Here is a 288,358-nt window from a genome sequence, read left to right as displayed (position 1 = left end):
AGAGTTTTCGATAATCATTATTCTAAAAAACCCAGAATAATACAGATATTGAATTGGAGATATTGAATTGCTATACGGAGTATTGAATTGCTATATGGAGATATGTAATGGTGGTAGTTGGGACAGCAAGGGACTGGGTTTCATAGAGTCATTGAGGTTGGAAAAGACCTTTAAGATCATCGACTTCAACCATTAACCTAGCACTGCCAAGTCCACCACTAAAGCATGTCCCTAAGCACCACACCTACACCTCTTTTAAATACTTCCAGGGATGGTGACTCCACCACTTCCCTGGGCAGCCTGGTCCAGTGCTTGACAACCCTTTTGGTGAAGAAATTTTTCCTAATATCATGGCCCATTCCTACTCTGAGTTATACCTAGGGAAGAGAGAGGGAGCAGGGGAAGAGAAAGAAAAGTGCCTTCTGACAAATTTAATTGGAAACCCAAAAATCTATTACTTTTACTTTTACATGAAATGGATTTGGTATACTATGAAACAGATTTCAGCTTATAACCTAAAAATCTTTTTCTAATAAACTTTTGTACAAATAAAATTTTACTCACACGAATACAAATATTTGTGAATAGATGAACATAAAAAGCAAGAAAACATGGCCAGCTGTTTCACTTTCCAAATAATTCGAAATATTTGTGATTTATTTTTTCTATTATTTGCCCAGCTTTAAGTTGAACTTAAAGCCTAACTATTCACAGCCTTTAGGGGAAAACACAAAGATTTCTGTTCCAGGTAGGGTACAGCAATACTCTGTCTACTTCACAACAAAGAATTTTTACCATTTAGTTTGTTGAGTTCTATAATCCCTCACTAGACTCTAAATACTGCAGCTTCATTAAAAGACAACCTTTTAAAGACACCTTAATTTTTCCTTCTCAATATTAAGCTGGCACAGTGCATAGACAACTGTGGCTTATGTTTTTCATAGGACACAGTTTAAAATCTCCCATGTCAGGCTCAGGCAGTTCTCACAGTACTCCATAATGTGAAAATTTGCCACTGTGCACTGCCCTTATAACCATAACTCTTAACAGTGATGATTAAATGAGAGAGAAAAGCCACTTCTACTTTGTCTTTCATTTTGATAGGGTAATGGATACAGTGTAATCTTAGTGAAAACCAGAGATGCAAAGCACGGTTTGATCTTGAAAGTCATTTCAGTGCTGGAAATGGATGCTTTTTGGAATAATGCCCAGTGAACTGCAACTTTCACAAAGTCAAGAGACTGTCCTATTAAATCTAAAAGGTTGGTTTGGCTGGTATACAATAGATATTAAACTCAAAGTACAAAAGTCAGATTGACTTATTGAGACATTTATCTGCTGGAATGATCGTCCACCTTTCACTCTGTTCTGCTGAATTACCATGCTCCTAATCAGATCTTTATACCTGTGGAGGTATATGAGTGACACAAGGCAAGTGTCAACCCAGAGACCCTAAGGCACATGGCAGAATTATTTTCACCACTTATTTTTCCCCATTTAGGAACTAAAAGTGCATATAGTGTTTAAACATGTGACAGGAATATTCTTTTCTTTCCAGGACTGATTTTTATGCTGCATGACCCATTCCTCTCTCTGGTATGAAGTTTCCTGCTCTGTTATCCATGGTCAATTATGGGGAAGAAGGTAGAACATGATCTAAAATCTACCAAAACCCAAGATACACTTCCATCAACAGAGGAAAGGAGTTGCTATGAAGCAAGTCACCCATTTTTTGAGCATTTGCGCAGGACTTCACCCATTAGTAGGAATCCCATCAAGGATGCTGTTTCATTGTGTCCTGATGCCTAACTCTAAAGGGACTTCTGTGGCCCCAGATAGAAGTTTGCACTCCACAACATCCTAACCCTCCTCTGAGGAAAGAAGCCAGATGTACACCAACCCCTTTCTCCCTCTAGCCCTCCTGTTTCTACAGAAAAGAAATCTTGCAAACTGGACAAGAGCTACATAAGAGCTGAGCTGGTGACAGAGATCCCAGGTTGCACTGTGGAGTGCACTGAAAGGTCATATCTGACAAAAATTATTGGACTCGGTCTTCTCCTCTCCACCAGGCACAAAGACATGCAATTACTCCCCCTAGGCTAGCATCTCAGAGAAACAATTGTTGCAGAGCCAGGCATTGCCCTTACCTGGTAGTCAGCAGAGAATACGAAGCCATCTGATTTCACAGATACTGGAGGTGTCACTTGGTCATCTCCATCCTCATTTTCCTTCAGTCTCAGATTGAAAATGAGAAGGAAACTGAAAGAGGAAATTAGCCCTTAGGTCACAAGTATGAACATGTGAATGGGATCTGTGTCACCAGTGCAAACAGCTTATTTCTGCTCTTCCTTAAAGGCAGTCAAGAAAAGTAGTGTCAGATTCCTAAACCTTGTTCTTAGTTTTAATGAGCAAGAGAGAATAACACTGAAAGGACTTGTACGTTACAAGTTGCAATACATCAGGCTGTCAAAAACATTGGAATGCTACATACCCTAATCTTTTTTCACTCACCATCGCACAGTCAGTACAATTATCTTGTTGAAGTAAATTGGGAAAAAAGTATCAAGTGTAAATTAGTGTATAAGAGCTATAAAATCTGCATTGCAGGTTGTCCCATCTCCTATTAAAATTAAATAAAGGAATAATATGAAAGAATTAAATAAGAAAGTGATTTTTTAACAAGCCTATTTCTCCTTTCCACAGCATTGCAACTACTTTTGGTGCACATTCATGACATAATCTGTACTACTATCAGTGACAACGAAAAAAAAATATTAAAACTGGATGAGACCTGTAATTTTAGAACCAATACATAACAGCAAACAAATCTGAAGGAAAATGCCATGAATAGTGATTGTTTGCTTGCAAAAGATGTGAAGGTCAGGAGAAACACTGGATGAAATTTAAAAGATGAGAATACATACTGGGAGAAAATAAAAAATTGCTATTCATGCAGATACCTTTCTCAGTTAGCATAAGATTTTCTTTGCATTTCTGAAGTGCTAAGTGTACTCGTCACTAAAAAGAATTACTGGTAAATAATTTGAAAAACCTTACCTCTTTTCAGGTCCCTGGAGTTTATGACACTTTTCAAAACTGCCAGGCTGAATTCATCTACCTCCACCTGCTTACAGAAGCTCAAGACCCACATGCAGTGCTTGGATACTCCATCACCAAGATCACTCTATCATATTAGAAGTACAAACCTAAAGGGACATGGACAAATACAGAAATAAATGGGTAAGACCCTAATTGGTCTTGTCATTATTATTAAGAGGAGGAAAGTGAGAAGAAAATATTAGAAAAGCAGGTTGAGATGACATATTTGAAACTTTTTCTAAAATTAGTTGATTGTGAAAAAATAGGCTGTCTTTTGTCAACAATGAAACATTATTTTGGAAGCTGTAAGGTGTGTGTGTCCATGTCCTAAATATAATTAAGTTCACGGTTCCACAGTTGGGCTCTTAGGCACTGTTGTAATACATTACACAGTTTTTTGGTTAGTTGGTTGTTTTGGTTTTTTTCCCAAATCAGTAATTCAGTCCTAACACTTACTTCCACCAAGGTGATCACAAGAATTATCCCTAAATTCAGATGTCCAGAGCAGACTTTATATCTCAGATAAGTTTTGGATTTTGTTTTAATTTTGCTCCTGAAGGACTTTGCAGTGAGCAATGAATGCTGGTCTGCTAATGATTTTCCATGGCTGCAGTCTGTTGCAGCTCTGGAACAGATGAAACCTCTGCTGTGACTCAGTTAATTATCTCTAAACATATTACTCTTAACTGTTGGTTTGCTTTGGAGTCTGGTTCTACTTTTAGTCAATCCAGTAGATTGCCAGTGAATCCACATTAACTAATTCTATTGTAAAAACTTGTCTTCTGACAGTGCTTTTGCAGCTATAGTGATTTAAAGATGCAAGCCAGATGAAGTTTTTAGAATTGAAGTTACCTTTTATTGGGCCAATATTAATCTACATACCATTATTTCCACCAGCACCATTTATCCATAAAGAAGCTGGTGCTAGATTTGGATTAACAACTTGGTGCTTCTCTTCCTCAGTGTAAAATCAGAGGACTTTCCCTTGGGTAAATCACATATATTTTTTTCTCCTAGAAGTTGAACAAAACTATCAGACAGTATCATCTACAAACACAAGCATTAGCTGAATGCAACGTAGACGTGCTCACACCTACCCTAAACTGTGAGGCAGTTTCATGCTGTGGTGCAGTCCACCGTCCCAGTGCCCTCCACTCTCCAGCCACCAACCCGGCAGGAGATCCCCCAGCTGCCCGCCAGTGCCATGACCTCGCCTGGCTTCATGACCACAAAAATGCATGGAGCATAGGAAGACTCATGCCAAAGTCTCATCCTTAGGTGGGCTTGGTGTGTAGCTGAGGCACATAACTCAGGAGCACAGGGCTTCTTGATGCCACATTGTAGATAATCTTCACTTTCCTTGTGTATCTGTTTCCAGACTGAGTTGAAGGAGTATTGTTTCCCAACTAGGTGGGCAAGTGTTTATGTGGATGAATTATGCACAGAGAGGCACTTATGTACTATGGTAATGGAAGCCATACAAGACCTAAACCCAGTTGCTTTTGTAATTAAATCATCCATCTCAGGAGAATCAATAAAAAACCTGCAAACGGACACTTTTCAAAATGCAGAAAAATTAAGTGGTAGATAAATGTTTAAAAAATGCACAGGTTAAATGAGTTTTCCTTTAATAGGCTGAATACCTTGGTCTTAAAAAAAAAAAAAACCACGAAAGCTGAAGTTATTCACTTAGTATGCACTTGGTCTATTCTAGTTGACTTAGAATATGAAGTTCAGGGATTTAAAAACAGATTTGAATGGGTCTTTTAAATTATTATTTGTCAGTTGTCTTCCACCCTATGAAAGCCCACAAACAGATGAATGATAATTAGCCATTTCATATTTGGACTGGTTGGTGCATTATTCACATGTGTATAAAATTTAACAAGCCTTTGTTGCTGTTCTTATCCTTTTAAGAAGTCTAAAATGGCTTTAGTTAGTTCACTCTGGCACCCTCCTACTTGAAAATATCTTTTTCAATTAGATAAGGCTTCTTTGTTTCTATGCAATCACACCACTGTGCAGATTAGGAAAGGCATTTGATTATATTGGAGAACCCTGCACAAGGGGCTGCCTTCAACATCAACATTTAATCGATTTTATAAACACAAACAATGAAGCCCTTGAAAAGCAAATTCATACTGAAGTGAAGCTAAGCCTTTTCTGTACATCCCTCAACTCCAGCATTCAATTCCAACTAAGAAAGATCATATTCTTCATGAAGTATTTTTCTCCTCTCTTTTTTGGTGATTAGCTATAGAATGCAGTAAAGTGTCTGATGTACCACATTAAGAAGGATGCTAAGCGGTTTACAAGTCTCAGTAATTAATGACTATTTTTATCACAAAGAATATAGACTACTTTCTTATATCTATCTGAAACTCAATATAAGCCTCTATAAGCCTCCAGGCTGCATAATTGGTGCAATAGAGCTGAAAATGAGATGGAGGATATAATACAGCTCAAGTAATCCTGCCTTTAGCTGAAATGGAACAGTGGAGGCTCTGAGCATCCAGAAATGTTGTTTCCACTAAGATTTAAAGTCAGCCAGCTGTTGGCTGCTGCAGTGAAAATTGTAGTGTTATTTACTTTCTTTAGTATATTTCAAATATTTAAAGTAACACAACCATATTTATGGCCATTTTTTCATCCCTGGCAACTTCAGCAATGTATACTTTCACATTTTTCTTGTTAGGGGACAAATGAGTGTATATTCTTTGTAAAAGTTTCAATTCAAGCACTCTGAAAATTACCTCAGGTTACAACATCCTGGAAATGAAGAAATTGGTTTTGCCTTCTCTATGCAGTAGCTGTAAGAAATAAAATCGTTTTTTAAATCATAATGGGTTTATAAAGGGTTTAGAGAACAGGAGGGAACATTGAAAAGGTTTACGCAGTGGTGACATTTTAAGATTGAAAGAGAGTGCTTGTTATACAGAGACCTGATGAAATCTGTCAGGTTGGGATTTACTGTTCAGCACATTTACCTCACATGTAAAAAAAGGAAAAAAGTTTAAAAAACCAACATACCACTCCCCACACCTCCCCCCTCAATCTCACCTTCTTTTTTCTTTACAGTTTGCATTGCAGACAAGATTGGAACAGACTGATGACAATAATGACAAAATCATTAGTCTACTTTCTTGTATTTCTTTACATCACTTATTCGTAAACGGTACATATAGTCTATTGTATCTCCTTTCTCTGTGAAAGCATTGGAAACAATTCCTAAATGCAGTGTTCTGGCTGAAATACAGACATTCAGTTTAGTTTTCCTTGATCTTTTTTTTTTTTCTCCCCCAGGGAAATCTGGGGCGGAGGTAAGTTATAACGGATGAAGTGCAGTCTATAGCCTATGCTTTTGGATAAGGATTGTCTTTTTTTTAATTGTGTGCAAGGAGCCTAGCGGAGTAGAGCCCTGGGGCACCACTGTAAAACAATCATTAAATAACATTAAGCCTATGGCAAGGGAGAAGGAATCAGCATAATCATTGTACATCTTTCCTCCGAGATCCATCCTGAGCCTAGAGTCTAGTTCTTGGTCTGCTGGAAATGCCATCTTTTGATTACAACAGAAAAATCCTGTTAACATTTCTGCCATTGCCACAGTCCTACTGCGTTTATCCTTGCAACAGATACATTACCAGGTTCTGCTTCATCATCTGCATCACTAAAATAAGAACACCAATATTCTATCTCAGGGATACGTCGTGTGCTCTCATTAGCGATAGTCATGCATTTTGACACTGCTGGACTGAAAATGATATGGAACCACAGAACATTGTTATTACTGTTTAATAATGTTGCGCAATACTTAGGAGCTTCTTTAGCATCCTGACTCCCACTCAGAAAGTGCAACCACCTTTCAGAACAGAGGACTGGTAGGCAATCACTAGGCAGTGTGCTTCATCCAAAAGGGCTGTGTAAATAACCTCTCCTAACACTTTGGTCACAGTGGGCCACCTTTGCTTCTAAGGGAACTACTCTCATGCTACAAACCTTCCTCCATGATCACTTACACATTGAACTTTTGTCCCTGGACAAGACAGTGGGACTGTGACCAGAGACTGCTGGAAGGAGAAGCTGAGAGCTGGTGGTACCTGGTTAGTCACAGTCACTTCCATGACATAGACTCAATTCATAAAGAAATGGGTTTCAGGTAACTGAGACCTTGAGAAGAGGACAATTCACCCTACAAGAGAACATACATCTCTGTCAGTGTTTTTAACCCAAGCATGGATGGGTTAATAAAAACATGTTGATCCCAAAGACTGAAATTCTGTATTTTGCTGATTTTGGCCTAGGCAAAGCATCACTCAGACTGACAAGAATTTAGTTTCAAAACTGCAAAGATGGTGAGACATCCTGACCTTTGTGGATGGACAGAAGGGTCTTCCCTTGGTATCTGAACATGCTTCCTCTCATGGCACAGCACGGACCTCAAAAGGAAACATACACCCTCTATTCATCTCTTCTGTGTACTGCAACTTTTATGTATTATTTTACCTTTATGGGTTACACTGCCAAAGAATTGCTAGGTATTATGCAAAGGGATAATACAGAATGTTATGCTAAAAACTGTTTTGTCACACTTATATTAAGTCAGTGTTACCAAATATATTTTGGTATTCACTGTGGCATAGAGAAATGCTTCTCCTTTCCATGTTAATTTTTTACATTTTTCCCAGCATCAGATTTGAACTGCTTTGCCTGACTGGTTTCTTCAATCCCCAGGTGAACTAGGAGTGGGGGAAACTTTGTTAAGCTGGAGATTTTGTGAACCTCACAGTATTTTCTTTGGTTCACAAATCCCATTTGACCATATGAAGCATTTCCTCCAGGAATTTAAGACCACTCTTTCTGAGAAGTGACTCTAATTGTAAGACAGGCTTGTGGAGCTACAGAAAGTTTTGATGATGTTTCTGGAGCTATAGGTGTTCAAGGGAACAGCAGTTCAGTTGAAAAGAACGTAGTTTTGCCACAGAAAACCTTCAGTTAAAAAAAAAAGTGAGGAAACAGGACTGAACATTCCTGTCTAATGAAAAAAGTGATAGAGCCGATCTTATGAGGACCATGTTTTCTATTCATGTCTTGAAATAACTTGTCAAAATTTTGATTTTATTATTAAAGTCTCCTCTAATATGCTCTATGTCTTTCTATGTTTCAAATTTGCATATTTGAATACTCTCCTTATCTTTCTACTACAATCTCTTTCTCTGGACCTCTTATCAACATTATCTTCTCAGTATCACACAATTTATTTTTCTATTATTTCCTTCTCAATATTTTCCCTTTGTTTCCTTACCATATTGATCTATTTTTAAGAACAGATTCTCTTATTCTCAGAAGGTGAATCCAGCAGTGCACACATTAGAATTAAGTTTTCAAAATCAATCCACAGGGGAAAGAAACACAAAAACCTTTAGCACTGCCATACTATTCTCCCTTCCCCGCAAGAAAAGCTCAAGGTGACAATATTGTTGTCTGGTTATATATACACAGAGTTACTGGCTTTTAACATGTCCTACACCTTTATGTGGAATGCTGGATGGCATACAGAGAGATTGCTCATTACACCCAAAGTTTAACAGACTCCTGTTGCAGGAAAAATGTTCTGTTAAAAACATTTTTTAAAGTTTACTTTACAGAATGAAGTCTTGCAGGTAAATGCAGAGTTTCTAAACTTCAATAATATGGAATCATGCACTAGGTTATCAATTTCTTAATGTTATGGAAACATTAATGTTGGAAATTGTGCCACCTGCCCACAAGACGATATGTACCTGCAGTTTTTGAAGCAAACTGCTTGCAGACCTGCATCGCCAAAGATGTATTTGACATGTCAGGGTGGAGCTAGGGAGAAGGAAAAAAAAAAAAACCAAACAAAAAAAGTTATCTGCAATCAGGAAATAATCATGGAAGGATATTTATTATATATTATATAATATATTATTAAAGCCGTAGAATTGGTATCTGCTGAGCCTATGGGTAGATTAGATGCTATATAAACTGTACAATTGTGGTAGTCCAGGCAGTGTGTGAAAAATCTACGTCAGTGTGGGAAGCTGATCCAAGAGGCTCAAAAGGTGGAAGGCTCATGGGAAAACAATGAAGTTGTTTTCCCATAAGATTATCAGGCCCAGCTTGGTGCATTCAGTCTCCTGCAATCCCACAAACTTGCTCTGTCATACTGAAGGACAACAAGGTCTCACACTGCATGCAGAAGCTTAGGAGAAGCACTTACATCTCAACTAGTTTGACCTCGATATGTCCACAGTATAAAACCTGACCTGCGGGAATGGCAGCCTAGGTCTGCCTTCATAAACCAGCCGTCTCCCGTTGACAGGTGCGCTGTTTGGCAGTGGCAAAGGCAGGAGACTGACAGCTCTGCTACCCCTCCCCAGGGAATCAGCGGTGCCACACATAGCAGGGGTGATACAGAAACCAGTGGGGAGCCAATGCACACTGCCAAGAAAGAGGGCAACTTCTTCTACTTCAGTGAGGCTGCAGCCTCACTGGCCAAGGGAAGGAAAAATGCCGAGACGTTTCTGCTGTTTCCCACGTGAAAGTTATTTACGTATTTTTGCCAGCCGAGCGCTACATATATGTAAGCGTGTATATGCATATGTGTATACACACACACATATAAAAAGAGGCATGGTGCACCTGTGTGGGTGCACCCGCACAGGAGAACGGATGTGAGCGTTGCCAGGTGCAGCACGGCTGGGGGCCGGCTCTGCCACCACAGCACCACACAGTACAGGAAAGGCCATTTAAACTCAGGCGCTGTTGTCACATTGGCATGGCAATACAGCACCTGGGGCATCTCTATGGACCACCATGTTGCTCTGGAAGGATATCCTGTGACAGCCAGGCTCGGCTCTGCTCCCCCTCAGTGCACTGCACTGCAGCAGAGCCCTGTACTTACCTTCAGCAACTCGGGCATTGAGATGCTCTCTTTATTTTTGTGGTAGTGCTCAAGAAGGGCACTTCTGTATAGCCTGAACTGGACGCAGTAACTTCTGCTTTGGTGTCTGGGATTTCAAACAGAAGGCAACAGAGCTTTGATCAGGGAGAGGGAGGAATCGGGGAGCGGGTAACAGAGTAATCCTCTCGCGAAAGAAAAAGGGCACTGACCTCTCCTCTCCTCTCCCAGCCAGTGCTGTAAGGAGGCTGGTCACACTTAACGTGGCTGCTGAACAACAGGCCTACTTACCATCTGCATGCTGACAGGAAAAAAAGTAAACCCAAAAAAGTAAACAACCAGTATTTATTTGTGTAATTAAAGGAGACTAAAATGCGATAGAAATATCCCATCTCCACAAGAAATCCCGTAACCAATTTCCAACATGATTAAACTCGCATTGTTGCAGAATGAAACAATCTAATCAACAGTCTGTGTTCTAATTATGTCTACCTGATCTTGAAATATTTCTGAGCTTGTTTATATCCCCAGGCTTTTTTATCTTGACGTATTGTAAAATCATTTCTAAAATGAATCAAGTAATGTGTTTTTCTTTCCGTGGCAGGTACAGCATTGTGAGCGTAGGGAGGTTCAGAGACCACTGCTATGAAACGATGATTGAAAATCTCAGGCAAGTGGGGGGAGCAATGGAGAGGGAAATGAAAGTGCTCAAGGGGAAGAAACATACCTAGTGCTGGAAACGGAAGAAAAATACACTGTATACAAATGAGGGTATAGCAGACTAACAGGGTGAGAAGAAACTATATAGTGCAGGAAAAGAAGGGAGAGCAGAAAGATGAAGGCAGGGCCATCAGAGGCACCTAGAAGTAGGATGGAGGTAGTGGAGAGAATTCAAGGCTCTCTTTAAATTACCATCAATTAAGTTTCAAAAATTCACATTTCTATCTCTTTCTTACATTTTATTCATTTAAGCGTTTCCTCAAACCTGATCTTTGCTCTCATAACCATAGGAGTTCAAACTGTTAATGATGGTTGGTCGAGGGTGAGATGGATGAGAGGTGATATATGAACATAGCTGAATAGTTAATGTTGTAAAACACAGATTAAGTTACCTCCAAATGGTAGACAAGGACACAGACTTTGGAGAGTGGAAAAACTGTGTCTTCCTACTGGCTTCTAGATGCTACTGCAACATATAGAATTAACAAGCATGGCATGGCAGTGGGAAAAGACAACATGCTTTAAATTTGAAAGACTAGAGTTTGGAGCCTTAATACTTCAGCAGACTAACCACACAAACAATGAAGAGGAAAAAAGAAATGCAAACTTTCAAGGTTTTATTTTCCATTATAAATTCTTATAAAACCCAAACTACTTAAAAAACATTTCCCCACACACATACACATTTTAATTCCAAGGTTATGATTTAAATCAAGCCTGCTTCCTGGAGTGCTGAAAATCAAAAGGACCTCTAGCACACAGGCAGAGTCCCAATTAGAAAAGCTCCAGACAAAGCACTGCACACTGCTGCCCCTCATTTCTCTAATAATAGGGACTTACCTCAGGTAAGAAAATGGATAGTTACTTTTAATCAATATGACAACAGCAAGACCATTTGGACAGGGGAAGAGGCAGAGGAGATACCTTTCAACTGACAAATAAGCAATTTTCTGCGCTTCTAGTCAAGATAAAGATTACTACATTTTTTTAACATTCATAAACACTTCAGAGCTTCATTGTGAAACACAAGCTCCCCGGTTTTCTTGTTTCTGTGGGTACCCAGAAGTAGATACTGCAGGACAAGATACAAGAATTCCTTGTTTAATATATGTGGAATAAAATTCACTGCATGAAAGCTTTTTACTCCTCATCTTTTTAGTTTTAGATCCTCGAGATTTAACGCCTTTCCCATTGTTAGTCACTATTAATGATAGCAACTCTTTATTATTGACATCAATACCTGAGAGGGTCGTCTGCCCTCACTGAGAAGCAGCAGGGTTCTGAAATTTCAGCAGGCTTCCTCTGAAGCACATCTAGGGCAAAAATGCATTCAAAGAGGAAGCAGCTGGAAAACTGAAGAGAGAAAAAAATATTATTTTGATAATGACCTCTATATTGGGATTAAAAAAAAACACACAAAAAAGAAAAGAAAAAAGAAAAAGAAAAAAACCAACAACAGCTCTATGAGCTGTCACCAGGAAATATCATGGATGCTGCTCCAGAACTACAAGAGAGGAAAAGCCTGGCTCAGACTTTCACGTTTACTTTGCAGAAGCCAGAAGCATGCAGTAACATTAAAACAACTTTTTGTGTGGACTAACTGGCTTTGTTGAGAACCCACTGTGTGACACACGTCCCACAGGAGATTTTCCCAAGGTCTAAAGGGCCTTGGGTGCATGATCCAAGGGCAAAGGCAGGAAGGGGCTTGGAGAACAATTTGTTACAGGGGAATGCCAGCAGGGATCAGACTAGGATGCTCTCCTCAACAGGTAAGAGACAGAAGGAAAATGAGAGTAAAACAAAAACAATGGAATAAAAAATTTGTCTGGGTTAAAAAATAAACAAAACACAGTTTTAGAACAAGGCTAGCAATTTCCAGAAGTACTTACACAACCTAAATGGCGTTCGTTCAAGTATACCGGTGGCTATAATACAACACAGAGCTACTCAGGCTACCTTTATACTAGGGCAGGCCTGGTTATAGGTAAAAACCTAACTGTGGCTGCACAGACCTCAGCATCTAATCACTTATCTTTTTTTCCTCACCTTTTCTCCTCTGACTGCAATGTATATATTACCTGAAGTGCTCAAATCTCATTTATTTGTGTACTCCATCTTTAAGAAGCTTTCTGAGCTTATGAGGCTTTGCTGTTTCTCCAAACACAGAGACAGATAAACAGGCTGATTATAAACTTCCAAATATGCAAAAAGTTGGTGTAGTTGCTGATGATTTATATGTTGTTTGATCTTTTATAGGTCATCTTAGAAGTTAACATTTAAATTATTTCAGAAATTCCGACTCTTAAATTGGCTGTTTCAATAACATTATTGCTGCTGACTCCCTCGAGTGCTTGTGCTCACACTTTCCTGATTTTAATTATTAATCCACCACCACATGTTGCGTTTCTCTGTAGCAACAGAAAGGTTAATATTCATAACCAATTTTTTTAGGTTATTTTTAAAGGTAGGTGAGGAGCAGTGCAGGGGAAGATGGAGGAGGGAATCAAGTTTTAATTACTTGTTAGTATCACTATCTAGGTTGTGGAGCCGATTGCAGCTCTGCTCCTTCCGAGGCTCTTTAAGTGCACATCCAGAAGTGCAATTCCACCGGAGGCTGAGCACCGCTCCCTGCCTCTCCGAAATTACCTCTGTGCCAGCTGCTTTCGGGAACCTGTGACCAGCAGCTTTTGTAATACTGCTCTGCTGAAGTAACAAATGAAGCAAGATATTAGAGAATCGTCCGTAAAAAAGAAAGGCTGTACACACATGTATTCTAATTTAATCTTGTGCTTCATTACAATACAAATAAGGCAGACTGGCTTCTTTCTTCAGTTAGGAAGGACCAAACCCAACTTCCACTCTCAGAAAGCCACGGAGCTTGCTGGAGACCTGAGCGTCTCTCTGCTTTATTCCTCAGGGTCTCTCAGACTGATTTTTCTTCTGAGGGAAATCTAGACTTAAACAACCACCACAATTTCTTCCCTGCTGCCTATTTCTGATTCTCCAGAAAGTGTGAAAGACTTTTTTTTTTTTTTTTTACAAAGCCACACTGAGAAATCTTCCTTTATCTCAGCTAGGATTTCCATCATAGACTCTACATTTATTATCAGAATGTAATATTTAGTCCTTTCTCAATAACGGATGTACTCAACTACATCATTTATAGTAAAGTCAAAGTGAGAAAGGAAAGAGGAAATGGAGAAAATCCTTTCACTAGTAATCTTTCCACCAGTTTTTCCTTCAGGAAAAGGTAAAAGCAGTTCACATAATTAGTCACATCTAGAACTTGAATCAAAGCTCAGAGTTGCCTGAGACAGATCTCTGCGTGTCCCTGTACAACTTCTCTGTGTTCAAATGGAGAGGTTCCTGCTGGGACTTCACTTCCGTTCTACTCTGAAAATAAAGATGTAAATGGACCAAACTTGTACCTTCCTGTCTTTTAAATGAGCAAAGGGAATTCAAAGACACACAGTTTTGTGCCGTTTTAAATCCTCATCCCACCCAAGACCAGACCAGAGGCCACCTGCCTCCACTTCCCATTCTCTCTCCTCCTCTTGCTCTCAGAAATGCACCAACAGAAGCTATGGGGTATAAAGTCAAGTTTTGCCTAGGCAAGTGAGATGAGAAAACTGTAATCTAAAAGGTATCCCAGCAGATATTTATGGAAGACAGAGCAGGATATGTACTATAATATTATTTTTCCTCATCACACCCAAAGGTTCAGAATCCATCTTTCTATTAAAAAAGCACTGGTTCACAAGCATTATTCAATTCAAATTCAAAATTTAATGTTTACGTGGCGCTCCTGCTGTATTCAATCACACAAAATACATTCTAAAGCCCATTCTCCCAGGTTTTAAAGTGATATGACTACAGCCCTGACACATAAATAAAACGCCATTTGCATTGTCACCTTGACAGGAACGCCACATGAAGAAAAAGCAAGCTAAGGATTACAGATCTTTCTGGTGGAGGAAAAGAAGAAGTTTTTATTATCTTGTAAGATTGTTACAGAATTTCTTTCTACAGAATGAACCTCATGAACACTCTTACTGCTACTCCCTTTTTTAAAATTTATTTTATTTTTCAAGCAGAAGTTTCTTTGCTTTCAAAATTATAAAGCTTTGTTTCACTACTTGTTAAGATACAGGCAGGCCCTCGGAACAAAAATCATTACTATGCAGTCACTTCTCATGTTTTAGATATAGTTTCAATCGTCTATATTCACAAGAGGACATTTACCTATGGCTTTGATTCATTTATTTTGCTTCACTGTAAAGGTGATGCAAATATCTATTATGCAGTACCATTTGAAAATCCTTTTTTATGTTCTACATCAAAAAGATGAAGTGAATGAAAACTGAAAGTCTTGCTATATACATGCAAGATAAAATTTCTAACCTGTAAAGTGCAAGCCCATTTTAAATTGTTTTTTTCAAATCAGAAAAAATTATGAAACTAACCTCAGCTTATTCCCTTTCACCAGTCAAAACATGCACACATGCCCATAGTTTCATGCAGAAAGTTGAGTTTTAACTAAGATTACGTACAGTTAAGACAAAATACTTAGAGAGATACTATTGTGATGTTTTTATGAAGACCCTGAAGTGTTCTTTCTGCTCTGTCAAAGACCTCTAGATGGCATACTTTGGTAAACTTTTATGATTACACACATTTTGGCCTCTGTACAGTTTACGGTGTTTTCACCAATGTTTTTGAATTAATCTACTGTAATGACTGTCAGTTTAATGAGTTATTAAAAGATATTCATGCTTTTGTAGTGCAAAGTGTAGCAAAAATAGAATAAATAACATTTCATTTATTACAAAACTTCCTAGAATAAAATATATTTCTCTGTCTGAACCGCACTGCAGGCTCTAGGGGAAATAAAAGCAACAGTATTTTCAAGCAATAAAATATTTTCTGGAGCAGGACATGTGCCTGCAAAAATTATAGTAACCTATCTTCCTCCTGAAGACAGTAAAGTCTTTATAAATAAGAACTTCACTAAGTTTGACTGGTTTATCCAGTAGGGATCTCTGAAAGGTTTTACAAGCAGAATAGCTAGTAAACAAAATGGAAACTTGCTGCTAGGATCCCTGCTTCGTGTTATACCAGAATGCTGCATTAATTTGTAGCAGACCCCCAAATGTCAGTATCATTAGATCAGGAAATACAAATTCCTTTATAACACAGGCTCTCTGTTACTGCTACATGGAGCCCAACCACTGGCATTTGACTATAACCTGTCTTTCAATACTATACACTTTGCAGAATTAGATCCTAGCAGTAGGGCAATCTGTCTGGAGAAGGGCAAGTCAAAGAGATGCCGAATGTCACTACCATAAAACAGGTGACAATCATAGAATCATAGAATATCTCCAATTATATATATATATATTTATACACACACACATATATGAACTGAGACTTTTCTGTGCAAATTCAGCACATGAGAACTGGACCCAAACAATGCGATTACTGCATGGTTCATCTCCCTTTTATCCAAGATTATGGCTATCTGGGGCTTCCTGAGTCACAGAAAATCAATGCTAGTACAGGCTCTCTAGGACATGGAGTCATCTTATGCCCACTCAGATTTCCTGCTGAACAGTGCAAGGTCTGGGCTGGTTTCCTCATGCCTGCACTGCTTCCAAGCCCTCATCGGTGCAGGCGGACTGAGGATTGCATGCAACCATGTGCTGTCTGTTCCCGCATCATCACTACACAACTTGCCTTCTCTGCATACACACACTGCTTTCTCACCTCCACTTGACTTAAGGTGCCTTCCTCAGTCACCTCTTGTACTCCCTGCTCTCAGCCGCCACTCTCCTCCTTCCTCCTCTTCCTGCAAGGTCCTAAACGCTTGGACAAAGACAACAGAGAAAGCCTTTCCACCTCCCTCCCAGGCAGCTCCCAAACATTTAACTGGATTATAGATCCTGACCCACACAAAGCTACGCAATAAAAATTGCTCTGGGGCACGTCTGCAACCCTACCTGCTTTGTTTAGGAACATAGACGTGAAATGAGCAGCTTTGAAAACCTAACCCAAAAGACTGAATCATTAGTTAGTTATGTTTGATTCAATAAGTACATGTTTTGTTTAGTTTTTACCCCCCCCCCCCCCCCCCCCCAATTAAGCCATATATGCCCTCTTGTCTGTATTCTAGCAGGTGGATGCTACTGCATGCCTTATTCAGAATACCATAGGAAAAAGGAAATGAACAAATGCTATATAAAAGGAGAACAAGCCAAAAATACCCTGGGGTTATTGCAAACTCCAGCAGATTTTTGCAGGTGTTCTGGGCTTCAACAGCACAGTGAGACTTTTTCATTCATGTTCTGCCTGCTTCCTGGAAAACAGCACTGATGTGAATATCCAAGCTAAAGAAAACAAAATGCAATGTATATTTCAAAAAGAGAACTGGCTTTATATCCCATGGATTATTATATAGCTGTGTTCCCAAACTGTGCCTAGGCATCTCAGGCATGTTGAACTATTCAAGCATAAAGAGAGCCAAGATTATTTATAGCTCTTTTGTGTCATATTGGATGAGGCTATGTTGCAATCAGACAAATAACAGGGCCCAAGGTGACACATACTATAATATTAATAGAGGGGCAGAGGGGGAAATTACCAAATTGAAGTGCTTGGAAATCTACAACCTATAGCAAGAACAACCAATGTCATAAGAAAGTCATTCCTCTCTAACAACACTGGATTCAGGTTCCTTTTAATCATTTTGTCTAGTTGTATACTCTGTTTTATGATGGTTTAATTGTAGCTGTACTTCAAATGTGGTGCACTGATGGGGGACAGCAGGGGAGCATTAGGCATAAAATTTAACTGCAAAGCTCAATGCAATCCTAATTATGGTGCTGCTATGACACCTCCATAATTACTCATTCTTATCCACTGGCTCTACTAAAATAATTCACAAGACAAAAAGCAAGCTGAGAATGCCAGCATTGTCACTGCAGTCCAAATCTAGACAGGACTAAAACATGGTGATGGTTGCCTTTTCGACACCCACATCCCTCCACAAAATTTACATAGCCCTATTTTAAGCACTTGGTTTCTGTATAATTCAAAGATCATCTAAACTAGCTAGAAGGAAATGTGGAAGAGAGAAGTGCCTAAAAATCTCATCTTTCTCCAGTGTCTCTGTGCAATCTGTGTTAGTTGTTTTTATGAAGTCAGGATCCACAGTCCTGCAGGACTTGGGAACCTTTTTAGCACATGCAGGCAACTTAACGCTTTTCCTCTTAAAAACAGCTAGAAATAGAAGTGGAACTTGTGCCATTATTTTTCTTTTTATAACAACCTAGGAGCAGTGCATTTCATTCATGGACAAAATAAATAAGCATCACCATGCCTTTGTCCCTAGACCAGGATTGCAGTGACAGGGCTGGCATTCTCACCTTGCTTCTTGTCTTGTGAAACAGTAAGCGGAGACAGTGGATGGGGAACAGTAACAATAAATGTGTCATAGCAGTGCAGTAATTAGGATTGCACTGGGCTTTGCACTTGAGTCGGGAAGCACGGATCAGTCTTCAGTCCTCCCTTTGCCCGGGGAATGCCCTTATCACGGGACTGCGAAGACAACCCTTCGCTCTTCTTAAAGACTGGCTGATCCAGCCTCCAGCTTTACAATTAGGATACTTTAATGGGAAAGGACAGGCACGTGTCTGCATTCCTTGGGCAGAGGATCAATTAAAACGTCGACCTTCACACGGTAATGCAAAAGGTATGTACCAAGTCTGGGAAACCCTCTCAATACTTCCTCCTCCTCTTCCTCCAGCCACATGTATCAAACAACAGAAGCTAAATCAAGCCTAGACAGCTAAATACTTTTTCATAAAGATAGCAATCTTGGCTACACTTATTAAAAAAAAAAAACAACCAACCAAACAACCCCAAAACAAAACCACTTGCTACCTTGAATAGTCCACTAAAATAACCCAGGGGTATGTATTCACAATGGATTCACAGGCCTTTCAGTACCAAGACACTTATTCCGTGCACTGCGCTCTTGTACTTGTTCCCCATTTTACATGCTTTTGTGTTTCATAGTTTCTGTCTCAAAGTATCATCAGAGCTGGAGGAGCTACATAACTCCTGATAACCTGTAACACATACTCTGGGGTATGCAAAATGGCAGCAACGTCTTCTGTCACAAAAAGGTTAAAAAGCACTTGTTTTGGCTGTGCAGAAATGGTCGAGGACAATTGCCAAAACTCTGATTGCTGCATTTCAGTCTTTCTGTTCTACAATTTTAGAGCATTTTAGGTAGAATACAAAACCATTTATTGGACCATAAAGCAAGGGATCTTTAAATTTTGGGGAGGATAACAACAAAGATACAGATTTCCTCTAGTACTGATAACTCCAAGTCATCTAAAAATTCAAGAGTTTGGTTTGAAATAAGAAGCTTAAAAAATGTTTTGGAAACAGTGAAAAAAAATTCATATTTTTAAGTTTTTCCCCTTTAAAAGCAAAGACTACAGAATTAAATTAACCTACAAACAGATTCTCCAATACTAACATACAACTGTGAAACTGGAATAAGACACCACACACTACAAGAATTTCAAATAAATAGTACGTTTGCAACACTGTCCCTGTTCAGCTCATTCATTTCCAGAGTGCAAGGTTGGCTGATAGGTACTGACAGCAAAGGTTAGATCAACTTCACAATCTGCTGGAGGGTGCTTAAAGGATTAGTACCGAGGGACTTAATACTATTGAAAGTACTTGATTCTCTCTGCTACTTCTAGGTTATTATGAGGAGCTTCTTCCCTCTGCCTACAAAACAGCAAAATAGCCAATCAAAGGTAAAATCGGGTATACTTATTTAATTTCCTGATTCTTTCATGACTCATTTCTGAAAATTGAGACCCATTTCACTCAGTCAAACTTGTGAACCAATCTGGACTCAAAAGGCACAACTGCTGATCAAGATATTGGAGGCTGAGGTCAACTAAAACATTAGAATGTGCATTGCTGACTTTAAATATGGTTACTGTGAAACAAATGCACAGTCGTTTTTAAAGTAACTAAAAAATTTATTCCTAGATCAAATTTTTGCTTAAAAACAATCTGGACCCACAATTCTATTATATATGTATATAGACATATAAATATACATATATATACACATATATGTGCATGTATATATACACCATCAGTATTCCCTGAAGTGTTTTCTAAATGTGAATTAAAATTCAAAGATTTCTTTTTATGCACACTGACAAAGTGAGGCAAAGGAAGTTTCCGTGCTTCACTTCCCTGAAGTCAGATGAAGTCATCTGACCGCTTACAGACATCTGTAATGTAGATGGATATGTGAGAGCTAGTAAGCTAGACTTTTACTATAGTCAGCACAGAAATGTATACTTATTCAGAGCATGACTGATCTCAGTTGAAGGTAGAGGTCTAGATGAGACTAGAGATCTAAAAATCTGGTAAGAGAAATATGTTTCTAGCCCGTTTGCAGATTCATTTCACAATATGAAAAATGGCAGCAGATTTGCATTAATTAACAAAGAAAACAAGTAAAAATCAAACATGTTCAGAACTTAAACCTACAAAGTGTGCTGGATTCACATCTGTCTTGCCTTTTCTTAAGATCTAAAAATCAAATACTACCTCATCCATTAAATGGCATATTGACAGCTCTCCTGATTCCAAACATATGGAGAAATCCAAGGTTGACTAAATTTTCTTTACTCTCAGAAATATCATTTCTCATCTGAAGCCAACCATGGAACACAGCAAACCAAAAGGGATCTGGCTGAGGAAGCTGTGGGCACCTGAGGTGAGAATGGTTAATGAAACACAGCCCTAAATACAGTCATACTGCATCAGTGCAGTATGAATATTTCAAATGTAAAGATGCACTAAGAAAGCTTTTTAAAATATATATACTTAAAATGGAAAAATTCCTGAAGAAACACATTACCCATCATTTCCTTATATTTTTTTTTTTCCCCCTAGGAGTCTGGAGAATATCCAGTCATTGCCTGTTAGTTCTTGTAAGCATAGCAGGGAAGGACTGGATAACTGATCACACTTGTAGCAAACAGGATCGCAAGGGAGAGGTTACAGATTTGTGCAGACACCTTCAGGAAAATACAGCACAAACAAAAGAAGAATTAAAAATGTGGGAAATTTTTTCTGTAAAATGAATGACATCCATGGTTCGTGTAAAGTGTTCTATTTTGTTATTAGTTGTTCACAGATAAAAGGTAAAGTGCACATAAGAAAACCCTTAAACCTCAGTTGTTTTGGTAATACAAAACAGAAATACATGTCTAAATCTCCATATGTCATTTCTTAAGTAGACAAAAGCTTCCTGTCTACTGTAAAAATGTTCATATATACTTAGGGCGAAACTGGATAATTATGGTGGTGACCTCTGCTATTTATCTAAGAAGGAAAATTAGATGCACAGTAAACAGGTAAATTTTGTCTCTTCTGTAGGAACAAATCATCCTACTTACCCTTTAACAATCCATCACGACTTTTTTTTGCCATCAACTCAAACAACCAGCTGAGGGGATTTTGCTGATTAACTACAAGTTGCAAGGTGCAAAATTCAGCTATCAGTTTGTTTCTTCTTCTTCTAAAAAAAAAAAAAAAAAAAAAAAAAGAGAAAAAAATTCAGAACATTCAAATGCTTCTGTCGGCTTTATTTTGTATTTCCTAAGTAAAACTGAGATAATCCAGAATAAACACTGATATTATTAACTAGTAAAAGCTAATGGATGATACAGGCCCCATGATGCTAAAAGTGAATGCCAAAATGCTCCAGCGAACTAGGCCATTAGATTTTCTACCCTCTACGCTACCAATAAGGCAAATACAATCATTTCATTTATATAAATAACTGCTGCTATTCACAGATAATGGAAGCTTAAGTTACTCAGTGTGCAGTAGGCCACTTGAAGAAACAAAACAAAAATAAAGCACATTGCAGAAGAATAAAACACTTGTGCAGTTGTGTGTCTAGGTTTATACAGAGAGTGACCATGATTTCTGGTTACTAGAGCGAGCACACAGGGGAACAGATAACCACATGGATAAACAAAAGTTCATGACGTAATTTGAACACTGAAAAACTGGCCCACCAACCTAACTTGTACAACCTGAAGCATAAGTAGGTTTTTTTTTTTTTCCTTTTCTTTTTAATGCCTGCATGTACCAAGTAAAGTCATACTACTTACAGCCAATGACTAGAATAAATGAACTGGTTCAAAGGGCTGTTGTGAGGCGCTCTCTTACTATACAACAAAGTACTATTTTCCCTTTGCTTGCTAAGTGCCATCTCTAATCTGAAGCAATTACTCTAATGTGTCAGACGTATACAGCATGACAGCCAGCAAGTAACATTAATGCCCGCTTCCTCCAGATACTAAATGTTGTTGGACAGAAAAGTCATGCTATATTCTGCCCGTGTCCCACCATTCCAGAAGAAGTCATAATAATCTCAGATGTTGCTCCTTAAATAACCACAGTAATTCTGTAATGAATGTGACACTAAGGAGAGAAAAGCAACGTAGATTCATTCAGTAAAGAATATAACAGTAATACAAAGGGATTTAATTACAAGCAGGATGCTTTAGTTTTGGACAGTTCACAAAGTTAGATTTTTGCCCTGCCACCGCAGCAAAGATGTTTTAGCTGATCACCAAGCAGACCTTGAACCACCATAGTTTGCAGTGCAGAACTGCAGCGTAAATGGAAGTAGCTGCTGATTTACACTGAAGTTATTTACACTGCAGCTGAGGGCAGTAACTTTCTCAGCCATCTTACACAAGCTACCTATGCTTATGTAGAAACCCAGGGGATAGAGTGAAAAGAAATATGTAGAGGGATTACCAATAAACGTTTCTAGAATCAGTTGTTTGCCAGAAGATGGTGGACTCCATACGTCATGCTATATAGAGGGCAAAATAGAAAAACCAGTGAATGGACTGGATCTTGGGTTCTCAGACTGCATGCCAAAGGTCTCTGTAGCTTCACTAGTACTTCCCGGAGGTTAGAGAAATTAAATACTGAAAATCATTTAAACGTGTTAAGGCACAAAATACTGGGGGAGAAAAACGGCTCTGTGGGTATCTCAAACCACCTTTGATGAGCAGGTACTCTAGCCTCCAAAAGACCAGTGTAAGGTGAACCTTGAAAACTCTCTCAAAGAGCTTTGCTGTTGGCTCTTTTCTTGTCTCTGCCTGGGCGACTGATAGCTTATGTCGTACAGCAACCAAAACTACCATTAGGAAGCTTGTGAAGAAAAATTAGCATGTAGTATTATCAGTACTCACATAACATAAGGCTTACAAGAGCAAAAGTGAAACATGAACTTATCAGATGAACTGTCCAGTATTACTGAGGAAATGCCATCTCACTGGAAAAAAACTACCACCCAGGCACAGTGAAGTGGTTTCCACCTTCTGAAATGCGATGGTTTTCTCCCAACAGTAACAGCATAAAGACACCTTAGATTAATCTAAGTGGAGAGAATTTTATCGTATAAAAACAATTAAGAAAGGACTGTCCTTCTCCAGGCTGAGGTGCAGCTGAACAGAGGGAGGCTTGGCAGCTGCTGTTTACTGGAGGGCATGGAGGAAGGCTATCAGCAGAGCCCACAGCCTGGGCTTCTACGTAACAGCAGGAAAAATCTCTCTAAGCCAATGCACAACTTTGGAGCCTAAGTCTCAGCTTGGGGAGGGGGGGATAAAAAAAATCAGTGCAGCTTCACTGATTATACTGAAGTTATCTCAGTAAAGGTGTTCTTCCCAAATCTTGTACTTTTCTGAACTAGCAGAGGTTGTGACCAGCTGTGCTACCAGACCAGTTGAAGTGATGAGAAACAGTTGGGCTCACATGTGCTTAACATGGGAGGGACAGAGAGGTACTAGAAGTCAGCATTAGTGGATGAGAGAGATCAAAGCACAGCTGCCTTTTTGTTCAAAAAGGGCCTGATTTCGGTCATCTATTTGCAGCACTGCCATCAGCCGTGACCTTGGAAAAGTCACTTTTTTGCTTCGCTCCTTTGCCTTCCCACCTGTAAAGCATCTTGAGAGCTGCTGTTTATGTACTAGTGCTATCTAAAATCTACAAATTATTCTTGTAACCTGCAAGCTTTCATAATTAAATTTGATGGATGCAATTTTGATTTAAACCTCTGTATTTTGTTTCACATATGTCAATAGAAGCATAGCTTTTATTTTTAAAGAAACACTTGACTGCTTTGTTGTTAATTGTACAAGACATATCTGTTCCCCACTAATATCTCTGTGATGTAGAATTTAATTTACTTTCCACCATTTTACTTCTAATTATTGCAAGACTCCCAAGCAATAAACTGAAGCAACATATTGATGGGACAGGCCTTTTAAATGATGAGACATAATAATTATTAATTACAACTTAAAAGTCCCCAGCAGCACTTTTTTGCTATAAATACTGGCTGACTTCAAAAACTGGAAAAGACTAGTATTGTGCAACAGTCAATTAATTAGATATATACTGCAGATACATTTGTTAATGAATTTGATTATTAATAGAGCAACTCTCAGATTGAAATACTGACTCAAGTGTCAGCATCTACATATTTTTTTTCAAGGATGAATATATTAGCATGTACGGGCCACCTAATTAAATTGCAAATTATTACTTACTATTAAGTAGTGTATAGTGTATGTGGAGTTCACATTTTTACACTTTTACAAACAGCTCAGCTAGGTGGCAAAACTTTAAATCATCCATAAAGGCAAACAATCTTTTGTATCCTTTTCTCTGTTCTCTGTTTTTTCCTGCCGAACATGACAGAATTTTATTGTTAGCTTGCATAGGAGAACAGGATTGTAAAATAGCATGCCTGTCACAAGTAAATCAACAGAGTACCATTCTTAAAACATATTATGAAAATGCTTAGCAAGTCTCTGTTTTAATCCCAAGCACGTTTGGGTACTGGTAATTCCTTTTCAGAAGGAATGTCTCCACAGGTAGAGAAGGTTTTTTTTCAGTTTTGTGAAAGAGCTTTTAATTACCTGCATTTAATCGAGTCTTGCACATGCACACTGGGAAACAATTTATGAGGTCTACTAAGTCTACAGCATAGCTCACACAATAAATTGTTCCTTTCTCTATGTACTTACCCCACCTACTGTCTTTGAGCCGTGGTTTGTCGGTGGTTTTGTTTTCTTTTCAAGAAAAATGGAAAGCACAGAGATAGGGTCTTCTGGTACCAGTGAAAGCAGCATGGGCCAGGGTTTAGGGCATGAGGTCAGCACAGGATAACTGGATTTTCTTCTCAGCTGTACAAGTTAAACAGTAGGAGACTGGACAAGCCACATCACCCTCTGTCTGGCATTTGCATCAATGTGGAGACAAGTTTTTTCCATTTCTGTTACAGTTTTCTGAGAAGTGGAGAAACAAAAACTGCCATATAGGAATAAAATAGCAGGTGACGGCTTTGTAGAAGACCAAACACCAACTCATGCTAAGGTAAAATTAAGCGTGCGTTTTCTAGTTTGCCTCTATTTGCAAATTGGATTAACTTTAGTAAAATCCAGTAATTTCCAATTGTGGGCACAACTTTCTGCAAAGAGAACAGGGAGGGAAGACAGATGACTAGATGCTTGAGAAAAAATGCAAATATTTGAATTGCAGTAGCACCCAGAGGCCCCAGGAAAGACCAGTAGAAAACTGCCTCTGTTCTGTTGTGCTGCTCTCAGTGGATAGGATGGAGGAAAAAGGAGAAGCTCTAATATTATTTAGCTAATTAGTATCTTAATTGACTCTTTGTTTTATACAAGACATGAAAGTTTCTTGGGGACAAGTCAGAGCACAGAATACACTAAGAATAAAGTGTTAAACATACTAAGGACCTGACTGCACTGGCTGCTACTGCAGGCTCCAATATTTTCACATCTGAGAAGGGTGACAGTGCAGTGAGGAAGATGTTTGCCGCATTGTTACCTCAGTGTTTACCAGGATAAATATCACTCAGAAATATATGCGATGTTAACTGCAAAATGAACTGGTGATGTCTGTTCCTGCAAGCAAAGCCACAGAACACATTGACCACACACCCTTGACAGATCCTTCCTCCTGATCCTTAGCTCTTGACCCCATGAAATTCTGATAAAAAGGAAGATTAAAACAAACATATATATAACAAATGAGAGGAAAAACATCCACAAAGCTGGCACAAAAGCATGGTAATAACTGTACAGGTATACCAGTCTCCTGAAGACTTGTATTTTAAAAGTGGCTTTGATTCTTTATGAAAACTTTAAGGCATTCTCCTTGGGAACAAAATAAATACCCTATTGTGAGAGAGATAGAATCCTAATCATATCTCTCCTCAGTTCTTCTCCCTAGCCCTAATTAGTAGGGGATATTTGCATTGAAACAATCTCTTTTTCTCCTTCATTCATTTGATCAACTGCTTATCCCTCACCTGGAGCCGTAATCTCTTGTCTGTAGCTTCATAATCTTCTGCACTGCTAAAAGGATTAGGTATCCAGGTGAAGCATAAACAGCAGGAACAGATGATCACATAGGAAACAAATACCATTCTGACTTTTCAGATGCCACTTTCCCCACTGGTAATTAAGTAGAAAGAAACCCTAACCACCACCACCTCTTAGAAAGTAAAGAAGCAACCCTGCAAACACATAGAAGAAAAAAAGCCCCAAACCTGAAGACATAGCTTTTTAAATAACTCTCCCTTAAATTAAAACTGCATGAAACTACAAAATGGGTAGTATGAATAGAGAATAAGAAGATTAAGGAAAGAGAAAAAAAGACAAAGCATTAGAATAATCTCTAACAAAATTGCTGCAATCTTTACAACGCAAGCATTTTCCATTCTGAACATAGATGTCTCTTTGGGCTTTCTAAAAGAATGGCAAAGCTGAACTGGGGGTGGGAAGGTTACATTTTTCAGCCTATAGTTTTCACTGGGCAAGATCAAGTCTCCCTCTTTACAGCCCATGCTCATTTCTTTTATAAACTTACAGGGCATTTCTTGCATCCAACTTATTTTTTTTTAAAGCCAGTACACGTATTGAAGTAAAGCACAGTGTTGCCATAACCTTCCATTGTGATTGAAAATCATTCTGATTACTAGTGCTCATTAAAAATGTATGAGAGAAACATTTGTAAAATTCAATATGCTTTTCAAAACTGAGATCTAAATCTAGCCAATTCATACCCTTTTCATCTGATATTTGAGTCTTTTCTTTTGTTATTTACCATTTCACTGTTTTCCTTCAGCTAGACTTCTGACATTAAGCTCAAATACAGTCCTTGCTAACACACTGTAAAACTGGAAAATTTTCAGAAATTGCTTTGATTGCCTAAATTTGTGAGAAAAGAAAAAATTATTTTGAAATGCATTAGGCTCTTATTAAGTCTGGATATAGAATAACTTTTACAAAAGTCAAATAATGGCAGATGAATATGACTTTTTGATTATTCAGTTGTGCTTATACGTGGGAATCGGGTAGTCTCTCTCCAAAGCAGACAGCATCATCTGGAAAATGAAGCCACTAGAGAAGCAAAAGAGAAAGTCAAGCTATTCAAAAACACATACATCTTCATACCTCCCCTCTTCCCTTAAAGTTACAACATGCTCCTGCTTACTTATCTACCAATATTGTCTGAGGCTTAACAAAGTGTTGATTCCTTCCCTATCAGTTGAATGAGCGATAGATCTGCTTCCCTCCATCACTAGCCTATGGAGATTTACAGTAAGTAAAGCAAGCAAGCCAAAACCTATTCCCGAGAAGTTTACTGTCCCTTTCATCAATTAGAACAGATTTCAGTAAGTGAGCGGACATAACAGATGGCATAACGTTGTAAAGGTTTTAAAGGTCTGCAAAAATTCCAGTCAAATATAGATTGAGTTAACATAGTTTTACTGATCTAACCGGTCCCTTCAGTATGCCTGCCGACAATATACAGGCAGCGTCTAGAGAGCTGTCAAAAGACTCCAGTTGAGCAGACAAAAATGAACACCTGAGCCAGGGGAGCTGATACTTGCCTACGCCTACATTTCTTCCGAACAGTTCTTCAAAATCTTACCATTTAGCAAAACCCACTGAAAAATAACACCCAAATGGATTCAAACTTCACCTGGCAGTCCTCTCTACTACACTCCTACAGACAACTTAAAGCACTCATTGTCAGGCATAGATATACCAGGGCATGAAACTGGTAGCAAAAATTCAGTGACATAGCAATGGTTTAGGCAAGACGGAAGATGTGTGCTGATGAAGCGGCGAGGATTGCTTCTGTTGGCGTTATACATAATCTGTACTTCAATCTAAGGTTAAGCCGATTTCAACACAAAATAAAACCGCAACACAATAAATTGAATTGAATGATGAAAATAATGCAAAAGGACACGCAACTAGGGGATTTTTTTTTTTTTTTTTAAATTCTTTTCTTCCTGTGAAAACACCTCCAGTCTTCCAGGAGATGCATTCACTGCCTGGAGGTTTACAGGGAAAGTTACCCTACCTAAGCTACTTGTTGTGATCTGAAAAACCCCCTCAACTCCAGCTGTGGCCAAAGGCACAGGAACCTTCTGAACACGGGAAAAGCTGTGAGTAGGGTTTGTCACACAGACAGCCACAGTGCTGGGCTCATTCCCCTCGTTCCTCGGAGCAGCCTCAGGCTGCTGACCTTCCAGAGTAAGCTGCAAAGCTCATATCTTCCCTTCGGTTGCGGAAATGGAAAAATGACTTAAAAGGCAAGAGCTGAGACTATGATATGGAACAGGCTACTTTTTTCCTCCTTCGCATTTATATTCATTACTTTAATCACAGGGTATACCAGAAAAGCCTAGAATCTAGGACAGGTGCTTTAAATGCCACACATAACTCCAACCAACTATATATCTGAGAAAATTGGAACATCATCCGTGATTGCTCAGGCACCTGTTAACAAGGAAGGACAAAAATCACTGAAAATGTGCTATTTGGCCAAGAATTGACTAAAAAGCAAAGTGTGGAGAGTAGGGGTGTGTGTGTGTGTTAACAGAATAGTCAACATTTGAAGGCTACAAGCACCTAGGAAGCAGACAAAGTTATACTTTCTCAGACTGCCTTAAATAAAAATCCACACAAATTTAGAGATTATTAAATAAATAAAAAAATCTGGTCTGTTTTTGAGTAGCAAAGCTTTAAAAGTATTTGTATATAAACACCAAAGAGTTAAAGTATCAGTTTATAGAAAAGAAGAACTTAAATTAAGCTGGGCTTTATATTAGTTGTTCAAAACCCAATTCACCATCTATGCTATTCAACCAGGAAAATTTTAAAGATGGACATGTCAAATATATGACTTTAAAAGTGCTGTTGCCCAAGCACTTGTAAGTTGCTGAAAATAAGGATCTTTTAAAGGTTACAGCTTGTACAGACATTTGCATTTTTCTGACTACACATACAATTCTTCTAATGCTAGCTTACAACATTTAACAGCCTTATAAGGTTCAAGAACAAAGACCAGGTAATACATTATTTCACAGCAAACAGAATAAACAGAACAGGCAGTCATTAACAAAAATTTGATAACTTATTAATTAAAATACACTAGAGAAAAAATAAAATTATAGCACAACAATTTGACTTGATATTCAACACTTGCACAAGATAAGTTTAATAAAAGCTATCAGATTTATGTTGCTAGAGAGTGAATATTCAGTATTCTTGAACATCAAGTGATCTTTTTTAGTAAAGAAGAAAGAAACAGTGTTCTTATTGAATCTCAATTGATTTGTGCTATGTTGCTGCCAACACAGACAAACACAACAGATTAGTAAAGGGGAAAAATGTTTATTTTATACATATCGGGATAAAATGTGATCCATCATACATGAAAGCACACACTGTGTGTCTCAGCTAAAACTGCTTCTTGCAACCTGGTCAGTCTTGGCAGGTTTGGTGCCTCAGCGGATATTCCGACACCTATTAATGCTGTTTGGGCATCACCTCCTTTTGTTCTGGTGCACAATCAAGGAAATCTGGCTCAGACACCGGTGTAAACAGAGAAACATGCATGCAACAAGAGTGCACAAGAAGGGGATAGGGTGGATGAAAACAACAGAAGAAAGAATGGGACAGGCAGTGGTGAAAGTAGCAGGAAGTTCTCCAGGGTATGGAGTTACAATCTTCCCTGTTTCAGTAATAACTCCAACTGATCTGCCAAAGCCTATTTAACTTTCCTCCCTGTCCTCAAGTTTTGGGTTGTTTTTTTTCCTTTTTTCAAATGTTGACAATAATATGATAGAAGATTTTTACCATTTAATTCAGGTAGGTTCAATTTCTGACTTGTCACCTGTGGTCAACTAATTCAGAAAGTATCTCCATCTCTTGCTTCACTCACAGGCCTAAGTGAAGTTCACAGTTCCATCAAAATTCTTCCTGTCTGGGTTAAACCAGTTTGTCTTCAACTTCTACCATTTTCATCAACATTCATCATGCTGGAGTACTTTGAATGTCCACCTGTGTTCCAGGCATCAGGTCATGGTGAAGGTATCATGGTCTGCATTGAAGCACTTGCCTATCAAAACACACACCTACGTGCAGTTCAGGGGCTCAGTACCAGCGAAATTTTAAAGTTTTCAATTACTCTATTTTTTTTCCTCCTTTCCTTTGCTCTTTAAATTACTCTAATCTCTTTGCATTTGCAGTAAGTAGCATGTTAGGTTCTTAAAATCATTGTAGTAGTGAAAGTAGTATCTTGACTCTATACTAAATAACATAACTGTATGTCTGCCCTACCAGGATTGATAGTTCTTAGTTTATTCTGAGAGCACACCAACAGGCTGCAAATGAGGTAAAAATAGGTGCACTGAGAATGCCTTGTTAGCATGTAATAACACTGATCAGTTTACACAGACTAATTGTTTAACGAGGATTTAGGGAGATGTACTGGTAACATTTGAGGAAAGAACTAAACAGCTCTGAAAAAAAAAAGGAAGAGAGGAAGGAAGAGAAGAAGGAAGAGAAGAAGGAAGAGAAGAAGGAAGAGAAGAAGGAGGAGAAGAAGGAGGAGAAGAAGGAGGAGAAGAAGGAGGAGAAGAAGGAGGAGAAAGAGGAGGAGAAAGAGGAGGAGAAAGAGGAGGAGAAAAAGGAGGAGAAAAAGGAGGAGAAAAAGGAGGAGAAATAGAGGCTGATATAGTCCCAAACCTTACTGTCAACAATACATATCAGTCTATAAATGGTAACTCAAGGGAAACAATGGAAGTACCAATACTTGACCCAGTCTAAAGACTCTGCAAATCACTAAAAGAGAAGTTTTGCATTATGGAACTATCCTGGCCTAGCAGGGACATGGAGTAGATGAACTAAATAATCAATTTCCAGCATCTTATATCAAGGCACTGGAAAGTTGAATTTCTAGTTTATTATGTGAAGGTTATATCGCTTGTTAGCTCAAGTGTTTAAGCTCTTTTTTCGTTCAGTTAAAAAATGTTAAATTTTGTAGTCCATCAATCCAACCATCTCAGAGTTGTTACTGAAGCTAGAAAACCTCAGAAGGCAAGGGAAAAAAAAATTAAAAACAAATTAATGTGGGAAGATGAGATAAATCAAGTAGTGAAGTCAAGAGTAAATTATCAAAAGATCTTTTATCGAAAATGAATAATTTTTTCTACTTCAGGAGGAACCCATTAATTATATTCCCCCCACCCGATCCCTTAGCATGACTGTAGTTCAAACAGCATAATATAAAAATAGGCTTATTAAGATTTGAAATGTGTTTAACTTCCATCATAAGCACTACAGTCCTCCAAAATTTAATTTAAAAATATATATAAATCAGGAGAGCATAAAAGGGTTTGCACTTGACAATAATTAAGGGGAAAAACATATTTATAATTGACAAACTGTAAGCAAAAGGGAGCCAGAAAATAAATGGCATGGGTTGGATTTGGCAATCACTGACAGTATTGTGACTGCTTTCATTGACCTTAAATGAGATTTTGCAGGATTCCCTACAGAGTAATTCCAGTTTGGTTTTTTTTTTTTTTCAAAAGACAAGATGTAGAATGTCCAGTGTGAGTTAATGTAAGTCAAGTAGAGTGATTTCTTGAATATCTGTATGTCAATTCTATATGATACTGAGCTCTCCAGTCCTGAAGAAAAAGGAAAACAAACTTAAAGGCGTGCAACATATGCTCAAATTCAAAGCTTTTAACTCACTGGCATTCCTCAGTTAAGCAAATGCTTAAATTGCCTTCTAGACTGGCCAAAGAAAGGTCGTGGGGCACGGCAGCACCTCATTGACATGCAGCGTGTAACACGTGAGTCACTTTGGAGCGTTTTATACCACATGCTAGACTTCTCCATTTTGCTTATTCACTTCAGCACCATCCTGTGCACCCCTCTCCCCTTTCCTCTCCTGAAGTAATTACCAGATGAGAAAGCAAGAAAAAGTTCCTTAGGCCAAGGCTGCATTGTGCTGAAAGGTATGTCCATGGCACTGCCATTCCTGGAAGCAAGTACCTGAGCGTGTAAAGATACAACCACCAAAACACACCCCAACAAACACAGACTCGGGAAGGTTAGCAGTAGTGGTTATCAAACATTACGAGATAACAAGCACAATGCTTTCAGTGACTTCTGTCGACAGAGCTTATTGAGAGAGCTTGTGATAAAATAACCAGGTAAATCACAACACAGCAGACTGGTGATACAGCAGAAGTACTAAGAATGGTGAAGGCAAAGTAATCAAAAAGATGTAATAGTTTGCCAGTCATTACCAGCTCTTATTAGAACATCATTATTTGACCGATACAAATATCAGGGTCTGTAGGAACCCAAATTCTGTTTCATAATCCATATGCAGTTTCATGAGGTAGGCAGAATTTTAGTGCTAATTTACAATATTGAAACACTTCCGCAAATGTAGTATACTGAGTCTTGAATCCTGCCTTCTACTTCATGTAATTCTGACCCTGAGGTATCAGAGTTATGGTAATTACATCTCTGTATTACAAAGACAAAACCACAGCCTTAAGGAGGAAATATAATAATTCCCACTGACCTAGAATTTGTGATCCCAGAACTTTCCTGATGGACTACATTCACTTGCATAAGGGAAGCCAGTTCAATGAAATTTCAATTCAAAAGAAAATACTGAACAAAAAAATGACTTTGAAACCACTCAAGCTAGAGCATTCAAAATTACACAGATGCAATGGCTGCTTTAGCAAGATGTCAGGACAACAGTTTCACTTAATATTTAACTGAGTATACTTAATGTGAAAGAAATATACAGACATGTGATGTTTGCTTGTCTGTCTATTTTCCTTAATGAGTGCAGAGCCTATAAAAAAGGCTCATTAGTAGAATTCCCCAACAGAAAGATCAGCCTTTTCATCCTGTTCCTGAAAAAAGTCCTCGTAAATAGCCTGATTGATCTTATGTTAAGAAAGTGTTTATTATTGATTTATTTTGCAGAAGTGTCTAGGAATTTCATAAGTAAACCAGAACTTCTTTGCGTTAGGTCTGTTCAGGCACAGAAAAATAAGCTGTTCCTGACCGTAAAAAGGATGGAATCTAATAAATATCCATGCAATCTTCTTGCACTCAAATAGAAGAATGAGAGATCTATATTTGTGTGCACAAACATATGCCACACATACACTTAGAGACATACACACACACACTTTTTTGTGGAGTGCAACCTGCTGGGGTGGGGGAAGTTGGCCAGGTTTATGATACAATTTGACTGTTCAGCCAAACTAATACGACAGACAGGACTGTATGCACCACTACCACGTGCCCCTTTGAGACAGCGTGGGTGTGCAGGTGGGCTACAGGGCACCTTGAAAAGGGGAGGACAGGAGATGCAGCCATAGTAGGGCCAGGTACTGCAGATCACAGAACAAAATCGATGCCTTAGTATCACTTGCGCTTGGGGTCATGGCATTGCTAAGTTACAGATGTAAACTAGCTACACAGGCGAGTCAAGCTGTGTCACCTGGAAGCCAAACGGGTGGCTGAGGCCATTGGAGGGCGCGGAGCCCAGCTTCCCTCTCGCTCAGCTCCTGAGGCACAACCTTGGCTGCTCACCTCTCCAGCAGGTACCCCGACCCACAGAGAGAGAGATACCTCAGGCGCACGGGCTACTCTAGTGCATTAAGTGCTGCTTTGTTGGCACATGTGACCAACAATTTTGGGGGGACTAGAAATTGTACCCCAGATACTCACCTCCCATATGGGTGTACTTAATCACTAGGGCAGAGACTCCTGTTTTTCTGAACCAACAAGCATTTTGGTACTTCCCACCAACCTCACCGCTGCTCTGTAAGAGGACAGTCATTTTACACCTAGGTCCATATCAGATTAACACTGAGACCTCTAAAAACCATGACTGGACCCTTGGCAAAACTGGTCCATCAGTTCTGTTCTGTTCTTCAGCTGTTTCAAAATTGATCTTGTTATTTTAGGTCAAATGAAGTGTTTCAAGGATCACAAAAGATTGTGTTTTACTATGGTAACAAAAGATAAAAACTGTTAATGTGATCCTAAAAAATTTGTACATTATCAGTGTGTTGAATAACCCAATAAATTCAATTATTCACCCAGAGAGGAGATACTAGCTCTACCTAGACAGAGAAATCCATTTTAGTTGTTGCTGGATTTTTATGAAAACTGAAGGATGACTTTTCCTGGGAGGACTGGAATGAGAATGACAGCTTTAATACTTTCGCTTAGCTCTCTTAAAAATTTTTCAAGATAAATTTTTTTAAGCTTTAATGGAAGTTAAACTGTATTTATAAATAATTTTTGCTTTCTGTGGTATCAACTGAATACATAAACAGAGATTACTCTATAAGCAGAAAATGTATTTGAAGTCAGTATTTCCTAACTACTATGCTGTAATCTATACTCAGCAAGGCCAGAACCCAACACTGCTGGAGAAGTTTGTGTCCGAGACTCCTTACAATAATAATAAGCATGAATTACTGAACTGCTGTTATTCAACTGATATGCCTCTATAAGCATCAGATTCATGGGACCACTGTAACCATCACAGTACTGACTTCCGTGTGAGGTTTTCAAATAAAAAAAATACTAAGTTTTCATCCCACAGGTCCTTCCATTGTCTTGATTTTAGTGCCTGGCACAGGGCTCCAACCATTTACATAGGCTTTGGATTAACAAAGATGTTTCGATAACCTTGATGATTTAATTTATATTTAAATGAAATTAATTTTTGCTTACGTTGACTAATATTTGGACATAAAGGTATATTTGGTTTCAATACAGTGCAAGGATATCTACAGTAGGCACATTTCATGTATTTACATAGAAAATAGTGTTAATCTTAGGGAAATCAAGCAAGGTCTCATATGCAGTGCCAGAGAACACACTAGCTATATATCCCAGTATGTACAGCAAACACATCCTTTAATAAGAATAGCTTTATATTTACCGGTATACATCACAACTTCCCTGGAGCTACTGAAGATCACCTGTAGCAGACCAGCCTGTTGCCCCTGCACCAGTTCAAGCTGTGCCAAGGCAAGGCCAGGGAAGAGAAGGCAGAAAGCTTGCAGTGCCTTGGAAATGCCCTGGGCTCCCTTCTGCCACGACCCACCTGTGCTGCCTTCAGCTGGAACAGGATGGGACAGCAGCATGACAGCACCTAGCACAGCCTTGGTGACTTCCTTGTGCCGGGACAGTATTTTCCTCCCAAGCACTTAAAACTGGCAGAATATTGCAACACAAGAAAACATACCAACATTTCTTCTCACCTGTCAGTTGCCGGCAAGGGTGAGGAACAACGTTCATTTTTCCCGTGACTCCACACCAGTCCTCCCGTGTGACTTCTGGGATAATCCTCACCCTGTAGCCACCTCATGCCTGGGCAATGTATGCTTCCAGTGACCGGGTATGGGGAGCAACTGGAGGTTTTATCCACCTACTCCAGAAATACACATTTGCCCATCTCTGGATCTGAGTGGCTGTGCGGGGCTAGCCAGGCAAGAACCAACTAGCTCTGAAGCTCCAACCGAGGAGCTGCTGCAAAGAGGGCTGACATCGCGAAAAGCACAGTATGACCTTTTATGGTCAGCATTTTATACCTTTGATGTACCTTTAACGTATGACATGACACCCTCCCCAATTACTCCATTTGCTAGAGCGTGCAACATTACAGCGCAGTGATAAAATGCAGCAGAAAATAAGCAAAATAAAATATGCAAAGGGCATCAAGAGCAGTATTCATCCCATCTAACTCAAAGGTGGGCTCTTCCTGACTGCAATTAAATACGGGAAGAATTTAGTAAGAAAAACTCATTGCAGGATCTGGTAGCAGTGAATCCTTGTATCAGCAAAGTACTGTAACATATATCCTGAAATATATCCTCTATGTGACAGATCCCTATCTGTAAAGTGGGCCAATATCACTTTTACTTCTCCTGCACTTTTGTCGGGGACACAAATCATCCCCCACGAACCCTTATGGGAACATGTTTGTGGCACAAGGAAGCACCAAACTCAACGAGTACTGAGAACCAATTCCTGATTTTGAGCTTATGGCTGTACCAATGGGAATGGCAACCCTCAGGTGCAGCAGACTGGAAATGAAACGGAGAGTCTTTAGGGGGTGGGGGAAGTTAAATGTTTCACTATGTGCTGCTAAATAAATAAACAAACTTGTAAAAAAACCCAAAACCCACAACATAAAACTTGTTAACTTTAAAAAATCTTCTGGCACATAAAGACAAATTAGTCTCAGCTAAAAAAACCTCCCAAACCAAACTACAACTGCCATCCAAATATCCTGTTGGTAATGATTTTGTGCACTGAAATGTTACATATACTACTTCAATTTCTAAATCTGCATTTCAGATGAAAAAGTGCAAAATAAGGTTTAGCAAATTAGATATTAAAGATTTTGCTACTGACTGCAGTTCCTGTTACATTAGACAAGCCCATTATTTGCCTTAGCAGGCAGAAGAACAATGACTAAAGGCTGTTATTATGCCATACGGCTACATTAAGATAACTGTAAAAATAATTGTGGATTCACAAGATCAGTTCTGTGTAAACATTTTCAGAAACATTTCTGTATCTTTAATTTGGTTTGCAGTGTTACATAAAGAACAAGGCTTAAGCCAAGTAATACGGATGGACAATACTAAAGTCTCGCAAATTTAGAAATAATAGTACTGGCCTACTACGCTGCATCTACATTAGCAAATATTTTAGGAACTGATCAAAGTGGCTGATGCTGAGCTCCTCCACTGCTATTACATGTGGTTTGGGCAGTATACTGTAGATTAGATGCAGTCTCACCTTCTGTGATGAAAAGTCTTACCTCCACATGTAATCTGAAGCTTCCTGATAGGAAGATTTATTAGATGCACGTGGGAAGTCCTTGCAGTGGGTGGAGGCCATGCATGGAAATATTGGGGTCTGAACAAATTACACACCAAGGGACATTCAGAGTGCTTTTGGAGAAGAGACTGTTTAGTTCCACCTCTAAAGAATCTACTCTTTTGTGCCAAAACTGCTCTGGGAACTGAGTTAGCACATGGCAAGTGGAGACCATCAGGGGACTCGCTTCAAACCTGCATATTACTTCTCTGACATGAATCGTTGTAGACACAGACTTGCAGAGATACCAAACCATTTGCAGCACAGTTATCTTTCTGAACTCTACTACCACTTTTTTGTTATCACTTCCAAGAGGTTCAGGTCTTTTAGGTAACACTTCTAGAAAAATGTCATGTAGTATTATTACACATCACTTGGTTAATTAAGCAGTGTAATTTGCGGAAATATTGCGCAGCAGTAGGTTGCTGTTGCTAATGATGCAACTTAGAGATGCAGAAAACCAATAGAAGTGGGTACAAAATACTGCAGAATGTATGCTTAAAAAATAAAGCCTGATTACTCAAGTTTCTGTGACCAAGAGATATATCAACAGAAGATTTAAAGGCAAGAGAAACAGCTTCACTGCAGATACCTAACATATATCTGGATACTTATTCCCTCCCTGCTTCACACAGATTCCTCCACACAGATGTGCAGTCCATCCCCAAGCAAACCTGGCTTCCCCATAAGCAGGATTATCACATAGATACCTGCTGCTGGCTGCTTGCATTTTCTGCCAGCAGCGGTCACTGTGAAAGAGGATGAGCACCTGATCGATTCCAGTAAGAACTGGAAGAGAGTTAAGAAACAGTAAATTTTGTGTGTTTGTGTGTGTTTCATATCCTTGTTTACCTTGGTCATTCTGTCATCTGAGTTCTTGATATTGTACTTGTAATCCCTGGAGCATATGCAGTACCTGCGTACTGGTATGGATATGACTGACTCCCCTGGAAGAGATGGGAAGAGCGTGGGTTTGATTGTACCAATCCAGCAGGTTGCAGCAGGGTTCATATCAAGACTCTTCCACTGGGCATCAAAGCAACCTCAGCACGTGATGCGTCTTCACAAGCCCTTCACATCTTCATACTTTGTTTTGCTTCCCCCAGTGCAAAAAGCTGCACCTGGTGAGCTGTGGAGTGATTCTCTCAAATCCTGGTCAAGTCATCTGCCACGTATCAGCTTTTCAGAGTAGAGATGTATAGGGCACAAAAGAAACAGACTTGAAATATACACAAGGACATGTTTAGACTTACAATTTTCCTCATGGGAAAAATTCCCCACAAGCAAAATGCAAGCATCGCTCAGCAGATGACATGGAGGAACAAATTTAAGAAGCTGAAGATGGTTCATTTGCACATCTCTGATTGCAGCTTACATCTGCGCTGTTATAGTAATTGCTGTGAAAGCAACAGCTGAAACATTACTACCAATCCTTTCAGGTCACAGACAGCCCTGAAAAGGACCCACCAAATCAGGGTGATCGAATCTGTAAAATCTGGAGAAGTTAGGAGTAAGAAGCTGCGCCTCTTGTGACCTTTAAGGATGAAGTAAAACACGGGCCAACACATTTATTTGTGCTGCAGTCCCCTCTGTCTCCAAGCACCTGAGAGATTTGGCCTTAACAGGTCTTTGATGGGCCAAACCCCTTGCAAATACCTGCATCGACATACCCACCTTGCTCAGTGGGGGGATCCAGAGAAACAGGAATGGATAAGGACACAAGCGCTGCTCAGAAGGTCCATAGGGTTTGACGCAATAGAGAGAAAATAGCTAGAGGCATGCAGGACTAAGCATGGCACAGTCCTGCGAGGTGGCAGGACTCTGTAGGGAGTGCTACCACACCAGACATCTGCCTACATTGTCCAAAATAAACAGGAAGATTCACAAGCTCTGTTCAGAAAAAAGCAAAAGCACACAAGACAGCTTGAAAGCTATGCCTAGCATCAAAGCATATCATGGCTTGAAACCCATCAAGGCTGTTAATACTAAAGGTCAGTGTATCTAATTAGTCATAGGAATGTCTACCTATGAGTTAATGCCAATGAAACATCAGCAATTCTCTTTCATGTTTAAACAACCTTTCGCAGTGTTTTACATAACAAGGTGTGTATCACCACTCAAGTTTAAATGGGACTATTACAATCAACCACTATAAGTACGCACTGCAAGGCAAGAGTTTCCTGACGAGAGCTTCCATAGCAGCAGCAGATGCATAACTCCAGGATATTTGCTCCTTTCATGTTTTGTACCAGAACTAATGCGAAGATTTCTGAAAAAGAGCAACTCTCTTTGTGCAGTCATGGAAGATTAGGACTCACCTCCCTCCACTCCATCAGTACTTAAATCCAACAGAGAACTGGATAATTAGATTTTTTTTTTTTTTTTGGTGTCGATAGAATAGCTGTCCCTAGTTAATTTCTAGCTATATGTCAATATGGTTTTATGTTCCCTTTAATGTCTCTGTGTGTGCTTGGTGATAGCATTTCTAGGGATGCATTAACCACCAGTGATACCTTGTGCTTACTACATCCACAGGAAAAGATTAAAAGAAAAAAAAAGAAAAAAAAAAAGGAGGAAAAAGCTAAAATTCATTAAATGTATCTGATTTTTTCACTATCACTTCCTACCAGCTATCCCCAGTTAGGCAAACCATGTTCAATTTATTTTAAAATACTTAATCACATTACTGAATGATTCCTTGGGGATTTAAAAAAAACCCAAACAGGTCATTGCCATGAAGGACATGTGGCCACTGTGTTAATCCATGAATATGATGTATTGTATTACACTGGTCTGATAAGTTTGAGAAACAGGGGCTGGTAGATCCAGGAGGTTATTGAAAACTAGAAGGAAGAGTTAGTTCTGTGTAATAGCAAGCTGTTACACAGCACGAGGAGAAAAAACACACACATATTGGATGCAGCATAGTCACCAGCATTGACAAGTTGAAGGAAGACTGAGATGTCTATCAAATGTAAAGAGCCTGTTTTCCAGCCAGGGTTACAGATTTTGGCAGCCTTGTGCCATTAAAGAGTTATATTCCCACCAAATCAGTTCTCCAGTCCAGTTCATGACATGGCATCACCAGCATTTGTGCAAGGACCACCATCCAGCTTGACCCATCTGGGAAAGAAGATGCTGAGGCTAGCAGCCTGGCCAAATCACTGCCTGGCAACCCTCCCCAACAGGAACGAGGCAGAAGTTACACAACTGATTTAAATTTTAGAAGCCAAAGGAAGCCTATGGAAAGCTAACCCTATAGCCCTATCACTTTACACGCACTTTAAAAAAAGTTTCGTATTTTCAGAAGAACAGTACAGGGATTCACTTATGCAATGAATTTAATGAAAGCCCTCTCCACACAGCTGCTTACACTAACAATGTTAGAGCTGTTAGTGTCCATGCTTTGCACGTAATGCAAGCATTGATTTTGCTTAGTAATCTTATTGTTATAAAACTGTTCTGGGATGGTTTTTGACAAGTATCTTCCTATGAAAATGCTCACTTGTCATAATCCAGTATTTTTCATGAAAAAATCCCATATTTGAAATCCTGGGATATTTTTTGCCTTGGGAAAACAGTTTTCCGCACAAAATCCCGTTCTCTATGCCATACAGCCCTTCTGCTCCATTTCATGAAGTGATCAACACTAGTTCCTTCAGATAAACAGTCCTGGATAGAAAAATACATTTCAGTTTTTGGACATGATGTGTTTACATAATTGGCTTTCTCATGCTAGTCTAAAGACGTGCTTTTTTTGCTGCTAGACAGAGTTTACTGTTGTCTGACGAAAACATGCCAAGAGTCAAAGATTTAGAATGATTAGTGGAATTGCAAAGGCAGGAATTTAGGTGGCATTTAAAAAAACCCCACCAAATATCTTAAGCCTCCCCTCTTATCCCTACCCTAGACACCCCCAAACCAAAGCTAACCCCAACTTATTACTGAAGACTGAAAACCGTGATTGCCTCAAACATTCCTAAATAGTATTTACACAGGTTACAGAATACAGAAAGACTCAAAGAAAGTGTTGCATTTGGTCTAATACCACTGTGATGAACAAAGGAAAAAAAAAATCCCAACAGAAGCAGCAGTCAGTATGTTAAAGGAGCGTTGTACAAAAATAATGTTTAAAATTTCATACATTCTAAAGATCAGGTTTTCATTTCACTTAGTTTTCCATATCTTTACTGTACCAGAGGGTAGTCTTTTTATAGAAGGTGTTTTTTTTTTTTTTCTCTTAATAGTGAATAAACTTTTATGGAGGAATTCTCATTAAAAATTAGTTACATTTTGAAGTAGAAAAGTATTTTTACACTTTTCTACAAGGATAATCAAGTGCTACTACTACAAAAGAACTGGTCCAAGAATTTTTAGCATGAAATAGACTGAATACATAGACTTTGTCTGATCATTCACACAGGTGATACTTTAATAGCAGGATAATTCATCTACTCCAGTTATCTTGCTCTACAACTTCAGTAAACGCAAGTACACTCAGTATTTTGTGAAAGGCATCTATGCAAGTTTGGGATTTACCCCCTACCTTTTTTTTCAAATTACTTCAAGTGACTTAACCTACTTACATCTTGCCAGCCAATTTCCTTCTGAGATGGACAGCTTGCTCCAGTTTTTGGTGGAGGGTTGATTCCAGCAAACAGCCAAACACCCTCACAAGCTGTGCGCTCGCTCCCCTCTCCACCAAGATGGGGAGGAAATAGAAGGAAGTTGAGAAGACTTGTGGATCGAGATAATACTTTAACGGGGAAAGCAAAAGCTGCATGCGCAAGCAAAGCGGAAACAGGAACTCATTCATGACTTCCCATCAGCACGCAGTTTTCCAGCCACTTCCTGGCAAGGGGTGAGTGGGGGCAGAGTAGGAAACAGAAAGCCTTCATGCTGTGCAAGTATTGTTCAGCTACAGCCAAAACATTGATACGTCATCAACACCGTTTTAGGCACAAACTCAAAATGCAGCACCATAAGGCTGCTGTGAAGAAAGTTAATTCCATCCCAGCCAGACCCAGTACAGCAGGACAGCTACCTGCTTGCCCCCAGTCCTTCTCTCCAGTAAAGCAAATAGAAAATAGACCAGAGTTGGCTCCTTTGCTACAAAAGACTCAAGCAGACTACTGGAAAGTAGCAGAACAAAAAATTACTATGGGGAAAACACCACAACATGACAGCATTTGCAGCTTAGTTTCTTCAGTGTTTGCAGACATACCTTTCTTCCTAAATGCACTGTATATATTTTGCCATAAACTTCATCACCTGAGCAAACACTGAATATTCAATGCATTAAATTTACATCATCCTATCATAGACTGTGCTTGTTCTATAAATTTAAATTGTGATTTGTGAGGCACAGTCAGAAGAAACAAGCAAGTTTAGAGAGAGTTCCCTCCTAGTTTTGAACAATGCTGAAGATTATCTTGGAGTCAAACGGCATGGGTGATTAGTACTGCATCGATTTTAATCCTCTCCTAATATTCTGAGAAATTATTGTCTTTGACTTAACTTTAGAAGACAGTTTTCAGAACTAGTTCAATTAAACACTTAGATCTTCTTTCAGGGTTCAGAATAGCTTTGTAAATATGCAAAAACATCAGCTAAGCAGAGACCTATTACTTCAATGCCTACAAATTCTTACATTTTCTCCTAATTCATTTTAGGCTTTAATTTACCATGAACAATCCAAGAGTTATTTATATTTACAGGATACATTTTGTACTCACAGGCATGAAAAATATAATTTGTCTCATCTAATGAGTCAATATTAGCTTTTGTTTTTACCTTTCCATAAGCAGAATATTTTTAACGTATTTAACTGGAGTTATTTTTACCCAACATTTTATGTAATCCTCTTAAATAAGAGCAGTCATATGTCAGCCTATCACTATTACTGCAACTTATTTTCAGAGAAAACAAAAATGAAAAAGCCTACATAAAGGAAACATTGCATGAAGAAAAAAATATTTCTCTCCATAAGTGAAGGCAAACATGACCAAAACTTTTGGATTTTCTTTTTTTTAAATGCTCATGAAACTTTCAGAAAGATGCTGTTTCTCTCCTCAAGAATTTGATACAACTCTAAATAATCTGGAAATCTAAAAGAGAGTTAAAACATATGTTTGGCATAAGAGGTAGCTCTCCATTATAGCAAATAACCCACACCTTCAACCCCTTCAAAACACTTGCACCATATACTATGAGGTGTGAAAACACACACGTGCAGAGTCTTCCTTGGCAAAAAAGTTCCATTCATTGTTAGGAAGATGCCACTTACAGGCTGACTTTTATGAAACTCAGATCCCAGCTAAGGTATGATGTATGAAAACATGTAAAATACTGCTTCATCTCTGTAGCAGTCCTCCGACAATTACGACATGCTCAGTTTGGAAATATTAGTCAATGAGGAAACTCTTAAATGCTGAATACTTAAACTCTTCAGAAAGTTAAATTATGGAGCAGAAGAAAGACGGCTCATAGACCTCAACATATCCAGAACGGAATATCCACATTTATTTAAGTTAAAGAAAACAACTTCTGCTGTTAATTCAGTTAATCTTCACCCTTCACTACTTAATTAGTAAAGTTATTTTTGAGCTCTGAGAAGGGAGACTTAAATAAACAGGAAGTTCTTCCTTTAACCATTAATGGGCAGTTAAGAACCTGGAGTCATGAAAAATGCGGAAAGTAAAACTTCTTCAAGCTGCTTAAAACATCATTTGAAAGCAGAACTATGACTGACAGATTAATACAGAAAAATATCACCTTGCATTACATCCAAGTACCATACAATTGTTTACCTAGTCTGGTATCTTACTGTTCATACAGCTGGTCTCCCTTCGTCAGAGGATTAGCTACACCACATTACTGTCTTTCAGAGCACATGGTTAACAAACTCTTTACTAAACTGAATATAGTGAGCAAGACAAATTTCATAGGTGAAAAAAACAAACAGAAACGTCAAACAGTTTTTCCATTAAAATCTGTTTTCCAAAAGTACTCAACCAAGCTGAAATAACCACTCCATTCTTCAAAATAAACCTCAGGACAGTAAGGCTTGAATTGTGGGAGGAGAAGAAAACAGCAAGGAAATAAAAACTTACTGCCCATAGAATATGCCAGTCCAGTGGATGACTGTTACTGTAAGAATAGCCTGATCTGGAGAAGAATTATTCAGTAGAAAGAACCATTCAGCACACACGATGCAAGATGGAGGGAAGGTCAGCCTGAATCTTTAGATAAACTGGCAGGTGAGGATGAACTTGAGTTCTCATTGACTGTTAGAGAGACCATAGAATAACAATTTCTGGGGCTAGAGCTTCCAAGAATTACCAGTACTCTTTCAGGTGACAGGGAGGTATATATTTCTAAGTGTAGAAATATAAATCTGTATCAGTCACTTACGCTAACAGAGAGTATCTTTAAAGAGAGTTCTTCCATGATGTCTAAATCTCTGTGGAGAGCTTTGTGCCCAGGGATACATCACCATGGACCACCTAATTTACTTCTGTGACAGAGCTAAACTATCATATTTGACTGAAGAGTGCTGATTTGAGGTGCATCCAAGCAAAAAAGCTCTGGAGCTCATGTGCTTCTCAGAATGTGTCTGAGGCTTCAACCAGTTGTGGTGACAGGCAGCTACAAGCCTCAGTGTGTAATGCTAAGGAGGGACCTTGGTTCAGTCTTGCAATCTGAGGGTGACGCCAGACAGAAAGGGAAACAGCAGTAGCTGAATTCCTCTTCAAAATCCATCAGAATACAAAGAGCAGGAGGAAGAAATTGTCTTTCCATGGGTATTGCAAGGGAAAATTTTCCAGCCTTGCAAGACAGGCAGGAGCACACCCACCGTTAGAATGTGGAGGTGGACTCCAAAAAAGCCCTTATTATTATGCTTCCTATAGTTACATGTTCATCTTGCAAATCTTGTAGTCTGCTTCTATTAATCTTTTACTACATAAAAGAAAAAATGTGCACAGGACAAATATTCTACCAATCTCATTAGACTGTTTCTGACTGAGACAAGTTCCTGATTTCAAGACAGAGCAAAATCTAATACTTTCCTCCAGTGACAAGACTACCGTACCAAGCAATGAAACCATATATGCATTTGTTTTATCCTCCTCAGAGTTTATTTTGCATGTAATTTTACACAGTTTATACTTCACATCATACATTTATTCCTTCTCTTGAAAAAAGGTTTGACACAGACAATTGCCTTGCATTACATTTTGAAACCTGGAACTGGTGCCAGTAAAAAAAACAAACCACCCTATAAAACATATTAGATCAATACAATGTAAATATAACATGTATTAGAAGTTGCTCGTTATTTCACTACAAGGAAAACAATCTGGAAAAAAAAAAAAAGATAATCAGTTCCAGTTGCTAAAACAGTTCAGTGTATTTTCTTTAAAGTCTTAGTGTAACGGGAATGCTTTTATTAGCCCACTAGCAAACAATGATCAAACTGGTGTAGAGGAAAATGAAGCATGATCCTAAACAGTATTATAGTACTCAACTGCAATATAAAATTCTCCGTCACACAGAACATAGCAGACTGGGGAAGTTCATAAAGTCCGTTCAGTGTGAACTCTGCAAAAGACCATTTTCTATCATGCTGCATTATTCCATCCGTTATTTTGCTTAAGAAGTAAGCCACAAGTAAGCATTCCAAGAACTGTGAATAGATTTTCAGTGTTGGCACATCTATTTAGTAATTTACACAATGGCTCACGTAGGAAACTGGGTAAAATTATGACTTGGAAATGGTCACGGACATCTTCCTCTTTGGCTACTTTAAAAGTTAGAAAACTCAGATTTGTACAAAAGACATTCATTTCAGAACCAATTTAAATATGTTTTTAAATAAATGGAACAAAATAAAGCATGTCTCGTTAATTTGGTATTAATTTTCCAGAATGCTCTGCAATACATTTTCAAATATACAAAATCTTACTCTTTACAAAAAAAGTTGTAGGTCATGAAAGAACTCATTTGAATAATCTTAGCAGCACTCCAATAATTAACTACCTTGATTTTATCGAAAAAACACCTTAGTTTGATCACTGTATTTTGAGACTGCTTCTTCATGAGAAGCAATGTTTCAAAAGTTATAAAAGTGCAAGAACATCATCATGTTCCAAGCTGAAAGGCAGCTTCTGAAATAGTGAAATCAGTATTGCAAGGTCCTGACATTAGTGGAATAAATGCAATGGGAAGAATTACATTTTAAGTACATCTTCCAGTGTGGTAGCATTGCAGTAAGAACAAAACACTCTTCTCACTGAACGTTTTAGTCATCTAAATAAAATAGTTGCGTCATTTTTTTCAGCTGTAGCAAGTGAGATGCACAGACTAAATGATTTGATTGGGAGAAAATAAGCAAAACGCACAAAAGCATCAGCAGGTCACCAGTCAATCAGCCTGCTCATTTTGCTGTTCAGCATTTTTGTGCAATTTTAATTTAATAAAAAATGGCAAAGTACGATACTCTCAGAGGACCTTCTCATCCATTTGGATAAACATTTCTAATTCCATGTTGGACTTCACTGAAGAAGAGGAGCCTCAAATCAGGTCCCACAAACCACTAAGGCTGCCTTTTAGCCAAAAACTTCTGTTTTATTTAAGCAAACTACTTACTTTTAGTAAGAAGCATTAATATATAATGAACATCTGAATTCACTAGCAAAATGAGGATTACAAGAAATTACAAACTTCAGAGCAGGATCACTCTTGTTATTCCTGATAAAATTCTGTAAACAACAATTTAATTGAGAATACCTGCTGCTTTGCAATATCTTAAGTGTGATTTTGTACTACTAGAACTACAAACCCAATGATTTCCTTTCTGCCTCTTTGTAAAGTTTCCTCAAAAGAGGTTCTAGCAAGTCAAGAGCTCTGCAATTATATGTGAATATTAATCTTACATTTTAAACACCTAATATTACTATACTTAGTTTCAGAAAGCTTCCTTAGAGCAAGTTTTGTTATACTTAGTACTAGTACAGTGTATCAGCACTTCTTCTGTGACTTGCTTCTTCAGTGATAGTTACAGAGAACTTCATTTTGGGATATCCATATTCTGAAGCACAATAGCCACTCTGCTTGGAATGTACACCTAGTAAAAATATGACAGAACAAGAATAGCTGAAAAAACCATCAACCTCACAGGACACAATTTCTAAATAACAGTATGTGAAAAAACACACATGAAATATTTTAACTGTTAAAAATTTGTCATTTGTGCAATGTTGTGGGTCGTATTAACCACATTTAAAGAGTGATTATCGACTGCTTAGTCCCCAGCACTTGAATTACACGATAACCTAGAAGTTTGACAGCTTCATTGCAATCTCTCCTCTTTTCTCTTTTTTAAAAAATCTTACCTTGATATATTTTAAAGTGGCTACCAGTAGAGGGCCTCATATGACTTACAATGACCAGTTTCAAAAGCCTGAACAGGTAGGTCAATAGACCGACCGTACAATGATAAATGACAGTTTCACAACACTCTTCTGCTGTGAATTAAAGTTGCCCCAAGGTCTATGATGTCATTTCATACAGGTAAATACCAGCAACATGACACAGCAATGTATTCTTCTCACTCTTGTTATCTATAGAGTTTCAGTGTCTAAGCAATAAAACTCACTCTCAAAACTAGACAGATTCAAAATTAACCATTAAATTATTGCATTTTCTTACCTTTTTTCCCCCCAATTACCATAAAAAAAGCTCCCAAACATATATAATCAAAAGACTCCTTATAGATCACAAAAGAACCCGTGGCAATATATTTTACATGACATTCCTTCCAAGCAGAGCAGAGTCACTATCTGAAAACAAGACCAATATGTACTACCTACCAATTACCTTGATATATGGTACTCCATCAATTGTCAAGTGTATGAATGCGTTTGCTGAATAAGTCAATAAAAATGCAATTATAAAAGGTAACACAAGATTGAAGATTATTGGCTTCATTCTGACAACATCCTCTTTTAGACTATCCTTCCTCACTGTGGAATGTCTAATATTCTGCAATTTCAACTATGTTATCTGCTAACTAGAGCCCAATGGCATAAAAGGCTTTCATAGTTTTCAAAACGGAATAAAGCAAAAAGCTTTAGGAAGAGGAGAAAAAGGAAAAGAACAGCTGATCTTCATTGAACCAGACAGAGCTATGTCCAATGCTTCTTGAAAGGCATCAAATATAATGATTCCTCCTAAGGTTTCAGTGATAAATAACTTCTACAAATCTGTGCAGGAGAGGAAATACTTAATGAAGTCAGCTAGCTCAGAACATATAGATAAAGGAGAGATTTTAAAAGCGTGTATTGAGAAATTCAGTGCTCTGGGTTTGTATGATGAAGCGAGAAGGCAGAATGAACAAATAGAAATAATTTTTCTAAGAAAGAATATGTAAAAAGTTACTTCAGTTAAGTGAACAAAAATTAACATTAATACACGACACAGCAATTCTCAATTATATTCTGGTCAATAATATGTCAGATTCTAGGAGGAGTAAATTAGCCCAGTTCCTTTAAATTCAATTTACATCAGCCGAGAAGCTGAGAGCAGCATGGAAGCATCCCACTCCTACCACTCAGTTGCCAACCAGAATTTTAAAACTGGTTTTAAGCACAATTTCAGAACTTGTGCAAATGATTGTATTTATACTGATAAGAGATATGTTTTCTGTTTGCCATGAAGAGATGCAACTGCCAGCTTATTACTTTAGACACATGTTTTTTCCTTACCTGGGCAAATTAAACATGCGTTTCAGTGTTTTTTGTCTTGGTGGGCTTCTTGCTAAATCATAGAAGAGCCACATATGGCATTATCTCCTAATCTTATCAACTTATTTCATTGGTCAGTGTAACCACCTCTAAGGCTTAAATAAAACTGCAAGAAGCAACAAAACAATTAGGGCATGAACAATGAATAAATATTAATTATTGATTATATAATTATTAAATATGATTATTAATTATTCATTCCACTTTTATACAATTTTTTTAGAGGAAAAACACTGCACAAGTACTAGATAATTCTTATTACCAATGTATCAGGATTATTCCTCCCCCTCAGCCCAACAGTATTTCCAGAAATACTACAGTGTATATGCTCTGGCTTTATTATTTGTTTAAATAGACAGAACACAGAACATTTGGGGGGGTGGGGAAGGTGACCAATTGCTTGTCTTTCCTGAGATAAAGTGAAATCTGAAAGATTATCTGCCAAGGATCCCAGCAGGGTTTTTAGCCTTCTCAGCCCAGATTTCTCACCTCTGCTCCTTCCTCTTCTGATGCCTTGAATCCCAGAACTTCCTCAGCCTCTCCACTCAGGTATTATTCCTTTTCCTTCAGCACCTCTCACCTGAACTACTGCTCTTGTAGTAACATCTCCCCGTGTGTACTGAGGTGCACTGAGTAGACTGTGCAGCAACCATATGCTACAATTTGCCACCAAGTGGCATGATTAAAAAAAGTCAGGAATCCATTACTGACAGGAAAAGTTGAAATGCAAGCATCTTACTTTATGTTTGAGTCCAGACATTTTCAAATATATAAAAATATAGATAAACCTTAGCTAAAAGCTAATTAGTAACATTAGGCATATTGTAATTGATGTCTATATCTGATTTAGATTAAGAACTCTGCTTGCATACAGTATTTTAATCCATTGTTCTGATTCGTATCAGAACACATACATACAGTACTTAATATTATACAACTAAATGTGCAATAGCATACAATAAAAGGCTCACATTCCCAGACACTGAAACAACTATGCTTCTATTGTATTACTCAGTTCTGTCTTCCGTAAATACTGAAAAAAATGGCAACCGCAGTTCTTTTTGCATTTCCTAGGTAAACTACCATGGATTTTTTTTTCCTCTCCTTTTTCTCTCTTTAAGTTATTTAGGTCCAAATTATAATAAAGAATTTTAAAGAGAATTCCAACACACTAAAGTGCATTAATGAAGATATCTGTTTTGACACATTATGATATGTGTCTGTGACAAACTCCATTCCATTCAACTTGGTATCTAGCATAACCCTGGTCCTTTTCAGTTGGGCTGCTACTCAGCAAGTTGGTTTCTAATCTTTACTGATGCATGGGATTCCTCTGCAGAATTTTTCTTCATTAATTTTGATGAAGTTTCTGTTGGCTAAATCCTCAAATTTATCAAGATGCATCTGGATTGGACCTCTAACATTCAATTTATCAACAATTCACTCTAATTCAGTGTCATCTACAAATCTGCTGAGGGTACGCTCTGTCTCATCATTCCAGTCCCTGCTGAAGACTCCGAACAGTATCAGCCCTGGCAGCAATTCCTAGGACACTCTCCTTGATACCAGTTGACAGCTGGACACTGAGCCTCAGATTACTAAAACTGCAGCAGCCCAGCCAGTTTTTAACCTACCTACTAATCTGCTTATCCAGCCTGTATTTCCTCAGCTTCTAGGCAAGAATGCTGTAGGAGACAAAGCTGAAAGTTTTACTGCATTGATTGTAGCAACCTCACACACACAGCTAGAGTAATTTCATCACAGAAAGCAATCAAATTGATCATGCATGTTTTGCCTTTGCTAAATTTGGGTTGGCTTTCTGTCTGACCCATCTCATATACCCCACTTGTTTGGATATGGATTCCAAGAGGAGGTGGTCCTTAACTTCTCAAGGGACTGAGAGGAGAGACTGACTGGCCTACAGATCCCTCAAGCCTTCCTTTTCGCTTTTACTACAGTCTTTGTTCAGTTGTCAGAAATTTCCCTTGACTACTATGATTTTTCACAGATAATAGTCAGCAGCCTTGAAATCACATCACTGAAATCTTTCCAAACCTCTGGGTGTATCCCATTTATATATATAGTGTTGTCCTAGTTTCAGCTGGGATAGAGTTAACTGTCTTCCTAGTAGCTGGTACGGTGCTATGTTTTGAGTTCAGTATGTGAAGAATGTTGATAACACTGATGTTTTCAGTTGTTGCTAAGTAGTGTTTAGACTAATGTCAAGGATTTTTCAGCTTCTGATGCCCAGCCAGCGAGAAAGCTGGAGGGGCACAAGAAGTTGGCACAGGACACAGCCAGGGCACCTGACCCAAAGTGGCCAACAGGGTATTCCATACCATGGGACGTCACATCTAGTATAGGAACTGGGAAGTGGGGGCGGGGAATTGCCGCTGGGGGGGACTAGCTGGGTGCCGGTCGGTGGGTGGTGAGCAATTGCACTGCGCATCATTTGTACATTCCAATCCTTTCATTATTGCTGTTGTCATTTTATTAGTGTTATCATTATCATTATTAGTTTCTTCTTTTCTGTTCTATTAAACTGTTCTTATCTCAACCCGTGGGTTTTGTTTCTTTTTCCCGATTTTTCTCCCCCATCCCACTGGGTTGGGGGGGAGTGAGTGAGTGGCTGCGTGGTGCTTAGTTGCTGGCTGGGGTTAAACCACGACAAGTGTCTTTAAGATGTCCCCAACCTATTGCTCTGCTACTTTCTTTTCAATACCGTACTAGCACACAAAAGGGTCTGAGAGCAGGCTTTGCCTTTGGAGTCCAAGGTAAAAAAAGGCATTGAATACTCCTGTACTGTCCATAATGCCCATCACAGGTTTGACTCCTCCCTTTGTCAAGGGACTTGCATTTTTTATTAAGCTGCTCTTCCTATTAGTACACTTGTAGAATCACCTTCTCGCCGCTCTTCATTATCTCTAGCTGGTTTTTATGTATATAGTACATGGCCCGATAGAGGTGTGTCCATTGAAACCATCATAGGAAACCTAGGTATTCATCAGTAAAAGACATTATCAGACCTATGTAATTTTTTATGTTTTTCTGTACCCTAGAAGGAGGGTCTGGGAAGTTTATTCTTGTCTTCCCTTTTCCCTTCCATATACTGTTGCTGAATTATATATTTCCAATTACCAGCTTCACTTCTACTGATCTCTGCTTTTCTAACCTGCATCTTTCTGATCACAAGTTTTATCCCATTCATGTCTCCTTCACCATTTCACAAGGCTCACTTGATGAACATTCACAGAAGTGAAAACCCAAAGTAGAGAATACTAAAGAGAATACATTCATAGCTAACCAATTTCTTGACTATCATTCAATCAAATCATCCTCTGAACCTCTCGTTCTGTTTCAAGCTTTCTATGTTCTTCTTAAACACCCTTCCCAGCTCTTTCCTCCCCACCAGGCTCATCCACGTTGTAAAGGGCCTCAGAAGGCCCAAACGCCCTGCTAGTCAGCTATGAGGTCAGACCAGGTTACTCAGGGCTTTAGATATCTCAATGTATTGGCCCTCTGCTTTCTACACCAATTGCTTACTTATTACCTCAGGTCCTCTAAGGTGTCATACAAAATCCACTATTTTAGGAAAACAGGAAGACATCTAAAAGCACACGCAGTAAGGCTCATGAGGCCTGTTCTGATGGGGGACTGGAATATGGGGAAGGGAGAACATTGGATCTGTTTGGGACAGAATTAGGATGACTCAGCTGTAAATATAAGTTTTTGACAAAGTTAATGTTCAAAGTTTTAGTCATCAAACTATCATTGAGAGTCTTTCTATTCTCAATGGAGTATTTAGCAGGAATGAAACGGAATAATTCCAGTTGACTTCACAGGCAGATGTGCTAATAGAGAGGATGATGGAGGATAGGAACGTTGTTTATAAGTCAAATACATACAAAATTGTTTTTTGTTATCACCTCTGACCTTTTTATACTGCACGTCCATTTAAACTATGAGGCAGTTACACTGTCTGAAACTAGGCAAAACCCACACAGATCAAGGCTTCTGGCACTAAAATAGGATAGCCACCCTAATACTGCGACAAAAACCCATTTATTACAATCAACCTGTTTTCCACCAACATACACGGTGTTCTATTGAGATCATAGTCTATTCACGTAGGCTCTCACACAAATAGGCAAAACCCAATTGGTACTACTACTACTTGCCAGAAACATAAGATGCTTTTCAGCCATACAAATGCTTACTCCTTATATTTTTTTTTTCTGCAAATATCCAGATAATTTCAAGAAATGAGAGATTAGAAAAGCTAAGAAGAATACAGGAATACCAAACACAGGAAGCACTTGTGAACAACAGCAGCCTTAAGCAGAAGTCTCACCTTACATATTTTGGGAGAGGATTACAATACACAGCAATCTCCAAATGTATCTAAAAACCCACAAGCAAGAAGTTCTGCAAATGACAATTGGTACTTTCAGAACTGTCAGACTAGATTCAGTACCAGGTGCAAGCACAACTGAAATTGGCTGGAACTGCAATGAACTACTCTTCATCCCACTTTCAGGGTTGGAAAACACCAAGCCCCCAAAATAATTTCAAGGTCATTTTGCAACAGATGGGAGAATTACTAGAACTCAGAGCTAGATCAGACACTGCAGAAAAATATTTGATAGTGCATATTGCAGCTGGCAGATGCAGAAGGCAATGTCACAGGAGTCTGTGCCAACATTATCCCAAACTTTTAATTAAAATGAGGGCTTCAGACAATCTCATGTCTCTGTATCACTACTAATTGTCAGACACGGACACTATTCTGAGAATATAATTAACCATCAATGAATAAAATACACGATACCTTTTGCTTTCCGACTATAATTTGTTATACAAAACCTCAGACATTTTCGTTTTCATTTTGCTAGGTATTGCATATGACAAAGAAGATATGCTTAAAATAATGTGAAGTTCTGCCTGCGAGTTTGTTTTTCAATTTACATGTGTACAGCATGAATATGCAGAAAATAATTTCTCAGACCATCTTGCTTCATTTATGCAAAAGAAGTCCATATACTGCACAGGCTGTATGTCAAAATTTCTCCTCTATTATCTTCTGCACTCTTTCTTCAAAGAGGTTAAGAGTACTTTAAAAAGACAACGAACCCCCCTGACAAACAAATAGACTGAAAAATAAGACAGGATGAAAGAAAATGACTAACAGAATAACTTTGGAATCATTACACGTGCTTGTGGTTTTAAGTAGTCAAACAATCAATGAATATGATTCAAATGAATCAATCAAATGAATTTCTAAGTCTTAATCACCAAGAGGTAAAAATCAAAAAAGACCTTGCTGGTATTAAAGTCTTACTGATTCCCCTAGTTAAAACAGTTAATTTTCTAACTACAAACATTCTTTCATATAATCTGTATATCTGTGCATGTCAGGAGAGAAAACAGTTAAAGACTACATCAGTCCCTTAAAATTCAATACATAAATCCTTATTATGAAAGTTATTCAAATGAGTATTTTCAAAGCTAAGGTCACTAAAAGCTTTTAGATCACTTCAGTCTATGTGAGTATTTTAATTTGTCAATAGACTCAAGGAAGCAGGAAGTTGCACTTTGACATTGAATAGTATACATTAAGGTCAAGGTTAAAAACCCAACTCAGCAATAAGGACATTCTTAAAACAAACGATATAATTTCAGTTTCATTTAATGTGAAAAGATTGTATCAGTGGATGCCAAAAATAGAGAATCAGAAAAAAAGCAGTATTGGGGACAGGGGGAAAGGGATACTTTGACATCTATTTATTTTTTAACTAACTGGAAAGAACTACAGAAAAAGTAAATCTATAAAAGCTGAAATACGTTAAACAATTATATTTCTCAATAAACTGCACACTACTTTGCCAATGACACAACATACTCTGCAATTTCCATTTAGCCTGCTTATTACTCAGTTCTGTTGGTGCATGAAGTATCAAAGTATAAACCCCACCGTTTTCATATAAATCCTAACTTTTGGTGTGGTTCAAAAATATTAGTTACTAGAACACAAATTGATATCTAGTTCCATTTTACAGTAAAATTCAGTCTAGTCGGATGCCTTAGAAAAGATTGACAAGACATTTTGAATGATGAGTATTATTAAAAATGGTTCTTTTTCTCCCTGCCCCCTCCCCCGACCCTGCTCCAAATCTAAGTTTCACATCCAACTACAACAACCAAGTAAAGTATCAACAAATTACTCTGTACATAAAAGGGCCACTAGGATCTGACAGGAGTTGAAATGTGTGTGCAGCACTTAATTTACAACTTGCAAAGAGATGATAAGACATAAGCAAAACTAAAAAATTATAGAAGCAGTGACAAACCACACAACTTTTAGAAAACATACCTCAAAAAAGACTATTAGGAGAATACCACAGTGGAGATGTAAAGAGAAATAAAACTGTGGTAAAAAGAATCTATTTTTACAATGACAAAGTGGTTAACAGCTTGTTATTAGAAAGTTTGATTACATGGAAGTTATGTACCTTTCATATATTTGTTAACAATCCAGAACAGAGCAAGCAGTGAAATGGGGGAAAAATTAGATTATAATAATTATTTAAATCAGTCATATTACAAAGGACATTTTTTGTGCATTTTTCTATGGAGTTTTCAAGGTGTGTCTGATGATTTTGAAATCTGGCCCTCTACAGCATTACTAAACAAACCTGAATCATCACCTGTTAATCAACAAAATTTTACAGTGAAATGCCTAGCAGTGCTTACAAAGCTTCCTCTTCATCCAGGGTTCTTTGCTCCAGGAATTTCATATCTCCCTTCTCATTTTGCAATGTCACTTTGAGTATTTCTTTTATTAGGTGATGTTTCTAGAACGCATCATGTCACATCTGATCTTCTATTTTTGTAACACATTGTGCACTATTTAAGCTTGACTTGAGCAGCAGAATTATTGCTTGTGACTTCTTTTTGTCATAGCCCTCTGGGCATGTTTTGCTGACAATGTTTACTTACACACCTTAAGGGAGGTGCATCTGTCATTAAAAAAATATTTCTTTGAAGTTTGTGGTGGAGGAGGAACTAAAATTTTTGAAACAAGAAACTAAGTCTCATGCATTATTTAAGGAGAATAAGATAATTGTTAAACAGCAGGAAAAGAAACATTTATGAATTTATTGGGGTGGCATCGTATGTTTTTTGAAAAGAAATTTGAGGGGAAGACTTCTACTTGGATTTTAGAAGCTGCAACTAAGACTAAAGCAACTCCCAAGGATGACTGATTACCCAAGAACTGGGACATAAATTGCTATTGCTATTTAAAATAAAACATCACTTTTTTATTATAAAATAGCAGCTAAAGGTATTTACTGTAACTTTTGTTCTTTCTTTCTTAAGAGTTCTATCTTGCTGAATTTAGTCAGGTTTTCCAGATTTTTTTCCCCCAATTACTTTTAGGTGGTGTCCTTTTACTAGCATGTTACCTCTATGTGGTGCTTGTGGCATCTTCTGGGGTGTTGGCTGAAGGTGGTCTGTAAATTGGATTGCTGAAGGACATAAAAGAAAGTTAATGTGACCCATGCTGCTGGGTTTCTTTCTGACCCAGAAGTGCCATTGTCATGCCGCAGCTTATGCTGCAAAAGTGCATTTGCTGCTTTGCTTGTCACATGCCTTATCTTCCACATGCTCCTAGCAAATTGCATCTTCCCATTTAGTCGCATTTTTTTGTGTTGAATGACTTGCACTCACCATCTAAGAGTCTAAATGTGAAATATACATTCCAAATTACGGTTAATTGGCTTGCAAAAGTTAAGTTAGTGGTAGATAATTAAGATGCTCTCCAATCACCAAAGCAAGGTATCTGAATTGGACACACGAAGCAAGAATTCTGGAAGCATTAATTTGCTACCTAACCTTCAGGAATGAAACTTAGAGCCTTAGTTTCTTTGTGTGCAAATGAGCATAGATACTTACCCACACTACGAGGGCACTGTCACATATAGATACTTAACCCCCCCTCCAAAACGTTCCCAATATCCTTTACACCAAGCACGATGAAAACACAAGAATTCTTTCATGTAATGAAACTATTTTAAAACAAGCAAACGAGAGAAATGCCAGTACCCTGGATACAATGAAATAGGATGAGTATGAGTGAGAGAGAGAGAGATTAAAAGTGACAATAATTCTCAGGAGTTTAGATCTCATGAGAGATGTTAAGATGTGACACTGGAAATTCATGTCTCCATTCTGTCATGGAAGAGGAGTGGCCCACAGAAATCAGTGCAGATACTCCATTTTTGTAGCCTGTTAAGATTACAAGTGTAACTTATTTACAGGTGTTCATGTGTATAAATACACCTACGCACAGACACACACTCCTTCACCCATGTATATGTTTTAGATATGAAAACTTAGTCTGTAATATAAGCATTCTCAGAACTTTTTCAGTGAACTCTGCCTTAATTCATGGCCTTTTTGAATCTTATTCTGTTGTGCTTGTGAACATATATGAATATTTGAATACATATATAAAGAATGGGAAATATGTGTATATATGTATACATGTACATATATAAAGAATGGGAAAAATGACATTTAAATTGTTAATTATGGTAAGTAATTATGATTTCAAGAGTAATTAAGAAATGTAGAGTTTTTATTAGTCACCATCTCAGCTAACAGAAATTGTATGTGAGGATATGCCTCCCACTTCATCTGAAGTGATTTGTGGGAAAGTCTTTATCCATTACTCATACCACTTTAGGACTGGAAATTCTTGAAATTCTTTATGTGAACAGAGAACGTCTGTTCCATTTTGCAAAGTTTTTCTGTAAACTGAGGAGGAGAAAGCCAGTTGGCAAATGCATGATTTGCTCAAATTTGTGTTTGTGGAGTTAAGCAAATGATTTTAAGAAAGCCACCCAAGATTCAGTTTCTACAGAGCTTTAAATCAAAAAGCAAGCATGAAGATGGAGTTTCTCAGACTTGAAGCTAAAGCAAATGATGACATTAAAAATGACAATTCAAAAGCACATTAGAAGGTTTTCATGCATGTTGGCAAGGAACGTTGTGTGCCAGACACTGCAAGAGCGCATGCAAATTTAAATGTAGCATCAAAAGAGAGAAGTCAGGTAACATTATAGGTCATAATCAAATCATAAGATTGTCATCTCTACTGTATTCATACAAAGACTAACCGCCCCCCCCCCCCCCCCAATACTCCTAGAATAGACATATTTGTCCAAAGAATTTTAAAAGTTATTCGGATGAAAGAAAAAAAAAAAAAATCTTACTTACCATAAGTGAATTAGGTCGATAATTGTGAGGATATTCTTCAGAGAAGTACTCTGTACTGTGGTCCAGCCTTTGATGCCCTCCATATTCTGCAGCATCAGAATCCAGAAGGATTTGATACTTAAAAACAACTATTAAGGAACCATGCCAAATTACTGTTAAATGGGAAATAAATCAAAGCAAAAAACCTAGAACTGCTGCAACATAATTCATGCTAATATACTCAATATAAAGCAATAATAATAATTAAAAAAATATAAGAAAAGAGTGGAAAAATATACAGAACATATAGTAGCTGTATGACATTGTGTCTTGAAAATCTCATCTTAGTATAGTGACTCCTAGTAAAGAAAGTACCTTCCAGTCTCTTCTGGAATCTTCCATGAATAGTTTATAGTATTACAGTAGATATGCATATCACTTTATGTGATGAATTAGACAAAAAATGTACCACTAAACAAAAAGTGGATTTGAATTACATTTAAGAAGTTACATAATTGTGACCATCAAAATCAATCGGTGTTTAGCGATATTTTACAGTCTGTCAGAATCTGCTCAAGTGTTAATGAGAAAAGCATATAATTTTACAGTAGAAAACCCCACAAGTCCTTCGAGAGTTTTTCAGAAAAGAGTTTGAATTATTATAGCACAGAGGAACAAAAGAAAGCTTATATGTAATAGAAGAACTTTTAAGAGACAAACATTCTGACTGCAGTTGTAAAAATGGGGAGTTATTTAACAAAGTGTAAGAGGTTGAATACCTGTACAGATATTTAAAAGGATTTAAACAGATTTAGCAAAAAATAAAAGATAAAATAACATTGAAAGAAGAAAATCAGAAAACATAAGGAAATAAATGGGGAAATAAAGAGCTAACATATTTAAAAGTAAATTTCTTCTTATTTGGGACAACAACAATTAGAAAGTTTTAATTTTATGATTTTTTCACTACCTATGAATTTCTTGTTTGGACATAATTAAAAAATCCTTTTCCCTCCTGAAGTTACAACAGAAAGCCTCAATCTCCACTCCCCACTGCGCAAAACATACAGAGAGGGAAATAACAGTGCTCTATAATCCACAATCTGCTTCCTTAATTTTAAGCCATGGAAAAATCTTATTTTGCTAGAGCTTGTATTTAATAGGATTAGGGAAGAATGAAGCATCACTCTTTCAAGTCAGTGGTTCTTAAACTGCTCTTGGGCTTCTGTGTTTGCTCAACCTTTCAAAAATAGGCCTGCTCAAAAATCTAAGGATTTTGATATTAACAGAATTGTTTTTATTTAAGTCTTTTTACACTACTCTCTATCAGAAGAGTTTAGGAAATTTCCCAACTTCCAGTCTTGCTGATTTAAATCTCTAGCAATAAGAAAGACGGAAGCATGACATCACACAAAAAGTAGCCTAAACTAAAAGTAACTGCAAATTTACTTGGAGATATTTCAGTTTAGAAGATTGCACAAGTTTTGCTGACAGAAGGCGAAGAAGAGGAAAAATAGATGCACATAAGGAAAAAATGCAAAACTGTCAATTAGCTACCAAATCACTAATGTTAAGTAATCCTTTCCCCACAAGTATTTGCAGCAAAATGAGAGAAAGGTCCAGAACTACCAAATTAGTTTTTGATTTCTAGAGGGCAGGTGCCCAAAGGGAGAAACAGCAGATCACCACATTCTCTGGCAAAATCTTCCTGTTTGTTACCTCTTTAAAAAAAAAAAAAAATCAGGAAAATTATACTTTGCCAACTTTAGTCCTCAATGCCTTATATGTGCCCTACATACACACCTCCCCTCCCCTTTATTTTATGAACACATTCAAATTACCATTCATTTGTTGTAATGTACAACATACAAAAATACAAACTACAACTTCTAGTTACTCTCTCCCGTGTCCTTTCAAACCCAGCATCAGCAATGGCTGCTACTACTCCACTGTATATTTTATTAACATGGTAGGGGAATGTCTCCGTGAAGCACTTCACTCTTTGCTTCTGTGACCTACACTATACATGAGATTTAATCATTTATCAATATTGCTGAAAGCCCTGACATCTATAATGATTCCTTTAAAACTGTTTACAGCAAATGCAATTGTTATGGCTATGCTAATTTTAAAACTATTTATCCCATTTCCTTAATCCAGGCTATAAAAGTAAAAAAAAATCGAGGCTATAAAAGCACGCTCTAGCAATACAAAGTTAACATCACTGCCTCTCCACACCTTGCTACATAGCATATTTGGTGTAAATACTGTTAATCAGATCCTGAAAAATGGTGTCAAAAAGAATTTTAAGATCTTCACAAATTAGATATTTCTCAGGGAAAAATAACTAGTTTGGTAAACATGCCCATTTGCCCTCCAACTTAAACCTCACAGAAAAGCTGCTTTTCACATTTCAGAATTTCATGAGTATCTAGGTTTTTGAAGATTACTTTCAAAAAACATTAAACAACAGTCGTGCATTTTAATTAAGCACATAATAGAAATATTTTCTTTTGCAGTGAGGTCTCTCTTGTTTCAGCAACAGAGTGCTGGAAATACTACCTGTACTCCGACTGAAAAAAAGCCTGATTTCTGTTCAGTTTGATGCTCTGACTAAATTTCCTAACCACTACAGTGGAGAAGAGTAGCAAAAGCAATGAACTCTTGTATAGATAGAGCTGGAAATGGAAAGGCTGTCATTATCTACCACATTAATTACTGAATTACTATGCTTTTATGATGTTTTGAAATACGTATTTTAACACATTTTTTAAATTTAATCTTATGCATGTTTAATGACACATAAAACACCACTAAGTAAATGTAAATCATAAAATAGGATAATTTGTATTTTGTTCCTCAACCCTTACTATTGATAAAAGAATCCAAGTGCTATTTGTCAGGGTGATGGTCCAGCATAATTAAAGGCTTTGCAGAAGAGCAGATAAGAATTTCTACTGACCAGTTGTAAAATGATGTAAGTCTTACTGACTCACACAAACATCTATCACAAAACAAATACGTTCAAATAATATTAAGTACATCGGGTCCTCTGTATTATATATGACAGCCCTATTACAGAGATTACCTACGTGACAGGTTACTCATCAGTTTAGAAAGTCTGGACACAACTGAGCAAGACTGGACACATAGGAAGGGTTACCAGACATATACAAAGAGACTGTAAGTGAGCCTGATGATTTCATCTTCATCCTTTCATAATCTGTTTTAAAATCAGGATTAGGAACTGTTACAGTTTTGATTTTATTATACAATGAAATGTTTAATCACCCATACTTCTGGTACTCTGGTGCTTTCCAGGCATGCAACTAGAGCATGGGTATGTATGTAAATATTTATTTTCTTTTAAACTCATATGTAAATCAGCTTTCATGTCTTGCTGCACTTCTCAATATACAAAAGAATACCTAATAAAGATTTCATTTTTATCCCTTGCTACCACTTCTTGGCTAAAAGCAAAAGGATATGGTTCTGGCAATACAGATGGGACAAAGATAAATGTACAGACCAGAAAAGATCAAAAATTGTACTGAAACACTTAATTTCTGTCTGAAACTTTCAGAAAGTAAATTTAAGCTAGAACTGAAGAAGTGTATGGACAACAGAAGACATGAGAATGCTTTTGATCCTTTAAGCAGCCTTGGGATCAGCCAGCTGTCCTGAACCAGTTATAGTGGCAATGACAGTAACACTGGCATGATCCCATGCCTAATCCAGCTGGAAATTATAGCTATATGACAAGATTAAAATTACTCATTCCTATTACATCTACATGGATCAAAAAAATTTACTGACAAAAGTAATGGTTAAAAGTAACCCTGGACACTTTATTTAGGGTGTGCAGAGAAAGCTTTGGGTGTTTTTTTGTTTCTTTGTATAAACCAAACAACTTTCCCATAAAGCTTATTTCAGTATTTCCTAAGGGAAATCCTTTACAGAAGTAGCTACAGTATATATGCTGTCATAGTTACACACAGCATACAAAAAGATATTACAGAAAGGCTTTCTTCTTTCAAATACAAGTTATAAAATAGTAGACTAAAAGAAAATAATTTTTTTTTCCTCAATCATTAACAGTGCTGTGTAATACCAAACCGCTGAAAGTTTCTATCATTATTGAAACAAGACACTGAATTAAAACAGTTGAAGCACTGTTCAAGGAAGAATTAAAAAATAAACCCTGAAATGCAGAAAAAAATTCCAAATTTAAAATGAACTAAAAAGTTTCTAAATCAACATGTCTGCCTATATGCTCTATATACCTTCTTCTAGAGTTAAAAATATATATACACTGGTGAAGGCAGCATGTTTTCAGATTTTACCTCTTGCAAAAACATTAAGAAGCAGTAGTGACAGTAGAACATGCAAATAAAATGTGGAGCGACAAGTCACTGTAATTTTAAAGTATTGGCCACTGTAGCAGCCAAACCAAGGCTGACTCCATCTGATGCTGAGTGTTAAATGGCTTCTTAGCATGGTTAGTTTATTAGCTACATGTACAGTGTGATGGCATAAGATAAAAACTTCTGAATAAAGTCTTTAATGTGTTGGTTGTATTTTGACAAATCCAACCCTCAAACTCTTGGAAAATATTTTTGCCCATCTTGGATGAAAATCAAAAGCCAGCTTTCAGGTATTGTACCAGCATTTCTCCTTAGTCTTGTTTTAGCAAATAGGATACAAGCAACCTACATCTGAATGATCTTCAATATTGTAATAAATGGATTCTCAGAGGTCAGGTTGAATAAACTGGCAAAGCAATGTAGAATAACTCACATCAGCATTTAACAGCTGAATATACAAGTCTTTCCAACTTTGCTCATTAAAAAAAAGTCACTCTAAGTCAACAATGTAGAAGACTACAAATTACTAAGGAGCAACCCTTATGAAGTGTGGATTAGGAACCTATCATTAACGCATCAAGATTTCCTTGTACTACTTTGATTTAGAAAATTAAACACAAAAATAGCTTCTGTTTTTTTTTCAGCAATTCAGCAATTCAGAATTGGAAATGACACAAGGCAAAACATGAAGTTCACAAATGTAGGTTTCATATTTTAATTGAAGCTTTCATAGTTATCAATCACCATCAGAAGTGCAAGTGTCCTTAAATACACCCGTAGAATACATATTATCTGAAATTACATTTTGTCTTTACTTAGGCACATTTTTCTCTTTATTTAGGTACAACCAGAGATTCAGATATATAAGGTATCATGCTAATTTTCTCTAGGTGAATCTGTCTCAGGAGACAGAAGAGAAACCTTCCCTGGTTTCACTTTGAGAACTTACTATATTTCCTAGGTAGGGCTCTGTGTGTATCTGTTTGTTCACCTTGAAGATGCAACCCAGGGTTATTCTAAGAAAAAATTAAAATTGAATTAATTCAATTCAGGGTAGTTCATAGAGTGAGTTAATTCACCACCTCCTTCTTCAAAACTGAAACTGACTGCACACAGAATTAAAAGATACAACATATGAAAAAGTCAAGTGCCATTTTGTTGACCATAAGTGACTTACCTCTTGTATACTAAGATGTACATATTGAACTGGGAGTGGAAAGTCAAGAGTCATGGAACTGATGCTTACCTTTAGTGGTACAGCTGCCAGACAGAAAGCAAGCACATATTGAACTTCCCTCTACTCCACACGTTCACTGGATTCTCATGTTCAATGTGAGAGACTAGGGGAATCAGAGGGTGAGTCTACCTTAATATTTAAGATGGGCTTGGGAGTACAGTTTTGGAGCAATTCTCCTCCTCATCAACCCTTACCATGCTTTGGTTCATGGTTCCGAGCCAGTTTTTTGTGAGTACGGAGGTTTTTTTGGAGGGCAGGGGGTAGGTTGGGGAGTGTTGTGGTAGGGGTTTTTTTTGTGTGGTTTTTAACATTTGCTCATCTTCAGGAACTTTTCTGATAAAAATAACACAAAAAAAGCTGTGAAAAGCTGCTATTTAGGAAAGCCACTGCTAAAAAGTTGCAAGTTAATGAGAGAAGAGAGCTCGCTTCGGCAAGAAAGGTGACCTTCACTTACCACAGGAGTTTACCCACAGAAGGGCAGGGCACAGCATCATAAACTTTTCTGAAGGAGAAAAGACAAGGATCACAAGTCACAGGATGGGATCATACAGATGGGAGCAACAATGACTCAGGCTGGAAGTCAGTTACAGGGTCAGACCAGATTGCTCAGGGCTTTATCCAGCAAGCTCTTGAAAACATCCAAAGATGAAGCCTGCACAACCTCTCCAAGCAACCTGTTCTAACAGTTGGTTGATGTCAGCACTGTGAACAAGCTTCTGTTAGGAAAGGCAAGATCTCTGCTGTTAGACCTGTAGCTAGGAAAGTAGTACCAAGATTGCAATAATGCCCATCCCCATTGGATACTCCAATTCAGATTTTAGATTGGATTTACTGGCACCATTATCTACATTTACCCAACAGCAAAAGATACATGGTAGAGAATGCTTTCATTGCTTGTTTTTCAAAAGTATGTACAAAAGCTGTTGGAAAAAGTGCCCAGATGGAGAAGTGACCAGGATGACAAATGAAGATGACATATGACTTTCATGTACAAAGGCACTAGCTGGTTTGAGAAGTCAAAGGCAACAGTAATGACCCAGGGCCAAAGGAATATATTCACCCTACAGAAAACAAGAACAGATAAGCTATCCTGGCAGCAATTTTCATTGCCAAAATACTACCTGTATAAAAGAAGAGATCCTGGCAACAAGTGAAGACAAGAAACAAAACCAGAAAAAGGAAAGCCAGGCACACCAACAGCTGTATCACTGACCATCGTTATTCTCAAGACTGATCAAAAGAAAGGTAAAGGATACCAAAGACCAGCAATTTCTCAAAGAATCAATTTTGTAAAAAACAAGCTATGGGCACAAGCATAATTTATGAATTATTGATATGCACACAGAACAAGAAATATAGCCACAGATCAATATGGCTAATTAATGAACTTTTCATTCACCTCATATCCTAGAAAGAAGCCTAAAGAAAGTGGAAATCAGATTTTCAAGCTAGGCGTAAAAGAATACAAAGACAATTATACAGAAGCTAAAGGGACAAAATACATGCTGTTAAGACACATTAAGGAAAACAAGAACTCAGTCATTTAATGCACCATAAACACAGGGAAGATGAAGGAAAATACAGCTGCAAGGAGGCCTGTGAAGAGCCTGAAGTGGTTAGGCCCTTTTGTTTTTAATAATTCTTGAATGTCACTGAAAATGTAGCATAATTAATTTCAAGATGAAGGGTACCGCTGTTCCTCCTCTCCACACACTCCTAATTTTGGAGAAGACTAAGGGATCAATCTTCAATTGAGAAAAAGCATATCGGAGTATTTGGATGAATTTTCTAATTAAATTAAACACCTTGGCCTGATAAACTTCAGTTCAGGACATTTAGAATATAGTTGAAGCCATTTAGCACTCAACTCATGGCACAATACTGGGGAGGAGGTGGGGTACTGTACCTTTTTACTTCAACCAAGTATGGACGCTTTTTGCTTAAGTCAAATGTAAATTTAGAGGTATGTAAATCCATATTGGTTGGTAATCATGAACATAAAATGCTGATTTACTTTTGTACCAAGATAACAAGCCTTGTTAAAAAAAAGGGGGGGGGGGGGAATATATACATATAGCTTAATTTTAATGAGATTTCCAACACTGCAGAAAAATTGTTTAACAAAAATCAGCGTGGGATCTTATGGAAAGGAAAGGAGTTATTTCTGAAATCTTTAAGCCCCTTTCCTGTTCTTTCTCCCTCCTTTCAGACATGTTCCTTCTGAATATAGGAAAGAAGGTTTCCATATTGAATTTTTACTGCAGACAGGACTTGGAATCAACCACTACCCCACAGAAAGGCCTAGTCGGTATTAAAAAAAAAAAAAAAAAAAAAAAGGAAACTTATGAATGGTTTCCCTGTTAACATTCAAAATTTTATCTACAGAGAACTAGAGACAGCTGACCTAGATGTTGATTATTCATCTATCTCAAAACTGAAGCAAATTAGGCAGAAATAATTTGTTAGCTCAAGCTGCCTTTTTCTCATGAAAAGGCTTCTGAAAGAGCATAATTTATGAAGTAAAATTCCAGCATGAGCATAGAAATGTTTTCCTTTTTCCTTCACATAATGAAACAGAAATTGGGCAATAGCATATGCCACTCTAATAGTTATACAGACTCATAGTGCTGGAAACCTGTGTCTTTTCCTACACAGATCAAAGATGCATTCCCACATTAGTATGTTGTATTTCTTATTCACACCTATTAACCTTAACATATCAACTACCTTGATAGAATTTGGCATTTGGCTAATCCTAAATTAAGTCCTTTGTTTCCACATGCTGGATACCCCCCAAATTCTAACAGGCAGGAACTGTTCCATAACCACACTTCAAAGCAGCCTGCAAAGCAGTGCCTTTGCCTTCAGCAATTGCACGCCAGTGACTCACTCAAGTGACCTTATTTGCTCATTAGAAGCCCTAGGTGCAGGTTGCAAATGTCAGAGAGCCTGAATTAATTTTTTTTTTTTTTTAAAGAATATTTTTGCAGCATTTTGATGACAATATTTGTGATACCTCAGGTGTCATCTAGCCATTTGCTTATGGACAACTCTGACTTCAAATGTCTTCATGCACCCTAAATTCATGCCAACAATAAGTCTATGACGCTGGTATTCATTCACTCTAGCATTACAATACTTTGATATGTTATGCTATGTAAAAATGGCAATATTTGTAACAAAGTAACCATTTTTTCCCATTACTTTTTTTCCTGCTTGCACTTTAGCAGTATATGACAACGTGAAATGTCAAGATACAAACAGAGATAAGCTTAGTAGCAATTTGTGTTGCTCAACATCTACAGACTTCCGTGCTCACATATAAAATCAAGGTCTCAGTCCTTGAATACCTCACACTAGGGTGTGGGTCATCTTGGAAGAACACGATGTAGAATGGAGCGACCCAATGTCAAATAAAATAAGACAAGAGAGAAGACTGTAGTAGAAAAGGGAAGGAAAAACTGACTCCAAGCTGGATGTGACTCTTCACATAGGTATTGACTGGCTAACTGTTCCAAAAAAGACTTTCCAAACCAAGTGGGACCAAAAGGACTGCCTACTGACTACCACATCTCTTACAAAAGTACAATAAGGTTTGCTACACCAACAGCCTACAAAGAAAGAAAAGCTGAAAGAATGACATTTTCAATGAGATCAGAACAGAGGAGTGCCTACAAAAATGTAGGCCAGTGTGGCAGGAAGCTCTGTATTTTTTAACATACCTGGTAGCATATCTGAGAAGCTATATATGACAACAGCTTAGTGATGTATATTACTACGATATACTGATCTGCCAAAGCCATCCACTTAATAAAGACAAATTTAATGACAAGTGTTACATGCACTAATTTGACTAATTCAATCCACTAAAACTTAAACCTAGGTCGTGAAAGGATCATCATCTCCTACAACTCCCAATATCATTCAGATAAACCTTTTATTAAAAAGAATTTAATCAATATACTATAGCAATTTGCTCTTCAGGCTTATCCAGTAACTGCCTCAGAATATCAAATTAAAAATCCACCAATTTCTTAAAAAAAGCCCAAAAGAGTAACAACAAACTCTTGTTTCTAAGTACTTCTGCTTCACTTTTAAGTTCCAAAGGGATCATAAAGAATTCCTTTTAAAGTGGAGAGGTTGTTCTGAAGATTTAATGTCACATGTGACCATATTTCCTAGTTATAGGACACTTTTTTTTTTTTTTTAAATCTCAGGTTAAAAGGTTCCATTACAAAACTATACATAAAATTCATGGCTCCAATTGCAGGACAAGAGTTAGAAACAAAGCTAGTCGACATTAAAACACCCGAAAGTATTTAAAGAAAATAGATACTAAAACTCAGCCTGCTGGATGTTGGCAGGGAAGAAGAAAGAATGCTGAAAGCAAGAATAGGAGGGCAATAGTGGTTGTTAACTTTGGGATATGTTTCATTTAAGAACTGATACTATAAACAGTTCTTCATTGTTTCTATACTATAAAAGTTTGACTACTCTAGAAGACTGAGCTGCAGTAAGAAAACTTCATGATTTTTTTTGTTTGCCTGATGCAAAGTACTGTTAAAGTCAGTTATTCTTGATTAGTAACTTAGAAATCTCAGCCAAGAAAGACTTAGCATGTCTAAAAGAAATGAATGCACATAATTTGCATCTCTCCTGGTTAGGTAGAGTATAAAGTGGACTTCCTACGGACCTGTGTGGTTGCTAAAATATTTGATACCCTTACCTTTCTAAAAATAAAGCCAAATCCTTCTTGAATTGAAGTACCAAAACAAGCCTCAATCTCCTGCATGCTCTGAAAACCATGCTATCCTTTTCTTCTGCACTGTTTCACTTTTACCAGTCTTAGAAATATTACAGAAATAGTGTAAGTTAGCCCCTGTTTACTGCTAACAGCTTACGTAGTTACCAATACTACAGAAAATAAGTAGATCCAAATCTGAACAGCACTGTCACCCACATGCTAACTTTTGCCTTTTGATCTTGCAACTAGAGGAGATATGAATAGAATAGAGAATTTTTAGGGTGTCCTGCTACAAACAGAATCACAAATATTACACATGGCCTCCTCCCCTGTGAGAAGCGAGGTAAGTTTACTTACTCTCTTTTACCACATGCTGCAATACCTCAAATGTGTTGTCACTTAAGACCACGCATACAGTTCATTACCGCTACTCAGCTAAGTAGAGGATGCTTAAGGAACTGCTGTAACATGATTCTGCTTTTGAGCTTAGTTTCAGAAAAGTGTTTCAGTGACTAACTGCATCTTCCTGTTCTAATGTCAAAGCATTAGGTAAGTCTAGTTTAAGATGAAGTTTCCTGAAAATAAGCTTTTATGATGATGAGCATGTAAGCACATCGCATACCAGCTATTACTAAGATTTCAGCAGTTCTTTAATACACTTGATGGTAGTTCCACAATTCCAGGGTTTTCCTTGGGTTAGGAGCAAACTTTTACACAGAGGAATGGGATAATGGAGAGCTTCTGTCTTCATTATCAAAGAAAAGATACTGAGAATGTAATTGGTAGATACAGTATGCTTAGCTTTCTCCTAGACAGAACAGAAATGAAAAGTTTACATACATTCAAGGTGTTTATGGCCAGCTTATTGTCCAAGGACTTTGCCAGCAACAGGCACTAAACAGAAGTGAGATTTTTATGATGTAGGCATCAGGGTATGTTGTCTTATTTGATGCACTTCCTTCAGAAAAGGATTCCCAACGCTTCATCCCATGTGATGACTTTGGATGAGCACATAGTGACCTTGTTAATATAGATAATAAATAAGCTTCCCAGATAAAGAGATCTTAATTAACATAAATGAGACTTCTATTTCAAAGGCCAAAGAGAAAAGAAAAAACGTAAAGATGCCTACGAACCAAATCAAAAGGTTTTGACCTGTTAAACTTGCATTTTCCTTTTCACTCCTTTGTTATTTTCTCCTCTTTATGCACAACAGTTTAAAAAGAAATATTATGATTTTTATTTCAACAATCAACAGAAACCACTGCAACTTCCTAAGTTCTGTTTCAGGAAAGTCTGATGAAGATACATTCAATCTGCTTTTATAAGGTAAAACTACAAATTTGGGGCAGCTAAATTATTTGTTCAAACACACATGCCCAACTCTAGCAAAGTGTCTTTATGAGATTTTTTTTCAACTGAGAGGAAGTTTTTTATTCTCCTGGCATGGGAAACACTGCTGTGTTCACCTTGAGGGACAACTGTGAGAGACTGAAAGAGTTAATGTCTCAAACATTGTGGTGGGGCAAGTTCTGCTTAAAGACAAACCCTGCACAGCAAGGAACCAAGGTGAAAAGGTGTACCCATCAGCTCAGACATCAGCAACAGGAGAGGGAGGGCGTGCTAGAGGGTGCGCAGCTCCCTGTTCTGATAAGCTGTTCTGATACAAAGATCAAACAATGGCCACATCTGCAGGGAAGGAGAAGATACTCCCCAAATGACCCCCAAGCCCAAAGGCTCACGAACTGCTCATTAGTCTGACGAGTTCAGGTGCCAGCCCGAAGGAGGAGCAAGGATGATAAAAGGACACAAACTGAAGCCCTGGGTGCGCAAGCCCACCGGGACTGGACCCCTCAGCTGACTGGACCCCTCGGCTGACTGAACCAATGCTGGACCCAGGACCAGTGAAATCTTTCTCTCTTCCTTCTTCTCTCTCTGTCTTCTTCTCTCTTTCCTTTTCCTTAATCCCCACACCTCATCCGTTTCAAGATATAAACCGTTGACCAAGTCTGAGACTAAGAGTAGATCCAGCCGCCCCTAGACCCTTCTCTGAGGACAAGTCTGGAAAGCAAGGGGGTCTGCTCTGAACCTCGTGACTCAACGGGAGGGATCTGCTTATTCCCTGAATCAATGTATATGGTTACCACAAGTTACCTGGTTTACTGAGACAGTTTCAAGACATAAACTGTTGACCAAGTCTGAGACTAAGAGTGGATGAGCTGCCCCTAGACCCTTCTCTGAGGAGGATTGTGGAAAGCAAGGGGGTCTGCTCTGAACCTTGTGACTCCACGGGAGGGATCTCCTTATTCCCTGAATCGATGTATATGGTTACACAGTTTACAGAAGTAGTCTTATGCCAATTCCTGTTGTGAGAAACCCTGCCACCTACTACCACGCCTCCCCAGTTCAGTTTGCTTCTGTCATGAATAAAATCTTTAACTGATCATTTGGTGTCATTTCACCTTAATTTAGCCTGAGGGAATTTCGAATTAAACACGACTCCCTGGTCTGTCCAGTCTGGGTCGTGACAACAACCATGCAAAACACTGCAGCTTTTTAAACCTGAAGATCGTTTCCAGCTCTGTGAACCAGAACTCGCACAATCTCGTGAGATATGTCTGCCTAAGTACTTGTATTATTCAGAACAATTTGCATCTTCAAAATCTGAGATACTGGAAGGAAGAGAAGGTTCCTACCTTCAGACTTAAATATCCAAGGTTAAATCAGGCTGAGAGCCAGTTGGCAACAGTTCCCTCCCAGAGGGTTTTCAGGAATTTCCCCTGGTTCATCCATTGAACTGCCACAGAATAAAATGAATAGGGGAAGATTGTTGAAAAGGTGATTTATGGGAAGATTCTACATTTGTGATTCCCAAGTAAGAACACTAGAGAGTTCTAAGAGAACTACTTCCTCTCAGAGTTGCAAGGAGTACAATACTGTAAAAGGGGACAGACACTTCCTTAACCAAACGAACAAGGCTCTCAGCAGAGGTGAAGATGCACTATGTTTCACAGAGAAGAGCAGCAGCAGCAGCAGCATTTAGAGCCCTCTGCTGCCACCGAGGTCAGAGAACCACAAAATCCACTGTTTGCTTGGGACAGGAGGGATTAGTCAGGCAAAGCACCTTAACAAAAGCAAACGATGGTAATGGGCAGTTCCATTAGCAATAAAAACTTTAGTTAGTGAACAAAAAGCTAATATTGATCTTTATGCTTTAACAAAGGTCTTTTAAATTTAAACTATCTATAATATATGATGTAAATAAAATTATACTGCACACACTTAAAAGACAAGGATGTGTACTGACACTAGCATATTAAAAAATATGATATAAACTACAAATATGGAAAATCATCTGTATGCCTTGTTTATATCGTACTTTTGAACACACCTGAGCTGTTGTTAAGTTTCAGTATGATTTTCAGTGAACCAAAATAAACATAAAGGATGTAAAAAAATCCCTGATCATCTACTACTAAGTGAATAGCAATCATTTTCCAATGAGTTTCTGCTTACATTAAAAAAAAGAAACCCAAAACCAACCAAACAAAAAAGCCTCAATCAATTAGCAATGACTGTTTCTGGCCAAGATACAGTAGAAAGCTGTTTCAATGCCCAGTGTGAACTAGCAACAGATCAACTTACTGAAAACCAACTGGGCCTTGAATTGCAAGGTAAAACCAGTGAAAAGCAGATTTCACAATTTGCTTCATAAAAGCTACTATAGAGCATCCTCAGCTGAAACAGGAGCAACGCGTTCAGGATTCTATGCAAACAGTAAATGCCTAATTTATATAAGAAGAAAGGGATTCTGGTGGTGTAAAATAGATACATGAAGTGTTTCTGAAATGACTGAAAAATTTAGAGCACTGATAAAAACAAAAAGGCTGCTTATATTAAATATTTAGTCAACAAACTGGTCATAAAAGTATTTCCATAAACATAAAGAAAGCCCAAATAGTTTCAGAAGCCTGAGCACAGCTTAATCTTATCTTAGCTGTAAATACCAAGGAGTAGAATTTTTGTAACAATGTGTGTAGGGTATTTACACACCCCAAAAAACAATGCCTAGGTATTCACTTAATTTAGCACAAACCAGAAAATGAAGTTAGGAAAACAGCCTCATATACAATCGTAATTAAATACAAGCCTGATGAAGATGTGCTATGGAAAAGAGAAAATCAGTGATACAAAAGTTATTAAGAGTGAGACTTTTTAAAAAAATATTTCTTACACATTTCTGATTATTGAACCTCTAGCATCTTTGAAAAAGAAAGGCAGAAAGTAAACAACAAAATGTGGATTGGATTTAATCGTATCTGTATAAGTATCAGAGCAAAAATGTCATGCTAATTCTGTTATGTGTTGTAGTCCTTAACACCGAACTTACACCTTTTCCATCTGCAGAACTCAAAGAATTTCATACAAGACAGATAAAATGCAGTAGCATCAACTTAAACGGGTGAATACCTGAAGCCTGTGACAGTCAAGTATTGGCATATCTCACAACACCAGATTAAGATTTTACTACTCCAATTTACTACCCCACTCTACCTTTGCCAGGACTTCCAGTAGCAGCACAGAGGTAGCAGAAGAAAGCACTAAAGAAAGTGGGTTTGACCTGATGTTTCTAAACCAGAATCCCACTAAGTTCCTCGGACCCTGTAGGTCAATTCAGCAGTGCTCAGGAGTTAAAGTAATACATTGAACTAAAGCAACTGAAATATGGCAGTAGTTGCCTGAAGTTGCTGATAAATAAAAGGAGAGTAGGCCAAAACTGGAACTACAGTGCTTTAAACTGACACAGCAAGATTTACTAGACTGTGTTTGTCAAAGGACTTGAAACAAACCGAATTTGGGCAAATTAAATTCCTCCGGCAAGGTAGCATTCATTTTTTGAATCTCCCCCAATACTACAAATTTGGATACAAATGCAAAACCAGCCAATTACTCAAGAGTAATCATTTACTGCTCAGCTGAGCTAAGGGTACATTCTCAGTCCACCCAGTTACAAAACAGAAATTGTACAACTTTTGTGATGAAGGTTTAAGCTAATGCATTTTCCTGTGTGACTGCATGCACAGCCTCATCTTATTGTGGTCAATTTCTACAGTTTAAGAAGCAGGAATTACTTGCTTTTTCATGTCTCAACGTAATTCCAAAAAACAAGGCATCACAAGGAAACTTTAATGTAGTCTTTAAATTGCAATTTTTACTTTTAGTTTCTACAAAATGATCTCTTATGAAGAAGGCAAATTTCTAAATTATTTTTTTGCTGTACACTAAAAATTAAAGCAAGATTATACTGATGACAAGTAAGTGGTTTCTTACCTTTTAACTACAGTTTGCATTCATATTAGAAAACAGAAATAAAATTAGTTTTCAACTTCTAAAGCTTTTCTGTACAAGCAAAACAGTGAAGAAAAGGATATTTTCCTGGAGTTTCAATACCCACTCTGTAGTCCACGTAACTTTGATATGGATGGAAGTTGAAAATAAAAATGAGACCTGCTCTCTCAAATGCTATGACCTTATTGGATTCATGCTTTTCACTTACAAAGGCCTAGGAAAGAAAAAATAAAAATCTAATACTGTAAAATATTTCATTTCTACCTGAATTAACATAAAAAAGAGAACGCCCACTGCTTCTATACCTTATTCCAAGTAAAAAAGTCAAAGATTCAAGCAACATAGATAAGGGCATTAACATGCAAACTGAAATTGTTTACCTATGTAATGTCATATAAGATTTTTGAGTACTAAACTGTAGCTTACTTTTTATAAGCCAAAGTAAAATTAAAGAGTTAGAAGCATGTTAGGTACAGAGTACTTGAAAAATTCTTGCTTAAAGATCAGTAACACGGTCTTTTTATCACACTTTCCTTTAGCAAAAATTGGATTCCTTTTATGAAATCAAATCTTCAGTCTACTTGTTATGGGAATCTGCATTCCATCTACTGTTAGTAATTCAGAAAGTGAAGCACTGGATATGTTTTTTTGTTTGTTTTTCAAAACCTGTGTGAGAAATAGCTTTGATAAGCCACATTAAACTGCTGCACATACCACCTTTGTTCTATTTGCTAAAGCCATTAATAAGTAACTAGACATCCATTTAAAAAATTCTTTAAAGTGGATTATGACTAGTATGGAATAATTAAACACTGAGAAATTATAATAATTGAGTTGCTTTGATAAAAAGTACAGTGCAATATTTGGCTAAAAAAGGTAAATACAAAAGTGCCAGGTTGAAGACCAGGAGACTATATACTCTACTGAAAGTGTTTTCTCAGTAACAGAGTAATTATTTATATAAAGTAAATTGTCAGAACAATTTACAGTTTCCCAAAGCAATCCTTGGATTGGATTACAGACAATGTTATAGCCTGCTTTATCCAATCTGCAGTTACTAAATAAAAATAGCAAAAATAATAGGAAAAGAGCTTGCTATGAAGCTAAAAGGAGACTGTTTCAGATTTCTATTATCTGTGGAAGATATTTCAGTGACATGTTTTGACAACTTGAAATATACGGTGGGGCATTACGCAGTGCATAATAAAGTGCTGTTTAAAATTTCTGCATGCAAATTTGGTATTCTTGTTATTCTGAACATGTACCCAACTGGTGACTAAAAACTTATCATTTAGTATATACAGCTTACCGGGGGAGATGCAAGCCAGCCAAATTTTTCCTCCAATTTATTCATATCTCTATCAAATGTATTTAGGAATCTATAGCGAAGAAGATGATCCTCAGTAAGATTAAACTGTCTTCTGGCATAGTGGTAGCTCTCATTATTCCCTTTTCTGGGGAAGTCAAGCCATTCCGGATGTCCAAATTCGTTACCTGTATTTAAAAATATCAAGGATCTGTGAAATCATGTGCTAAAAATACACTAAAACTGCAGAAGAAAGATACATTAAAGTGTATTTCCTTTCTACAAGTGTTAAATTCCAAAGAATAATTCTCCATATATAAATAGTCATTTTGATATTAAAATGTCTCTCAGATCTTTCATACTTGTTCCAGGTTTGTTTGACCAGTGAAACCACCAGAGCAAAATATCCATGGACTCCAGGGGAAACGTAAAGTGGTAAATGAATTATAACCTCTATGCTATCATGCCATGCTTAAAAATTTCTCATCCTTTAAAGAGGGCAACAGAAATTCAGTCAACCGGGATACAAATTTTAGAGTCACTATGAAACCTAAACCCATCACTTTAACAGTAGAAATCCATTGTTTTAGAGCACTTAACAGAAATCAGCACTACCATTCGTATAACCACAGAGGCAGAAATCTCCCATTTTATCATTTAAACTTCAATTAAAAGACCAGTTGGATGCACTTTGACCACTTTTTTTTAACTTTTTATCCTGGCTATAAATACTGTCACTATGGTTTCCACAGTGGTATAAAAATAACTATTTAAAAAGATTACTTGAATCTCGGTTCCTCACTTCCAAGAAAAATTCAAAAAGACATCCTAGTTCAAGTAGCAGGCTAGATTATAGAGAGTAAAGCACAATGCTTAATGATGATGCATTCAGTATTTGATACTGAAAACAAGTGACTTAAGGGATGTGACAACTCGGGAAATCTAACAGCATACGTCAATTCAGCAACCTTGCAAGGGGAGCTCCTTTTCCAAACATAACACACTGTCACGAGCACCAGAGACACATTTCAGGTTGGAATGAAGCATGACTGAGCACTGGGTTCCTCTGTGTGCCCACCCGATCAGGTCCCTTTGCACATGTGTAAACGCCACTGTATTTCAATTTGATTTTCTATAACAGCAATGCTTCACAAGTTTGCCAGTCTCATCTTGATTATCTAGCCCACAGAACTACTGAATAGACTTTAAGACAACGAATAGGTTTATTCAGACATAGATCACACACCATTAAAAAGAAGGAAAAAAGTTGTAATTTAATCAAGAAAAAGCTTAACTTCCCTTATGTAGAATCTCCAAAGCAAATCTCAGCTGTCAAAGCTGAAGTTTCACAGCAACACCTCATTTGGGAGTCAGTATTTTGAACGACTTTCATGTATCCAAAGTCTTCTTGTTTTATATACTGTCATTATTGCAGTTTGAGACAAATCCAAATGGACTTAATGGTTCTACCTTGTGCTATAATCTGCTGCCTAGCAGACTCTCAGTCATTTTGGACTATTCATTTTACACAGGATTAAAATGTGTTAAGTGCCTTGAAAGTTAAACACACATTTCAAAGCCTATGACAGTTGATTCATCACAAACATTTCATAGAGATTACACAGAACATCTACTCACCATAAACCAGAGACAAGTAATGTACCTGGAAACATGTATGGGAAGCAGTATGATCAAATTTAAGAGGGTTTCTATTTGTTAAAAAAAGGATCCTAACCACTTCTACAAGCAGTTACTCAAATTTTGTCAATAAACTGGAGGTTTGTGGGAAGATGAAGGGCAGGGATCCTGAGAGAAAGCAAACGTTGTTTCCTGGATGGATACCCTACATGTGCAGCCACCATCTGCTGTCTCACACAGCCTGTGCTGCCTGGGAGGCCTGGAGGATATGGTCAGCAGTGACAGCTATGAATGTACATTTTCAAAGTGATTTTTGTGTATTTCCATGCTTCACAGGAACAAAGAAATGAACAGAGAACAAAAAAGAAAGGCTGCATATATATTTAGGAGAATCCTTCACAGTGGTATCCGTTTTGTAAACGAACTGACAAGTTGTAAATTAAATTTCCCGTTCAAAAGCTAAACCACTAAATTTCATATTCAGCTCAAAACCAGAAATAAATATAAAAGAATCAGAATCACAGCAGGACTTTGAAAATGACCTTGGAATAATGCTGGACTGAGCTCTTAAACTGTGCTAACAATACGGTACGGAAAATGAGGAAAGATATTGCTACAAAACAGACACTGTATCTAACTAAATTCAATATTCTTGTAAGAGCTGGGCAAAGTATTACCTTCTTTCATGATCTGTGCACTATTGAAAAGATAGACTACATGAGATAGTTCAGTTAAAGATAGCAAAAACCATCAGAAAGTCAGAGATGATCTGTATCTTGAAAAGATAGCCAAGAAAATTGTACCTATTTGTTCAAGAAAAACATAAAAACAGGGGAAATAAGCAACAGAAGATAGCAAATAAATTAGACTAAACTAGCCCATCATTTCAATAGAGTATTTCACTGTAAAAGTAAAATGTTTATACCATATACGAACTCCCCCACCTCCACTCGCTTTGCCTGTTTCCCCACCACAGTTCTTTGAATGCTGCATTTTGTTGGGTTTTTTTTAAAGAACAATAGAAGCACAGCAAAGTACAAAAGCAATGTTATTGTTCTAGCCATTACTAATGGTCATTAAGAAAAAAGGAATTTAATGTAGTGCAGCAACTTGATAGAGATTAAATTACTTACTAATGTCTGTAAAGCATGTTGAGGGTCTAAACACTGACTGCTTGCACTTTAAATGTGTTTCTATGGGCACCTTCTGGACAACACACTCATGAGTTTTTTGCATGTGTTGCTTGATTTTAAAAGGGTCCCTTGATTTCTCTTTTGAGAAAGAAAAATAGAAGTTCATACATAATGACAGAACAAGTTGAAGTAGGCATTTTTGGTTATGTTTTTACGATGCGGCATAGGGAGAAGGAACTAACGTTTAGGATGCAAGCAGGTCTTCCAATAAACTCCAGAGAGTTTTTTTGCACTTGAGATGCATTGAGGCTATCTAAAAAGAACCATGACCAGCAGGTCGAGGGAGGGGATTGTTCCCCTCTACTCTACTCTCATGAGACCCCATCTGGAGTCCTGTGTTTAGCTCTGGGGCCCCCCAACATAAGAAGGACATGGAGCTGTTGGAGCGAGTCCAGGGGAGGGCCATGAAGATGATCAGAGGGCTGGAGAACTGCTCCTAGGAAGGCAGGCTGAGAGTTGGGGTTGTTCAGCCTCGAGAAGGGAAGGCTCCAGGGAGACCTTATACAGCCTTGCAGTACTTGAAGGGGGCCTACAAGAAAGCCAGAGAGGGACTTTTTACCAGGGCATGTAGTGATAGGACAAGGGGTAATGGCTTTAAACTGAAAGAGGGTAGATTTAGATTAGATGTAAGGAAGAAGCTCTTCACTGTCAGGGTGGTGAGATACTGGAACAGATTTCCCGGAGAGGTTGTGGATGTCCCATCCCTGGAAGTGTTCAAGGCCAGGTTGGATGGGGCCTTAAGCAACCTGGTCTAGTGGAAGGTGTTTCTGCCCATGGCAGGGGGGTTGGAACTAGATGACCTTTAACGTCCCTTCCAACCCAACCTATTCTATGATTGTAAAATCTTTAAAAAAAATACACACCTCACTACTTTTTTTTTTTTTCTTAATTGCTATTTTTTCCTAATTTAACTTTACAACAAATGAGGGGATGGTCTAGGAAAGGGAAGGTACAGATAACTGACCAACACTCATTTCTAGAGATAACTAATGCTACCTGTGATGCACGTGCTGCCCCCTTCCCCATGTTCCACTTCTCATTTCTGAGAAGAATCAGCAACATTCACTTCTTGATAATTGTGAAAGCCTCTAAGCATAGAAGTACTATCAGGATTTCTTTTCCTGTAATTAATTTGCTGTTTGATGTAAAGGTCCGAACTACAGATTGACAAGAAGCCAGCTGCTACAAATGATGCAAATCAAGACAATGGAACTAATGTGGGGGAGGCAGAGAACAAAGCGGAAATTAGCTGAAATTTTGATTAGAGAAACAAAACAAAGACAAATCATTGAAGTGCAATGCATACTAATTTTATCTAGGAATTAATTCAAGTTTGCTATTTCCTACATATTGCGCATATAGGACAACTTTACTATGTACAAGATTTCAAGATCACAATTTTAACAAATAAATTAACTTCCTATTACTATAATGAAAATTTACATCACACTTGTTTATTAGGCTAGAAATGCATTTACACCACAAAATAGTTATGCTCCTGATGATTGCTTTGAAGCTTCGCCCCACAGGTCATTAAAGTTTTCTTAATCTCTCTTCTTTAGACATTTTTACTAGCAATTCTCTCTCAAAGAATCAGGCTAAGGAGAACTGAAGGCATATTTAAAAGATGCAGCAAGCAGTGTCAAGAGATGCCTGTTATTTTGGTTTGTTTGTATTTTGAATTAAGTATGACATTAAATACTTTAAAAGCAGTTAAAACAAGTAGTTTATTTGATACATCAAAGATAAGAGTTTAATTAAATGTGGAAGGCTGAACAAGTTTTTAAACGATCTAAAATACTATAAAAAACATCCTATTTAAAGCTGATGAACTGGAGACTGAACACATTGGGACAAAATTTCAACAGTTCCACCTTAACATATTTCTATCAAAGTAAGTAGAGTTACACCAATTTACACAAGCCAGATAATCAACTCATTCAGGAGTTGTAACGGATTTGAATTTAACCTCACTACCTTTGTGAATAATGATGACAATGCAACAATCCGCAGATTATAAATAGAATCAATGTAAATTAGATCTAGTTAGCATACGGTATTTATCATTATTTCAAAAAATAAACTTTTCAAACAATTAATCCTCATTTCCCCTAGTTGTGAAGCTCCTGGATATTAAGTAATTCTGATACTTTGTATTTACTCATGTTTGTACCGAATCTTTTAAACATTAATACTACCAAAACCAAATAAGAAACTCTATACTGCCTTCAAATTATGAGAGAATGAGCTTCATTACAAGCATTCATTAACTCTTGTCATCCATGTAACAATATAATAAAGTGAAATTCCAGATGGACTCCTCCTGAAACACTTGGCTTAGATCACTGGGAGACCTTCATTTTTTTTTAGTCTCTCTAGCACTTGTATTCAATGACATATTGGTCCAGAAAAGACTAACAAAATCAATTCAGGCAAACAATTATATTGTAACTCCTGCATAAAACAGACTAGAGAAAATCTCACACATGAGGTAATGGTAGAAAGAGGTATTGGTAAAGCCAGTTCTGTGAGAAAAGTATTTTTCTCCCATTTTCTGAAAATACCAGCTATTGCCTCCTTCCAGTCTATGATAAGACAAAAATCAGGATAAATACCATATTTGTTTTGAAATTCAGATCTTTCATCTCTCCTAGGGGAGAAAGGAGGGGATGCTTAACCTTACCTGTATTAAGTGATCAAAGAATGCATCTCCTCTGGTGTGATACAGTCATGAAAAACACAAGCATGCCTCTAATGTATCAAAGACATAGGAAAGTGTTGAGTCCTTAAAATGTTTACCCCAGATCACACCAGGGATACAGTACTCTATCCACAGTAGCTGACTAGAAGAACCAGGTCATCTACAGAATGAAATTGAGGAATTCCCTGGGATGTCTGACTTGTTGCTCCAAGGAGAAATCTTTCAGCTTATCTAGAAATGTAGTTTCTTGTTCTTCCACCAGAATAACATTGATTTAATTCATATAACACTAAATGAAGGCTTCTGTTAATATGACCTTTTCTGCTTTTACAGCCTCTCTCTTCTTCTTTACTACTTCTCAATCTTAAGTGTTATCACAGCAAACTGTTTGGAAGTATGGCTTTAACACTATTCAGGTATGACATTCCAGTCCTATTTCTTAATATACCAGTAAACCTATTGAATCAGAATTAAAAGTCCATTTAGTTGCCCGTTTCCAACAGTGGCCAAAAGCGAGTACCTAGAAAAGGACTGAAGAATACAGGAAGCATAAATGATGCTTGCTCTTAACACAATCCACCAGCCTCCATTCATTTTCGGGACATGACAATGATTATTTCTCCCCCCGCCTCTTACAGACTATAACCATAAAACTAACATGGAAGCCTGTACTACGTTTTCACACAGTCAGCATAGGTAGGTAGCACTTTCAAATGTCCTACTTATTTGAATACCTAAGCTTTTAAATAGTGAACATTCTCCCAGTGAAGCTTTAAGCCTCTCCCTCTGCCCTGAGAAATCCTGAAGAAAATTATGATGGTGGTCCTCCCCAACATCATAAGGACTAAACTGCAACACTAACTGCAATTTCTTCCATATGCTATGATTAATTGTTGAAGCTCTGAAGAAAACAAACAAATCAATCACATTAAAAAAACCCTACCAGATAACCTGAAATAAATTTTCAGAATGTTACCCTTAGATATATGAACCACAGCTTTTTGATTTTTGATAACTACCAGTAGTTGTGAAGCTTTCTGTATAAGACTGTTTCATAAAATAAGATTTGTGTGTTGGGGAATATTAGCTCTGGCAAAACCTTAATTGGGACAATATACTCTCCATCTCTTCTTTTGAGACTTTTATACTAAAAAAGCCAAAACTGAGTGACAGAGAAACCGCTTAAGGATTCAAAGAGTTTGGGACCACAGTCTCCTACAGGGGTGTAGGAGACTTGCTTGTCATGATCCTGGAGATTCTGCAGATGACCCTCCTCCCTTCGCTTATCTGTTTACAATTCATATGACTAAAACTCAAAACATTTCAAGAACTCTGAAAATTGGTTTCTATTCTTACTTAAGAAATGAAAATGTAGATTTTCAAATCAGAAAGAATAAAGTACAGCATAAAAAAATTTTACAAACCCAGGAAAACTGTGTGTATATGAACACATCCATGACAAAGCTTTTGGCAACGCAAAGTTGTACAACATTGCTCAGCAGGAAAACGTTAACTTTAGAAACTATATTCATCACCAAGTATTTTATTACTTTTTATAGTTTTATAAAAAGGGCACTTACTGGTTACTGATCTTTTCTCCTCCAAAAGAGATACCTTTGTAGTATATGTCACTTACGATAAATGCCTTTTGTCAAACAGATCAGCTTTATTATTCCTCAGTCATCAAGGCAAACAGGCACAGGCTAATACAAACAAATCATCCAGGAAAGCAAATATTCTGATATCACAGACTTTGCTTAAATTCCAGAGGCTTCATAATTTACCATTTCTTTTTTACAGAAGCTGACAAATGTTTACTGAGTCTGTGCTCTTGCAAGACACTGTACTAATTTTATACTACTGTTAAAAGGTCCAGTACTCTGATTTTCCTATTTTAATATACAAGTCAATTCAAATCACATCATGCTACTGCTTGGTACACAGGTTGTCAAGCCCAGATAAATACAGTTAATCTTTACTTGTGATTAGATGTCCTGAAGTTTTTCCTCTCTATCAGAAGTTCTCAATTTTTTTATATATACTACAACTTCCAGTATCTAACTAGCTTTTTTTATACTATATTTAGCTGACTACAGCACTTTCAAAGTTTAGTGATAAGTTTTTCTAAAATATTCTCATCAAATCATATTTATTGCAATCTATTCCTAACACATCCTATTTAGCAAGCAAGAGAAAACCAGAAATCCTATTAAATTACATTTTTCCCAACTAGTTATGGTACATTCTTCTCTCGTGTACATCCTCATTTTAAACTGGAAAAAGTAATTTTTAAAAATTTCAACTGAATTAAAGAGCAAAATACTGCTGTGAAGTAAAACAGAAACCAAAAGAAATAAACTCCCACCTGAAACTTCTGTGAAATATGTTTTACTTCATCTCTATCAGATTCATATGCTATTAAAATGACACAGTTGACACCATAGTTCTCTTGTGTATTTCCAAGTGCTGTGTCTGGCTTACCTAAGAAGCTTTTGCGGGAGAATGACTATAATTCAAAGCACTGTAGGAACAGGTTAAGCTCTCTGTGCTTGCTCATACATCTGCATGACACAGAACAGAAATACCTTTAGCTTCTGAAAACAATACATTCCCTCATAGTTCCCATCTTCAACAATATCCCTTAAACAGCTCTAAGCCAGCTGATGCATCCTCACATACTGTATCCGAAGAGGAGCTAGCATGGTTACCCAAAACTCTTGCTGTCTCACATTTCAGGGGAGATTTTGGTAACACTTAAGCACAGTTCTGCCCCCTCTTCAAAAAATGTTTAAAATTAAATAGAATTTTCTGGGTTGTGGTATACCAATAAATGACTTCTCTCCCATTCCCCACTCCTATCAAGGCTGGCCTGTCTTCACTCATTTCCTACTGATGTTAAAAAGTTGGAGATATCATACTCTACAATTTTATAATGTTGATAAAACAGTTCCAAGTTCTTAAAGGAGATAATTTTCCAATTGTTCCAATAAAATTTCCAACCATACTAAATAGCATTGTTTAGTCCTCTTATTTCAAATCTACACCTTTTGTCAGATCAATTACAGAAAAAAAAAAGCCCAAGTAACAAGAAAACAAGCAATTGTGCTCAGAAGCACCACCTCTATACCTGTATTAGGAACGGCTGGATGGCTGAGAAGCTTGCTTACATAGAGAAGTAGCAAGTCACAGGCATAGTGGAGAGACCATAGCATTGCTTACTATGATTTACTTTACTTTTCAATAGAAGCAGAGCACATGACGGTTATGCCACTGTGTTCCTATTTAGTAGAGATATATTTAGACAGAAAAAAACATTTCTATGGAATAAATAAGTCTTTCATTTATTTATTTGTAGTGTTCCATCAAAAGAGTATTCAATGAAATATTAGTAGTGTCACTGACAATAGTACTCAGTTTCTAGGGGCAGAGTAATGTTTTCCCTTGAATACTTTAGTGAGCAGAGCTCAAGAGTTTCTGCAGTTCATACTGACAGACAAGAAAAGAGTAACATGAGAAGTTATCTAGAGTACAAGGGACCCTGAGAGGATGGTTATTTTATTAATCTACTCTTAGAAACTTTCAGTTCTATAAGTTTACATTTTGGCACCCTGCCCCCAGTGTAGAATAATATATTTCAGACTTAAAATTTACTCCATGCTCTCATACAGTATTTAAAAAATTGAGTAACAATGAAAACTATTTGTTTTGCTGTTACACTGAAGCAGTTTCCATTTAGTTGTTTCTATTAGCTGCATCTTCCTAAAAACAAGAGACTGACTTGGATACTGTGACATTCCCACCATGCTCTATGTGTACAGGCACAGTATAAATAATTTAGTTAACCACTTCCAAGAGCTCACTAAAATATTTAGGAACAGAAATATTCCACAACACGTCGCAAAGGTTAAAAAAAAAACCCAAACAAACCACAAAACACCAAAAAACCAAGTGTCACATACTGCCAGGTATCAACTGGTACCACAACTGACAGGTTAATGGGCTTAAAAAGTGAATCAACGACCAGACTGGAAAAGGAAGAGGTCACACAAAGATAGCAAACTTTTTGCATTAATACATTCAATAAATAGCAGTTTTCTTGCTGGTGTCAGTAAGTCCAGAATTTAATCCTCTAATTTTGAAGGAGTATATAAAGGATTATATTACTGAAAGAGAAAGAAAATGTAAACCAAAGAGAGAGACCACTTGAATAGCATTTCATAGATATGAAAGTTAAAGCTTTTCAATATGATGTAAATAAAAAATGAAAGTTCAGTAATATTCTCTTCTTGCTATAGGAACAAACCAAGTTAAAATGAAATAATTATGCATTTGTTAACAGCACAAAATAAGGAAACTTGAAATTAAAGTTTGACCATTTCAAGAAGCAGCTCATAAACTAAAAAACTAAAAAAAAGGAAAAAAAAAAAATTACCAGCTTGCCTTTGGAGTCTAGGCATTCACAAGAAACTTACATGTCTTATACAGAGCACAAGTCTTATAAGGAGCAGCTGAGGGAACTGGGGTTGTTTAGCCTGGAGAAAAGGAGGCTGAGGGGAGACCTTATTGCTCTCTACAACTACCTGAAAGGAGGTTGTAGAGGTGGGTGTCGGTCTCTTTTCCCAGGTAACAAGCAATAGGACAAGAGGAAATGGCCTCAAGTTGCACCAGGTGAGGGTGAGACCGGATATTAGGAGAAATTTCTTTACTGAAAGGGTTGTCAGGTATTGGAACAGGCTGCCCATGGAAGTGGTTGTGTCACCATCCCTGGAGGTGTTCAAAAAACGCATAGACAAGGCACTTCAGGACATGGTTTAGTGGGCATGGTGGTGTTGGGTTGATGGTTGGACTCGATGATCTTGAGGGTCTTTTCCAACCTAAACGATTCTGTGATTCTATGAACTTACAATACAGAGAGGACTGCAATAGATGTCAAATCTGGCAAGCAACAAAGATGTCTGGGAAGACAACTTTGTGCAAGACTGGACAGTGTCAGATATTTGCAAACTTCTCTATACTGGCTGAATCTAAAAGGAGTTGAGAAATTTCTCATTTATTTGAAACAGAAAAGTTTTTAAACACCCCAAGTGACATATGTCAGGACTCTTATATTAATCAAGTGACATTCAAAGATACCGACAGTGGAACTTTCAACTTCTAAAATGTTACAATGCTTTCAAAGAAAATAAAGCTTTATACTTTCATTGACAAATATTAACACAGCACTATGTCTTCACACAGTTCTATACTTTCATTGACAAATATTAACACAGCACTATGTCTTCACACAGTTCTATACAACTATTTCAAGCAAATAAACAGAAAATACATGAGTCTTGTTCCATAGAACTGGCAACTTAGCATTTGGTAAGGTGGTGATAGGGGAAAAAAAAAATAAAATAGGCATTTTGTGAAAGAAGGAGCACAATGCAGACAAAAAAAAAAAAAAAGGAAAAAAGTCAGACAGTACAGTCTAAAGTAAAAGTCAATGCACAAAACAGAAGAAGGTAGATTGTGAGAAGCCGTGCAGGTTGTGAAGTCACTTGAAGAAAGAGAGACGTGAGGATGGAGAAGTGGGCAGTAGTGAAAAACAAAACAGAGCACCAGAATGACAATGTTTAAATTAAATGGTCTTATCTGGGGTGAGGGAAAGACAGGGAAGTAGCAAAGTATGCTTGTGTAAGGGAGAAGTCATATCCAAAAAGATACTTGGTTTTCCTTGTAAGGTTAATTTTTCTGCACATGCACAGACATCCACCTCAGCCCTGCTACCCTGATTGCAGATGTCCTAGTCATGCAAGCCTCTGAAAGGTAAAAACGATGCACAGAGAACATCAGCTCTCATATTCAGACACTACTCAAATACACACAGAGTCCACCTGCAATAGCATATCATCTATTCTGGGAAGTTGGCTCCTTTCTTTCTTTTACATACATCATTACAAGCACTATGAATACTTATATCTAAACGCATACTTCGTATGCGGAATCGATGCAACAAGGAAACAAAAAGGCAGATAAGGCACTGATTGGGAATTTGTTCCACTCTCCACAAATCAGGCTGGTCATCCTTATGCCAAAACCAAAAAGAGCCCAAAAAGCCCACAAAGTCTTGCTTTCTTGAAACAATACAAATCAGCCACCAGAGAATACTTCTGGTTGCAGCTCTGAACCGCTTCTTACCTAATGTCCTCAAAGAAGCAGTACATTCCTGAGAGTCCTCCTAGAATCACGTATCACTGCTTTGAGCCTACATTAAAGCTTCCTTCTGCCAGTTACCTCCTGTCCTCCACCTGAGGCTGGCTCAAACCTGTCACGCTGAGAATGTATTTATAAACTTCCTAAAAATAATTTGTTTTAAAAAACATCTTCTCAAGACCTTCACAATTTTAAACATCTCTCATTTGCCATTGTTTTCAGTGGACCTGGGCAATTACTGAGGTATTTTCAAAAACACAATTATGTGGCTATTGTTAAGTCTTTGAAAAAGGCACAGCATCATACTGCTAGCTATACCACCTCTTCCTCAAAAAGATGGAAAACACCAAACAGCTAGTACAGCAGCTGAAGCAAGCAGTACCTAGGCACTGTGGCACAGTTCTTAAGAGTCCAGAGACTTACCTCTGATGTGCTCAGTCTCAAGGCTATAGCTGCCAATGTTAGACTCCTCTGATGTAAAACACCAAAAGTATTTCTAAGTTCACATACCACATATGTTTCAACGTAATTAAGGACATGGAGTTATTTGCATTCTGAAAGTTACATAAGTGATTTGTGAATTTTGTAGGTACAAGCAGTATTCTGTTTGCAGGACTCGGCACTGTTTCAAAGCAACCTATTACTGTAATGTCTCACCACTGTGAGCTTACATATACACATATATATAAACATTATACATAAATTTATATAAAAATGTAATCAAATGTTCTATTTGTTTCTAAACACAATTCTACACAACAGCTGAAATCTTAGGTGTAACTAGTATCTAACTTGAGCCATACTTTAGATATAGAAAGAAATTTGCTTGAGAATTAGTCGAAACAAAGAGAAAAATTGCAAAATCAAGCAGAAAAACAGCTCCAGAGCTAGGTGCACTGCATGTGAGCTAGTCCTATTCTGGAACATTTCCAGTTTGCAACATTCTCCGTATAGAAAAACTCCACTACAACAGTGACCACACTATCCATGCGTTTTTTCAGCAGTGCACTCACCAACATTTTGGATGTGCTACCTGCCTACTCAGCCCTCAACCTCTTAGTGAAAATACATATGAGAGAATAGTTCATATTGGTAGATTATCATTGTTGCTTTCAAATGTATGTTTTCTAGATTTATATGAGGTTAGCCAGGCTGAAAACATGGCTTGTAATTCAAAGACAAGGTAGCAGTGTTGTGACAGCCCTTACTTGAGCTTATTTTGTATTCTCTGATTGCATTTAATTGATATCTATTCCTACAAAGACCTGCTTCACTTATAAAAGTTACCCTGGAGTCAGAGAAGCCTGTTTATGACTATGGTCCTTAGCAGGTCTTTCAGACATGTATCATATGACATGTCCTAGCACTACACTTTGCTCTGAGATATGGAACAAATGACAAAGTTGTGCAGAGCTCCTGAAGAAAGAGCAAGAGAGAAGTCTGATATATTTGTGATAGATGCCAGCACATCTCATCATGGCATGCTGACTGGCATATGAACTTTCTGTGCTTAAATAGCCCAGGTTTTACAGTCCAGCTCAGTTCTGATGAAGGCATAATTAACTGATCTGCTGTGAGTCAATGCAACCCCTGTATAATTAGGTCTGGACATAGTTTAGTCTCTGACATAAGTTGTAAAAGCTCAAAGGCCTTCTCTGAGTCCTTGGACAAAAAAAAATAAATTAAAAAATACGTGCAGAAACCAGCACAGAAAGTAAAAGTCAGTATCCTAATGTCAAAATAAAAGTGTACAGAAGTAAAAAGGAGTACAAAATTTCATATAAACTTATAATGCTCTCATACAGAGAATCTTAATGTTAGCAGAGAATTTCACCACACTGAAGTGTGAAAAATCAGTAAAATGATTCCAAAATAAGCCACATATCACATTTGATAACACTTTTTACATTAAAATCATTGCAGGTTCCTAACTCAGCAATTAAAAATTATAGCAACATAACGTCAAAAAAGTTTTTGAACATAATCACATCTTCCAATTACATACTGTTTAGAAAATACAGATCAGTAAGATACAGACATATTTTCAAAGTGTTCATTCAAGTGTTTTAATCATTATGGAGTTTGACAACACCACTCCAATATAATGCATGTAGTGCTTGGCTATTAAATCCAAACCCATTGTTAAGAAAGGCAAACTTTATGACCCAGAATTGCATATTACCAATGTTTCAGAATACAGAAAGCCTTCCAAAATGAGAAGAGTTGCAAACATTTTAAAGTCAGGTTTCTTTTACAGAGTTCTCAAAATAATTTGTTTCAAGAAATAGACTTGCCTCAGTGAGCTGATAAAAAAGCATAGCCCTGGCAAAATCCAGCTTTCCTACTGCTCAGTGCACTGTATTTTGTTTCTACAACTACTTCAATTTCACTACTTAGCAGGAAGACATTTAAATTTTTATTATACTTCTATGTCGCAGCAAAAGAATGTATGAGGCTGATACTAAATAATAATGCACTGAGGATTTAAGGTTAGATCAGGTTGGTTTGTTGTTGGTTGGGGTTTTTTGTTTGTGTGGTGCTTTTTTGGTTTTTTTTTGTTTGGTTTTTTTTTTCTTTTTTTATACATAGCAGATGAAAATAAATGCCAACTACTGACACTGAAAAAGATTGGCCAACTATCCCCTTTGCTTCAGGGCTACTGCTGTGGGATGAATGAAATATTAGCCATCTGTAAAATTCAAACATGCTGGGGAAAATATAAATACAGAAGTCACATTTTGTGTCATATGCTTTGCTAATAGTTTAAAACAATCCTGAGAGGATATATCAGTTAACCAATCTGCTTTCCTATACAGTTATTAAAGTATATGTGGTACATGAGATAAGAAGATTAATGAAAAGAATTGTGTGTGTAGACAAAGGACTCTTGAGTGTGGGCAACAAGTAAAACCAAACGCTTCATACTACCATTTTCAAATGCTTGTACTAAACCATTTTCAGACAGCAATACACTGTGTGAGCTCTAAGAGGTAAAAGGGCCCAAAATGTATCCCAGATATGTATGCTTGAGTTTAGCAGTTGACGGCTAGTTTGTGTAACTGAAGTTATTTAACCCAAAAGGACAGTTTGAAGAAAGGAGAAAGTAAAGGGTGAATCAGACTCAGCAGAAACTGGAAAACCATGTTTATAAAAAAGCCAAGATGCTACATCAGGAGTGCTAGAGGCCCTTGCTGAGTTTAGGGCTAGCCAAGATTGGACTACCCTGCCAGTCACAGCAATTGAGAAGCAAAAATCCAGTTGAAGCTCTGAGCTGGCAGCCACTGCCTCCTACAGCTTTAAGATATTGCTTATCAGCTGCCCCATGCTGCCTTGTAGGGCGATAAGTAACTCTGCACAAGTCCCGCCTAGCCCACTTGGACTGCTTGCAGCAGTCAGCAGAAACTGCTGCGAGTCCTCCAGGCATAGCTGTCGATCCACAAAATAGCAACATGCCACTGAAAAAAGAGTGATGTTGCTCTCATTTGTAGCCCATAGTCCCACTTCAAGCATCGAACAGCTGAGTAACTCTGCACAAGATATTATCCTGGGAAAAAGTGATGAGTGTGTCTAGTTGCTAGCACAAACGTTGGTTCAATGTTTTCTAGCTCTATTCAAAGACAAAGCAAAACCACCAACCCCAAATCAGAACACGTCACAGTATTACATGTTACTTTTTTGGCATTTCCACTGAAACCAGTAGTGTTTCAGTATGATTTGCTAGGGTTTTAGAAGGAATTTTTATCTAGTAACTCATCTAGTAACAAGTCAAAACATGTTGCTGTTCAAAAAAAACCGTCTAACAGTAGTTCAGATAGGGATTATCATGACTCAGACAACAGATTTAAGTGGTTAAAGAATGACACTAACCAAAGTCAAAACTAACTGACTACTTAACATAGAAAATACAAGCCTGCCAAAAACTCCTTGTGGAAGTGTCAGTGTTTTGAGCAACCTGAGGAGGAAAGGGGAAGCCTTGAGAGTTTCAAATTCTCATTTGCACTATGCTGAATTAAACAGTACATTTACATTCTGATTAATTTTCCTTCTGCTTATGAGTAAATAAATAGAAAACAGTACTAAAAACAGTTTAAATTCTATCAAGTGGAAATAATTTCCTGATTTTTCATCTCACAAAAATTTGACTTTTCATTTTAATTTGGAAAGAAAACTAGCTTAGAAATACACGAATATTCCAAAGAACAAAACTGCTGCTTTGCAAAGTATGTTTCAAAAGCAGCATACTCAGTGGTTCATAAATATTCATATGTATATCAGAAGAACGTTCCCCATCAATTTACCTATTTGTGTACTCACTGTTTCAGTGTCTTTTTTTCCCTTTCAGCTTGTTCATTGTTATCTTTAGTGTTTTTTTGTTTTATGGGGGACTTTTTTTTAAGATACTCCTACATAAGAAATGAAAGAAGGTGACTGGTTTATTTAAGACTAACTAGACACTTGAAAGCAATTTTTCTAAGGGATGTTTATTAGTTTTAGCATATTTCCAAAGTGCTAGCATAGTAATTGTATGGTGACAGCATAATCCGTTGCAAGATCTCTGCTCATTACAGTCAATCATAACCAGGGTGCCTAAGGCAAGATAATTCATACTGTTGTGGGTTTGAGGTTTTTTGGTGGTGTTTTTGTTTGGGTTTGGTTTTGTTTTGGTTTTTTTTTTTTTTGCTATGTGGAAATGGATCTTGAGGCTTACAAGTTTGTTTTTTTCAGAAAGAACAATTGAGATCAGTACTCAGGGTCTCTGGTACTTTGCCATGCTACAAAAGGGACAAGTTTTAAGAAGAGACACATCTGCCTAATGATTGACTGAACTATTTATGACTATCAGCCCGTATACTGAACTGACTAAGTAATCATGGAGTTCAGTCATGGAACAGAAAAGGTATGGTGCAAATTGAAATGTCTTACCTGTCTGTAAATGAGATCTACTAATGGAGGTGCACAAAAGGTACGTATTAATGAGCAAAACCCTCTGATGTTGTAATTCTGACCTGTTCAAGGCAGTAATTGCCCTGGTGTTCTCTCTCCCTCTCACTGGAAGAGGGACCAAGTTTCACACAGTTTTCAAAGTGTTATTCTGAACTTTTTGCAAGATATAATGCGTCTGTCAGATGGAGGGTAACTGCACCTGCATGATGTTGAAAATAAAAATTCATTTAAAATCATTGAGATGTGCTGCTTCCACAAAAATACTTAGTCTTGGAATGCTCACTACATCAGCTTTTAAAATTTAGCATAGATTTGCAATTGCATCACATGGGTGTTATGCATACAAATGTTTTATATGGATAGAAGTGTTACAAAATTTAAACCTGATCCTTGAACCATCTTTATTCGCTTCTCAGAGTATAAAAAACAAAAAAAGGGAAAGTTAAAATACAATAACAACATAATGCTTGCATATTATTAAAATACTTTTATGACTGTTTACACCACCAGACTAGCATAAAGATTGTAATTAAGAAACAGTCTCTGAAGAGCATTAGCATCTAATACTAATCTACAATTAATCACATCAGACACCAAGAACTTCTGATGCCATGCTTTTAGACTATGACATAAAACCCCGAAACCAACTGGTTTTGCACAGTGTAGACGTAGCAACTTTGTGAAGCAGGTCCCTGTTTGAGTAACTGAGGATGGTGCTGCCAGTGTGTGTGTGCATGTGGAGACTGCAACTAATGCAAAGGCTAGGGCAGACCGTTATAAGTACCCTGATGAACAGATGGGCTGGATTTACAAATGTAATTTAAAGATAGTCTCAACTCACCTGTACATTAAACCAGTGTCAACACAACTGAGAAATGGATGAAAAGAAAAAAAAATACAGGAAAAGATAAAATAGAGGAAAGAAGAAAAACCATTTAGAAGGTTTAGATAAAGCCCATCAGGCAATTGCCCAGCAGGCTATTGCTTTGGAAACCGAAGCAAAACATCGCTCCTCAGATAAAAAGAGGACTTAGAGAATTGGTACTGATGGCACCTCTGCTACAAGTAGCAAGTGATTTATAAAATAGCCTCCAAAATCTGTAAGATTAGAGAACAATTGTCCAGTGAAGCCTTCATCATATTTTTTGTTGGCATGTGGGGAGACAAGAAAAAAAAAAAAATCTTGCAATATTGAGAGAACAGGCTTAAAACAAGATGTTTGTTGAAATCTAAAACACAATAGGGAAACAAACTAGACTGTAACTGAATGTTACTGCATTCTTTGAAAAATCAGTTGTAGCAAAAAATGCCCTTTCTGCATGTTTAGGTAATCTTTCACATTCTCCTCCCCTTGTACTTCTGAATGGGGCTTGCCTTTTCAAGGAACAGCTTTAAGAGACATCAGAAGATCCAGAAGATGCACTGGCTTAAGTAGCATTATTCCACTCCCCTTCCTTCAGGTAATCATTCTCACTACAGGCAGAAAGACTAGAGAAAAGATTTTGGCCATTTGCCCCCCCAGTAATATGCCTTTTGATAAAAAGCTTTTAAGAGGTACTCAGAGTGTCATCACACAGAGCTTCTGCCGATTTTGTATTTCACCTACCAATTTTCAGGTTTTAGTATAGAAAATTGTTCAAATAACTAGGAAATCGAAGACCCAGTAACGCACTCCAACATTTCCTGATGACTGGCATATTACATATGTAACTCCAGATACGTTATCAGCCCATGCATTAAGAACACCAGTGTGAGGTGTATGTCCATGTCCATGTGCCGAGCAGCATGGGTTCACAAACATAAGCAGAGGGTACCTGCTAGACTTCAAACTACTGGTGATGGTTCTTGATTTTTTCATTTAGAAAAGCCTCAGAAGAGCTAAAAAAAGTCTAAAAACTTTCTATAAATAACTTGTTGAAATCACCACGTCACTTCATGCCACCAGCTTTTATGAAGGAAAACACTACTCAGTGTATGTTATTCCTCACCCAAAGCCAACAGGAAAGCGGAAACTATGTATTTTGGTATCTAGCTGCATTTATATTGACAGGAAGGTGATCTCAGATTATACAGTTAGGTTAGGGACTGAGACACCAAGAGTGAGCAAAGTGACCTGCCTGAAGTGACTGGCATATACATGATAGAAGAGAAAAGTACGGTTTTTTACAACTCCAGTTTACTTCCTGAATTTGAGAAAAGATCAAATGGAATTTCTAACATTAAAAAGAAATCTAACCAGCTCCATCTGGGGGGCTTCACTGGGAACTGATCAAGTGCTCTTTCTTATTGGCCAGGTGGTGCAGGTGGGAATGAAGTTGCATTTTGGATGGTGCATCTTTGACGCAGCTGGGGAAGAGACGATTCTGAACAAGTGTCTTCACAGTTCAGAATGCTAACTTTTGTCTAGAGTCATTGCCATAAGAAAGGAAGGTATCATGAAGTAAGACTGGTTATCTATCTTAATAGTAATGTTTTTTTCAAGCAACTTTGTTCAAAGGAAGTTAGGAAACAAGTAAATAGTCGTAGATGAATGGTCTAGCACTGTGAATCTATGAGATTCAGTTTCCCAGAGAGATTCACCTAGAGCTATTCCCTCTCTTCATTCCATTATACTGTGCCTCTTTATTTGCAGATTACAGCTATCCCTTCCAGTTTTGAAATTCAGCAATTTGCTATATACAGACACAAACATGACAGTATTCATCTTATAGTTGAAACACATTTAAATTAGCCCTAAGACCTGAATCAGCTGAAGGCACAACAAAGCTGGGAGCCTCTCAAGATACAACTAACTAATCATTTTAGGTTTTCCTTGTGACACCAAGTCAATAGATACAAAATACATTTACACTGGTAAATGAGAATTGGAGCAGAAATTATTTCTAGATTACATTACAGCTGCTTAAAACATGATAAAATTTTAATTTATTTTTCAGGTTTTGAAACAAGTACTTCTGAACTAGATGTATAAAATAATATAAGCAATCTCATCTAAGTAGCTACCTCCAACTTTTCTTCCTTGAATAATTTTTTACTAAAAGAAAATTTTAACACCTACTGCTCCTTTCCCTACCCCAAAGTTTCATGTAATTGCTGGAATTTATTTTGCATGCATGTATTCACTAATTATTTTAAAACATTATTTCCAAAAATAGGATTTCATTTCACAGAAAGATGTATGCATTCAAAGTACCATACTTCATGCTGTCATTGCACTATATACAAAGAAGTGATACAGCTTTCTTAGGGCCCAAGCTGAAAATGTATTTCAACTATATTAGGGGGCACATAATGGTTTTTGCACCTTTAAGACAAAAATTCTTTGTCAAAGGAAGAAGTAAACTTTGATTTCAGAAAAAAAAGCCTGCTTCAATGTCAGAAAAGTGTTGTGTTACACTGTTTGAGGAAAGCCAAATATGTACAAATGGTAAGATGATTTCTCCTCTCCCCCTCCAGCAATGCTGTACGGAAATTCAAAATGACAAAAGCAAAACACAAAACAGAGACAAGAAACCATTAGAGATTACTTGCACAAAGACATTTTGAATTGGACATATGAAATATTTCTCAGTAATGATTTTTCATTCCTTTGGTTTTTTATTTAAAAAACCTAAACTCGCCGAAGTGATAAATGCTTTGCATGGATCTTCTTTAAAAAAAGGGAAAACAATCCTCAAACAAGTAAAATTACATCTTTATCTGCAAAAAATTATTTGTCAATGTCATTACTCATTCTCTTTTGATCCATTTCATTCTTTTACACAGCCACACTATGCTGGTAACTTATTTCACTACTTGTTTTCTTATTTAGGTCTTAAAGGGAACATTTTATTGTCAGAAAACAACATATCCTTTGAAAACCTGATACTGCATGGTAACAGTGGGAGGGAGGAATAGAGAGACAGGACTGTAACACAAGACTAGTAAAAACTTCTTATGTCCCTAAGTCTAGCCTCTTGGTATCTTGGATACAGCTCACATCATCCCTTTATAAACTGGAAGATGAAAAAAAAATCTTCTTACAGAAGGATAGATAGGCTACAACTTCTAAACCCAATATACTCACTACTACTTTCTACAGGCTTTTCTCAATATATATTCCTTGTAGAAATTCTTCTAGCACAAGCATTTCCGTATTTACAGTTAAGCACTGAGGAGGAATGGAACATAAGCCCTTCAGTCACACATCATACTGTTTTCTGTCACTTGTTCAAGAGTGCCTGGTCTCTCAGTATTTTCAACATATTCATAGAACAGAAAACACCACGAATCAAAAGATTACCAAGAGGACATAACATGTAGACAGCTCCTTTATTAAGATAAATTTTATTTATTTTTACTGGCCTCTTCCTGTATTTAAGTTTTTGGAGACAAGCAATAGATTTAGTCCTGTATTCTTATGTGCAGTGTACAAACCAAACAATAGCCCTCCACGTAGCAAATGAAACATTAAAAATACAGTCTTTCTGGCCTACAAATATAAATGCAACTACTAAATATGAAAAGGGAATTTCACAATTTTTCTGAAAACTTCAACTATGTCTAGGTTAAACTTCAGAAAATGAAGACTATTTTAAATTAAGAGACTCCCTGCTTCATCATTTTTAATCAAGACACTCCCCTCCTTCCCATAAGCACGAAGGCAGGATATCAATAAATAGCTTACTATATTTCTAAGACTAGCCACAGCCAGCACCATAACAAGAGTATAGCATTATTGATTTTTCATTGATTATGAAACAGGGAGCTGTTTCATAGTCTATGGACTGACTCAAGTCAGGAGTGGATTAATAAGATTACTTCTAAATAATATCTCTAAAAAACGCTAGTTAAGAAGCTACAATGGAAATACCTTGCTTGCAGGACCTGGTCTGAATTTCACAAAAAGATCCAAGTAACTATCCCCACTGAATAGAAGTTCTGGGCTTCTGGCCATAAAAAGACTGTGCTAGCACTCTTGGCTTTGTGAATAATCCTCTGTTTTTGTGATGTTCAGTCACTTGTCCTGTTTCTCCTCCTGTCCTGCACTTTTATGTAATACATTTAGAAAGAAGTAGTCTTTTGTATTCAAAAAGACATTTTAACTCAAAAGGTACATGTTCTATTCGGGGGTGGGGGTGGGGGGGGAATCTAACAAAATCAATTTTCTGTTCAGCCACAACTAATTTCACCCTCTTCCTAAACTCTCTAATTTACTCCACTATAAATTCCTCCTCTCCCATCTTGAGAGCCGCCTAAAATCAGCTCTATATTCATACACAAGATTAACCTCATAACACTTAACTCTGAAGTAAAACTAAAATAGCTCATTTTCACTGTATTTTTATCGATTTCCATGAGCTCACAGAAATAATTTATCCTGAATTATGTACAGGAATGCATTTTTTTAGTGGGAAAGACAAAGTGACTGTCCTGAGTTAATGGAGCCTGCAGCTCCACTCCAATACTAACCTGATTGCATGCCTCCTCCACCCCCACATTCTCCTGGTCTGCCTTCTATCTTTCACGCGCTTCCTCCCTCCAACACCAATACATAGCTACCTCTCTCTGACTGCTACTATATAAAAGCATTTTTCCATTAAATCTCTTGACATATGGAAGCACACCAAATGGGTTAGAGCGCTTTCAGAATTTCTTTTTGTAAACCTCAACAAGGTTATAATAAATTACAACAGAAATACGCTCCAAATCAAAGCATGTAGTCTATGCTTCCAGTGATAAATTCTAGTGACATTTGAAGCCTGCAGTTTGAAATTTCAAACTGAAGATCTCAAAAGACATCAGAGAAAGACGGGTCAACATTTATAAAGGATGTTTTAATATGCTTTACTCTGCAGAATTTATCACTTCTTATGAAAATTTGCAGAGAAAATACCTTTCCCCTTGAAGACCAATGCAAATTCAACCACAGTGTTGTTTAAATTCATATTCTAGTAAACTGAGTGAGCATCAGATTGATGGCCTCAGAAAATTAAGACAACAAGCAGATTTTAAGCTAATAAATAGGGCTTGTGAAAATAAGTTCTTAAACTCATAAAGACATACTTTTTAATTCTAATGTCACCACATAAAGCGTTACCTCAGTTTAAATTACATTGATTTGGGGAATTAATGACACTACTGAGATGAACTCATTTCAAATTACCACAACAGCACACATTAAAATCCAAATTGGAATGTATGCCTAAGGATCTATTATTCAGACTTTACTAATACAAAATGTTACCTGCTCAATCATGTCTCAAAATAACAATTCCTTACTGCATAACATGTGGGGTTTAATTCTATTTGGCTCTGCATTGCCCAAAAATAGTCTGAAAAAGAACAACGCATCGCTAAAGGTAGGGTTGCTGATTAACAAATTCTTACACGTGCTCTTACACCAGCTTACTACAGTTTTGTGTTGCTAAATTACTTGATTGGGACATAAAGGAAAATGTGGTTTGTATCACCTCTCTCTCTCTCTCTAAAAGCCAGCCTATAAAGTATAATCAGGAAGAAATTTTTTACTCTTTGGTAGATGGTTTTGGACAAAATAGATCCATTTTTCTCTTGGCCATGCAGTTGCTGAGCCATTTCCAGATTACAGAGTACAGACAGGCTGCAAAAAGTAGAAGTAAAAGACAGCTGGGTGTGGTGAGAGGCCGCTGTAGCTTCTTTTCAGGATTAGGGGTTTCAGAAATAAGTAACTTAAAATGAGTACTGATAAATTATCAGCATCAAAACTGTACGAAGTACAGTGAGCAGTAGGGAGAGAAAAGACAAAAGCTTTACCATAAACAACATATTTACCACTGTTTGAATGAGGCATGCTTAACCTTTTTCCCTCCTCTTACACACAAAGTTCTTCAAGTGATGGCCTTGCACAGATTTAATTGTTAACAGGTAGACCATTTCTGTAGACATCTGGCATCCAGGAAATGAGTGGCCTCCTACACTAAGCATGTCAGTAGCAATGTTGATAAACTAGGAAATAAACATTACTTCTCTGCTTTGTGACAAAGCAGAAGCTATGTTCTATGTGAAAACTACATGTTATTACCTGAATTTATTGAAGAAGGTACAACAGAGGGGAAAAAAAACCCAACCCACCAAACAAGCCTACTCCTTCTCAAAAAGGCAAATTAATTATTTTTTGTAATCCAAATGGAGACCTGGATGTTGGATTCCAGTCTCATCTACAGATCAACTTAATATTTACATGAAGACTACAAGCGGCTACAAGCTCTTCAGAAGGGATAGGCAAGGTAGAAGAGGTGGTGGCGTGGCTCTCTATGTTAGGGAATGTTTTGACTACATGATTCTGATAACAAGGTGGAGTGCTTATGGGTGAGGATGAGAGGGAAAGCCAATAAGACAGATATTGTGCTGGGAGTCTGTTATAGACCACCCGACCAGGTTGAATAGACGGATGAATTGTTCTACAAGCGGCTGGCAGTAGTCTCAGAATCATGTGCCTTTGTTCTCGTGGGGGACTTCAACTTTCCAGACATCTGCTGGAAATACAACACAGCCGTGGGTAAACAATCTACAAGGTTCCTGGAGTGTGTGGAAGATAACTTCTTGACACAGCTGGTGGGTGAGCCAACCAGGGGAGGAGCCTTGCTAGATCTATTGTTTACAAACAGGGAAGGATTGGTGGGAGGTCTGATGGTCGGAGGCCGTCTTGGGCTTAGCGACCATGAAATGATAGAATTCTCAATTCTTGGTGAGGCAAGGAAGGTGGTCAGCAAAACCACCACTATGGACTTCCGGAAGGCTAACTTTGGCCTCTTCAAGGCACTGGTTGAGAGAGTCCCTTGGGAGACGGTCCTGAAGGGCAAAGGGGTCCAGGAGGGATGGACATTCTTTAAGAAGAAAATCTTAATGGCTCAGGACCAGGCTATTCCCATGTGCTGCAAGTCGAACCGCCGAGGAAAACGACCAGCCTGGCTGAATGGGGAGCTTTTGCTAGGACTCAAGAAAAAAAGGAGAGTTTATCATCTCTGGAGGAAAGGGCGGGCAACTTGGGAGGAGTACAGGGATCTTGTTAGATCATACAGAGAGAAAAATAGAAAGGCAAAAGCTCAGCTGGAACTAAATCTGGCCACTATTGTAAGGGACAACAAAAAATGTTTTTACAAATATGTTAACAGTAAAAAGAATCCCAGGGAGAATATCTTTCCTTTAACGGATACAGAAGGGAACGTAGCAACCAGTGATGAGGAAAAGGCCGAGGTACTTAATGCCTTCTTTGCCTCAGTCTTTAATAGTGAGTCCAGTTATCCTCAGGGTACTCCACCCCTTGAGCTGGAAGGCGAGGATGAAGAGCAGATCATACCCCCCTTAATCCAGGAGGAAATAGTTAGGGACCTACTACGCCATCTGGACACTCACAAATCTATGGGACCTGATGGGATCCATCCAAGAGTACTGAGGGAACCGGCAGAGGTCCTTGCCAAGCCACTCGCTATCATCTATCAGCGGTCCTGGTCAACAGGGGAGGTCCCAGAGGACTGGAGGCTTGCCAGTGTGACGCCCGTTTATAAGAAGGGTCGGAGGGAGGATCTGGGGAACTACAGGCCTGTCAGCCTGACCTCGGTACCGGGGAAGATTATGGAACAGTTCATCTTGAGAGCGCTCACATGGCAAGTCCAGGATAAGAAGGGGATCAGGCCCAGTCAGCATGGGTTTACGAAAGGCAGGTCCTGCTTGACCAACCTGATCTCCTTCTATGACCGGGTGACCCGCCTAGTGGATGAGGGAAAGGCTGTGGATGTTATCTGCCTTGACTTCAGCAAGGCCTTTGACACTGTCTCTCATGGCATACTCCTTGAGAAGCTGGCGTCTCATGGCTTGGATAAGCGTACTCTTCACTGGGTGAAAAACTGGCTGGCTGGACGAGCCCAGAGGGTTGTGGTGAATGGGGTGAAATCCAGTTGGCGGCGGGTCAGAAGTGGTGTTCCCCAGGGCTCGGTGTTGGGACTGGTTCTGTTTAATATCTTTATCGATGATTTGGATGAGGGGATTGAGTGCACCCTCAGCAAGTTTGCAGACAACACCAAGTCGGGAGGCAGGGTCGATCTGCTTGAGGGTAGGGAGGCTCTACAAAGAGATCTGAACAGGCTGGATCGATGGGCTGAGGCCAATCGTATGAAGTTCAATAAGGCCAAGTGCCGGGTCCTGCACTTCGGTCACAGCAACCCCATGCAGCGCTACAGGCTTGGGGAAGAGTGGCTGGAAAGCTGCCCAGCAGAGAAAGACCTGGGGGTGCTGATTGACAGCCGGCTGAATATGAGCCAGCAGTGTGCCCAGGTGGCCAAGAAGGCCAATGGCATCCTGGCCTGCATCAGAAATAGTGTGGCCAGCAGGAGCAGGGAGGTGGTTGTTCCCCTGTACTCGGCACTGGTGAGGCCGCACCTCGAGTACTGTGTTCAGTTTTGGGCCCCTCACTACAAGAAAGACATTGAGGTGCTGGAGCGTGTTCAGAGAAGGGCAACCAAGTTGGTGAGGGGCCTGGAGCACACGTCTTATGAGGAGCGGCTGAGGGAACTGGGGCTGTTTAAGTCTAGAAAAGAGGAGGCTGAGGGGAGACCTTATAGCTCTCTACAACTACCTGAAAGGGGGTTGTAGTGAGGTGGGTGTTGGTCTCTTCTGTCAGGTGGCTGGAGATAGGACAAGAGGAAATGGCCTTAAGTTGAGGCAAGGGAAATTTAGGTTAGATATTAGGAAAAATTTTTTTACTGTGAGGGTTGTCAAACATTGGAATAGGCTGCCCAGGGTTGAGTCACCATCCTTGGAGGTATTCAAAAACCGAGTGGACGGGGTACTTCAGGACATGGTTTAGTGGGCATGGTTGATGGTTGGACTCGATGATCTTGAAGGTCTTTTCCAACCTAAATGATTCTATGATTCTATGATTCTAATATTTACATGAGAATCCAAAAATACTCTTGTCTTCCTTTCAGTTTTGCACCGTGTCTTCCAAGCAAGGACCCAGACTGTTAGAAGCAGAAGTCTATAGGTTAGCTATAAGAAGTATAGTCAACATATCTTTCTGAATACATGCGGTGATGGACCAAACCTTCACATCACCATAAGAAAAACACATACATATCTCCAAGAGTGCTCTGCACTCAGAAGAGGGAACCAGCTAGATAATTTTTTTTCTCTTAAAAAGGAGTTACGAACATAATCATCACACGAAGACACTTTTACATGCCATACAATGTCAAGGCTCTTCTAAAGCCCTAATGGTTAACAAAGAGTTCATAGGATGAACCAAGCTTTTAAAAATTTTTAGAGTAACTACAGTACGTAACATCTTAAAGCACCTGAAAACTATAGAAACAGAAAACATTCAAAGAGTTTTGTTTGGATCCAAGTTAACTGCAGCATAGAAAGTGTAAGATGACTACACTTAATTGCTTACACACTTAATGAATCATTGAGCAAAGAAACCTTTTTATATACATATGCATACATACATATAAAACCCAATTTTTAATATAGTATCAAATTTACAAAAATTATCACACTTCCATACTAACAGGCAAGAATATTTTGTCCTCTACAGAAATCTTAATTTTTGACCACATCTCACAACTAATCAAAACAGTTCCTTATGTACGAGTATGTGCATTTATATGCACAACTCTCAATAAATTTGAGATACATTTTTAAGACAGAGCTGCTACTACAGTGCATACATTCTGAATTAAAAAAAGCAAAAAAGCCTGAAAGTGAGGTAAACCTATTGATTTTAAATTTATTTGAATTCAAGGTGAAGAAACTGAAAACAAAATATAATGTAGTCAGAATACTGTAGTCTTTAGATTTATCTGTAACTAGAGAGTATTTTCTTTTTTTCATAAAAGACAGCTAAGTAAAACTAATCAATGCCATCTGTATATAATTATAGTTTACTGAAAAGAGTTTCCAAACTTTGTAACTATGGAGAAAAACAAACAAATAAACAAATAATTATGAAAGGACAGAACAACAGCCATGCCCTGTAGAGTTAGAAATCCAGAAGATGTGATAAAAGCTTTTCATAACAATATGATTGTCATAATTTCTGTAATAAATTATGATTCTGAATGCTTGAAAAGAGAAATGCCTCCAAAAACCTGTGCTGAAAGTGTAGTTATAATATATAGTGTCAAGTTATTATATAGAGAGGCCTATTAGCATGACTGTTCTTCAAAACAACAATAAAGCAAAAATGAAGGCTGTCATACAAACAGAAATGGAACTCTTGTTTCTAATACAGTATCAATATATTTGTTTTACAACTTCATTTATTATTCTTTAAGAAGCCCTAACATCATACAAACTATTATATCAGTAGACCAGGTTGTAGGCACTCACACATGGTGACGGAAAAGATGTTATGAGTCTGAACTGTGAGCTGTACAATTCATACAAGATGCAAGGCAAGAGATGGACTCTTTAAGAAAAAAGCTCGAGACATTAGCAGAAGTCTCAGTAACACTATCACCATGGTTAAATGACGGTACTAAGCATAATAAATAAAAAAATCTGTAGCCTCCAAAATAACTTAACTCAGGTTTAAAAATCAAATCTCTTTGTATCAGTAACAGAGAAAAACAACTAGAAAACTACCCATCCTTCAAAAAAACCCACCTTGTAACTGAAACAAATGTCAGAATGGCTTGATTTACTGCAAATATACTCCACTAATACTGGAATATCTGATACCCTGCAGACTTAAGACTTAAAAACAAACTAAGGAAACCTCAGCATTACTCTGAAAGAAAAAAGGAGCACCATACACAACAGCTACCTCAGTTCAGAGGATTTTCGCTCCTACTCTGGAAAATCCTACTCGGATTTCAATCCATGAACATGATTGCAGCAACTGTTGATTCTTGTGCAGTTCTAAGGATGCTGCTGACTGTGAAGGCTTCTGTTTGAAGGTTCCTGACTCGACAAGCCATAGCATGGACACCAACGCACCACCACATGTATAGACTGCTGCTAGTAACTGTTTTATTTATGTATTCAAATTACATACTTGCAGATATGGAGATTCCTTCCCTACCTTCTCAAGGAGGAAGTAGAATCAACTCCCACAACGGTTTTCTAGTATTTGGACATACTTAATTTGTGAAGAGGAGGTGGGACAGAGGGAAAATCAGTTGGGGGGGGGGGTTAGTTTTGAATTATGAGACAGTCTCTCTTTAATTGCTTTTCTCCCAGTCACTCTACTGTGTTTTGAGCAAGTGTAGAAATGAAGTTTGTTTCAATCAACTCTAAATGAACAGCAAATACTAACAGTTTACACCTCTAGACCTTCCAGAAGAGACTCTCAAAGCAATTAGTAAAGCCTCATCTATGCATCTGGATTCTTCCCCCTGCCACTGCCCACCGCAAGTTCTGAGTGGGGTCATACAGGGTACTATGGAACAAAGTTGTAGGTGGTCTATCACTACAGGACAAGAAGTCTATGCCAAACTGTAAGTAAGGTTTCACATTACACCCTTCTTGTTTTCTACCTTAAAATGAAGATAATTGTTTCTGTGACACTGCCATGAAATTAAAGCACGTGGTAGAACTGGCAGCACAGAAAGCACATTTGCCAGGTATACGAGGTAAGCATATTAAGAAGGATGACTTCAAACTACATATCCTAATCTGGAGTCTTTACCAACTGAGCACTTCAAGGTTGTTTATCAAAAGGAGTTGACTGAAGGGAACTAGTATAAAGTTCTCCTTGGCTCTTGCATGGCCATTTCTTAGATCATGGTCTAGAAAGTCACACTGTAACCAGTGCACAGGAGTAATATGTGTAAGAAAGTGTACAGAAAAAGAAAAAGTGATTTGCTTGCAACATGTGTAAGAAAACAAAACCCCTTAGGTTTAAGCTAAATATGCTTGTTCCTGATAAAATTTCTTTTTATCTAGAATAAATAGAAAAAGAAGTATTTCAGATTCTGTTTTAAGTAATATTCTCATTTATATTGTAAGTTATGTTGTATCATTTTTATTTCAAATCTTTATTTAATATTCTTAAAGTAAATCGTACACACATTTCCCACCCTGATATTGGTGCTACTATACAGTTTTTGCACCATTCCTTTTCTTGTTTGTCAACATATTTTCACAAGCCTTCTGTTCACGAAATCCTGCAGTTTAAAAAAAAAAAAAAAAATTAAGTTTCTTTCTCCAAAATACTCAAAGGAATAGGTGATGCATAGCATTTTATTTTATTTTTAAGGCCAAAGAGAGAACAAGGTCTCATCATACCAAACCATTAGAGAAGAAACTGTTTCAGCACATCAAAAAAGCCCTAAGTGTAGAGAAAATAGATAAACTACTGTGTAAATGACCTAACAGGGAAGCTTTACAGATGGATTTGATATTAGTGAAACAGAGGTAAGTGTCAACCCAAACATTAACACCATCAGTCAATGCTCATGATTGCAAAAAATGTTTTAGTTACTGCAAATCATTTTCTAGCTTATATATATATAAAATATATATATATATATATATATATATAAAAATATATATAAAAGTTGTTTTTCAGGGAGAGAGACTTGGTCTCTGGAGTTCTAATTAAGAGTTGTTTTACTATAGAAAAGTAATGAAAAATAGCGCTAGAAGTTCATGTAGGAACTAATCTCCATTTAAATCAATAGATTTGAGTTTAAGCCAATTTAAAATGAAGAAGGAAGCAAGAAAATGATTGTTAGCAAGCTGAAAAGCACGACCCTACAGTGGCATAAAACAGTAGATATTTGTGCTATAAAGGATTCCAAGGACATAAAATGCTATTTAAGGGCCCTTGGGCTGCATCTTATGTCTATTCTAGGACAGAAAGCAGCTACCCTTGTTTGTCTAAATCTAGACAGACAAACAGATGTATCTTGCAAGGTAAGGAGGGAACACGGAAACAAGTTCACTGAAGAACTGACAGAAACCCCGTGGGACTGGGAAAGAGCTACACAAGTGCAGGGCACAGGCAATGAGCAAGAGAAAAAAAAAAAAAATTAAGGGGAAGAAACAATTACAGTTGTCTGCAGCTTTTCTTCAGGGAAAGGATGGAAAATGAAGCCAAAGGAAAATGAAACAATCTACAGACAGAACAGTTTTGTAGTGGTAAGTTCAACTATTATTTTCAGGAAGTATGTGATCGTCTTTAAACTGTAGTTCAACATTGTCCAGTGGGTAACAACAGCAGTTGCTTTATTTTCAAGGTGAGATCAGAAGGTTTGTGTAGTATTCTAGAAGTCTTATAGCAACTTCTATTAGTCCTTATTTAGCAATTGAGGAAGTAGACTCAAATCTTAAGCCTTTTTGTTATTTTGTAGGGGATTAAATTGACAATAAAGAATTTTAGTCAGATACAGGGGTTTTATTTTGGATTTGTTTTCAAAACTTCATATTAGAGAGGGCAAAGATCTATGTCTCCAAGTATTTTTCCACATACATTTCTGGTTTTAATTAAGTTAATATTAGATGCATATTTATTTCAATATCACTATGACTACAAACCCCCCCCCTTGAGTACGAATAGAGACTTTTTTCTCTATCATTTCCAATAATAAAATTACTTCCACTATTTAATATAGGCACACACTGTGAATGCTTGGGGCTTTCTCTTTAAGTGTCATGTAAGTTCAGACAATCACATGTGTACTATGTCAACATCTTCATTGAAGCTTAGCTGCGGCAGAGGAAACCCTTAAAGAAGCATCAACTGTGCCTCTACTAAAGCATTGTGCAGAAGAACTTGTAATTTTCGTGATTTCCTAAAGTTGTATGACATCTTCTGACCACTACTGGCCAGTCTCAGTATTAAAATCTCTTGTCTTAAAACAGGAGTTGGGTTGAACAAACTACAGCTGCATTAGGATTGTTACTCCCTACCTGCTTTGAAAGCAGAGGATTTGGACATAGTGCAAGTTTCAAAGCAATTGCTACTTTTTTTACTATTAAACAAACTGGCTTTCCAGAGTGTTCATTCACTACAGCAGGACGTTTATCATTGTCGTGCTCATTTTCAGCCAAGCATATGGAGTTTTTCACTTTCTAGGTTAAGTCTTCCATGCCAGATGGGCACATGAAGCCCCAGAGATTACTTGCAAAGCTGCACAGAAAACCTAAACACAGACCAGAAGAAAGAATGCTCCCAATGGTTTGTGTTACAAGTGAACCAATTTACTGAAATGACAAAACTTTCCTATTCACATTTAAGTTTGCATACATCACTGATTGCCTATACTGGGATATAAGCAATTGAGAAGGAAAATAAAAGCATTCAGTGAAAATTAAACATCAAGAAACATGAAAAATAATAACAACTTCATGGATTTTTGCAGTGGTTTCTTACAGATGCCTGCAAGAAGGACAGAGAACCATCCAGAATGAAAAGTGAGAAACATGGGAGAAAGCCACAATCAGTGTTTGGAGCTCAATGGGGTATGACTTCTCTCGACAAGAATCTCCTTGCACGTATGGAGTACAAATGATACTCCAACATAGGTGTAATTAAATATTATTTAAGATCTTTAAAGAGAAGTTCCAGTATACATTTGAGAAAACAGATTTCCACTCCTGATACAACATATTTTTAGAAGTTGTTTGTTTTTCCTTAAGGTGAGCAAAGCATTGAGAAAGCAGTATGTTGCTTTGGTGTCTTTGTTTTCAGAAAAAGAAGGTACAAGACATTTACGGAAGGACCTAGGGAAGCACAGAGGCATGTGGAGTGCTTTTCCAGATGTTGCGAAAGGAGATTTCCACTCCTCCCCCCACCCCACAGGAAGTTTTTCTTCCTCACTCTCGGCATTCACTCAAAACTGAAAGTTAAAGAATTAATTTGTCACTGTATTTGCTTAACTAGATAGCATGCTGCCATGTGCATTTTAAGTACACCAGATTGCAAGCATTCTGAATGTATATGTTTTCTCCTCCAACATTTATTACAATCTTTTCACCTTTTACATATAGCAAACTATAACATAGTTACTGAAACATTTGCAGTACTCAAGGATACACAATATTAATTGCTCAATCAACCTGCATTGACACACTGGATTTAACATGCCACATTGAATTACTGATCATTTTTCTAACCTTACCAACTCAATCTGGGCCAGAGACATCTGCAGTTTAGCTGGTGTATTTTTTAAACACCTGCTTCCTTAACTATTGTAGTATCACTAGTTTGAACAGAAACGCACACATCATACCTTGCACATTTTGATGTCTGAATACACACATAATAAATATTTATTTCATTAACTCTTCTTCACTCTTGGGAAAAATTTCTGCATTTTATTGAAAGCAATAGTTTTGCTAGTATACCATATACTGAATTGATTTGTTCTGTACTTAAGTTGCTTTAATTGTTTTTAAGAAAACCCACGAACATGGTCTTTTTCGAGTGTTCTTCTAATACCAAGGAGAAAAACATATATCAGTACAGACATGCTTAAATCAAATGCCACCATTGCCTTATTAATATTCTCCATTTTTTTAATTAGAAAAATGTATTTTTAAATATACTATCATGGAAGAAGAGCAATATACATCCAACAACCCCCTTTAACTTGATAATACAAAACATTTAACAATAGAAGTTGAATGCAGTATTAAGCTAAAACTTCTATAATTTTCAAGTGTTTTGTTGTCAGAAAACTGAGATGGTCATTTACAGCATGATTTCAACCTTTTTTTCCCCATGAGACAATCACAACTGCTATACAGAACTTGTCACACCACATTACAGAACTATGATTTTTACTATAAAGGATTATTTTGCAAAGAAATTAAGGAATGAATGAATATAATGAATATCATAAAGAGCATCAAGCATAAATAGCTTCAGCATTTTGTATAAAACTAAGAACAACATTCAACTGTTAAGATGACTACATGGAACTGTAACTTGCTGATTAAATGAGATTAACTATTGGAAGCAATGCAAAAGTTGTATTTTACAGCTTATGAAGAAAAAGAAAGTACTGCTAACCCTTACTATTTCCCTGCTTCGATAGCAGGATGTGCCTATCTCTGTGATTTGCCCTTGTCTCCCTCATTAAGCCCCTGCTCTTGACTAAGAAGCAATGAAACATAATTCAACTGATGCCAGATTACTTCCTGACAATAACTGAAATAAGCACAGAGCTATCTTTAGTAAATTCATTGTTACCCTAAAAAGTTTAGGAGAGTAGAAGAATAGAGATGAAAGACAACCCAGCTGTGTAAGGCAAGGTTCACCACCTGACAAACTTGCAGAACAGCAATTAAAATACTAGTCTGAGTTGTAAATCAGAGTAATGTGAACTAAAGCTTACCACATTTTTAAAAGTTATTTCTCTTACAATTAGAAACCACATTGATTCTATTTTCTTGTCTTATAATACATCTTACAGACAGAAAAACAATGCATATTACCTTTTGTACTAAACATTTATAAAAGCAGTTATGCTCCAAACTTCAGCATGGTGATAAATACTATGGATGTAAGATAATGTCAGACTGTTTTATTTCCCTGCCAAGCATTCTGTAGATGAGAAAATGAAAGACTTGTTCCTAAGGTTACTTACCCATGAAGTTCAGATAGCTCTCTCCTCCAAGAGCATGAGTAATGAGACGAATCATTTTATGAAGCTGTATTCCACGATCAATAACTGGAGTAAGAGGTGAGAGCACACTCATGTTTGTATACATCTCTGCATCCATCAGTCGAAACGCCAATGTCTTATCCCCAACAAGTGCCTTCAACAATTCAAAAAAAAAAAAAAAAAAGAAAAAAAAAGTAAAGAAAACCCTTGGGTATACTAGAAGCATTTCTAACACATTTTTTTAAAGCAGGCACTCTATCGTAAAGGGAGGACTCGGAAGACTGGCGAGGAGTCAAGGACACGGCTTGGTGTGCATGATCTGGTCTCTATTCACAAAGAAAACATCCTGCCACCGCCGATGATCATGAGGTCACAGTGACTCTAACCTTCCAATTACTACAACTTTGTATTGTGTTATGTGTAGTCACGTGGGTGTGATATATATAATCTGCTGCCAAAAAGAGAAAGTATGTAAATTGAAGCAGGAACGTCCTGGAGCTGAGCCTTGACTGGATGCCAGACCCAACCATTTGTTTTCCCCTTGCAACCCCTCCACGTGGTTACTGGGGCTCCTCACACTGATTGGAGTACGAGTATGTGATCAATAAACTAATAGCTGTCTAACCCCTGTAGTGGTCCTACATTTCACCTGATGGATTCAAACTGCTCAATTACTTCCAAGAACCTTTTTGCCTACAGATATCAAATATGAAATATTAGTGTCAACCCCATATGCCACAAGTGACCTACCATTTTGGAATTTTTATAGAAAACACAGAAAATAAGAAAGCAAACATCTCAGTTCCTGGGATGTACAAATAAAGGGCTATTAACAACACTCCTGATTTAAAGATGCAGACTGACTATGAAACATTCATTTATATGCAATCAAGAATGTGATTGGTTTTCTGTGATTTCACACAAGAGAAAAACAAACTAGTAATTATGTCTAAAAACAGTGACTGAATTACTAACTTGCTAGTGCTTACTGTTACTCGAGAAAGGCCACATAAATGCTATGTAACAAGGATTATTGTATTATATTAGCATGCAGGTAGTTGAAAACATTTTGGAGCTTTTGTATGCAAAATAGCTATTTTTTGTTCAATTAGCCCAATTCTCACTTTATATTCTAACATGAAAACTCACTAGATTCCAGAGGGACAGATGAGTTGTAAACAAGTCTAGCTGAAAAGCACCATCATCCTTTAGTTTTTCAACTAACAGTGTAACAGCATATATAGATGATTCCCTCAAGTAAAAAATTATCTTTAAAAAAAAATAATTCCTATGCAACGATGGCAAGACTGAAGACTGCAATGAACAACTCTTCTCTGGACTCAGAATGTGACATTTGTTAGTATTATTTAGTATCCCCTAATCTTTCCATTAGAAGAGAAGATAAATGTTCCCTCTTCATGTTTTCTATGCCAGCCATTTTTATAAACCATTATCCTTCCCCCTTCAGTGATCTCTTTTCTACCCTGAAGAATCTTAGTGTATTTAGTTTTCTTCTTGTGAAAACCAATCCACACCTGCTATTATTCTTACCAACTCTCTCACAGCATTTTTTCCAGTTATGCTGTATATCCTTTGATATACAGGACCAAATCTGCCTCCAACATTCACGGTGCACACAAACCATGAAAGACTACAGTGGCATACTGATTTTGCTCTTTGCTCTCCATTCCATTCATAATAATTCCAGTACTGTATTTGCTTTTTTGAAAGCTATTAGCATTGAGTTGCTGTTTTCACACAAGTCTTACAACCACGAGGCCCTGTTGAGTGGTAATAGTCAGCTTGTAGCCCATTACAACATATAAGAAACTAGAATTGTTTTCAGGCCTTCATGTGCATCACTTCAGGTATCTTCAGACTGAATTTTATCTACACTCCCATTTTGTTTTTCTATCTCACTTTTCACGTATCATCCTGGTGTACATCTGCAATAGTCTTTTTTTTTTTTTAAATTCAAAACAAATAGATCTTCTCAAGTATGAGATTCTAACCCAAAAATACATAGTGATATGGAAAACAACTCAATTGATAAAATCCAGCATGAAATAAAAGAACAGCAACCGTAATATTATATGTCATGCTTTAGGATGAAGAATCAGCTTTTACAAAAGCAAATAATCACAGAATAATATGCATTTCTAAGTAATACCTGAAGTTCTTTACCAGGATTAGGACTCTTCTCTCATGCCTTAAGTGAATACTGTGTAACAGTCTCTGAGATAAGAATGTAAATAGGTACACAAAATGAAGCAGATAAACTCAAAATTCTCTTTTTTAAAATAAAATATAGGCCTTGTTTTGGACACTTCTGTTGACTTTTATTATAGAAGGTATAGGAAATAGAGTATCAACCTCTATTATGTAGAGGAAAGTTGAAGGTAGGTTACTTAAAAAATAAAAGCGATTTTCTAACATTTTAGATACTCAACCAATGTGTTTTCTGATTCTTCAGATACAACCATTACAAAGATTGTGGGAGGTGTGTATTATCCAAACTCATCATTACTTTTTCATTTTTCTGTATACAGAACCATTACAATTGCTGTGTTTTGAACCAAACTGTTAAAGAATATTTCATTTAGATCTCAAAACAGGATGTTTGCAATACTTTCGGAGAGGAAGTATATTCTTGAAGGGAATACAACAGCTGCAAACACTGATTCAGTGAACAAATTTGCTAAATCGTGATATTGTTTATGCTTATCATAAACAGTGCTCCAGCTTACTTTATGGAAACCAGATTTTCAAAAGTATGGATTATATGCATTCATATGTCCTCCTATGTCCTATGACAGGCAGGCAAACCAAGAAGCTAGGACTCATTTCTTAAAAACAAACCTGAAAAATAACAACACCCACACACTCCAAGCAGGATTCCTTAATTAAAAAGAGGGATCAAAACAAAACAACAAAAAAAGCCCAGAAGAAAAACCCAACCAAGAACACCAAGCAGTAGTCCAGATCTACTTATCTCTGAAATTGTTGCCTATCATTCTCAACTCTGCCTCATTTTAAAAAAACAAAACCCACCAAACCTCTAAACCTCATCTTTTACTTGTTTAAATATAAACAAACAAACAGATAAAATACCTGGTCATGACTCTCTGCATATGCAATGTATTTTTCTTCATACCGTCTGTTTGTTAATGTATGCACAATATTGCCCATATTCCAGTCTTCATCTTTCAGCTCCTTAATTATCTGCAGAAATAAAGGAAAGATCATTGAAAAGTTATTGCTGTTTTAACTAACAGCAGATTACTACCTTTCTTCATTATCTTGGCACAGAAATTTCCAATGGATTGTGAACTGTATTACTTTAACTTCTCCTGTTCCCAAGTTTTGAAGTGATGAGTTTTCTCTGATAATCCAAAGAGATTTTTTCTTTTGAATTCCACTACAGAAATATAATAACTAGAACACTTTGTTTCTCCTGTACTTCCACATATAAGCATGGACAACAGGATTTGCCTTCTTTCATGTGAATCCTCTGATACAGCAGGCAATGTGATTGATAGGAGCTGCAAGAAAGCACTGTACCAAAACCTGGGAAGAAATATGTGGGCACACACCTACCTACACACAATATTGAAAGTCCTGTATTTCAAGCAACACTGGCATATGGCAGCTTCTAACTATAGCTTAACCACTGGGATGTGTGGTGGAGAATGGATCACTGGAAGATAGCACTGTGCTATTGCCATGAAGTACACAATAACATGAGAAGGTGCTTAGCACAGGGACTTGCACATTGCCCGATCTGTGAATTGCTGGTCAGTTCCAAACCACTTTCAATGCCAAAGCTTTGTAATACAAATAAAGCTTTACATTTTTTGCCATGCTAGCTCCTGGGTTTTAGCAATTTAAATTAAATCATGTCAATAGGAATTTTCTGCCTCATATGACACTATTTCCTCCCTCTTCTAAATCTAGTCCAATTTCAGTGTTAGTCTTTTTCTTTTTTTTATAGTACTTTATAGACCTCCATTGATCACTACAACTTAAATACATGTACGTAAATATATAGACATAAAAGTGATAAAAAGGCAGTAACACTAAATGGCTGATATGATGCTGTAAAATATAACATTCTGACCATAACTGGTCATGTGTTCCTAAACAGCCTTTTTTTTTGGGGGGGTGGGGGACTGGGGGGGGTTGACTCCATAAATTCTGGCTCTGAACACATTCAGGACCCTATGCAGCATCATGTTATGTACTACATCTATCTTTAATCTGAACTAGTATAGCCACTGTTATGACAAACAGCTTATCTTACTTTTACAGATCCCTCAGAATTAGTTCATGGAAACCTGAAGAACCTTCAGGTTTAAAACTGATTTTAGGAAGTTGCCTAGAAAACTTGCTATTAACAGGTACCTACTTAAAAGCTGGACAGAAATGACAGCAAGCAGTCTAGGACAGTTTGGTAACAGCTGATAGACTCTGTTTCTAAACTTTTCCCTTCTAATCACTTCAGCTTTATTTTTGCCTCAAGAAATGTTATGAACTACATGCATCACCTCTTTCTCTAACTCAAGGTCTTCTTCTGTGGTTGCTTATTTGCAGTTTCCTCAGCTAGAAGCTTCCTGCCTACATCACCCTATGATCTTGTACAATCAACATATTCCTATATAACTGGAGTCTGCTGGGAAACAGCCTAGACTATCATAGCTGAATTTACACCCAACACCCCATCAGCGTGCTAACCATCCACCTGCTGTCCCGTGTTAAGCACATGCTTAGGCTGCAAGATATTTTTTCCAGTTAAAGAACGGAACTTACTGCAGAATAGGTACATTTCTTCCCCGAGTATTGCAAATTAAAATAAGCAGACCATATCACAGATTGCTAAATCAGATTATCCATCTTTTGCCCTTGTAAAATTCTACAATCTGTTTTGTTTTCTTTGTAATATGAACTCAGCCACTCGCATTTTGCCCATCTAGGAAATTACTCATCTTTGCCCTTCCTAAAGTGTGGTAAGGAAGTTGAAGGTGTAAGGAAAAAAAAAAAGCCATCACAACGAGGTGTTTCTTGTTACTACAAAAATGAGCCCTCGATGCATTCCAGGATCTAAATTACACGCTCCAAAGTTTAATGATGCTGTCCTTGTTGGAAAAGCTGACAAGTTTGTCTTCTGAACAAAAAGAGGTTTGAAAACTGTTTTTCAATCGGCTCTCCACCTCCTAGTTACAAAAGTGAAAGATGCTGAAGATAAGTTAATTTGGTTTTATTTTAAGCTACTCACTATATTTATTGAAGCATTAATGGCCATATAAAACATTTATTGTTTTCCAGATCATGATGATAGCCTGAGGGATTTGGATGCAATCTTCTATCTAATTGAAAAACATTCTCTAAAACATCACTAGAAGCCTTTTGAGATTATTTAGTATTTTCTTCCTTTTCTTGTGATTCTCTGTATTAAGGAAAAAGGTGATTTAAATCCTTATCGTAGTCAGTATTTATCAGTATATTATTGTTCTTGAAGAGCATTTACAGATTTTTATATTTTTATTATTCTTTTTGTTACCCCACTGTAATAATTGCTGGTGTTTGTATAATTCACTTACATTTACTTTGGTTAAACTTTAAGCTCTATCTATGTTCAATGCCAATTACTATGCCCAATTTCAGGAGGGTTCATTGCATGTTTTCAGTGTGGAGGTTTTTTTATATTTATATGCATATGGTTAACTACTTATCTACCTGTTCACATTCAATATAGACTACCCATTCTACAGCTGTTGCAAGATATAGGTTAATGCAAACACAATGAGTCTGCGTGTATTGCACAAAGAAAACATATCAGCTGAATGGAAAGAATAGCCTCTGAACTTATCATGTAGGTTTCAGAAGATGAGTATCTGACAGCTCTCATTTCAGCCACTAATACCTGTACTCAAGCCTGTCAGAATTTCTTTTAATAGGACATTAACAGAAGAGAGAGTAAAATTTGTCAGTAGGATTCAGAAGTGGCTTTGTGTATGCACAGATAGAGAAACATCCCACTTTGAAAAGCAGAACATTTTTAAAAAGTTCTCACCTGTATCCACTTATCTGGAATAGCCATGGCTAGTCGATAATCAAAACCCCCTCCTCCCTCTGCAACAGGACGACAAAGAGCTGGCATTCCAGAAACATCCTTAAATAAAAAACCCCACAACATAATTTGCATAGCATTGCAATTATTAGTTCAGATTTTCTATTGAACGATAACTTCTATACAAATATTCTGTAAACTATAAACAGCTTCACAGATTGACCTGGAGAAAAAAATAAAAACATAAAAATCAGCGATTACTACACTCACATTTGCTGTTTGAATGCAAAAGTTCCAGGAAAAAGCATTATGACTTTTCTCATCAAATACTCTAGTACAAAATATTTTAATAGAGTAGATATTTGAGAGGGAAGAGACCTCAGTAGATGCAGAATTTGAAATAATTAGCTCTCTTGAGCTCCAAGTAATCAATAGAAAGTAGAAAGTAGTCAAGGAAAGACAAATTAAACCTTCATTTTGTTTATTGATATTTTGCATAAAGAATGGCATAAATATAAAAGGCTGAATATAAAGTACAGTAAGGAAGAAAAATACAATCTCTACTCTTTTCCTAAATGCACAAAAACAAAACTATTGATCCAGCTAGCCCTGGAAAGTGACATGCTCTTACTGCATAATTTTCCAGTTTCATATTGATGGAGACTGATCATTCTTAAATTCGTAATTCAAAGTTCTTAAAATATTTATTTCACCATTTCATTAGGCAGTTACGCCACATAGCATTCTTTTTCTAAAGTTAGCTTATCTGTATAGAAAATGCAAATCTCCAATAATTGCAAAATATCTATCAGTACTCAATTTTATTAACTTATGTCAGTGAGAAGCCATTCCACCACAGTCGTTATGGGTTAACATACACCTCTTGTGTCTACACAAGAGAATTTATGGAATTAAATTCTGACTAGAACCAGGGCTTAATTAGGAAGCTCATTCTGGTTTTCTGGATTCAATCCAGTTTTCAATCCAATTGCTGCATTAGACTAGTGAAAAAGATATTCGCACTTGAAGTTATATATACATACACATACCCTCCCCCCCCGCCCCCATACTGACGTAAGTGAGGAGACCAACCACATCATCATGAAGCTCATGGATGGCATCATGGAGGTAGAAGGCAGGGCTGCCATCCAGAGGGACCCTGACTGGCTGGAGGAATCCATCAACAGCAAGGTCAGCAAGTTCAGCAAGGGCACTTGTCAAATCCTGCCCCTGGGATGGACGAACCCCTGCATCCATACAGGCTGGGGACTGCCAGTCTGGGGAGCAGCTCAGCTGGGAAGGCCCTGGGGCTCTGGGCTGGCAGCAAGCTGAGCATGAGCCAGCAGCCTGCCCTGGCAGCAGAGATGGCCAGCAGCATCCTGGGCTGTACGAACAGCAAAGCCAGGAGACCAAAGGAGGGGACTATCCCCCTTTACTCAGCAGTCATTAGATCACACAGGAAACTGCATCCACATTCCACATGTTGTACATACCAAATAATGAAGCGGAAATTCTTTCCAAACTTTTAGATATTCTAAAAGGAAGTTCAATAGTTCTCCTACATCAGTCAGAAAGGATACAAACAGACTAATACTCTCCAAGTTATGCAGGACAAGATGACCTGAAACAAAAGCCCTTCCCTGTGATGCTATGATGCCTACCTGGACAAGGTCTGAGACTGAGATTTAAGAAGCTCCCATCTGCTTTAGTCACAGTTTTGAAAGCCAGATTTTGGCGAAGTAAAATGCCAAATTTAATATTATTTATATCTCTCTATACCCACAGATTTTACCAGAACACTGAAGAAAAATAAAATAAAATTCAACGATAGTTTGTGTAGTATATATTCCACCAGCTGTAAACAGCCAATGCCTAAGCATTTGTTCAGACCCTAGTTTGAAATGAGCTGCATTAAAAAAAAAAAAGACAGCAGTAGGTTTTTTTTTCCCGTTTGTTTTTATAAGACTTCAAGCATGATGTAATTTTACTTAACATTTTTTCTTCTCATTATACAAAACTTTAACCACAGCTTTATTTAGAAGGCCAAAATGAAAAATAAGCATATAGTCAGTAATACCAAAAAACTTAGTAATTTCTAAGACAGTGAATATACAGAATATTAAAAAGCTTTAAAAATTATCAGTTAAATAATTAAGGAATATATTATAATTAGTTATGGCTAGACAAAAACTTTTATGTGGCACTCATTCCATCATCATTGTAGGCAAGCAGACATTCTTCATTGCTTTTTATAATTTTCAATTATGTCAATAGTTTCTCCTTCTGAAATTTTCCTTTAACCATGCAGCACATTGATCAATTCCATATTTTGTGTAGTGACTCCCCCAGGCAGAAAATGATGTATTGAAACAGAAGCAGTTTTCAACTCAAGCAAGAGAAAAGGAAGACACATCTTATTAAAAAAGAACTCTTAAGCCTGGCAATACAAGCAGACTGTACTCAGAATTTCATTGGTAGGAATGCTTATAACCTAAGACTACACAGAAAATGAACAAACTTCACTTCAAATAAGCCTACAGCTCAATGAAACCACCTCAAGTTTACTAGTGACTGCTCACCAGATGCTGTTTCTGATAGCTTGTCATTAAGCTTTTAGCAGTGGTTTTCTGTAACATAAAACTCCACCATAAGTAAGAAATGAAGCTAAGCAGTATTTCATTTTCTGAAGGCAAGTAGGGAAATCTTAAGCAATACAGAAATATTTATTAGAAATCCATATAGTACCTAATGATATCAGATAGATGCAACCTTTTCTTTTTAATGAAAAGAATTATTTAAGCATAGTAACAGAAAAATCCTCAAGGTTTACATGATCTTCTCTTTTAAATAAAGAGAAAATATCAGTGAAAATGTACCTATTCATAGAACTTTAATGTTCTGTGTTTTTTACTGTTCGCAATTCCATGTGCCTACAATAATATTTTCCTGTCAAAAAAGTTTATTTGATCTCAGTCAAGTAATATAGTCTATTTACTCCCTCGGAAACCTGGAGAAACTTAATACTAAATTTAAATTAGCATACACATTCAACATTTGTAAATTTATTGCATTTATTTTGAGGGGGAATTGTCAATTATGCCAATATAATTCAAAATATGCAAAACCACACTAGGGCTGTTAATCTTTAGTACCATTAATCACTAGTGACAAATGGCAATCATGCAAAAGCAATAACCTAATAGAAACAAATCTCATTACAAGTTCGAGGAGATGAAGGGAAAAAAAAAGAAAACCCCGCATTAATTAAAGACCCATTATTGCAGAGAAAATTCCCGAAGTGCATATTCCAGTTGTTTTTCCCCACAAGGCAAAGTCTGTCCACTAATTAACGTTTCTCAGCTCATGTTACTCCTTGAGTGCCTGAAGTGTGACTTGATAATTAACAGGAAATTCACATCCCAAAGCAAACTAATCAATATTAATATCATTGAGGATGGCAAATTCTGATCTTACCTCCGCTATGGTTATGCATTCCGGATGCAAGAAATTAATCATGTGGTTGGCCAGCATTAGGTAACACAAAGCGTCTTCATCCACATGTAGGCCAAAATATTCGTTGTAATCTCCACTGAATCCTGTGCCTAGTAAAACAGGAAGTTTTAAATGCCACAGTCACTTTTTTAAAAAGACACAGACATTTTGCAATACGCAATTTTATAAAAACCAAATTTATTCATAATTTCAGATCTATCCATATAGCAGCACAACAAGATATTAGCAAATCTGGAACTTTTGGAGCATTCAGTGAACTTTACAGCACTATTTCCACAGCAACCGAGCTGCAACAGGACTGCTGAGATTAGAGTTGATTAAATTACTCACCAATCCCATGATGGTGATACAGCATAGATGTGACACCATCAAATCGGAATCCATCAAAGCGATAGTCTTCAATCCACATTCTCAAATTAGACAGAAGGAACCTCAAAACTTCCCAGCTGAAATAACATTAATGTATTTTGTAAGCTTTAGAAACCTTGGGATCAACTAGAGTTCCTTATACCATGTTCCCCACTTGCATATACAGTACTTGTACTGAGCATTTTACCATTTTAATGGCATCTTCCCCATATTTCATTAGCGTTTTCCTAAAAAGTTTGTCTGTCTTAAACTTTGTCTTTTACTGCACGTAATTTTAAGATTGCAGATAGGGGTTTAGGAAAAATTGTTAACCATCTATATAGACACCTAATAGGTTAGTGTTTGAACACATGTACTACATTTTAGTACTCATACATGACACTGTACTTTTCCTTTGCCTCTCTAAAGATGGTTATACTCGACGGAAAAAGATCTTACAGAAATGGAAAGAAAATTATAATAGATAACATTTCATTCCCAAGATTTTATGGATTTACAGCAATTTCTAGGCATAATAAAATTTGAAAAGCTGTTGTCACCCACCCCCCTCCCCGATTAGTTACAAATCACATGTCAACAGTAGATTACCAAATCACCTACTGTGTTGCAAATTTACATGTTTAAAGAGTAAACCAACTTATGGAAGTTGAGGAGATTTTTTTTTTGAAATTCAGAACAGGAATGGGGTATCACACACACACAAAGAAAGCATGGACATGAAATAAAAAATATAAGAGGTTCCAAAGCAAGTAAGCACGTGGAGGCATTTGTGAACTAAATTCATATCAAAGAACAAAATAGTTTCATGAACAGTTTTCCTACTATTCATTACCTCCTCTCCCAGGACACTGGTCTCAGTAGCTTCAAAAGACCCATATCTTGTTTCCACTGTTGACCCTCTGTACCACTACACTCTCTGCCACCCTCAGCATGGGCTGCCTCAGGTGCATCTTCTGCAAGCTATGGCTCCAAAGAGCCCACCCATCTCAATCAGCCAACCATGTGAGGTAGTGAAACTTTTTTTGCCCACGTCTCCAACACTCACCAATGCTATGATTTCTCTCTAATCAATTTCCCAAGATAGCACAACTATGACCCTACTTACTACCAAGTTTCTGTGCAGAGAAGAATGCAAGCTACATGGCAGCATACAGGGCCTCACCAATGACCCTCTGGTGGGTGAGACGGAAGGGGTAAACACCTAGCACAAACCACATCAGTCAGCGTCACTGGTACGATTTACCCATGCGTGTAGTTGGCATAAGGCAATGAAGGAGACCCTTTCAACATTTCACTTTATTTAACAGATGTTGGAGACAGTAGACTTATGAGGCAATTATGACACAAGGAATAAACTCCATTTTGACAAAACAAATGTCCTGCCTTCCTTCCTCCAAAAAACTTTATGAAGAGTGCTTTAAGTCTGGAGTTAGTGGTATTACATAAAAAGACGGGGAGGCTGTGGACACACTACAAAGCTGGTAAAATCCTGATCTCACCAAATAGTCAGTTCTTATTTACTTCAGTAGTATTTCTCCTTCTCTTTGCATGTACCGCACACAGATACACACTTGTGCGTATAAAGACAGAAATATTACCAAACCCTCTAAATTTAGGAAATGCAAATCAGTTCAATGCAAATTGCCTCAGTTCAATACCTTTTCTGTGCATGCATTACATGACAGATTTTTTTGTTCCATCTCCGTGTTCCTCTGCCTTGCCCCAAATCATCCAATTCACAATAGAACACTATACTAGGAAGATCTCAGGAGCTTGTCTACAGAACCTGTCATATATTTGTTATTTCTCAGGTGAGATGATTTGCAATGAATGAACAATTTATCTCAGAGAGAGAATGGTATCAAATAGAAAGGTATCAAAAGTCCTACAAACTGGCAAGCTGGTCACAAAATACAACTTCATGCAAATGCTCGCTGTATCTTTTTCTGACCCAGCATCAGATTTGCAGAAAGCTATTTGCTGCAAGCTAAACGCTGTGAGCAAAGTCAAAGCAGTAGCTGTATTGCAATAAAAATACTATCTCACACAGATAATGCATGTACAAAGAGTAGATTAATTGCTACAAGCACCAGCCAGACTTAAAAGTTATTTCTCCTCATTACAGACTGCTTGACTTCATAACCTTAAAGTCCTTAGGATGGTGAAGAGGATTTGTACATTTGTAAAACATACTCAGAAGAGCCAAAATGGATAATAAATGTAATTTTTTCCACCTTTGTTGGCACTGAAGATTGATCTTTGGAAAAAGATGGAGAAACAGTAAGAAAAATTGTAATGACTTTTACATGAAAAAGTGACCACAGATAAGAACAAACAAGATGGATTTGTTGAACCAAAAGATTAGTTAGCAAATTCATGAGATCAAAAACCTGAGTAGGAGCAGCAGATGTTTTCCAACCATCTGATTGCACATGAGAGAGAAGATTGTAAATAAACAAAGAAACAAACAAACATATTAACTCTGATTCTAGTCTAAACTTGGAAAAACTCAGTTTTAGGATATTTTCCAGAAAGGACGTCAAATACTAGCAGCCATATTAACTTTTAGAGAGATAACTACACAGCTCCAAAACACGAGCCAGAACAACGGTTTTTTTTGAAACACACAAATCACACAAACCATGCAGAGGCTCATGATTTCATCCAAGTCAATTTGTTTATGGGAGCAGCAGCATTAGAAACAGAAGTTGACAGAAATAACAAATAACTTTACAGAATGCCAGTAGAGGCCAAAATCATAGCGTAATTGAAATATATCACCATATAAGCAGTAACTCAGGAACATTTCTAAATGTACATTCTTGTAATTTGATAGACAGATATGGAAACAGGGTAGCATTCATTAAGAAGGTAATTTCTTTTGGGAAAAAGCCATATCTTAAATTATATCCTAACAATCTCTCACATTTTTGCATACCATAAAATTGAGAAAGTTCTTTCACTGCATGCATGATCTAAGAGAGGAAAATACATGCTGTATTATCATTAAGGAACAGAATTATTTACACTGCAAGAAATGTAAGTAATCCAGAATTCACTCAGACATCATTCAAAACAAAGAAGGTCTTTGCAGAGAAGTCTTGCTGGTTTTTTTCTCCCCCTTGGGGACAGTAACTCACACATTAAAAAACATTTTCTCATTTGAAAAAGTGAAATGAGCATATCTAGCTAGATGACCTGGTTTCACAAGATGATGAGAAATTTAACAACTTTCCTGTACTAGGTCAGCAGAAAACCTGTGAAATTGCTTACAAGTCACGCTCATTATTTATTTTTTTTTTCTTCCTGTACTAATAAAAAACCAAAATAATGATTCACTGTAAGAATTCTAAATTCCAATCCATGCTGAACATAACACACTCAGATGCAAGTAATGCATTTAAACCAGTTAATTTTGTCACTAGGGACAAAAAAATAATATAGGTCATACCTAAACCAGTTTGAAGCTGTAATCCTTGAACCATATTAATGCTGACATTCAGGAACTGCATTTACTATTATGTATTATAAAAAAAAGAGTGGAACTACTGACCTTCTAAGAATCTAGACTTTATGATGATTTGCCCATCTTCAATTCTTAGTGTTTAATTAACTTAACACATAGTAGCAATGAATTGCTAAAATGTTACTTTTTGAATTATCCCCAAACATTTCAACAGCTGACTGGCTTAAATCCCACCAATGGATTGCTAAACATAAAGAAACTGGCACTCTGATAACGGTAACTTTCAGTGAAGCTGGTACAAGTTATTTTATGAACTAAACATCCAGATTTGATACAGAGATGTTCTTTTTTCACTGGTGTTAACCAGCATACACCAGTTTGCCTGTTACTTAGATGCACTTTGTTGGATGTGAGCAATACAAGAGGGTAACCAGTCTTATCCCATTTGGAAAACAACAAAGGGAATAAGCTCTCTGTATTTCAACCTCCTTCATTTACATGGAGAAGTAATTCCCCGCTATTATCTAGGTAATATTGTTGCCACAACACCAAGCCATCTCTAGCCATAAGAGACTGAGGAAGTCAAAGCAGTGCAGCAAGCGCCCACTTTTCAGCCAAGGGACAATCCTGACTGATGCCGCTAGACTACTACCAATACCTGCACTCCTAATTATACCGAATGCCATTCTATGGCAACATACACGTCTCTATCAGTCAACAGAACTTGATACAGTCATTAACAGACCAAAAGAGCTTTTCTGTGGTGATGCAGGCTGCATTATGCCTCCAAAATGAACCGTGCAGACAACAAACAAAAAAGCTATCCTCCTTGGGCATGTGATAATCTGTGAGCAGAAGGGGTCAGCAGCAACAGGTCACTTCACCTGTATCAATCCCAAGAGGAGAGAGAAGCAGTGTATTAACTTTTTTCCCCACAGTAACAACCAGAGGCACTGATGTAGAGTGCTACGTTTTTCTGGACCTAGGATTTCTGAAAGAGCATTGCATGACTCTGTCCTGCACAGCTAGAAAAGAAACAAGCCATTCTATTTCAGCAATATTAAGCTTACTCATATTTCAAAGTTCAATATTTGGACACAAAATAACTTTTAAGAAAAAAGCTTACTCTGAAAACAAGTAATACTAATTAATAGTAGTGGCACAAATATCAATAGGTGAGAAGTTACAGAAGACTGAAGTTTTCAGTTTAACATGCACTGAATTTTTAACATTATCTTAAAATAAACAGAAGACAACTGACAAAAATCCTGAGGACAGAGTCCTCTCTACACTCCAACTTCCAGCTCCAGGAGAATTTAGCTGGTAAAAGTTTTCAGAATGCCTGCAACATTCTTGCAGTATTCTTGAATTATCCTTCACAGTGCCACAGTATTTTGGATATGATTAAAATAAAGCAATATGATGAAATTGATTTTTTAACATCCCCAACATAAGCAACCAACCTAAAAGACAAGCAGTGTGGTCATGATCCCTTTGGTAAAGCAGTTCAAGCTGTTGCACTGTGAAGGTGATCTGGGGACCAAGAGAGAACTTAGAGGTTAGATGCATAAGTTGTAAGGTCTCTCTACTTCTTGTCCATCACAATCTTGTACATGGATGAGACTTGAAATTAACACATTCAATAGCAGTAGATCTTTACTCACACAAAGCTTGGAAAAATGTTACCCACACTGCATGAATTCTAACTGCACTTTCTTGGGCAAGCTAATGGGGTTAGTTCCTAATTCTCTAAGTCTCCCACTGCTACTGGTTCAAGACTTCCTTAACAGGGAGCTTGCATCATTAAAGATTTATCTATATCTCTTTCAGCCATATCAATGATAGAGAGCCACTTTTTTCCCCTGAAGCCTCTGAATTGAAAATAAGTATTAGCTTTAGATCTAGCTCCCTGAGCTTTTTTATCAAATTTATCAAATATCTTAATTACTACCCCACTGCCTTTTCCTTCCCCACTTACTACTTACAATCAATTGCTTATCACTTTACCTCTGTTCTCTGCCTTGTGAGTTTTTGTTTGTTTTAAAGAGAAATTGATCCATAACATGACCTTTCTGTTTCACTTGATTAGATATTTGCTTTGCTACCTGTATAGAATTCATAAGACTGAAAGTAGACAATTTATGTACTGAGATACAGAAAAGATGTCAACAGTGCCAAACAAAAGACTTGTAACCTTTGATCTTTCATCTGCAAAGCAGCTTTATCTTTTAAATGACATTTCAAATTAAAAAAGCATTAAGTAACACAAGTAACAGTGCATTACAGATCTCTGAGTTTTATCCTTCCTTAAGGTCCAGTACAACATCGAAAACTTTTAAAAAGTTTCAATCACCAATTAGACAGCTTAGTCTAAAAATTTCACACCCAACTCTCCTTAGAGCTAACGAAACGTCCTCACTTCAGAAATCTTAGAATCACAGAATCATTCACATTGGAAAAGACACTCAAGATCTTTGAGTCCAACCATAAACCTAACACTGCCAAGTCCACCACTAAACCATGTCCCTAAGCACCACATCTACATGTCTTTTGAATACCTCCAGGGATGGTGACTCCACCACTTCCCTAGACAGTCTGTTCCAGTGCTTGACAACCCTTTTGGTGAAGAATTTTTTCCTAATACGCAATCCAAACCTCTGCTGGTGCAACTTGAGGCCATTTCCTCTCATCCTATCCCTTGGTATCTGGGAAAAGAGACCGACACCCACCTCGCTGCAACCTCCTTTCAGGTAGCTGTAGGGAGCAATAAGGTCTCCCCTCAGCCTCCTTTTCTCCAGGCTAAACAACCAGTTCCCTCAGCCGCTCCTCATAAGACTTGTTCTCTAGACCTTTCACCAGCTTCATTGCCCCTCTTTTGAAACACTCTAGCACCTCAATGTCTTTCCTGTAGTGAGGGGCCCAAAACTGAACACAGTATTTGAGGTGCAGCCTCACCAGTGCTGAGTACAGGGGAACAATCACTTCCCTGCTCCTGCTGGCCACACTATTTCTGATATAAGCCAGGATGCTATTGGCCACCTTGGCCACCTGGGCACACTGCCGGCTCACACTCCACCAGCTGTTGACCAACACCCCCAGGTCCTTTTCTGCCGGGCAGCTTTCCAGCCACTCTTCCCCAAGCCTGTAGCACTGCATGGGGTTGTTGTGACGCAAGTGCAGGACCCAGCACTTAGCCTTGTTGAACTTCATACGATTGGCCTCAGCCCATCAATCCAGCCTGTCCAGACACCTCTGTAGAGTCTTCCTTTCCTCAAGCAGATCAATACTCCCACCCAACTTGGTGTTGTCTGCAAACTTACTGAGGGTGTACTCAATCCCCTTACCTGGATCATTGATAAAGATATTAAACAAAACTGGCCCCAATACTGAGCCCTGGGGAACACCACTTGTGAGCAGCTGCCAAGTGGATTTAACTCCATTCACCACAACTCTGTGGGCTCAGCCATCCAGCCAGTTTTTTACCCAGTGAAGAGTACACCTGTCCAAGCCAGGAGCAGCCAGTTTTGTCCAGGAGAATGCTGTGCAGAATGGTGTCAAAGGCTTTACTAAAGTCTACACAGACAACATCCACAGTCTTTCCCCCATCCACTAAGTGGGTCACCTTGTCATAGAAGATCAGGTTAGTCAAGCCAGTCCTGCCTTTCATAAACCCATACTGACCGGGCCTGATCACCTGGTTGTCCTCTCTGTGCTGTGTGATGGCACTCAAGATGATCTGCTCCGTAACCTTCCCCAGCACAGAGGTCAGACTGACAGGCCTGTAGTTCCCCAGATCCTCCTTCCGGTCCTTCTTGTAGATGGGCGTCACATTTGCTAACTTCCAGTCAACTGGGACCTCCCTGATTAGCCAGGACTGCTGATAAATGATGGAAAGTGGCTTGGTGAGCACCTCCGCCAGCTCCCTCACTACCTTTGGATGGATCCCATCTGGCCCCATAGACTTGTGTGTGTCTAAGTGGTGTAGCAGGTCACTAACCATTTCCCCTTGGATTATGGGGCTTCATTCTGCTCTTCATCCCTGCCTTCCAGCTCAGAGGGCTGGATACCCCAAGAACTACTTATCTTACTATTAAAGACTGAGGCAAAGGAGGCATTAAGTACCTCAGCCTTTTCCTCAGCCTTTGTCAATATGTTTCCCCCCACATCCAATAAAGGATGGAGATTCTCCTTAGCCCTCCTTTTGTTGCTAATGTATTTATAGAAACATTTTTTAATAGCCTTTTACAGCAGTAGCCAGTTTAAGTTATAGTTGGGTTTTGGCCCTTCTAATTTTCTCCCCGCATAACCTTATGACATCCTTGTAGTCCTCCTGAGTTGCCTGCCCCTTCTTCCAAAGGTCATAAACTCTCCTTTTTTTCCTGAGTTCCAGCCAAAAGCTCTCTGTTCAGCCAGGCCGGTGGTCTTCCCCACTGGCTCATCTTTCAGCACATGGGGACAGCCTGCTCCTGCACCTTGAAGACTTCCTTCTTGAAGAGTGTCCAGCCTTCCTGGACTCCTTTGCCCTTCAGGACTGCTTCCCAAGGGACTTTGTCAAACAGTCTCCTGAACAGGCCAAAGTCTGTCCTGCAGAAGTCCAAGGTAGCAGTTCTGCTGAGCCCCCTCCTTCTCCAAGAATCGAAAACTCTCTAATTTCGTGATCTCTATGGCCAAGACAGCCTCCAGCCAGCAGATCACCCACAAGTCCTTCTCTGTTCACAAACAACAGGTCCAGTGGGGCGCCATCCCTAGTTGGCTCACTCACCAACGGGACGTTATCCTCCACACACTCCAGAAGCCTCCTAGACTGTTTCCTCTCTGCTGTACTGTATTTCCAGCAGACATCTGTTAAGTTGAAGTCCCCCACGAGAACAAGGGCTAGTGACCTTGATTGACATTGCAAGCTCTTGGGACCCAACCATGGAACACAGAGCACCCACTACTGAAAAAGAATGCACGTAGGTCACTGCAAGCAGATTAAAGGTTTTGACAAAGCATAATTGCTATGCAATAACATCTTTAAAATTATTTGCCTGCTCAGGTTCATGCATGAGTAAACAGTACTCTGATATCAGTAAGGAAAGAAAGAACTACATTAAGGACACATGAAAGAATCTGAACTATAAGGAAGTAAATGAATGAAGAGGAACCCTACATGTCTGAATCAGAAAAGACAACCAAAGCTGAGTACTAAAAGGCAGGCATTTGAAAGCATACCAAATCTTAACCTCAGTAGGTACAGGGACAACATCCCTCTGAAGCAGCGCTAGATCACCTGACTTGCCAAACGTTAACCCATTCGTGTCTGTCCTAGATAATCACCTTCCTACTGAATCTCAAAGAGCAGAGTCTCCACCAGAACACAGCAAGTGTTCTAAACTGGTCTGAAGTACATAGTCTACCCTGAGGCCGGAAGGGGATGCAGTCCTTAGTATGAAAGTCTGAAACACTAGATCAGTAATTAGGATGGGGTCTCAGCATGACCTTGTGATTGTGAAAAACTTTAGTATAAAAGTTTCCTGTATTCACAGCAAATACTGTGGCCCTCGGGAATGTTTTGCTACCCAAAGAGACAATGAAAAAAAGCTAACCAGCCCTCAGGGACTTAAAGCAAAGACCTACAGGAAGACATGTCATTCCCAATTTATCTTGTCACAGTGAGGTGACAAAATGTCACACAAAGTGGATGTGACCTGTTAACAGTCCCTCTCAGTCTGTTTCTGGCCAGGTATTTGAGTATCAATCCCAACATTAAGTCTACCAGCTGTGAGAAGAGCAGTGGTGGCAGCAAAACCCAGCACTTGTTCAGATCAATGTCTATGAAACCTTCAGACATGTAGTGATTGGCATCAACTAAGCCAAACAGCAATTTCCACTGGGAAGTACAGATCCTTCTGCACAGCAGTGCAAAAGGTCAGGGATTTTTGCTTCGCTTTTGTTTTCAACAAAACGGGTGCTTAAAGATAGTAATGGTCACTGAAACCAGTTTTCCCAGTAGGGGTTGAACTTCTGATGAGCTGCTTAAGCAGCTTTCCTGACTACAGCAGTTGCCATTATGCAGTTGATTCCCAGAAGAGTGAAGTTTCCAAATGGCTTGAGATTAGGGTAAACAATCTCACAGCTTTCTAAGAAACTGGAAAACAGACAGGAGAAGGAAGACAGATGTGTGTAAGCCAGTCATGTTTTTAAGGAAGTCAAGATTCTATCTTTTGGCATTAGGTCATCTTGAACACAACAGTTTTCAGGCACGTATTTCTCACAACTACTAAATGCCTCTCACAGAAAGAATCATACCAAATTAAGATGAAAGACAGATGGCTGTAGGAATGAAAGACCTTTCAACACAGCCACTTGCTCTCAACTGTTTTGAGCATTTTTACAGAAGGATACAGATCTTTGAAAAGGGCTGATAAGAAAAAATTGCTTTCTATATTTTTACAGGACATTATTCCATAAAGTTTCCTGTAACAGTTAAAAATAATGGATACTTTTATCAATACTTGCTGCAGAAGACATCTTTGCTTAAGCATTAACATCCCATTCCCTGAATTAAAATGGAAAAGTTCAAAAGTATTTCAGAATTTCAAGCCCAGCCTTTAGGAAAAGGGCCTTTAATTATTTAAGTAGTATTACAAAAAAGTGTTGAGAAGTTGAAGTGAAAGAAGGATTATTCTCAAATTTGGAAGCATTTGTTCAGTGAAGATGTGAAGTCTTTTCACAAACTGAATCATACTGGTTTCTATCAGGCAACATAAAAGTTAATACTGGTAAGTTAATCGCATACAGGATTGCACGATTAGTTCTATACTGCCTTTTTCATGGGCAAAACTCCAAATCTGCAGAAGCCACTGACAAATATATATATATATATATATATATATATATATATAAAATTATACTTTTCTATTTAAAAATTCCAATAAGCAGAACACTGGTTATTATATCATGTATTTTGTGACATCCAATAATCAAGCTGTAACTTGATATTCTGAGAATAAAAAGTGAATAAATACAAAATACTAAATACTAATAAATAAAAATAAAATAACCAAAATAGTTCTCTTGGTTTAATTATACTTAAAAGTATTTCATTTAACTATAGGTTTTTGTTTTTTCTTTTAAGAGTAAAGAATAGCAGCTTTGAAGATGCAGAGGATTTTCCATTAAAACCGGACTTCTGAGTGCCATACCAGACAATACCCCTTCTGGAAGCATTAATCCTGGTCCCCCTAAGTCCAGTGTTATGCAGGGAGAAAGCACTTTCATCCACTGTGCTGTAAACAATATAATAGCAACATGCATTTATTAGAGTTGATTCATATTCAGTATTTACTTCGGGAAAATGATTTCTTAGAAATAGGCACATCCTTTATTCAAATACAAGTAGTAGTTTTGAAGTCCCCATGAAAATATTTACATTTTTTTCCTCAAAATTCCACTATACAGTAAGGTCCTTCGGGAGCTATTGGCACAGATACAATACACAGTTAAATTAGGGTGATTGAACATGTCTTAGGTAAATGGTGATAGTCTAACATTTTGTCTATAAAAAAAAAAAAAAGATGATAGAGGGAAACTACTTCTCCTTTTTATAGGTTCTCCCAAAGTCACTATAACTAACCCCTGTGACACACTGCTGTGTGTCCTCGGCAGCTGATTCCTCTCAAGCAGTAGTGAACACAATTAAGAGCAGCCCCAGTCACGCACTGTGCGAACTCCACTCTAAGCACTGAACGCTGGTCGTCTGCCCATCTAATTCCAAATCAGAAAAGCTATACCTACTGTACACACAGACACGTGCAAACACCAAGAATAAGTTACAATTATCTGAAAACTGTTAAGAAGCTTTGCACACAAAAAGGCAAGTTTTCTTTGGCGAGTATCCTGGGCTCAACCCAGCAAAAAGCAAGATTCTCATGCATGGGAAGTAGTTTTCTCCTCTGAATTTCCCAATTTCCAGTGCTTAGAAGTTTGATCAATGTTTTGGAAAGATCCATTCTTTTAATTTAGCAGGTTAATTCTGCATTAACTATCTCTATTGTATTTTGCCAATGAATTAAACACGTTTACTGAAATGCCATTTGCACAAAAAGACACATTTTCTCCTCAAAGGAACTATGGACTATACGTAGGTTTATTATATATAGTAAGGAGCACAGTGTCCTAGACTTAAATTTTTCAGGCTAGTCCTATCTACACCTGATAAGAGTAAACTAAATAATATCAAATAAAGCATTCAGTTATTTGCCATAAAAATTGAAGCAATAACTCAAGTATTACTCAGTAAAGGTTAGGTCCTGCAAAATACAAGTATAAGAACAGCCTTGGAGGCAAAGCAGATATGTACTTATTGTAATGAAATTTAATATTCTCGATGCTTTTTGCTCAGAGGGCTTCCTTAAGTAAATGGAAAAAAAAAAAAAAAAAAAAAAGAAAAAAAGTACTGAAGACAATTACCTGCAGTTTTAACAGAGCCTCCAGGACACACACTTTTTAAAATAGAGAATGTCTCAAAAATAAAATTACAAAACCCTTTAAAGTGCTGATAAAGCCTACATGGATTTCAGCTATGATTTGGATAACATTAGCACTCATACCACTCGTGTTCTACCCAAGTAAATTATACACTAATAAAATAGAAGTCTTTGAGATAATTTAAAATTCTTGTCTCCCAAAATAAGCTTCTTAGCAAATATTAGATTTGTTTAGTCACATTATCAAGCCTGCAAATTAACAAGCAAAATTTGTTGTTCTGCAACATGCAACTAAATCCCCACATTTTTAAAGTGTACCATCAGGATTTTGCATACAATTTAATGCAAGTCATGACTTCCATAATAGAACTGAGATCGCAAACATTTCAGAGTAGTTTACTGTTCAACACTGGGTTCGCTTTCAAATTAAGACTAAATGTAGTGTAGAAAAAGCCAACAAGCTATTATGTATCAGCTGACTCATGATCTTCAACAGACCATTATCCTGAACTTTCCCCAGAAAACAGCACTAGACTTAAGAAGGGGACTGGTGAAGAATCAAACTCCAAGAGATACTTAACTACTTTGTTGTGAGGTGGTTTTTTTCTCCCCGAAATAGTATGCTATTATACACATGTATAAGAATAGAAAAGAATTATCCTCGACTTTCTATATTCCCTATATAGGAAGCTAAAATTATACTCTCAATCAATTCATTCCATTAGCATTGACAAGATATTAAATACATGGAAAACTGTTAACATTTTTAAGCTTACTTTCTCAAAACCATCTTATTAAAAGCCTGAAACAGTGTTTTCTATAAACCTCATTTAATTTATTACTTTAAAATACTGGTTTCCAAATTGAGACTCACAAGTGACTTCTGAGGGACACTGAAGAAGTGCCTGATTCACTACTTTTCCCTTGGTGCTTCCTACTCGACCAACTGCTACCAGCCTTCTGTCTAAAGAACCAAACAGAAACATGGTTGTCTCCTGCAACCATGCAGTTAAGCCACGGCTGAGAAACACTGTTGTGACCTCCACCCAAGTCAAGGTAGGATTCTGAGCACATTTCCTCCCTCAAACATGCAGAAACCAAAGCTACAGCTGACAAAGCACTAGTGGTAAACAAAGTGTAAATATGCCAGCCTAAAAACAAATACAGACACAAAAAAATACTTAAAGCATTAGTGTTATGCCTGTGCCTTCCAGATGAAAGTGCAGACTGTTTTCATTTGAACTCAGGTGGAAGTTTTGGTTTTACTAATGCTAATGAATAGCAAGAGGAATTTAAGAAGCAAAGAAATAAAGTTCTTCATAAAAAAGAACATTTTGAAAACTCCCAAGGAAAAGCACTAAAGAAGTTGAAGCAAGACCACCAGACCTCTGCCCTTGAGAAAATTCCAGCATTAATATAAACATATCATCAAATATCTGGTTTTCCAAAAGTTAATTGCATTGTCAATTGAGAAGTCTTTTCTGTGTGCAGATGACAGTGAACCATAGTTTCTACTGTGGTAACAGAAACTCAAGTTCATATATATACACCAGGAACACACTGACAAAACCTTATCAATCTACCATTCAGTGTCCATATACTATTACAGATTACTTTTTTTTAAATAGGCAATTACCTTGAAAATCCAAAATCAAAACATTAATCCTCAAGCAATGAAATGTCTCAGCTACTTTTAAAAATTTATTTTAGCACAGCAAAACCAACGTCATAACAAATAATTACTATCACATACAGAAGCCTGAAAAGGGAGCAACTCTTGCATTTTACCATCCTAGGACTTCTACTTAGAAGGTATTATCTGAACATCCTTTTACTTCAGCCTCTCAGAGACTAGCATATTGGACCCCTGAAGTCCCCATTGCCTGTCTGTATTTTATTGACCAAAATCCCTCCCTTCCTAGACAGTTGGTAGCAATGCCAAATCTGTAAAAGGAGAAGAAAATTTTAAGACAGGTAGAAGCGTTAATTATCAGTCATCATACAGTACAGATATTACAGAAGGCTTCTGAAACACTGATTCCATGTCCTGAATGGTAATTTCCTGATTTCCCCCCTGGGGAAGCGGAGGGTAAGGAAGGTTCACTCTTTATACTAATATTAGCTAATACAAAGTTTAGATTACTTCCTCTCACACTTCCAGATTTTATCCTCAGCATAAACAATCACCCTGGATACAGTCCAAAACATTCTTTTTAGCACCACGGGACAAGACTGCTCAGTTACATGACAAACTTTGGCATGAAGGGCAGAAGAGTTTGTACAGTGAATCGTTATATTCACAGAAAAAGGCGATTTCCAGTGGAAGGCTCAGAGCCTGAAGATTGTCTTATATCATCCCTAGCACAAGACTCAAGAAATGGCTGCAGAGGTACACAGCTGTCTGGCAAAACCGATTTACGTACACATCAGTCCCTATTATCTTTCAGCAAGCACAAAATGCAAAGCTGTTGCATTTGCACATAACAGCACAGAAGATCAAAAGAACAGGGTTCATATTAAATAGGAATCCATTCTTAAGCACAGTGCAGTATTTCTCAATTTGCTGCACTTTTTAAAGTTACATTTTTCAGGAATGTAAGTAAAGAAAGATATTAGCTCATCTTAGGCTGTGCCAACAGAGTTGAGAGCTTGCAAATGTACTACATAAATACTTTTTCATGTAGAAGAACTGAAAAACAGGTTTATGTTCAAAGACACTTAGATTTTATCTCAATTTCTTACTAGATATTATCATTTCAGCTATATAATTTGTACTTCATGAACACTAATACAAGAACAATAAGCACATTTATAAGAGACTGTTACAGTAACTTTGTTTAGTATATAATATGTAGCGAGATTATTATTTGAACTGTCTCTGGCAAAAATAGCTACAATGTAATTTTTGTATTGATTCATAGCTATACTTTGTTCTATCTATGAGTGTACTTTTAAAAAATTAAGCACCTATTTTAAAACCTTTTACAATCTGAACATATGTTTTAATCTTTCTGTAGCCACCAAATTTGTAAGTTTCACCGAAGACATGTGGGAAAGATACTGTACCAAAATGTATTCAGTTGTACTCCCACTAATCTACTGAAATCAAATTGTGACAATGGAAACCTCAGATAGTATCTTGAAAATATTCAGTTAGAATAATCAGCGTCCTTATATTAGTTATAAATTACAAAAAGCATATACTACTGTCTACAGCTTATATGGAAAACTGTTTAAAAACATATCACTCCTCTACACCCCAAAAAGCTTGGAGTACTGTATTTACACTTTTAAGACAACACAGAAGTGGAAACTCCCAACACAAGGCAACAGTATTTTTTGATAGCTTTAAAATCTACTTACATTGCTGAAAGATGTCTGATTAGTGCACTAGAACTTGTATATTAATCACAGAACCACAGAATGGTTTGGGTTGGAAGGGACCTTAAAGATCATCTAGTCCAAGCCCCTGCCATGGGCAGGGACATGCTTCACTAGACCAGGTTGCCCAAAGCCCCATCCAACCTGGCCTTGAACACTTCCAGGGAGGGGGCATCCACAGCCTCTCTGGGAAACCTCTTCCGGTGTCTCAGCACCCTCATCATAAAAAGTTTCCTCCTTATGTCCAATCTAAATCTACCCTCTTTCAGTTTAAAACTGTTGCACCTTGTCCTGTCATTACAGGCCATACTAAAAAGTCTGTGTCCCCACCTTCCTTATAAGCCCCCTTTAAGTACTGGAAGGCTGCTATAAGGTGTCCCCAGAGCCTTCTCCAGGCTGCAGAACCCCAGCTCTCTCAGCCTGTCTTCACAGGAGAGGTGCTCCAGCCCTCTGATCATCTTTGTGGCAGCCCTCCTCTGGACCCACTCTAACAGGTCCATGTCTGTCTGTCTGACCCCAGAACTAGACACAGTACTCCAGGTGGGGTCTCATGAGAGCAGAGTAGATGGGGAGGAATTGCCTCCCTCAATCTGCTGGCCACACTTCGTTTTATACAGCCCAGGATACAAATGGCTTTCTGGGATGCAAGCGCATGTTGCCAGTTCATGTCCCATATTTCATCCACCAGTATCCCCAAGTCCTTCTCCGCAGAGCTGCTGTCAATCAATTAATCCCCTACCCTGTATTGATACTGGGGATTGCCCCCGCACAGGTCCAGGACCTTGCACTTGGCCTTGTTGAACTTCATGAAGTTCACATGGGCCCACTCCCCCAGCCTGTCAAGGTCCCTCTGGATGGCATCCCTTCCCTCAAGTGAATCAACTGCACCACTCAGCTTGGTGTCATCCACAAACTTATTGAGGGTGCACTCAATCCCACTGTATATATCATTAATAAAGATATTAAATGGTACCGGTCCCAGTATGGACCCCTGAGGGACACCACTTGTTACTGATCTCCATTTGGATGTATTAATCTACCAGTATAATAAATACACTGGAAATATGTATCTATTTTTAACAGTAAGGTTTTTCCATGAAATTCCATGATTTCCAACTAAAATGAGAGCAACTGTTCCTACTATAGGTATCTCCCATTTCAGACCATATTTTAGGGCAACTATTACTGATCCTAGCTTAAAAGGTAGCAGAATGATAGCAACTTCTGATTAAAATGTAAGTCTGAAGTGGAAACTTCATAACCTTGTAAAAAACCAAATTTTGTTGTCTAGGCCAGGATAAAATACAAAGAAGACTAAAGCTAAGACTCTCTGAAATATTGTAAAACATGTTTGCTATTGCATATATTAACTGTTCAGCATTACAGGCAAACGAGTTGCTCATACCTTGCACTTGGTGAAGACATTCTTTCTAATCAAATCTTTTCTTTGTTTTTCCAAATTTGGATGACAATGGTGCTGTGCTAAGAGCACAACTGTTGATGCAGCCTGCAGAACATTCATTCTTTCCAGTACCCAATTAATTAGTTTATAAGAATACTATTTCATACTACTTTCTATACGTCACTAGCTTTGTTAACCCATGTTGGATAGGCATTAGAAAGAATATCCAGCTTAAAGTTGTTTCCATTTATCCATTTCCTGACAGATTTTCAGTTTCCTCCCCACTTAACCCAATGACAAAATAATTACCTTGGAATTTCTTATAACATAGTCAAAGTAGATTTTCATCTTTTCCAATGCCCTTATCCAAGAAGGTGGTGGCAAAGGAAGCCTGAAAACATTGATAATGTAAATTTTAGTGTTTTGTAGTGGACTTCTTTTTTTCTTCTCCAAAAAGCATTCACATCGTAAATAATCTTTAGAATTTAAGCATCAACCCCAAAATGGTCATAAACCCCCAGCTACTACTTAGGCTTTGGTTTAAATATGTATTTCTATTTTGTAGGAAGAGAAATATAGAATTCCAGATTACAGGGTAGTGAAAGAAGCCTAAAAATCTGGAGTAATAAACACTAAATATTCAAACCAGAAGACAGAGAGAAAAAGTAGTGGAAATCTTTTTGGATTTTTTTGTTTTTCTCCAGTGTTTGGCTGACCGATTACCCAGATTCACCAATTCTTTGAACGTAGAAAGTATCTAGGGAATGTAACGCCAAGAGCTGAATTTCAACAATAAAAAAGAAATTTCACCTATCCTTGTTGTCCATAAGGCCAGCTGTATGTTTAGCAATTTGAAAACTTAAACACCAACTTTAAGTACTTGTTTCTGAATGTCGAACCTTAATCCATTTCCAACTAAATAAATTACCCCCCATCAATTCTACATTACATAATTCAGAATAAAATGTGTTTAGTCACAGCTATGAGCCAAACTTTTAGAACCCTGAAAAGTCATTCTTTTAAACAACCTTGGTACATGAAGCAATGAAGTATATGTAAAAATTTCCCTTGCATGAACAATTCTATTATTATTTATAATTCTAATTATTTACCATTCTGCCTAATGTGGTATCATAGTAAATGAAACAAAAAAAAAATTTCCCCTCCCCCTTTTTTTTTCCTTCAGGGGAGAAGAGGAGGAGAAGAGAGGGGAAGGAAGGCAAAGGGAAATTCAGCACTGCCTCCACCTGCTTGCAAAAGGTCAGGGTATGGAAATGTAACACTGACCAAAACAAATATCTCAACTGAATAGTCCTCATAGGGATAATTTTACTTCCAATTGTGGTTTAATAACAAATGGATTCTTTCCTCAGAAGACACAAATTTCTCTATTACTTACTGTATTAGAAAACTGTCTTAGAAAACTTAGGTATACTAATAATAAGCCTGTGCTAAAATATGTTCTAAAATCTCATGCCCTAATCAAAGCTGTGCTACAGTGTTAATAAAATGTTACTAAGTAACAGCGGGGGGGGGGGGGGGGGGGGGGGGGGGGGGGGGGGGGGGGGGGGGGTGGGGAGCTGATCACCCTAAAGCACTGAAAACAGTAAATGATAATGCCAATCTCTGAAGCTCTGTGGGTTAAAAATACAGGCCCTAGGTTCTAGTTGCACTGGATGCTCATTTTGACAGGGTGAAAGCAATATGGCTTCACTCCACATCATGAAGTGACAAATTCTATGGTGTTTACATAAATCCCTCCAGCCAAGAAAAGGTGATCTAATGTGTTTATTTAATCAGGAAAAGGTCACTTTTCAACAGTCACTACTTTACTTTCTCTATGTATTGTAAAGGAAAAGATAATAAAGACAGCAAAGAGCATTCTCTTCTTCATTGTGAAGCCCTTTGATACATTCACTAACTTAAAACAGCCTTACTACAGTGACTAATTATATTATACAAAATCCCCATACTGTTACTTAATAATTCTCCAGAGAACTTCCATTGTCAGCTCTTTGTTTTAACAGACTGAGATGTCTCCTACAGAAGACAATTACTAGAGCACATAGCAGTGACTTATTACATGGATGTGCTTTTTCCTTCTTGTGTTTATTTGTTCATGTATATCTATCCTTATAACTACATTTGACAGGACTCTTGCTGCACAATAATTAGATTGAAGACATCAAGAGGAGTAAGGTCTACAGAGTATTACTCGTACGCTTCCCTCACTTCCAATTCAACTAATTAACTTAATCATAGTGGGATAACTTAGAAAAAAAGTTTGTGTCAGCTATCTAAACTGATAATGGTCATCTCTATGGCGATGAATTTCTTTTGTTTCTAAATAACTTTATACCAATTTTCAAGAGATTACAAGGGATTGTAATACAGATATAAAAATACTGGGTAAAGAGTTAGCCTCCTTATCAAAGGGACACAGAGAGGAACGAGGACAAACACATGTTTGATTGTGATTCTCATAGCAAACTATCCAGAATTCTATAAAGCTACCTTTTTACAAAGAACTGCCCAAAACAAATGCAAGGGGAAAAAAACACCACGCAAATTTAATGTAATACACTTTTTTTTAAAAAGTGAAACTCTTTTTCCAAACCTGGTTTAGAACAATTCGCTCTGTTCCCAGGGATAAAGCTTTTCATACAATATTTTCCTTATTTGTTAATACAGATTTGACATGATACACTATTTCAGTTCTTCAGACTTGCCCTGTAACAGTATCAGCCAGAACAGAACCTAGAAGAAAAAAAAATCAGCAAAAGCTACTCCCAGTCCATCCATTAATATTATAATGTGATCACAGCAGAACCAGTTTATGTATCTTCATTACAATTTCACCAGTAATTTTAGAAGTATGAACTCTAATAAAATTTATCTCAATAACACATTAGTTCCAAAGTCAAAGCAATTCTGGCATTTAAATAACCCTAAAGAGAACTTCCGTATCAAGCTGAGTGTGTCCATATAAATCCTCCCTAAATTCTAGCATAGAATCACCAACATAGTGCCATCAAAAACTGAATCTCAGCCAGTGGCTACAGCTAAGAAGCAATTTGGTAGGACAGAGACAGCTACCACCCAAAGCAGCAGGCTGGCCAGCTCTGTTGGATGCACTGACCTCCATTTTCAGTTTCAATCAACTTCTAGGGACAGGACTTAGTTTTTATGCTGGTCCGCGAAATGGCATTCCTCAAGAAAACACGGCATCTCTTTCAAAACTGAAAGTAATATAACAGATGAACATGATTATCTGCAGATCATTTCTGATCTGTTGGCCATAAATACACTTCTGACTTGTGGAAATGCATACAGCATTTTGATAGTTTATTGTCTTCTACTTTGTAGATATGGTGAATTGTTTTGTCCCCTGTTGTTATCAATTCTCTTTCTCTCTCCAATGAGCTTTCCAAAAATGGATTTCAAGTGGATCTGTACATTATACAACATATACACACTAGAATCAGAAAAAAAGTGACAATTGTCTTAATGATCCCATCTTCTTTCCCTGCCATAAGCAGTACCATGCCTAATTTTCCTCTGGCCTAGAAATTCTTTGGATGAAATCCTATTAAAAGAAAGTCAACATTCCCAATTTCATTTGCAGATTTTCTTTAAAACCTTTCCCTCATCTCAAATTTATACAACCATCACCCTTTTTCCCAGCACAATGTTCTATTCACAACAGATATTGCTCATATAACCTGTTGCAGTAATCACATAAGAATGCTGTGAAAGTTGTCAATTTAAGTGTAGATTACTAAATGCAGGATCATTATTGCATTTAGACTGATGAGGAATGATTCTCTGCAGTGTGTTGAATCTCATCTAATTTTAGATCTTTATTGAAATACCATAATCAACTTCAGGTAAGAGTGACTGCGTCTATTCAAGATATGATTGAACTTAATTGGCTAGAAGTGGTGACCTCTATATTTCAAAATATGCTACCTGACAAAATTTAGAACAATTGGCTGCAATTTTTCAGTGTCCCTTTTCATCACATATCAAAATATTGCTTTATTACTATACCACATTTTGTGCAGCTACATTTTAGAAACTTCACACAAAGCTGTGATTGCTATGTTGGAGGTTAATATGGGAAACTGGACACTTCAAAGAAAGTTACACGTATCTTACATGAAGCTCTGAGTTTCAGAGCATCTGTGGATTTAAAGCCTCCCAGCCTGTTACATCAATTTAAGTACAGTAAAACAATTAAGCTTCTAGATGAGTGTTTAATTAAAAAATTAAAGCAATTCTACAGCAGGTCTAGACTGCATATACTATAACTCATATGCTCATGGTTGAAATTTTTTTGCACTATTATTTTATTCTTTCTGATTATATTGCAGTAAGTTCCAATATATCATCCCTTCTGTCAATGCTTCCAGTACTCCCCTCAAGAAAGGCAATTTATTAACTGCTATTTCCCCATACTTGAAAGTACTTACTTGCTAACATTCACAAGGGTTACCAAAAGGAAGAGAAAACACAATGAAACAAAGATTTTCACAGACACAGAAGGTCTTAGATTTTAAGTTTTATAAAGTACTTTTGTGCCTTTATAGTCACCCTCAAAGTCCAGTCTATTAGAAGCAGACTGTTAAGGACATATGCAGGCAGGTTTTTTAAAGTCAATCTGTAATCAAAATAATTACATTTATGAGCTCTGGGGAAAAAAAAATAATATCTCACTATCGCATTACAAGCAGTGCTTTCTTAAAAGTCATTAAAAAACAATCTTTGCCAGCAAAATCCAATTCCAGTGCATATTATGGGGATCTCTAAATACAGAGCTTTCCTAAGCTAATGTAGTGAAGGAAGACTGGCAGGAAATGAATTAAAATCAGCATAACTAAAGGTTTTACATCATGAAACACAACTTATATCACTGTCCCTACTGTAATTACCTTACAATCAACAATGTTAAAAAAAAAAAAAAAATCAAATGACTGGGAATCTAGCTCACTGACAACTATCACTGCATTACCTTTAATCTAGCTGGAATTATGGCCAAGGTATCTCCCCAATGAATACATATTTGTGACAAACATGACCTGCCAATGCATGTCATTACTACCGCATAAATGCAGCTGGAAGAAGGTCACCTGTACCTGACCAAATCCTCAGAAGCTGCAGAACACTTCAGTGACTACACCTACACTCTGGGAAGTCAACTCTTTTGTATATGATACATTAATTCTTCAGTAATCTTCCTCTCCCACCTTTCCCTCTCCTCCCCCTCCTGACTGAGGGATCAGCCATGTCCCAAACCTGTATAGCTTAAACTTCTAAGGAAATTGCTTAGTTGAGAGAAAGCTGCGGAAAAGGACTAGAGCTATGCAAGGTAAGAAAGGTAAAGTTACAGACAAAGACAGGTTTGTCAGTAGCTCAAAGATTCAAAAGGAAGAACATAGAAAGGTGCAAAACTGTAAAAGAAAAATCATACGGAGTCTGCAGAGAATAATCCAGCACCATCAAGGGTCTGTTACAAGTAGTGACAGCCTCCTTTCTCCCACCCAACTGATGCCTGCCTGGCCAGCTGAGACTCTTCAGGTGCCTTACTGGAAGCTCTAAGTGTACTAGTGGTTTTTAAATCCTACCTGTCCTTTGTGTGTGTTAACTAATAAGCAATAGTTTGCAGTCAAGTACACCCTCTTTGCACTCTGTAAAACACGTGTGAAAAAAGCAACCCTGAGATGGACAGTAAGAACACACATACCAAGTTATCTGCATTTTGTAACTCACGCTGATGTGACTGACAACTTTTCTTAAGTGCATTAGGCAAGGAACCATAATCTTTAATACTATAGTACTCCATAAAGCATCAACTTACATCAATTTAAAATGCTAAACGTGCAAGTGTTATAGAGTAGCAGCATACCCATTTCTTCCTGAAAACTGACTGTTAGAAACCATGGTGATGCTCCCACATAAGGCAACAAGTTTTCACTTCTACAGATATTTAGAAGAGCTCGACATTGAATTGTAGCCTACTTAAGCCAAAAAAATTTCTCTGGACATCTATGTTAAGAGAACTATGAGCCCAGACAGGTACCCCTACTAACCAAACCCTGATCTCTGAAACGTATTTCCCAATTCATTCCATCTACTAACACCAGTGGCAGCTAAAGATTGGGAAAGTTGGCAACAAGAAGAAAGGAAAAAATTTCAGGTAAAGAACAGCCGTTTAAGGAAAAATTAAATACCAACCTTAAGAAAGGCTGCTGAAGATGTTAGAAGATCAACATGCCTTTAAGGAGTCAGATCCCAAAGTGAAGTAAATTACTATCAATTGACATCAGTGGACATTTTTTCCCCATAAAACACAACATAAAGTCTATATAGGATTTAAACACTGGGTGGCAGAAAAGGCCATCGTCTCAGCATCCAAAGAGGTGTACTGTGCCATTTTAGATGCAAGAGAGCACTTGAGATACCTGCAGGAGGCTAGAACACAAGATAGGGAAGAGAAGCTTCAGGTGACCCACACAACTCTGGAGGGGCAGCTGGAGGACAGGCATCTGACCCAGAACTAAAACACACGCTTTGGCACCTGACAGCTGCCCTATTTCTGTTGCACCGACAGAAGGCTAAAAGCAGTTTCTGAACTATAGTAGTTGATGACCCACTTTGAGAAAAACTGAAAAAAGGCTAACACACTGAGCTACAATCAGCTGCTCCACCAACAGTTCAGAAGACTGAGCTGGAGAGAACATCTGGTTAGGCAGCAGGGGACCAGCATGTCATCTGTTGCCCTGATGTAAATTGTGGCTTATGGGACACAGCGTTTATACTCTGAACTCTACCTACAGCATTTCAAAGCACATTTGGCATGGATGTCACTTGAGACTTCATAAAACTGAAAAAGAAAAAAATAAAGAAGAGACTTCTCCCATTACATGGCTTAGTTAAGTAAATTTCATTTCCTTTACAGCACTTACAAGCCTTAATTCCCAAAACAGAGAGTATCACCAACAAATACAAACAAGACAAAACCTGTAGGTGAACAGGCCAAAGGATTCCCACTAGCTACAATTTGGTGCCTTCACAGAACCACCAAAGCATGGACATATAAAATCAGCTTAAAAAAAAGCACTGAAAACAGGGCCTGGGAAAAAAGCCTCAGAAGAGATTCCAGGGATATCTGGTGGCCCCAGAACCTCGTAACTAACATCACTTCTTGCTGATCATACTGGTGCATTCAAGGAAGCAGAGCTTTGTAATTAGAACCAGAATGTAATTCAACCTCTGACTTTTGTGCCAAATTCTTCTAGTTTGAGCAAGAACTTAAAATTTTGGCTAAGTGCTCAGATGAAAAGGGTCACACAATTAAAAAAAAGATAAACCAAACACAAAACATAGGGCATCACATGATTTCTGCCAAGTTTTATTTCTACCATTATTCATAAAGGCTCACAGAAATATATCAGTATACCTACTGTCCCTTAGAATTGGATTAAGAAAGTGTAGAATCTAACAAAACCTAATGACAGAAGAGGAAATCAGAGCCTTAAAAAACAAAACAATACTCTCAAATCTCAATAAGCCTAGAGAGGCAGCATGATTTACATGTTTTAATTATGTAGTGCTTGAAAAAAACCAACTTATCTTCACTAGGTAATACCTTGCTCTCAATTATTTCTAAATTGTTTTGCCTGATTAGTATTTTAGACACATTTGCTATATGGAGAAATGAATTTAAATCAAAACACAATCAACCACTCTAGTTGTGATCCCACCTGGTCTCCAGGGTTTACAGCATCACTTCTAATGAACTTGGCAGCTGAATAATCTTTGAATATGATTTTAGGAAGGAAAAATTGTTATACTTACCTTGTGCTAAATAAATTACAAGCAGAATACTTACTTAAGATGATAGGGTGTTTACATGTATTTCAAGTGACCTATCTTAAACAGGATCACAATAGAGACAAGGTACCTAATCTACCACAAAATTAACTAGACAATGCCAGCTAGACTACAGGTCCAGAGCTTGTGGCATCCCTTCTACCTCACAGCATTTAGCTTTCATGAACTGAGAGATAGAAAAGCCACATTTTTAATAGGAACCAAGACAAAGGATATAAAAGTTTGTTTTTAAAAAGTATTATTAAAATAAACCGCAATCCTCAATCAAGCTTTGTGGTTTTGGTTTTTAGGTTGGCAGCTGAAGGGGGCAAGGGGATGGACATGGGGATGAGCAGGAGGAGATAGAGATGAAGGAGAGGAAGATTCACGAAATTAATATGTTTGAGGAAAACAACTGCCCAGATCCAGATTTTAGAAAAACTGGAAAGATGTACCAAAATTATGAAAGTGGAAGTTTATTTCTGAATCAGTTTTTTGTTGCTTTTTTTAAAGCAGAAATTATAATACTTTTCTTGGAAAAAAAAGTTAAGCAGAAAATATTCTTTTACTTATCCAGTTATTTTACTTTTAAATGTTCATTTTACTGAAATTGAGGGTTTTTTCCTCATGTGACACCTTGAACAGAGTAATTTTTAAGCTGCTGTTTACAATTTATCAAAAAGTTCACTGTTTGTACAACACTTGTATAAACATGGATTAAAAAAAAATACAATTCTACTGCTCATTAAGCATTGTCTCAAAGTCCACAATCCAAAAAACACTTTCATCTTCTTAAGTTGCACTGTGGTGCTAGAAATGCAACCTCCAGGTTGTCCTTTGAACAGTTTTATTACTGCTTTTCTTGGAGCTATTCTCTACTTAAGTGAATATTACTAAAAATACAGTATTTAAAATACACCATGGATTATAGTCCTTTTTTGGCATGGATATAGATTTTTTTGCCACCTTTTGTTATAGCAAGTATTCACAGTCCCCTTCCCATACAACTGAATAATCTTGCAAATGCTGTGAGACAAATTTACTTACATCTTGGCTTTCAAAGAATATGTAGACAAACTAAACTGATAAAGCAATTGTTTCTTAATCTCCTTCATGGCAGAGAATTAGTTTCTCTCAATTCCAAAGTAAATTGAGCGTTCTTTGTATTTCATGTTTAAGTACCTGTAGATTTAACAATTCTTCCCACTACAGAGGGAAAGGGATTTAGTACAAGCACTGTACAGGAAAGAAGGCTGTACTAGCTGAAGAGATTCGTCTCAGAAAGCAAGCTTTTCAGTATATCATTCAACAGATTGTGTTTGGTGTCATTTATTTTCAGCAAACTTTGAACATCTACAAGCAACTCGAGTCTCTCTCAGATTTTTATACTCCCCTCTTTCAGACTAGAGTTGCTCATTTACTAGTATGGAAATTAGCAGGCATGTCAATAAAGCCTAAATGGGGGAAATTAATAACATTTTCAATAAAATGTCAGTTCTGATTCTTTCCCAATGTTTGGGACTTGTACACACAAAAAAGAGGAAAAAAACCAAACCATTTTTTAATCAGTTCTGAGCTACTTGGAATAAACATGATTGTTATATCTTTTAAGCCTTAAAATTTGACTATAAACACACATAGAATATTTAATGTTTCAGATATTAGGACTAAAGAAGCCCTTAATGACTAAAAACAATTCACTTCACAGCTTCCTGTGCTTGAAGGGGAAGGAGGGCTTTTCCTAAAAATTTAAAAAAGGAAACCCAAATTTGTTGTTGCATTTCACTAGAGGGCAGGGGATGGGGAATGATGTATCAGGGACCCTCAGTCATCCAGAGCACTGTTTTTAGTCATCAGTAGAGCATAGATTCAATTTCTCTGGTCTCTGCTATTTCCTAATCTCCTCTCTCCCTCTCACAGCTCTTTCCCCTCCCCCTTTCCAGCATTCAGTCTGGCATCTATTCCCATCACATAAGATGAAAAGTAATTATGTAGTCATGTCCCTCCCCAATGAGTACAGGCACTGACTGAACAGACCCGTGTAAGAAGTTCTTCAGTTCTGAATAAATGCTTAACGTTGCCAAGTGCTACCTACAAAGCAGCTTGCTGTTTCTTTCATTTACAAATCCTTCCAAAACACTCAATACCAGCACCACTTTCTTTCCCAATAGGAAGAACCTGCCTCTGCTTGGAACAGAGAAAGGTCCATAATTGCATTCAATTTATTTTCTCACTAGAGAAGTCGGTACCACACACTTGTTGATTATACATAAGCATAAAATGAAATAAAGTGTGAAATACCATTGTATCGATATTAAAGCTTCAAGATTATCTGAAATAGAATTTATCTGAATATCAATTTAAAGATTAATAGGAAGTAACTCAAACAGGAAAATTTTATGATTAGACATACTAAAATGCATTTGCTATAATAATTAAAATCTCCATTCAAAAGGTCCCCTGAATTCATCAATTAAATTGTCTCAAATAAAAAGTAAATAAAGAAGAGCTCATCCTATTAAGTAACACAGTGCATAGTTACTACATTGGTCACTTGGTTTAACTGAAATTGAGAGTTACTGTGCAAGAGTTTCCATTAAAGAGTTGACCTATGCTATGTAACATTACTTCTGCAATAGTGACCTTCTTAAACAGTACCCCCATAAGCTATGAAACTGTCAGCCTCAAGAGTATAGCCTATGAGTACAAGAAGAAAAATCTTTTTTGGCAACTAACTGAACATACCTAATTCTGATCCAAGGTTTAAGAACATCTGCAATCTAAGCAGATCCAGTCAACGGCAATTCAATGCAAGTGAGGGAGGGAAACAGAGGAAAAATAGTAAACTGAACTTGCAGCATGCAAAACCTATCAACTAACAGATTAACAAGAGACCAGAACTCTACAGTCGCTGAGTGATGGAGCCACCGAAGCAATCACTCAAACGTAACCTTGAAAGGGTTAAACCAGAACTTTGTAATTGATAAGAAGGGCAAACACAATTAACATGCATCTCAAGGGGGGGAAAAGCAAATTTGTCATAGAATAAGACATGAAAGACACTGTACAGAATTTATTAAGAAATGTTTTAAGGAGATTTTGGGGTTGTGCAAAACACTGTGGGACGTTTAGGGGAAGAATCAAAGACAAGAAAAGGGAGGAATCGAGGTGGTTCAGGGATGAGCAAACATAGGAAAAATGGGAGAAAGAGACTGAAATAAGCTGGCTGCCTGTGTCTATTTCTCCATTTAAACCACAGAAATATACAGCATATGAGATAAATCCCCTTGCCCCCAATACCTCAGAGAATATAAAGTAAAGAATATTAAATGCTAATCATCATCTGGCATTAACACGTGGTTTGACACACACTATATTTATACTAGCTAATTAAGTGTGCCCAAACTGGGTACCTGAAACTGCCTACTGAAAATGACCCCTGCTCTGTATTAACTGTTGTTTGACCCCTGGAAGCTCTTTGGAATGGAGCTAGTTGTCCTGGGGCAAAACCTTCTCTACATTTCAACAATCTGACAGTTTGACAATAAATTTCCAGAGCTTGCAAGTTTTCTTCAGCTTTTCTTATTCTTTTATGTATTTCTATATGTAAATAGAATATATCATATATAATATGTTATATATATATATATCATATGAAAAAACTAATTCTATTTTATAATATATAAAATATTTAATTATATATAATACATATTCCTATGCAATATTTAAATAGGTATCTATATATTAAAAAAGCTTGAATCTATTTTAAAATAAAAGTAAATATAACTACATAATTATAGATAAATACATACAATGCACATGTGTCCTGGTTTCAGCTGGGATAGAGTTAATTGTCTTCCTAGTAGCTGGTACAGTGCTATGTTTTGAGTTCAGTATGAGAAGAATGTTGATAACACTGATGTTTTCAGTTGTTGCTAAGTAATGTTTATTCTTATTTATAATCTAAAATCAAGGATTCTTCAGCTTCTGATGCCCAGCCAGTGAGAAAGCTGGAGGGGCACAAGAAGTTGGGAGGGGACACAGGCAGGGCAGCTGACCCAAACTGGCTAAAGGGGTATTCCATGCCATGTGATGTCACATCTAGTATATAAAACTGGGGGGAGTGGGGGGGGGGGGAATCGCCACTCGGGGATTAACTGGGCGTCTATCGGTGGGCGGTGAGCAATTGCACTGTGCATCATTTGTATATTACAATCCTTTTATTATTATTGCTGTCATTTTATTAGTGTTATCATTATCATTACTAGTTTCTTCTTTTCTGTTCTATTAAACCGTTCTTATCTGAAACCATGGGTTTTACTTCTTTTCCTGATTTTCTCCCCTATCCCACTGGGTGGGGGGGGAAGTGAGTGAGTGGCTGTGTGGTGCTTAGTTGCTGGCTGGGGTTAAACCACGACAACATGGTATATAACATGTACATATGCAGCCACAGAAGACAGAAGAATAACAAAACCTAAATACTACCATTTCATCTTAGATTTTAAGTATTTAGCAAAATAAAGGAATTTAACTCAGCATATTGTAATTGTTGGAACAACCCAATGACTTTTCCAGTTTGGAGAATAGTGTAGTTTTAATACAACAGGTAAGAAGTAATTACCACTAACACACCTGAAGTGATATTTTACACTTACTTTGCATAGTCAAAGAGCCTGCTGTCCCAGAGCTGATGAGTTCCTTTAGGACCAGAATGGAAGAAACAAGAATCTGTACCATCAAATTTGTTGAGACCATCCTCAGAGTTTTTTGATGCATGGCTGTGCACAACATCCAGCAGAACAGTGATGCCCATTGAGTGAGCAACGTCAATCATTTCTTTCAGATCATCTGGAGTTCCATAACGGCTATCAGCATGAAAATGCAATGTGTTATGAGTGGTACAATCTGAACTTAAGCTGACAATACTGAACATTACTCAGAAAAACTGCATCAAAGCCAGCAGTTCTTCATCACCTAGCTTCCACTCATATACAGGTTATTTTTTCAGCCTCTTACGTAGTAGGTATTGATTACAAACTGACAATTAAAACTATTTTTTAATTATAAAAATTACATCACACATGCATGCAACGTTTTGCAGGAATAGTTTCAAAGTTTTATTCTTCCCTTTTAATCTGTCAATACATCAAATTCAGTGTACAAGATAACTTATACAACTTAAAGCTTCTATTTAATATTGAACATTTCCTTACTTTGTAAGAGACAAGAATATATTTGTATTACTGGAATAAAGTAATCCATAATGACTACAAAAGTAAATGTACATTCATGAAAGTCCCCAAAATACAGCATCTGCTGCTGTCCTGCTTAGTTATTTGTTTTAGGTACTACACTATTTGTCTCCTGTGTCTGACAAACATTTTTTTCAACTAATTAAGCCCGTTAAAACTTCCTGTCTATCTAAATTTAGCCTGGTTGTCACTCGAGCTTCACCAAGATGGAAAAAAAAAGTCACAACGTTCAGGCTTATCATAATTTTCTTAACAATTACCTGAACACATTTTCCTTCTATTTTCACCCTACGCCTCAAATCTAAGTACAGTCTGTTGCAAGCATGGAAAAAAGTTCCTACAGAACACACAGAGCCATGATTTTAATCAAGTTTATTATGAACAAATAGTGTACAGTTCTGTTTATCATAAAAGAATGACTTACACCTTGTGTTTGTTACTTCCAAGAATTCCACAACAAAACCTTAAAGACTGCTGAAGCTGGATTAGCTGGAATATGCCATGACAGCCAAAGTTACTTACAAACTTTTTGTTTGTATCCTATACAAAGTGTTTCACAGAACAGCTGATCACTATGCCCAATTGATTTCAGATTTAAGAGGAAGCTATAGCAAATACCTAAGCCGCTACTTTCTCTTTCCATTAAACGTTTACTTGCAAACACACACATACAAGCATACTGATTTCAATGGATGGGGAGTAAGGTAAAAGAACCAAAAAGATGCTTAAGTACTTAAACTCACCTTGATGCTGCAAAGAAGCTTGTGACCTGATAACCAAAACTGGCGTAGTACGCATGTTCCATAATAGCCATCAGCTGGACACAGTTATATCCTATAAAAAAGAAGAAATAAAATAAACAAGCCCCTGCCTTAAGGGTTGTTAAAAGATGATTCAACACCTGTAACATATCCATTCTAGGCTTCTCTCATTTTAGCTGCTTCTAACTCTAATGATTAATAACTAAAATTGAGTCTCTCTCAAGAAGTAATTCCACCTAATAGTTTATACTTACGTGATCTTCCATTAAAAATGGAACGGTCAATTTGTCAAGTGATCTACATATGAGTAGGAGTATTGAACCTCTCAGATTTAGAAAGCAGTAAGTGTTATGCAAATATAATCTTAATTTAACTTCAGAATATTAACTACGCCAATGTGCATGTCCTGAACTTCTGCTTCACTTTTGACACTTGCAGTCAGGGCATTTGGGGGTAGTCACTGATTACATCTACTATACCTTACGCCCCGTGGAATCTTTTTTCACCACTTCAAAAACATTCTTCTTCCAAATTTAATGATTTTATTGCCCCTCTACAAGAGTCTTTCAAGAAAAACAAAACACAGAAGTAATGTGTTTTTCATTCTGAGTTTACCAAAGAACGAAGGTAGTACAGGAGGGTAGGAGATATGCTGTCTCTTGAATCACTAAGATAGTTTAGTGCAGTATTAAAGGAGGGAAATTTAAAGGGAAAAAAACATACTAATGGTGAAGGCATAGTAGTCGCCACACATCTTAACTAAAGTTATCTTTAATATCAGTAAATGCCCCAGATAGCTAGCAAGTAATGACTATTAGCAAAAAGTAACCTTCAGGTTTAATCTATAGTCCGTTGAGACTCCCACCACCACCACTTCTCTTTATTAGTTTAACCAAAGTCTCCACTTCATTCTTTAGTTTAGACAAGATACCGGTTTCTTTTTTATTGTTCTTTTTAAATTTCACAGCTATAAAAGAGTTATTATTAGAACACAGTTGGCATGAGCTCAGCAATTTGTCAGATTCATTGCTGTTTTACAATTCAAGCTCGTTGCACTTATTCTTATTTACAGCACTTTTATTTATAAATGGCAACATAGCATCAAATTAATCTCATTCAATTTGCTTGCTATTTATTTTGCTATTTGTTATGCACATATTTCTACAAACTATTAATATCTTAGCTTTCTTACATACTGATGTCTTTAAGCTTGTCCTAACAAGTAAGATATTCCAAAACCAAATCTAACATCCCCTAAAAATACATTAAAAAAAGAGACTTACTTACCTTAAATAAACACTGTGGGAATTAAGAACAAACATTATCTGTTATTTCTGTATACCCTACCTAAACTTGATATTGCTTTTATTTTGTGGTATATCAGCCTTTTCATGATATTTCTCCTCCCCAAAGAAAAATCTGTAGGTAAAGCAGAAAGCTTTCTTAATTCTGTTACACATATTAATCTCCTGGAATGACTGAAATACTTTGGCAGTAGAGAAAGTCACAGATACCTAATGTGGAATCCAGATATACTTTTTGTTGAGGGCCTCCAGACGAGCAAACTCCCTCATCTCCCCTGCAAGCTCAACTTTATTGAAAGGCAAAAGTCACATTCTGTGAAACACTGACTCAACAAGTAAACCTACAAGAAAAACGTATGGCTTCTTCAGGCACTCTGATTAAAAAAAACCCACACTACACATAAGCACAGCCACCATCCACAGAGCTATCAGCCATGGATGTCACAGTTATTTTACAGCTGAGCGTAACAAAACCTATTTCATCACAGGGCAGTAAAAGCCACCAAGTTCTAATATTCTCCATTATAGAACCAGTGCAAGACACCACAGGGAAAAAATAATTATCAAATAGAAACTGAGGTGAACAGGTTTGCTATGCATCCTGAGATAATCATGCCAGCTGTTTCTTTCATACATCCCTCCAATATACTAGAAGATCTTTTCTCAAAGAGGATTTCTCACATTTAACATTTCCATCTTCTGATACTTCATAGCAACTGTTCAGGGATAAAAAAATTAGCACGCTTATTCTGACAAACAGAAAGGACAATCCTTTCTATCCAGATACTTTGTCTTTCCTTAGAATCAAGATATACATTAGTAGAACCAATTAAGAACACAGTATTTTCTAAAGACTATCTCACAAAAACAGGTCCTTTTTTGAGTGGAAAGCAAACCATGCAGAAAGCAAGTTGCCCTGCAACATTTATGTAGGCGTTTGCAATCACATTTTACTTAGTCTGTGGAACAGATTTTGATTCACATATCGTATTTCAGTCTATGTTTCTTTTCCATAGGTTTTACTTGTTTATAATTCTTGCTGCCCTAAGAATCTATTTTTATAGTACGTGTAATCTGAAAACACAGAAAACCTATATACGCTTGATAATTATCTTTTCTAATATGAGCACAGGCACATAAAAATTTTATCTCTGTAAGTATCTCTTATTACTTACCAAGATCCTTTATTCTAGGTAGTACATTGTATGTGAAGTTTTTGTAAGAAGCTACCTTCCCTTCTGGGGAAGCAATCCCCACATGAGATTCATAGATTCTTAGGCTTTTTAATCTCTTGGGGGAAGGATGCTTATGCTGTAAGGAAAAAAAGTTATCTTTAGGATACAACAACTCGGAAGTGTTGTCACAGTCACATTATTTGCACAAGATGAAAAACAATTTAAGGTTTGGTTTGGTTTGTTTTTCCTCTAAGAGCAAGAATATCTCAGAAGTAATTAAGCATTCTAAACTGTTAAAGCAAATATCTATTTCAAATCAACATTCTTCATGAACAAGAAACTGGACATCCATGATTCAACACTTTTCGTATATCCTTTTTAAATTACGCTGAAGCGTACAAACTTATAGCAGCCATTGTACTATAAAGTTCTTCTGAATTACTATGAAACTTTTTGAAAATAAAAGACAACAGAAAGATAGGTTTTTATTTTTTAAGCATACCTGCTTTTCACAGGTATTTGTATTTTAAGTTGCTCTGCCTTCTCCAAGCTAAAATTTATAAATATTTTAGTTCTAAAGAACACAATTCCACAGCACAGAATCATCTACATTCCAGTTACTTAGGATTAAAAAAAAAACCCCAAACCTCAAGTCTGTAGGTGAGTACACAGTATTTCTAGATGGGTGAAAATATTTAAAGAACACAGAGGCAACTGAAGTTCATCACAAAACCTCTTCCTTACACTTGAAGAGCTTCCTTCATCAGGATTTTACTTTTTAAAACAAAAGTCTTGTCTGAAGAAACTTAGGAAAACCTACCTATTTTCCCCAAAAAGTTTTTTCTTTTCCTCCCTCTCCCAATTAAAAAAAAAGTTACAAGATTTTATATTCTATTTGTTAGTTTAATATTCAAGTGAAATTTTGAGAACTTGAAAAGTTAGAACAAAACCAGTAAAAAACCACACATATATAAACAGAAATTAAAGGGACAATGTGAAGAACAAGAAGTTCTGGCTGAGGTTTGTTGTCTGTATTTTACTTCCACTGGGCACCTCTCCTATTCATAAGAGGACTTTTTTTTTTTCTGACTTAACTCAGTAAGGCCTTGTCTGCACCCTAAATGTTCTCTCCTCCTTTTTACTCTACGTCATACAGGTCATTGCATTTCCAATTACCTTCCCATTCCCCCTCTTATAGAGGATCTAGGTGTCTCACAGCGCCATAGATACAGTGTAGATCACTAAATTCAAATGAACTATACACCTAAATAAAAGTTACTGTAGATTATTTAACAATTTATTTTTTAAAGAGACTTTCCATGTGAGTTACCCTTTCTCTGTCAAGCAGATGCTTCATAATTTGAGGTGGGTGCTAAAATTTAACTCAAAACAGAGGTTGCAGCACCTCTAATACAGAATACTGCATACCAGTTTTTAGCGAAAACATCAAAAAGCCTAATAGTATGAAATAATATCACTCAGTCTGACTTCATATAGCATTGACTTATTATTGGAGTACTGAACTTTGTATTTGTGGCTAACTTTTAAACCCAATTCTGATAATTCCCTGCTCTCCTCTGTACCAGGAAGGGCCACCCAGTCCTGGAATAGTTATCGAGCTTGCGTAGCATGTGGGAAGCCAAGTTTAAAATACCATTTTAACAGGTAACTATATTTTATATACTCCATGGGAGACTGAAAAAGTAGCTCAAAAACATCCATCGTTGAAGTCACTTGTTTCTGTCAAAGCCATGAATTAAAACCCATCACTTCTTAGGTAGCTATTTTAACCACTTTACTCTTTTTGTGGAACAACTCCTTTTTTTTTTTTTTTTTTTTTTTTTTTTCTTCTTCCAAGCAGGGATACAAGATGACATGATACACAGTTTTATACACCTTTTGAAAATAACATTTAAGCCTTACTATATATGACTGTGGTGGATTCCAGTGTACCCAATCGTAATTTACTTTGTCTTCATCACGGACTACGTATCTTGCCCAAGGTGAAATACGATAGAGGAGTTCGCCATTTTGAGCACGAATCACCACCTATAAAATAACCACAACATATGCGTGCAGTCACATACAATTCTATAACACCTCCTATATAAACCATAACAGAGAATAAAATAGTACGCTACTCAGAAATTTAATTTAGAGAACACACGCAAATATACAATGCAAGTCAGGACAAGGAAGGATGACCCTGTTCACAGAGATGATTTGCAAAGGGATAGCAAACCAGACATGTCAGACACAGAAGTGATGTTCACAAGCAGGAGCTGAAAGGTGAGGATATATATGTAAGCTTCATGTAAGTAATAGGAGAAAGAGCCTTCCAAAATGGATTACTGTTAGGTGCCCTAACTTCTCCTGTCATTGCTACTTCCCCACCACATTCTTATAAATTTAAATAGACATGCAGTATAATGTCATCAAGATGAGAACTGTGATTTGTTTACTTGGCAAACAATCTAGTAAGCCAATTTTAATATCTTAATTCCCTCTTCCTTTTAACACTGAGTCCTGACCGATATAAAATAGACCAGAACCACAGATCAACACAAGAAGCACAGGATGGCTTTCAGGTCAAAAGGTGGCAAAAGAGTAAAATTTAAATTGCTGGGTTTCTTCTGCTGCTTTTCAGTTTCTCCAGATGCCTTCATCATTCTAATGATAAAAAAAGTATTATCATCTATTTCACTTTCTGTATTTAGTTTCCTCTATTTTATAACAAGAGATTAAAAAAGACCATTCTTTTCAATTCCTTCAAAAAGCTTGTAAAAATTCACCAGAAAGAGTGACCAAACTCAACCAACCTAGGAACTCTTTTAGAGTATTATGATTTTACACAGCAAAAGCAAAATTGAAATAATTACTAGGATAATGTTGTACCAGGACCTTGCAGAAGACATTGCCTTTAAGAAATTGGTGATCTTGAACAGGCCATCTCTGCTCTACTAAGTAATTAATGTAATCTGTAACTTATCAAATACCCTTGGGAAAGGGTATGAGAATTAAGGAGTAGAAGGTAGTAGCGTTGACTGGGAGAGTGTTGCACATTTAGGAGCTAGGGAAAACAGGTCCATGCTGTGCTGCACATGTCCCCTGGCTGCAGGACAACCTCAGCCATCTCAGCATTAACAGAGGGACCTGCAGGCAGCTCCCCCTTGGTACCGGTGACTATACCACCCACATGGCCTTGCCTTTGTCTAAAAGTGCAGCAAGAAATTCTCACGAGAACATGCTTTAGGAGTAGAGTTGTTTTCCTGTAAGGGAATTATATACTAGCTTGAATAACCAAAACAGAGAGCTTCTCTCTAAGGACAGAATCTGGTCCCACACAGGATGCCATGTGAAAATCTACCAGGGCACTGTCTGATGCCACACTAATGCAGGGTGCCCAGGATTTGAAGGTGACTTGCTCACTATGAGTATTCCTCCTCTTATTCTATCTAATTAAAGCAGTTATCCTATGAAGCCAACTGCTGTCAGGCCTTTCTTCCTGATACACAGAAAGAACCTTGTTCTATCCCTCTCACCCCACCCCACCTCCCCCCTTCCTCAGGGCAGAACAAACAGCAGCGCTCTGGTTTTGCTTGGTATTTTGGCTGCCATTAAAACAATAAGACAGAAGGTTTGCAAATTTAAAACCCAGAAATGTATGAGTGAGTGAAGTCCTGAAATTCTTCATTCTGCTGTTACTAAGAAGTTGATGCTTTTTTTGTTGTTGTTTGACTGTTGGTTTTGGGGGGCTTTTTTTTTTTGTGGTAAGAAGAGGTGTGAACATCATAAGAAGCCTCAAATGAAGGGGGGGGGTGGGTTGAACTTTTTTTTTTTTCCTTCCCTTTTTTATTAAAAAAAAGTGACTTTTCTTTGCTCTCATTTCCTAACAAGTAGTCTGGAAGAAGACAATTATCAAAGAATTGCCTTTTCAGCTGTGGCAAGCATCTTTCATTACTTTGATAGATTGCCTGTATCCTTAACGCAACCACAGGAGAAAGTAAAGTGAAAATATGTATGCACAGTAAGTTAACGGAAGCTGGTAAAGCAAGGGAGTACAATTGCTGTGTCTCTCAGTGTATATTGTAATAACTCTGAGAACTCAAACCAGGTTTTGGAAGAAGGAGTAATTGAGACTAAACACCTAATCAGAAAAAGCTAAGAAAAAGTTATTGAAAACACTGTAGAGTTGCATGGAAAATTTCTTCTGTTAACTGTGCTAGCAAAGCCGGCCAAAAGGGTACTTCTGCAAATTATATCAACACTATGAAGATCCTCCTGCCTCATAGCATTGACAAGTTGCAGGTTACTCTTAATTTTTATTATTTTATCTCCTCTTTCTGATATCACACTTCTGATGATGCTAGTGCTTGTTTTATTAGTCTGTCCCAATTTACCCATCACAGAAATAAGATAATTACTGCATATAATAACCACAGCTAGCTATTCATGTTAGCATTCCTTTTTCTCTAATATTCTAGCGTAATTTATATTACATGGGCTTATGAGGGATGCGCACATTTTAATTTAAGAAATATGAGGTAATTAACCTAAATTAAGAATATTATTTAATTAGATGTAGTACTGGTTTAATCCAAAGATGACACTGGGGGGGGAACTATATTTATTATGAAATACAAAAAGCAGTCAAGCATACTCTTTAATTTAATCCATTAAGCAATGAAAAACACTTAAAGATATTAGAAACATATTTACATAAGCAGCCAGTTATTTCACTTTAACCCACACTTGTACAGTTATGTTGCACATGTTAATTAACCATAGCTCTGCGTCCCATTCATCTGACATCACATAAGAACTTCTGTTGTTCTGTAGTCACTCATCTCAAATTGACCATATTTTCCCTCAGTTCCAAGGCATCAGTGCACTTGATAAACAAAATGACTTCTGAAAAACTGGTTAAAGTACTAGTTTTGCTTTTATTCAAAGCATCTATCAGGTTAAGTTTATTGGTTAGACTTTTCAGGAACTGAGAGACTGCTACAGAACTTGTATAAGCTCCTACCAACTTTCATGGCCAGAATTCTAAAAGCTGCAACTAAAACGTTCAAGAAGCAGAGGCATACCTGTATTTGTCATATAATAGTAACAATGTAGAACCATAAACAGGTGGTACTGATCTACCACTTTCTGCAAGGCTTGGGTTTACACACTTAACACTCTTATTTTGGGATTTCATTTTAATTTTAAAACTTAACTTTCAGTTTTATTATGTGAAGATACAACCTCCCATGTTCTAAAGAAAAGGATATCAACAATGTGTCATACAATTTAACTATGCAAATGTCAGAAAATTTCTAAAAGTGGGGGGGAGCACTTATTTTAAACAAGTATTCAGAAAATTTATTTGTTGCCTTCTTCACAGTGTAGGTGTTCTTAAGGAAGATTTTCCAAATATATCCAGCCATGGTTGTAACTGGATGAACCTCACCACAACAGCAGAAACCTCAATTTTGCTCATGTGTTGCTGTCATTTTTGACCATCATGAGCTGTGCACAGAGAAAGCATAGTCAAGGGGAACATAGCTAACACAAAAAAGGAATCATTACAACACCAAAGCTGGTGAAGTTGAATCCTGTTCTTCTCTGGTTTACAAGAGCATAATCAACATAGTTTCCTTAGACCTCTATCAAGTGATCCCTAACAATTTCAATTCTTGTTTGCTATGCTTGCTTTAAGCCTTTTCTTAATTTTATGTGAATCTCATTTACTGAAGCTTTCCTTTCCTTAATTACCAAGCTCTATTCTCAATCAACTTCTTATTCCTCTCTCCTAATATTGTAAAAAGTTGATTAATAAGTTATAAGTAGAAAGACTTCAGATAATATTTTCTAAAGTTTCTTGATACAGAACTCCTATGTCATCATGCTTAGCTGCGGCAAAAAACACTGCAAGAAGTTGAACAGCACCTCAAACCAAATAGCAATTCAGCCCAAGACTGAAAAAAAAATAACTAACGGAAACAGTTCAACAGCTTTTATTCCCATATTTGCTTTGGCATTTCTTCAAACAATTAATTACAAATAATTAAAAGTTGTAATAAAAAGAGTAATAATATAAAGCACACACATAAAACTGAAAGACGGATAAACAACTCTTGCTCCACTCACCCCAAACTATTATTACTTGTGGTCCATTCTCTGCAGTGTTCAGATATAAAAAGTAGCTGCCATATATACTCTGCATCTGCTGCTACAGGTTATATATGCATAAAGAATATTGAATATAGTCATTGCACAGCCCTTTTGACAAAGTACCCAAGACTCTTTTTGGCAGATACTGTACTTTTGCTCCAAATATGCTTTTACTCATTTCAAACTAATTCTTAAAAGTTATGATGCATAGTCTAAGCTAGCTACCACTTAGTTCATCAACTTTTTATAGCTGAGTTTACACTAATTAACTCAACAATCTTATCTAAACAACATATATAAAAATCATGATGTTCATTCAATAGGCTTCTTCAAACTGGCCTTGGGATTTACCTACTTCTTTTTTAAGAGGTATGTCCCTGTTCTTTCCTTAAGGTATATGAGGAGGCACGTCATACCATTTGATATAAATGCTACAGCCCCCGTTAAATAGAGCTTTAAAAATGCATACTACTATAGCATGAAATGCATTTGTCAAGTAGACCAAGCAAACTGGCAAAAGTTTAGCCTCTAATCACAACTAACCTGTTTGTTTTACACTCATTTTAGCTTTAGTTAAAGAAAATCCTAGGTAAAAACAGTCACTGTATTTTTGATTCTATTATCAGTTTTTTTCACTTTTGCTGGCTTCTAAGAACATATAACAGAGAATACATCTTGCCGGCTTTTAAGAACATAATGGAGAATACAGATAAGTTTGCTAGAAAAATCATAGTTAAACTTAGTCATCATATGTAATAAACAATCAGGTATGTACACAGAAGTTCTGCAGTAGGCATTTAATACGCATAGTATGTACCAAACAGCCCTTTGTCCCCAATATGTTTTCATATTACAGTTATGTACCCACATTACAGCTTACACTTGGCTTTCTTCAGCTTTGTGATTTAAGTCATCTTTTAAACAAAAAGCAGCATGAGCTATGTAAAATTGTCAGGGAGGAGAAGCAATGCTGGTCACTACAGAAAACACTCCAACAAGAGGACAAGTGCAGCAGGGGGAAAGGAAATCCAAGTTTCCTAGACAAAATAATACATCCTCCTCAGTTTGCGTTTGAACTGTTAAGAAACAGCCAAAACTAAGTTAAGAAGAAAGAAATCTACATATCAAAAGAATTACATTTACACTGAACAAATTTAGGACAGAAAAGCAAAGACAAAAAACAGATGAAGAGAACTTGCCACCATCTACATTAAACATCTCTGTCAAACATAAGACAGAGTAGGATTTTACTATCAAACTGCATAATACATGGGCAACGTGACTATTTCTTTTTTGGTTTTGTGTACAGGAGGAAGTCTATTACAACAGCTAACCTATTTAGAACTCTGTATGAAAAAGTCTTTTTTTCCCTACTTCCCCATAGCTTCCAAGTTGGCATACCCACTGGAAATTTCTAACACAAGATTCTGGAAAATTCAAAGTTAGTCATGCAGAATTCCCCTCCATGAACACTAGATATAGCTCACCTGAACAGTTCTGGGTTTTTTTCCCTCCTCTAGTGGTAAATACATTCACACAATAATATGTAAAAACTCAAAACCCTTGATGAACTTTGAATGTGTCCTGGTTTCAGCTGGGATGGAGTTAATTGTCTTCCTAGTAGCTGGTATAGTGTTATGTTTTGGGTTCAGTATGAGAAGAATGTTGATAACACTGATGTTTTCAGTTAGTCTAAACACTACTTAGCAACAAGTCAAGGATTTTTCAGCTTCTCATGCCCAGCCAGTCAGAAAGCTGGAGGGGCACAAGAAGCTGGGAGGGGACACAGCCAGGGCAGCTGTCCCAAACTGGCCAACGGCATATTCCATACCATTTGACATCCCATCTAGTATAGAAACTGGGGGAGTGGGGGCAGGGGGAATCGCTGCTCCGGGATTAACTAGGCATCTATCAGTGGGTAGTGAGCAATTGCATTGTGCATCACTTGTGTATTCCAATTCTTTTACTATTACTGCTGTCATTTTATTAGTGTTATCATTATTAGTTTCTTCTGTTCTATTAAACCGTTCTTATCTGAAACCACGAGTTTTATTTCTTCTCCCAATTCTCTCCCCCATCCCACTGGATGGGGGTAGGGGAAGTGAGTGAGTGGCTGTGTGGTGCTTAGTTGGTGGCTGGGGTTAAACCATGACAGAATGTCACATGATTCTGGCTTCCAAGCAAAATATCGGTATAAATACATGTAAATAAATGGTCTCACACAAATAAGCAAGTGTCAGAAAGACAGAATAAAAACGTCCTTCAAAATTTGACATTAAAAAGTCAATTGACTCTAAAAATGTACATGGCACAGATATACAATTCATATAAGCACAGTTGTAAAACAACAAAAAGTGAAGAGCTTAACCTAAACTGCTCAGCTTTTGTATGTGAAGATTATGTATGCATGTTTTCTTTGCATTTTCCATTCTAGGGATGTTGGGTGTATTTTCAACATTTGTCTGAAATGTTTAGCACACTTGAGGTCTAGCATCTGAAACTGCCGTAATTAGTGTGGTGGATTTCATAGATGAGTCCACCCAAGGTAGTGAAAACATGTCCTGGTAACCTGAGGTTTAAGGGATCAATGCTGCTGAAGTCATCAATTTTGAAGTAACAAACTTCAAACAACAAGATTTGAATAAAAATCACTACAAAAACTGAAACATAGCTGTAATAAGAGCAAACATAGAGCAAACAATGGCTGTCTTTGAACATATGTAAAAACTGGTGTGCAAAGGTGAATTCCAATTTTCAAAGTGCTGGACTGCTGGAAGACACAGCAGGACCTAAATCTCACAAGAACATTAGTATCAAAGTGACAACGTGTTCCACATCTGTCCCACTAGAGTATAGGGAATTTATGAAATGTGGAGTAAACTGTAGGATAAAACCAAGTACAGTGTTTACAGGTCTGCTTTGATGATGTTTAAGACTCTCAAAAGTAGTTTGTTACAGTTAAGGAGAAATCATCACTCTGAGGGCAGTCTAGTGCCATACACAAGAGGCAGTAAACACATTGGAGCAATTCAGAAGCTGAAATAGGTTTCTTTTAATTTAATGGTGCTTCCAATGCAGGACAAGTGAGATTCAGCAGGTTCGATTTTCAGACACATTGAAAATTTTTGAGACTCTTGGGTATCCCACTATTCTGCCTTGGGAGAGCCTAGCATGGGTCTTCCATATCACCTACAGCACATCTGCCAACCCCTCCTGGATGTTTCAGGGCTTTTAAAGGAAAACTCTGCACTTACGTTCAAGCAACTTCCAACCTACTGTGACTCAGTGAAATTTGTTGGCTTTTTACGAACAGAAGCCAGACATTTTTTCTTAAAATTATCTATACCAATAAAGTTTTGCAAGTCTGACAACTTTAAACGTTTAGTCACAAATACCAATTTAGATAAAACATAAGTCCCTGTGTAAAATGGAGCTTAATGTGGATGTGCTGTTATGACAGATGAAACTGTGTAGTAACAGGCCACAAAACACCATGTTTAAAATTCATGTTTACGAATATCCCCCTTCTTTCTTTCTGTTTGCCTACCTTCACCTTCACATCAGCTTCATTTGGCTACCTCTTCTTCCAGTGTACACATACACAGATCTTCAGAACAGTGTGGGAAAATAATTCAAAAGATAGCTACATACAAGATCAGACAATTTCTCTGCCCAGCGTCCAGTCCGTTAGCTTTCAGTTCCTGCATCTAAAGCACACTTTAATTCCACGCCTGAGCATTGTATTCAATTATGATGTGTTCCCCTATGCCATCTGCTTCTGTTTCCACTGATGATGATACAGGGTCAATATTAGAAATAAAAGTAAGCCATACCATCTTGATGATAATTCCTTATTTTTCAGATATTTTCAGCATGTGCTGACTTTTTTTTTTTTAAATAATAAAGAATTAAGACTAATGTTTTTGTGGTTCAGGAAATTTGTTATATAGTGGTTTGCCATTTATACTCAAGTTGGGGAGAGGAAAATGAGGATGTGATATCTAGATAACTGATGAATATATGCAAGCCAATAAACTGCTCTGAAACTGTATTATTATTTCGTTACTTTAATAGTTTGAAAGCACTTGGAATGATCGGTGGTATATGTGGCTTTTAATACAACGATGAAATTAAATTGGCCATCAAACCAACAACAGCTAACATAATGAGAGAGTGGACTAGCTTTAATATAAATATGGAAATGTCAGTGACTTCTTATATAAGGGCAATAAGCTATTATCTCAATATTTTGTAATTTATAGTATTTCATTAGCTTCATATTTATTCATTTCTGAGACAAGATTATCCAAATCTAGTAAAAGCTACAAGAACACAAGTGGAAACACCACTTCACCTCAATAACATGCACCTTATGTGAAAGTATGTTCCACCCAAAACCTAAAAGCATGACAGGATTAGGTCTTAAAGACTCTCTAGGAAGTTTATGTTAGTTATACTGCTATAACATAACCAAGGTTTTCCACTACATGAAATTTATTAGAAATTAAATATCAAAGTATTCCCCTCCCTCAGTTGTTCTAAGAGGGCACAGGGAAGGAAAACGACTGCTTGTACACTAAGAGGTTGGTTTTTTTTAGTATAATATACACTGTAGACAAAGAAAAGTTTACATTTTTACTTTTGCAAAAACAGAGTATCAGAGAAAGCACTACAAATTTACAAGAATACAAAAGAATCTGAACCAATTAAAGTTAATCTCTCCAAAACTTTATACTCAGGTCATATTGCTGCTATAAGAAAACCTGGTCTTAGGTTTTATTTCATAAATGCAGTTCAGTTTCAAAGACAGTTCCTGCATTCAAGTCACTGATAAAATCCTGCTATAAGATAATACTTCTTTTCTCTTAAGGGGGTTCAGAAAAGGATGACAAATTTAAGCTGCTACAGAAACAGAGAAGTGAAGCTTTACTATCAGCTGAAAATGCCTTTCCCTGTACACCTTAGGTGTGTACTTTTCTTCCACAAACTGTATCTGATCCTGAGTTTAGCACCCAGGAGAGAATACACAGTTCTGATGATCTTTTGCCAATGGATGATATAGATTAAGCCCATTTACAAAAGTAAATAAAAATCACATCACCACCCCCGCCTTCCCCACACACACAGGGGAAACCACATGGCAACTATTACCATTCTCTTTCTACAGGTCATATTGGTTTGAGAGAGAAGCATAGAGTCTAGAGGCAATGTTTTTGTATGTTTGTTTTTTAATACAAGGGACCACAGCAGAACACTTTCCAGTAAGGTAATGCAAACTGCTGTAGAACCCAGGACCAGAATTCAGAGTTCCTTGTCTGACAGTTTACTTCAAAGAAGATTTAGACAAAAACCCAAATATTTGGGATAGAACAGCACTGTTAAGAGCTTTATTCTGGAATTGTCTCATTCAACCTGGTAGGTTTTAGAAACCAGATAAAACATTCCCCTCTTTAATAGCCTCAGAAATAGAAGGCAAGGAATGAAGAAGCAAATGCAGCTTCTTCATTAGGGTCCTACTCTTGCTACTGCACAGCCCTGCCTAACAAAGCTCAGGAGAAACAGCAAGGAAGAAAAGGGATCAGAAGTGGTTCAACACTTCAGCTTCCCCTAAGCCAGGAGTACCTTCTCAAATGGACCCTCCACCCAAATGGGTGCGGGAAGAGGCATGGAAAAAAGGAGATCTTTCCAGAACTCACCTGCCACTGAAAAACTTCACCATACTCTATTCCTACCACCCCAAATAACCAAGAAATCAAGCATATCTGTCAAGGCGCTTGCAGTCACTGAATTTATTTCCTAACCAGTGAATTGAGTATAAACCTTGAAAGTCTCTGAAAGAACGGACAGCGTGTGCCTTCTGCCAGGCTGTTCTCCTTCCTAAACTGCAAACTGGTTACACTGGAAAGAAAAAGTAATAGAACACACTAATCGCATTACTCCAAGTCTCCCTTTCTCTAACTTTTCTTTCTCTCATCAATTTAAGATTACTGTCAAAATTAAGTCAGTCAAGACAAAGCTGTCTGGTTTATTTGGGTTTTTTCTTGCAAGCAATTTTCTGGCAAAGAAATCTGTTAAAGGGACAAGCATTTAAATCAAATATTGACAAAAACACTCCTTAGCTATCAGACACATAGTAATACTTCTCAGGTGGTTTATATGTTTAACAAAGTTCTGCAGAGGAATCTGTGTGGTTCAGAAGCCATTGGGAGAAGGGTCTATTTGCTGTGCAGATTATTTTTCTGTAAATATATCATGACATCAGATATTAGGCTCTAAACTTATTAGGGATAGTAAGTATTTGTTCACAATTCTCCCTTCTTCCCCCCTCCCTTTTCCCCCAGGGAAAGAAAATAAATTAAAAAAAAAAAAAAAAATCAAGATATGAAAGAAGCAAAACCCTATCTTCAAAGCCAAGTCATGAAGCCATGCCTTGATTTTCCAAAAGAGGGAGATATAGCTCCATTTGTGAATTAAGCATTTCAATTTCAGTGAAAAACCTAGAACATGTTTAACTAGTTTACTAGATCAGATTAAAAAGGAAATCTTTCGCACTTTTTTCTATTTCCATGCTTCTCTTGGAAAACTAAGAGAAATTAGTAAATACTAACAAAAATACAGAAAATACTATATTATCTATCTAAATATAAAAAATTCAAAAGATGGAGACAGTTGCCTAGTATTATAAAAATATCTATGTAGACAGAGATAAAAATGCCATAGGAAAATCAAACTGTTAAAATCCAGGAAACCATAGGAGAGTTGTTAAAAATGAAAGCAGTATCACATGGAAACATTCCCAATATATTTCAACAGGCACAAGTGTAGAGACAATACTTCACTTAATCATCATGAACTATCCTAAAAGTACATGGATTTCTACAGGAAGAAACAACAGGCTTTATAACTGTTAGCTACACAAAGGTGGCATTATTAGGTATTGAGGGACAACCAGTTTATTTTTAAAAAAGGAAAACACAACATGTATCTATGCTGCGGGACAGCATTCAAACTTTCCTTTCCATCTAGAATCCAGATTCCGAGAACCTTTTCCAAAAATCAAATTAATAAGTCAAAGGCGTACTGGAATCTCTAAAATACACAGCTCAAGAAATACTTTTTTCCCCCCACTGTGACTTAACCAGAATCAAGTTACTGTAACAACAGTGATGTAGCTCAAAGACTATAAAAATTTGTACGCATAATATAAAAGCATTCATATGTGTATTATGTAACTGAGAGGCTTGGGGTACAAGAGCATGGTTTTAAAAAGCAACTATAATAATAAAGCACATTACCCACAATAAGTGCAACTTATTAGAGTTGTTTCAAGCCATGTCAAGTAGAAAGGAAGCTGCTGAAGTATGTAATAGGGGCTCCCAAGCATTAAGTATTACTTATCCTCAACTATAAAGCGTTTGTATAAAGGAAAACTGCTGCATAATGCACCTTTCAGTCGGGTGGTTGTGGCATAGCATGCTTACTTTTTGATGCTCCCATTCACGGCTGTTTCAAACTGACAGCAAAACATCTTCTGGGGATGACTCAGATCATACTCAACACCTCCACTTCCTGCCACGTACTCCCACGGTGTCTTGTAACTGAGTAGCCTACAACCCCAAATGGTCCTTCCACTGTCCTCTCTCTCCTGTTGCTGTTGTCTTCCTGCCCAAAAACTCAAGAGTCCCTAACACCTTAGGTCACACTATCTTTGGTGAATAATAAAAAGGTGCAGAGAAACAACAGTTTGACTCGATCTTAAAGGTCTTTTCCAACCTAAACGATTCTATGACAATGTGTTCCCCCTGTTCTGAGGTCAACCATCATGGATGAGCTCACCTGACCCTCTCCACACATTGTTAGGTGCATTAGAATATCAGAAAGCAGTTAAGTTAAAGTAGCATACCTTGAATACTTTATCATTAATGCCTCAGAGAAGGGCTCCTCAAAGAGCTCCGGTGTTGGCTGCGTTGACAGTATAGATGCTATCTGACAAGACTTGGGCATCCAAGTCTTGGAATAAGTCCATTAGAATACTAAAGTTTATCTTCCACTTTCTCCTTGACCTATAATCTTCTTTTAACATTATAGACAAATACAGCTGAAAATTAGGAAGTACATACCAGTAACTCACACTGAAGAGAGTGCCAGAAGCTCTACATAATTAGCGGCCCTATCTTCAAAACAAAAACAATTCCACTAAAAATCAGCCATGTTTATATATACTTAATATGGACTCTCAGACTTCAAATTCCATTTCAAAGTCCCTTTAAAATCTCTCTCCCTTTTCCTCCTAAAACCCCCCACATTTTGCTTTAACACACACCTAATATCAATTGAAACAATTAGTCTTCTATATGGATAAACTAAGAGGAAAGTATTTTTAAATAGCAAAACCTCCTACCAAGGATTGTGCAATCTAAGTCACAGGAGAACCGAGCCTGCCAAAATAACTGAACAAGAATATTTTGCAGTGCTGAGCTCAGTTTGCAAAAAAGGCTCCAAAGAGCAACAGTCAACTGCATTACAATGCTTCATCACTGCTACAGCCTCTCCTATGAGTCCATGAGTAGTTGCACATTGTTTACCAAATCCAAACAGGCAAAGTCAAAAGACCATTTACCTCCCAATGAGATAACAACTCTTCCTGCTAGTAAACCTAATCTGTAACCCAGAGAAGTCTACAATAACTTGCTGAAGGGTCGTGGCTTGCGAATCAAGCAATGAAACATGAAGGTTATTGCCACAGATTTAACTAACGCTTTACTTCCCATTCAGCACCACTGATGTCTAGAAATATGTATGCTAGATGACTTAAGTCCTGTTCCCTAAAGTTCAAAACACCAGGAATGCCATATGTGCTCCTTCTTGCATGCAGGTTATATACCATGATGCTGCAGAACACTTGTTTCATTCATTGTTCAACTTTGCAGATGTGGCGATTTTTATTTTTTTCCATCCTACACCATTTACGACATGAAATTTAAGTGACATGGAACTTAACAGACTATGAGAAGGATATTCCCCACCCCCCCAGCTGAGGTGAAAACAAGAAATATTAGAAGTGTTTGTATTTGTACATGTAAGAAAACAATGAACATTTCTTCAGGAAGCTTCCCATTGAAATCATGTTTCACCCTTGTATCTTCTAGGATACCTAGGGCTCCTTTTGTAAAAGCTGTCTGACTGCACATAACCTATTTCACAATGAGAACAATCAGTCATTGGAATAATCTCCCAGAGAAGTGGTGGATTCCTCAACACTGGACATTAAAGATTCAACTGGACAGGGTGCTAGGCCATCATGTCTAGACTGTGCTTTTGCCAAGAAAGGTTTGACCAGATGATCCTTGAGGTCCCTTCCAATCTGGTATTCTATGACTCTATGATTCTATTCACATTTTATGTTACAGAAAACCCACATCTTTACACTTCTATACCTAGCATACTAACCACCAGCCTGTTATTCCATTACTAAGAAGTTTCCTGGGTTTTCACATTCTCATTAAAAATGCCTTCACATTTTGACTGCAGACTGCTTGAAGCATGTGAGACCTGAACTGGAAGCCAGTCTGATACTATGCTGCTGGACTTCCTGATCAGTATGGTCAGCTGCAGCACCACCTACTTCATCAGTGACAGTAATTGCACTTGATGAATTTTACTAACACTGGTTCCCCGACACTGATTAACCTACCTGCTCACCATATTTGATTGCTTTTCAAGGTTTACAAGTTAAACACAGAGCATGCATATCTACTACGAAGTATAGGATACAGCGGTAAAAACTGTAAGGATTAAGTTTTGATAATATTCTTTACAACTAACTTTGCTTTCCCCAGCACCTCACTGATACAAGTGTACTTTTAGGTACTTCTAACCAAGATTAATCTGTTAGTGTTCTGACCCAAAGTAGTTCCTCCTTTGCAAAATTTAATAGGGCATCTATAACTACTGTTCAGCAAACACTGAAACCACTTGTCATGGTTTAACCTCAGCCAGCAACTAAGCATCACACAGCCACTCACTCACTTCCCCCCCACCCAGTGGGATAGGGGAGAAAAATCAGGAAAAGAAGTAAAACCCATGGTTTCAGATAAGAACGGTTTAATAGAACAGAAAAGAAGAAACTAGTAATGATAATAACACTAATAAAATGACAGCAATAATAATAAAAGGATTGTAATATACAAATGATGCACAGTGCAATTGCTCACCACCCACCGATAGACACCCAGTTAATCCCCGAGCGGCGATTCCCCCCGCCCCCACTCCCCCCAGTTTTATACACTAGATGTGACATCACATGGCATGGAATACCCCTTTAGCCAGTTTGGGTCAGCTGCCCTGCCTGTGTCCCCTCCCAACTTCTTGTGCCCCTCCAGCTTTCTGACTGGCTGGGCATCAGAAGCTGAAAAATTCTTGACTTAGTCTAAACACTACTTAGCAACTACTGAAAACATCAGTGTGTTATCATCATTCTTCTCATACTGAACCCAAAACATAACACTATAGCAGCTACTAGGAGGACAATTAACTCTATCCCAGATGAAACCAGGACACCACTCAAACATGTAAGAGTGGAATATCAATGCAAGAATATTGTGTTAACAAGTGCACAAGATATCAAATCTAATCATTTCATTATAATACAAGATACTCTCAAAAAACTATTAAGTTTACCATTTAAATACATATATACACACACATGTAGATATATGTGTGTGAAGGAGGAAAGGATATAGATTTAGCAAATAATGGAATGCAGAGTTTTTAAGAAGTTTCTACCATTTTCTGAGGTGACCTTTCCAGAGAAAATTTATGTTGTTTGTTCCTTGAGCTGTATATGATTAGTACTGTCAGAATACACAGAGAAGTTATAAAGGCTGCTGTGGTGCCCAGAAGTGATGTGCTAAAACCCAATTTAAATTAATGATAAAACGGGTTTTCCTTATTTATTTTTTTTTACCTTTTATCTACCTACACTTAGTTACATTAAAAACTATCTAAGAAAGCTACCTATTTGTAGTTAACTCATACAGCTTCAAAAATTTAATAAGAAACCAACAAATTTAGTCATTGATGTTTTACAGACAACTTCCTAATCTTTACCTCAGCCTTGGTAAAAGTTTCATTAGGGAGGCATGTCAGCCATCCAGACTTTCACCTTGGTAATTCAAGAGAAGTAAGCCAGAATCACTTAAACTAAATTTTGTGAACGTACAAGTGATATGTAGTTGCATACAGTGTTTTAATTTCATGTACTTACCCAGCATCTTGTCAGAAGAGATGTCAGATAAATTTATTAATATATAAAATTCTTGTTCTGTCAAATCATTTCAGAAATCACAGATCTACTGTCATCACTAGAAAGTTGAACAATTACTACTATTTTAGTATTTCCTCTCCAGCTCATGGAAGGAAACTTAGTGGTTCCACTATACAGATCTCCTCCTACTCAATGTTCCAGGGCAGCAGGTAGCTCAATCATAATTGCCAATATTTTGGAAGTACTGATCTTACTGTCTTTTCTTATTTAGCTGTATGAAAATATTTTAGAACTTGATCATTAGCCATGAATTTGGAAATTATTTCCATCTAGGTTTGAATTCTTACTGGCTTCTATGCACAAATTGTTCTGCATTTTATGTGTTGTTCCTTGGCATTCCTATAAAAGAATATTAAACAAGCTCCCCACTACAGATACTAAGACCTCAATTTTTACCAGTACTGTCCCCACCCCTAAACTCCAATGACACTATTTCAAATTAAGGATCTTACAGACTGCAGTGAAAACTTAATTTACAGGTTTTTTTAAGCAGTTATAAAACTCATTTATAAATAAACAGTAAAAGAAAGAGTGGAACACTGATTAAACTCCTGCATGCATATGACAACACATGATGAGACTTGGTAAAGAAGCCTAACCATGTTAATTTTTCTAAAAGCTTGTTGTATACTGTGAAAAGGTAATTAAGAATACTCTGACAACAAAGGAAGAATTGAGTCATTTTCAACCGTGAAAGAAGATAAGCACACTTGCCCCCCAACTGCCATCACTGTTGGAGTGACAAACACGCTGATGTTTAAAGAAACTTTGGTTGTCCCAGACCACCTTTCAAACTACCCCCACTAGAATAAAGAAACAGAGGCAAAGAGGCTTAATTTATTAAAGCACAAAGTTTGTTTTTTGTTTTTTTAACCTGTGCTCATCTTATAACATCTGTCAGAAGTTTAAAAGAAAAAAAGCAAACACCACACAACCACAACAACTATATTTGTTCACTTAACTCACCCTAAGCTCCCAACTGATACACAGGAGAAAGAAAAAAATGCCCTTTTCTAGCAGGTAACCTTATTTTGTAGATGGATGTCATAATCCACAAGGGAGTCACTCAACTGTCATAAGCATCCATCCCTTCACACAGAAATGTATCAGAAGATCTACAGCACATTTTTTAATTACTCACCTTCTTCAATGTTTATATTTACTTATGAGAAGACTGCCTGAAGAGGTACAGTAGACAGTCTGCTAGTATTGAAAACAGGCAAATGTTGACCTCTGCTCCTCATTTATTTTCCTACAAAAATAGTTTGTGACCTGATCTAAATTAGTGTCACGAGCTACACTCCATCCATTTCCCATTCTAGCTTAGAAATTACTTATTTAAAAGGAATGACCTTGCCACCATTTCAGAACTTGGCATTTGCCTGTGTAGAACTAAAGAAAAAAAACAGTGTAGACAGAAGCTAAAGATAAGGACCTTCTGGAGGAGACTTTTTATCCCCTAGCAGATTAATCAAATCACTGCATGAATGTCTAAAGTTGACTATTTTGACTTAAATATTTAAGAATAATATTGGTAAAAGCAACTTTAAAACCTGTGATTCCCCATGCTTCTTTAGTAAAGCAAAAAAGGCAATACCTTCATTACTGGAAACACAGTTTTTGTTGCCTAGTCTAGTGCACAGACAATAGCGCCTGTGTGTTTAAACATTAGCTCTGCAATCTGCATAGTAATTTCCATCTACAGATAATCCATTATTCTCAGCTCCTACATGAACAAAGAACTGCAAAACTATGCTCTACTACACAAATCCTTATGTTCCCAAAAATACACAGATTTATGAATGATCACAATCTAACAGAACCATGTAGCTCAAAGAAACCTTACAGAAGAGCAGCAGTTTTCTGAACCCATTAGTGGAATGAGAGAAGATAAAAAGATCAGCTGTAGCACAAGGGTAACATACATGCCTACCATGTGGAATATTCCAACCTCATTCCAGCTTTTGTGACAGATAAATCATTTTAGAACTACCTTAACTGGAGACTTCTTTTCCACATTAGTTATAGCATCTAAATACAAGGAAAGTACACATTGTCATGTGTTAGGTTCAGTTGTGTAAGCACCACAGAACAAAAACAAAGCATCATGAAAGATTATTAGCAAAGTTACAGATGAGGCTGGGAGCAGTTCCATACGGAGGAAGTCATCACTTATGATTATGTACACTTGTGAATCAAGTTTGTAAATTTTTGCACTTTTCTTTTAAAGACAAGAATATACATACTCAAAAGCAAATCTTACAGGCAGACAGAACAGTCCAGCTTCATGAACCTGTTTGGCAATCACATATTTTGAGTGACAGTGACAACTGCACACATCTTTCTTTGAAACTGACCATGTAAAAGCACAATTAAGGAAATGGCAGTGTAAAAAAATTAAAAAATAATAATTAAAAAAAAGATGAAAACAAACTCACATTCTGTTCTGCCAGCATGAGTCTCATGGCTTCTCAGAAGACTCGGAACAACTACAGAACTACAGCAAATCATCTTACTAGTACATCAGTACCAAGAGTAATCAGTAGTCAAAAATTCTGCATACTAAACAAATTATGCACAATGCAACCTTTGCTTTATGGAGTTTATATTTCAAAGAAAATGGTGAATGGAAAGAGAGAAAGTACTATAAGACCTGTACTTCAAAATAGGAGATATGACCAGTGACTATATAGGTGAACAGACAAAAAAAGTCTTAAGTTTTTCCAAATGTCCTTAAGAATATATGCTTTTTGCTATTATATTAATAATTATCAACACTTCTCATCATTCACACCTCTTATCTCTACACTGAGCACAAAATATTCTACAGTAGGTGACCTCAATAGTTTTGTAGAAATAACATAAAAGGTAAATTTAGCAACAACCAAAAAATCTAACCTACTTACATCTCAAAGCCATGGAAAATATTAAGTAACCATTCTGCAAACTCATACATTACTGTATAATCACTGTATTTGAGTTGCAGACAACTGTTTTCTTTCCTGCTCTGTAAAACAAAACCAGCTTTCTCATCCTTGGATGATTATTCCTAAATTTCAGTTTATTACTGAGATGATTTCATAGGCCATAACAAAAAGCATAGAGATAAGCACACACATTGAGTAAGCATTTCCAGAGCATTTTTATGTATATCTTTGTTTCAGCAGATTTCTTGTTTACCTAAGCTGATTTTTCAGGAGAAAAAAAGAGGATTTTTTCAATGTGATAGTTTTGTCGATGGGAGCCCTGAAAATATAGTAGTATTATACAAACGCTCCCAGTTTCTTAATTTTCCTAGTCTATAGATAATTTCAGTACATGTCTTTCCTTAACGACTCATTACTGTCCCCCATTAGCATCTGGTATCTCTGGAGCTCAAGCTCTGACTGCAACAATTCAAATTCTCAGAAGTACATCTCTGACTAAAATCAGTATTCACCTAGAAATAATCAACTCTACTGATAGTTAGTTGTCATTATGTATATCTGCACTAAGCGTAACAACTGTAGTATTTGACAACTCAAAGACACTTTCCTTTGATTTCTGAGAAGGATTTTATGCTCATGGATACTCACAAAATACAACTGACGAAATACAACTAAGTTTTACCTGCATCTATTTAGTTTAACTTACTTAACCTAAGCCTACTGCTCAATACCCTTAATTCCTAAAGGATAGGCAGAAGTTTTACAAAGTTGCATGTATCATTAATAAAGCAACACAAAAAGATCACCTGAAAAGCCATGACTGAAAGGATCAAATCTCAATACCTTAGTGATTTTTGTGAATAGAATCTTAATCTTGAGCAGTTGCATCAAATACAGAAAGACTTTATCTATACATTACTTATTTTTCAAATTATCAATATGTAAATACTGTATATTGTGTCATGCCACAAGATGAAAACTATATACACATTTCAGCCACATATGCCTGTTCCTAAGCATCACAAAGCGATGTTAATGTTTCACTCATTGAGGTTACTTTGCACAAGTAGATAAACTGAATCTGCTTCTTAGAACAATTAAAAGAAGATGAAGTTATTTAAAAGAAAACAAAAAGGTCAACTGAGTAAGAAGGGTTACAAGAATTGGACAGAGTAAGTCTAGAACCAACACCTTTAACTTTGATCCATGGGGCACAGGAGGATAACCATCTTGCCCAGGTGGAATGAACAACTCCCACTTCCCATATTCCATCTTCTTATATGGATGAGAAAATGGATTCCAGCCATCTGCAATATAAGAAATAATACTAAGTGTATTTATCTTAAGATGTGTCCAATTACGAATCAAAGGTATAACAGTGTTTTCTATCTGTTTCAGAATAAGCTTCAGTGACAGCAGACACAAATACTTTTATATCTGATACTACCATACACATTTTATTGAACTTCTTTTGAATGTGTAAGACTTTCACTAGGAAACCATACTCCAATTCTAATTTGACAATGAATCAGTAATCAAAAATATTATCTGTTGTGCAACAAAAAGATAATCTTCTCTAACAATATACAGACACCTTGAGTTTCAGAGAAAGACTAGGCTGCTTTCAAAGTAAGTTGCTAGTTGCTCTTACACAGCTGTTTAAGCCTGAGAACTGCCAATCTTTGAGGAACAAAACTGAAAGGCACAAATCAAACAGGCTAGACAATGCAACAAAAATAACTATGTAAGACAAATATTCTAGTACCTATTCATTTTACAGTAGAGAACAATGTCAAAACCAATGAAGATTTTATAATAAAACATTCCCCATGCTCAAAAACAGAAATACAATTAACTCAGTACTTTATTTAGATGATAGTTTTTAATCACAATTAAGGTATTTGGATAGTGCAGACAAAATACACACATTAGCAGACGGAAAGTATTTACTAAACTATTGCTTGCTTAACAGCAGAAGAGCTTGTATATTAGTAAGATGTAGATGGGTCTTCCCCCTTGGTTTTACTCTGAAGCTTCAATCAAAAAAATAATAAAAAAACAGTACTAACATCTACTAAGACTACTAAGACCAACATCAAACAAACAATACCTTAGCAACAAAGCAATCCTCCTTAAAAGAACATTAAAACTACAAACACTATATATAGTGTTTATACACTATAATACATATATTTAGTTTATTTCAGGGAATCTTAAAAAAGATGTAGAATACATCACTAGGATTTTGGGACTTGGAAAAAAGAGTTAAAACTGAAATTTTCTTTTAAACAGCAAACAGCTAAACTGTCTGAAATAAACAATGTAGGCAAAAATGGGAAAACAGAAAAAAAGATGAAAAAAGTAACAAACTTCTTAAGAAGTTGCAAGAAGACTGCTTTAAGGAACCTGTTAGGATTTATAATAGTCAAGACCTTCTGTCATGGTTTAACCCCAGTTGGCACCACACAGCCGCTTGCTCACTCCCCCACCCGGTGGGATACGGAGAGAATCAGAAGGGTAAAAGCAAGAAAACTCATGGGCTGAGATGAGAACAGTTTAAATGATTGAAATAAAATAAAATAAATTGTAATGAAAAGGAAAATAACAAAAAAGAAAGAAAGAAAACCCAAGAAAAATAGGTGATGCAAGTGAAAAAATAGCTCACCACCAACTGACCAATGCCCAGCCTGTTCCCAAGCAGCAGCCCCCAACCAGCTTTCCCCCTAGTTTATGTACTGGGCATGATGTCACATGGTCTGGAATATCCCTTTGGCCAGTTTGGGTCAGCTGTCCTGGCTGTGTCCCCTCCCAGCCTCTTGTGCACCCCCAGCCTCCTCGCTGGCAGGGCAGTCTGAGAAGCTGAAAAGTCCTTGACTTAGTATAAACACTGCTCAGCAACAACTGAAACATCAGTGTGTTATCAACATTCTTCTCATACTGAACCCAACACACAGCACTATACCAGATACTAGGAAGAAAATTAACTCTGTCCCAGCTGAAACTAGGACACCTTCTTATGGGAATTACTACCAACTCTTTCAGCCTTCTTCCTGCCCATAGATATCTGATCATCTCCATTGCTTTTCATGAAACTCTTTCCAGTTGAGCTGTACCTCTTGATTACACTGCCAAAACTGAACCAAACATGCCAGGTGATGACTCGCTAATACTGAGCAAAATAAAGTTAGAGCAAGTCTTAGGCACAGTCTCTATAAAATTCACTGGGGGAAACTGCCTGAAGTTGAGTTCATTATGCACACCAAGACCACTGAATTCCTACATTATTCAAAAAAAAATTCTCATGACCGCTGTTACAACCACCTCTCTTCCCTCCTTTAGGGGGAGGAATGGTTGCATCTCTACCCCTTTAAGCATCTCTGCTCTCTAGAGGCAGCTTTAACAATTCTGCCCAAGTTGCTTACACTTTTCCCTCTACCTGCTAGCAATACTAGATGCTCCTGTTAACCCTTCTTCTCAGCCACAGTCCTTCATTACTGGATGTCCACGGTTCATGACTTAAGAATAAATGCAAAGCAATACTCATCTGTCCCAGATAGTCCTACTTAAAACCTTTGTTTACTACTTACACCTAGAAAGGAACTCATTTAGGAAGGTTATAACAAAAAAATATTGCTTTGTATTAAGGCAAGAGGCATAAAAAGTTAAAGCACCCTGAAAACTGAAGGCTTCCTTCAAAGAAATGGCAGCTCAGGCTTCTCAGTTTTACTGCTTAGTTTTCAGATTTTTTGGCAAAACATAGCCAAAAATGTCTCAAGGGAAAAAAAAAAAAAAAAAAAAAAAACACCAACCCCCCCCCCCCCAAAAAAACAAAAAAAAAAAACCAAAACAACACCAAACCCAATCAACCAAAAACTGAATAGCAGACTATTCAGAAGTTGAAAACGTAAAGGCAAAAGAAATACCCTCATTTGAGAACAGGGACTTCAAGGACTCTGCCGATAGCTACAAACAGAAAAAGACTGAGAAGATTACCAGCAGAAGTTCAAATAATCAGCTTGAATAGGTTTTAGGAAAAAAGGACACCATCATGGAAAACCCATAAGCCATAGACAAAGACAAGAGCTTCATTACAAAAGTTCAGGCCTCAGATATGTCTTAATCCGACATGGAAGACCTCAAATAGCCTGGTACTTTTAGTTTCTCTCATCTCTGATTAGATCTTCCAAACACAGCCAATTATTTAAACATTACATCCTACCTCAGCAACATGAGGCACAAGAGAACTTCTTGCTCAGAACTACACCCTTAGCATGCCAAAGAATCATGAACTGAGCTTTAATCTAGAACTGAATTCAAATTATAATAGCTTGGATTCTACCATTTGTCATTAAAACTCAATTCCAGTGCAATACTTCCAGCTAAATCTTAACTTAAGTGACTTGTTCCATCTCCTGGTTTTGTTTTTACGTTGACAAGTATATAACCATACAGCTATGTGGCTCACGGCTTAACTTGGAGTTTCATATCAAAAATTAACACTCCTCTTGCTTCTCATAGGGGAAAAGAATACTTCTTCCATATCGACCAAATCATTCACTTGTTCCAATGTAAGGGCTGATACATTAGTGCAATGTTGTAACTATTTTTTCAAAAGTGAAAAAACTCCATAACCTGAGGTTGAATTCTCCAGTACAATAAACTCATCTCTTAGAGCTGTAATTCTGTATTTCTACATTCCACATACTTCTGATAAACCGAAGGATGCTCAAAGAGAATAGAGTCCAGCAAGCATTCACACAGCTTCCTTGAGGAAGATACCAAACAAATAGCAGTTCAGACAAGGGAAGGGGCATCAAAATCCCACTATCCCACAAAATGCCTTTATACCATTTGCTTGCAATATGAAACCAGAACATAAATGGAGATATTCTCTAAAGACACTATACTGTTCTACATAGTAGCCAATTAGGTCATCTTCCTTCTACATTGCCCGATTTCCAACAGCTCAATAGCAGGGTCATTAACATAATCTGCTTAAAAAGTGATTAAACAGCTCAAACACTGACATAGAAACAAACTTCTCAGATAGGATGTCTCCCTGGATATTAATAGCAGCTTATAATTCAGTCCACTGCCTTCAGTTGTCTGCAGCCACGGAAGTATAGCACTCATGAAATCTAGGTATTTTCCTATTAAAATCTTTGAAGAAAGTAGTAAGTTCAGTATCACATCATAGTAGTATCTAGACTCCATTTCAGTAAAAGTTTGAGTCAAGTCTGGGGAAAAAAAAACCAAACAAAGCCAACATTCTAAGATATGAAAAGTTTCAAGTCAGCTGTCAGATATCCAGATTATGAGGGCTAGTGGCTTAAGTTCCCCTGTCTTTGCTCTGAAGGAAGCCTGTCAAAACTTAAATAAGAAATAAACCTTCCCCCAAAACCAACCACCGCACCCTCCCTCTCTCCACCCTCCAGCCCCAGCAGAAGCCTTCCCCACTAGTGCAAGAAAAAGGAAGCAGAAACAAAACCAAACAGACATTCCAGAGTGATCAACATTTTAGATCTAACGTTAGCTGGGAGGGAAGGGAAGGCAGAGAAAAACAAAAAGGGAACTGAAGAACAGAAACCACAAGTATGACAATGTATTATATCAAATACTGCCTTGCAAATTAGCATATACATACTTACTCTTTCAAGCTTCTTAAAGCCAGTAACTTTTTTTTAAATTAAAATATTGTTTACAGATAACCTACTGAGTCTCTGCATGGCCAAATACATTTTTGAATGTTCTAATTCCCAAACAAATTCTGTGGGTTACCCTGAAAACTTGCAGTTCAGTGACTTACTTTGAAATAGCCCATTGTAAAGTAGCAATAAATTGCAAGTAGTCACTGAGTTCCTCAGCATACAGCAAACAAAAAATATTCAGTGTGTTATCACTGAGAGTTTTTAAGGTAGCTATAATGTTGATCCTGCCTCTAGTATCAGAAATTTAGCTGACTAATTGCCTCATACACTCGATTTACTGAGATGCTAAGAGTACTGATCAACAAATCTTAATGGTTTTGGATATTCATTTAATACTTTTCAGATAGAGTAAAGCATCATACCAGAATACCAACAGATATAATACCTTTTTCTCTCCAATTATGGAGTTTCAAAGAAGAGACAAAAAAGAACTCTGGAAGTATTGCGATTTTCTTCCATTTGTGTTTTTCTTTCTCCAATCCAAAAACGGATTTGTGTGCTATTACTAGATTCCAGCTTTTTTCAAGAATGCACAGTGATACCAAGAATTATTCTATAAATACAAGCTATCTCATTTATTACAAGTGTCTCAGAATGAGGTACAAAAATACCATAATTTGGGCCAAAATATCTTAATATCAAAGCTTTCATTGTCTGCTATAAGGCATAAAAGTCATTCACAAAAAACTTTACATTTGCAGGACTGAAGCTTCAAATGTGTACAATTACAGAAATAAATTAATCATTTTTATTTTAAGCACAGTTCATAATAAAGCTATTATCAACTGTTATCAGCTTAATAATAAATTCTGAAAGAAGTTTAAGTTCTCTGTAACACAGCCTGCACTTGCCATTATAATTTTTACAAGTATTTGATCCTCGAAAACTTATCAGATTAAATAGCAGGGGACACATATTAAAACCCATATTTTGTGTCAATTTTTGTGTCCTTCCATCAAACACCTAAGAGATTTGCAGACAACATATTAAGTAAAATACTGAGAAAACACTGCTATCCCCATCTCCTTACAACAGAGCGAAAAAAACAAAGCATGAATTGACTGTTTTTATGTTCTATACCATCATATTTCAGTTTAAAACCTAAAGAGCTGCTGTCATTTAAGTCCCGTGTTTGTTTCTTTGTATAAGATTTCCAACTTCCCCCACATGGTTCAATTACATTTCTCTTTATAAAAAGTTTTATAAAAAAATTCTTATTAAAAGCAATCCTGATACTTAATTTAAATACAATATAATCATAAATTTAGTTTGAGACTTTAACCTGCTTGAAAACTTAAAGGAAGGTTAAAGGGATTCAGTTTTAATTAAACATATCTGTAGCAACCTGAATCTAAATCTTAGGGTTTTGCAACCCAATTTCTCATCAGAATATTATTAAAGCTCATCTGAATTGAATGACAATTTTCCATTCCTCTAGGCTTTCTGAGTACATTATCTTCCCCTGTGGGAATGAATACTTTCCTGTGACTGATGAATATGATATATAGGACAAACACAGTTTTTCCACATTAAAATTAATTTCTTTTTAGTCTTTTGACTTCTTACTGCCACATTTCATTAGCATCTAGATACAACTACTCTAAGATATTAGTCCTAAATTTCTGCTTCATATGATATATTACATGAAATATTTTAAATGAAGTAGAGTTTAGAAAACCATTCCAGTTTTTAGCTACTATATTCTGGTATATGTGCACTTCCCCCACTAATCTGCCAAGCCAATTTACAAGTTATATCTTCTTTTCAAAATATTAGACATTAATTTCATTAAAAAGTCTGTTTTTTAAAATGGCCATCTGTTACAATACATACTTAAAACAAACGCATTCTAGTCTCCAACTGTATTGAGTAATTTAACTTAAAGACTATTACACCCATCACACCACAAAAACCTTGAGCAATGGGTGGGGTTGCAGTGAGTAGAGGAGGGGTAAGGAAGAGAATTTTCTGTGTGTTTGTACATATAAAGTTGAGCTATTAAAATAACCTCATCTCGTCTTGCAGTCAGTATTGATAGCTGAAATCACTATTATCTAGCAGTAGGTGAACTATACTCGTGATTCATTATTCAGTTTTGAATCAGAGGACATATGCGATTCCCATATTAAAATTCAAGTACTACACTAACCTATTTTATCAATGTCTATTTCCATGAAAAGACAAGGACTATTTCAAGGAAAGCTACTCTATCATTCACTAGGTTAACCACATCAAACAGGATCATGGCTGAAAACAGCACTGCACTGACTTTTCTGTTCGTCTTCTGCATCAAAACCAAATATTTTTATAAAAATAACCATTGTCTGTAGACTCAAATTATCACAGTGCATAGTGGACACAAACCCTCCCATTGAGTTCTTAAAGAAAAAGAGAAAACAGAAATTTCTGACAATTAAAATAGATGTATTTTATGACTGTGTTTGGAAACTGAAGCACAACGTGAGTATTTAAACTCTTTTGCTTATTCTATTTATTAGTGTATTGATCTTAGGACTATTGAAAAAAACAGTACTAAAACAGATAGCGATGAAGCACTGAAAAAAATCTTAGCAATGGATCTGAAAAACACTGCCAGGGTAGTCCATTTATTTCTGCGCACATTGTTACAGAAGTACCGCAGTACTTTAGAAAGCACCACCAGATACTACTATGGCATACGTAATGAGTCTTATCGTTTTGAAGTTATACAAGCACATACAATTTCAAGTTCATTACTTCTTTCCTCAAATACAGCGTTTGTCCTTTTAATAGTTTCCTCAAACAGGGCTAAGGAAGAAGGAAAACTCAACATTTAACTTTTTGTTTAAGCAGAAGTAGTTAACTGCCTCAAATTGGCAATTCATATACTTTTTGGTAATATAAATACACACACTGAACATTCACCAGATCAGTATTTCCACAAAACAAAAGTTGGATAAATAACACTGCATACTTCTGAAATGCAGTTAAATGAACAAAATAATTTCACAGATAAAGTCCCAGTTCACTAAGAGCCAGCAATGAAATTCCTAATACTTTTGCTAGACTAACACCTAATCCTGAAGAAGGGATAGAGTAGAGAGGTGAAAGGGAAAAAAAGAACAAAACTCCTCAAAACCCCCCCAAAAAAGGAGAGAGTAGAATTAGTATTGCAGGATTTAAGAGCAAAAATGCATGTCACTTCCATTTAAGAATTTGCAGAACATGATTTGAGTGTAGCTAGCATTCTGAATAAGGAGCAAATGTATAATTTTGTCTCAAGTTCAAAGTGAATCATCTTCCTGGTTCTCAGAGTAAGCAATGCAATTCCTCCATGTAATCCTGCCACCATCCTGTTCTGCTAACATCCTTCCTTCTCCTCCCCTCAGAACAGAGCACCACCTACTCATTCACAAGTAGGTTAGTTTGATTTTAGGTTACCATTTTCCAGCAGGACTTTTGTCTACACTCTCATGATGAGTGGGAATTCCAGAGGGCCTTGGTCCTTGGGCAACACTGTTGTTAGATCAGTAAAAGAAGATAAAGCAAATTATTCTACTGTTATTTCTTCTTCTCTGCATACAGTTTTATAGATGCTTAACTGTAGAGCTTCAGGAAGAACCTCAGGTGGTTTAGACACAGCCTAAAGTTGCAGTGTGATCAGACTAGAACCTTTACATCGCCTTATGGGTATTGAAAAAAAAAAGATATGCCTAATACTGACCATACAACAGAAACACGTACATTCTTAGGCTACTACAGTGTAGAGTAAAATATTATTAGATTAAGCCGTGACATACATTTTTACTATCAGAATTTCATCATTGCTACAAAATTGTCTTTAAGTGAAAAGGATACTCATCTAAAACATAGTGCAGGAGAGAAGAAATTCCTAAAAATACTTACTGAAGTCACCTGCGAGAAACACTGCTTCTGCTCCCGGTGCCCACTCTTTGCAATATATTCCACCATCGACAAATTGGTTAACGCCAAAGGTTTTGTAACTTTTTGAAAATTTATCGAGGCCTCCTTCATTTTCCTCAATGTTCTTCAAGCGGTTATAAAACAGAGAATACCTTTCAATGAAAATAGATAAGATTTTTTTAGAAAGTTTAGTAAGTACCTTTCTTACATTAACAAGTGTAAGAACATTAAAAAAATATTGAGACACACTGTCACACTACATCCTAAAACTGTAATATCAGGTTCACTGTCCTCTACAGAAAAAGAAAAAACATCAAATACAACCATATAATTTTTCCATGGTTGTTACACAGTGCAAAGTTGCAATCTTCACGTTTGTCTGTACTTTCTCTACTTTATGGGAACAGTTTGCACTTTTAAGTCTAAGACTACAACTCCTGATTGGCAGTCAAGAAATCATAGTATAACTACACAACAGGAGAACTTCGCACTCTGAACAGCCTAGCACTTTTTCCTCCATCTTATTAATATCAGCCACAGGCCTCCTAGGGAGAATTGTATAGGTCTGCTACATCTCTCACAGCCAGTTTTAATAGACAATCTCAGGACACTAAGTTTGCAGTACAGCATATAAGTATGGAGAAACTAGTCTGGCACTTGCAGAAAGCAGCTCCTTAGACAATCTCTTTACAGAGACCATCAGCAAGACTTTGCAGTCCCCTGACACTTCAATGATTTGGAAAACAAAATTACCACTTCATGGAAGTAATTATTTGGACCATACCCTACTTATACCAGTAGGGCTTGAAATGCCCTAAACCTCTAATGTAAGAATTTGCTAGTAACAGCTTGGAGGTTTTCAACACGTTTTCTCAAAGAAGCTCCTGACAATTCAAGAAACACACATCAGGTATACAATATAAACAAGAGGGTCAACTTTAACTCCTAAAATGTGAGCTATTATGTGAAGAAGCACAGCTAAAAGCTTCAGTTAAGCATTTAATTAATGCTACCTGTATGGGTTTTTTGTTTGTTTTAAATAAGAAATCCCCAATGTAAATTAGAAACATGTTTGTGTTCTCCATAAGTGGAAAAGTCTTCTGAAATGTATAAAAACTAACAACAATCCCAGCAAGAACATCTTGTCTGCCTCATTACACTTACTGTATTCTGAAAAAGGAAACAGAAACAGTAAAGAAGCAAAACAGCACTATGGGATGACACCTCATTGGTTTAAAAGGAAAAAAAAAAAAGAGAGGTAGACTGTTTGCAGTGTCAGGACTTAGACCTCGCTCTGTGATTTGTTTTAAAGTTTTGTTTTAGAATTAGCCCTTCATTAGTTCAAAGTAGAGGATTAAAATGTCTATTTACTGGTTAAGGTAAAATAACATTACTTGTATTAATTTAGAGTACTATGACTGCTTTCAAGGTTCATCTCCCAGCAAGTTTTTATTATTAAGACTGATGCTTACTTTTAAAGACAGCAAGATTCCAAAATGTCTCAGGATACACTATAGCAAATACACTTAAAACTTTTGCCCATCCACCTGCATCATTCCTTTAAAATTTGCTCACAGGTATAATCCTCAGAAGTGCATTACTAACTACTACTGCTCTGATAATCAATTTCATCTATAGTTCTTGAGGAAGAATATTTTGTCAGATTTCCAAGTATAAGTTTATTACATATATACACAAAACCAGTTGACTGACTTCAGTTTTAACCAACTGCAATCACAAAGATTTATATAAATAAAGTTTAATACAGAAACACAGAGCAAGTCACAAACAGTCTCAAAAGTTCAACATATGACATTCGGTAAAGTCAAAATTACTCCATTATTGAATGGTTCTCCTTGGGAAAAAAAAGTCTTTTGATTTGTATAACTTTAAATTTTAAGCCTTCCTTTAAAAATATATTGGTTCTATTATACAAGAAGGTAGTGCTATCTGCAAATTCCTATTTCTCAGCCATACCTAAGCTGTTTCAAAATTGCTGCCTGTCGCATGTATTTATTTTTAACTAGTTCCACTGCTACTGAAGCAAGAACCCTTCTGTATATGCTATAGGTAGCTGTTGTAACTCCAGAAAAGATCTAACTGAAGCAATGAGTTTGACACACTTAAAATAGAAAAGGTATTCTGGAATAGGTTATCTGCTTAAAATTAATCTTTTTCTCCCCATTCTTGGTACAAATACTTATTCACAGCTTTAAGAACACCTTTGGCTGGATGGGGTATTTCCCACATTCACGAAGAAGTGGAAGAAGTGGTAAGCTTCATCTTTAAACAAAAGTCAGTCATACAAATCTTTGAAAAGTGCAGAAGAAGGAAATGATACATTTATTAACAGAGAAGAACAGCAGGTCACAGAGAAGGACTGAAATCTCTGCAGAGAAGAAAAAGGCTATGATATACTTCATAAAACCTGGAGGCACACGCATGCTGATGTCCTACTGCTCTTCCTCGATGAGTCCTCCCTGACAAAGAAGAATCAAGCCCATTCATCTCATTCCAAAGAAATAAGCATCAAACAAATTCAGGATTTGAGAGTGGCTTTATGGGGTCGGAGGGATGACAATGGACTTTCAGAAAGCAATTATGTGATTTATATCTTTGGGAAATATCACTGACAGTAATACACACGTTGTAAGCTCTGGATTCTTGTTACAGAAGCACTGAGAGTACATCCACTGTTTCAATTTTTGTCTTTCAGTAGATTCAAAGTTTAAGCAAACAAAGACACCATGACACTTAATATATGAAATGATGGTGAGTATTACTGAAAAAAAAAAAAAAATTACTCTTTTTGCTCACTTTTCAATAGTGGTGAGCAAGATTACATGCTCAATAAAAATCATTTATTTTGGAGGATGGGGGGGTCAAGGAAGGGAGCAGATTTGAAAAGTTGTTGATCGGGGATGTAAAACACTATTACAATAATAGCTTTTTATATAGGACAGATTTTAAACAAGTAATACAGCATCATGTACACTGAGTAACAATGCTCCTTCAATTTATACACAAGCACACTGCTTGTCATAGAGCAAATTAATTCAGGTATTACTGTTGCATCATCATTGCAGAAATCATGATTTCTGAAACAAGTGCTCTCCATAATTGTTTTTAATTTATAATCTAGAAAGTATTCGGATTTAATTTTTTTAACCACCTCCTGGAATTATCAAATATAGATTTGTAGTTTGCTCAAAATTCACAAAAAAACCACCAGCTTCTGAAATGGATCAATTACTTGTGCTGTGAACTACTCTAAAAACTCCTCTCAGGAGATGAAACACATCTGGACACAGAACAAGGTTACTTGTCATAGAAGGTCTTGTAAAACAGCAGAAGCATAGTTCTGTATCCTGTTGCTGCTTTAAAGGAAAGAAGATTGAGTTAAGCGCATGCTCATGATCCAGATTTAGGAAACTTAAGGTTTTGCTTTCACATAAATTTTGGCTTTCATTTCTACATTACTGAAGCTTGTTAAACATTTTTTTTATCTTCCAAACTGAAACCCTAGGATTACACAGAAAACAGGAAAAAAAATTTTTGTTCACCAATTCCAAAGATTTATATTGTTCATTAATAGCATACCAATGTTTAAAGAGGAGAGACAGACATGAGATTGTTAAGACAGCATTCGTGATCCCCTCAACACTGAAAGTTATGTCATGTTCAGTTATGCATATATAATCACATGACATATATAGTCAGACAGGCTCTGGACACATGGGACACATTTCAAAGGTGAGACAATCTTGTAAAATTCTGGAGATGTGAACAGAGTCAACAACAGCGTCCAGAGCAATAAGTCAGGACAAAAGGCTGACTTCTGCCTTCATACTTTTCAAGTCTTCACAGCTTAATGAGCAACTGCAAAGTCATAAGATTTTTCTACCTACTTCCCTGCACTTCCCTGAAGAAGATTACAAGGTAAAAAACTGTACCCAGGTATGCCTTGAAAAGTACAACCATTACCTTTGGGGAGAAAAAAAAAAAACCTAAATAGAGCAACAACAGGATCCACAGAACTTCAGGTACAGAGGGTCTGAAGTAACTGGAAAAAGTTGTACATTAAGTTGCTCACTATAGCCAGGTACAACACCACACATCTGACAAGTGCAGAAGGGGGCTGCTTTTGGTGTATTCCTTGCTCCTGGAGTTAAAAGCAAGCTTTTTAATTCCAAGTTCCATATCCATTCATGTCACCTCTGCTAACAGACCAATGGGGTTTAAAACTAAAATAACAAAACTAGATGTTTTCAGACTTACTGGAAAGAAAAGACTTCACAGTCTTAGCATTTCCCCAAGCACACATACACCCAGCTTGGAACAAGACATTTGGTAACAGAATAGCTCTTCTACAGCAGCTACCCCCAACCTTACTGTGAAACACTGGTAATCGTAAACATCATTTGAAACAGGGTCACAACAGTCTTTTCCTATTGTTACATTCATAATTTGTAACACAGCATTGCTTTAAATCCCATGCTTTATATGCAGCTTTGTTTAAAGCCCTACAATGGAAGTGTAGGAATTGGCTGACTTTCTGTAAAAGCAGGATTAAAACATCAAACATGAATTAGTATAATGGCTATCCAGAAAGCAAGTATCTTCCCAATAAAATAACCTTCATAGTGAAGGAGTAAAGACAATATTAACTCAGAAGCCACTTCAACAGTTTACATTTCAGGTGAGCTCTTATTCCTCACACTTCTGTCACTAAAACACCCTCAAATATTTTGTCTTATGGATACCTAGAGATCTAAAACTTGTACAGTAGAAGTATACAGTTATCAGAGAAAAATATAGCCTGAAATCTTTCAATTCATTGCAAAGCTATACAGTTGTTATCCAAAGAAATAATGTTCTATTTATTTGGTAACCACAGTATACAAAACCCTCCTGATGCTACAGTTCCTATCACCACTGACTTCATTCAGCTATTGATGCCATTAAAAGTCTCAGGCACATATTAAAATTAGTAGCTTCAATATGGAACATAAGAATAAAAAAGTTAGGCCTCCCCTTCCTCCCCAAAGTCAACTGCCTTAGTGAAATAGGACTTTTGGCAGACTATTGAAGTAGTCTGGTGGTAAGTCAGAATACTGAATTAGGGCTCCACATAAAGCCTTCAAGTCTTTATTCTTCCAAGGAACCAGAGATACTAATTCCTTCCTGGCCACCTTATAAAATGATGAAAAGGTACTCAAATATTTAAAACTTTTATATTTAATCAGACAAGCTTCAGTTTCTTAGGCATCACAGTAGTCTAAACAAACTACCATAACCAAAAAGGCCTTAGCAGCATACAAGATACACTCATTTAACCTGTTTGGTGCTGAACTCCAAGATGGCTGCAAAGCTTCAAGACATTTTATGTCCATTCTCATACCTTTTTATGAAGCTGTAGTTATTGCAGTTTATAGAACAGTCAATCAGCTTAATTTAAGACCTGTGGTGTCAATGCTGAAAGTAATCATTTCAGTCCCTCTTCTGCTTATGACGCTCATTTTAGTAGCCATTCATCTTTTAGAGTCTTTTTGTCCACACCAGCTTTTGTGTCAATTTATTTCTACAGTATTGGCCCCTTATTGATGCTAATTTATTCAAAATATGAAAGCAAATAGGAAAGACTTTGATAATGGTATCTGGCATCCATATGGAAAGCCCAATTCTGCAGATATGAAAGGGAAAAGGATATGAAAGAAAATGCCCAGTAAGATACTATCTGTAGCCAAATCCTCCCATGTTTCCAATAAATACAAACATTTACAGTAATGTCAGTGTTAAAGATAAAGCTACAGTCCAAAAGGAAAAAAAAAAAACCCTCTCAGCTACATAAGTCTGTTACATTTCTTCACATTTCTTCTTCTAATGTAGGTGTTCAAAAAACCTAAAATATCAAAAGCAGAAAGGGAAAAATGGCTTGTTTTCTCCCCTTCCTCCTCATTTAAACAATAAGCCTTAGCAAAAAAAAAACTGGTTTAGATTGAGATACCACTTATCCTATTTATCCGCTTAATCCTGAAGCCTCTTAGGGGAATGCTGCCTCTTATTTTCAACCCACCACTCTTCCCTTCCACAGAAGCAGCTGTATCAGCATTACAGTAAAACAAGGAATAAGAAAGCAAAGGGGCCATCAAATCCTGTCCTGTACCATCAGTTACCACCAGACCATCGTGAACAACCCTATTCATAAAGTTACTGAGGTTTCTGAACTCCATTTTCAAAACTGTCTTGGGTCCCCCTACACTTATTACTATGACTAGGAAACTGTTACAGTGCTTTGCTGAAATCATAGGATCTTCCTAACATCCCCACACAGCAGCTCTGTTCGAGGGCTAACATACCATCACCCTGTGCTCCAAAATTACACTGACATGAGATTCTCCTGCAGCTTTCCAGTCATAGTACTATGAGGTAAAGAACAGGGCTCTGCTGACTTCTCTGAGTATTTTTAGTTCGGGAGTTTTGATTTTAAAGCATTCATACGTCTTGTAAACAAAAATGCAAACCATCACACCTCTGGAACAATATTGAGAATGCATGCTGTGCTCAGAGTTGTTGAATGAAGCTCACTGTGACAGTGCAGGAAGACTGGGGCCAGTGGTGGGGAAAAAAAGTCGGGCAGTGTGAAACTCATGCACCTACTGATGTGGACAGACCATCGAAACATTCCCTGTTTTGATATAGACCCACTCTATCTTATGATCCCTGTGAACAATCAAAAGGGTTAAAAAACTATAACAAAAACCCCACATCATCAGTGTAGATGCACCATGCTTTCACCAACTTAACACCATTTACAGATTACTTCTCTATAGGATGAGGAATAAACTGTCACAATTTTTAAAGGTTTATTTTTCTACAATAATGTATTATTCATATAAAGCCACACTTAGAAATTTGGCAAATAAGAAATTGAAAGTCGCCAGTTTTAGTTCTGAGTCTACTGCAGGGACATGAGAAAGGATTAACAGCTGGTTTTGAATTATATACCAAGAGAGACTCAGGAGCTGCAGTTCTCCTCCTGATATCACAGGCAGTCCATTCTTTAAAGAATTATGTCAAAAATCTTGCAATGCTGTCGTCAAGTAGCAATGATGGGTATCATCCAAGTGCCTACATTGAACATGTAAACAGCAACCACTTCTTTAAAATACCTTGATAGCTATGGAAGAAGAGGAACTGTTGGAATCTGAAGATGTGATGTTAACACTTGGGTCAAACTTTTGTACTAAAGCAACTCTTACCACTACGCATCTAGACAAAACATGTTCATCTGCAGCAGTAAAATTTGCCCAGAAAACTATGTTATAAAAACAGACTCCCCTGTGGTCTGCCACAACCCTCAGGGTACCTAGTCAAATTCAACAACCAACATGCTAGGGCATTTCATAGAGCCTGCCTATAAAATAGGCATTCCTGCCTCCAAATTTGATCTGATACATCTATACAGAGCCACAGGGTCCAGGCTCACTGGATCAGGGGCACTAGCTTTTTGATCTCCACACTGCAGTTCACTGTGTGCAACAGGTATCTTTAACCACCATTAGTAAATCACAGAAGTGGTAATTGCCACCTCATGAAGCACAGCTGTAAGGTCTCTGATAAAGACTGTGCTGTACTCCACTGAGTTCTCCTGGAAAGCCAGAGTAGAATTAATTTATTCCAAGGTAGTCAAAGCAGAAACACATGGCAATATGAAACTGGACAATCTCGAAACAATCATCACTAATAATGCCCACTTCTATTCCTACTGTGACCCCTACCACTTCAAAGAAGAAAAAAGGAAATAAAAAGATGAAAATAGAAGTTGAAAATGTAGATGCAACACCTCTGAGTATTTTAAAATAAAGAGCATGGGGCTGTTCACAAATTACCTTTTCTAACAGTGCTTTGAAGATGCAGTTAAACACTTTCACCAATACCCAAGCCAGTGCAAAGTCCCTGCTCAGATTAGCAAGTCCCCAATTCTCATCTTCTCCTTCACTCTGTAGTTAGTTATTCCCTCAAACTGTCCTCATTCAGCTGCTTAAGGGGATGGATTGAAGGAAGATAGGAGTAGGATGGATCAAGTTCTTCCTAAAGCAAATTTCTGCAGTCCAGCAAATCAAATGCGTCAGACCACACTGAACTAGAATTATGCGGCAGAAGCAAATTCCTGATAGCAGTTGCTTCTTCAACTTCATTCGCCACTAGTGAATCAAAACAGAAGCCTTGGCTTTTATTTCATTCTTTTCTCCACCTCTCTTTTCTCAGTTTTCATTTGCCTGTTCAGAGTATTACACAAAATAATCACACTTAAGGAAAATAGTAAGTAAAGGCACAGTAATTCTCAGGTAGGTACGATTACTTCAGTACAGGAGATTTACTGTATTTTAAATTATATCAACTTTATAGTTTTAGATTATTAACTTCCACTTTCTGAATAGAGAAGTCCTGTCCCATTCAGGTAATCTTTTTAATATACATTTAAATATATTAAGCAACACCTGAACACATGTAACCTTTAAAGTGTTAGAAAAATTCTGAGAGATACACTCTAGAAGTACAGGACAGTGATGGCTGATGTTTACACAGATCCAAAGAGACAATAATTTAATTTTGCTTTTCTGCAGGGTAAAAGTAAAGATAAGATCATGATTTCAGAAACATGTCACAAGAAGTGTGTGCATGGCTAAATCTGAGTTTCCCAGAGATTCTAGTTGCTCTATTATTCACTACAGAAGTACTTTGCCCCTCTCCCAAGTCATTTAACACACATTTTCAGCTGAAGATTAAGAACTCTGCAGGTTGTCCAATGATATTAACTTCCTTTCAGGTGTAATAAAATTAACTGTTATCCAAATAATTTGGGGATACAGTTATTCCAATAAGGAACTTGCACAGTTAAACCATTTCTGTTACAATTCCTACCACAGAAGTGCTTTATTACTAGTTACTAAAAAGACCACCCAGCAGAGAACTCTCTTAAGAGTGAGCAACAAAGGCAAAAATTTCAAAAGCAACTTTTCCAATTTTTCTCTACTCTGCCGGTAATTAATGCCAACATGCAATTTTTCATTACTTCCTTTCCAACAGACAGGACAGCTCTGCTCTGCACATGTCTGGTCTCCCTAGGAGATTTCTTTAAAATTTACCCAAATTAACAGAGAGAAGGCAAGAGATTCAGTAGTGTCTGCTATTGCTGAAGCCCATGACCATAGTGGCTTTTCAATAGCTACATCCAAAAAGCTCCTTCAAGTAAATGTATTAATTTGAGTGCCCTTAGAACTTCTTTTCAACTAGAATAACTCTGTAATATTGGAAGCTACACTGGAAGTGGAAGAAGTTTTAAAAAAGAAATGCAATGGCACCCACACACACCTTCCTTCAGTAGTTACTTATAATTTCTGTGCACTTTCCATGGTGAGCAAACAGATGAAAACTCCCAACTCTCTTTGGATGTTCCATGATTTCAGTATGGAGAGGTAATGCAGCTTTGTGTCTCAAACTAAATGCAATATCTTAAAAATCAAGAAATATTTGCTTGGGGATAATTAACGAGTAATCACTTGCTCTGTTGAAAGTTATTCGTACAGGACAAGTGACTGATTCAGCATCAACTTTTTTTCAAAATAATTTAAAGTGCAGTGACACTCAAGTCAAGCCCTAACAACAACATACAGTCTAGTACATAGGAGCATGACAAAACGTGAAAACTGGCAGAAAACAAAAAGAAACTACAGTCTTTCTTGATGTCCTACCAGCAGTTGCTATTACTAACAGAGATGTAAAGACCTATAAGCTAGGAAGTCTAATAAAGATAAATACCTTTCAGTAGTATTTTAGCAAGAAAATTATTTGCTTATTTAAGTTCTGGCACTGTGCTTTCTGCACAATACAGGGGACTAGAAGCAAGCCTCTTCCCTGCTTTAAACATTAGGATAACTTAGTGGCTTCACCAGCATTTGACAGCTGTAATGTTTTTGCCATCAGCTTCATAACAAACATACCCAGTGCTCAATTTGGAACCAAATGCAGGAGTGATTACAAGATGTATCAAATGCAAACTTAATGCAATCGTTTAGTAATAATTGCTCCACTGACTTATCTAAAGCAATCCCACTTATAAGAACACCCTTCCCCACAATATCTAGAGGCTCTCTTACCCACATTCACATATGTTTATTCATCTATCACCTCCGTCAGTTTATTAGAAACACATGGATGCACCTCACAGGGTAAGTGAAAAAAATTACTAGTGTTTAGAATGAGCAAGAGGCAATTTCTTTCTATCAGAAGCCTAGCAAACTACTTAAAGACATCAATTTAAGCAAGAGAGAAGAAAGAGAAGTGTATACCCAAGTATTAACACTTGCTACAAGAAAGTTGTTTTATCTTTTACCCTCTATTGAGATAAAAGGTATATAGTTACTTTTTTTTTTAAACTAAAAGACACCCCCAAAAACCTTATGATACTAAGCTGTGTCACAACTTCCCACAACAGCACAGCTACATATTCTGTATCTGCCAAAGCACTCAAGACAGCTTCCCTATCATGAAGGAACAATCTAAATCAAACAGCAATTACAAAATAATGGGAGTTCTGTTTTTCTTTGTATATAAGGAAAAAAATTTACCAGTAGCATACTTCATTTATTTTGTTTTACACATCTGAACATTTATCAGATAAACACTTTAGCTATTAGATTTCTCCATTTTATAGTCAGTCTCACTATTCTGCTAAGTAGTCTTAATTATGCATGAATTGTACACTAAAATCCCTCTTTTAGCTACAATAATTTGCTTCTCTGTTGTGGCAATATCCAAAGTTGACAGAGTTTTTTTGAATTAACATGACTACAGAGAAACTCCGTCATATTTGAGCAGAAAGCTACAGAAGCGTAGAGAGACAGATTTCTTTCACAAAATCAGTAGACTAAGACTGTGTTAGCTCATGTTTCATATTACACAAGAGAAAATAAACTGAAAGGTCAGTTGAACAGTTACAGCATTGCCCTTTTCCAAGGTAATCAGCAGAGCATGTAGCAAAGACGTGAACACAAGCGTGACTGGAAAGACAGTAGCTGATAAAGAGGTTTTTGCTACCAAAGTATGTGGGACAAAATACCACTCTCTAAATGCCCATTGAGGAGTGTGGCATACTGCAGGCCTTACTTCAGTAACTCTGATTTATTACTTTAATTTGAAATTGTGTTCTTGTTAAACATTCAGGTTTTCATATTGCCAAAACACACTAGAATATGTAATACTGAACATTAATCACATTCTCAGGTAAGCTACGGGAACAATATCATTATTACTTTGTACTAGGGACACAACACAGTCAAAAATTCATCTGGTTTACTAATGTATTTTTGCTTTAAGTACACAAATTCTACTTGTTATTCAGTACTATTTAACTGGAAACTGTACGGTAAATTTTCACCCCATATTAAAAGCATGTATTTATTAGTGGAGCCTTCCAAAACAGCGTCTACTCATCATATTAACACATGCTTAAAAACACCTTAATCTGGAAACAACTCACTCAAATGTTTTATTTATCAGAATTATTTTTAATGAAGCGTATCAATTCCCATTTGATCCACTGCTAACTATTTCTAACAGACTATCCTCATATTAATAGATATCAAGGCCTAGTTAAGGGATAGAGTCAGTGACTCCCACAGAGCTAATACAAAGTTGGAATCAAACACAAACTAAAAGCTGTTGCTACACAAGAGGCTTCAGGGGAAAAAACTACAGATCTTCTTAAAAAGAATTTAACATGCCTTTTGGTGGGCAAATGTTATTACCTCTTGAAGGTCTTCAGTAACCTGAAAGCATCAGTCCATACCACTTCTAAAGCAATTATTTGTGTGGTAAGAACCAGCCCACACACCTCCTATGGGTTTTAAAAGCTCTGTGCAGAGTGACAAGATAGTCTGGACTTCAGTAACTATTTAATTTCATTTTAGTTGTTTAAATAAAGCTATTTTGAATGTTGTGGAGGTTTGGTTTTTGGGGTTTTTTTTGTTTTTTTATTAGCTTGCCACAGCAGTAAACATAAGCAGCCATCTGTTTCTTTTCAAATTTGGATTTCAACTCTGCTGCATCAGTTTGGCTTCCACATTCTTAGTAATGCTGCAAGTAACATTAACTGGCATAAATGAAGCTCAACACAATGCTAAGAAAGACTTAATCTCTCTAAATAAACACCCAAGAAGTTAAGAATCAAACGTTTTAGTTGTCTACCAAACAGGAAAAAGCTTTTAAGTCAGAAGTCACTTCTGATTATTTCAAATAAAACACCAGATATTCCTCACTACCTTAGCCACTCAACCCACTTTAGTGGGCACATTATGTATTAAGAATTGTTATTTGAATTTCCTAACAGAAAACTATGCAGCTGCTCTAGCTGCAATGAACTTCATTGTTAATTTCCGTAAGTCTTACTCTACCTCCTTTTAAATATGTTCCAGAAATTAAAAACAAAGTCTTGATTTAATGGATCAGATCAATGGCTTGTATATTCAAGCAGCTCACTATTTGAAAGTTGTGTTAGAAAGTTAAATAAAAACTTTCTCATCCCCTTACAACCATCAAACAAACAAAAATCCCCCTTACTGCAGGGTTGTTTCCTTGTTAAACTTTAAACAGATTTAAATGGATAGCCATCTTAAGAGGCTGTCAAAAAGATGGCTTGAGGAAAGGTACCCACAGCAACACCCAGCTTCTTTACTACCACAAACCTTGCTCCCTGTAACAGTTTTCTGCTCATCTAGCATGACCAAAAACCTACAGTATTCCACCTAATTAAATAACTCTTTAAATCCTATTAGTTTAGCCTCAATTTTAGGATGTGCATGTATTCATACACCAGCTAAAGAAAAGGTGTTTTGTTTTCCCTCTCATGCACACAAAATATACTCCCTCCCAATCTAGGTTTCTTCCTGGCCTTTACGTATTAGTCACCCACTTTTAGATTACCTCTCTGTATTTTATTGTGAAAAACACTTCACAGTACTCCAGGAAAGAAAAGCATGTGTGAGATTTTTTTTTTACGTATAAAGAACAGATAGAAAAACAAGTATTAAACACAGGATGGGAAGGAAGGTATACTTTTGCTTTGGTTGCTAGCCATTGTGCCAGTTTTGATCAGTCCTCACTGGTTTGATCAAGGAGTGTTTTCTATTTAGACTCAGTAGCTGTATGGAGCTATTCATATAGACCATGCATTCAACTCACCAAACAAAGCCTGGTCTGCTAGCTGGGTTCCCTGTAACACTGATGAAGAAAAGTAGCCCTTCTAGAAGACAATTTTAAGGAAGAAAGCCTTACCTCCAGTGACTGGAAATGAAAATAAGATCTGGAGAGATTTGGGGGTAGAAGGAGGAACACCACCAAGCTACTTTACCTTCTACAGTATCACACCAGCTTCAGGCACCTTAGCAGAAGCACCACATTGGCTTCACAGCACAAGTTTGTCTAAATTTAACTCTTAACTGTTTTCACTGAAGACAGGCCCAACAAGGAAAGCCAAGCACTTCAAACATTTATACAGTCCACAAAGCAAAGAGTTTATAATTTAGTATCAACGTACTAGAAGTATAATTAGAACCTTGTGTACTTAAGAAGCATGCGTAACTAGTCCCAGGCAACCAAAGTCTATTCCCACAGAAAATGAGCAAGCAAGAAGCATGTGTTATTGTTGCTGCTGCTGTGAATAGTTGTATACAACAGCTTACTTCATTTGATTGAGCATTTCAAGGTGCAGTCTAAAAGCTGCTTTTTCAGTAAGAATGAGTACAAAGATAAGAAATACTAGTTGTTAACCAATTTGCACCATCATCTAAAAAAGAGAACTATAAACATCAAATTCTCAAAGTTATTATACTGAATATTCAAGCCTCTTTAGAAAAGAGTTCAGATTTTACATAGTCCAGCTATTCTTCTGAAACATTGAGATACTGTATCTCCTAGACACAATCTTTAATCTGACTAAAACTACATGAATTGCTGCATGCCAAAAATTTAAGCACTGAACTGCAGAAAGAGCACTCAGCAGTTGTTGGATTCATCCCAACCACATACCCGCTTTCAAATGATTTAAGCTCCTAAGTACACATGACACAGCTTCCAACACACCTGCCTTCTGATGACATTGTAGCTGTATTTGATGTTAGCAGGGACAGCCTGATAATCATAGAAGTCACCATTACTTTGTAGCCTCCAAGCACGTTAGCCTCTTGTCTATAACACAACTTGTCTGTCAACATTAGGAAGCTTATGATTCAAATTTTTAATTGACATGGCTAAAGAAAATTGTAAACAAAAGAGAGGGGAGAGTATTAACTAACACTGCATTACTATGCAGGACTTAAGTCACCTACCATAAATTACTCAAGACTTAGAAAGACCATGAAGTTTACACTAGAATTTTAAGTATCTGAAGTGATGAGGTAACTTGGGACACACAGAAAGCCACTTGCAACAACACAGGGGGTGGGGGAGAAGGAAGAAGCAAAAACCCACAAATTTAGGAAGCCTGGTATTGCCAGGGTTAGTCATCCTGATATGCTGCACACCCAAGTGCAACCACAGTCTTACTCTTAGAAAGTACTACAGAGAAAGCTTCAGAGATCATGGAATATTAATATTTTTCTAATACTAGGAGTTAAGAAATGCAAGATGAACAAGCTATCTACTGGGTGGAGAAAACCCTCTGTTTTTACAATTTCAGATTCATCTTGTCTGCTTAAGACTCTATATGCACCTTCTAAAACAGCTACTACAGTCAGAGAAGTGTTTCATATCAAATTTTGACATAAGCTTTATTTACACAGAACCTTTTGTGTAGAAAATTAATATTACTAAGCATTCACTTATTTCAGATGGATAAACTTAAACAGCAAAAAGGTTGAGCAATATAGTAATGGACTATATATTGCATAGGATTTCCCTTTTTAGTAATTTTGCGCCCTCACTATGACATGCCTATGACTGTTTAGTATGGTTTTTTCTCCTTATAGAGGAATTTAGACAATTTACACTGGCTGACCTGCTTGAAAAGTTGCATTTTAAAGTACCTGTCTAGGTTTAAATTACAAAATAGAAAAAGCAGTGCACTATACTCTTAAATGAAAAAAGTATAAATATGTATATAATTATCTACAAATCTGGGTGTTTACATTAACTGTATACACATACAACACCCCTTCATTCTCCTCTCCCACCTGAAAGGCATACAACAGAACATAAAAGTAGTATCTCTTTTATTGGAACTAAGCCTAGAAAAACACTACTAGCTCCAATTCTCAGCCTGGAGAGCTGCCAAAGTAAAGCCTACGAACTGAAGCCAAGCAGGTTAGTCCCAAAGCTTCAGTCGGCACAGCCTCCTTATTTGAGGTCAACTTGATACACACCAGCACAAGGGAATAACAAAGGAGGAAAACCATGAGCCAACAACTTTAAGTATTCATAATTTGTCAGGAAATTAACCTCTTCATTTATGAGGTATGCATCAAGAATAAAGCTGGTAAAGACTTCTGAGGCATAATGGAAGAAAAAAAAATTGTTATGTATGCAAAGAATTAACACATATTTTTTCATCACAATGTATTCATTACATCAGAGTAGCTTGGGTATTTATTATTCCATAAATAAATCTATAACCTGTAAACTGCATATAACCCCCCCAAAATTCCATACTTAAACCTTTTCTTCTTCTCCTGGAGAGCCTGAACTCACATTCAGCTCCTACAAGGCTACACATACATTAGCATCTATAAGCATAATCTCCTATTCTTTCCCTCCTAACACATACAATTCGCACACTGCCAGTTAGAAGACTTTTTCAATTGTCATCTGAATTGGTACAAGATGAAACATTTTAGCGTAAAATATATGCAAAAATTGACAGGGGGGTGTCAAAGATAGAAGAAAAAAAAATTCCCTTAGGACCAGAGCCCCGGAGAAGGCCCTTGACACCCAAGAGAACAAAATCCTGAACAATCCAGTCCCAATTCAACACTGACCTGGTTCTGAGCAGGAGGAGGCTGGGACACAGATAGTACTGTACACCTACTGAAACTAGCCAGTTCTGCTTAAGAAAAACAAAGAACATGGCAAGATACATAAAAACAACAATGCAGATAATGACAGAAATACTACAAGCACTGCGAATGCCAAAGCTTTCTAATATATCTTAGATTACTGGCAATCACATACACCTCCCCTAAGCTTACATTAATTTTCTTTGTATGTGTATCTTTGCACACAGATAAAGAATTCCACAGTGCTAAACAGACAAAAATATGGACAAAACGGCCCAGCAGCTACTTTGAAAAAAAGTTTTGCTACTGTTAGGCAATTTTTCCTCAAATACCTTATTTATTAGCATAAGTTTTTGCCATATAATTTAAAATCAATTGAAGTAGTTACTGACATGTGTCAGGTGAACTTTTACATCAGTATTACCTGTAAAATGTTACAGTTATAGTAACCACATTCACAAGGAATTGATATACCTAGTTATTTCTATTTTTATTTCTTACATACAAGTTACATAATTGCATAGCACACACTATACATATATGTGTGTATACACACACAAAATTTACTTATATATATATATTCAGTATTGTTTCAAAGCATTTTGGAAATGTAAACCAATTTAATATTGACAAGAAATTCCAGAGTTTCCATCAACAAAGTAAAAGAGACTTTGGGTGAGGGATTATTGATGCAAGATCATATTCATACTTGGTATTATCCAATACTATAGATTTTTTTCTTCTTTCTTAACCATTTTAACCAAGTATTACTTGTGCAAATTTTGAGTCTTTCTTCCTGGATAACTAATTAGAACAAGAGACGATCCATATCCCTGAGTATTCTGCAACAGAGGGGGCCAAAGGAAAGGTAATGCTACCATGTCTCCTTTCTGAACTGGCTTTACAAAGGACACCAGTCGCCAGGATATAAAAAGTTAATCTTAAATTTTCAAGACAGCCACAATGTTCTTTGAGGCTTTTGAAGAGGTACCCATTACTATTTATGGCAGTTCTGTTTAACATGTCTGCCTTCCTTTGCAGGCCTCCCTTAAGACAAACCTGCATACCTCTACATCACCAGGGAGGGAACCAGACAGTTTGACTCACTGCAATGGGATGGCTAGAATTAGTTTAATGCCCACCCATTGCACAGTCTCTTACACAACAAAGGGCTATAAGTATGCATCTCCCTCATTTCAAGACCTCTTGAAGGAAGCCTGGATTCTTACAGTCCATCATTCATTTAATCTAAGAAAAATTCTTAATTATTCTCACATATTCTGAGCTGAGCATTTAGCATCTTTAAGAATATGCACGCTAAATGAACTATTATATTTCTTTTAAATGTTAAGCCACAGACCATCAGTGGGTACACTGTTTGACAAAGTTTACAGATACTTTTGTTCAGAAAGCCCTGGTGTGCCATCCCAATGAGTTATGTTACACAATACACTTGCATTTGGTTATGACAAAAAGCTTTCAGCAACAGAACAGATGGTTAAGAGACTCTCGTAGAAAGGGCCTTCTCACTACCAGTTCTTTAGCACAGGTCAAACATGTAAACACAGGCCAGAACCATGGCCTCTTTCCCAAACCCAAAATATCACACAGCTAGTACAGTTAGAGTTTCATGTCCCACATGGAGTCACAGGAATATGAGAAACTCGTTCAAGGTTACCAGCACGAGTTACAGGTGTTGTATCATGTAAGTGTGAGGAGGAGAACAATTAGCAAGTCTCAGGTCTAAACTGAACATACGTTCTTCTTTCCCTTACATGCATTGTATATACAGCTGAATAAAACAAATTTTCAGCTTGCCAGATGACTTCAAGAGAAACTTAAGATTATCAATTATGCCTAATTAAATACAAACTTTCAGACTGCTTACGGAGAAAAATCCACAATAAAAACAAAATTTTGAAGACACATCAGTACATGTAATGAACAATATGAACAAAAACTGATCTGAACAATATGAAAGAGCTCAAACCAGTAATTCATCCCTCTTTTGTAGCATTAAAGAGTTGCTAGAACTGCATTGCACTTACGTAACACTTGAATTTTGCAGGGCTCACATTTATACTCCAACACAGCTAATATGGATTTCAACTTCCATACGTTATATGACAAATCCCCTTCCTGGGGCTGTCCAGAGGAAAGGTGGTCTTACTTGAGCGCTATCCCACCTCAAGCCAACCACATTACTACCTTCCTGTAGGCAGCCTGCATTACACAGAAAGCAAGCAGTTCTCCCAGTTTCTGCTTACGCCCTCATAAAAAGCAAGCTGCAAAGGTAACTCTGATCTTGAGAGCAACAAAAAAATACAGGAGCAGAAAGCTCAATGCTGAGAGCCAGTACACAAAGCACACTACCAGAGCATGCTGTTTCAAAGACACACAAAGCTGACCTGAAATTCTCCAACCTGACAGCTTTTACCAAGAGCCCAGATAGTTTATTTTTTAGTTTTGAGGCATGTGGTAGGGAAAAGGAAAATGAAATCACACCCTTCTATTAAGACCCTTTAACAGCATACAGGATCTGATCAGCAGACTTGGCTTCCCCACCAGCCCTCCCATTCAGCTCCTCTGCAGCACAGGCTCCTGGCACTTCCCAGCTCTGGGGCGAGCACAAAGCAGGGGCCTACAGCCAGGACCTGCTCTTCACCCACAACCTTCCCTTTTAGTAAGGCCTTCCCCTCACCTCAGTTTGGAGCAAAGTCAGGCTTTGAACTCTCCAAGCAAGAGGGCTACTTTTCTCCACATAGTTCTCAAAACAAGCACAAGTGTCCATGATACAATTTTGTGTCTAACATTTCAAATAGCTCACACATAGCCAAGATACAAAAAACCACATGAAAAATAATGAAATCCATTCTGTTAAAAGTTTAAGGTAGCATGAAGGCAAAAGCTGTTCTTTAATTATTTACATATGTTTCAAAATAAATATTTTAGTAGAGGCAGATACCTATTAACACAAGTGGCACTGAACATGACAGTGACTTTTTACTAAAACAAACAGCACACAAAGCTTACACTTTAAAACTACATCTTGCCCTGTTGCTGGTCAACTAGCTCTTTCTAGACCAAATTTCAACATCAGGCACCCTCCATATTTGCTTTAAGAATAAATTCTGAGCAACAAGTAGTTGTCAAAGTGGTTTTCCAGTTATTGTAGAGGGAAGAGACTAAAAGCAACAGAAACTATCCCAGCTTACATAAGTCAATAATTAAATTTCCTTCTTTGTTTCTTCTCCCAGAAGCCAAAATAAAGCTAGAAGCAAGTGTAACTTGCATCTAGGACAGCTCACTCTGAAGTCCATTCAGTGAACTTCAAAGTTTGCTGACTGTAAGGGTACAGAAAATCCTCACTGCTCAGACAATTCACAGACAAAATCAGAGAGAAAACAAAAAACCACACAAACACAAAACCCCACTCCCCCAAAAAAGTCACACAAAACACATACACACACACAGTAGCTCCTTATCAAATCCATGAATAGCATATGTTGGACAGAGTTCAATAGCAAATTCATCTCATTCTGTTAACTCTGAAAACTGAAGAACACATGCTGCCATATTCAACGATCACTTGTAACTTTAGCTTGCATTTGTAATCTCCATTATTTGAGCTGCATGGTCCCATGCCACCAGCTCCATACACACTGACAACATCCTCTACTCCCTCACCCCTGACACCACTTATGAAAACTCTAAGTTTCATAAGTATGCAGCATGTTCTGATTAATGTATTATAGTAACACTGAAATATTAAGAGTTATAACAATTATACACAATCACCAATTGGTATGATACATTTTGTTCCAGAAATACTTTTGTTCTGAAAGTTTACTTTAAGATCCAACCCACATGCACCACAGACATTACAGGTTACAGAAACAATGGGGAAAAAAAAAAAAAAAAACAGGTCTAGATTACTACTAAGTATGTAGGTCTTTGATTAAAATTTCCATCTTTCTGAAAATCTTTCTTTCTTTCTAATTAATGCTCTGGAGGGAATTTCTTCCCAGTACCTTGTGAGCTAACCATGCGCTGCACTTCTTTGCAAAAGAAAGATTTATTATCAGCCTCAGAATCCCGAACTCCCCAAAGACTGTGAAGTGCTGGCTTGCACACCCACAATATATACTATGGATTGCTCCCTGTATAAAAGGTACACAACAAATGCTTACAAGGAAGATGAAAAATTGTTCTGGCAGGAGGAGAAAGCATGAATGAGGTAACTAATGTAAAGAGCAAATAGATGCAATGCAGAATATCTTTCAAGATCTGAAAACACACAAGAAGTTAATATATTTTACCCTTTCATAATATTTAGTTAATTCAAGATTCTTTTGCAATAATCATGAGGGTTTTGTATTGTCAGAAATTTATCACGATATCATCTTGGTTTGGCTGGGTTTTTGTAAGGTATAAACATTTCCCATATGTGGTATTCAGTGGAGTACTGACATGATCATATCCAATATAAATTGCATCATTAACAGTGCAGAAACTATTCTTTTAAGATTTGAGAGTTACTTGTATTTCCAGGAATTTAACAAAAAGCAGTTACGTGATTCCACCGACTAATAAAAATTTCTTAGCGATATCTAGCCAGGATATCAGAACAGTAAGAATTAGTGAAGAGTCACACTGAAATATGCCATTATTCTACCTGAAGGCTGATAGTCATCTTACTCACATATACACAGTACAATGATGCCATTATTTAAGCTCCCCACATTTGACCAGCTCTCTCATGAGCTATCACAGCACAGCACAAAGGAATGAGCCAGCAGAAGCAATACTCCACTACAAAAGTTATTGAGATTTTGTGTGATCTGCAATTACCGTGTCACTGCCAATAACCATCATGAAAAGTAATACTACAGGTTGCAATTACAACCTGTTTGTTCCAGTCATCTTATAGCCACCCTAACTATCATTTAAAAAAGCCTACCCACAAACAACCACCACACCCCACTCCTCTTCATAGCTGGAAAACAGAACACAGCAGCAAAGTCTGACACTGTCTGAAAGAGATTCAACTCTAGGTTTCATCACAATTTCTAGAGGTGGTCTGCAAATCTTCATTCCCTATTTCCCTTTCCCTCTGCTCCCAGTTCTACCTCGGCTCTCACCCCTCCAACCCTTTTTCATTTTCTTTTTGTTGAGGCAATGAAGTTTTTTAAAAGTTGAAAAATAAAGCTATATGACAAGACAGGAATTCAAATTAATATTACAATAGGCACTGTGTATGTACATGCCTGTGTGTGTATGAAATCTCACTAGCTTCTGCCAAAATTTGCTTTGGCTGTATTATGAAAAGTAGCGGAAGCAAAATATATTAGAACCCTCTGGTAGTATATGCAACAGTATCCTAACATTTTATCCTCAACAGCTCACTATCTATCCAGGCTTCCAAGTCAATAAAAGTTCTGAAACATTAGACTTAACATTTGACATCCTACGCTGCAACAGACCAGCTTGTTTGCCAGGGATATACAATTTTAAGATTGTTTAATAAATATGTCTGTCATTCAAATAAGGTCATACATGTATCTGTATTAGGCAAGATCTATCTTCGTAAAACCCCTAAATTTAATTTTCATCATCTTGATACCTGAAGTAGAGACTAGAGGAAGCAACAATAAAGCCAATGAAAACCATTGTGCTTATATAGCACAAAGCACACAGATGAAGAAGTATAGAACAGAGCACAATTTTTTCACCAAATGGCAAGTTCTTTAAATGTGCTTGCGGGGCAGGGGGGGAAGCACAGTTTGCACAGCCTGGCAAACAATTAGGAAGCAGTTGAGTTGGACACTTATTTATAGCTATTTAAGCCCTCAAAGCTTCATTTTATCACCCCCCCCAAGTCTATAGTGTCTCATACTGCATGAACAGAGGCAACTACGTACTCCCCAGTTATACTTCCCACTTTATTCCATATCACAAATGGACCTTTCCCTAGTTCATCTGTCAAGACCACAATTTTCTCTTCACTGCAATCTCCTTATAGTTTCTTTCATAGTCTACAAGTGGATCACTTGATGAAAGAGTATCAATAGAAATAACAGGAGAAAGGAAAACCTTAAGCCAAAGATTCTAACCTAACAAACAACGCATTCATTGCCAGAACACATGTACAACACTAGTGCCATCTCTACTGTTTTCTAGATACATGTTTACCTCTTACAAACTGTTAGGTTTGTATTTTACGAGGTGAAAGCTCATACCCCACTGAATTTTGAGGTTCCTACAATACCTCTTCACTTCTGTAAGGGAATGTAAACCACAGCAGGAACACCACCTTGATAAAGCACAGTGAGACACAGAGCACTCTTGACTAACTGTTTTTTCACTTCCCTTCTTCCCTCTTCTCCAATAGAACCATTGATGAAATCTCAGTCTTGGTCAGCCTGTTCTGCACAAAACTTTAGAAAACCAGAAAAGTAATTTACAAGCTGCAGGGGATTGAGTACTTTCCTTGCATTGACATACAAAAATCAAAAACTTCATCAAAACAGATTCAGTAAGCTAATACACTACAGACAGGCATTAAAAACACACAACACCCCATACGTCCACAAAAAAAAAAAAACCCTTCCTGGTTTAAAATAAAAACACTCTGACATCTGAAAAATTTTACTGAGATACACCATTACGAAGTATTACATACATTACAAAACCAGCCACAAATTACTATTTATTCATACTTTTCTGTTACACAGTTTCTTTGCCACAAGAACTGTTGGTCCCTCAACAAAAAAAAAAAAAAATAGCTTATCCTTATTTTTCTCCTGATCATCACTTATGCTTTTGCATGATCAGAAACATCAGAGCTAGGGTTTGGAGCCATCATGCCAAAACATGTTTCTCTGTGCCAGAAGGAAACAAGCGTCACCTTTCAACCACTCCAACAAGGTGGTAAACAAGTTGCTTTACTAATTTTAAAGTTTTATGCCACTGTTTCTCTGACACTGTTCTGTCTTACCATCCTGTTCCAACTAGCAGCACTCACTGGACATAACAGGAGTAATGCTACAAAAAGCACCCCACAAACACCAAAACACAGCACAAGCAGTTTCTGGCCTTTATTTTCCTGCTTCTTCTCAACTATTCATCATCACTATTGCACTCAATTTACAAAACACTGAAGGCTAAAATATATACCTGTTCAACTCAATACATGTGTATTGTGTTTGTATTAAATACTGTAACAGACATGATGGTAAGTACCACATTGTCCAACACTTATCATGAAGTAATATTGACAGAATGAATGCCAGAAAAGGTTCCAGAGTCTGAAAGCCTTCTCCCCTCTGAACAAATCCCTGGATTTCTTACAGTTCCTGGCAGACAACCCAAGGAGCCTGGGAAGGATGACCAAGAAAAAAGTTAGAAAACAGAACAAGGGAACAATACAACAAAGAATCCTAACTCTCTCAGCACATCTGTTATTTTGAAGAAGGACTGGACTGATGAAACTTAGTTTGGAAAACATCAAAAGGAAATACAAAAATCACCACGGTTTACTACTGTCCCATTGCTTTACTTAGCACGGACTAAATGCTGTTGCTTGTAGTAGGCAAACCTCATTAAGAATTTAAAGAAAACCTATCTGTGAAGAAGTCTCAGTGGCATTTTTACAATTACTTAAACAGCCAACATACACTGCTGACAAGTCAACAATGCCAAGAGCAACCTTTGAAATTGATGACCCACAGTAACCAGTAGAGCCAAATACCAGAAGTCCAATCTGTTTTCTCTTAGTACAAGTCCATAAGTTGCATAAGCGTGGTGTCAAAATTTATACTTCAGTCAGTCACAGCAACATCTAAAGGACTTATTGCAAATGCACTTAAAAGCTGTCTCTGACCTTTCAAAATGTGAAGACTATTGTTCTAAAACCAGGTTTATATTAGAAGTACTTGTTAACATATTAGCAAGTGTTACCAGTGAGCAATATCCTTTTTGCTGCAAAAAATCCTTAGTGCAGATGCCATTAGATCAAGCAATTTGTCACTGCAAGTTTTGTCTGGGTTGGAGTGGGCACCAGCAACAATCTGTATTATCAAAAGGATGCTCTCACACCTATAAACTGTATTCACTGTACAACCACTTCACATTGCATGATATACTGGCAATGTCTTTCTGCATACTAGACCTACTTCAATACCTCCCTTTTTTGGTTTCCCTGCCAAGTAATGCAATGATTATCCAACCTACACCCCAGAACTGACTAAGCAATTTTGAGAAAATACTGTTATCATAGAATCATTTAGGTTGGAAAAGACCTTTAAGGTCATCAAGTCCAACCATCAACCATGCCCACTAAACCATGTCCTGAAGTGCCTTGTCTATGTGCTTTTTGAATACCTCTAGGGATGGTGACTCAACCACTTCCCTGGGCAGCCTGGTCAAATGCCTGACAACCCTTTCAGCAAAGAAGTTTTTCCTAATAACCAATCTAAGCCTCCCCTGGCGCAACTTGAGGCCATTTCCTCTCATCCTGTTGCTTGTTACCTGGGAAAAAAGAGACCAACACCCACCTCGCTACAACCCCCATTCAGGTAGTTGTAGAGAGCTATAAGGTCTCCCTTCCCTCAGCCTCCCTTTCTCCAGGCTAAACAACCCCAGTTACCTCAGCCGCACCTCCTAAGACTTATGCTCCAGGCCCCTCACCAACTTCATTGCCCTTCTCTGGACACACTCCGACACCTCAATGTGTCTCCTATAGTGAGAGGCCCAAAACTGAACACAGTACTTGAGGTGCAGCCTCACCAGTGCTGAGTACAGGGGAACAATCACCTCCCTGCTCCTGCTGGCCACACTATTTCTGATACAAGCCAGGATGCCATTGTTATAATTGAACATTAACTGACAGGTACTGGATTTGCAGCAAACTACACTGATCCCTGCTACATAAAGATGAACAAGCTGCTCAGCAGGATATCTGGAAAAGAATCAGATCTTGGCAGGCTTGGCATTTCCTACCTCTGTAGGGCCTAGGAGATGTTTCTGTCAGAAGTCCTTATGGTCAAAGTGTTCTACAATGACACTTAATGGACATAATTGCCATTTACAGCTACCTCCATTTTGAGTTGCAAACCACTCAAAGTCAACCATGACTGTTGCTGAAAGCTCAGTCTGATGTCTACTTTGATGACCATACATTATTTATGATATTAGGGAAGGTGATGCCTTACTACTTGTTCTGCAATTCAAAGGCCCACAGCTCAGATGAAGTTTTTGCTTCTGGTATTAAAGGAAATGTGGTTTTTGTTTATGAAATTGTTCCTACTATTTACTGTTAAGCAAAAAGCCAAACAGCTTGGTCAAAGAACACAATGCCTGATAGTCACACTCAAAGACATCACTCGTTATCTTATAATACTCAGTCCATAACTTCATGGTCCAAAAGAGATCCTATTCAGAAGGCAAAGATACTTTAATCCAGTCATTGTTGTTGTGCAGTAACAACATTCCTGGTTTACTGGCTGAGCTAAAATAGTTGACATCCAAGCGCTCTTTAGGTCCAAATTTGCTAAATTTTAAAGTGAGAATAATGATTAGGTCTATTTAGGTACCTAATCTTTTAGTAAAGCTTTTCATGTCATTCCCAAAATTCACAAGTTGCAGCTGAAATACATATATCACCATATACAAATTGACTGTGCTCTTCTTAATTTTACCAGTTGTGGAACCTACAGACAGCTTCTACCAGTTAAAGGTATCAAGGTCTAGGTTAATTTCTGTACTATGAATACTACTACTTTGTCATCCTGTTATGAGTTCATGGAAAAAATAGCAGATTGTTTCCCTCAGAAGACAAAGTATATTTTTCAACAGTCAGATTTATAGATTGAGTCTTCTGCTGCCATTAGAACTTTATTAGCACCAAGGAACTTGTATTTTTATAATCCAATTGAAAAAAAAGTTAAGATAAGCAGTTTAAGTTTAAACAATACATGCATGAAACCTGTTGAAACACAATGTACTGGGAGCCTTGCAGAAGACATTGTATTTGAAGAGCTGGTGACATTGAACAGGCCCTATCTGGTCTGTTGGGCCTCATACTTAGGGCTTGAGAAGCCTGAACACTAGCATGAGCAGCCAGTCACTGCATGGGAACCAGCTGGAGTGCCCTGTGCCCATCTGTGAGGACAAAGTGAATTTGAAATTAATTTATATGCCATTTTCAGCCCTAAAACATGCTCAGACCTACCTCTGGAAAAAAAGAAAATCTTAAAATCAGAGAAAAGACAGCTTACACTATGAATCAGCATTCACTTCATGGCAAATTCTAGTGCCATGGGAGTGGAATTTATATACACGTGACACAGCTAAATTTTCCCACATAATGTCAGTACATGGCATTATCACTCTATAGATTAAGTCTGGTAGTTAACAACTCTAACCTCCCCCAGTCATGCCCTGCTTCTGCAAACTTGAGCTTTTTATCCGTAGTCTGTCTTAGTAACATGAAAAAATACACATTTCACACATTACACTCTTATACAGTAACATTATAGTCCAAGGCCCCTTTCTCAAAAAAAAAAAAAAAAACCACCACAAAAAAAAACCCAAAACCAAAAACCCTGTATCACACCAGCTAATAGAATTAGGACTTCGAACTTCTGAGAAAAGTTCTACATACACCTACAATCAAAATTGTGGCATCTGAAACTGTGAGGGTAGGGGAGGGAGCTGAAGGGGGGTCTTCAGTCTTGAGGTGTTTTTTTTTACATTAATTTACAGTGTTCAAGTGAAGTAACAAATAGTCAGATTTATGAACTCATACATTTATTTTAGGATAAGAAGTAACAAGAAAAAGATTCTGTCCAGATTTTTTTGATGATACAAAGAAAATCCAAAGAAGTTCAGCAAATAAATCTAAATGCTAAAAAGCATTATTAGTAATTTTCTGTCTGAAAGAACTAATCACTATAACAACATTCAAATTACACTGCAATAGCATTACTATTAAATTCTGTTTGGTGCTATTTAAAAAAAGACTGTTAGGAGCCTTTTTTCTTAAATACTTTCCAATTGTTGTAAATAGGATTAAAATAAAGCAGCAATATTTTGAAAAAACTTTCAGGTGTTTATAAAATTAAAGAACTCACTTCCATTAGAAAACTCGTATCAAATATGCCATAGATTAAGTCAATGAATTCCATAAACCGCAGTTAAGCTTGCCAATGAACCCCAATGGAGGCTGGATACATACATATGCTAGCTAGAAAATCCTCCAAAAAAGCACTCTCTGTGTGTATACAGTTGTGCATTAAGTACATAAAGTGCAATTAATAAAGTTATTTTTATGTACTTTCTCCAAAAGCTATGAAGGAAGCAGTACAGCAAACAAAGGAAAAGCTAGCTTTCACACTCAAATCAAAAACTTTACACCACTGAAAGCCATGATATAACTGACTACCTTGAATTTTGCACAGACTAAGAAACAGCTACCTGCAGATCAAGTGACAACATCTCCACACAGCCTAGGCACAGGCCTTTCTTTCAAAAGCTTCAGGGATCCCCTCTTCATTTTTTTTTTTTCCTCCTTTTTTATTGGGGGGGGGGGGGGGGGGGGGGGGGGGGCAAGGAAGAAAGAGGAAAAACACAAACCTTTATAATACTGTCACCAGTACCAAACTGCTACCTTAATCCCTTCTTGTTAAAAACCCCTTTATCACTTTAGGCTTGCTTCCTTACTGCTTGACAAAACAGACAGTAATGCCTATTTTGACTTGCTTTCTTTAAGAAAGGGAAAAAACTGCTTAGACAATGGATACAGACCAAAGTAGCTAACCTAAATGCTACCCTTTGCTGCAGTCTCTCTCCCATCCCTTTGGAGTTTGTCAATGAAAAGATTATTTTTCTACTGGTGCTACATACTGAAATTAGTTCAGTATCCCACAAGTACTGGCTGTTGTTAGAACTGCTATCCAGTGGCAATAAAGTAGCAAAGAGCTAAACAAAGAAGGAAACCCCAGGCAAAGAGGGTAGCATCCTAACTGAAAAAAAAATGGGGGCAAGTAGGTGCAACTATTAGGCCTCCTAATGACTGGGCCAAAGGGACAAGATAGTACAGCCACCACACTACTTGCAAGATGAAAAATTTAAAGTTATTGCTACACTGGTTATTTTTTTTTAAGCTGTTATTTTTCTAAATCACTTCCTCTAAGTAAGAATGAAAAATTTACAGAACATACCTGATCCCTAGAAGAAAAGGAAATTAAAAACCTTTTCCAACAGGCTATGCTTCACTCGAAAACCTCACATACATGTTCACAGAGCCCATGCCATTGGCAGTACTCGACACACACTGCCTAGTCCTAAAAAACTGAAATATTTTAGTACAAACAATATCCATGTATTGAACTTGAAAGATATGATAATCCATGAGCTTTCCAAAGATTAAGTTAAAGCTTGGGAGTTCATGTCAACTGAGAGAGAGGATTTGTTTGTTCAGACAGCAGATTTGAGTCACCTGGCTCATTCAGCATGCACAAGTTTTACCTTGTTCTCCACTACTTTAGCATTCTCATAAAAAAGCTGCAGTCTAAACAGACCCTGAAGTTGTAAAGCATGTCTTTTTTCAACTCCGTTTCCTCCTTTCTTACAAAGGAGGGATTTTCCCCATTTCTCCTGTATTTCTCCTAGGGATGTTAAGGGTTTGGGGGGGTAAGGAGGGCAGTTGCAGAAGGGAGGGACAGAGAGAAGGTAACATCAGATGACAAGTCCAATCAAAATACAAACTGAGGAAGGATTTGAGAACTGATAAAAAGTACTTATTTGCCTTAAGTTCTTACCTTTATGTACAAAGCATACAGATTGTGATACTTTCAGTAGTTCTCTCCAATTTGTTCTTCTCAAAAAAGGTGGATTTTAGATCTAACCTCTGCAAAGCCCCTGCACCAGCTCCTGTCCCAAACCATAACATCTACTATTTTACAAATGCTTCTATGTGGAGTCATTGCTCCTGTTTGTGTAACAATACGAAGCTATTGTGCAAGTATTTACAACCGGCATGCTGCCCAAATTTTCTCAAAAAAGCTGGTACACCAAAGCAGTATGCAGCACTTCATATTTCTATTAAACTTTAACAATTTCCTAGAGGAGTGGCATTTGGCAGGAAGAACTGTTTATGCAGGACAAATTAAATCTTGCTGGAAGTGATCAAAGATTCGTAATTTCAAAATAAGCTGCGTAAGTCTTAGAAAGGAAAGCATTAATTAACTTACAGCTTACCAATCCCTACCAAACCAGAAACATTTATACTGTGGCTATCTACCACAATAGGTATCAAACAATGATGTTAACGGTAAGACTTGCTTGCATAAACAGGGATGTCCAAGGGCACTTTAGACAGCCTAAAATACCTAAGGTATCTACTTAAGCCTGGCACAAACAACAGAATTTATTAAACAACTTTTTTTTTTTTTTTTTGCTGGGATAGCAGGTACAGTACAATCAGGATACCCGCTAAAGCTGCTAAAATGAGCTGCTGACTCCTATGTTTATGCAATGAATTCATTCTAGATGGGCAACTTCCAAACAGTTGTGGTAGTGCAGCATGTTTCCATTTAAAACACACCATAGCTCAGCATGATTTTAATAAGAGTCTTTTAGACAATCCCCTCAGCCCTCCTGCCTTTCCTCCAAAGGATCTTACCAAATGCTTATAGATCCAAAAACTTAGATCTGATGACACCACCACATTCACATGTGACCATGGGGAATGCCTGGAGGCACATATCCTGCACATGCATGTAGCCTACCTGTCAGTGACATGCTAGGAAAAAGAAAGTGCCCTCAAACACAAGTCTGGCCCCACACACACAGTTGGCACAGAGTTTAATAACCACCCAATGCATCGTTTTGTCAAAAAAAAAAAAAAAATCCTCACACTGTTATAAACTACCTACATCCATTTGTGATTGTCACTGAAAGTTTATTGTCCACTTGTCCCAATACAATGTCTCCTGAAGAGCCTTCTCCATCAGCTCCCTCTCTCAAAGATGAGGGCAAATGAAGATCAGACCCTAAACACCACCCAGAAATAGAAAAATAAGTCTCTTCCAGTTGCACATCTTTGCAATAGTATTTAACCACCCTTCAAGATCAATGAAGTCTGTTTGCATGTGTTAGCTTATCCACATTCCTATAAGCCTTTTCTTGACCAAAAAGACAGGGTTTTGTTTTGGTTTTGAATGGGAGGAATTAAAGAAGAAATACTGATATACTTGAAGTCCACACTCTCCTAAAGTATTGCTTTAGCAGGGTTTCTCCACTTTTCTACTCCTACCACAAGGAACATAATCCTTACTTTGGTGCCTCACACGAGCATCACTTGGAATTGGGAGGACACAGATCCCAACCTCCTTTTAAGGACTGTGGAACACACAAATAGAGACAAATTGCTCAATGAATGCAAGACTAGTTCACATAACAATGGCCGAAACTCACATTTTCTATTCCATGAACTATACACTTAGAAGTTAATTGTGTGACTGAGCATCATGCAATTCCTTTTGTGGATCTAGGCTACATTTTATGAATTCAGCATAACCTTCTAGCAGTGGTACTCCTACTTTGGGGAGAGTAGGTCTACCCCTACCAGAACTTCATGCCCCGCTGTGAAATTCTTCTCTCTCTAAAACTAAGCACAATGGCAGACATGCTACCACAAAGTCCAACACCACAGCACACCTGAACAGCAAGGACATGCAGGAACTGTAAGTGTATCATGCCTGAGCAACAGTGCCAAAGAAAGGAGGAGGGTGTCAAATAGTAAGCATTAGAGCTACCACTACCTTCAAGTAACATCAGTCAATAGAATTGGAGCTGCATGTTTAAAAGAAAAAAAATCTGTCAGTAAGGCTTTTATGCATACCAAGAGAGCAGGTTAAAATAAATTTAGCATTAGAAATATCCAGAGTAATGGAACAGTTTCAAGATGTTCACATAAATGAACTAGTTGACCTGGGTCATTAGACAGGTCTTCAGACATCTATTCTGAGATATTAGATCAAGGGCCTACACTAGATTTTAAATGCAAGTAACATCCAAATAACATTCATTGGTAAGGTGCTTCCAATAGCAACATGAGGTGAAGCTGACTTTGTTGTTCCAAGCAGTTTGGACGCCTACTCTTTGGAGCATGGCCAGGAATCATCACCAATACCTGGCCTTCAACTTGTTAATGTGAGGTGCTATAAGAATGACAAATAAATTGTCAGACACTTGGGGAAGAGGCAAATATATTACAGCTAAAAACTTTTTTTAGCAGAATATTTTTTTTCCAGAGGAAAACTCATGTTTTAAACATTTTAAATACAAAAACCTGATCTTGTTGCACTTGACACATTGCCTTAAGACATTATTTTCTTTTTAGACTAATCAATAACTGCATGAAGGAAAGTTTCATAAGTACAAAGTAAACTGAAGGATGAGTGAGAGGTTTTAGATCTCTGACACTACACAAGTGAAAAGGAGCTTCTGTGGAAGACGGAAGATGAAGGAGCAGCTAGGATTAGAAAGCATAGTGGGAGTAAATAGAAGGTAATAGGGAGACAGAGAGGAAAGAAGTGGGTATACATGAATACTGAAATTGAACAGGGGGAGAAAAGCATCTTTATGAGATAGAACGTCAATTTTAAAAAGTCCTCCATAATAAGAATGCCTTCTTTACAGCTTGGAAGTAGTAAAGAAACATGCATAAATACTTGAATTTGAAGTATTCAGCAAGACAAACCTTTTCTTCACTATTACAATGAGACAGTAATTAGATTCCTGGTCACATAATCTATTGTTTTAAAATTCTGGGCAAATTCTCAGAACCCATGCAACATCCTCAGACATGCCAACACTGTGTAACAGCTGAGAGGGCCTCCACTCAGTTTTTCAGAGAGTACATAGTTTTTATTCATATAGAGGCAACTGCTTTGCTAACAAAATGCAACACCTACGTCCTAATCCTTTCATGCCTTTTTGTAAAACTAGCAGCTATTAAGACAATTGCCAACATAAGTCTTTTGATGAGGACTACAATCAGATATGCATATATTAGATGTGCACTGGCCTATGTAGCTATTTCCTCACATACTTAAAAATTAAGGTCATCAGTGATGCAGTCAGCTGTGCTTATCAGGGTTAGTCATTCTTACACACAAGAGCTTTCTAAGGACTACCATAATGCAGAAGCCTATGTTCCATTAAACTGACACACATTGGTTTCTATAGGGCTCTGGAATCTTAGTAGTTCAGCAGAAATCAACTGAAATTATGGGATGCCACCAAAAAAAAAAAAAAAAGAGAACAATGTATGTCATTATGTTTTTTGTGAACATTTAGTTTTGCACCCAATACAGCAGCCTATATGAGACAAAACAGAAAGGGCAAATCCAGCTTTTCTAAGTTAGCATCATGGCTCCCAATGATGATACATAGTAGTTGTGTTAATTCCATGACAGATCTCACTCCAGCCTTTCCCACTCCTCACCATCACCTAAAATTAGCATTCCATCTGGATCACTCTTCAACTTCCATTCCCAAATTTGCTAGACCCCCAACAGCTGCCTTCCTACTCAGTCCTACTGAACCCAGTTCCACATCTTTTCAATACCTCAGTCAAGTACCCACCACTGTGCACCTCAAAATAGGGGGAAAAAAAAAAAAAAAAAGACAGAACCATCATGAAGCATCAGTGATCTGATGTTAGGTAGACACAAACAGAAGAATGGCAAGTATTTCCCTTTTGTAAGAGGGCAGAGGTCTAAGAAAATTACTAGAAACCTATGAACCAGTTGACAGACATCTTGTTAATTGATCCAGCTACTAAAGCCACCAAGTAGGTTTTTCAGTCTTCTCAACCAAAAACTCACCAACACTTCAGAAGAAATGGGACCTTCCCTCTCTCTCTCAACCCATACCTATGTCCAAGCACTACTGCTGGTATTTTGTCTAGCTGAACAAATCAGTGTCCTGTTTGATGCTTTCTTTCATCAAGATAAAGACTGAAGCTGTGCAGTGGTACATTTTTACTTATTTACTCTATAAATGGAACTATTAAAAAAAGAAAAAGCTTTCACTGAGGACTATATAGTCAGTAGATTACAGGCAGTTGCAGGGGCTGGTAAAATATACTAAGCCATACACGTTGCTATAGCAGAAAATTCTAATGGGCAGCACTTTCCAACACCAGTTTGTAACTCCATAAAATGCAATTACACCACAGGCATTAATGGTTTTAATTGAACCAATTATGTTCTAAGAGGTAAAAGACTAAAAATACATGCTAAATTATACAAAATCTTTAGCCTAAATAACACTTGGGAGTTAATAAAATACTTGTGGGAAAAGGTATCACAGATGGTCAAACAATGTAGCACAGTGATATCCTATGCAAACATGATCACTTCAGGGTTTTGTTTGTTTTTAAGTAGATTCTTGTTGCAAGCTCTGAACAGTGTGTGTTTGGGTCAAGGCTGAATGGTTCACTATATATACTGAAAGGACTGCCCCCCTTTCCAAAGAAGATACCCCCCTCCCCAACTCAGGGTCACAATTCAGGTGTTCAGAAAAAAGAAAAATTACAGATTTCTATTTTTCCCCACAAACACCATTTGCAACAATATGCCCATGCATGACAAAGAACTGAGGAGGGAATGTGACCAGAAGTCCATTTCTTCCTGCTAGTCACTCATTTAACTATGGTGGTCCATATTCTATGCTTAGGACTTAACTAGGTCCTAGCATCACATTTTAGGATCACTTAGAGAAGCACTTTGTTCCCATCAAAGCACCCGTTCAGTGTTTATCAAGGCTTTATTAAAAAAAAAAAAAAAGGAAAAAAGTCAGCTGTGTAAAGCAGGAAGTTATACTTTACAAGAGACTAAAGGAGACAGTCTTTGAAACCAAAAGGAAAATTTTCAGAACTTGAGGCAACATCACGATTCATTTCATCATGAATCTGACAATTCTCAGAGTGAATCAGTATAATTATATTACACTGTAGAATCCAGGCTGATGTAAGTAAAGCCTGTTTATCCTTCAACATCCCCCTTCGCCCCAAAAAAGGAAAAATAGAAGAATGTGCAAAGATCTCAGTATTAGACATGCTGCCATGCAGATATGGTCACCCTCCCAGGGGTGAAGGGGCACAGCACAGGGTAGGAGAGGTGGATGTGAACTCCAGCAAGATAGACCCGCTCCTGCTCAAGGCACAGGTGAACAAGGACAAGCTAAGGCCTCTGTAGAAAGCTAGCTGTTTGTTCTTGGTCTGTCTTCTACTATCTATAGCACACAGGTAGAGCCTGAGAGCGCTGGGTTTCTTCAGACTGGAGATGAAGAAAAAACTAACTCGGGGAGGCATGGATTGCTAATGTCCACTTACAGTCTTAACCTATCTAAAGGGAAAAGTGCAGGGGAGTGCCTAGAGCAAAGAATGAGCCAGGCTCTCCTCTAAAGTACACAGGAAAAAAAGACCAGGCACTGGACAAAGTTGCAGCAAGGGAAGTTACAGTATTAAGAAAGAAATTTTCACAGTGAAGGCAGCCAAACACTGGGAAAGGCTGCTGAAAGATGCTGTGCAAGCACATCTTCAGAGACTCAGCACAACAGAACAAGGTTCTGTGCAACCCAATACAAGAGCAGAAATGGCCCTGCTTTGAGTGTGAGAATAAACCATCATAATCAAGTTAACTGTGCATCCTACAACAGTCATGCATAAACAGTTATAAAATTTTCCACTAGCAATAATCCAGCCATGCTAGTACAGTGCTATGGGTAAAACAGCAGACAAACTCAAGCCCAAAGGGTGAGTCAACAAGTTGCTGATGTCACTGCCAAAAATAGACACTAAATCTTTTATTCCACACCCCCCGTAGAAGAACATACTGTTACTAAGCAAGATAAAGGGAGGACTATTCTTACACGTTTTTGCACAAGGCATAGTATAAATATCTCCACAGACAAACATTTTAAAAGCTTTGTTTCTCAAGCATCCTTAATCCTCTGTTAAAATTCCTGATTTTTATTTCTCTAGGCAATTCACAATATAATAGCTATAAGCTACAAAATTCCCATCAGTCCTTAATTATTTTGTTTAGTCAACTACTACAGTAAAAGTACCCATACATATTGTATTTGATCAAATCTATTTCACTTATGTTCTCTACCAAAGCTTCCTAAACCAAGCAAGTAAATCACTTTTGGTGCTACAGGGTGCCAGGCACAACAGCTGCCTCCTCTCCCCTTCGTCAGGACCAACTCAACCTTCAGAGCTGAGAGACTACCTGTATCTTTGCTGTTTAAGCTATTCAAGTGGCAAAAAATGCCACTAGCTGGGGGTATCAGGAGCAAAGGTAGAGAGAGAAAGCCAGCCAGCAGTATCAGAAGGAATAATGAACAGATTGTTACTTGTTCAGCAGTTGAGTGGTATAATTTCTATCCGGTTTTCCTAGTCTACAAGAGTAAAAGAATTGCTAATACCAAATATATTTTAAGAATTAGTCCTCCTGCCCTACCTATGAGGCCATGGCAAGCAGTTGACAGTTGATCAACTTGCAATACACAGATTTGCTCAGCAGCACATATTCCTGGTTGTTTCATCACAGCCTTTCCTACACTATGTGTGAGATACATCTGATCCATTGGGTTACTTAATGAGAGGCCCCAAAAATGCATGATCAACATTTAAGTCACCATCTAAAATAACTGCTACCTTTCTAGAGGTATAAGAATTTACTGCCAGTAAGATTTAAGATTAATATGTGCAACTTTACTTTGTATGTATGCTTGGAGCTTCAAAGGTAAATACATTTAAATACATTTCTGCTTCTGGACAGCTTGCCAGGTTTATTTTGCTTTACACTTTTACTTGAAGGATTAGTTATGCAAGTGGCATATCATTACATAACTGTATTAATCCACACAGTATTCAACTCAAAGACTATTTTCAGTTTAACTCCCATCTCAAAAGGGGCCAGGAAAGACACACAACACAGCAAAGGATCAGACGTGGACCACCTTCATGCAACAACCAGTTAAACACATCAGGACCCTTCAGTCTGGAACAGACATCATGTAGCTCCAACACTGCTCAGGATTTCATGGACACAGCAAATAGAGTTGTACAGGGCTGTTCACCACCTCCTCCAGTATAAGAACTGGAAAAAAGTAAGCAAAACCCAAATACTGGAGGCTCAAATCACCCCAGAGAACTGGTTTCTCACACAAGCAGCAATTAAGCTGCAAAACTCCCTTCCCATGGGCACTCCCGATACAAGAGCTCTAGATAAAAACGCACCTGGAGCTATTAAATACAGACTGGATCACAATTCATGGAAGCTGGGATGAGCACTGCATGGAGACACCAATGGGCATTTCCCTTTGCTTACTCTGTTCCTCCTTGGCACTCTCTACCATCCACAGAATGAAAGACAGGACAGGCTTATTTGGGCATGGAATAAGACATCCATTTATCACAGGCTGTCACAAAATTTTCCTTTATTCTTTTAAACTAATAAACAGTATACGTGTTTCCACAATAATTACATGATAAGTGACCAGTTTGAGGTTCAGAAGCTAGGAAAGGACAAGATACAAACAAGATCATATGAAGCTCTATGCTTGAGATGGATGAACCTGGGAAGTACACAAAAGTTTTGAAAACTCGCTGTGTTCAACACAGCCGTACTATCCTCAGGAACACGGACACCATCATCCACAATGTGCCCATTTAGATGGCAGGCACATTTGGGAAGCCCAGATGTTTTAATGAATGGTTTTATTAAGAGCCAGATCGACCCACTTATTAATTCCTACACCCTGACACCCCACTGAAAGAATTAGGTGTTTTACAGCATTGCATACATTACTACAAGCTTGCCAGGAATCATTGTTTAAAACACTCAGTCATTCTATCATTAAGAGATTACCATTTGAGAAAATGCTCTGTAAATCAGCCTAGCAGTTTACTCAATTCTTAATCCCATTTTCAAGATCAAGCCTTACCACTATTCTCTGCCAGAACCCAACAGGACACCTAGCAATGCTAAGCCAAAAGCACCATGTGTAATATAGTAAAGTGAAAAAAGCCAAGTACTTAAAAAAAAAAAATCAAATTCCCTCTTACTTCCCTCCCCCACACATACACTTTTCCAGACTTCTGGGATATGGGGCATTGGTTAGTAGTACAATTTTGATCAGAGGACCGCTAGTGAAATGCAACCTAAAAAGTTGCACCATAAAAACTCCCAAGTCCTCTTTTCAAACAGCCAGGGAGGTTTTAGCAGTCTTTCAAGGCCAGCAGTTTGGCTCTGCAGGATGCAAGTCACCTCTGCCTGAGCTGGCAAGCTCTCACCCAGGCCTGCCGCCCGACCCGGCCAGAGGCTTCGTGTCGCAGTTCCCGGGGAGAGGCAAAAAAAAAAGGGATGCTCAGACCGGCAACCTGAAACCAACCTAGCTCACACTCTGCTACTTTATCGTTTTTAAGCCTGATGAATAGCTGAGCTGGGGATTCCGGGATATCTCAAAAAATGCACCTAAAGGAAAATTCTCCAGAACGAGGCGATTCGGGAGCAGTTTATTTACAGGTTACCACAGCCGGACTGAAAAACACTTTTACTGGGAACAGCGGCTCGGCTAACCGCCTTCACAAGCTGCCCACGGCGCTTCCCCCCGCGGCGAACCTGCCTGCGCTCCAAGGGCCAGGCTCGCCTGCGATCCAGCCCCCCACCCCCACCCCCCGCCGTAACGAAGCGATGCCGCTTTCAGGCGGGCCCACGGGGGACAACGAAGACGCCTGAAGCGCCGGCGAGGCTGCGGGGGACGGGACGGCACGGCACGGCCTCCCACAACGCTGGCGACGAGGCCCGCGCTGGAGGCCTCCCTGCGGCGGCGCGCCATGCTCGGCTCAGGAGGCCCTGCCGGGCCTCGGCGGCAGCTCCGCCCGCGCTGGAGGCGCCTCCGTCGGAAGGGCCGCTGCGAAACCCCCAGCTCCGGGTCCGGCCCCCCCTCCCTCCCCGCCACCGCCGGGGCGGGAAGCGGAGCCGCCCCGGAGCCGGCTGAGGGACAGCCCCCGCCACCACGGGGAGGAGGGAGGAGGGAGGGGGGAGGGGACACCGCCCGCCCCGCCGCTCCCCCCGCCCGCCCCGGCGCCCCCAGAGGCGGGCGGTCGCCGCCTGCTCGCCCGCCGCCCCTCGCCCTGCCGAGGCGGCCCTCCCCTCCCCGCGGCGAAGGCCACGGCCGCCGGCAGGCGGGCGGGCCGGGGCGGTACCTGCGCTGGAAGTCTGTCTCGAAGGGGGCCAGGTAGGGGTCCCGCTCCAGCAGCTGCGGCAGCTTCGGCGGCTGCGGGGGTTGCGTGCTGGCGGCGGCCGCCATCTTGCCCGCCGCGGGATCCGCGCCGCGCCGCGCCGCCGCTATATACACCCGGGGAGGGGGGCCGGGGCGGGCGGGCGAGGCGCCCCCTGCCTCTCACCGCCCGGCGCCGCCCACCGGCCGGGGCAGCCCGCCGGGGCCGGGAGGCGGCCGCCTCCGCCGCCCCTCCCCGCCCGCCGTGCCAGCCGCCTGGGCCGCGCCGCGCCGTGTTCTCTCCCCACTTTCCCCCCCCCGCCCCCGCCGGTGCCCGGTGCGGCGGTGTCGGGGCTCCGGGTGCCTCGGGGGCTGCGGGAGCCGAGGGAGGGGGTGTTGGGAGCACACCTGTCCCTGCCTCCCACTGGCGCGGACGAGCGCGGGGTTTGGTTTCGCAGCGCCGGCTCTTTGCCCGCAGGGGGGTAATAGCGGGAAGGGGGGCGGGGGAGAGTGTCAAAAGAGCTGTTCTCCTCAAAACGGTGCAGGGAGTCGGGGCGGGCGGCGGCGGCCTGCGGGTGAGCGCGGGCCGGGCCTGGGCCGCGGCGCCGGCGGAGCCACCCCTGAGGCGAGGGAGTGCTGCTGCCCTCGCTGCGGAGCCACGAGCGGCGACGCGAAATGCCGCCGCTGCGGGGCTGGGCGGTGAGGTGAGGGAGCGAGCTGTGCTCTGTAAGTAAAGGAAAGCAAAAAAGCAGCTGTCGGAGCCGACCTCCCCGGCAGGGCAGGGCAGGGCGGGGCAGCGCCGGCAGGAGAGGGGTGTCTGCCGTCGCTCGGCGGTCCCCGGTTTGTTTTCTTAGTGCCTCTTTGATGTCTTTTTCAGTGTGTCTGCTGCCGGGTGAACTCTTCGTTCCCACACACAAAAAAATACACCACCACCACCACCCCCCCAACCAGATTTGGTGTCATCGTGAGCGCTGGAATAAATTTCTCCACCGTTTGATAGGGTGCTGGCGTACTCACAGACAAGGTTAGCAAAACAAGGCTCCGGGGGCATCCATGAGTTCTCATAAACACCGTGTCTGTACAGCAAAATGTCGCTTAACCGGACACATAAAGAATCCTAAACAAAGTAAGATTAATTCAGCTGATCCTAATGCAGCTCTAAATGCTAAATAGAACAGGTAGATTGCTGTGGAAGTTTGACCGAATATCAGCATGTCTCGTTTTTGGATAGGCCACCAAATATCCAAGGCAACTAATCACTAGCCTGACCATGCCTCTAGGCCAGCATTTAGCACTTTTATTTAAGGTCCAGCAATTTTGCTTTGTTTAGACATGTAGTGAGAACGTTTATTTAGAGGCCTCTTTTGAATGCTTTTCAGCCACAGTTTATAAACTTTTCGGCTCCTAGATACCTTACCTCGTTTCCACAACTATGTCCTAAATTGTTACCCGCAGTTTGTAACTCATCTCCCCTATCTTGGCTTCCTCTGAATTTTCATGCTGCTTCCCCTTCCTGTCTGCCAGATAACTAACAGCACAGCGTGTAATGAATGCTAGCAGTTCATTTATTACTTTACCCAAAATTGGCCACAGTGAAAGTTTCCATAATGATTTGTTTCATCAACAGTGTACGTTTAACTACACTATAGTTCTTGCCTTGCAGCAGTTTCTAACTACACACATAAAAATCCAAGTACTTTTGTCCTTTTCTCCTTATGGTGTGCAACAAGTATTCCCTGTCCTAAGAATGAGTAGGACAATACTCATACTGTTTGCTATAGCAGTTGCCCAAGCAGGAGGTCCAAGCAGGTTTTGTTTGGTTAGTGAAAGAACTAGGATTTATGCTGTAGCAGAACTACCTATCATATCCAGCTCTGATAGATCAGGATTTCTTTTTTCCCAGTGTCCACCATTTCTTCAGTCTCACTGGAGACTGAAAATCTGTTTTTAAAATTACCTATGCCTCTCAAAATTTCTGCATGGCAGTGATTCCTGTGCCTGTGCTAAACCAAAGTTTAACAAGTCTTATCTTCTTACTCTTGCTTCTTGGCATCATACTGTGTACATCATGTTCTTTTGTGAATGTGTCACTCATTCTCACAGTTAACTAGTTAGCAAACTAAAAGGAGAGAAATTCCAGTTGATTATCAAGAGCCAGGAAATTGTTTTTTTACAATAGTTACATGTTAACCTGTGCTGCTGCTTTGGGGCTTCCAGGTGTTTGGTACTGGACAGGTCATCTGCTGTTGAAGTGGAGGTAGGAGAGCAATTCCTGCAGCCTGTGAATTCACGAGTGTAGGAAACAGGAGCTTCACTCTTAGCACAGTCTCTTTGGTTTTCTTCATTGTCAGGAAGCTCAAGCAAGTTCACAGCACCGTTATTAGCTGTGTGGCATAAACAGAGATTTATAAATCATCATTAGCAGTTTGTGTAAACAGTAGGAATATAGCTGTGATTTTCGTCTCCCTGAAGACATGGACCCCTTCTTAACCTTCATTTGGAAGATTTTAAGTAGAAATGACACAGTATCCTGCCTCACATCCAAGCAACCTTGAACCTCAGGAAGTTGAATTTTGCAAATAGCCCCTGTTCCTATAATAGACAAAGCCCAAATGCTATATCTAACACTCTGTGAACTGGGAAATTGAGAACCGTACCATTTGTATCTACTCATGTTCCAGTTTACAACTTGGGCATGATTTTACCTGCCTGCTTTGTCACAAGTAAGTCAAAGATACTAAGGCATATATTATTGTGATCATCTATTACACCGTGATCTAGCTGAGACTCAAAGGCCAAGGTTGGCTCTCAGGACACTGCCATTTAGTCCTCTACCTGCAGGCAAAAATGGCAGTTCAGACAATGAATATTGTCCCAACAGCTGAATGCATCTTTGTGCATTTGTCAGAGATTGATACAAAGCTGGCAGCTGCTGCTGCCAGTAGAAATAGGAAGAGGAGGACTGCTTGTTAATAACTGCTCTTTTTGGGGGACAGCAGTGGATCACATAGGAGTGGTGTCTAAGGCATGCATCTGGCACTCAGTTGCCACTGAGGCTGGAGTATATCAATCCGCTCTAAACTAGGCTTTCAAAGGATGCTCACGCTTAAGTCATGTCTACTTTACAATGTTGCTAGCAATGCTGAGCAGTAACTGTATAGTTACAATTATTATAACATCAATTTAGATTTGTTTAAATATGCAAATTTCAAATAGAAATCAAAGTTTTGGATTAAAGAACATTCAAGATCTAGAAAGTACTGAAGAAAAATGGCTACTCTTGTCATGCAGTACCTCCATTTTGATTCACTAATATTTTGCACTTATCTTGCAAAAGATGATAGAGATGTTAAACTATAGGAACTGGGTTAGGAAAAAATGTTATTTCATTAGGGCGCTGGTTCAGATTCTCCCTCATCAATAAAGTCTGCTCCTGTCTCAGCCACAACAGATCTGTGTGGTCTCTGGCCTTGACTGGCTCTTGCAGAGCCAGTTCCTGAGCTCCAGGTGCTTCTAAACCAAGTGGCTCAGAGCAGACCTGGTCCCTGGTCCTGGCCTCGCTCTGTAAGATGCTTACAGACCTGTCAGAGTCATCTTTGGGGTACAGGATTCTGCACTGCAGCTGTCATGCCCTACTGGTAATTTCTAGACTGCCCAATCCCACAGCTATGAGATAGATAACTCATACATGAGTTACAGTGTGGTTCCTGCCATGCTGGTTCTCACATTGCCCAGATCAGGAATATGGTGAGGGTTTGCTGGAGTTACCTTCTAGCCTGCAGGGAGAGAAAGGGGGCAATGGCCAAGGGTGATGTGTGCCCAGTTTTTATTCCAATATGGACATAAATGGGGCATTCCAAACACCCATACCTGGATGCTACAATGTGGTCCCAAGTACCACAAAGTACTCATTAGCCTATTCTGTCAGCTGTGCTCCATTTTAGCTGTGGGCAGTCTATAGACTCCTAGTTTAATCCATCTGAGAAGAGATGGCAGGTACCAAAGACAGCAAGATATTTTTTAACTCTGCTGTTGAGAACATTTAAGAATTACTGATCTCTCAAAGTGACAAGTCACAGGGCATGTCCTTTGTATGTTTAAATTCAATACCTAAAGGCTATATCCAAGATTTGTCATCATTTCCGTCTGGGCAGAACTCCTCCCAGTTCCTTTTCCTGAAAGCCTTTTTACATCTAGGTGTGGTTGGCCCACTTTGCTTGCTTGCATGTGGGGAGATGCACGGAGATGCAATTGCCATTGCACCTTTTGATATCTTAAAGATGAGAAGTAGTCTATGGCCAAGGACTGAGAAACACAGGAATGTGAGCTCTCTCCTGTGCCTATACTGGATCCCACAATGGGCACTATCAAGAAAAAGTGTTCCCGTGCACAGAGGCAGTTTTTCAAGAAGTTTCATGTTTCATTAATCCAGAAGAATGGATTTTTGAAGGGTTCCCTGTGTCCTTTATAGAGGTGTCAGACATCTGAGCATGTTATGGTACACATTGCAGCTTCACACCTTTGGACTGGTTTCTGCATGTTCAGTACATAAACACAAAATGGAGTTCAAAATTTGAAAGAAAACTAGCTTATTTTGCCACATTAGCCAGCCATACTTACCCTATAATTTGTTCAAGAATCCATAAGAAATTAATTGCACAGTTGTCATCCAGATCCAATACAAATGCCCCCCTTACAAAATTATCATTTATCTTGGTAGACTTCTCAGGTCAATCGTTGGGAATGGAGATTAAACAAGCTACATATCCCTATCTTTGGATTCTCCAAGGTGAGACACATAGGAGAAAAGAAATGGTCAGTGTTGCACATCTGCTGCCAAAGCTAGACCTCAACAGCATGTCACAGTTCCATAATTAAAACCTGCACTTCTAGCAAGGATTCAACGATTTGATTACATACAAAGAACAAAGCAGATATCCTTGAAAATTGCAGCAAGCATTCTGAGAATCTGTTAGTACATCCATTAATTAGTTTATAGGTTTGGGGGTTTCATTTTTGGTTTGGGGTTTTTTAAGAAATGTAAGGTATTCATTGAGACTATCTTTTAAGGTCTTATCTCTGCCCTGTCATGGTATCAGGAGCTTTAAATAACAACACATCTTTAAAGATCAAAACTAATGTACAATCTGAAATACTAAAAAGCCAGTTTCAGGGTTGTCAAAATTCCAGTAAGTATGGTTGATGGGGATGCCATTTGCACTTCCCATGCAGAGCAAAATGAAAACACATTCCAACAACCTGAAAGTCCTAGATAATGGCTGCTTCTTGCTTTCACAATATTGCAGTATTATTATGATTTGGTGTCCTTATTTTGTATAACAGTATCAAAAAATGTAAGTATCTTTCATAGTTGTTTACACAGTAATCAAGGCTGTGATAAAGTGTGATACCAAATAAAAAAATATCAGCAGATGTGGAACAATAATTGTTATGAAAATGCCTATAAGTCTCGCTAAAAAAAAAGGATTTAATTTAGCAGAAAGTCTTTAGTTTCAAGTAAGAATTTGTGAAGCACTTCACAGATACAAAATACAGAAGAATTTTAGGAATATCATAATATTTTTGGACATTGTATATACTCTGTTTTATTTATGCCTTCGATATGTATTTCTCTAAAGTAATTACTGCCAATAGTAACAACCTTCTACAACTGCCAATACTGCTGTTGCCTGGTATTTCCATATGTGTTTATGTGTTGGGTGAAGAACATAAAACGTTTGGGACTCTCTCCCTAATGCCATACCCACCATACTTGGTAACTGTCACCTCTGTCTTACCAATGTGTATTTATGTCTAACACTTAGGAAATAAGAAGCTTGAGCTCTCCAGGACAGTTGTCCCAGAGGAACATTCCTGCTGTTATTGCAGTGGGCTTCTGTAACAATTTATCGCTATTAAACAAGCAACTTACTAATGCTAGCCAAATATTGTATGGTTTATATGCAATACACTTGGAATTAAGAATGAAACACCACAGCTTCAGCAGCAATTTTGTGTTCCTGTTCATTGTCAGGTCTTTCCTAAAATCCCTGAGAAATAATCTTATCTAGGAGGTCTCTTAAAGGCTGGTTGCATAGTGTCACATTCCTCCCTGAAACACTACAGGCATTTGGGCTTTCTGGCCTTTTACTCAGAAGAGAAAGTGAGGTTGCCAGACACTGGTTCAGAGGGTAACATGTCTAATCCTGGGGGAGGTCAAGTGAGGCGAGAAGAAAGGAGGACATGCATACTGCTAATGCTCTGACAGCTCTGTCAATATAAATTCATTAGTATGTGTAGAACTATTTTAGCTTTCAAAAAGCAGAAGAGTACCTAAGTTGCATTCATGAATTTCAATGTGTACTGAGTTCACCACAGTAAAAGCAGGTGACTCCGGTGCAAATTGTGTGTAAAGTGCAGAACTTTCGAAGTCCAGAATGCTTTCTGCAGACATTCTTTTAGATCTTGGCAGCACTAGTTGTGGTTTAGTTTTTAATGGCTGTCGGTAGCAGTTGACCGAATTGGTTCTCAGGTGCAACCAGGAGTGTTTTGAATGAACAGAAAGACGGGACAGGGATAAGTTTCTTAGTACTACACTCAAAATTTTGCTATAGGCAGAAGAGAACACCATATATGGAACTAAGAATTTACTGTTAGTCCAGTAAATGTTTTAACAGTGTAATTGTCCAAATTATCTCATTAATATGGAAAAAAAACCCCACCCTCATTAATAGTGCAATTTAACTTGTTATACAGAAAACTTTCTAGCACCTATGCATTTTCTCTTAATACTATACCTCCCCTCCCAGTGTGCCTCTAGGTCCTAAGGTTGACAGTTTAAGTCTTCCTTAGGCAGATGGGGGCATATGTGCTATGACAAGGCATTGGCCTCCTGAGGTCTTTGCCACACACATCTTGATGTTCATGGGGGGGGGTGGGTGTCTCCCTCCTCAATTTGAGGTTCCTAGCTGAAGTCTGACAACTGCACAACAGCCTCTCCCAGATACAGTTGACATAAAGGATGCTGTAGGTCATGCAGGGACTGCCTGGGGCTGTCAAATCCTTTCCCTCAGCGGCACTCACCGACAGAAGCCCACATGAGTTTAGCAATAGTCGCAGAGGCACTAGGCAAGCAATGGCAATGGTAAAAAATCACACGTACCAGGCTAAAATTCCCATTCTTGATAGATGGTCTGCTAAACACAGGCTAATCGTTACATGAGTCCAGCAGAGAGGTTGCAAACTTTCCTATGACTCAAGGCTTCTTAACAGGACTGAGTGATGGCTCTGCAAAACAATCATTTTTTCCTGTGTGGTCTTGTGTGATGATAACACTTAAGGGTCTGAGGGTATAATAATGGATAACCATTGTACAATCACCAAAGCTAGTATAACAACTAAAATTACAACTGTAGGGTGTAAAAGCTAAGTTGAGGTTTCTGTAGATGTCGGAGACTATAGTCTTACTTTTAAGGTGATGATGTAATTTGTATCTTTACATTGCATGTGTGCCTATGATTGGGCATGTTACACACTATGAAGTAGTTCACAGTGATTTCTGGATGTATATGAACATAACTGAATCCTACATAGATAATGGCATGACTGTAGCAATTTCATAATGACATCTCGGTCAAATTCTGATGTAATCAATTATCAAGATGTTGAAAACTAATATCCTTACATATGTAATGAATGTCTTGAGCTGTTGTTTTTCTGGAATCTGCCTAAAGAGACTATGAAGTACATCTATCATGTTCAATAATCCATCTTCATAAATGCACCTCTCTCATCTCAGAAATGCTATAGCTATAGATCTCCAAAGTTACCTGATCAGGTCTAGTTGAATAATCATGCAAGGTTATGTATTATAAACATAAGTAACATTTTGATACCCTATCAGCTTAAGGACCCCTGATTTCCACCATTTTTTATATGTCTTAAAATATCCCCAGTACAATAAATGAAGGTTCAGTCTTTACAATCCCAATGATACAGAGCTACACTTCCAGGTGTGCAATCTGTTGCCATAGGTGATTTTATTGGATGCAATACAGTTTTCCATAGGAAATATTTTTATAACTCAGTGATTCACCTTTTCTTCTTAGAGCACTCAAAATTCTATATTTTATAAATGTAGAAAGCTTCATCCAAGACAAACACATACACACAGACACACATTTTTGTTCGGAACATAGATATGCATAGGCTAGTAGGAAGTACATCTGTCTTCACACAAAGAAACAGGTTTTCTCTTGCTTGGAGATGAATCTGTTAGGTTGGATCCTTTGTCTCTTATTACCTAGGTTCATATTTTGCTCTTGTTTTTAAACTCAGCCATGGCATTTCAATTAGAAGAAAAGGAATATGGCTTTCACTTTTCCTACGTGCATGTATCATAATAAAAATACACAGTAAAGAAAACTAAGCGCTATGCAGCTTACAGTGTGCATACATTTGGAAGGGATTGCTTATACTATGCTATCTGTGGAAGATAAAATAAGCAAATATTATAAGTAATAGTTATCTTAGTTATCCAGGCTAAAGGACCTCCCTCAGTATGAATGTCTGAGGATATCCAGGTTAATTAGCTGCATTTCTGTTTCCTGAATACTTTATGTTGAAGGTACATAGTAATGAAACAACTACTTGATTACTACGTGGTAAGAAAATTTACTTCGTATTATTAGATAACCTTAGTAATCCTCCATCTGTTTTTGTTTTGCTTTGGTTCCATCTCTTTTTAACAAACAGCTAAACGTTTATATTTTAATTCAAATAGCAATCTTTACAATAGATAATTTTTCACTGTAAGATATTAATTACAATCATGTATTTATTATATGGGTAACCTTTGTTTTTCCCAGTTAATGTGATCCCAATTCCATTTGAATAGTTTAAAGGCTAATGGCTCTCAGTCAGTGTTCCTCAGTTTCGAACACCCTTCCTTTTTGATATCTCATGGAGCCTTTTGTTTATCTCTCAAAATTCTCCCTGGATGTTAGATTCAGTCACTTATTCCTACTCAAGAACTTGTTGATATCACTGCCCAATTTGATTTCAGTTTAACCAGCCACTCAGTGCAGGTATTTCTCACATTTGTGTGATGAGCTCCTGCAGCAGGATGTATGCGTCAGCAGTCACACTTCTCACAGAAGTTCTGGTTTCTCCTGCTTGAATATTCACCTTCTTTCTTTGTTAGTACTTCATTCTCTTCTGCTTGCTTAATCAGAATAGCCTTCTGGATTGCTCAGATCACAGCCTGTGCCAAATATTCGATCTTTTTGCATTATATTATCTTCTCAGGCTCTTCATTTTCCACTTGTCCCATAGTTCCACCAGGACGGCATGCCATCCCCAATGATCAGATTGTACTCTGGTGTCTGTAAAGGTGAGGCGTAAGCAGTTAATTGCCTTTTTCCTTATGCCAGTCTTCAGTTAGTGATGCAGTAGGGGGCTTGTTGGAAATACTGTCCCAGTACTGCATCTCTTCCCCAGTTCTCTCGCGTTGTTTCCACGTGCGTGTTTGTGCTACATCTGACTGTTTTCTTACTACACTATTTCCTACCACTGCATATGTGCATGGACTACTTTTCTGCTTATTACTTTGTTATCCCCCTTTTGCCACTTTTACCAAAGAAGAATATTTGAGAGTGAATGCTGACAAAAATGGCAGTTTTTACAGCTTCTAAGTTATACACTCTCACGCATTTTTTTTCTTGTTTACTATTAGTTAGTGTCCCCTAGATCACTTCTTCCCTCATATGGGTTGCTAGCTCATTCCATACTGTGCCAGTATCTATAGGCCCTAAAAGTAAATACATTTTTGTGTCCACGACATCCACTACAGCTCTTTAAATGCACTCTGGTCCTAATTCAAGGCTTGTCCATCTCTACCATACACAAAACTTTGAACTGAGGCCTGACAACTTTTTCTGCTTCTAATATATCTCTGCTTTCTTTTGGCTTGTGATCATCCAGATGATTGATCTTTCAAATTCTAATCTTCCTTTTAAAGCTCATATAGTGTTATATATCCGCTCATAGTAGGCAGTTGCTACTGCAGGAACTGACTGATTTGCAAGAATCTGTACCTCAAAGACTTAATCCCTGCTGAATATGCCATTCCCTCAGCTCAGCCATTTCTTCTAAAAAGGAGAGGAGGATGGATGTTTCTAGGAGCAGAGTAGGCATGTCTAGTGAGGGGCTGGACTTGGTTTTCTACTTCTTTGATTCCCCTGTCAGTCTACCTGATTTTGTCCTTTACAGATAAGCCATAATAAAAACAAAGTCTCTACTCAGTTGGGTCATGAGAAGGGAGTAGAGGCAGAGATCTGATCACCTAGGACTATTATCAGAGGCTTTTAAAAGAAGTGTCAGCAAACTTCAGGCCTCCATCCAGTGTCCACCTATCATTAGATTGCTCTGACTGCCATCTGTTTTCTCCTCTTTCTCAGATTTTCAGCAAACTGTCATCTTCCATCACAGAGACTGCCACTACCCAGGCAAGGTTTGCCTGAAGTGAGTCGTAGCCAGATCATAGAGTGATGCAACTACCATTTCTCTGCTTTCCTCGGATCGTTAATGATCCTGAATCACCTGGGCTGCCCAAAATTCATTTGTTTTACTGTAAATTAGATACCTGCCAGGATGCAGGAATGTACACCTACTGCATTCCTGGTCTTCTATGATGACCGTAGGCTTCCATCTACAGAAGTTTTTGCAGAGAGTTTGTTGCTCACCAACATACAGGAAGGAGTCACAGAAGGGTTTGCCCACATTCTCCACTGATTTGTTACACTCAAATCTTGTGTACTACACCATATACATAGTGCTATGAATTTACTGTTAGTCCAGTAAATGTTCTAACAGTCCAAATTATCTGATTAATATAGAAAAGCCTCACTTTCCTAATGTTATCGTCACCTTTCCAGTGTGTCTCTAGGTCCTGAGGCTGGCAGTTTAAGACGAGAGAGCGGGCTTGCTTTACGACAAGTCATCAGCCCCTGAGGTCTTCACAAGAAGAACAATGATGTTTGTGTTGGGGGGGGTTCATTCCTCAGTCTTAGGTACGTTTGGTTTATTTTTAAACTTTTTCCTTACACCATCTGCTTCCCTCTCATTGATTCCCAGCTAGTTTGAATATTGCACAATATCTTTACTCCAGGACTCTCAGCAGATATCTGCCATCCTCTGCAATTTTATTCCACTATTATGCAAACGTTAACTCTACTAAAATCAGTAGTTTCAGCAATATAAAACTGTAATTCCTTAGTGGAGCATCCAGGAGATGGGTTACAGAGCAGTGGTTGATTTTTGAAATTCACAGTAGTTTTGCTGAAATACATAGTCAGCAGAGCTGTATAAAACTGGAGGTCATTGCATCGTTAAGTTCAAATTTGTCATTTAGCTACTCGAGTAAAGCATCTATAAATGGAAGACATCATGAACATTTATAATGTTGCAGTACAAAGGCCCATTTTACAGTCTGCTTGCAATTTAGTAGTTTGTCAATATGGAATATAAAAAACTTGAGTCTAGTATCTCTTCCAATTTGCTCTGGTTTTGCAGAATTTGCCAAATTTATGTTAAAATTCTGACACAGGTTATGAAAAGCCTTATATCTATGACTGTTGGGGCCATAAGCAAATCGGCTGATTGTGCGCTACTCTTACATTAACCAACTGTTCTTAGATAAACATGCTGTAGAAATACTTAAGTATTCAAAATGCTCTGTCCTGCTGAAAAATTACAAACATTTTTATGTCTTGTTTTATACCAGCTCTCTTTCCTCAAAGAATCTGAAATATGAATAATTGTGGTAGGATAAATGACAATACATGGACCACTAGGAATACTAAGTCTCTGGAACCCATCTGCCATTTACTTTGTGTCATCACTGACTCTCATAACACAGTGTTTTAGGCAAGATTATTGTTATAGATATATATTTTTGCCTTAACATCAACCTTGTATAAATTTAACATTTTTTTTATCAGTGATACAGTTCACTGTCTCTGGTCAGTCAGGTCGGTAGTAGTCAAATACCAGCCATATTAGTACACTATAAAGAAGGAATCCTTTCAAAAGTCTTTCATGTCTTACCCCCATTAAAACTCAGTCTCACAGACCACACTAAGTCCTCTCCTGACATTTTTCTATTGGTCATTATCTGGCTCTTCTACCATTTGCAGTTAAGGCATTAATTTATGCAAATCAAGAGATTTCTTCATTCATAAGATCATTGTCCAAATTGTTAGAATTGTTTGTTCTATTTCCTCCCTCTGCTGTTTCAGCTGCACACAGTTAAAATACTGAATTCCTCTTACAGTTCATGAATTATCTGTGGCTTTTCGACCTATGCACTCCTTCAGCTGTCTCTTCAATAACTCCTATGTTGTCATCTGTGTCAACACATGGACAAGAAAAACTCATAAACGTTTCCATCCTGGGAGCTGAGTCATTCTCTAAATCAGGACCATCATCCTATGAATGCAAAATCTTCCTCTCCAGAACTTAAGGGCAAGTACTATCTATGTGATTTTACACAGGATGTTTTAGCTTCCCTTACTTTAAATTACTTGTGTGTCTGACTGAAAAGCACATAATTTAGCAGTATCCACCAAAATTTTCTTTGTATTCATATCGTATGTGTTCCATAATGCCAGAAACTCAGTCATCCTTCTGAGTTCTGTGTTCTATTTCCTTTATTTTTTGATCAGTTGTCATTTCAAAATATACTCACATCGTCACTGGTTTGGTTTTTGTACATACATCTGATTTCTGTGAACTGTGACTACATTCCTGTCATCTGGGAAACCTTGAGGGCTCAAGGAACATAACCTCCTGTACAATCAAATTGTTATTCCATTCATACCATTAAAAGACACTCATGGTGAATCAGTCTGGCTTAAGTCATACAATATACCTAACATTTAAAAGGGCTGACTAATGAGGACATGTATTAGACACCCTGAAAGTGAGGAAAAAGCAAGACCAACTGTTTATTTCTTATCTTTTTCCTAGCACTATAAAATACCATACACATTCTTTGTATATTTAAATGAATGAACTTGCTTTTATTCTTGTGTCTGTGCTTGCCAAAAATGTATACTCTGGTAGGTTGAAACCACTCTAGCACTACTACAAGTTATTAACACTATGATTTTTCCTGTTTATGTCCAAATTGCTGGGTTACTTGTAGCATTGAATAAGATTTACATGAAAACTTCTGAAGAACTTTGTGTTTGAGTTGTATTATGTTGCTTGAAATAAAACTTTTCAGCTGATTTCTCCCGTATAATTCTTTTCATGTTTTGGGAATTTTCATGCTAGCTCTGTTTTTATAAATATTGCCTTTATTAAATTTGTCATCTGCCAAATTAATGCTCTTTTTTAGGGTTTTTTGCTGCTTTATTTCCTTGCATATTTATCTTCTCCCTATCACTTCTCCAGCTCTTTTTTGTTTTAATGTAATTTTTTTCCCTCTTTTTTTTACAGTAAGTCATGTGGCATTGATATCCTTAAGGAATTTAAAGTTACATGGAAGAAAATTGAGCCCCATGCTGATGGAGGAGATAGGCTTTATGGTTCCTCCGTTATCTCATTGCATGTTGGTAAAGGGGCAGAAATGGAATACGAGATACAAGTGTCATCAAAATATTTCCCTGGTTTTGTAAGAAGTTGCACAAGGAGCCATTCCTTTTCTGAAAATGAAGCATGGGTATTCATAACTGTAAAAAAAAACCACCACTGCCAACAACAGAAAAATAACTGCCATATGTTGTTTCTTGTTTTTCTAATTTCGTTTCTGTAGAATGAAGTATAGATATTTGTATTTTAAAAAAAAGCCAACAATAAGAAAAACTGTCACTTGTTGTCTACTGTTTTTCTTAAATCTAGAAATGTTTTGCAAATTTAACTTAAACAATTAGTCAGGTTTTCATCATTACAATAAACTGAAGTATTTCAGCTTTTAGCATCTGTCCTGCTTGTTCACATGATGTTGGGGACCAATTTTTCATAAATATCAAGACCTCTTTCAACACTGACACAATAGTGGGGAACTGAGGTGGGTTCTGTTGTATTTCTTTAGTAAATTACATTCATTTTATAACCTATTCAATACTCAGAAACATGAAAACAAGCCTTTTTATTAATTTGAATCTGGTACATTTTGCCTTTCAGGTTAATGTATTTTAGGTACTGCTTTGAGTGCAAGTTTGCATATTAACTGAAAGAGGTTTGATTAGTTTTATTCTCTTCTTTTAAAAAATTCTTTTGCATTGTGTGTTAGCTCTATTAGTAAAAAGTAAAAAATCTTCTCTGATAACTTTCCATTATGTTAGAGAAGATTCAACAAAGCCTTTAATTTCTTTTGTCTTGCATTGTAATCCTGGTTAGTTAAGAAAAAAAAATCTTCCCAGAATATCGTATCTGCGTGTAACTATAATACTGTCATTCATAGTTAGAGATAATATGCAGAAGTTACAGCTGTGTGAGCTATTTAAAAATCAAAAGCAGCACAGTCAGGATGTCTGGAGGAGCAGTACGTAAAAGTTATCCCTTAAGAACATATCCTTCTAAAGGGTAGCCAAATATAATTATTTCATGTGGTGCTGTATAATTGAGATGCCTTGGAATTCCCCCCTCTTGTAACAGTTTTGGTCTAGCTGTTACGCTTGACAGGGTAAGGTTAAATCTCCTTCTCCTATCACGGGTTAGGAAATACTTTTAGTGCTAAGAATAGCTCATTAAAGGTGGATGGAAAGTCTCTTTTTCCAATGTACATATTAATTACCATAACACTCAGTGAATTTATCTTTGCTAACAGAATGACATTGCTGTATCAATGAAAACTGAGTTTCTTGTTGATTAAAACTGTCACTTGCCTGGAATAACTAGGTCCAATGAAGTAAAAAGGGAAGCGGGGCAAGATTTTGTAAAAATATATGGTTCTGTTCTAAGCAAAACAGCACCTATTTCTTTTTAGAGAGAATTTGAATTGAACATAGAACGTTTGAGTCAGTAATCTCAGATTATTTGATCCACTGTTGTTCTGGACCTCATATGACCCACTGCTGAATTACTGGCTTTGCAGCAATGTCACTGATAGCAGGAGACTCATTAGTAAGAAAACTTACTAGTGTGCTTGAACCTTAGAACTTGAGGTGAGCAGTGCCAGGGACATCTGTGGCCTGAAGGCAGAGGCAAAACACTCCTTTTCTCCTACAATACACATGGAAAACTCTTAGTAAGGAAGAAGAGCTGGAGAATATGTACATCACCAGATCTGTATGTACATCACCAGATCTATGTCTCTTTGTTTCCACAGGAGCACCCTTACCCTTTCCCATGTTCTCTGCCCCAGCACTGAGAGTATCACTGTGTAACCACAGTTGAATATGTATGCTACAATGCCTTCTTCCATTCAATCTAAAATAATTTTTTGACCCACCTCCCAGAGCGCAGTGCACTGTGAGTAAAATATATCCCTAAGAAATTAGTAATATATGCAGCCTTACTTGACTTTCCTTTCAGCTGCTGAAATTAGATACTCATTTTCTCTAAAGTGTCTGTAGATGGATGTCTAGAGTTTATGAACTGCCAAATGTGTGACTTCAGGATAACTGCCAAAGTTGCAAGGCAAACAAGAAGCTACCAAGCACTGGATAGTCACAGTGCTTGTCTAAGATCCAGTTAAGGATCCACTGTTCCTAGTAAGAAATGCAATCCTTGTATAGAGTTTTTCCAATAGAAGAGGCATCTCTAGGTCATTATCGTCACAAAGTGACAAAGTACAGAAGAAAGATTTCAGTGTACCTTCTAAGCACATGGTACTAGAGCAAAAAATGCTAAATAAACAATCTCAGCATAATTTGGGAGAAGAAGATTAGCTAAGTCTGTTATTCAAAGAAAATGGCCACCACTGCTGCTGCAGAGATGAAGAATAGTTAAAAAAAGTAGTAATGCATAATTTACAATGCTTTATTTTCATGCTTTTAATAAGAATTCATACTATCTTATTAGAACGTGGCCAATTTTTCAACAAAAACCTAACAAAAAATATGACAATTATTCAAATACTTAACTGTGACTGACTGGTATTGAAGGGAAATACAAAGCATTAATTCTTTTAGAAACTTTTTCTCCAGTTGTTTAAAATCTTTTCTATGAATTCAAAATCTTGTCTGTGCATTATTTTTGGTGTGAAGGAATTTCACAGATAAGCTGGGACTAGCATTCATATCTGGAAATTTGAGTTCCTTTGGCTTGTTTTGACTAAACTTGCATGATATTCCTGTTAGCTGTGGATACTTAGCACATTGCTGGTGCTAGACATTTTGGCATGGCTAGTTCAAATGCTGGTTTGAATGATTTTTCTCAGACAGTCATTTAAAATGTGATCACCAAAACCCAAAAGAAACAGTAAATTACTGAGCATGTTCTTTTACCAATTTGACCAAATATTCCCGGAAGTATTTTTCAGCATTCACTGACTGGCAGATAGCAGTGCCTTCATGTCCAGTAGTGCTGTCTCCTATGGGACAAGAACAGTTGCTGGACCTTGCCTCTACCTAATCTCTTCAGTGCACAGTCTTTCTGAGTGACAGGGCTCTGCCCACATACTACCGTAGCAGAACTCCCCTGAGATGCTGTCCTTTAAACCTGATGAGGCTACAGTGTCCCGTATTCTTTATTTCTGCTTTTAAATCTCCTTCTCAGAACTGAGTCCCTTAAATGGCTGGATTTCAGTACATTTGATTCTTTCTAGTTTGAATGTCCTACAGCTACCACTTTTTGTTCAAGCCCCAAAGAGGCATCTCTTTGTTTCTAACCTTATTAACACGGTAAGCCAAACGACGATTCGCCTCTGCATGACACTTCTCTCTGGGTAGTAGACCAGCGTGCAGTGACTCACAACCTCTCCTAGAACTTTTACAGAAAACGGCAAAATGTTTCTCCACCTGTATCTTGCTGTAAAGCTTATCCACTCCGATACATGAAGTCGACTCGCCGCTGGTATGCCAAGCAGTATTGCCAGTGTCACGGGTCCCCCGCTCAGCACCCGTCGTGGTGTTTTTCACTGCTACTATGGAGCTGCTAGCCACCTACCTCCTTCCTGGGCTGGGTTTGCCCTGAGTTTTGATTGTAAAACTTAAAAATGGGAAAGCAGGGCTGTAACCTGGAGATAGGCAAAGTGGGTCATCCCTCAGTTAACAAGTCCACCATTTCTCTTTTCATAACTCCTGATACATTCTTGGAAATATCACTAATCACAGTCTGGTTCCCTGCTTCCTTGATTCTTTGATTAATTTCAAGCAAATTCATCATGAAAATATCAAGCAGTTAAACTGAGATACATGTAATATTATGAAGCAGATATCCCCCCACATTCTAATAGAGGCACTTATCCTGCTGGTTGGCTTTCACTCAGCCTAAGGAAGGATCAAATTATGACCCTTCACTACAGTTGTAGAAAAACCTAAGGCTGTTTATTTTAACTACTGCGTTAACTCAACATGATTGTTTTTAATGGGATGATTCTTGGTAGCATTACAGGTGGCAAAAAGGAATTTTTTTGGAGGACCTGATCCTTTAGCCACCCTAGGCAACCAGCTTATATTCCTCCCTTCTCTGAGAAACATCTGTGGGAGAAGTGGTGGCAGTCTGAGGCCTCAGAAGAGTTCTCAAGGCACAGCTCACAGATAAGCCAGTTTACTGTAGTTCATTTCCTCATCTACTTCAGGCCACTCTACAGTATTATATTCATCCTTCTCACCCTCAGGACTTTTCCTTTTCTTTTTTTTTTTTTTTAACCTGCCATACCTAAAAGGCAATTTCCAGACCTTACTTAATCCTGAAGAGCAAGGATGTTAATTGGTTTGAAAATGGTAATGATGCATCTAATTCTGTGTTATCTGCAGTGCTCTTGCTGCTCTCAGGACACATGAGTGCCCCTGCATCCCAGAACAGAGGGAACACATATTTTTCTGTGTTGCACCCAGCTCCTCCCTTGACCCGTTATCAGTGGCACATCACACAGTGAATCAAATCTGAATCCCACAATATTTCTCCTCATTCTGTTTCTGAGTAAGAGCAGGTATATGCTCGAGACTTTTTTGATATTTATTGCCTCAGTTAAAGCATAATTAGCTTCATGAACTAATGAAATGGGGATTAACCACCTCCACTTTAGCTGAGACCCCTATCACCTTTACGTTTCAGGCTTCTATTTGGTTTTTCAGCTACTTCATTTATCGGTCAAGGAGCGGTTTAAGTCTGCAGTATAATAATATTTGAAATTACTAGTAAATAGCATTTTACAACATTAACTAGTCTGTCCTTAGCACATCCTTTTCAGGCAGGCAAATAAATGTTATTATCCTTATTTTACAAACACATTGATTAAGTGACTTGCCTAAAGGCCACACATCAATTTCAATGTCAATGCCAACATTAGCATAGAGAAACTTCTGCATTGCAGTCACAGAAAAAAGTGATCTGTATTATCAAGTCCACCTCCCCTCAGAAACAAGCAATCACTTCTCAGATGTGTAGTCTAGATAGCGTTTACACACTTCACATCCCCTGTATGCCCGTATGCTTTGTCCATCTGTTAAGCTTCTGCTTGATGATGGCTCAAAATGGTTCCCAGTATGTCTCTAACACAGGAAGCTTTTGTATGTGCCTCCCGGTTTCAACCCAAGGGCTGGAAAGCATTGCCTGGAGAACCTGTGAAACTCCCACATTGGTGGCTGAGCTTGTGGAGTCAGAGGGTGAGGGAACGAAGAGGGCCTCGTGCTGCTCTCCAAAGGACAACCTGAAGATGAGCAATGATCTGAGGGAACAGCAGGGGCAGGATTAGGAAGAAATTAGTAAGGTCTTCCACCATTTTAAGAGGAATTTTTTTTGCCTCTTTAACCAACAAAATTTTCAATTTTTAAATTGTGTAAAAAAGGTACAATTCTCTTTCCTACTGCTGCTATAGCTACTGTGTGGAAATGGTGGTAGGTGCATTGATAACTTTGGAAGTGGAGTCTTCAGCTCTAAAATGCAGTAGCATTTTTAGCATGTAGTCCTCAATCTGTTGAGCTACTGGGTAAATTGCTTCATTTTGAAGCTCCTGCTTTTAAGTTTGGAAGGAATTTTGGATTTCATCTCCATTGTCTGGTTTAGACAGACAGACTATGTCTGTGTTCATCTCCTGATTGATGAGCAACACAAACCTTACTGCATGCATGTGCTATGTATGACAAATGAAAGTATAACAAGTAACATCATAGCATGCAAAAATCGGTTAAACAATACTGAGTTTCTAATGTTAAAAACCTGCTCTGTTTACAGACTGTTATTTCTAAGGAAAAATATGTTGGTGACTATATTTGTTTCCCCTCCAGAGCAAGTCTTCCCTACCTGGAAAAACAAACAAAATAGAGAATCTTAGGACAGAACTTTTAACAGCTAATTAAGGCCTCCGTGGGTAAGGGTGGCATTGTTTTGTTCTGAGTTAGGTACAGTTCACAAGATCTTTCTGACTCAACTTCTTAATGTGACAGAAAATCAAAATATTCATAACTCTTTTGAACCACAGTAGTATATGTTCATCAGCAGATTCACGAATCTGTCATTAAAGCCCACGGTGTCATTTGCCAACACCTGAATTTGACCTAGTCATTGAAGCTGATACCGTGCCAATGTCTGAAAGGAGATACACTGAAAAATTGTCCAGTGTTTATGATAGATACTGGTATTTCAGACCAGACTCCCAGGCGATGAATTATATTCTTAATAAGCATACATGACAAAGTTAAATTTAGAAGTAGAATTTTAAATAGTTGCCAAGTTTTTAACTGAAGGTCATTTGTATTTTTTTTTTAACCCATGCCTATGTAGACACTCACAGGAAATGTGTGAACTTGCCTTCAAAATACCTCAAATATTAGCCATATGAATTACACGTTTACCTTTTTTCCTAGCTTTTAAAAGATTATTTCCTGCAGAAAACTTAACATCAATCAGTTTGTTGCTTGTGAGTCACCTGTAGATTGCAGTATCAGAATTATTCAATGGAATTATGCCTGTCAGAATTTTATATTCGCTCCATTATTCATCAACAACAAAAAATAAAGCATCTTTCTAAACAAATGCTTAAGCGTCTGTATTTTCTTGGCACTTCATTGGCTTGGTCTTCTGTGCAACTCTAGTCCTTACTCTTCCACCTCAGAATTATTATATATACAGAAGTGGTAAGTTTAGCTGCATTAAACTGTGACAGAGGGTTAATCTTGCCTAGTGAAAAAGCAAAACGTGGCTGAATGGCCATAGATGTGATTATGTGTTCTGAAGCCTGATAAATATTGTATCACGCCACAATTTAAGATGCTCAAGGGCTTCACAACCTTAATTACATTTTAATGACGGCAACTCTGTTCAATTATGTACTCTGGCTTCTTCAAAAAAAAGCACTTCAGTCTTTAAAATGATATTGTGGTACATCTCACCTGCAGAGCTGCTGCAATACTTGGGGTAAGCCCTATTGTCTTCAGTAGTAGTTTTGGGTGCTAAGAAATGCAAAGCAAAGGCTTCTGCATTGGGAAAACAACAACATAACTGAATATATAATCAAGAATAAAACAAGAAGAAGTAATAAGAAAGATAAATAATGGAAGACAGTGTTTGCATGAAAATGATATGTTTTCTTCTCTTTAGCTTGCACATTCTGCAGAGCAAGTAGCATCTAGTGTTTTCTAAGGTGCATTACACTGCACAGTGGGAACCTCATTAGTGGTTGATCCTTAGGTAATATGACAAACATGACTATTGAAAAGAAGTTTTCTTATTGTTCTGTTTTGTAATTTATTTTATTGAACTTCTCATAAACTCTGTACTACCTCCTTGCTAAAAGAAATTAATGATTTTGCCTAGGCACTTGGATTCCCATCTACTAAAGCACTTACAGACATGCCTATGCCCATCTTCTGAAACTTTTAACAGTCTCATTGCCTTTGATGAAACTTCTCACATCATGAAAGTCACAAGCATGCTTTAGTGTTTCACTGGATTAAGAGTTTAGCCATTTTTCCTTTCTTTGCATTTATTTCTAAGACCTAGCTTCTTAAAACTGTACTGGGTCAATGATACTTCAACATTTTATCATGGTTTTTGGCTCAGATTTCTTACTCAAATGTTCACTGATAACTCATCTCTTTCATTCACTTCCAGGATCCACTCATGATTTTAATAAATATCTCAAGTCAAAGCGTATAACAAAATGAAATACTCAGCTGTGCTTTCAAAAGAAGTTAAATTACCTAGTGAATATAGAGTCTGGTGCAGAAAGCCTTATTTTCATTTTCAGAACCCTTACAAACAACAGTATTTGTGTTTGTCCAGAAACACAGTTTGTGCAGGAACTATGGGTGAAATTCTCTTTGCTTCTCATGTGCACAAAGTCAGGCTAGCTGATCAAAAAACTCCCTTGTGGCCTTAAAAATCTCTGACGTATTTTGAAGCTTATGGTTGCAGCATCAGATCAATGATATGTTATCTTTGTTTTAAAAGAACAATCCTCTGTGATCATTACGGCTGTGGTAGCTGATCATTTTAAATTAACATAACACAAAACAATTTCAAAAAATCAATTCATATTCTTATCTCCAGAGATCCAATTTTAAATATGGAAAAAGTGGAGTCAGAAAATGGGTATTTGCAGGAAGAAGGTGCCTTATATTATTTCCCAACCCACCACCAGGTGCCCACCAAAGCCACTCTATCACTCCCCCATCTCAGCTGGACAGGGGAGAGAAAATATAAGAAAGGCTCGTGGGTCAAGATAAAGACAGGGAGAGGTCACTCACCAATTACTGTCATAGGCAAAACAGACTTGACTTGGGGAAATTAGTTTATTACCAATCAAATCAGAGTAGGGTAATGAGAAATAAAACCAAATCTTAAAACACTTTCCTCTGACCCCTCCCTTCTTCCCGGGCTAAAGTTCAGTCCTGATTTTCTTTACCTCCTCCTCCGCAGCGGCACAGGGGGATGGAGAATGGGGGTTGCGGTCAGCTCATTACACGTTGTCTCTGCCACTCCTTCCTCCTCAGGGGTGGACTCCTCACACTCTTCCCCTGCTCCAGCGTGGGGTCCCACCCACAGGAGACAGTCCTTCACGGACTTCTCCAATGTGAGTCCTTCCCACGGGCTGCAGTTCTCCACGAACTGCTCCAGTGTGGGTCCCTTCCACAGGGTGCAGTCCTTCAGGAGCACACTGCTCCAGCGTGGGTCCCCCACGGGGTCACAAGTCCTGCCAGCAAACCTGCTCCAGCGTGGACTCCTCTCTCCACGGGGCCACAGGTCCTGCCAGGAGCCTGCTCCAGCATGGGCTTCCCACGGGGTCACAGCCTCCTTCGGGCACCCACCTGCTCTGGTGTGGGGTCCTCCCCGGGCTGCAGGTGGATATCTGCTCCACCGTGGGACTCTATGGGCTGCAGGGGGACAGCCTGCCTCACCATGGTCTTCCCCACGGGCTGCAGGGGAATCTCTGCTCTGGCGCCTGGAGCATCTCCTCCCCCTCCTTCTTCACTGACCTTGGGGTCTGCAGGGTTGGTTCTCTTACGTGTTCTCACTACTATCTCCGGCTGCAGTTTCTGTGCCCGCCGCAATTTTTTTCCCCTTCTTAAATAGGTTATCCCAGAGATGTTATCACCACTGTCGCTGATGGGCTTGGCCTTGGCCAGCAGCATGGTCTGTCTTGGAGCCAGCTGGCATTGGCTCTGTTGGACATGGGGGAAGCTTCTAGCAGCTTCTCACAGAGGCCACTCCTGTAGCTCCCCAGCTACCAAAACCTTGCCATGCAAACCCAATACACTCTCCATTATCTCATGGTGCTTTTCAAATAAATTATTTCATGTAACTTACAACTTCTAAAGGGATTTGAAGGTTATTGCATTCCATTCATTTCCAAGTAGATTGGATACTAAAAATAAAAAGTAATCAGAGCTTACCTTTCCTGACTCTGGAGCTGAAATGGTAAATATTTAATAAGGGAAACTCTCTCTCCCAAAGTTTTGTTCTTCTTCATCTTTCTCTATAAAAGCAAAACAAATTTCTAAGCACATAGCTGTCCAGGTACCACACTCGCAGATAATCATGTTTCCATGGTATAGATGCATAGTCCCCATCTTGAAAAAGTGTGAGGATTTTTACTGATGATAATAGCCCCAATAAAGACAGTGAGAATGTAACTGAAGAGCTACCATTCACTGTTGAAAAAGGTCACTTAGGTATATAATCTTTCCCTTCATGCAATGCAATGGCTAAATGGACTGAAAAAAACTGTTACCATATACTTAACTGTCTTGATATCACTGGAACATCTGCAAAAATGATATATGTATTGTACAGATTATAGTATATATTTAAAAATATATATATAATATAGATGTATATAAATATCATCCATGTAGTCTTGAGAGCAGTGGGCATGGTGCAGCATTTGTACTTTAGCCCACTTTTCAAACAGGAAAAAACACAAAGGCATAAGGCTGACAATCTTAGTTCTTTCTTTGCAAGGTCTGAATAGCTGCATATAATTTGTTTCTAATTCCAATTGTTAAAAGGCATTTACCTAGAAGAAAAACTATTAGGAGGAAACAGATGATGCTTTGTGCATAACCAAGTGAACAAAAGAATCTTTTTACCAGGAGCCATTATCCCAAGGAGACGCTGCAGCTCCTTTGGAAAATATCTTTCAGAATAGCACAATATATTTGGCTCAAAGTAAGAGATAAATAAGGGTGTGCAGGCAGGGAGAGAAGCATGAATACAGAGTATGAGTAAGTGTGAATAAAAATGACGAGCTGGCTATTTCAGCTCCCTCTCCAATCATCTTCCCACACTGTCAGATCCACACAGGCCCCAGCTCAGATCCTTGGTCTCTGTCTGAATGATTTCAAAGACACTTTTTCTTTTTTCCTTAAGATGGGAAAATATTATTTTGTAGAAACTAGCTGGCATAGAAACAGTAAGAAAAAGTCTCCACAAATCTTTCTTGATCCTAACAGCTCCCTGCCAAAAGCAAATGCGTGTACCAGAGGCACAGGAAGTTTGAAAGAGTTCTTAAAATGACTTACACGTAGCAAATAGCAAAGGTGTTCTCTGGGCCTCACCTCTTCGCTAGGAGGTAATGTGAGCTGGGTTGGGGGTAATCTCAATTCAACAGCCCCCGGGGCTCAGATTACCTACATTTTACCTGGTCTTCCCACAGCAACACAACCACAGTGGAGCTTTGGCATGGAAACTGCACTCAGATGGCTTGGTAAGCGCATGCAACTCAGCAGCCACAGGCTGTCCATCCTGTGTTAATCCAGCTTGCTGTTCTCAACAAAATCAAGTAAACCAAAGCATACTGTGAAAATCCTCACTGCAAATTAAACTGATTTTTCCTTCTGCTCCATGACTGCTGTAAGAAGACGTTATCATTGTCCTTTTGCTCTGTAAAGTACAAGAAAATGCTTTCTGCTAGTAGCATTAAGACAGATTTCCATCTCTGAAAAAGCAGCTAACAGAGTACATCAGTAGTAAAAGACACAGCATATGTGTAAATGACCACCATGTTGCATATTGAAGATAGCTTACATTACCTCATATGGCTACTGCTGCCTGACCACTAAAGGTGTCATGAAGATCAGCGTAGTGCAAAACTCACCTTGGCATCTGGTTTGATAACCAGAGCTAGCTAATGTTGTGCTCCTGAAGATAAATTGCCAGAGTTACACACTTTAAAGCTAACTTAAGAATATCTGCACTCGTCTGCAGTTCATATATGTTAGAGATATGTTATGGATGATGCAACTGCTGTTCTTCATATCTTCCCTCCCCCAAGTATACTAGAACTGGGATTGTAATGATCAACTTGGTTTTAGCCCTGTTCTAAATAGGTAAAATTGCATCCAGGATTTGGTTTTAGTTTAAATTCTGCAACAGATATAGAAGATGACCCGTGAAGTTCACGGAGAGATCTGGATTTCCTTAAAGTTCACAGATGATTGAATGTTTCAGTTTGAGACTATTTCTAGTTCAAATCTCGTGGTACTTCCTAGAAAATTCTTGTACCTGAAAAATGCAATTTCTTGGTAACTTGCACTGCAAGCTTTCTTTACTTTTAACTTTCCAAACTTTGTTAAGGTCAAACAGACGTGAATAAACTCTTCATAAAGAGATAAAATGTCATTTTTTCTTAAAAATACGTTTCTACCACAAGACTTGGGATGCCTTGGGAAGGCTGAGTAGATGAAAGCTGCTGGTTTTAGTTAGCTGGCTGTTTCTGCCTAAGCGTGGTAGAAAAAGGAGATGTTTACACACTTGACTTTTCTGAGGTGTATTTCTCTGCATTTCAGGGAGGGCAAGAAGAAGCTTCGAGAGTGGTAGAAGGACCCAAGTGGAGCAGTCTTAATGGAACAGTTATAGCTTCACTTTATCCTCCAAATGGTGCCACCCTAGGTTATATCTGTTGGAACTGTATTCCTTGGCTAGGAGTCTTAACATTTAATTTCTTTAATCTCTCCCAAGACAGAGTAATGATGTTACCAAACCCTTCCAAACCTTGTGAACTACTCACAGCAATATTATTAGTGTTATTACTTTTACTCTTCCTTGCAAAAAATGGGTGATTTGGGAGTCCAGGCATGAAAGCCGAAGTGTCAGAGGTACTTGGAGGTACTGCTATCTGTTTCCTTCTGCAGGCTCAGTAGTCACTCCTTGAGCTGAATAGAAGACTGGCTCTTGTATTCCCTGACGGAAAATTATCAGTGGCCTTAATTCAATAGTGTGCATGGCTCCAAGTTACAGCAAGTCACATATCACTTACACTCTATTGTTGTTGATTGTAATTTTTATTGTTTAGCTATCTGTTTGAAATCGCATGTATATAAGATAAAAGCAACAATTTTGGGAAGACCCTTCTGCATCAGTAGTCATACTTACCACTTTATTTCTACATCTTCAAGTAAGTAATACCATGCCTCATTATGTCCATGTGCAAAATGAGAGAAAAATGGTGAAATTACTTTTACGAAATTGCACAGCAAATCAGTAGCAGAACGAGGAGAGAACCCTACCCCTCCTCCCTCCCAGCAGCCTCCCCAATTGCCCTGTCTCCTGGACCAACTTGCAAACAAGTTTGGTGACTGCATGCCTGCTGAAGTACATTTGTTTGTATTGTCTTGTCAGGAATTTAGTTTCACAACATCACATGCTACTAACACAAGCGTGTCATTGCAATTTAGCATGCATTTTGTTGGTGTGTTCTATATCTCATTAAAGTCTCATCTCCTTAGGCAAGACCATATGCTACTCATCTGTAGCGAAGCTCTTAAACGTAATGAAAAAAGTGTAATCACAAATGAGAAAGCAACTGTCGACCAGCAACCTACAGATATTCAAGTTCCATGACACTGCTGAAAAACAATACTGCAAGAGCAATCCTTTTAAAAATTCTAGCATCATTGTCCGACAGGAAAAAAATGTTGGGCTCGAAGGTGCTCTTCAGTCATTCCTGAGCTGCTCACTGCCATTACAGGATTCTCAGATCACCAGACAATGCCAAGTCAACACATAGGGGAAAGATCAATTTCTAACTTTTTTTTTTTTTTTCAACTGAGAAGAAAGTTTCAAATTCTTGACACGCTACACTGGACACTATGTTTTCAAAAATACTAATTTAAAAGTTAAAATATTCTGAAAATATTTTGAGAATATTAAGCCTTCTTCTTAAACCTGCTGGTAGCTTTGCTTTCCCACAGATTTTGATAGTTTTTGTTTTGATTCATGATTGGACTTTTAGCATTTTTCCTGACAATAGTAAAATACACAGATACTTTTTCAAGAGTGATACTTTTTAATGAGAAATAGTCATTATAAAATAAAAATAAAAGAGTTAGTGGTGATGAATAGTAGAAAAATGTTAGTCAGGTTCTGTCCTCAGACATGTGAAGATAATTACCACAAATCAATGTGAAATGCAGCTGGATTAGGTAACAAACCAATTTTAGAATCAGGATCAGAGGGACAGGCTCTAGCTGCTCAGTATTGCTGCTGATACTGTAATTCCTAAAGTTAGATGGAGACGCCAGTCCTGAAAGGAGCTCTGTACGCACACAACCCTGTGTCCGAGGTAGAGATGTCACTAATACCTAAAAACCTCTGTCCAGGCACGTGGGTGTCCACTCCCAAATACCTGGTTGCAAAACACAGACCTCAGGCATGCTGGGGGCAATGCAGAGGGGGGCCGTGGCCAGGCAGTACCCTGAGCTGGGGGCACCATGACCGGAGAGTGTTAGAAACACGGTGACGAGGCTGAGGAGGCTGGGAGCGTCTGGTCCAGGAAAGAGAAGCGCTGCCCGAGGGCTGTGAGGAAGCAGGATGCCATTCGCCCGCAGTTGCATTCCCCACCTGCGAGAAATAAACCTACGCACAGGGTTTTTATAAGCAGCGTTGGCACTGATAGATTGCCAGCCCCTATTTCTCAAGCATACGCGAATGCCTGTCACCCTGCTGATAGGGGCACTAACTCTGCCCCAGGCAATGGTTTGAGAGCCCATGGTGGCCACAGCCAGCTAACCCAAAAGGCAAATTTTCACGGGTCACTATCAACTGGGAGGTCCAGTAAAACAAAGGTAACTTTTACCCCTTCAGCATTAACAGCTTTTTGAAGACATGCATCTTGACTCCAGTCCATCTCTAATCAAATCTAAGTTAAATTTCACCAAACAGAATTACTAGGGCTTAATTTTTGGACTCTGTGATAAATCCAGCTTCCTGATGCTGACTAGCTGTTCGCTAGAGACAAAGATCCGCTGAAAAACAAACAATTTCGTCCTTTCTTGGTATGTTAGCTCACATCACAATAATTAAACTAGTAGGTTTCTTTGAATAGGCAGCATAATGCACATTTGTATTTATGCACATGTTTTAATTGTACAGACCATAAAATATCTTTGGAACTAAATCAGAGTTCTTGACATGAGAAAATAGCCATATATTCAAAATCTAAACTTTTCTATGTTTCTTTGGTGGGCAGCTTTCTTCAAACACCCTCTTTTCATAGATCTTCCCCTCCTGAAGCTCTATAAATGTGCTAATGGTTGCTTTACTAATGGTTGCCTTGGTCTCGCTAAAGTTTTTGGGTTTTTTCTGTGAGTATAATCTTTCTTATGCATGCCTTCCATCTGGAAATAAATTGCACTGAATTAGATGGACCTTTTTAAAAGTGCACAACTTAACATTAAGTTTTAATTAAGCAGTCTTTTTCATTCATTATTTTTTATCCTAAGAGGCTCTAAATCTTAGTCTGTTTCTGCTTGAATATACATAGATTACTGCCTTATTTTATCTTTATATATTCACTTTGAACGAACTTCGATGAAGCTTAAAAAGTTTTTGAGGATCACATATAAATTCTTTTTCATATGCTCTTTTCCTTCCATCTGCAAACATTGAATGATTAACAGTCATTTTGTATCAAGCCCTGTAATTTTCAGTAACAAGTGCAATTACCATTTCACTAATCATTAATGACAAATTAGTATTGTGAAAACAAAATGACTGTATCCTTATGAAAATACCACTTTCTCTATAAAATTTAGAAGGTGACTGATAATTTTATGTGCCTCAGTTTCTCAATGCCCAACTTAAAGTTGAAAGGCCCAGAATAACAGATGGAAAACAAGATCATCTAGATGTAGTCAGTGGATCAGTCTAACTTGTGCAATGTGTGGTGTTGAGGTGTATGATGGCACTCGCAGTTTGTGCCACAATAAAAGGTCGCTTCCCTGCCTTGCTGATAACTCTCAGTCTTCATTACAGCCTGTCTAAAGCATCTGCCTCTGCTTTGTCCAGGCTGTCGGGTATTCTGAAATCCTTAAGCAATGTTGCCTATTAATCATTACCAGTTATTCTGGATTTATTATATAAAATGATTAAGAAATATCTATTCCAGATGTCTACACAAAGCTTCATGTGCTACATAGGTATACTCTGAACTAACAAAGCTATTTCCCATGAATGTTGCTACCTGCAGAAAAGGAGAAAATGAATCCCACACATCTTTTGTTATTATTTATAAACTGATTCTTAAATAAAGATGCTTACATCTGCCTCTTGCTCCAGATGGTGCAATTTAGCTGCCTATGTTACTCATGAGTTGTTTTCTGTTTTAAATAAATCCTTAACCCTGCAATTGTCTTACCAAGAATTCTCCATTTCTCACAACTGAAACCTAAACTGCATTGCTGCTTTAATTCTCAGAACAGGGAGTTTCCGGTCTCGCAGGTCAAAAGTCCAAGGAAAAAAAAAATATCTTTTTAATATTTCTATGCAGCAGCCACAGTTGTAAAACTGCCTGATACTGTATCCTCCAGTTAATAGCAAAAATTCAGGCAGCAAATATAATCTAAAATTCTCATGAGGTCTGACAGCGTGCAGACAGTAGCACAGACCTGCAACAACCTTTTTTTTTTTTTTTTTTCCTGCCACATCACCTGGTCATTGAGTTTACTTTTATGTTCCAGCCCCTAGGAGTATCAGTTCCAGCTTACAACAAATCCTTCAACATATATAGCAATGCTGTGTCCTTGTCCTAAAATCTGCCCAGGAGGAGGCAGTGAGCAGGCTGCAGCTCTCTGCCAGGACAGACAGGTGCTGGATGCTGTTTTCCTAGTTAAGAACCATAGTGGGATGGTGCAGCTGCTCCTGGGGAAACTAGAAAAAAGCAAAAATATATGGGATGTCCTGTAGGAATGTAAAAAAACAGCGCATATAGTTTGGCAAGGTCCTAGCAAAGTTATGGCCCAGATCCACCATATGACTAGCCCTTATAGAGATCTTCAGATGTGATTCACCTGCCTGCTGGCATAATAAGCAGAAATGACTGAAATACCCCCTGCTACGTTATGCTGTAGTTGAAATTTTTGCCTTGAAGCTTTATTACCAAATAACATATTTTGAAACAATACTAAATTGCAAAAAGTTCTAGAATTACATCACTTTAGTTTTGTAAAATTTTATTCCTGTAAAACCAAACTCTAAGAGTGATTTTAAAATTTACAATGGTCTTGAGTCTTACATAATAAAATAAATGTGTAGTTTGAGTGAACCCCTTCAGATCAGTAATACATAGCTAGCTAGATTAAAAACAGGGTAAGTGAATGCTTTTCAAATTATTATGTTAAAAAATTATTGGAAATCTCTGGTTCAGGAAGCTTGAGGGAAAAAATTGTTACTGCTTTTCACTATTTAAATGAAAATCTTAAATCTACTTCACCAAATTTTACTTGTGGAGTGATTTTGGAGCCAGAAATAATTTGAAAGGTAAAATTTAAATGAAGATATTTTTTTGTTTATTATTTCTATGTAAGCTGCTTTACTATTGTTGAGGGTTTGGTGTGGGGGTTGTTTTATTGGTTTTGTATTTGGGTTTTTTTAATTACAATAAGAAAAACACTTTGAATAGCTTAAACCTGATTTGATTTACTGCTTCTGTACCTAAGCTGATATGTCTTTTCATTATGAAACTTTCCTGAAAGATGAAAAATCTTTTCATTCTCCTGTGTCCAGGAAAAATAGCATAGTGAAGAGGGTAACCACCGTTGTCCCATCTTGTGGGTGTGTGCTGAGCATCCAGAGTATTTTTACCAGATTGGGCATTACCTGGATCTTGATCTGATCTTAATGGAAGCTACTAACATAGCTGCTCCAAACAGGAGTAAGCCCAGGAGCAGATCTGATACCTGAAGAATATGCAAGTAAAAGCCATGTCACCATAGGCAATCCAGGAGCAGGAGATTTGGGATCACATGTTAGACCCAGATGGTCAAAACTTAGGTCAATTCTAAGTCATTTTCCTACAGCTAAAGCATCTAACCAGAACTACTGAAAAGCCTTAGTGGAAATCTGGTAATTCTTTGGGCTGGTAGTCAGCCATGAACCAGTCCTGCTAAGCTCCTCTGTCTTGTTTGAACAAGGAGTACAAGACAAGGGATACTTTAAGAAACTCTTCCTGGTCACCTCTTGGCTATTAGTATCTTCTTTCCACCTTTTACAGGTGACTGGCTGTAGGAATGGTTTTTTGAGAATGGCAGCTAACACCTCTGTGTGTGTGAAATGGCAGGTAAGAGCACCCCTTGTCAGCTCAGAGGCTACAGTCAACTACACAAGAGCTCTTCTGCTCCTCCTTCTTGGCAAAGGGGCTTGGGTCTTACCAAACAGTAAGCCACAATTCGTGCTGGAGACTGGAGATGCTTGCCAGATTCTTTGCTGTGGGTGTCATTTTAACTTACTGATACTGGCAGACACCTATGCCCATGTGCCTGGGATAATAAACTCAGAATACCTAAGCCCAAGTCAAATAGTCATTGCAAAACTAGCTTAAATTAAAATCATATTCTCCATGGGCTTTTTATACAGCTAACAGAGAAAGAAATGCAGGCTGAATTGCTTTCTGGAGGGTTATAAGGTATGAGCTACTTCCTAACAATGCCTCTCTTGCTGCATATGCTACAATTCAGAAAATTGGACTCCCAAATTCTGTTCTCAACTAGGCATCTAAACACAGACTGAATGAATTGTGGCCGTGTCTCATGTTGAATTCAGCTTTTAGCAAATAACTGAAAAATATCCTACTGTTAACCTTCAGACAGTTAAGAGTCCTTGGCTATTTAGCATCCTGTTAATAGGGGGACTTTCATTAATGTGATGTGCCATGATACCCAGTGCAGAATTAAAGGTGGGAAATTCCTGCCCTTTTTTGAGATTGAGGAGTCACATCACCAAAACAAAACTATGTTTAGCAAAGCACTGCCCCACTTGGTATGTTCATGCAACATCATGTTATCCTCATTTGGCAGATATACAGTTTTTATAAATCTGCTAAGCTATTGCTAAGCTGCCAGTTCAGGCTATTTCCTCTAAATCTCAAAGTTCCATGTGTTTAAAACTGAAAATTATGGGGGTTTGAGTCTATGTTTTCCAACACACTTTGACCGTAGGTCCCCACCATTCTTCTGATGCACTTAGGCCCTTTTACAGTCAATGAATGATATCTGAAGCTACCATACAGTACCAAAATCTTCCCAGATACAAATAGCCAATTATAAAATGCAGCTCAGGGTTGAATAAATTCTTTACTGACCCCGTAGGTGATAAAGTGATGGCCAGAGGCGCGAGTTTCATTATCCGTGTCATTATCACAGCTCATATGACTCCTATGTTAATGCCAGCAATTAGTTTGCTCAGATTTTCTATAAGAAATTTTCTGTATGAACCTAGAAAACTACATCCTGATCACTTTGTTCCAGCTTTCTAAGATAGGGGCATAAACACTATGAATGACCATATATCTATTGATTATGAGCTTGGACAGACTTAACACCCACACAATAATAAGACATGTCCAAATGAGCATTAGGATCCAAGACAGATCAAGCATGCAGCAATTGTACCTATCAGCCTCATTAGCTAACCCTGACCATCCTTCATGCTTCACAGAAGTGCTTTCTGCATTTTAAAATATCATTAATGGGGAAAAAACGTGTTTGGGATCTCAAATTATTGCTTCTGTGTAATGTTTTTCTAATGTATTTCTATGAGCATTGGACCTAGCTGTTCATATTTAATTTGGGTTGCCTTTCTAAACCATCAGATCCACTCCTACACATCACAATGCTGTACCAGGTATGTCTTACACAAAATGAGAAGTGCAACAGAGAAATGCCTAGATACAGATATTTTTAGAAGTTGCAGTTTAGACTACTTAGATTATAACTTGCATTGGTTGTCTTCCCACATAAGAGGATGCCTTCCATTTATTCATGTCCCCATGAACTTCCCACTATTACCATCTCTTCCAATCTTCCATATATGAAAAAGAGAAGTACTTTCCTGTAGTCCTTGTTCTTCGATAACTGAGGAGTCATCAGGAGCAGAAGGTTACTCTACCTAGTTCACAAGCCTGTCTGGTAAAGCAAATGGATAATGACCCACTATAAATGATCAAGAGACAGCAATCACATTTTCTAAATTCCAATGTTTTGACATTTAGCTTTTCATCACACTGAAATAAGAAGTAAGCTTATCAAGTCTCTTTGCAATAAAGAAATTATACAAAACATTGAGGGGGGGTTGTGTATTCAAATAGTTTCTTTTTTGTTTTAGAAAGTATTCATTAAGAGGACAGAATCCTGCCACACGGTGGTCAGGATACCATGTCTTAGGATGTACAAAAGTAACATGAAGAGAGACAATTTTACTTTGTTTTTGTTTTGGTTTTTTTTAATATATATGGATATATAATATATATATGTATGTGTGCATGCTCATGTGTATGTGTGTGTATATATATCTCCCCAGGAATATTTTTACCAGAGCAAGAACTTGAGCATATATGTGCCTTCCAAATCTCAGGCCACCGCTGTAGTTGTCAGGCTACAGGTCATTAGAGTCCTTAACTTTCACTGTACCCATTTCAGCTTCTGCAAAACAATATACTGTAATGACATGAAGGGAAACATTCTTCAACAAAATTTCAGCTACCTTTAGCAGAACAGCTTCTGTATCTTTGTAGATATTGCCAAAGAATAGGAGAACCTAAATAGAATAGAAAATGTTTTTCTGACATTACAAGACTATAAATAGGACAGTGCAGCATGAAAAATGGTGCCCTAAACCAGAAGTCAGACTGTTATTTCAGCTATTATACATGGAAGTAACCCTTCTGGTCTATCTCTGTTTGTAAGAATGAACCATTCCAATACCTGCTTTCAGCCTGTGATCCTGCCTTCATGCGGATTTGAAACAGTTATCATTTGGCAGGCCCTTTAAACTGAGATCCTAAGTGGCCGTGCTCTACGAGTGCTCCCTTCAAGGGCCAATTCCAAAAGGAAGAGGAGTGAGGAGCCTGCCAATGAAATAGAGTTATGGCTAAATCTGGGACACTCTCTGATATAAATTACTGAAAAATGAAAACAATCTCACAGAATATCATCGTGCACGGCGAATGAGCCATGAGAGATTTGGTGGGAAGAATGAAAGGTAATACACCACTATAATAACTCCAACAGCTTAAGGACAGCCTGTGAACTGAAAGTACATAGCAGCTTTAGTAAACACAAAGTTTGAATGTCAGGAAAGGTCTTACCTACAGTCCTTTAAAACAAAAGGCATACTTCATCTTTTATTAAAAGTTTGATCTCCAGCAGCAGACTTCAACTTTCAACGCAGGACTGTTGCTGCTGCTGAAAATCAAAAAGCATGAATTACTTTACGTATACACAGAAGCCAAAACCCCCCAGATTTTCCTCTTGCATTGCTGCTCGATATCTTTGACTACCAAAACCATGAGGATGCCTTCTTCTGCAAAAAGACTCATTGGCGATTAGTTATCTTTACTTATTACCTACCATGTGTACGCAATAGCAGAAGTTAAAGGTTCACTTAAATAGAAACAATAGCATGTCCCCCTACACTGTGGTATTTCTCCAATGACTAAAATGAGTACTGAGGTCCACTTGTTTTGTAAGTAAAATGCTGAGGGCAAGCACCATTTTTTTCCACAGACAGATACTGTGTATTGCTTTTTTCCTCTCCTTTTTTCCTCTCCAAACAAGCAGAAGCCACGCTGGCCAGATACGCTATTTTTGAACAAGCAGCATTGTAATGCATTCCCTGTATGCAGGAATAAACAGATTAAGAAATGCTTAACAGAGGCGGTGTTTTAATAAGCACTCATGTTAGGCATTGCCCTGCTGTCGGTTGAAGGCTTTAGGTTACGTGCACTGCACCCAGGTCAGGTTTGGATGGTTGGCAGCAGGCTCTGCAGAGCAGGCAGCAAGGTGGGTGTCTGACAGCAGCTCTCGCAGGTGAGGCAGGATGCGTCCGGGCACAAGTGCTGCGGTGGCCTGACGTATGGACATGGACAAGTGCTTTGGCAAGGGGTGGGAACGTTGGCAGCACTCTTCAAGGGTGTCGAACATCAGTGCTGGTGTAGTGCTTCAAATGAAGGCTTGGGGATGCAGCACTGCCCAAAAGTGAAAATACCAGAAGACGCTGAGGTAATTTCACATTTATTTCAGAAGTAGAAAAGGATAAAGGAGGACTACGCACCACCTGAAAATGAGGACACGTGCTGCCAACATGACACCCCCAAAAAGTTACATTAAAAAATTACTTGCAAACAAATACCTGCGTGTTACTTGCTGGACAGTGAGGTGGTGTTCCCAGCCCGCTCCCCCTACTCCAAGCACTGAAAAATGTAAAAATAAAACATTTTCTAAAGCTCTGTTATAAATGAGGAGCTTTCAGATAGCTTAGAAGGGCTTGTTTGCGGGAACTCATCTCATAAAAGGCTTGTTGCTGCTCTAGGGACGAGTAAAATAGCTACTGATGACATTCAAATCATGATCTGTCTTCTCAGCCATTAATTTTAAATATGATTCATACTCCATTATGCTCTGGAAACCAAAGAAATTATCCTTTATTGTGTCTAGCCATTTTTCATCACTATGTACTCATAATGACCAATTTTACTCTTCCCTTCTGATATGTGCTTGAAAATGTGCAAAAATTAACCCCGATGTTTACATTTGCCTTTAATTCAGCTTCATAAGGATTTCCCAGAGTAAATATATATTTATACAATAGAACAGAATTATTAGCATCCAACATATATAAACTACATTAGCTTTTAAATTGCTTAAATATTAGGGTTTGTACATTAGAAACAAGTCCAGGTCAAACTTCAGGGAACAAACACTACTGAACTTTATCCTACTTAAACACAAATTCAAATAAAAATATACATTTGAATGACTGTCTAAGCCTCTGTTAGGGCATTTTGATAACCATGAAAGTGAAGTCCAAAATTTGATGGATTTGTAATACTCATCTTCATTTGCAATATCAATGCATTTTTAGTTTAAAAAAAAAAAAAAAAATCACAGAAAAAGGTCCTGGCTTAAGTTTTCAAAAATCCAGAGGCAATTCCCTGTTTCAGCTATGTGACTTTGCACAAATCATTTACTCTTTCTGTGACTCAAAGTCCCACCTGTAAAATGGAGATTTTCTTTATGTATTTCCAAACAAAGCAGATATGCTGCATTAAACTGAGACACCACTTCCTTCACCTTTAAGAGGCAGGGTGCATCTACCTACCTTTGGAGGTGGTGGCAGCTCTGAACCCCAAGTCGAGGTGAAGTTCGTCCTTGAAAGCCTGTACAAGAGGTGACATTACTCTGCTGTAACTCTCATTAAGCTTTATTCATAGGGTGCACAGCAGTGGAACACGATTTTTGACGTGTCTCCCTCCCTGCCCAGTCCCATACTCACTGAGGAACCGCTGAGCGCAGCGGGGCTGCTTGTACCGAGAGGTGCCACGTGGCGTGTGGCAGGGGAGCCCAGCGTAACTCTCGGTCACTAGAGTATTACTCAAAGAAATAATGAGATAAGTTCACTGAGTTAAGTCTCACAGCACACGTTCGGTTCAACAAATATCTGATGGATTAGGACAGAGAAGTAAATAATATTTATTATCACTAGCTACTTATTAAATAGTAGCTGAATAAAAGCAGTAAGCAGAGCATGACACACAGCATCCTCAAAAACAATGTAATTTTCATTCCTGTCTGTCCAACATAAGAGTTCATGGGTATCAGAGGTTGAGTCAATTGTTGCTGGGTTTATTAAAAAAAAAAAAAAAAAAAAAAGCCTCATTACTCTTAAAATAATGGTGATGAGTGCTGGGCATAACAAGGCTTATAAACATCTGGTTTTTTTGCCAGAGTAAGGAGAATAAGGAGTTACCTCTACCAGTTAGGGATAGCAAATGATACTATGCAGCTCATACAGCTTGTCACACGGGAAGCAAATCCCATGCCTCCCACGAGTACAAGCTTCAGAGAGCACATTTCCAGCTTAATCACTAAGATTCAATTTTAAATTAAGTTATTGATGGATTGCAAATAAATATGAGATTTGAAGTGGGGAAGCTAGCCCTATTTTTAAAACCTTAAAAGTGCTACAAGAAAAGGGGGATGACATATAGATACATTGAGTGTTGGTGTCAAGGTGTTGGCAGCAGGGGGGCTGCAGGTGTGGCCTCTGTGAGAAGAGTCCAGGGGCTGCCCTGTCCTGGACACAGCCAGCTCCACAATGGACCCACCGCAGGACACTGCTGAGCCCATCAGCCAAACTGGTGGTGCCTCTCGGAAAACATAGTTAAGGAAGGGGAAAAAATGCTGGACAGAGAGAAAAAGGAACAAAAATAGTGTGAGAAACAACCCTGTGAACACCAAGGTGAGAGAAGGAGGAACAGGAGGAGGTGCTCCAGGTTGCTGGAGCAGCTTGTGGAGAGGACCACGCTGGAACAGATATCCACACTGCACCCATGCAGGACCCTGTGGTGGAGCAGCTGGATGTGCCCTGAAGGAACTGTGGTCCATGGAGAGCCCACAGTGGAGCAAGTTTTTCCTGAAGGACTGCACCCTGTGGGAAGGACCCACACTGGAGCAGGGGAAAAGGGTGACGAGGAAGGAGCAGCAGAGAGAAGCTGTTATGGACTGACCACAACCTCCATTCCCCATCTCCCTGCACCGCTCATCAGGGGGAGGTAGAGGAGTGGGGAACAAGGGAGTGAAGTTGAACCTGGGAAGAAGGAGTGAGGTGGGGGGAAGGTATTTTTGTTGTTATCTTTATTTCTTACCCTCAAACTCCAATTTAATTGGCAAAAAAATAAATTAATTTTCCCCAAGTTGAGTCTGTTTTGCCTGTGTGCCTAACTGGTGAGTGATCTCCCTGTCCTTATCTTGACCCACAAGCTTTTCCATCCTATCTTCTCCCCCTGTCCTATTGAGGAGGGGGAGTGAGAGTGTGGCTGGGTGAGTGTCTGGCCCTTAGCCACGGTCAACTCACCACAACAGACAACTAAGTTTTAAAATTGATCCTGAGTAAACTCCTGGAAGATCTACATAAATTCTGAATGTGAAGAATACACAGAAACAGCATTAATCCAAAGACTGACATCTGTAGGATCACGTAAGGGAGCTCATGAAAAAATGCAGGAATTCTAAGAATTATTATTGTAAGGATAATTTAATTAGCCTTCTCTCTAGTCAGATTTTTCAAAATGTACTTGACAAGATCCCTCTTTGGCAATTAAGTGATTCTAAGACATGAATTAGTTTGAAGTTAGGATGCCAAGAGAAAGATAAAAAAGCAAGATTAAATTTTCTCAAGATTATATTCTCAAGAGAGAAAGACACTGGTGGAACTGTGGAAAAGGCAGGAGTTCTGACAATATGACAATTGGCATAATTTATGAATTTCCGCTCTAAGTTCAAAATTACTCAATAAAGCTGTTTCAAGATTCAGTTTAAATTTTGTCATTACTTCAAAATTGATGGATTCTGTGGTTTAACCTTTATACCATTGATTTTGAAAACCAGAAAGCAACTACTGAAATAGTCATTTCAAAGCAAAACTACGTTACAATTTCATTCCAAGAATGTTTCCATACTATTGAGATTTTTCTCCTTGATCTTCCTTCCATGTATATATTTGTTCCATCACAGATCTACTTAAATTCAATAAGCACGCTATACCCTTTCATTCAAGCTTCGGTAATCCCAGTTCTTATAACAATAACTTTAAGAACAGAAGGCTACTGTATGAGGCTGAAAGTTTGTTAGAAGTTAAGAGTAGGGACCAAGGAATTAGTTTAGCATAGTCTACAAATACAGAAGTCAACGTACTAATAGCTGCAACTACATTAACAACTGTATGAAGCAACCAGAAATATGAAGGATAGCAGAAACTGAGACAAGCAGCTAGCATAACTCCAGCAAAGTTGAAAAGGAAAAGGAAAAAAAGACAGAGAAAGAGGGAAAGACAGGAGAGAAGGGGAGAAGGGGGAGAGAGAGAGAAAGAGGGAAAGAGAGAAAGAGAGAAAGAGAGAAAGAGAGAAAGAGAGAAAGAGAGAAAGAGAGAAAGAGAGAAAGAGAGAAAGAGAGAAAGAGAGAAAGAGAGAAAGAGAGAAAGAGAGAAAGAGGTGCTTCTGGAAGAGACAATTCAATGGAAAAGCCTGAGTTTTGTCCCTATTATGTTCAGCTTCCTCTGCATTTTTGTAAATTACACTCGATTATATCAGAAGTTAACTGATCCATATTGCATTTTCCTAATAGAAATAAAAAGGGATCAAATATTGGCTACCTGATTAAGTAAAAGAAAGGTAAAAACATATAATTTTCTACAGCTGTTGTTCTTATGAGTAATACATTTACATGACATTCACAGTAATTGCTTCCAATATAAATCTTTCCTTTATCCTTGCCACATTTCTCAGAGTTTTGTTAAAAAAAAAAAAAAAAGTTTGCAGCATTTTAAGGAAAATACTGAAGTTGTTGTTGAATTTGTCTTGAATAAATAATCCAAATCCTCACTTAAATTGTTCCCATTTTGACTTCTGACTTGTCAGAGAATGACTAATAAGCAGAGAAGCTATCTGTGCTGCCCAAGTCATTTGTTGGTATGTAAAGGTTCCCCGTCCTTTCCTATCCTGCTATGACATCTAGCTTGCTTAAAGCCAAAAATCTTGACCCCCCAGACATTTTGTGCATTAAGTCAATTAAAACAGTACCGGAACAATAAACAGTAAACTGTAGAAACCAGTAAAGACAATTTAATTGCTGAGTAGAGATTCTAGGCTGGAAAACAGCATGAAGATTTTGTGTATAGATTCTCATATTATTTTCAAGAGTTAGAGACAAATTGGAAAGCAAGCAACCAATGTATTGTATAGCCACTTTCCCCTCACCTTTTTTTATCTTGTCTCAAATGAGTGATAAAATTAAAATGAACACTGAAGCAACACAACATGAACTAATCTATGAAACTTAATGTCCTAAAGATGGTTCAGCATGCCTGAACAAAAACACAATGAAGGGAAAAAGAAAGGGCTAATCTAATTATAAAACTTACGACCATTAAGTTATTTATGTTGCAGATATTTGCCATGATTCTTTGCAAAGCTTTAAATATGTAATCTAAGAAAATAATTTTTTTCTGGAAAATGGCTGAGATGACTGGTGATAAGAAATTAAAATGAATTATATAGAAGCAAATGTATGGTATAATTTGGTACAATTCAGCTATTGAAATTGCCTTAGTATTGTCAGCAGTTAAAAAACACTTTTCTCAAGTGATCAACATTTATTTCCAGAACTATTTTGGGTAATATGCACAGTTAAGAATGATGCTGAAATTCTTCTGTGAAGCAGCTCAGGCAAAGATATTCAGATGTTCATTTATGAAATGTCAGCTAGGATCTTGGCAGGTTAGAAGGCCACATGCTGCAAAAATTTTATTGTCCATAAATTGACATAAACAGGGCTCTAATTCCCAGAAAATGTAACCAGAGATCCACATTCTGCACTGGTTTGCATTTAGTAGTATTACATGGGAGAAACTTAGGACAGAATATGTATATGCAATACGCTAAATATACTTATTGCAAGTTTCTTGTATTTTATTCTTTCCTTTTATACTGCTCTTCAATAATGACCACTTCTGAAACAATATTTAACTCATAATATTTAACTCATGAAGTATACAACTCCATAAAAATGATGCCACTGATTTCAAATGGTTAGATCAAACTTGTGAGATCACGCTATGTCAACCTTGAACTGGCCCTGTTCCTGTTCATTGTATACTCTTCTTTGGCTTAACCCTATCTTCTTTTGTATTTGTGAAAGTTCATCCATGTCAATGAGGCAAAAGCAGAGCTTTAGTTCTTTTGCTTTACATGTCTTACTACCAAAAAAACCCCAAACAACAAAAACCCCAAGCTGTTAAATTCCCTGTACCTATGCTATTTCCCTTGTTGTTATTACCATATACTGGAAGAGAAGTCTTTTAAATTGCTAAAAAAGCCATCTTTTTATTTTTCAGTGAAAACCTGAAATAAAATCTTGAAAAAATCCCATGGGTAGTATGGGACACCCCCCCCCCCCCATTTTTGTTAAGGGAAAAAAAAATGTTATTGCAGTCAATGTTCTTTGTAGTTTATTCTACCCTCTAAAAAAAAAAGGCTTAAGCTGACTTAAAAACATTTCTATACTTCACATGCACTGAGGTCATACAAAATCTTCCATAGATAGGATAGGATAGAATAGAGTAGGATAGAATAGAATAGATTAGAATGGAATGGAACGGGATAGGATAGAATAGGATAGGATAGAATAGAATAGATTAGAATGGAACGGGATAGGATAGGATAGGATAGGATAGGATAGAATAGGATAGGATAGGATAGAATAGAATAGATTAGAATGGAATGGAATAGGATAGGATAGGATAGGATAGGATAGAATAGATTAGAATGGAATGGAATAGGATAGGATAGGATAGAATAGGATAGGATAGAATAGATTAGATTAGAATGGAATGGAACAGGATAGGATAGGATAGAATAGGATAGGATAGAATAAGGTAGGATAGGATATATTGGAGCATTTTCATATGGGTTTTCATGCCACGTCTAGCTCTTAGGCTTCTTAAGAACCTTGGCTCTTCTAGTTTGGGAAAAGAGAGTAGCCACATTCTAGCACATGCTAGCTAGCACCCCAGTATCTCCTAGGTCATCAGATGGGGGACAGGAGGAATCTCACACAAACAAACCCTATAATTATGCACTTTGCTGAGTGGGAAGCTTATTGCACAAGGAGCTTTTTCTAGGCCATTGCTAAGGTTCCCTTACTTTGACATAGACCATAGAGGGGTCTTAGCATAATGGAAATTAAGATATAGCTGTCTGTTTTTGATGAGTCTCCTACACACACTAACAAAGAGCAGTCATTCTGTCTCTATATATTTGGTTTGTACCCCCTGACATTTTCTTACTAGACTTCTCAGCTGTAAGAGAGATGTCAGTTAAGCAAAATTTTACTACTCATAAACGTATATTTCAACTCGTACAAGAGAGCCATTAAAAGTTTTGCTACATGACGGCATCCACAGAACTAAATAAATTTCTGGGTTTAGTATTAAGAGATACTTCTATTACTATAAGCATGGTGTGGTGAATACTGTAGTTCTGAGAGTGCCCATTGTGCCATGTGGCTGGCACATTTGGCGTGCTCCATGCCACAGATCATATGTATCAGCTATCAATCACATCTCTCATGTCAGTCTGTTACCTTCTGCTGGAAATAACTGGCATATTCTCATCTTCTTAAATACTGATGTAAGTCCTACTTATCCATGCTTCTTATGCTTATAAACTCTTGTACATCAGAATGAGAATACCATACAGATACACATATGCATACATATATATACACACACACACATACACACATAATCTCTATATAAGCAGTAGTGCAGATGCCTTTTATTCAGCTTTAAACAGAAATTCAGTAATGTAGTTGTAGATCTACTGCGTATAGCTCTTGGCAGTGCTAAAAATAAGTCATTTGGATTAAACATTTTCAAGTAGAACATTTTATAACTTAAATAATATTATTTTTATTCAAGATCCCATTTGGTTTAATGCAATTTGTCTGAAAGCACGCACTAATTTCTGTTCTCAGCCTAGCCTTGGGAGGATAAAAATGTTAAATATGATTCTTTGTGGGTTTTAAGACACTGTCTTGCTTTATTTAGAGTAGATTATTACTACCCAGTGAGGCTTATGTACTGATAGCATTCAAGATTATGAGTATATGTCTAAGAAAAATACTGAAAGTATCATGTAAAAGGCTTGACTATATTCTATATAAGTAGCTATTGAATTGTAGCCAGTATCATAAAATATTGGCAGGTTCTCATTTTCTTAACAGTTGGAGCCTTTTGGTCAAGCAAACTGCTTTTCTTACATCTAACAAAATTTATTGCAGTAAGTTAAATTGCAAATTTAATTTAAGTTCCTAAATTGAAAAGCTCAGCTAATTGAAAGTGGAAAATACAGAGTAGTCTGAAAGTATGAATACGAAGTAAATTACAGATAAAAGGACTGACAAGAAAGGAACCCATATGGATAGTTTAGTGTTTACAAATTGGGTCTTAATATAATATGTAATTTTGCCTTCATTTTCCTTCTTCATTACCTTCATGTGAAAGTAGTGACTGGATTCTCACTGTTATAAATTAAAGCCAAATATAGTCTGCAGAAATTATTTTTGTCAAATTTAAACAAAGCATGCTGAAGAACAGTCTCAAATTTTCACCTTTCATTAATCTTCTCTTTAACATTTATAGCTCTCTAGTGAAGCTTAACAACAGAAAGAGTATCAGTAATTCTTTCTGCCAGTCTACCAAAATCTTGGGCTTCCTCTACAGAATGAAAATACCAGGCTTTTTGCACAGTTTATAAATATATTAGATTGACGTCACATCTTTTATGAGTTACCTGTTTGCTTCTGACTGGTAAAAAGCTAAAACAAACTGACTTTTAATTGTAGCCTTGAAACTTAGAAAAGAAGAGTATAAAAATAAGTGAAACCAATCATCTATTGCAGAAAGCTGAGGGCAGTTCTAAAGTTCAAGAAGCTTTTCAAAAAGGTAAAATGAATGTAATCTTTATGAGAAATGTCAATTTTATTCTGGGCAACTGCAGTCAAAACATGAGGGGTTTAGCTGGAACAGTTAAGAACCATATGCTCAGAAAACTGAAAGAAAGAAATAATAATACGGGGAAAGGTTAACATCTTGACATTAAATTATGGGCTTTAATAAAAATTATGATATGTTTTTATATGATCAGATGTTTTTATATGATATATATTTATATATAACTGACTACTATGGCAGGTAATAAAACAAAAATGAAAAGACTTGTTTCATCTGTCAGTCTCTGGTTGCAGTAGGGCTCTGCAAGAAAGCTAAATGTGTGGGTCTTTGAACTGAGCTAAATCACTGTGTGAAATAAACCATTTTTACTTTCAAAGTCTCCACGCTAGAGATAAGAGTGTTCTATTCAGACTGGTTTGTTTTATTCAATAGTATAGAAAACTTTAGTCCAAGTTTCAGACACTAGCTCCCACCTTTTATGACCACTTCTGCAGGGTTTTTTAATTGCATATTTTCGTTAGTTAAATTATTAAATGCATATATGATTGCATAATTGCAATACGCTCCTTAAACCATATAAATCAATCTTTCATGAGCTGTAGTTTAGATTACTACTACTTTGGAAAAATATTTTTCTAGAAAAAAGAATACATTAGTGTAGTCATTAACAGCAGTTTTATAGATTTTTTTGTTATGTCTTTAAAAGAAAAAACAATCCCTAACTGCAAATAAGGCAAGTATTTCAATGAGTGTCTAAGCAGCTAAATCTGCTCAGAACAGTCTAACAGCTCTCCCCCCACCCCCCCAAAGTGACTAAATAGATAAATCCAATGGGACATAAGTACCTAACTTGTTAAAGATCCTTGAAAATCTCAGCTGGTGTTCATCAGCATCATTAGATGTTTAAACTCCTTAGGGAATCCGAATAATTCTTTCTACAGACATCTATACATGGCTGATTTGATGTATAGGAAAAGTCTCAGTGCAGTTTCTGTATAAAGTTGTTCTTTTCATAAGCATGCTTGGCAAAAGCCATGCCTTCCAAATCTCCTGTATTATTAAAATGGTTCCTCAACTTTCTTGTTGCTGTGAAATTGTTACAAAGAAGCTTGTACTAGTAAAGCTCATTTCCACACTGGCAGGGAAATAACTATACTGGTAGTAGGCGTATTCATAATGATACAAATTTACCCACAAATGGGGTACCCATAACCCAGTGGTTTAAAAAACACGTAATAATCTTATGTACAAACCATTTCAGGTTTCATATTTTAAAACTGTTCATACTTTAGCATTAAGCAGCATTAATTCAACCTGTGATTAACTAATTTTGGGCTCACAGAGTTTCAGGTACATAAGTCAGAACTTCAGCTCTGAGAGCTGAAAACTTGTCTTAAATTGACACACGCTTTACATACTTTGGGATTCACTTGCTCAAAGAAGGGGTTACATGAAGTCGAAGCTACACACAGAACCTTTAGATTTTTTAAAGCAGTGCTGTTATTGAGTGCAGCTATCGATGGCTACAAGCTGTGCAGAAGGGACAGGCGAGGAGGGAGGGGCAGAAGGGTTGCCCTCTATGTCAAGAAATGGATAGATTGTGAAGAGCTGTCTCTGAAGAATAGCCATGAGCAGGTTGAAAGCTTATGAGTCAGAATTAGAGACTGATGCAGAAAAGGGAACCTTGTGGTTGGTGTTTAGTACAGGCCACCTGATCAAGGGGAACCTATTGATGGAGCCTTCTTACTCCAGCTACAGGAGGCACCATGCTCGCAGGCTCTCATCCTGCTGGGGGACTTCAATCACTCAACATCTGCTGGAAAATGGCATGGTGAGCTGTGGGCAATCCAGGAGACTCCTGGAGTGCATCAGGGATAACTTCTTAAGCCAGGTAAAAGACAGCCCTACCATTGAGGATGTGTTACTAGACCTGTTGGTCACCAATGCAAGCAAGCTAATCGGTGATGTCAAGATTGGAGGCAGCCTGGGCTGCAGTGATCATGCACCAGTGGAGTTCACAGTCCTGAGGGATATGGGTCAGGTGAAGAGTAAAGTCAGTACCCTGAATTTTAGGAAGGCAAACTTCCAGCTGTTCAAGCAGTTAGTCAATAGGAACCCTTGGGAAACTGCCCTCAGGGACAAGGGACTAGAACAGAGCTGGCAGATCTTTAAGGACGCTTTCCATAGAGTGCAAGAGCTCTTGATCCCCATGTGTAAGAAATCAGGGAAGGAAGGCAAGTGACCGGCATGGATGAACGAAGACCTGCTGGTCAAACTAAAGGGCAAGAAGGAAATGCACAGGCAGTGGAAGCAGGGACAGGTATCTTTGGAAGAGTATAGGGACGTTACCTGGTTGTGTAGGGATGGGGTCAGGAAGGCCAAGCACAGCTGGAGCTGAACTTGGGAAGGGAAGCAAAGAATAGTAAGGGCTTCTACAGGTATGTCAGCTAGAAAAGGAAGGTCAAAGAAAGTGTACCCCCTCTGATGAACTTGACTGGGAAACTGGTAACAACAGACGAGGAGAAGGCTGAGGTACTTAACAACATTTTTGCCTCAGTCATTACTGGCAGTGTCTCTTCCTACACCTCTCAAGTGGATGGACCACAAGGCAGGGACTGGGGGAGCAAAGTCACTCCCCCTGTAAGAGAAGATCAGGTTTGTGGCCACCTGAGGAACCTGAACATGTGTAAGTCTATGGGACCTGACAAGATGCATCCCAGAGTCCTGAAGAAATTGGCTGCAGTAGTGGCCAAGCCACTCTCCATGATATTTGAAAAGTCGTGGCAGTCAGGTGAAGTCCCTGGTGACTGGAAAAAGGGAAACATTACACCCATTTGTAAAAAGGATAGAAAGGAGGACCCTGGGAATTACCGACCTATCAGCCTCACTTCTGTGCCTGGGAAGATGGTGAAACACATCCTCCTAGAAGCTATACTAAGGCACATGGAGGACAGGGAGGTGATTTGAGACAGCCAGCATGGCTTCACCAAGGGCAAGTCTTGCCTGATCAACCTAGTGGCCTTCTATGATGGAGTGACTACGTCAATAGATAAGAGAGGAGCTACAGATGTCATCTCTCTGGACTTCTGTAGGGCCTTTGACACGGTACCCCCCCCAACATCCTTCTCTCTAAATTGGAGAGATACGGATTTGATGGATGGACTCTTTGGTGGACGGGGTATTGGCTGGATGGTCACATCCAGAGGGTAGTGGTCAATGGCTCAATGTCCACATGGAGAACAGTGACAAGTGGTATCCCTCAGGGGTTCATACTGGGACCAGTACTGTTTAATATCTTCATCAATGACATAGACAGTGGGATCGAGTGCACCCTCAGTGAATTTGCAGATGACACCAAGAGGAGTGGGGTGGTTGACATGCCTGAGGGAAGGGATGCCATTCAGAGGGACCTGGACAAGCTCAAGAAGTGGGCCCATGTGAACCTCCTGAGGTTCAATAATGCCAAGTGCAAGGTCCTGCTCCTGGGTCGGGGCAACCCCCAGTATCAATACAGGCTGGGGGATGAAGGGATTGAGAGTGGCCCTGGGGAGGAGGACTTGGGGATACTGGTGGATGAAAAGCTGGACATGAGCTGACAATGTGCGCTCATGGTCCAGAAAGCCAACCCTATCCTGGGCTGCATAAAAAGAAGGATGGCCCGCAGGTCAAGGGAGGTGATTCTGGCCTCTACTCTGCCCTAGCAAGACCCCACCTGGAGCACTGCATCCAGCTCTGGAGCCCTCAGCACACAAGAGATGGACCTGTAGGAGCGGATCCAGAGGAGTGCACAAAAATCATCAGAGGGCTGGAGCACCTCTCCTAAAAAGAAAGGCTGAGAGAGTTGGGGTTGTTCAGCCTGGAGAAGAGAAGCCTCCAGGGAGACCTTATTGTGGTTTTTCAATACTTAAACGGGTTTATAGGAAAGAAGAGGACAGACTTTTTAGCAGGGCCTGTTGCAATAGGACAAGGGGTAATGGTTTTAAACTAAAAGAGGGAAGATGTAGACTAGATATAAGGAAGAATTCTTTTATGATGAGGGTGGTGAAACACTGGAACAGATTGCCCAGAGAGATGATAGAGGCCTCATCCCTGGAAACACTCAAGGTCAGGCTGGATGGGGCTCTGAGCAACCTGATCTAGTTGAAGATGTCCCTGCTCATTGCAGGGGGGTTGGACTAGATGACCTTTAAAGGTCCCTTCCAACCCAAACCATTCTATGATTCTATTACACCGATGTGACAAATATTGCATAATGACAGAGGATAAAATCTAAATAGCATTCTGATTAAGAGGAATGTGTTATTTCCATAAACATTTCTAAAACATTCATAAAAAATATTAAACACATTTTCCTCTGTCAGAGAGATAAAAACCAACTTTTTCAAGTGAATTTTTCTTGTTACTGTTACAGTGTAAAGTGAAGCTATAAGAAGGACAACTGTTGATTAAAAAAATATTTCTCAGTGTACATTCCACTGAGCAGGTTTCCCATTTATATTATTGAAGCCATAGTCAAGATCCTTGCTTTTTAATAAATATTTAGAAAACTAGAATGCAAAGATACTATTTTTTCCTGTGTATCATATATATAAAATATACCTTTTATATAAAATATATATACTTTTCCTTTTCATTCCAGATCAGTGAACCAAATTCTGTTTTGTAGTTTTGTTACATCCTGATATCATGAAGACTTTCACACAGAGAAAAAATATTGGAGCTATTTGACTTTATACGTATATTTGTGACTTGTTGAACCAGGTCTGCCAATCCATTCCTAACTGTCTAATATTACCTCCTCAAATGCAGTAAGTATATTTTAAGTATTGACAATGGTATTATTGCAATATAAACTATGCATAAGACAAATACTTTATAGTATCATATCACATCTACAGTAGGAATTAGTTATGAAAGTTCAAAATGTTTTCCAAAAGGACTAGTATCTGTAAGTTTTCAATATTTTGTTCAAAAGATACTAGTGTTGGCTTCTATGAAAATTACTAGTAAATCCTGTTCTTTGCAGCATTTTCCTGCATTTTACGACTTGACTTGCTTAAGGTTTGAAAGTATTATCTTTTCTGCTAGCTACAAAAATTGATGCTAAGGTTTAAAGAGCAAAACTCTAGGAAAGATGAAGAGGAAAGCAAAGCTAGAAGTCAGCTGAATCTTTTTTTTTTTCCAGATACATCCAGACATAGAAGGAACTGTGTGAAACACCTCCAAACAAAATGTATTTTAACGTCTATTTCAAAATATCAAGTAATGCATTCTGTTCTTACCTGCGATGCTCTGCAAATACAAAAAATTAAGCTTTGGTGATGATGACAAGTAGCCCCCATGAATAAGTTGCTCTCACAGTGTTCTGCCAAGATCAAAAAAATGGCCAGATTGTGAAAGCTGCGGGCTGTCTGCTTTGTAGATGACAGGTATCCTGAAGAGAACAAAGTCAAACACTGCAGCACATGTAGGCCAGAGGTATGACATTGCTGGAGATACTGTATGCATTTTGTGACTCTGACAATTGCAGTGATAGCAGACTGGAGAACAAAAATTATAGATGTCTACATGCAGATGTTTTGGGGAAAATTTCCAGCAGTATTCACTTAATAAGGTGATAATTCAACTTACTGTAGAGATTATTTACTATAATATCTACTAATTATGTATGTTTAATTTTTCTTTCCAACTAAATGATACATAAATGTGGATTATTTGTACAATTTTTTTCAGTAAAACAAAAATAATTTGCGTTTTGCAGGTTGGAAAAATACCCCCCGCAAAGGTACATATTCAATCTCTTTATAAAATGTAGGATGATAAGTCATTTTTATGACTGAAGGTATTGCCATCCAAAACATCTTTTAAGAAATAGTTTTTTGAAAAAGAAAAAATACTAGGAAGTGCTAGGACAACATAATCAAAATGCTCCAAGTCCTTTATGATCATACTGATTATACAGAGGTGATGATCAGCATCCAAGAATTAGCAGAGGAAGCTAAAGTCTAAAGCAAGGCTTTGTTATGCCCTTCTACTGTTTGCATTATTTATTGTCTGAATCAAGCAGAAGATAATCATAAACGGCAACTAGACATTTCACTGGCAAAACCCATTTGAATAACCTTCATTTTGCTGATGTCATTAATCAGCAACAGAAATATATGGTTTTGTTAAAAAAGGCAAAAGAAATGTGTGCCTGTTAATATTCCAGGAATATTGTCAGAAACATCAAGTCCTTTTACTTATCTAGAACATGACAGGTGCTGCAATAGTGACATCAGGCATGAGATGGCCTTTAACAACAAATGTCCTTCAGAAACTTGATATATTTTTGGCCACAGAAGCATGACCAGCACTAACACAATAATAACAATTTCCAATACCTCCTCTCCTTCTTTAGAGATATTTCTGGAACACCACAACAATGAGGAACTTTCCGAGAATTCATTATTGTTATCGGGAAGGTCCTTAATATAAATTGGAAAAAATGTACTCTGTCTTCTGGAGGTCTTAGGAGTGTGGACAAACTGAACACATCAGATGTGAAACATGAACACAGTTAGATGGCAACTTTCACAACATCTTCAGCCTAAAAAGAACATAATAGGGAGGCTTAGTGAAATCACAGACAGAATAGTAAAGAAAAAGCCTTCATCGTTACCAGGAGGATCAAAAGTCTAATTAATCGAAGCCCACGATACCCAATGACATGTGGTGGATAATTTTGAGGGCGCACAAGGTAAAGACAGACATAGTGAAGGCATTGCATGTATTTCAGTTTTCAACAGGATAAAAAAGATCTTTCTGGTGTGGATTACATTTTTACTTCTGAATGTTGATCTCCCCTCCCATTGTGAACAAGAACAGTCACAAATAAAGGGTGATAGTTTGTTAATTACTGAACAGTATAAATGAATGCATGTAATAAGAACTGCAGACTAAGATGATTTATTTTGCAGTCTGAAATTGTCAACAGGATTTTGGAGGCTATTTACTGAAGTAATCAATAACAAACCAAATGTTACCATGACAACTATCATATTACAGATGCAGTACTTTGTATAACCTTTGGGTTAAATGGACATTTTTAAACTCAGTTGGTTTAAAAGTCTCTTCACTACGTTGTCCTCTCTCAAAAAACCCTTTAAAATGAGAAGTGAAAATGTCAATTCTAATGATTTTTTATACAGGTAAGGCAGCCAACTTGCTAGGGTGTATGTCTACAAATCCAAATTCTAATGCTTACCGGATTACTTGGTTTGAAGAGTCAGAATTAGGCAGGACATGGCAATAGTTCCACAGCACTTTTTTCTAGGCCACTGACTATAAAAACTAGCAGTGTTCAAAAACTAGTGAAGCTTAGCCGCCCTACCATGTTACAAAACCTAAGCTCAGGAAGGTCCTTTGGTACACTCTGATCTTGTAAGAGATTTCAAAGGTACACACACTGCAACTCTCATGGCATGAGTGAGGCTGAAGGCCATTCTGGTCCTTTTGAAGGTGGATCCATCTCATCCTCAATATGAGTGGTTCCTTAGTGTCAACACAACCACCACCATCCTCGTCACTAGAGTTATAGCCAGGAAAACGTCTCTGATTGGGTCATCTCCATGTCTCAGTCTAGATGTTATTTTCCTGGTTCACATTTTCAGCTACATCACTCCCTTCAAGCTGACTCTCTACAAGCTACAGGTGGAGACCAGGCAGAATACCTATGGCTTCTCAATTGGCACTGGGTATCTAAGTTTTAACAATTAAATCTCGTGACTAATTTTGAAGAAATGACCAAGTATCATTTTGACCAGTATCGCTTCATTGTTCCTACCTCAATACCGTTAATTTACTGTTTCATGTCTTCCATAAGAGTTTCCTGACTTACCTTCTTTCTATATCACAACTGTGCTGTGGATGTCACCTGCTTTAGCAGCACCAGGCTACGAACATATATGCCACCTGCTTGATTCAGGTGTCAGCTTCTAGTAAATAAGCTTCTCAGGACAGGGATCATCCCAGTGTCATGTCTACATACTAACTTAACTGCAGATGGACTTTGGTGCATGATGGACAACTTTCATTACCTTACATATAAACTATAAGAGAAATGCTCAACTTGAAAAATTAACAGAATGCATAACATGCAGGTTAAAAGCTGTTCATGAAGAATCAGTGAATGCTTGATACTAGGGTTCTATCTGCATCCCATCTAAACCAGCAGGAGAACTGTAATTGGCATCTAAATGAAAGAGAAAATGTTCTGAGAATTATGAAAGCAAAAGAAAGCAAAAAAGAAAAATTATAGTATTAAAACCTCTTATTTTAATAAGAATGTGCAAAGTTCTGGAAACAGAATTGGGCTTTTGGCAGGGGAGTCAGCAGGCCAAATTTAAATGTTAATTTTGATCTGTAGTGCAGAATGCATTTGGTAATAAACATTAGATTCAATTTTTTGTAGTAAGTATCTTGTCACATACTGTGATTTATATCCTAATTAGTTTACAACCCTGTAGCCAGTCCATCTTACAAACAATTAGCTGTGAGATTTTCTTAGCCTAGCATTTGATATGAGTGCAATAATTTCTATCTTTTCTTTCTCCTGTCCTCTTCATTTCTTCCCCCTTCTGTAAACAGCTTAAGAACAAAACCTAAAGGGTAAAAACATCCCAAGTTCTTAAATGACATTAAAGAACACAGCTTACCAAATAGTAGCCTTTTTCTGCAAAACAAGTTAACACTATTATTTCTCACATTACAACGTCAGTGATTGATGTACGTTATATAAGAACATTTTGTGCAGATATCAGTATAAAGTTTATAGTGCTAATAATGGAAAAATTGGATTCAGTACTTTGTTTGAGTCTGAGAGACATGAAGAATAGCATTATATTCTTTGAAGCAAATTAATCATTTCCACTGTTCTGTCATCAATTGTCCATTGATATTTCAAAATCACAGAGCCTACATTTTAAAGGTATTGTACTGTATGTGTTGTACAGCACGCTGTTTGGCATTATTTAAAGAGGGAAACATTTCTGCAAACACATATAAAACATCACAAAATAAACTTTCAGAAGCAATTGCTTTAGGCTGGAACCTGACACAAGGAAATAAACTTATCCACAGTAAAACAAATTTAATAGGCGTTTCACTCAGGATAAAGTTGGCCTTATGTCTTAAGATGAGAGCAAGAATTACTTCACTTAAAAATTAAATACAGCTCTTCACAGCATATACCAAGTAAGAATACAGATACTTTGTGATGACCTCTTTTACCAAAACAGATTCAAGAGAGAATAGGCACTACCAATGGTGTGCCAATCGCTGATGCCGTAAGCAAAGGCTAAGTACAAAGAAGTCATAACCTTCCACAGTCAAGGTCGCAATTCAATTTGTGTTCAAAACTGACTGGCATCATCAGAAGTACACACTCACAAATCAAGTGCTTTAAAAACATATTGTTCTGTTCAAGAGAAAAAATAAATTGGTAGAAGAGAATTAACAAAATCACAAAATGAGAACGTCTTTTAAAGCTACTGATAATTGTTCAAATATATTTTGGGACAGAGATAAAAATAAAACTTGGCCATACTTGCTATGCAATTTTATAATTACAGTTTCTTCATCTTCACTAGAAGGCTTTTCCTGATACATTCTGAAAATGTTGTGGGTTTATTTCATAAAATCCCATTAACAACACACAATCAGCCTGAGATTAAAATACGTTCTTATTAGGTACAAACCATGTTTTGTGAGTCAGGGTTGGCCACAGAACATACATTCCAAGTTTAAACTAGTCCTCCTACTCATTGGCTATTGCCAGTAACTATACCAAAACATTTGTGACTGTAGTTGATTTTGAAATAAAGAGCAAACAGCATGTGGGTTCTGTAATTAATGGACTGATTTTGTGTTGAGTTACTAATATTTACAGTGCAACTCATTGTGCAACTCTAAGTTGCAGAAAGTTCTTAAGAAAATAGTTCTTGCATTTTTAAGTGTAAATAGCAGAGTATATGGATTTTGTGCATGTATGTATTTATATATATACAGACAGACAGGGATTACAGTAGTCAAAATTTTATCAGAAAGCTTTAAGAAAAGACTTCTTTTTAGTGACTCCTCTCTGAAAAGTGAGCCAAACCAGCTAATATCCTGACAGATGGGTACTTTCATTTTTCCTTATGCTAAAATATACTTTTGGATTCCTTCATTCCAAAACCACTCTTTCTACTCTTTACAAAATATTTTAAGTTATAAATGGTCATTAAAATCACAACAATCCCTATGACATGATAGGCCGTAACAGATCCCTAGGTGTTCTGCAATCTGCAACGTCAATAACCTCTAAATTAAGGTGTTTAATCTGATTAGGGGCAGATTAAGAAAGCACTGACATGACAGAATTAGTCTAGCCTCTTAATTATCCATGGATTATGATATTTGTCTTTCCAAAATAGTTATTAGAAGTGAAAGTGAATATATTAAGGAAACAGGCAAGTACTATGCAAAGCAAAATTACACTGCACAGTATTATCACCTCCCATTCTCCATGTAGACTTCTATGACAGTAAAATAACGCTACTAGCACAATCAAATCACTGTGTTAACCAAAAGAAAGGCACATATGGTTAAAATAGGAGTTTAAGCAGAGCTTGGAGGAAGAAACAGCGCATAAACCTAATCAGTAGGAGTGACTAGGAGGCAATTATAACATGAATATGTGAGGCTTATCACAACTTTTCCTCTATTTCTCTCTGCTTCTGACACTAATTTACTACATGCTTGTGCAACACCCTGTGGATTGGCTCGTATGTGCTGTAACACAAAGAGTTTGAGCCAAGTTCTACCCAAGAACTTTATGTAACTTCTTCAGAAAAGGAGTGAATAACCATACAGCTCTGAATAATCAATTTAGAGGTGTGAGGGGTATAATCTCACTTTTTGGTACTTCTTTGAGACATTTGCATGCAAAGCTGATGAAAAAGATGAGAGGCACAGGTGGAACCAATCTGAGACTAGTTGGGGCAATAGGTGGCTTCATTGAGCTGTGGTACCTAGAATAGCTATGTTGGTCTAAAAACTGCACATAGCAATCAGTGCTTCTGAGAGCACTGATACGTGTACATCCTGTGTACATCCAAGGGCAGCTCTGTTGCAGCCTTCAGTGGAGCCGACTAAATGTACGAGGGTTGTCGAATTTGTTAATGGATGCAAAGGGGAACCTCTGGTTTCAGCTTGACCCTATCCTGATTAAACAACTTTTAGGAGCTGAAAAGGAAGGGAGGTAAGTAACAGCTCCTCCCACATGGGTTGGACATAATTTGTGTCATGACTTGAATAAAAGTACATCTCTGTGTGATGATGATATTGAGTCATGTGATTAAGTACCAGCCAAATCTTCAAGGGCCTATTATGCCTCCCTCCCCAGGAGAAATAAAAGCAATATGAGGAAAGTTCAGAGCTTATTTTGTTATTTTTTACCATTCTCCAAACTTAGCATTGATTATCATGCACATCCTTTTCAGGTGCAAAGCCAATGAGAACATACTTTGTTTTAAGCAGAAGGTAATCCCAGAAAATGGAATATTTAAAGTGAAAGAATTCCATGCTATAAATAAAGCTTGTCAAGCTGGAGCTCAGATGATCTCCCAGCTGGCAAAAGGGTTGTATTTATATAGTCCATAGTGTATAATTAAGTGGAAGCCTGAAGAGAATTATTCATATATAAAGGGAGAATTCTTATTTCCATTCTACTTACCTAAGTTAGAACATATGAGTTCCAACAGTATGACCTTTCCTTACTTAAACTAGTGCAAAAATACAAAGTTATGCCATTTGGCACAGTGAACATATCAATATAAATCATGCTGTGGAGAAAAATCAGGGCCTGTAACTCTAGTTTTGCTCCTGTTTGGCCCATGTATGCTCTTTTTTTGGCTTTGTACAAATGTGCACTGGCAAGTGCTCATCTACTGCATATTGAAAATCAAAAAGACTGTTTCTACCCTGAAATAAAAATAAATCTTATATTCTATTCCAGATTTGACAGCCTTCTCTATAAAGAGACATAGAAAATTGGGAGATGTTTAAGCCACATCCCACAAATCATCTTGCATGCTCAAATGTCAAGCTGTATTTTACATGAGTCACTGACTGTCTGGATTTCTTTGGTGATGTTTTTCTCTGGTTGGATTTGTATCCAAAGTCCATGCACTTTTTCTTCTACTACATGGAAAACCTTGACCTTCTCATGCAAACTATATGGGAAAAAAATAGTTTAAAAGTAGAACAAAAAAAGAACTGAAAAAACCCACACAAACACTGTGAAGTAGCAAAGTTGAGAAAGAATTATGTCATTTATAATTACTGACACATGGTAGCTGCATGCTTAGTTGGATACCAGATACCCCAGTGACACCATTCATACAGAAAGCTGGAAGACCCATTTTCCTCAAATATGTAGGAAATACCCAGTCCAAGTGTGTACTGTGTTTACATTTACCTCTTCCCTGAGTCTCTTGGCTACTCTGATCCTTCTTGCCACCTTGGTATTGACAAGACACCTATAGTCTGTGTACTTACTTCAGGCATTGAACAACGTGAGCTAATGTGAAGCCTTCCCATTCCTTGAGCTAGTTATGCAGTGATACAGGAATGGGAGGGCTTAGCCCTAGACTGTCCCCTTTTGGGACCTTATCAACTGGTGCAGTTTATAACAGTGGCTATGACAAGGCCAAAGCTGGTGTGTAGTCAGCCAGATAATTAAGCAACTCCCTGAGAAGCCCACACTCCCTTCTTTTGCTGTTCCCGGAGGAACATGGGCGTAGTAGAAAACGTAGGCTCATGCTTTCCATGCTTTTTGAACATAATCATTGGCAACACTTAAAATCTGTGACTATTTCTAGCTCGTCAGTAAAGCTTAAAAAAAAATGATATAGCCACCTCCAGAGAATACTTTTATTATGTTATCTCCTGAACCAAGCAGTTTCAGCTCATTGGGATTCAAGTAATTAAATGCTCGAGCAACTCCTGCAACTCTAGATGAGAATGCATGGACACACAGTCAAGTACAAAGTGAGCAAGGCAAATACCATTCCAACTTCTGCTCTTTCCCATCTGATAGTTAGTTTGGTCATTCTTTACTGCCCACTTGAGATAGTTACTATTAGAGAAGGAACACTGATGAATCATCTTTATGTCTGGCAACACTGCTGAAATAGATCAGACAGATCGGCATTTTTTTGCTTCAGCAAACTTAATCCTCAGTCCAGGAAAATACTGCTGAAGTTACACTAGCATAAGACAAAGCTTTTCGATTCTCTGATGAGTTGGAATCTGTGAATTATTTGCCACAGAAGGATATATCTTGGCAGCATCACTTGATCTAAACTTTGAAAAGCAACATTGAAAGTACACTTTCACAAGGTAGAGACACTTGTCCTTTAAAGGTTGAGATATGTTTCTAAGACAGAAGGAGAGAGAGAGGAAGAGGACATGACAATTTTACAAACGAGATTTTTCAGAAAAAGTAAACTTTTAATTGTCAGAAGTTTCAAAATATAACTTTCTTTCCCAGTCAAAATCATGAGACACACCACCAGGACCAAATGTTGCTAGAAATTTCTTACAAAAGGTGTTGCGTTTTGGACAAGAATCTTAAATATAGCTGCCTCAAGCTGGGTTCCCAAAGGCCATATTTAGGCACTTGTTTGCTTTGAAGAGTGCTGAGCAACCAGCCTCTCAACATGATTTCTTGTAGGTGCCTGGCACCATAGCAAAGCAGACAGATGCCCAATTACAGCCTAGGGACCTCCTCTTTAGGTTGCTGCTTTAGCAAGTTTTGGCCTTTATCCTTTCTCACAGGTGAGAAATCTTGTTCTTTTCTGTATTAGTTTAGAAATATTCACCCTTTCTCTTCCCACTTTTCCTCCCAGGATTAATATATACATGTGAAAAAAAAATATATATGCTGTAGTAAAATAATATATAATACATATATAATATTAATATTAGGTATTATTAGGATTATATACACACTATGGCGGAATGTTTCAAGCCAAATCTTCCTTTTCTCATAAAGATGGTTACAGCTAAAGGAAATGACAAAATGTGCTTTCCCATACCTCAACGTTCCCAACCACCAATCTGGAAACACATGTAGACATGACAAATTTAGCCCCTGTGACCATCTAAGTCTTGGTACTGATTATCAACATGCCTGCTGATCTAACATTCAGTAAATACCAAGAGCACAGTTTTTTGTAGTACTCATTTTTTCTGTTTTCAGGATGAAGTATTGTTTAATTGGAAACTAATGTTTTAGTTAATCTGGTAATTTGTTTTTAAACATTTAAACAATTAATTTGAAGAAAACTTAGTTTAAAAATTTCTAAGAATGAAAGATTGAAACATTTATACTGGAACAAGTTTAAACAAAAAATGTTTCAAATTTTATTTCTTCCCCTCCCTCCCCAACTCTCCACTAAGTTTGGCATGAAACTAGGAGGCGTTCCAGTGTGTGTGTGGGGGGGGTTGGTTGTGGGTGGTGGTGGGGGTGGTGCATTTGCATTTATTTGCTCTAAAATAATAGAAATAGAAGTTAAACAGAAAGAACTACTTAATGTGGAAGGGCTAAATTTCTCCACCATGCCAGGGACTGTAAGATGACAGATAAGGAGAAATGTTTAGGTAAGATAGCTTTAAATCGATCCTTATGCTGATACATTTACTTGGATCTGGCAGACTGTGACATACAGATTTTCTAAGACAATGGGTAAATGCAGACCCCCAAAGTTTAACACTTGTCAGTGCCCCTGTCCTTTTTGAACTCATTTGTATGCAAACAACCACAGAAATGTGTGACAATGTTCATCACAATTTATGCTTAGTGAAAAACATTTTCACTTGCTTTAATCTTATTTTCCAATAATTTTAACTCATGTCCCCTACTTCTTGTATAACATCTAGGTATTGTTACCTATACCCTTTCCCCCTCCCATTAATTAATGACTTTTTAGGCCATACTTCCACTTCAGCCACTTGTTTTCCATGATAAAGAATCCTAGTCTTTTTAATCTTTTCTCATGTGGAGGCCATATTAATCTTACTCTTCTCCACATCCTGTTTTGAGCTCTAATGCTCCCTCTTCTGAGATGGGGTAAGTGCAATGTCACACAGTATTCAAACTCTTGGTGTACTAGAAATATACATAGTGGTGTAACTTGGGGCTTTTTGACTTCTCAGAAAACTAAGAGCTTCATAGTAACCTAAGGTGTCTCCTGTGTGGTAACATTTAAAGTTCATCAGGGCTGCAAATGTATGCACGTGTGTATATATATAAATACACACAAAACTGGAAATATCTACTACTTAGCATGTATTTACAGTGTTTCTTGCCACTGTATTATTTAATTGCTCAGAACAGAATGCATCTTTATAGCCAACTTGGCATCGTCATCTTTAACTCCAAAATTCATCCCTTTCTCCAAGTTCAAAATATGCCTGCATATTAAGAACCGTAAGTCCCAAACACAGGATGTGGGGCCTCATCGATAATGAATCTCCATTATAAAACCTAACCTCTTAATTATTTATCAGCCAACAAAGACACCTCCTAATGATAATATCCTGTTTTTCAGGAAGCCCTGTCTTTCAGGGCTTTTTTACATAACTAGGTAAATGACATTAACTGTATCACCTGTATCTATCACATAGAGGGAGAAATGTCTTCCTCTTACAAAAAAACTATTTACTTTCATTTGCTGCATAATATTTATTCATGGGTCTGCTAATTAATTTTCTTTATTTCATAGCTCCTACCAATTTTATTCTCATGGAAATCTGATTTACTTCTTTATATTAACCAGGATTGCTCTGGAGCTCTTTTTTAAAGTTTTTGCCACTTTTCTTTCCTTGGGTACAGAGGATGATATAAAGAATATATTGCAAACCACAGTTAGCAGTTCAACAGTTTCATAGTCATGGGTGAATGACATCTGGCCCTGGCAATTTATTCCTATTCATTTTTTAAATTTGTTTTAAAACCTTTTTAGTGAGGTTTCATCTCAAGACAGTTTCTCTCCCCCTCCTCTGTAATGAGAGGTTCCTTCTACTTTGGAGCTCCTGATCTGTGACACAAGCTGCCTTGAGCTGTGACAAGTATATTATCTATACATGAAGCAGAGGTTTCTAACTCAGCAGAAGCTGGGAGGTGCTGTCTTCCTAGGGCCACCTGTTTGGCAAAATCCTGACGTTTTGTGGTGGATTGACCCTGGCTGGCACTTAAAAGCCCCCAACCAGTCACTCACTCATTCCCACCCCCCACAGTGGGATTGGGGAAAGAATCAAAAAACAAATGCTGAAAACTCATAGGTTGAGATAAAGACAGTTTCATAAGTAAAGCACCGTACAGGCTGCTGTGGAGAAAATTAACTCCATCCCAACCAGGCATGGTACACTTTTGTAAAGGACAGCAAATCCCAGGTGCCAGAAGAGTCCAGGGGCTGCTGTGTGCAGTACACAGCCAGCTCCACGATTGACCTACCACAGGACACAGCTGACCCCATCAGCCAAGCTGGTGGTGTCTCAAGGAAAACATAGTTAAGGAAGGGCAGAGAACGATAGACAGAGGGAACAAAAGAAGTGTGAGAAACAACTCTGTAAGCACCAAGGTGAGGGAAGAAGGAGGGGGAGGAGGTGCTCCAGGTGCTGGAGAAGAGCTTCCTCTGCAGCCCTGGGAGAGATCATGCTGGAACAAATACATATTCACATTGCAGCCCATGGAAGACCCCATACAAGAGCGATGGATATTGCCTGAAGGAACTGTGGCCCATGGAGACCCCACGCTGAAATAGGTTTATCTTGAAGGACTGTAGCCCATGGTAAGGACCCATGCTGGACCAGGGGAAAAGTGTTATTAAGAGGAAGCAGCAGCAGAGAGGAGCTGTTATGGATGGACCACAACCCCCCAAGCCCCTACGCTACTTGGAAGGGGAAAGAGATAGAGGAGTGAGGAATGAAGGACTGAGGTTGACCCTGGGAAGAAGGGATGGGGTGGGGGAAAGCTTTTGTCTTTGTTTCTCACCATCCAACGCTAATTTAATTGGCAATAAATTAATTTTCCCCATTAACTAATATTTCCCCATTAATTAATTAAGTCTGTTTTGTCTGTGACAGTAATTGGTAAGTGATCTCCCTGTCTTTATCTCAGCCCATGAGCTTTTTGGTTTTTTCCTATTTTCTCCCCCTGTCCTGTTGAGCAAGGGGAGTGAGAGAGAAGCTGGGTGAGTGTCTGGCAGCCAGCCAAGGTCAACCCACCACAGCTGTACATCTTTGTGAGGACATTTCAGCATGAAGAAGGTGGTTCGTACTTCAATTCTGCCCCAAAAGTGTAAAGCCAGGGATACCTTTGCACAAGACTTGACCTACAATAGCTTATCCAGAGTCCTCCAAGATATTCCAGCAGTTTTATGGTTAGCTTGGTTATTTCCTCCATCCTTTAACCATCTTCATTACCACCCAGGCACAAAGTTGCACAACAGAGAGCCATGTGCTATGATGCACAAGTGAGCTGCAGACAGGCAGGGCAGAGCTGTTGGCTGGACTACAAAAGCCTGACCTCAGTCAGACTGAGAACTCCCCTGGGAATTATCACTCACAAATCATGAGGAAGGAAAGCTTTGGCTATAGTACAATTCAACACAAAACATCAAATAAGCACTCTCTTCATTGTCACTGTTGGTCACATGAGCCTTGGAGGTTTGTTGATAAGACCTTGTCTGCCACAGCAGACACAGCACTCAGGGCTGACTGAGCTGAAACAAAGCCTGCTGTTGATGGTGGCATGGAGTAGGCAGCCCCAGACAAGAAAACTGTGACTACCTCCTCTTCTCCTTCCCTTTTGTTTTCCTCGCTGACTAGGAAAGACCAGGAAGAAAAAAAATTGTATAGTCCTCTTCCTCTTAGCTTGCCTGGCCTTAAAAGTGTGGAGGACCCAGGAGCATGGGTTCCTGAAGTTGCAGGCATATGTGCTGAAACGGACATGGGTGTTGAGCTGTGTGGGGTAGCTTACTCACAGGGAGACCTCCAAAGGACATTGTGGCCACAACTGGTTCCCATCAATGGGGTGCCGAGGCTTGCAGAAGGAGACAATGACACCCAATTGGTAGCTTTGCAGACTGGAGTCCCTACTTGGGCTTGCTCCCAAGGACAAAAGGAATAAGCAGCAAGAACTCTGAGCCCCTACCTTGCAGAGAGACAATGCATACATTTGTTCTGGTGAAAGCAGCTCATTTCACTTCTGTGGGAACTCAGGCAGAGAAGGAGCTGGTGTCCTTTCCAGAAGCATGTCACTACAAAGAGGACAAGCATGTGATCAGCAGCAAGATACCAACTTCCACCTCTGGGTGTGTTCACTAACATATTTTCACCCTACATATTCCTGGATTGACAAGGTCTAGCTTTTTATGCTGATTCTTTGGGCATTCATCACCCCCATCACAAACCCAAAGAATTCAAGCACTATTGTGGCAAATATGATAGGAAATACAATACATTTCTTGCACAGCTATCAGTAACCCTCTCCCTTTGTAGTAGGGAAAAATCCAGCTTTCAAAACTGTGATGCATGTATGTTGCCAATATAATGATCTTCTAACATGCAAAAAAGAGGCCAGGAAATGATTTAAAATGCCATAAACTTCCTCAGAACAGGTTTTCTGCTGATATGCCTTTCTCCCTGAAGTGCTCCCCATGCTCTTTCTGAAATATTCATTGCCCTAATGATTTCTTCAGGCACTGCTCCTGTACATAAAGATTAGTTCCTCCTATCAGGAAAGAAGCAATTCCAAGGGAACCGTTATGGGAGAAACCCACAGGATCCAAAAATGTATGCAAAAAATGTTTGCTTTGCTTCCTCTGCACCTAAGGAGTTGATTTTAACCTTTACTTTCAGATCTGGAACTGCTACTGTTATCCATATGTTTACAATTAGAAAAACAAATTTCTGATTTCTTATTTTTCTAGAGCTGTTATACATCTCTATTTTACCCATTATCTTCCTTATTTCATGCACTTGTATTGTGTCCTTGCAATACTGCAGGGCTAGATGCACTAGAATTCAGATGATCATCCATTCTCTAGACACTTCTGCAGCTCTCAAGGCAATTAAAAAAATGTTTCATTTGTCACTTAAACTGAACCCTTTTCCCCCACAACATTTGCTTGTGAGCTTATTGTGTTTTTAGGAAGTCATTCCTTAACTCCTGACACCTTTAATACCTGGTAGCTGCTTTGTAGTATAGCTTGCTAGAAAAGAGAACTTTTACTAACTCCAGCAATGAAAACCTCAGAGTGAAAGTGTTCAGACTTTGCAGCCACACTGTTCTGCAAGGAGGCTTGGTGCTGCAAGATGGTGAACCATGGCTCAAGAGCATCATGTTCAGTCATGCACCTTGAAGATTGTTTCTACAGTTGAAACGCTTCAGAAAAAGAGAGCTTCTACTCCATGTGCGTCTGTTCAGACTTCTGCACACTAAACTGAAATGTAAACAAATAAGTGGCCTTTATTAAGATCTACTTCAGGCAATGATGTACTCAATCCTGCACTGCACTGTATCATCTTGCAGTGTAAGGGGTGCCAAAGCTCATTTGTGGGATGAGCCCCTGAGTGCAGTAGAAAGCATGAAGAGTACAAGAATAATATTTGGTCAATGGTGGTCCAGGACAAACCTGAATCAGAAATTAGAGGTGAAGACCACTATTATACCTACCCAGAAAAGTTGAGCGCTAAAGGAGTGCCACAAAACCAGTACCAGACATCTTGCTCACAAGTGTTTCAGTGGTACAGTAACAAATGCAGGAATTAATCCGCTCCATGCATTTCACGAACACTTCAGATAGCTTATGATGAGAGGATACAAGCCAGATCTCTAACTCCGGGAGCCAGCTCCCAGGCAGGCACATTTAAGTAGTCTTGTCTTCCGTATGTTTATAGGAACAAGGGAAAGGATATTCACCTGTTCCAACCATTTCTCCAGGGTTATGCTGTATCATTTGTAATGTTTTGAGCGTCTATTAAAAAAACACAAATCACAGAAATTCCATACAGCACCAAGGACCTCACTTAGTATTTCAAGTTATTCTCAATGAATAGAAATATGAAGAATAAATAAAAGCTAAACACTGATCTCATCTCAAATGATGACAGCATATGCAAAATAAACTGAAAAGAGTATGAAGAAATATAACAGGCAGGTAAAAAGCAGTAAGAAAAAAAGAAATGTTATTTTGAGGTGGAAACTATTTTCCTGCACCAAAAAACCACCGAACCTGGAAATGACTGATACCCTCTCCCACCCCAAACTGGACAGATTAATGCCATTAAAATTTTAATTAGTTAAAACCTCTCATTCCCACTGAAAATACAGATATTAAATATTTGATCAGTCCTTGTATTTGATAAAATTATGTTGGTCACAGATGAATCAATTAATTTGAAAATGTATTTCACATTTTTTCCTATTGTAACACAAAGTTAATTTTAAAACATTAATTTTAGAAGAAGACAAGAACAAAGATTACTGCCCTAGGTAAAAAAAACCAACAAACCAATCCAAACTAAACCAAAAAACCCACAAACCTGTAACCAACATGAGAGAAAGAAAAAGATACATCTTTTGTATATTAGGAAAAGAAAAGAATATTAGATGAGGAAGCAAGCCATTATTAACCATAGATAGAAAAATCAGACATAATGGTAAATAAACATTCACCTGACAACTGTAATCATAATTAGTACAAAGCAAGAACAGGTTTCCAAATGTAATAAAATGTTATGGAAAGAAGAGCAAGTTTAACACACGGATGGAAAAAAAGTAGTTATCATTATCATAATGAGAGAATATGATGCAGTAGCAGAATCTGTAACCCTTTAAAAATAATGTTTTGACCTGACTGGAGTGGATGTTTTCAAGTAAATAGCTGAAGAGTTCACACCCACAAAGAAGGGACATCGGCTTGAGTCAAAGGTCTGAATCAATCTGAGAAAGTTTTAAAGGATTTAAAAAGTCAAGAACAAGTTTTGATATTAGAAAAGGATTCTGATAAAGAGATTGCTGGGGGTACTAAACAAACACTGTCTTGATTCAAACCTTATACAAAGATAAAAAACAGTTCACTCAAGATTCTATAGCATCAACAGAAATTCAAGTTAAAAAAATAATTGATGCTGGTCATGAGAAGTGGGTCTTATTAAAAGATACAGTTCTGTTATCTCTTTCTGGGCATGATTACTTGCCTAGTTTATATGGCAATGCCATCAGTGGAATATACCAGCATTTCTTAAAAGCGTTCGTCTTCTTTCTACTTTCATTTTGGCAAGATTTTTAAGAAAAATTTAACAGGCCACAATACATGGAATAAGAGTTGAATCAGTGACAGATCTCTAAAAATCATGTTTGGTTATAGGGTATAAATGAATTATGAGCAAAGTCCAGTAGGGATCAATCTGTCATCCAAAATTATTCAGTAATTTTATCAGCAGTCTAAGTGACACCTAGTGATATCTGCAGATAGCATGAAGGTTACAGTATAGTAAGTAACAATGAAAACAATTTTCTGCTAAAGAAAGGTGTGAATTGACTGGTTAGGATGTTGTCAAAGCAACAGTGTGTATTAGTATGGCAAAACACAAGGAAATGCACTTGGTGATAAAGAATGAAGATTTTACCCTGCAGGGTAGTAGGAGTTTGCTCCAGAATGCATCAATCAAAGAAAGTCTATTGAGCCATCTCAAGGAACAATTTGGACATGAGCTCTGGTGTCAGTGATGCAGTTAAATGGATTAGTTCTTCCTTGGTTATATAAAGCAGGAATACACATATTATGCTGATTTGGAAATTCCTGGAAAACTGCAGCACATACGTATTGTTAGGGAATTGCCTAATGCATGCACAGTGAGTCCAGTACTTTTTGGAAACTTCAGAGTATACCACTATTTACAAGTGTGGCTTGTATCTTTGTAGTCTATACACAGAATTCGTATTTTCTCAGAAAGCAATGGGGTTATTCTGTATCTTTTTTCCATCCACAGCATGCTCATCCTGCATATGCCTCAGATTTTTGAACATGTGGTAGCTGTTACGGCTTTCTGCATGTACCTTACGGCCCATTTGCAGTATGGTTGAAATCCTCCATTTAGAATAGGGCTGAAACATGCCTGGAAATCCTGGCCAAAGAACAAGTTCTCAAAATTTGCCAGGACAAGATTTCCAGGTGGGAAAAGAACTGGACAAACAAAATAAAAATCAATACCTAGCCTCCTTGCACCCAGTAAACTGTAGTCCTAGGAGGTATAAGAAAATGAATCAAAATTAGGAAAGGCTTTTTGCCTCTAAGGACAAGATGTCTACAGGAAATACAAGGATACCATGTCCCACCATTTGGTGCCTGTGCTCCAAGGAGAGATTTTACCAGAGTTCTAAGAAAGGTCCCCAAAATGACAAAGGCATGCAGTACATTCAATCTGTTTAGTTTACAATGGAGAAGAATAAGGATAAACCTTCCCACTGTATACAGAGTACTTACAGTTTAAAGTGACCTGAATATCTGCAGTATCAGAATTCACTCACAATACATGAGCTGAAATAACTAAAAATTCAATAAATTCAGCATCCAAATGAGGTGCAGTTTCCCTGTATTGAGAGCTAATAACAATTTAGCCTGGAAGACAGCAGATTCGCTCTTGCTTGGAGTATTTAAAATACGACTCAATATACTTTAATGTACCTTTTGAAGATGGCTGTGTAGTATGTAAACAAGGAAGCTCGGACTGCTGGCAACTTTACTGGATTAAAAAGTTCAACTAGCATGTAATGTGAACCACACAGTATCACAGGGCCAAATTCAGAACTTTCCTGATAGAAGGCTGTGCTTTCAGTAATGACTTCTTTGTTGTGTCCTTAATATTTGAAGCATTCTGTGACAGAAGGGAATCTAAGTCAACCCTGAATTTAGTGGTGAATGCACATTTCAATTACCCCAGTAGATCTGGCAGCACCAAGGGCTGTTAACCATTGTCATTTTCATGACCATGATATTATAAATACTGTGGGAAGCAAATCAAACCCCCTTATACCTGACAAGTAAAAAGAGTGACTGGTAATAAAACATGGCACTGCTCAAAATGATGAGCTGGTTCTTCTATTGTAATAAATCAACATTACTTCATTGGCGATGAAGTCTTTTGGATTTATTCCAGGTAGGGGTCTGACCAGCATGTAGCATTTCAAAATCTGGAGAAACCATTTTTCTTGGCTGCAATACATCTCATTCGTCATAAAACCACAATAAAACATTCAGAAAGGTTACTTAATACATTGTCAAAGTAAATGCATCTCTGTAAATCAGAGTCAGTGTGGCTATGTCTCGGGTGGTACTAGTGTTGCTAAGGTAACTACTAATTTCCACCCTAGAGTAAATAGTTACATAAAGATGACAGCTTATTCAATTTTATGTGTTAGACTCTGGGGCAGAGCAAGTCTTTTATTTCCTTCTGTGATATTGACCCTAGTTCAGTTTGTGCACCTCCTTGGCTGCTTAAAATCAGAGGTCACCTTTATTGCCAGCCAAAAAAGCTATCAAGGTAACAGCCAGCAAATCTGATCCCTCTGGTCTGCCACTTTCTCATATCATCTGCTTTTTATTTTGTATCAGGTTATGAGTCAAATTTCTTGACTCACACACTGAAGCTTAGAAACAGCATCTCTAAAATGTAGTGTAGCTGGTTTCTAAGTAAAGGCACACAGCTGCTATCAACCCAGTGTTCCCACTTAATTTGAATCTCTGATAAGTAAACCCACTTGTCTTTTCCTT

At 37.9% G+C, this 288,358-nt stretch overlaps 1 protein-coding gene and 2 long non-coding RNA genes across 6 annotated transcripts; 2 read left to right on the top strand and 1 right to left on the bottom strand.

The window, feature by feature from the left end:
- Nucleotides 1-45,273: 45,273 nt before the first annotated feature.
- Nucleotides 45,274-221,094, bottom strand: GBE1 (1,4-alpha-glucan branching enzyme 1). 4 transcript variants are annotated; one of them, XR_003924175.2, is made up of 18 exons: nt 220,864-221,094; nt 182,503-182,672; nt 174,101-174,216; nt 154,421-154,546; nt 152,498-152,633; nt 150,001-150,091; nt 148,661-148,870; nt 119,375-119,490; nt 119,006-119,133; nt 115,535-115,633; nt 112,576-112,686; nt 109,447-109,618; nt 75,224-75,408; nt 73,998-74,128; nt 58,242-58,359; nt 56,426-56,488; nt 48,924-49,068; nt 45,274-47,284 (listed from the first exon to the last, which is right to left on the bottom strand). XR_003924175.2 is itself a non-coding variant. In XM_030019620.2 (17 exons), exons 1-17 carry the CDS (start codon nt 220,965-220,967, stop codon nt 47,228-47,230), a joined length of 2,133 nt encoding a protein of 710 aa, XP_029875480.1. In that variant the 5' UTR covers nt 220,968-221,094; the 3' UTR covers nt 45,274-47,227. The 4 variants fall into 4 exon arrangements, 3 of the variants coding, with proteins under 3 accessions (XP_029875480.1, XP_029875481.1, XP_029875482.1); XM_030019620.2 differs by lacking the exon at nt 48,924-49,068; XM_030019621.2 differs by lacking the exon at nt 48,924-49,068 and having other exon boundaries at nt 58,242-58,362; nt 74,001-74,128.
- Nucleotides 220,720-234,166, top strand: LOC115343561. Its single transcript, XR_003924176.2, has 4 exons — nt 220,720-220,895; nt 221,755-222,003; nt 231,812-231,946; nt 232,660-234,166. It is a non-coding gene; the product is annotated as an uncharacterized LOC115343561 (long non-coding RNA).
- Nucleotides 234,167-234,816: 650 nt separating this feature from the next.
- On the top strand, nt 234,817-241,025 carry LOC121233422. The gene is made up of 2 exons (XR_005932792.1): nt 234,817-236,130; nt 238,805-241,025. It is a non-coding gene; the product is annotated as an uncharacterized LOC121233422 (long non-coding RNA).
- Nucleotides 241,026-288,358: the final 47,333 nt, after the last annotated feature.

This window comes from Aquila chrysaetos, chromosome 7 (genome assembly GCF_900496995.4).
Source record: "Aquila chrysaetos chrysaetos chromosome 7, bAquChr1.4, whole genome shotgun sequence".
Classification (NCBI taxonomy): domain Eukaryota; kingdom Metazoa; phylum Chordata; class Aves; order Accipitriformes; family Accipitridae; genus Aquila; species Aquila chrysaetos.
This window is presented reverse-complemented; position numbering and strand designations above follow the sequence as displayed.

Bases quoted from the DNA above. Each gene is read 5' to 3' on its own strand.
- GBE1 (XM_030019620.2), bottom strand. From the start codon at position 220,967: ATGGCGGCCGCCGCCAGCACGCAACCCCCGCAGCCGCCGAAGCTGCCG. The intron at 182,673-220,863 runs GTACCGCCCCGG...TTTCATTGAAAG, and splicing joins GAGACAGACTTCCAGCGCAG to GTATTCTCTGTTTTATAACC. The intron at 152,634-154,420 runs GTAAGGCTTAAA...TTTTCCTTACAG, and splicing joins ATCCACCACAGTCATATATA to CATAAGCATCCTTCCCCCAA.